At 54.0% G+C, this 254,133-nt stretch overlaps 11 protein-coding genes across 31 annotated transcripts; 9 read left to right on the forward strand and 2 right to left on the reverse strand.

Annotated features, from left to right (window-relative positions):
- Window positions 1-5,265: 5,265 nt before the first annotated feature.
- ZNF467 (zinc finger protein 467) lies at window positions 5,266-14,138 on the reverse strand. Of its 3 annotated transcripts, none has more exons than XM_042927003.1 (6): window positions 13,933-14,138; window positions 11,730-11,806; window positions 11,146-11,262; window positions 10,474-10,569; window positions 10,226-10,339; window positions 5,266-7,107 (listed from the first exon to the last, which is right to left on the reverse strand). In XM_042927003.1, the coding sequence occupies exons 2-6, from the start codon at window positions 11,761-11,763 to the stop codon at window positions 5,606-5,608; spliced, it is 1,863 nt and encodes a 620-aa protein (XP_042782937.1). In that variant the 5' UTR covers window positions 11,764-11,806; window positions 13,933-14,138; the 3' UTR covers window positions 5,266-5,605. The 3 variants fall into 3 exon arrangements, with proteins under 3 accessions (XP_042782937.1, XP_042782936.1, XP_042782935.1); XM_042927002.1 differs by having other exon boundaries at window positions 13,846-14,138; XM_042927001.1 differs by lacking the exon at window positions 10,474-10,569 and adding an exon at window positions 12,118-12,228 and having other exon boundaries at window positions 13,846-14,138.
- LOC122213240 (SCO-spondin-like) lies at window positions 14,016-70,912 on the forward strand. Its single transcript, XM_042927364.1, has 105 exons — window positions 14,016-14,040; window positions 15,773-15,843; window positions 17,193-17,509; window positions 17,919-18,001; window positions 18,116-18,295; window positions 18,550-18,794; window positions 18,910-19,009; window positions 19,964-20,122; window positions 20,210-20,289; window positions 20,769-20,921; window positions 21,172-21,343; window positions 21,546-21,786; window positions 22,089-22,233; window positions 23,123-23,240; window positions 23,326-23,501; window positions 23,584-23,811; window positions 24,015-24,180; window positions 24,410-24,644; window positions 25,397-25,586; window positions 25,729-25,823; window positions 26,013-26,269; window positions 26,587-26,721; window positions 27,353-27,549; window positions 27,680-27,807; window positions 27,895-28,004; window positions 28,334-28,483; window positions 28,617-28,710; window positions 28,805-28,974; window positions 29,187-29,420; window positions 29,639-29,860; window positions 30,291-30,527; window positions 31,122-31,250; window positions 31,346-31,437; window positions 31,535-31,766; window positions 31,904-32,056; window positions 32,151-32,291; window positions 32,395-32,577; window positions 32,684-32,834; window positions 33,440-33,593; window positions 33,735-33,792; window positions 34,593-34,697; window positions 35,016-35,219; window positions 35,466-35,575; window positions 36,460-36,613; window positions 36,694-36,847; window positions 37,354-37,426; window positions 38,223-38,280; window positions 39,702-39,878; window positions 40,178-40,321; window positions 41,411-41,581; window positions 41,666-41,830; window positions 42,559-42,738; window positions 42,857-42,979; window positions 43,150-43,279; window positions 43,384-43,509; window positions 43,686-43,777; window positions 44,660-44,833; window positions 45,104-45,268; window positions 45,904-46,156; window positions 47,106-47,152; window positions 47,326-47,496; window positions 47,817-47,948; window positions 48,176-48,321; window positions 49,669-49,763; window positions 50,502-50,554; window positions 50,713-50,919; window positions 51,040-51,210; window positions 51,316-51,395; window positions 52,594-52,763; window positions 53,304-53,350; window positions 53,467-53,658; window positions 53,749-53,919; window positions 54,181-54,381; window positions 54,690-54,786; window positions 54,895-55,094; window positions 55,440-55,606; window positions 56,719-56,879; window positions 57,070-57,293; window positions 57,898-57,939; window positions 58,108-58,263; window positions 58,767-58,976; window positions 59,139-59,306; window positions 60,048-60,179; window positions 60,281-60,527; window positions 60,809-60,961; window positions 61,041-61,087; window positions 61,246-61,590; window positions 61,937-62,110; window positions 62,663-62,793; window positions 63,056-63,180; window positions 63,401-63,447; window positions 63,702-63,980; window positions 64,355-64,513; window positions 64,683-64,799; window positions 65,261-65,399; window positions 65,537-65,739; window positions 65,887-66,014; window positions 66,113-66,255; window positions 66,390-66,436; window positions 67,222-67,439; window positions 67,741-67,836; window positions 67,968-68,028; window positions 68,317-68,447; window positions 70,005-70,155; window positions 70,755-70,912. Exons 1-105 carry the CDS (start codon window positions 14,016-14,018, stop codon window positions 70,775-70,777), a joined length of 15,768 nt encoding a protein of 5,255 aa, XP_042783298.1. The 3' UTR covers window positions 70,778-70,912.
- Window positions 70,913-76,626: 5,714 nt separating this feature from the next.
- On the forward strand, window positions 76,627-114,104 carry ZNF862 (zinc finger protein 862). Of its 6 annotated transcripts, none has more exons than XR_006199378.1 (9): window positions 76,628-76,853; window positions 86,599-86,710; window positions 88,450-88,554; window positions 90,617-91,314; window positions 92,812-92,989; window positions 105,761-105,865; window positions 107,199-109,313; window positions 110,852-113,755; window positions 113,974-114,104. XR_006199378.1 is itself a non-coding variant. In XM_042927007.1 (8 exons), exons 1-8 carry the CDS (start codon window positions 76,830-76,832, stop codon window positions 109,647-109,649), a joined length of 3,345 nt encoding a protein of 1,114 aa, XP_042782941.1. In that variant the 5' UTR covers window positions 76,627-76,829; the 3' UTR covers window positions 109,650-109,765. The 6 variants fall into 6 exon arrangements, 4 of the variants coding, with proteins under 4 accessions (XP_042782941.1, XP_042782939.1, XP_042782940.1 ...); XR_006199377.1 differs by having other exon boundaries at window positions 110,852-112,699; window positions 113,567-114,104; XM_042927007.1 differs by lacking the exons at window positions 110,852-113,755; window positions 113,974-114,104 and adding an exon at window positions 109,642-109,765 and having other exon boundaries at window positions 76,627-76,853.
- A 128-nt stretch (window positions 114,105-114,232) lies between these two features.
- ATP6V0E2 (ATPase H+ transporting V0 subunit e2) lies at window positions 114,233-121,017 on the forward strand. Its single transcript, XM_042927009.1, has 4 exons — window positions 114,233-114,458; window positions 115,860-115,907; window positions 118,674-118,788; window positions 119,261-121,017. The coding sequence occupies exons 1-3, from the start codon at window positions 114,355-114,357 to the stop codon at window positions 118,765-118,767; spliced, it is 246 nt and encodes an 81-aa protein (XP_042782943.1). The 5' UTR covers window positions 114,233-114,354; the 3' UTR covers window positions 118,768-118,788; window positions 119,261-121,017.
- Window positions 121,018-128,861: 7,844 nt separating this feature from the next.
- LRRC61 (leucine rich repeat containing 61) lies at window positions 128,862-140,230 on the forward strand. Of its 2 annotated transcripts, none has more exons than XM_042927014.1 (2): window positions 128,862-128,949; window positions 138,618-140,230. In XM_042927014.1, the coding sequence occupies exon 2, from the start codon at window positions 138,782-138,784 to the stop codon at window positions 139,559-139,561; it is 780 nt and encodes a 259-aa protein (XP_042782948.1). In that variant the 5' UTR covers window positions 128,862-128,949; window positions 138,618-138,781; the 3' UTR covers window positions 139,562-140,230. The 2 variants fall into 2 exon arrangements, with proteins under 2 accessions (XP_042782948.1, XP_042782946.1); XM_042927012.1 differs by lacking the exon at window positions 128,862-128,949 and adding an exon at window positions 129,406-129,491.
- ZBED6CL (ZBED6 C-terminal like) lies at window positions 128,866-135,758 on the forward strand. 2 transcript variants are annotated; one of them, XM_042927011.1, is made up of 2 exons: window positions 128,866-128,949; window positions 131,523-135,758. In XM_042927011.1, exon 2 carries the CDS (start codon window positions 131,557-131,559, stop codon window positions 134,785-134,787), a length of 3,231 nt encoding a protein of 1,076 aa, XP_042782945.1. In that variant the 5' UTR covers window positions 128,866-128,949; window positions 131,523-131,556; the 3' UTR covers window positions 134,788-135,758. The 2 variants fall into 2 exon arrangements, with proteins under 2 accessions (XP_042782945.1, XP_042782944.1); XM_042927010.1 differs by lacking the exon at window positions 128,866-128,949 and adding an exon at window positions 129,408-129,491.
- Window positions 140,231-140,315: 85 nt separating the features above from the next.
- RARRES2 (retinoic acid receptor responder 2) lies at window positions 140,316-143,630 on the reverse strand. Of its 4 annotated transcripts, none has more exons than XM_042927015.1 (6): window positions 143,546-143,630; window positions 142,313-142,559; window positions 142,004-142,108; window positions 140,973-141,068; window positions 140,636-140,761; window positions 140,316-140,431 (listed from the first exon to the last, which is right to left on the reverse strand). In XM_042927015.1, exons 2-5 carry the CDS (start codon window positions 142,484-142,486, stop codon window positions 140,645-140,647), a joined length of 492 nt encoding a protein of 163 aa, XP_042782949.1. In that variant the 5' UTR covers window positions 142,487-142,559; window positions 143,546-143,630; the 3' UTR covers window positions 140,316-140,431; window positions 140,636-140,644. The 4 variants fall into 4 exon arrangements, with proteins under 4 accessions (XP_042782949.1, XP_042782950.1, XP_042782952.1 ...); XM_042927016.1 differs by having other exon boundaries at window positions 143,479-143,572; XM_042927018.1 differs by lacking the exon at window positions 143,546-143,630 and adding an exon at window positions 143,332-143,447.
- A 10,541-nt stretch (window positions 143,631-154,171) lies between these two features.
- Window positions 154,172-159,517, forward strand: REPIN1 (replication initiator 1). Of its 7 annotated transcripts, XR_006199379.1 has the most exons (5): window positions 154,172-154,417; window positions 155,109-155,306; window positions 156,723-158,433; window positions 158,868-158,984; window positions 159,397-159,517. XR_006199379.1 is itself a non-coding variant. In XM_042927019.1 (4 exons), exons 2-4 carry the CDS (start codon window positions 155,150-155,152, stop codon window positions 158,890-158,892), a joined length of 1,893 nt encoding a protein of 630 aa, XP_042782953.1. In that variant the 5' UTR covers window positions 154,172-154,417; window positions 155,109-155,149; the 3' UTR covers window positions 158,893-159,517. The 7 variants fall into 7 exon arrangements, 6 of the variants coding, with proteins under 6 accessions (XP_042782953.1, XP_042782955.1, XP_042782956.1 ...); XM_042927019.1 differs by having other exon boundaries at window positions 158,868-159,517; XM_042927021.1 differs by having other exon boundaries at window positions 156,726-158,433; window positions 158,868-159,517.
- A 4,064-nt stretch (window positions 159,518-163,581) lies between these two features.
- Window positions 163,582-184,043, forward strand: ZNF775 (zinc finger protein 775). Its single transcript, XM_042927025.1, has 3 exons — window positions 163,582-163,657; window positions 174,369-174,432; window positions 181,497-184,043. The coding sequence occupies exons 2-3, from the start codon at window positions 174,402-174,404 to the stop codon at window positions 183,056-183,058; spliced, it is 1,593 nt and encodes a 530-aa protein (XP_042782959.1). The 5' UTR covers window positions 163,582-163,657; window positions 174,369-174,401; the 3' UTR covers window positions 183,059-184,043.
- Window positions 184,044-190,920: 6,877 nt separating this feature from the next.
- On the forward strand, window positions 190,921-196,653 carry LOC122213592 (zinc finger and SCAN domain-containing protein 2-like). The gene is made up of 3 exons (XM_042927666.1): window positions 190,921-190,979; window positions 193,270-194,168; window positions 195,840-196,653. Exon 2 carries the CDS (start codon window positions 193,298-193,300, stop codon window positions 193,907-193,909), a length of 612 nt encoding a protein of 203 aa, XP_042783600.1. The 5' UTR covers window positions 190,921-190,979; window positions 193,270-193,297; the 3' UTR covers window positions 193,910-194,168; window positions 195,840-196,653.
- A 20,444-nt stretch (window positions 196,654-217,097) lies between these two features.
- Window positions 217,098-233,840, forward strand: GIMAP8 (GTPase, IMAP family member 8). 3 transcript variants are annotated; one of them, XM_042927029.1, is made up of 5 exons: window positions 217,098-217,271; window positions 222,518-223,178; window positions 227,185-227,230; window positions 229,925-230,551; window positions 232,816-233,840. In XM_042927029.1, exons 2-5 carry the CDS (start codon window positions 222,567-222,569, stop codon window positions 233,529-233,531), a joined length of 2,001 nt encoding a protein of 666 aa, XP_042782963.1. In that variant the 5' UTR covers window positions 217,098-217,271; window positions 222,518-222,566; the 3' UTR covers window positions 233,532-233,840. The 3 variants fall into 3 exon arrangements, with proteins under 3 accessions (XP_042782963.1, XP_042782961.1, XP_042782962.1); XM_042927027.1 differs by having other exon boundaries at window positions 217,119-217,248; window positions 222,515-223,178; XM_042927028.1 differs by having other exon boundaries at window positions 217,119-217,248.
- The last annotated feature ends 20,293 nt before the right edge of the window (window positions 233,841-254,133 follow it).

The following is a 254,133-nucleotide window of genomic DNA, read 5'->3' on the forward strand; positions in this document are numbered from 1 at the left end:
GGGCGGGGGGGGGGCGCACATAGAATCTTTCTGACTTGAGACTCACAGGGATGTCTGGCAGGTCGCTCTGACCAGCAGTTCTTGTCCAGCCCTACCGATCGGGAGGGGGAGAAACAGGAGGTCGAGCCACACAGACATTTCTTTGTCTTTAACGTATCTCATAAATTTACCCCCTTCATTTTGTTCCTTTCATTGCTGCCAAACACCCTCTTTACCACCAATTTAGTTTCCCAAGCATGGTGTCTGTCGCCTAGAAAGAAAATGGGAACAGTCTGTACAAAGTACACTGGCCATGTGTTTGTCTGAAACACACGAGGCTGGCCCCTTACTGACCCCTCTCCCCTCCTGCTCAAAGCGAAAAGCAGCAACAACACAGGAGTGGAGTGCGTGGGTGTGCTGGGTGCCCATTCATTGGTGTTCATGCTGGAAGGCACGCTGGAGCCGAGGGGGATGGCCGTGAGGTCCCCAGCAGGCAAGATGCACTGTCTTCTGTTCACTACTGTGCTCCTAAACAGGTGGCCAGCATAGTTCTTCGTCTTTCTCCGCCTCCCCCAGCGCCGTGGTCATCACCAGAATGGCCATGGGGCTGGGTTCCACCTTAGATCGCCCAGTGAGATCAGTTGGAAGTTAGGAGATTGGGGTTGGAGGGAGGTGGGAGCCCGGGAAAAGGGCCTAGAGGAGGGGGAAGTGTTTGTCAATCAAGACTGAGTCCCTTGCTCTTATATGTACAGATCACCTGAGTGGTGATGGCCACCCAAAATCCTAGAAAATGATAGCAATAAGATAGCTGTCCCCGGGGCGCCTGGGTGGCTCAGTCGGTTAAGCGTCCGACTTCGGCTCAGGTCATAATCTCGCGGTTTGTGAGTTCGAGCCTCGCGTCGGGCTCTGTGCTGACAGCTCAGAGCCTGGAGCCTGCTTTGGATTCTGTGTCTCGCTCTCTCTCTGCTCCTCCCCTGCTCACGCCCTGTCTCTCTCTGTCTCAAAAATAAATTTAAAAACATTTAAAAAATTAAAAAAAAAAAAAGCTGTCCCCAGCCCATCCATTTGAGAAGGGGCATAGGTGGGATACAGAGGCCTGAGGACTCAAAGTCTAGGCCATCAGGAAAAACTAGGTGGATGCCTGGTGGGGTTCAGGTCTCCGGGGTGTTTGTCATCTCCGTGAACTATTACAGTTCAGGGAAACTTGCTGGATATTCATCACTTTGGTGGTAAGTGAATTTGGACCCCATCTCCCTCACATGCAAGAACTCGGATCTGTGGGCTGGAAGAGTTTTCTAACCTGTTGGCAGCTATAGGGATGTGGAGCTCATTCTCCCGGCTACCAGGACAGTGGGTGGGGCTCTAGAGCCTCCGCCCCCCCCCCACCCCCCACCCCCAGCCCAGCTATATCGCAGCCCTGTACTGCTCTCTCACTGACCCTGAGTCACCTTATTTACATGGGCCATCACATAAAAAAGATTGGGACAGAGTTTCCGTCTGGGATGAAAAGGTTCTGGAAATAGCCGTGATGTTTACATAACATTGCGCATGTATTTAATGCTACTGAAGTGTGTACTTTAAAATGGTTAAAATGGTAAGTTTCGTGTAGTGGTAAATTTCATGTAAGGATTGGGGTTTGGAAGGAAGGGAGGGAGACGGGCTGTGAGAGATGTAGGATCTGGGGACCCCACGGGGCTTCGAGGGGCGAGGGAGAGAGGCGTGTGGGAAGAAGGTGGGGTTGGAGCCATCCTCTTCCTGTCCTCTCCCTCCCTCCGTCCTTGCCTTCTCAGTCCACACATCCGGACCCCACGTCTGCTCAGCTCTGTGTTCAGGCCCCCATCTTCCACGCTGTATTCTCTGGTCTTTAGAGCCACAGAGCCATTCAGCACTTATATCCCATTTCTTTGACATTCATCTGACACGTCCAACCTCATCGTAAGTTCCTGATGGACACGTGGCTGGTGAAACCCCGCCGCGTTCCTCTATGGCTGGTTCGTACCAGGGGGCAAAAACGGGGTACTCTATACCCACTGGCTACTGTCGATCTTGGGAACCAGACTGGGGAAAATAAATAAGTTTCAATTACTTAATAAAACATTTTGTTCTCTATCTAGAAACGGTACATTTGTGCTGTTTTTCACATACTGGGAAGTGGTTCTAAGGTAAAAAGGTTGATGCTTTACTGAGAGTCATACTTGGGCTGGCTTACACCGGGGGTGGCGTGGGGGGTATATATTGGTTTTGGTGAGACTGCCACTGTTTGACCCTGAACTCCTCCCTGGGGAACAGCCATCAGGAACCCCAGTCCTTCACTGCAGACACACAGCATTTTCTAGCACCATCTGGTTTGATTACCACCGGGCCTGACCCTACGTGCCTTGACTATTTGCAAACAAACTCGAAGGACAAAAATACACCTTGTCAAGAAGATTCGAGAGAACGAGAAGTCCTGTAAATGTCTGGCACATGGTAGGTCTCGCCAAATATGCCGCAGGATCTAAAAGCTGTTCCTACACAAGAATTCCGGAATGTTTAGAGGAATATAAACATTGGTATAACCAACATAAATGTCTCTTTCATGTGTTTGATTTTAAAAGTCTGTGCGATGACTTTTTTGGCGGGAATCCCGAGTTCGGTGCCTAAGAGGCCTGGTAAGCAACTGCAGAGAGCAAGGCCAATGGGTGTGCTGAGGGCCCAGGACGCTGTGCCCCCATCCCTGTGTCTGAAGAGGCCATCTGCCGCTCAGCCCTGGCCACCGGTTTCCAGATCTTCCAACTTTTCACAAGAGAACCTGGAAGTCCAGAGTTTCATGTGAAATTTCCAAGCATTTAAAATGCTGCTCAGGCCAAATTCCGTGGCTCCTATTTATGGCCACACGGCTGTCACAGTCACCTGGAATCACCTACTCGTTCTTGCCACAGAAGTCAGACTCGCTGCATTCAGAACCCCTGTGTCCTCCGTCCTTGGCCTTTCGGTCAAAGAGGCCTTCTAGCTGACCTCGCTCGTTTACTGCATCTTGGTCTCATTTTCTTCTACCTTCTGTGGGACCGTGCATTTGTGATTCACCATTAGAATGGGAATTCTGTCCCAACTGCCCCCGAAGCACCTGCCAACCCATCTCCTTGCTGCAAAATCCAGAGGACTTGGAAGTTCTTATTACCTGATCTCTTGACAAGCTTCAGCTGCTGACTTCTTCCTCTATTCCTGAAACATTGCCTTTCCTCAGCTCCTCTGTGCTGTTTTGGGGCTTCCCTTTCCACTCTCTGGCACTGCACGCTCCCAATCTTTCCAGGCTTCTCTGCACGCCATCCCCTGGACGTTAGTGTCCCCAGGGTTTAGTCCCAGGCTCTGTCTTTGCCCACTCCACACCTAGTTCTTGCAGATAATCTGCTGCCCACAGCTTCAGAAACATGTAGATGGGCCTCAGGCCTCTCTCCAGCCCAGACCCCCGGTGGAGCTCTGCACCCACATGGCCTGCTTCCCACTGGGGACGCTCTGGTTCCACCAACTCAGCAGATTGAAGCCGGATCCCCCAGTACAAAACTGTTCCTCCTCCAGTGTTGCCCACCTCAGGGGAATGCTGCTGTAGGGTAGTCAGTCATCAAGCAGAAATCAGGTCAACATCACCGCCCTCCACCTCCCTCCTCTCCACACTGGTCGACACACCCTGCACCAGCTGCTTGGTAAATGTCTCTTTAATCTTTTACTTCTCTTCATCCCTTCTGACATAGCATGGTCCACAGTCACCAGCACCTGTCACCTGGATTGCTAATGTGCAGGTCTCGAGTCTCGTCCCCTCCAGCCAGCCCATCCTCTACAGGTAGCCATCTAAAACGCATCCATGTGGGGGTGCCTGGGTGGCTCAGTCAGTTAAGTGCCCAACCTCAGGCTGCGATCTCGCGGTTTGTGAGTTCAAGCCCCGCATTGAGCTCTGTGCTGACAGCTCAGAGACTGGAACCTGCTTCGGATTCTGTGTCTTCTCCTCTCTTTGCCCCTTCCCTGCTCATGCTCCGTCTCTCGATAATAAATAAATGTTAAGAAAAAAAAATTTTAATGCATCCATGTAAATGTCATCCTATTCCTGTCCTGCCTAAACCCCCTCCACGGCACCCACTGCCCCTGGATAAAGTCTGAACTCTCTCATCTGTGCTAAAGGCTTTCCTAGTCTGCTCATCCTCTCTTTCTCGGGCCTCTCCTTCAATGCTCATTCTATGCTCTGGCTGTGCTGGGCTTTGGACCTCTGCATACACTGTCCTCTCCAACCTCCACCTTCATCTGGCAACTCGTGCTCATTCTTCAGGCCTCGCGTTAGAGGTGTCCTCCTCTTGCAAACCTCCCTTGACCTTTGCTACATTTTGGACCTTCCCAGGTGTCTTGGATGCCCTCACCACGTGCTCCCAAAGCCCTCTGGGCTCACCTTACCCTAGAATTCTTACGTTTCCTGCAAGTTTGTCTGTCTTGCTTAGTATTGTTTCCCAGTGCCCAGTGTAGTGCTCAACACGTCGTAGGCACCCGATAAGTATTTGCTAGGATTGTTTTTGGTGATGGAAATCGCCTCAGCCCTCATCGACACCAACGATCTTGTAACGAGAAAGCAGAGGCCCAGAAAAATGAATGCTCTGCCCCAAATCCTACGAGAGGCACAGGAGGGGTCAGACCCAAGCCTTCACCACGCCCAGCATGTTCCCCATCATCCTACCCTTCCCTTCCACTCCAGCCAGCCTGCCCAGTTGCACAAGCACAGCTACAGAGACGTTTGGATCAAGCGTCTATCATGGAGACAGAATTTAGGGGAAATGGTGATGGAAAAGCAACCTTCGTCTGCTGTTGATGTCCTTCCTCACGCTGCCAGGCAGGGTGGCAGGTGGGGCTGCTGTTTCCAGATCCCCTTGGGAGAGCTCCAGGGCCCAGGGTGGCCGGCCGTCTCCATGGGAATGGCCAAAGGGCACCCGGCCCCTCTGTGCATCTCCTACAGGTCTAGCGTCAACACCTGCCATGAGAAATCTATGTTAATGTTTCTTCCATCAAATGTTTGAGTAAGAACCAGGGAGCAGGAGAGTGGTTTAGCAGTGAGCGATATTATATTTTCATTTGGTACCGCCCATGACCAGCACCTGGCTAAATTTAGCTCACCCAGGATAGGAAGGGATGGTCCTCTGTGGGAGAACTAAGGTGGGGTGGTGGGTTCCCACCCTGTGCTCATTTAACAGCCCTGGATCCTTCTATTTTAATTTTAATGACACTTTAAGTACACAGATAACCATTCTTTCGCGCCACCCCCCCCCCCCCTCCCGTAGAGCTTCCGGACCCAGTCAGCTCTTGGTCATGCGCGCAGCGCGCGTGTGTGCGTAGGGGCGTGTCCAAGAAATGTCTGCTTTCCGATGGGGTCCGTTGCTGGGAGTCTTCGCAGGACTCAGGCCTGAACTGTTCCCGGCAAGGGTTCGTTATGAGCACCGTCTTTGTCGCAGTGTCCAAACCGGTTACCCTCTCCCAACTTCTCTCCAGCAAGAGACGGAGGGAAGAGCAGCCGTCAGGGGCCCAGGCCGTCGTGCTCACTGCCCAGAAGATCTCCGTCCTGGGTCTCTCCAACCAGCGAGCCAAGGAAGGGTCCCGACGAGAACCAGGCTCAGAAGAAGAGCGGGGGCGCTGCCACCTCTGTGGGAGTGGGCCAGGCTGGGGCCGAGAGGTCGGCGTCGGAGGCCGGGTGGGCGGCTTCGCCGTGGATGCGCTGGTGCCGCACCAGGTGGGTCTTGCGGCTGAAGCTCTTGCCGCACTGCGGGCAGGAGAAGGGGCGGGAGCCCGTGTGGATGGCCTGGTGGCGCACCAGGTTGGTCTTGGAGCTGAAGCTGCGGGCGCAGACGGCGCAGGCGTGGGGCCGGCTGCCCGTGTGCACCGCCTGGTGGCGGCCCAGGTGCGACTTGCGGCTGAAGCGGCGGCCGCACTGCGCGCAGGCGAAAGGCCTGGCGCCGCTGTGGGCGCGGGAGTGGGCGACCATATTGGGCCTCGAGCCGAAGCGGCGGCCGCACTGCGGGCAGGCGAAGGGCCGCTCGCCCGTGTGCACCCGCTGGTGCCGCGCCAGGTGCTGCCCGTGGGCGAAGCCGCGCCCGCAGTCCTGGCAGAAGAAGGACCGCTCGCCCGCGGGGGCGCCCTGGGTCGCCGGTGTGCCTCCGGGCGCGCAGGCCGAGGGCTCGGCGGCGGCGGGGTCCACGGTCGTACCCAGGGCGCACTCGTCGCAGCCAAAGGGGCGCCCCTCGCTGCGGTGCAGACGCTGGTGCGTGGCGAGGTTCTTCTTCCAGCCGAAGCTCAGGCCGCAGTCGGAGCAGGAGAAAGGCTTGGGTCCGGGAGGGGACGGGGTGGGGGACGGGGCGGGGGAACCCGGCGAGGCGGGCGCGTCGGGCGAGGGCGGGGCGCGGCCGGCCGCCTCGTGCACCCTCTGATGCCGCACCAAGTGCTGCTTGTGCGTGAAGCTGCGCGAGCACTGCGCGCACTGGTAGGGCCTCTCGCCGGTGTGGATGCGCTGATGGCGGATCAGGTGCGTCTTTTTGCGGAAGCGCTTCTCGCACTCGGTGCAGGGGTAGGGCCGCTCGCCCGTGTGCGTCTTCTGGTGCGAGCCCAGGTGTATCTTCTGGCTGAAGCGCTTGCCGCACTCGGCGCACGGGTAGGGCCGCTCGCCGGTGTGCGTGCGCAGGTGGCGGGTCAGGTGGGCCTTCTTGCTGAAGCGCTTGTCGCACTCGGAGCAGGGGAAAGGCCGCTCGCCGCGGTGGCTGCGCTGGTGCAGCAGCATGTGCGCGCGCTGCGTGAAGCTGCGGCCGCAGTCCGGGCAGGCGCAGGGGCCCTCGCCGCGGTGCAGCCTCTGATGCAGCCGCAGGGTCAGCTGGTCCCGGAACCGCCGCTCGCACTCCCCGCAGCCGTAGGGCTTCTCCGAGGTCGGGGCCCACCCGACCAGCGCCAGTCCACCCAGTGTCCCCGGGGCCCCCGGCTCCAGCTTGTAAGCGGCGGCCAGAGGCCCCAAGTCCGGCGCGGGGAAAGGGCCAGGGAGTAATGAGAGGTGTTGGGGCCATTCGACCTCCTCTTCTGCCTCCTGATCCTCCTCCTCCACCTTCACCTTGCGAATCATCCACTCGTCCCCTGAAAAGTCAAGACAAGAGGAGCCAATGAAGCCCCACTTTTATTTATGCAATTTTTTTTTTTTTTTTTTTTTTTTTTTTTTTTTTTTTGCCAGTAAGACCACCACTTCTGGAGCCCCAGAAGCCCCAGAAGCTCCAGCACTTCTGGAGCCAGAAACCTGGCTTCTGTTCTCTCCACTCTACTGGAAGGTTCTGGGGAACGACCACATCCGAAGGTCACCCTTCAGTCCTCCTCCTTGGTTCTCTGTAGCCAGGGACGCTGGTACTCCAGTCCCCCACCCCGTCCTGGGAGCTTTCTCCTAGGTCTCCATGTGGTTGAGGAGTTTCCCCTGCCCCTGCAGAAGGCACTGCTTACCCTTGTGCCCCCTGAATATAAATGTTGCTCAAAGTTCAGGCCTTAGGCTTCACACTGGGGTCATCTGCTTGCGTTGGCCACCCCAGACCTTCCAGTCCTTTCTAGAACCACAGTCTCCCATCAGCTGAGCAGACCCAGCCCCCTTTGGGGTCCTGCAAATTGGCTGCAGCTCAGCAGGCTTATCACCAAACAGCTGACCTTCTCAGACCTACCCCAGTGACTCTGCCATCAGGACTACAGCCTTGTTCTCCCAGTAGCTGGTGTTGGAACCTTGGAAGCTCAGCTCTCACCTTGGAGCCTCCCTTGATCTCTCCCTTCCAGTGGCCACCGAGGAGCTCTGTCTGCCTTCCTCTTGCTTCTCAAGGCTCCCCCTGCCTCTAACTCCATTCTTGCCTCTGGGGCCAGGTGGGAAAGCCCCCGTTTAGGACACGAAGGGGATGGAGTTTACAGGAGTTGGGGAACCAGAGAACAGTGCCAACCTCTGGAGAAGCAAGGGGGGGGGGCCCTCTGGGGTAGCAGGTTTGAGGTGAGTCCCACTGGAACTTTGCCTCTCTTGGGCACTGCAATGGTCCAGCCAAGAGAAAAGAGCTCAGGGCCCAGATTGGGAGTGTCTACTTGGGTTCTCTTCTGCCACTAGTCATTAGTGTGACCTTGGTTAACTTACCTCTGTTACCTCTTTGAGCTCGGTGTACTAGTTTGCTTAAGCATAAGGGTTGTACTGGTTCATGGTTTCTAATAATCTCCTGGGGACTTTTACAAAATGCATCCATGGGAGCAGGGTGCATGAATCTGTTCTCTTTCTTTAAAGCTTGCAATGTGGGGGCACCTGGGTGGCTCAGTCGGTTAAGCGGCCGACTTCGGCTCAGGTCATGATCTCGCGGTCCGTGAGTTCGACCCCCGCGTCAGGCTCTGTGCTGACAGCTCAGAGCCTGGAGCCTGTTTCAGATTCTGTGTCTCCCTCTCTCTGACCTTCCCCTGTTCATGCTTTGTCTCTCTCTGTCTCAAAAATAAATAAACGTTAAAAAAAAATTAAAAAAAAAAAAAAAAGAAAGCTCGCAATGTGGGGGGCCCTGGGTGGCTCAGTCGGTTAAGTGTCTGACTTCGGCTCAGGTCATGATCTCACAGTACGTGGGATGGAGCCCTGTGTGGGGCTCTGTGCTGACAGCTCAGAGCCTGGAGCCTGCTTTGGATTCTGTCTCCTTCTGTCTCTGCCCCTCCCCCGCTCACGCCCTCTCTCAAAAATAAATAAATAAACATTAAAAAAATACTAATAAATAAAGCTCCCTAAGTGATTCTTGTTTAAGAACCATTGAACCAGATGATCTGAGTTCCTGTCTGGCTCTGAAGGTCTGTAATAGCCTGAGCACTGGTTACGTTACACGTGAACCGCCACAATTAGATTTCCTCCCAGTGTCTTTCACAGATCCATCAGTTCCAAACAACTATTTATCCTATTGTGATATTGCTTTCGTTTTCATTATGCCACTCTTCTACTCAAGAACCATCAAGAGCTCTCTGTTGTTAACAGGAGAAAGTAAGTTCTAGCTGCATCTGAACTTCACCTCCCACCCCCCCCCACCCCCCGCCCCCAGTCCAACTTTCTCACTACCCCCACACGTAAACCCTCCCCTGCAGCCAGGCAGGTCTGCTCGAATCCCAGCCACGCGTCACCTTTTCTGTGTTACAGTCTCTTCTCAGCCTAGAATGTTTTCCCATCCTCTACCCCACCCCCATCAGAGCTGAAGTCTAGCCTACACCTCCCTCAAAATGTAGCACAAATCAACAAAATCTTTGACAAACCAACGCATGAGGATCTCTTACGTAAACACCTTTGGCACTTACTGTTAACGCTGTTACACTTCCTTGTGATCTGGCTTTATTGTTATTTGTTTAATCCTTTATTCTAGTTCATATTAGTGTCATCTCAACTAGATTGTAGCTTCCGAAAGGCAGACGTCTTGTGTTCCGTGTCTTTACGTGGCTGACAAAAGCGAGGATTGCCACCATTTATCGAATGCCAACTATAGATGACACACTGTCTATATGCTGTTCACCAGCCACGAAGTTACTCTTTTCCCTGCTTACAGGTGAACAAACAGGCTGGAGGTGAAGTAGCCTATCTAAGATCACCGGGTAGTAAATGTGGAGCAAGGATTCAAACCAGGTCTGTGTCAGCCTAGAGGCAGTCTCCTTGCCTTCTGCCTAACACAGCCTAGACCTAGTAGGCACTAGAGAAACCCCTGGAATATGGAATAAAGGACATCACTCAGGCGGGAGGCGGTAAGTTTGGTGGTGGCGGAAGGGCGTGATGGCAGTATTGTGGAGAGAGAATCAGCTGTTTGATCGCCCTGGGTATGGGGGGGATGACTCTGGGACAACATATTTGGAGCATTTGGGTCCACTGAGATCAGTGGAGATTTGGGGGAAGGAGCCTGTCCGGGACAATGTCTTCAAGTAAACGGTAATTTAAGTCATCCACAAGTAGGCACTTAGGGGGAGGTAGGAGGGCAAGTTAAGACTTCCGGAGGATGTTGAGGCGAGGGTCAGTTTCTCTGGGTGACCAGCCTCGCTGATTTCTGTTGTCTGTGATGTGGACCTCTCTCTGGGGGCTGAGGCTCTGCAGCAGAAAGGTGCCAGGAACTAATTCATCTTAGGTTGGAAGGGGCTGGAGTGGCCGCCTCATCAGAGACCAGCCCGGGAGTTTACAAGTCCCCTGTCCCCTCTGCCTGGGCCCCTGGCGGGCTCGAGAAGTGGGAGGACTCACCTGGGCAGGAGCTCGGGGGCTCAGCCTTCTGTGGTGCACATGCCTGGCCTCCTCTGCAGGGAGCTTCAGCTTCTTCAGTTTGGGCACCTTCCTCTGGTCTGGGGGCCTCGTGCCCTGGCAGAGAACAGGCCACCTCAAGGACTCCAGAGACATCACAGATGGACAGAGGTCCCCACCGGTGCTATCAAGCGGGGGCTTTTGAAACCCCAGTCCCAGCCTGACTGGCAGGATTGTGTCCCACATCCTACCTGCAGGGACTGAATTCCCAGCTGCCCCAGGCAAGGGAGGGGGTGGGGGGCAGCCTCTGGTTCCTCCAAGCAGGGCAGCTGCAGCAGCTGCAAAGGCTGTGCGGGTTGCAAGAGCCACAGCTGTGAGGAGCTTCTGGAATATGTGTGTGAGACAGTGGAAGCAAGGAAAGGTTGCTACCCTGAGGCTTACAGGAGGATCTTAGGAGGAGGGCCGCAGACCCACCAGATGGACCCGAGTTCCAGGCAAATCATTGCAGAAGATCAGAATGTCAAAAAGCCAGACACAGGCCTGCTTTAGGCAGCCACCTCCCTCACCTCTTCCAAATCTTGCTCAAATCTCACTTCCCAGTGGGGCCTCCTCTCACTCTCACTATTTAATCCTGCAGCCTGCCCCACCCCCACCTCAGGCTCCCTCCCTGCCCCCCCCCCCCCCGCCCCCAGCACATATCCCCTTCTGATATGTGCTATATGTGTGCTGTACTTTATAAGTACACTTATTTTTATATTTGTTTGCTGACTCTCTGGCCTCATTAGGATAAGCTCCCTGAAGGTAGGGATCTTTGTCTATTTGGTCACTGAGGTTTTCCAAATAACGAGAATAGCATCCTGGCACTTGAAGAAGGAAAGGTAAATTCTACCTGAGCCACTGTTCATGGTCCCCCACCTACTTACCTGAGCATGTGCCCAGCACGCTGTCTTCCCTGGGAGGGGACATCTGCTCCTGGGTATTATGGGACCCTTCCCCAGGCTCACTTTGGGGGGCCATCTCAGGCTGTCCCACAGAGAACCCTGTTACAGGTGGAAGGATAGGACTAGGTAAAACATTCAGTACAGAACAGGAGACAAAGAAAGGGGCTCTCCCCCTTCCCCCAAAAGCCAAGGGGCTTTTTCCAACTTGCCCAGGAAGGTAGGGTCTCTAGCCGGCATGACAGGGGATAGACAGGCTCCCCAGCAGCCTGGCCAGGTATCCACCTCAGCCCCTTTGCATTGAGTCAAGGGCAGGTGAAGGAAGAGATAATAGATCTAAATATCTGTGCTCTGTTGAGTGCACATGTATGCACGCAGTCCCACACAACCTCCACAGGGCCAGGCATTCAAATATACCCTGGTAAAACGGAAAAGGCTGCTGCCCTAAAGGCCGCCACTGGTCCCTGGGGTCTCAGGGTTGCAGTCTGAACTGTAGGGACGCAGCGGGCCTAGCATGCCCCTGAATCCTGCCTCCCACCACCCAAGTTCCTCGAGTGCTGCTAGCTCACCCAGGGAGCTGAGGGCCTCAAAGGTCTCTCTCATGGCAACCCAGGGTAGCTCCTCCTGGGGGAGCAGGCCACGGACCCTAAGGAGAGAACACATCCTTGTTCACATTCTTCTCTGGATAGCCTCCACCTGGGCCCTGGCTCTGCCCAACCTCTCCCCATCAGCTATCCCAGGAGCTCCAAAGGTGATGTCCCCAAGTACTGGTAAAGGGGAAAGAGGGAAGATGGGTTTCAGAAAGCAAAGAGATCTTTGAAGGCTGAGGAGAAGGCCTTGAAGCCATTTCTGCAAGCTCTGGTGGGCTCTAGAAATCAGCGGCACCCCCACCCTCACCTGGCGGGTCTCTGAACCAGGCCCAGCCCTCCAGTGCTCCCCACGCCACAGTGCCCTTGCCTGGGGACTTCAGGAATCAATCGATTCTCAGCGCAGAGGGTGGGGAGTGGAAGACCAGGGTGGGGAGTCGGGAACTTCATCTCCTGGGCCCTCCAGCTGTCACTGCGGGAGCTGGTGAAATAGGAGCCAGCCGCGGGGTGGGGAGTGGGGGGCGGAGGTGAGTGTCACCATTGGGCAACTGGTGGGGGAGGCCCTCTGAGGAGGGTCTTTGCTGAAGGCAGGAAATGGCTCCGGCTTCCTCTCCCCAAAACCCTACCTCAAAACCACCGCCCTCCCCCTCAGGGCTTCCCTGGCAGGGACACCCCGCCCCCGAGCCCCTTCAATGCTCCTCCCCCGGCGGGTTCCCTGCCCCTCCCCCAGCAGACTACCCTCCCCCACCCCCCCCATTTCTGGCAGCCTTCCCTCTGCCCCTCCCTTCTCCGGCTCCCTCTGCCTTCCGCCCTCTCTCCCCACCGAAGCTGGCTGGCTCCCCGGATCCGCCCCCTGCCCCGCCCCTCCGGCTCCTCCCCCTGCTCACAGCCGGGCCAGCCCCTCCCGGCCCCCTCCGGTAGGCCCTCCCCAGCCACCGCCCCCTGACCCTCAGCTCCGGGCATTCTCCGCGACAGGGCTCCCCTCCTCCTCCCCCGGCTCAGAGCTGCCTTTCCCTTCCCTCCTGGTTCTCCCCGAGGCTCCATCCCCCTCCCCGGCTGCACACCCTCTCCCTTCCTTTCCCCCTCCTCTTTTCCTTCCTCCCCAACGCCGCCCTCCTCCTCCCCGCTTTTCTCCCTCACCCCGCACTCCCCTCCCCTCTCCCTCTCCTCCCCCACTCTGGTTTCCCTTCCTTCTCCTTTCCTCTCTTCACCTCAGTTCCCTCCCTCCTCTTCCCCCCCTCCCCAGCCCTCCTCCCCTCTCCCCACACCATCCTCCTCCCTCCCTCCATCCCTCCCTCCTGCAGCTCGCCTTCCCCTCCGAGGCCCCCGTCTCCCTTCCCCCTTTGCCTCCCCAGCAGGCTCTCGCTTCCCTACCCTCCCGGTCCCCAGTCCCTAGAACCGCTCTTCCCCTCCCCCTTCCAGTCCGCTCCCCGAGCTCCCACCCTTGTCCCCAGGCTCCCCCGAGCCCGGGGCGTCTGCGGCTTACCGCTGGCTCAGGACCCTCGCACTGACCCTCCTCCTCCCCACCCCTGCCTCCCCACACACCTCCGCTTCCCTCCCCTCTCTCTCAGTGGGTCCCTTCCCCATTTCTGCTCCCCTCTGACTTCTACCTCCCCCCCCCTCAAGTTTTCCTCTCGACTAGACCCCTCCCGCCCCACCTCCCCGCCTCCGTTTGTTCCCTAGAGCCTCTTCAGTCCACCTCCCGGCCCCTCCCCGGGCTCACCTGTCAGCGCCCTTCTCTCCCGCCCCTCCCCGACTGCCCGACCCCTGTGCCTCGTCGCCCCCCTTCCCCCCCCGGCCCCCTCCCACACTCCCTCTCCTCTTTCCGGAGACTTCCCCTCGCGAGCCTCCCCCCTCCCCCCCCCCTTTCCCACCGGACTCCCACCGGGCGCCCTCACCCCAGCCTCCGCCCCTCCCTCCAGATCCCCGGTCTTCCTTCTTTTCTCCACTACCATCACCACCCCCCAAGCCAGGCCCTCGCTCCCCAGTCTCATCCCCTCCCCTCTCCAGCCCCTGCCCCTCCCCTGCCCCTTCTTTCCCCCCAACTCCACCCCACCCCCTCCGGCGCTCGCAGCGCCCCCACCCCCGGGGCTGTCACCTGCGCGGAGCGGGCAGTGACTGAGTGTCGGTGTAGAAGGGGAAGCAGGCGGAGCCGTCTGCCGCTGGGCGCCTCCACGGCCCGTACCTGGCGGGCTGGCTGGTCGGGTGTCCCCGCTGCTGGCGGGACCCAGGCGCCCCGGCCTCCTGCCCCAGCCGGCTCTGCTCGCAATGGCGCCCGCTGCCTGTAGCTCGGGTGCCGACCGCCCGAAAGACTGACAGACTGACAGCCCTGAAACTTCGCGGGGAGGGGAGAGGAAAAGACGCGGAGGGAGCGGGAGCGGGGAAGCGGCGCCCGGCAGGGGGGAGGGGAGCGCGGAAGCGGGAGGGGAGCTGCGGGGCGCCCCGTGGGGGAGGTAGGGGCCGGGGTGTGCTGGAGTGGGGTCGCGGGAGGGCGCACAGCCGGGTTAGGCGGGCAGGTGACGGTGCGGAAGGACGACGGCCCCGAGGAGGTGATGGAAAGTGGAAGCCTAGGAAGGGGGGGGGGAGGGAAGAGGGGGAAGGGAAGGGAGGAGTGCGGGGGGAGGGGGTGGAGGAGGGAGAGGAGGCAGGGAGGAAGGGCAAGCGGGCTGCGAGGGAGGGTGCTCACAGGCGCCGAGGGAGGAGCCAGGGGAAAGGTGGAGCGCGGGGGGAGGGGGTGCGGTGAGGAGTTGGGGAGGGGGAGAGGAGGGGGCGTGCTCGGGGGAGGGGAGCCAGGGAGTGCGTTGCTGTCTTTGAATCGCGAGTGCCCCCCGGGAGCGTGTCAGCGCGGCGCCTCGCTGTGGGATTGAGTCCACGGACTGTCGGTCTGTGGGGTTGGTCTGGGAAACTCCGACCCGCCCCTGCTCTTGACCCAGATTCCACCTGGGTCCACACGGAGCCACAACCACGGACCCTGATTTCGGGGGACCCGGTCCGACACCCGCGTCGCGATCCGGGTCCCTTGGGGCAGCGAGGGGTGGCCGAAGGAGACTGAGCTGGGCCCCAGTGGCTGCGGAGAACGGGCCTTTTGAAGTAGAAATTGGGGTGGGGGCTTTGAGCCAGGTCCCCAGGGAGAAGGCGGGGCTGGATCGCAGGCACCAGGGGGTGAGGCGGGAGTGGGGCTGGGCGGGGACTTCGAGGGCGGGGTCCGGGGGGAGGGGGCTGCCGAGTGGGGAAGAGTTCTTTGGGCGGGGTGGGGGCTGGCCCTCCTCCTGGCCTGGAAACCTGTACCAGTTAGGTGTGGAGGGATGCCCTCAGCCCTCAGATCCCGCTCCTGGAGGGACTTGGGGGTCCCTGCCCCGGGTTATGATGTTTTTCTTTGGCCTTGCCACCCGGGCACCTGACTCTTCCTGAAAGCTCCTCACATCCTGTGCTCCAGGAGCTGAAACGTGGGCTGGTTATTCCAGGCGCCCTCTCCCTAATCTCTTTCTCCAATCTCCCCTGGCTTCCAACTTTCTCCCTCCTGCCCCCTTTAGGGGAAAGGGGGATTGTGACTTGGGTTTCTTTTTCCAATCCAAGCGCAGCCTCATCAGCTGTGGTTAGAATCCAAAGCTGGGAATGTAGTCCTTGGAAGAGAAGCACGGCACACAGCAGGGACACCGTCAATATGGGTGATGTTTAGGAGAGTCGTGGGAGCGGGTGGCACCTGAAGAGCAGGGGGCATCTTGGAATCAGCTGGGAAACACTCTCTGACCTCCTGGATGGGCTGCTTCAGGAGTCAGTGCCTAGCCCGCTCATGGCCCTGGGAGTAGAATGTGTCACTGTGTGCTAGGGTGGGGCATGAGCACCTGTCTGCCCTTGTGAGACCTGCATCAGGGGTATAAGCATGGGAAGCAGCAGGGGGAGAGTGTATAGGATACATGTGTGAGAGACTGGGAACAGAAACATGTCCGTGGCCGGGCCCTGGTCTTTTCTGAGCACCCCACTGAGAGATCCCTGAGGAACTCTGAACCCTCTTTGGGCTACAGGACCAATGGTGGGCCCAGGAGAAATGCCTAGCATGGCTCTGGTTCCCAGCAGCCTCCTCGCCCCAGGTGGGGTAACTGTGTGAGATGCTCAGTGGGACAGCAGGGGGGGAATCTAAGGCCCAGGGGATGGAATCTAAGGCCCAGGCCACATTCCAGCCTTGGTGTCCTGGGAGCTGGTAACCAAGAAGTAACCAGGATTCACCCAGGCCACCTGCTGCCCCAACCGGATGCTCAGATTATCCCCATCCGGCTGCCTTGCCCCCAGGGCTGGGGGGCTGGCTTCCAGCCCCTTCTGTCTCCTACCCCTCCTCCCTACTTCCTACCCAAGCCGCTCCTCCACTCCTCCCTGAGGCTTGCTGTGCTCCCCTGCCCAGGCTTCCTGATTCTGGACCCTAGGAGACTCTCTTAGGAGACCAGGGTGAAAGGTGAACCCAGCCAGCCACACATAATCACCCCCAGTAAGAAGTCAGATCACTGAGAAAAGGGCACATATTCTCCCCCTATCTCCGCACAGTCGAACCAGCCTGGAAACTCAGCCCCTTCTGTTCACTGGTCCAGGCTTCACGGGTGCTTAGTGGGAGAGAGGGCAGGAAGACGCAGGAAAGGGGGCAGGGAGAGACTCATAAAATCAGAATTTTAGGGCTGGAAGACCATATCAGTCATTTGGCACAATAACTCTTAACCATTTTGTGGGGTCATAGTTCCTCTTGAGAATTTAATTTACAGTTAAGGAACTATCCTCAGAAATGTGCACGTACACAATATCAAAGTAGAGCCCCTGAGTCCCACCCAAGCATCCCTGGGAAGCCCCTGAATTTTTTATTAGCAAGGAAATTATGGCTCAGAAAGAGAGGGTGGCTTGTCCAGAGTCCACGTTAATTTGTGGTACAGCCTGAGGGTGGAAAAATATCAGAGGCTCCGAGTGTCTGGCTGTGTGGCCTGGGGCACATGCACTCCCCCACTGAGCTCACACACACACACACACACACACACACACACACACACACAAGGGCCGGAAGGGGACTGTTTCCAGGGAGAACTGGCCTCTGAGGGGATTGTGCAATGCGCAGGCAGGTCCAATCTGGTTCCGAGCAGCTGGTGCCCCAGGGCATGGGGCTGAGATAAAGCTTCCCCAGTCCCATGGGCCTCGCTGTCACTGTCTGGGCTGCCTTGGACACATTGACGCCCGGCTGAAGTAGACCGTGGTGTGGGGCGGGGAAGGCCAGCACTGGCCTTTCTGCTCACTGGCCACAGCCGTCACCTTCCCCAAGCCCAAGCCTCTTAGTCCCCCAGAGGTGACGTGGGGGGAGCATTATGCTGCTCCCTGCCCTCCTCTTTGGGATGGCATGGGCATTGGCTAACGGGTGAGCAGTCCAGCCTGGGGCCCCTCTAAGATCCTTTTCTTCTGTCTCATGAACAGGACCCTCTGGGGCAGCCCGACTCCCCTCCCCTCTGCTTCTTACTCCCACCCAGCCTCCTCTTCAGTTCACTAACTCTTCTGTGGGCAGGGCTTCTTGGCAGCAGAAGGGCTGGGGGCAGTGGCTGTCATTCCCCATCTGTGGGCAGGCGGTGGTGCGAGCGGACAGAAACCTTCCTGGTGGAGGAGGAAGTGACCCCCCGCCAGGAGGGCCTGGTGCCTTGCACCAGCCTCTACCATTACCAGCGCCTGGGCTGGCGACTCGACCTGTCCCGGAGCGAGTCCCGGAGCGGACCTGCAGGGCTCTGTCCCATCTACAAGTGAGTGAGGGTTGGAGTCTGGGCTGGCCGCTGAGCAGCAGGGAGTCAACATCCTGGGGGTGGGGGAGAAGGTGAACTGGGTGGTGCCCTGGAGAAGCAGGCATTTGGGAAGTGGGTCTGGCTGGGCTCAGGAAGAGTGCAGGGTGTGGGGCTGGGGACAGGTGACGAGGGGAGCAGGCAGAGCAGGGAGGCACGATGTCTGCTCCTTGTGCCTACCCTCCAGTCTGCCTTCCCAATAGCACTCTCACATTGCACAAGGGGAAATCAAGACCAGGAAGGGAAATTATATGAGAAAGCCACTCAGAGAATAGGTGACCAGATGAAATGTCCCAGGCCATTCTCAGGGACAGGGAAGGGGCTGGGCTGAATAATTAACATCTTCTCTCTGCTGCCTGCTTGGTGGACCCAGGCCCCCAGAAACCCGGCCTGCTGCAAGGAACCGGACAGTGACGGCTTGCTGCCCAGGCTGGGGGGGCACACACTGCACTCTGGGTAAGCACCTGCTCTTTGCCCAGATCTGTGGTTTCATGGAGGCTGCCTGGGGAGGGAAGCTGGGCCCAGGCTGACTGTCTGGGCCGCCCCATTCTCTCCCTCTATCCACCGCAGCCCTTGCAGAAGCCAGCCCTGGGGGCCACTGCTTTGCCACGCAGCAGTGCCAGCTGCAGGCAGGCTCAGCTAATGCATCTGCGGGAAGCCTGGAGGAGTGCTGTGCTTGGCCTTGGGGACACAGCTGGCGGGATGGCAGCTCCCAGGCCTGCCTCAGCTGCCCTGGCCGACACCTCCCAGGTGGGTCTGTGGTCCTGGCCACCACTTTCTCCCCCTGCAAGGGCTACCACATAGATTTCTGGAGCTCTGGGCCTTCCTGCAGGGCCCCTGCCCACTCCCCTGTGCTCTCAGATGAGTCACCTCCCATCCTGGCCCACCAGAGGGACCATGAACTCTCCACCTGCCTCCCACTCTGGGAGAAGCCCCGCGTCCTCCTCCTCCTTCACCCTCCTACCTTCACACTCAGAGACTCACAGTCGGTGTATCTCCTCCAGGCAGCGCTCCCTCTCCAGCCTCCCTGCAGCCCCTGGTGGGGGCCGTGGCCCAGTTCTGGAGCCAGCGCCAGCAGCCTGCGGCCACCTGCACCACCTGGTCAGGCTTCCACTACCGAACCTTTGACGGGCGTCACTACCACTTCCTGGGCCGCTGCACTTACCTGCTGGCGGGCGCTGCTGATTCCACCTGGGCTGTCCACCTCACGCCCAGGGGGCATTGCCCCCAACCTGGGCACTGTCAGCTGGTGAGGGAGGGAGGGAGAGAGGGAGGGAGGGAGGGAGGGAAGACCACAGGGAGGGAGCTGGACACAGGGGAAGGTGAGCCACTGAACACCTCTTCCGCTCTGTGTCTCCCCAAAGGCCCGGGTAATGATGGGACCCGAGGAGGTGCTGATCCAGGGTAAAAATGTCTCTGTGAATGGGCAGCTGATACCTGATGGGGAGTCTCGGCTGCTCCAGGGTAAGGGAGCTGTGGGGAGCAGGAGACTGCCCAGGGCCCCATTTGTTCCCCTGGGACAGTCTGCCTATCCCCCAGAGCAGGGGACAGCAAAAGGGGCAGTTGGGTGGGAGCCTGCTGCTCCACCCCCATTACTGTTGGGCAGTATTTGGAAATGAGGGAGGCTGCTGAGGGGCCAAGACCTCGTCTCCCACAAGCCTCTCCTGCAAGCCACCCCCACTCATCCCCTCACAGTGTGGCTTGGGGCAAGTACCTCTGCTTAACCTCTTTGGGTCTTGGGGGTACCTGGCTGCCATGGGACTCTTGATCTCAGGGTTGTGAGTTCGAGCCCCATGTTGGATGTAGAGATTACTTAAAAATAAAATCTTGGGGCGCCTGGGTGCCTCAGTTGGTTAAGTGTCCAACTCTTGATCTTGGCTCAGGTCTTGATCTCATGGTTCCGACAGAGGGAGCCTTGCATGGGGCTCTGCACTGATAGCCCTCCGCCCCTTCCCCCTGCTCATGCGCTCTCTCGCTCTCTCTCTTTCTCTCCCTCACAATGAATAAATAAACTTAAACAAAGTAACATCTTCAGAAAAGAAAAAACAAAAACCTCTTTGAGTCTCAGTTCCCCCCACCCCCCTCTACCAGTGCTGTGAGGAAGGGCTTTGGAGCTACTAGACGGGTCTCTGTCCCACCAGAACTTTTGCCCTGGTTTTCAGTCCATGAAGTGAAGTGGGTGGAGTTGTGTGCGCGCACATGTGAGCTTTGTAGTTTACTTATGAGAGCGTCGGTAGTGTCCATGAAATTCTCAAGGACAGTTTCGACGGGAAACCAATCGCTTCTCCTTTAAAGGGTGTCAAGTGCAGAGCTCTCTCGAATTCTAAGAATTCCATCTCCTCTCCTTCCCCAGCAGTCTGAGCCTTGGTGTCATGGTGGGAAGAGTGGGGAGTGTGACTCCTTCCATCTCCTGCCCAGGGCTGAGCCTGCAATGGCAAGGGGACTGGCTGGTGTTGTCGGGGGGCCTGGGGGTCGTTGTGCAGCTGGACAGGTCCGGTTCAGTCTCCGTTTCTGTGGACTACGAGCTCCAGGGACAAACTCAAGGTCTCTGTGGGGTCTACAGCGGCCGGCCTGAGGGTAAGTGGGCGTGACTTGGTTGCTGGTTTAGGAGGGAAGGAGAGACTGGAGACCCCAGACACAGCACTCTGCCTCACCCTTCCCCAGATGACTTCCTGGAGCCAGGAGGGAGACTGGCTGTGTTAGCTGCCACCTTTGGGAATTCCTGGAGGCTCCCTGATTCAGAGGTGAGACTGCAGCCCTCGGGGAGCCTGGGCTCCCTGCCCTGCTCCCCAGTTGGCCCCCCACTCCTGGCTTCTCTGACATCTTCAAGCCTCTGCTGTCTGTCTTCATCACTGGCTTTTTCTCTGGGACTAGGCCTGGCCCTCTCCCAGATCCTTGGTCCGGGGAAGGCTCTGAGTCCCGTGGAATTTAAGGTGCTGCTCATGGCATTGGGGTGAACTGACCACCCAGGGGACACACTCAGTGACCTGGTCACTGACCAGTTTGGGTTATCAAATCTCTTGCCTGTGGGTTGATGGGACCCCAACTCGCCCACACCCTACCCAGGCGTACAACTTTGTTGCCCCCAAAAGCTTCAGGATGTCTGGGCTGGTGGCCATGACAATGGGGACTTGAAGCAGCCATGAGGGTAGTAGCCACTTTCCTGGTGTCCTGGTCAATGTCCCTCATCCCAGCCCATTAACCTGACTCTAATGGTCTCTAGCCTGGGTGTCTGGATGCAGTGGAAGTGGCCCAGGGCTGTGAGGACCCTGTGAGAGGCACAGAGGCAGGCATGGAGGCTGGCCAGCTGGAAGCTGAAGCCCAGGATGTGTGCCACCAGCTGCTGGAGAGTCCATTCGGGGAGTGCCATGCTCAGGTATGGGTGTGGGTGGGGGTGGTAACCACCACCAGAGAGGCGGGGAGCAGGGGGTGCTACAGAGGTGCCCAACAGGGAATCTAGTCCTGGCATTGCTTTGTATGTATGTATGATCTCAGAGCTCCCTTCTAGTGCTCATTCTGTTTGGTTGTAAGTCAGGGTCCAAGTAAGAGGACCAAGTAAGAGATCCAAGTAAGAGGAGGGAGTGCTGGTGAGTCTGGTTGACTGAGGGCCTGTCCTTTCTCTGAAGGTCCCCCCTGCTGAGTACCACCAGACCTGCCTCTTTGCCTACTGTTCTGGGGCCCCAGCAGGCAGTGGGCGCGAGAGCCGGCGGGAGGCCGTGTGCACCACTTTGGCCAACTATGCCCAAGAGTGTGCCAAGCACCATATCCACGTGGGCTGGAGGAAGCCAGGCTTCTGCGGTAGGTCTGGCGGCTGACCCTCTTTGCATAGGCCCTGGCCTCCCCACCCTGCGGAATTGGGAACTGACTGACAGCAGCCCTGTGGCCCTGGTTTCATGAGCGCCGGGCCACCTCCTGAGCACCCCGTCTTCGGGTTGTGGCCAGCGGGGTCTGGTGGGAGGAGGGGGCCCTCGGACCTCACAGCCCACTCCTGTGCCCGCAGAGCGCCTGTGCCCTGGGGGCCAGCTGTATTCTGACTGCGCCTCGGCCTGCCCGCCCAGCTGCTCGGCAGTGGACGAGGGAGGGGAGGGGTCCTGCCAGGAAGCGTGCGTGAGCGGCTGCGAGTGCCCGCCTGGCCTCTTCTGGGACGGGTCCCTCTGTGTCCCTGCGGCCCGCTGCCCCTGCTACTACCGGCGCCAGCGCTACGCCCCTGGGGACACAGTGCGCCAGCTCTGCAACCCGTGGTGGGTCCGAGGGCCTCGCTGGCCCTTTGGCTGGGGTTGGGAGCGCCGTGGTCCCCGCGGAGCCCTCCCTCATGCTATGTCCTTCAACCTGCCTCCCCTTGGGGGCCCCTCACAAGGGACCGGTGACCTCTCACGGCATAATTGATGGCCCCGCTTAAAGACCTAGCCAGCGACCTCCACCAGCTGACCTCCAAACCTAAGAGAGTTAGAGGGGCTGTGGGGGGAGGGGAGGGGCCACGGTGTTGGGGGCGGGAGGTCGTGAAGCTGAATCCGAGCGCGCTCCCCGCCCCGTGTGCCTACAGCGTGTGCCAGGACGGCCGCTGGCTCTGCGCGCAGGCGCAGTGCCCCGCCGAGTGCGCGGTGGGCGGGGACGGGCATTACGTCACCTTCGATGGGCGGAGCTTCTCCTTCCGCGGCAGCCCAGGTTGCCGCTCCAGCCTGGTGCAGGTGGGTAGGGGATGAACTGCGGGAGAAGTCCTCGTGGGGTTGCTGTGGGAGGCAGGTGACTGTCAGGAAACCTCCACATAAATCAACGACAAACACAGAGTCATCCCGGGAAAAGCTGAGAGAGAACCCACTCTGGAGGGAGGATGGCTCGCCGCAGACACCTCCCCCTCCCCTCCAAACCTCCCCTTCCGGTCTTCACCCCTCCTCGGGTTCCTGAGAATGTTCCTCTGTCATTGCCACCCTAGCCCAGGGGCACGAAGCAAAACCTATCCTCACCGTACTTTCTCACAAATGGGGCAGGCTGGGCTTATCACAGGCGGTTTCCTGCAAAACAACCCCTGACGAAATATGGGTTCTCCTTCCTCTCCACGCCTCCCCTAATAGTTAGGTGACTTACCAAGTTCGGGTCCATAGACACAAACAGGTGTGCTCATAATGTCGCGGGCTCATGCAAGTGCGCATAGATTTAACATGTGTATACACACAGACACACATATAGAGCACACATACCCACGGGAAGGGAGAGGGGAGGCATCTTGCTCCAACATGGAGACACACACACATGCGTGCATACACACACACACACACACACACACACACACACACACATTTCTACCTACTTACATACACACACATGCCTGTCCGCGCGCACAAGCGCGCACGCACACACACACAGATGCTCACAAGTGTCTGCGCTTGCCAGAGTTAAGCCCTATACCTTGCAGACAGGCTGGCAAGAAGGTGGTCACCACACGGGATGGGTGGGAGCTGCCCCCAGGTGTGTGCTGTAGGTGTCCTGTGGAACAGGAAAAGGGGCAGACCAGACCCTGTCCCCGGATCCTCCCCGCCCCCACCCCCACCCCACCGCATTCCTCAACATCTGCCCCAGGACTTCTCCAAGGGGCAGCTGCTGATTGTGCTGGAGCATGGGGCCTGTGACGCTGGAAGCTGCCTCCACGCCATCTCTGTCTCCCTGGGGGACACCCACATCCAGCTCAGAGACTCAGGTAGCCCCCTCCTGCAATGTGCTCACCCCCAATCCTCATCAGCCCAGCCCTGCAGGGGCAGCCCCTCACAGGCTCCCTATTCCAGGGGCCGTCCTGGTGGATGGGCAGGATGTGGGCTTGCCATGGAGTGGGCCTAAGGGCCTCAGTGTCTCCCGAGCCTCCTCCACCTTCCTACTGCTGCGCTGGCCCGGGGCCCAGGTCCTCTGGGGAGTGTCTGACCCTGCAGCTTACATCACTCTGGACCCGCGCCATGCCCACCAGGTGTGCTAGGGGGCAGGTGAGTGGCTGGGCAAGGCTACACCGGGCCCGATTTGACCGTCCCATGCCCACTCCTGTGGCCCAGGTGCAGGGTCTGTGCGGCACCTTCACCTGGAACCAGCAGGATGACTTCCTGACACCCGCTGGCGATGTGGAGACCAGCGTCGCAGCCTTTGCTAGCAAGTTCCGGGTGGCAGGCGAGGGAAGGTGCCCCTCAGAAGACAGCGCCCCACTTTCCCCCTGCAGCACCCACTCTCAGCGCCATGTTTTTGCCGAGGCAGCTTGTGCCGTCCTGCATGGCCCAACTTTCCAGGTAGCCGGATTGGGGGTGCTCCTGTTTGCACCCGTAAGGTGGGGTCAGTACCTGCTCTGCTCTCCTCTTGGGCTACTGGGAGGGCCCGGCTCCCTGCCGTGGGCAGGGCTACCGAGCACAGGGAGGTGGCAGTGGGGACCAGAGGGGATGGGGGAATCTGTGGAGGAGGAGCTGGCTCAATTTTTCCCTCCTCTCCCCGCGAGGAGTGCCAAGGGCTGGTGGACAGGGAACTGTTCCACCTGCGCTGCTTGGCAGCCGTGTGTGGCTGTGCTCCTGGCAAGGACTGCCTGTGTCCTGTGCTTGCTGCCTTTGCTCGTCGCTGTGCCCGGGAGGGTGTCCCGTCTCTCTGGAGGACCCAGACACTCTGCCGTGAGTCTGCTCAGCCAGCTAGCCCCAGGGTGCTCCTCCCAGCCCTCTTCTAGGAGTAGCCCAGAAGGATCCAAAAGCTTCGCAACAAGGGAAGGTCCCCAGGAGGGCCTCTGACCATGGCAGATTGCTGAGTTTGCCTTCTTCCAGAGGCATAGGGGGTGCGAATTCCAGAAGGGTGGGCAGAGCAGCAGCAGTTATGTCCCTGACCTGCATGTGTCTCTGTGCCCAGCTGTCCTGTGTCCCGGGGGCCAGGAGTACCAGGAGTGTGCCCCGGCGTGTGGTCAAAACTGTGGGGAGCCAGAAGACTGTGGGGAGCTGGGCAGCTGTGTGGCTGGGTGTAACTGCCCCCCAGGGCTGCTATGGGACCCCGAAGGCGAGTGCGTGCCCCCCAACTCGTGCTCCTGCCAGCTTGGAAGTCAACGCTATGCTCCCGGCAGTGCCACCATGAGGGACTGCAACCACTGGTGAGGGCAGTGGTCTTGGGGGGGGAAGCAAAGAGCTTGGGGGTGAAGAAATAGAGCTTAGAGACAAGGGGCTGGGCTTGTAGCCCCGTGGGTTAGGGCACGGTATGCACACGTGGGACGACAGAGCATTGCTAGCCCTTCTGGCCTATAAAGCACTCTTGTACGTTATCTTATTTAATTTTACTGAATTCTTACAATAACCTAATATAGTAGAAAGTAGAAGAATTGTTCCCATTTGGCAGATGAGGAAACTGAGGCTCGACTAAGGCCAAACAGCTTGCAGAGTCACACAGCTTATTAATGATGACGGACTAGAACCCAGATCTCTGAATTCTGGATGAGTCTGGTTCAGAGGCTCTTCCAAGGATTAGGGAGAAGTAAAGGCCAGCTCTGGACCTGTGGAGTCCAGGCCAGTGGTCAGGACTTGGTGGGTGAAGATGAGACTTTAGAGAATCCCTCTCCTACCCGGGCTGGGAATGGGGTTCTTCAAGAGCCTCAGAGCCCAGAGAATGGTCCCATTGGAGCTGGGGCAGGAAAGGGTAACCATGCCCATCCCAGGTATGGCTGGTGCTGGGGGCAGCCCCACTTCCTGTGCTCATAACTAGGGTTTGGGGGTGAGACGCTCAGGTCTCCAGAGTCAACATTAGGGGCTTGGACCTTCTGGGTTCCTGAGATTCTCCCAGGTCAGACCAGGCGCCTGGAGGTGAGTGCTGTCTTGGGCCTGCCTCTTACCTCCCTCGTGACCTCGGCAGTGTCTGCCAGGAGAGGGGCCTCTGGAATTGCACTGCTCACCGCTGTGGCCCCCAGCGGACCTTCTGCCCCCATGAGCTTGTCTATGTCCCTGGTGCCTGCCTCCTTACCTGTGACAACCTGCGTGCCAACCATTCCTGCCCCCCGGACAGCACAGGGAGCTGTGTCTGTCCCCCAGGCACCGTGCTGCTGGTGAGTGTGGGAGGGGGCTGCATGGGGCACCGTGGGGCCTGCTGTAACCATGGCACTGCCCTAGTCCCCTGGCTGTCTGAAACAGTGGGCAGTGGGTCAGGCAGCCCTCCAAGGTGCCTCTTTGCCCCCGGCCTCTGCCCAGAACGAACGCTGTGTGCCTCCTGAGCTCTGTCCCTGCCGTCACGGCGGGCAGTGGTACCCACCCAACGCCACCATCCAGGAGGATTGCAACATCTGGTATGCCCCTTGGACAGGGACGATGGGTGGGGTGGGATATCCAGACTGGCCTGGGCAATGGGAGCTCTCCAGGATTCCCCCAAGCTGAGGGTCTGTTGGGAGTTGCGTGGAACCTGGACCAGGTGCATCCCCTAGATACAGCTCTGGCTTCATGTCCTCATGACTCTGTTTCCCCACCGCCCCCCACAGTGTGTGCCAGGGTCGGCAGTGGCACTGCACGAGCCGCCAGTGCCGTGGATGGTGCCAGGCATCGGGTGCCCCCCACTATGTGACATTCGACGGGCTGGCTTTCACCTTCCCTGGAGCCTGTGAATATTTGCTGGTGCGAGAGGCCAGCGGCCAGTTCACAGTCTCAGCCCAGAACCTGCCCTGTGGGGCCAGTGGCCTCACCTGCACCAAGGCGCTGACCGTGCAACTACAGAGCACCATTGTGCACATGCTCAGAGGTGGCTGTAACATTGAAGGGTGGCATGGCCAGGGAGGGGCGTGCTGGGTGGCATCACAGTTCTGCACGGGTGACCAAGGCCCGGGGTTCCCCACTGCTTACCATCAGGGAAGTGGGGCTGGTGCTTTTCCTCTCTCCTCTTGTGTGGGAATCATAATTCTGGAAGGCTCCAAGAAATTAAGGTCCAGAGGCTTGCCCAAGGTCTCATAGCTAGAGAAGCAAAAGGAAAGGTTGGACAGCAGGCTGGTGAGGGCCTCCTGGGGATCTGGGAGCCCTTCTACTCCGAGGCAGGGCCTGAAAGTCTCTCTTCCTCCGCAGGCCGAGCAGTGATGGTGAATGGGGCGAGCATAACACTCCCCAAGGTCTACACGGGCCCTGGGCTGAGCCTGCGTCGTGCTGGTCTCTTCCTGCTACTCACAACCCGCCTGGGCTTCAGCCTGTTCTGGGATGGAGGTCAGGCCCCAACTTTAACCTTAACCATCTGACCCATGCCCGCCTTAGTGTCATGAGGCTGGCTCCCCCTAAACCCTTCCTCTTCCATACGAGTGGCGGGAGTTCCCAAATTGCGCTCTTAAAATTATGTTTCTCTTCAACGTAAGAGCAACAGTGCCTCACCTAAGAAATATTTAGAAAATACCTAGTTTGGGAAAGAAGAAATGAAAATAAATCTCCTAACATCCCACCACCCAAACCCAAGCGGTAGGCATTTTAGAAATAACTGTTACTGAGAAATCGAAGAAAACCAGAGTAACCCCTGACAGGGGAAGGAGTTGCCTGGTTGGCACAGCGAGGTTGCCCTCTGAGTCTCTGGTCACTAAGGCCTCCGGGTCTGGTGGTGTCACAGTCTGTCTTGGAGCCTGGATCCCTCCCAGAATCTGGCCCGCTGGAGAATTTCCCTCGTCCCGCTTCTGCCCTCGCCCTCCAGATCTAGGTCTCTTACCATCGCCAATCATCCTCCCAAAAGAGTGCACGAGCACCCCTTATTGGGTTGTGGTCCCTGGGCAGATGGTCAGACAGGCCCACGGAATAGCCGCCCTTGTCTTCTTTCTCCACAATGCTGGCCCCTGCTGCCCCCTCTGCCCAGGCACCCGGGTCCTGGTGCAGCTGTCCCCGCACTTCCGGGGCCGTGTGTCTGGTCTGTGCGGGGACTTTGATGGAGATGCCAGTAATGACCTGCGGAGCCGCCAGGGGGTCCTGGAACCCACAGCTGAGCTGGCTGCCCACTCCTGGCACCTGAATCCTCTCTGCCCTGAGCCGGAAGAGCTGCCACACCCCTGCACCGTGAGCATGGGTGGGAATGGGGGGAGGGAGTGGGGGCAGCTACAGAAACCTGCAGGGGGTAGGATCCAGAGGCTGGGTGCTTGCAGATGGGGTCTAGCTGGTCCACGATATGGACCTGCTCTGCCTGCAGGTGAACGCCCACCGGGCCAGCTGGGCCCACGCCCGCTGCGGGGTGATGCTGCAGTCACTCTTTGCCCGGTGCCATGCAGAGGTGCCCCCACAGCAGCACTACGAGCGGTGTGTGCATGATGCCTGCGGGTGAGAGGGGCGAGCCTGGGGACAGGGTGGGAATGGGTAGGTTGGGGGTGGGGAGGGGGTCCAGGGGCTGAACAATCCCTTCCACAGCTGTGATTCGGGGGGTGACTGTGAGTGTCTCTGCTCGGCCATTGCCACGTATGCAGATGAGTGTGCCCGGCATGGGCTCTTTGTGCGCTGGCGCAGCCAGGAGCTCTGCCGTGAGTGTGCCCTGCCCTGGGTCCCCGATGCCCAATCCCACCGCCCATTCCGCTCCTTCATGGGTGCTCTCCCTGGCCTGCCAGCAAGCCATGCGTTCATTCAAAGGCAAATATGTGTGGTGTTCACGCTGTCGTAGATGAACCAGACGGGCAAGGTTGCTTTCCTATAGAACTGTCATGTTGCCAACGGCCTTGGGAGGGGCTCAGCAAGAGTCTACACCGTGCACCCCTGTGCCCTCCATGAGTATCCGCTTGGGCTGGCTCGCCTGCTTGTTGCATCCTGGTGCCGTTGCACCTCAGTGACCCAAGCCTCTCTCTTCTCCACCCAGCTCTGCAGTGTGAAGGGGGCCAGGTGTATGAGGCCTGTGGCCCCATATGCCCCCCCACCTGCCATGACCATGGTCCTGAACCTGGGTGGCACTGCCAGGCTGTCGCCTGCGTGGAGGGCTGCTTCTGCCCCGAGGGGACTCTGTTCCATGGTGTGTAGGGTCAGAAGAGGCAGAGGGGAGGGGACCCTGGGAAGGGGAAGAGAGCCACAAGGCCTGGGTGACAAGGCTGGCACTAGGGGCCGCTGTGCCCCTTTTGCTCCAGTCCTACCCTCTGTGATCCCAGGAGGAGTCTGCCTAGAACCAGCTTCCTGCCCCTGTGAGTCAGGGGGCAGCTTTTTCCCCCCGGGGACTGTGCTGCAGAAGGACTGTGGGAACTGGTGAGTGCGGAGGGGGGGTGGCTCAGGGGAGCCCCATGCCCCTGAGTTGCCAAAGCCCAGCTCTGCGGCTGATCCCGGGACGCTGTGTGCTCAGCACATGCCAGGAAAGTCAGTGGCTTTGCGGGAGTGGCAGGACCCGCTGTGAGGAGCCGGTGCCCGGCTGTGTGGAGGGAGAGGCCCTGTGCCAGGAGAGTGGGCACTGTGTGCCCCACGGGTGGCTTTGTGACAACCAGGATGACTGTGGCGATGGCTCGGACGAGGAGGGTGAGTGTCCTCGTCTGTGGGGGGCAGTGACTGAGTGATGGGTCTCTCCTACTGTGCGGGTGTCTCCTATGCGTAACTGAACGGTTTCCTGAGCTGCTGCTCACATCGCCGGCAGCGATGGCTGGCGGGCAGGGCTGTTCTGGTCTTTCCAGGGTCAGGGGCTTCTCTAGGACCCTTTGTCATCTTGCCCCTGCCTGCTTGCCCCATGCCAGGCTGTGCCACCCCAGGCTGTGGGGAGGGGCAGATGTCTTGCAGCTCCGGCCGCTGCCTGCCCCTGGCCCTGCTCTGTGACGGGCGGGACGACTGTGGAGATGGGACGGATGAGCAGGGCTGCCCGTGCCCCCACGACTCGCTGGCCTGTGCTGATGGGCGCTGCCTGCCCCCCGCCCTGCTCTGTGACGGACATCCCGACTGTCCCGACGCTGCCGATGAGGAGGCCTGTCTGGGTGGGTGGTCTCCGCTCTGGACTCCAGTCCACAAGGCACCCCCCTCCCACCCCCCCCCACCCCCTTGTCTTGTGAGCCCCAACCTTCCTGCCTCCCCTCCTCCACCAATTCAGGCTCCTGCTGGGAAGCCGGCACCTGTAATGTGTGCACAGGGCCACCCCAAACAGTGGGATTACAGGGCAGCGTTTGGGACCAGCTCCTCCTTTCTCTGGCTGCAGGGCAGCTGAATTGCACTCCTGGGGAGGTGTCCTGTGTCGATGGCACCTGCGTGGGGGCCATCCTGCTGTGTGACGGAACCTGGGACTGCCCAGATGGAGCCGATGAGGGACCCGGGCACTGCCCCTTCCTTTCGCTGCCCACTCCCCCGGCTGGCACTTTTCCGGGCCCCTCCGCTGGCTCTGGGGAGACTGCACCAACTCCCCTGGCCAGTGCCAGCCCTGGTGAGTGTCCTGGAGGAAAAGGGGTAAGAAAACTGCAGTCCCGAGGCCTGGGAAAGAAGAGTGGGGAGGGCGCCTCAGAGGGAGGCATTGGGGCATTGGGGCTGGCACAGACGCAGCCTCCTGAAGACACCAGAATGCACAAAGGGAAGGGGGTTTAAAGAGGGACTGGAAGAGTCCAGATCTTACTTGCGGACATGCCCCCACGCCCCCAACCGCTGAGGTGAGGTGGTTGGGGTGGTCAGTGGAATGCCTGGACGAGAGGAGAGGTTTTGGGAAACCAGTCAGGGAGCAAACGGGCGGGAGCGACGGGACGTGGGGAGGTGGGGGCAGTCCGGGCTCGGGAAGGGGGCGGGAAGGGCGGGCACCGGGAGGCGGGCGGCGGCGGTGGAGGGGCCGGGCGGGCCGGGTCTAGCGCGGGTGCCCGCCGCAGCGCCCCCCTGCGGCCCCCTCGAGTTTCCGTGCGGCAGCGGCGAGTGCGCCCCGCGGGGCTGGCGCTGCGACCGCGAGGAGGACTGCGCCGACGGCAGCGACGAGCGCGGCTGCGGCTGGTCCTGCGCGCCGCACCACGCGCCCTGCGCCCGCGGCCCGCACTGCGTGTCCCCCGCGCAGCTGTGCGACGGTGTGCCGCACTGCCCCGACGGCTCGGACGAGAGCCCAGAGGCCTGCGGTGAGAGCCTGGGCCGCCTCGGGGCCGTGTCTTCTCCCCTCCCCACCCCCCCACCCCCCCGCGGTGGGCTGCAGGCTAGGGAGCGACTTGGGGCTGCGACCTCAGAGTGTCCTTTGATCTTTTTCCCCAAATTCTCTTTGAAGACTTTGCCCTCCCCTCCCACCCCACCCCCCTTCCCCAGGGGAAAGAAGAAAGAGGCTTTTGTCTTTGCCCGCATTTGGGCCAGAAGGGACACGAGGATGGGCAGTGGCTCAGCAGCGTGGGGAGTGGGCCTGTTTGGAGGGCTACCCCTCCAGCTCCACCCCACCAGACCTGGGAGTTCCCTTTGTGCCCCTGCATGTCAGCCCTTCCTGTCCTGGCCACCTCACCCTGGGAGGAGGGGGCAGCTGTCCACCGGCTCCAGTGCCTCCCCAGGTCCGTCTGCCCCTTCTGGACCCCTCCCAAGGTGTCTTTGAGCCAGGTTCAGGTTCCGTGTAGGCTCAGCCTTCTCCTTGCCCTCCCCTTCCAGTACTCTTGGCTCCCCCTGCCAACCCCTCTGCAGAGAGAGGGTGGGAGGGGCAGGAGCCCAACAGGACACTCTCCGGGTGCCCACAGGCTCCACCCAGCTGCCCCCCTGCGGTGGCCTCTTCTCCTGTGGTTTGGCTCCCCAGCTGTGCCTGAGCCCCGAGCAGCTCTGTGATGGGATCTCTGACTGTTCCCAGGGCGAGGATGAGCTGGGCTGCGGTATGGACACGGTTCCCCTGATGAAGGCCAAGGCTGGTGGGGGCTGCGGGGGGGGGGAGTTCTCGTCTTACTGTTTTCTCTTCTCTTCCCCTCAGAGGGGATGACCGCCCCAGGAGGCCCCAACGGGACAAAGGTTCCCTGCCCGGAATACTCCTGCCCTGATGGCCTGTGCATCAGTTTCCAGCTGGTGAGAGAGGGAAGGAGGGAGGGGGGAAGGGGGTGGCACAGGCAGAGCCATTGTGCCACCTGACTTGAAAGGAACTTTGATCCTGTTCCCTCCCCAGGTGTGTGACGGGCAGCCTGACTGTGAATTGGCAGGGATGGCAGGGCCTTCCCCAGAAGAGCAGGGCTGTGGGGCCTGGAGCCCCTGGGAGCCGTGGGGGCCATGCAGCAGGACGTGTGGGCTTGGGGTGCAGGCCCGGAGCCGCCGCTGCTCCCCACCTAGTCTCCCGGTGCTGCAGCACTGCCCAGGCCCTGAGCACCAGACTCAGGCCTGCTTCACGGCCGCCTGCCCCGGTGAGGGGCCTGGGGTACCCGGGAGGGCCAGGGGGCGGGCGGCGGCCCAGAGAGAGCAAGGGAGAGGAAGATCACGGGGCTCTCAGACTGGCCTCATGCCCCCCTCCTCCCACTTGTCCTGCCCCTTCTCCTCACAGTGGATGGTGAATGGACCTCTTGGTCTCCCTGGTCCCCGTGCTCTGAGCCATGCACGGGCACCATGACCCGGCAGCGGCAGTGTCACCCACCCCAGAATGGGGGCCGGACCTGCGCCATGCTGCCCGGGGGCTCTCACTCCACCCACGAGACCAGTGAGTGCGAGGAAGGAGGGCACGGCTGGGAGGTGGCTTGTTTCGGCAGGGGACTGACCCACCGTTCCGAACCGTGGTTCTGATTTTCTCTCAGGGCCCTGCCCTCGGGATGGCTGCCTCAATGCCACCTGCTCCGGGCAGCTGGTGTTCTGGCCCTGTGCTCCCTGTCCTCTGACTTGCGATGAAGTCTCTGGTCGGGCTGTGTGCTCGGCTGACCAGCCCTGCAGCAGCCCAGGTAAGGGCGGGGGGCGGGGGGCGGCTCTGGGCCCAGGTTGTGGCCGGTGTGTCTGTGGAGGCTGAACGCTCTGCAGGGAAGCCTCACCCTGGGCCTTCTCTAGGCTGCTGGTGCCCTGCCGGACAGGTGCTGGGCAGTGAGGGGCAGTGTGTATGGCCCCGGCAGTGCCCCTGCCTGGTGGATGGCACCCGCTACTGGCCTGGGCAGCGCATCAAAGCCAGCTGCCAGCTGTGCATCTGCCAGGATGGGCGGCCCCAACGCTGTCGGCCCGATCCAGATTGTGCTGGTGAGGCCCCACCCTTGACCCTTCCCGAGGGGTCCTTGTCCCCTCCCAGACTACCCAGCTGGGCACCCAGCCCTCCTCTGACCCCTGACTCTTGGTTCTCCCGCAGTGAACTGTGGCTGGTCATCCTGGTCCCCCTGGGCTGAGTGCCTGGGCCCCTGCGGGAGCCAGAGCATCCAGTGGTCCTTCCGGAGCCCCAACAACCCCCCCCTCTCGGGTCAAGGTCGCCAGTGCCGGGGCATCCACCGCAAGGCCCGCAGGTACTTGCACCCACCCCAGGGACCCACAGAGACCTTTACCTCTCACCTCCAGCGCCCAGGTAGGAAGCTGCTGGTGTGCCCTTTCTTGAGATACTTCCACAGCTACCATGGACTCCAAATGCGGAACCTCTCCTACTCTGAGCCCTATTAGTCTAAACACCAGGATTCCCAGCGCCTCTTTGGGGGAATATCTGGCCTTCTTCTGCATCAGTTTTAGGCTCTCAAGGTCCAAAAGAGGGGTATAGGGAGCCCACAAGTCTAGGGGCAAGTATGGGTCCTCTGGTTTGCACCCTGTGCCTCTGAAGGGAGGTACTGAGGGGGTGAGCCAGATCTGCCCACCACGCCCCCTCTGAAATGGGCTCCACTGGCTAGGGTCTTGGCACAGATTGCTTCCACACCCCTTTCTTGGGCCAGTTGCAGTTTCTGGGGTGCAGGGCTGGGAGTCAGGAGATAGGGAGACCAAGCATCGCAGCTGGTCCAGGACTTTTCCCGGTTTTATCACTGAAAGTCCCAAGTCCTGGGAGACCGCTCACTCCGGGCACACCAGGACGGGCTGGTTGCCTAGGCGAGCCCACTCACCCGGCAAGTGGCGGCCCTTCTTCCAGGTGCCGGACGGAGCCGTGTGAGGGCTGTGAGCAGCGGGGCCGTGTCCGCAGCGTAGGGGAGCGCTGGCGAGAGGGCCCCTGCGGAGTCTGCCAGTGTCTGCACAACAGCACCGTGCGCTGCTCCCCCTACTGCCCACTGGGCGGCTGCCCCCAGGTGAGGGGGCATAGGGGCCTGGGGGCGGGGCAGTGGGAGGGGCATTGTGTAGCGGCCAGGGTTTCCAGCGGCCCGATAGGCTGGGTCGGAGGTTGGCAGGTGGCCGGCTCAGCTTGTCCAGCCTGACTCTTGTGTCCGCAGGACTGGGTCCTGGTGGAGGGAATGGGAGACTCGTGTTGCCACTGTGCCCTCCCTGGTGGTGAGTGGGTCTGGGGAATGGCAGGGAGGAGGATGGTGAGGACTCAGAGGGAGCCCCAGGTGGCAGGATTGAGCGGGGTGGGGGGGACGAGGGGGGATCCGTGGCTACCCCAGCCCCGGCTGGAGGGAGCCTGAGTCCTGGATACTGGGGAAGGAAGGGGCCCTCTGGGTGGAAGGGCTTGTCTCTGTCCTCCTGAGATCAGGTCTCTTCTGTCTTTTTTGGGCTAGAATTCTGCCTCCCCGTCGAGGGTGCTTTCTTTTCTCTGGTTCAGCTGGGTCAGGTCTGGTTCCTGGCCTTTCTCCTAAGAGGAACCAAGACAGAGTTCAACTTTTTCAAGAGTATTTTTGCTTGGAAACTGAGTTATAAACGAACAGAAAAACACAAAGTCTTGAAAGTGAATGCGTTTATGGGTCTAGATTCCTGCTCCTAAAAGTGCACCTACAGGCTGCTGAGGTTAGAGGAGGGCCAGCACTCACAGTTGTACAGATTGTTCACTGTGCAAGTTGGCAAGTGGGAGCTAGACTCCAGCCCACAGGGGTGCTTCCATCCAGAGATACCCTTTTCTAGTGCTCAGAAAGGTCTTCTATTTCTAAATACTCAGTGGAAGTGAAAACCCCCAGTTCATGCCAAGGGAAGGAGAACAGGCCTTTCCCAGCTGGGAGGTTGTTCTGGGGGCTCCTGGAAAGTCCTGAGGGAGAAAGTGCTGCAAGAGGTGGGGAGAGGCCTGGGTGTGGGGCTTGGGGCTAGTGTGAGCCTATCTGCAGGTCTCTCCCTCTTGAACCTTGAGTCTCCCCACACAGGTGAGAACCAGACGATCCTCGCCATGGCCACTCCTGCCCCTTCTCCAGCCTTCAGTCCCCAGATTGGACCCCGTCTGGTCACCTACGTTCTGCCTCCACCTGGAGGTGAGGGCCACATGCGGTTGTAGGTCAGAGAGGAATTACCACCCAGGGTTTGCCCAGCCTAAAAGAGGAGGCAGGAACGCTGCAATTTATCCCTGCCTTCCATGGGGAGGATGGTTATCCTAAGGATCTGGAAGTCATCCTGGCTTAGGTTGCCTGTTTGACTCTGCTCTCTCTGGACCACCCTTCCAGCCCAAGTCGAGGTCAACCATGGGGCCCTTTGCATCCCTCAGCCCCCCTTGTGACTTCCTGACTATGTCCCTGGCAGGCACCCGCCACCCTCTTCCCTTGCACTCCAGCCCCTCTCTCTTCTGCACCCAGACCCCTGCTATTCTCTGCTGGGCCTGGCCGGACTTCCCAAGGAAAACCTGCAGCTGGAGCTCCCCACCCAGGCTGCCCTCTTGGGGGCTCCCACCAGGGGGCCTGGCTATCGGGGCGGGAGCACGATCGAGAACACTCGCACTCAGCGGCACACTCTGCCCCCCTACCTGCAGCTGGACCTGATGCTGCCCAGGAACCTCACTGGTCAGTGCGGTGGGGGCGGGGCAGGAGGGACTGGCGGTGATGGGGGGCGGGGCTGGGGGACGGGGCGGTGATGGGGGCGGGGCTGGGGATGGGCGGTGATGGGGGGCAGGGCTGGGGGGGACCGGGGCGGTGATGGGGCGGGGCTTGGGATGGGGTAGGAATGGGAGGCGGGGGCTGGGGTTCACTCTCTCAGCTCTGACCCCCGCCTCCCCCTCGCCCCCTCCCTCCCCCCGGCCCACGCTCTAGGCATCATAGTGCAGGAGACTGGGTCCTTGGTCTTGCTGCAGTTCAGCACTGATGGTCTACACTGGCACAACTATAGTGACATCCTGCCTGGCATCCTGCCCCCAGCCAAGGTACTGCCACTCGAGCCTCCTGGGCCAGTGACCCACATGCCTCTTTGCGAATCCCACCGTCTTTGTCCCCAAGGGCCTTCCAGTGTCCCCGAAGAACATTCTTATATTGGAGGCTCGTTGAACACCTGTCATTAGCAGAGCGTCAGGAGCTATCCAAGTGGCTCTGGTGTGGGGCAGGTGTGCAAAGCTCTGTGGAGGGAGGGGAGTCAGGGGACATCAAGTTCACTGAGGATTTCAGAGGCCATGTCAAGAGCAGCTGGGACCCAGCCCTGCCCTGGGGGTTTACATCCTCCCCAGGGAGACAAGCCTCACGAAGCAGGAGGGATCAGTCTACACCATGTGTTCACTCTTAATTCTTTTTTTTAAGGTTTTCCCCCCCCCCAATTTTTAATTTTATTTCTTATTTGAGAGAGAGAGAGCACATGCATGTGTGCAGAGGGGTAGGGAGGGAGGGGCAGAGGAAGAGAGAGAGAGAGAAAGAGAGAGAGAGAGAGAGGGAGAATCTTAAGCAGGTTCCACACTTAGCGAGGAGCCTGATGAAGGGCTTGATCCCATGACCCTGGGATCGTGACCCTGAGTCAAAATCAAGAGTCTGCCACTCAACCAGCTGAGCCATCCAGGTGCTCCTTCCCTCTTGATTCTTACGGGGCACTAGCCAGGCCCTGGGGACTCACCAGCAGGCACAACCTGGCCCCTGCCCTCAGGGCACCAGGACCAGAACCCACAGCCTTGAGGGACCCTGGTGATTAATGCCAGGAGAGCATGCTTTTCATGCCTTGACGGCTGGGGGACTCGGATTGGGCGGGGGCACTCAGCAGGGTCGGGTGGCAGTCCGGAGAAAAGGCAGGTTCGGGTCTGGTGAACAGTCACCCCTGTTCCTGCAGCTTTTCCTTAAGAACCTGGATGAAGTGGCCCCCACAGTGTGGATGTTTGGCCAGATGGTGCAGACTCAGCATGTCCGGGTGTGGCCCCGTGTCCCCCACAGTGACACCAACCACAGCACCTTCCCGTGGGTGGAGCTGCTGGGCTGTGAGCCAGGTATGGGCGGGGCTGGCAGTGGGATCGGCGGGAGTGGGAAGAGGGGCGGACAGGAGCCCTCAGCCCTCCCCTCCCACCAGCGTCCCCGCTGGTGGCGCCCCTGTGCCCAGGGGCTGGACACCGCTGTGCCAGCGGTGAGTGTGCCCCAAGGGGAGGCCCGTGTGATGGCGTGAAGGACTGTGAAGATGGCTCTGATGAAGAGGGCTGTGTGCCCCTGCCCGCGGGCACTGGCAGGTACGGGTGCCCAGCTCAGCCTTGGAGGGGTCAGCCACGGGAGAGATGTCCTGCACTATTTCCCTGGCCTTGCGTGCTGTGTTGGTGCAGCTGGGTGCCTTTGGAGGCCCCTTCCCACCACGGGATTCTAGGATCCTCTGCCATTTTCCTAGAGTCTGGAGGTCACTGGTTCTCAAAATGTGGCCCCTGGACCAGCAGCAGCAGCAGCATCACCTGGCAGTTGTTAGCAATGCAGATTCTCAGGCCCGAGCTCCGCCGGGCTGAGCCGGACACTCGAGGGTGGGGCCCAGAAATCTGTTTTACAAGCCCTGCAGGGGGGTTAATATGTTGAAAACCACTGGGATAATGTCTCCTTTGTCTAGTCTTAGTGGGCGTGCCCTTTTGGAGTGCCCCAGCCCTGCCCTGCCCTGCCCTGGGCCCACCCTGGGAGCGCTGACACCCCTGCCTGGGTGGTGGCTCTGAAGCTGGGAGAACCCCTGGAGTCCCTTGGTTATTTTTCCTCCCAGAGTCCGGTCCACAGCCGGGACCCCAACTCTCTCCTCCACCCTGCCCGGACAGCTGTTCCCCCAGCCCAGCAAGGTGAGTGGAGAGCTGTAGGCCCAGCAGGTGGGGTGCGGGGCATGGGGAACCCTGGTCCCAGGGCCTCAGCAGCCACGTTCCCTCGCCCTGCACTCTCCCTCTCTTCGCACCTTCAGCCAGCGCTGCCTCCCCACGTGTCCCTGGTCTGCTCTCGCAGTCCGCTTCAGCCCGTGAGCCTTCCGGGGGCCAGCCCGGTGCTGGACTGGGGGCTGGAGGTCAGAGGGGCAGAGAAGCACAGGGCAGGTGCCTGGCCTGGAGGAGTTTGGGAGACAGGAGAGGCCTTCACCCCCAGGTGGCAAAGTTATGCCCACAGGGCTGGAAACAGGGCATCAGACACTCAGAGGTGGGAAAAGCCTTACTTGTCCCCAGGGTCCCCAGAGGCTTCCTGGAAGAGGCTTGAAGGATGGGGCATCTGAGGCAGTGGGGTCTGCAATGTGGAGATGAAGGGTGGACACTCTCCCTCTGGAGAACAGCCTGGTCAGGGACCCAAGGGGAGAGCGACCATAGCGCTGAAGCCCATATGTGTGGATACTGGGGGGAAGATGGGGTTTGGGGGGGCAAGAGCAGAAGCAGAATCCTAGGTGGGTCAGCGAGAATAGCCCCTGGGTGTCAGCCCGGAGGTGTTGTAGGGAAGTAAGTCTCCACCCCCCAGCTGTGCCCTGTGCTGCAGGGACAGGGGAGGGGCCATGGGACATAGGTGCATCCCAAAGGCAATGAGAGCTAGGTCCCTATTCTCAGGTGGAACTGCCCTCGGGGCCCTGCGCTGTATGGGCAGCTGACCCCTCTCCCTCTGCAGGGTCTGGCAGATGCAGAACACTGGCGTCCCTGGCGAGGGTCATCTGTACCCCCCACAGGTATGTACCCAAACTCTAAGCCCCATCCCCAGCCCCCCACCCTGCCCACCCCTTCAGGGCGAGGGCTATTACATCTCGGCATTCAGTCTCCTGACACCTGACATCCCTAAGTGGAGCAGGATTGCTTCTAGAAGGAATACTTGGTCACCGTGGAGGACACCTTGGCTAAATCCTGCCCCTGCCCACCCTCCCGGACTGTAGGGTTGGATCCCCCAGACTGGTTCCCAGGGCTGAGCGTGTGCCCTGAAGTATGGTTGCCTTCTCCAGACCCCTGGCCAGGACAGGGGCTCCCTGGGGCTACGGGGTGCTGTCTGGCCCCGCCTGTGCCCCCTCTGTTCACCTATGGATGCAGCCACGTACCCCTTTCTGAAGGGTTTGCTGGCCACGCATGTCTCTAAGTGGGCACAGGGAACATGGGGTCACCAAGTTAGCATGTTCCTAAACTGGACAAGGAAGGGGCTCCCTGAGGGTCATATACCAGCCTCCCTGGTATATGGACAAGGACAAGGACAAGGAAGGGGCTCTCTGAGGGTCATGTACCAGCCTCCCTGGTATATGGACAAGGACAAGGACAAGGAAGGGGCTCCCTGAGGGTCACGTACCAGTCTCCCTGGTATATGGACAAGGACAAGGACAAGGAAGGGGCTCCCTGAGGGTCATGTACTAGCCTCCCTGTGGCTGCCTGACTTTTCACCTGCACGTTAGCCTGAGGAGAGCTGTCTTCAGAGCAAGGCCAGAAATGGGCGGGGCTGTCAGCTGGCTGTGGCTTGGCTCTGACCTCCTCTTTTGGGAGATGTTGGCTTGCCTCACCACCTCCCTGGGCTCTGTTTTTCCATCTGTAAGAATAAGAGGTCTGAGTTCGACCCCTTCCCGTGAGTTCCAGCGAAAGTCATCCAGGAGCCCGGCTGGCCCGTCCTTCTGTGTTTTTTGTGAAAAGCAGACGAAGCAACTTGTACCATCGCTTGAGTCCGCAAGATGCAGGCTATGTGATGAATTCTAACGTCACGCTGAGTCTGGTTCTCGAAAACTGGCTGTGTCATAACGTTAATCCTTTGTTGGGCAATGAGAATCTCGAACCCCCTTTTTGCTGTAGCTGCCAGGAGGTCATCGGGTGCAGACTTGAATGTCTCATTGTGCTGTCGGTTCCTCTTGGAAGCTGCCGTGTGTGGCTTCTTGAGAGTAGGGTACAAATCTCAGCTTGACACTAAGCGCTTTTGTGCTTTCATTTAAAACCTTCTTGTGCTCCTTGGACTACCAAGTTCCACCTCATTTGTCGTCTGAAGTCCCTCAGAAGGTGTGGTGTGGTCTGTGCTCAACCCCGCACCACCCAAAGCCTGGATACCCCTTTGGAGAACCCATTTCTGCTTCATCTCACGGAAGGGGAGCTGGAGGGCCTCACCTTTCTCCTTCTGCACCCACAGGGAAGGGGCCAGTGACCCAGGTCCCAGACTCCGAGGCTCCTCGCTTGAGTCCTCGGGAATCTGTGCAGACCATGACCACCCCTCCCACCTCCCAGCCTGAGGCCAAGGCCCTGAGACCAGGAACGACAGCCATGACAGAGCTCCCCCTGCACCCCATGAGTCCAGTGGCCCCTGCTGGTAAGATTCTACCATCTTCTGCCTGCTAAACCTATGCATCTGAACAACTCCCCGTCGGAGAAACAGGCCCCTGGAGGTTAGCCGCTTTGCCCAAGATCCCACAGCGTAAGGTCAGAGTTTTGGTAGGATCAGGCCTAGGACCAAGTCTCCTGATGCAGTTCACTGTTCTTCCATTATCCCAAGAGAGGCGGGAAGTGGGGGCACACACACCAGATGTCAGGAGGAAGGAGACTGGGGGCTGAGGGAGGGGGGATGTGGTGGGCAGGTGTCCAGTCAGCTGGCCGCGATGGTGCCCACAGGCCAGAGTGTCGCCCCGCCGCCATTCCCACCTGTGCAGTGTAGCCCAGGCCAGGTGCCCTGTGAGGTGCTGGGCTGCGTGGAGCGGGAGCAGCTGTGTGATGGGAGGGAGGACTGTCTGGACGGCTCCGATGAGAGGCGCTGTGGTGAGTAGGGGACCCTGCAGGGCTCCCCGGAGAGTTTGAAGTCATGTGGGTAGCAGTGACCAGAGGGCTTTAGGTTTGGAGAAGTCTCTGCCCCCTATTCCTGGCTCATATGGGAAGGAACTGTGAGGGGCTAGGGGTAGCAGAGAGTGAAAAGAGCCTGAGTGGGTAAAAACAGCTAGGAATGTGTGTGTCTTTGGGGATGGTGACGAGGGCAAATGCAGTAGGTCTTAGGTCATGGCTTGTTTCATAAACCCTGTCTGATTTTTGAGGAGACTCATCTAACCATCTATCCATCCATCCATCCATATATGCATACATCCACCCACCCATCCATCTACCTACCCACCCATCCATCCATTCATCTACCCACCCATCCATCTACCTACGCACCCATCCATCCATTCATCCATCCACTTATCCATCCATCTATCCATCCACCCACCCATCCATCTACCTACCCACCCATCCATCCATTCATCTACCCACCCATCCATCTACCTACCCACCCATCCATCCATTCATCCATCCACTTATCCATCCATCTATCCATCCACCCACCCATCCATCTACCTACCCACCCACCCATCTATCCACCCACCCATATATCCATCTATCCATCCATCCACCCACCCATCCATCCATATATCCATCCATCCATCAATCCATCCATCCATCCCTCCACCACCCACCCATCCATCCATCCATCCATCCATCCATCCAAAGTAGATCACTATGCTCAAAGTCTACTCTCTCAATCAGGGAAGGGCCACCCCAGGGAGCATGCATTCAGGAAGAGGTTATCCCAGGGAAGGAACTGTTGTTCTAGACAGCTTGATGTTTTTCTAGACCCCCCATGAGCCATTAACAAGCAGAAAGGCTGGGTGAGAGCCTGTGCAGACCAGAGCCCATGATCTCCCCCTCACATGTAGACAGAAGGCTGTACTGAGCGTGGGAAGCTTCAGGAGGAAGGAGGGGCAGGATCTCTGGTTGACAAGTGTGTTCTGCTTTTGGCCCGAGGTTGAAGGGGCTCAGTGTATCACCCAGTCAGGAATCACTTATGTGGCTCCCTTCCCCTCACCTTGCTGGCAGCGAGCACCGCGCCCTTCCCAGTGCCCACCACGGCCCTGCCTGGGCTGCCGGCCTCGAAAGCCCTCTGCTCCCCGAGCCAGCTGAGCTGCGATAGCGGTGAGTGCCTGCCGGCCGAGCGACGCTGTGACCTGCGGCCTGACTGCCAGGACGGCTCTGACGAGGACGGCTGTGGTACGGACCTGGCCAGGGGACACCTCTGAGGGCCCCGCTCCTGCGCGAGCCCCCTCTGAGTCCTGCGCACCCATCCCCTTGCAGTGGACTGTGGGCTGGCGCCCTGGTCTGGCTGGAGCAGCTGCAGCCGCAGCTGTGGGCTGGGCCTCGCCTTCCAGCGCCGGGACCTGCTGCGGCCTCCCCTGCCTGGGGGCACCTGCCCGTCTGATAGGCTCCGCAGCCAGCCCTGCTTCGTGCAGGCCTGCCCAGGTGACTGGCACCCGGGCCTCCTCAGGACCCCGCCCCCCCTGCCCCCGGAAGGGACACCTGGGGTGGATTCCTATCCGAGATCCACCTGGGGGAGTGCCCTTGCGCTCTTGGGGACCCCGGTGTCTGGGCTCCTCTCCACGACTCTAGGGGGACAGCCCCTTCTGAAGTCACAGCCTCGTACCTCCAAAGGGCTTAGGAGGAAGGCTGCCCCTGGCCTTGCCCTTTTTCCTGCCTGAGTGGCCCTGGATGGGTTCCTACCCTCCTCTAGTGTGGGGACTGGATGGGTAAAGTTGTTTCCACTTCAGAGTGAGGGTGTTCCCAGGCTGTGCCTGAGGCCTCATAGCCCTTGTGTTCTGTAGGTGCGAGGGAGTAGTCCCGACCTTGCCTCTGCTCCAGAGAGGGGTTTCCCACACCTGGTCTCCTAACCTGGTTTTTTCTGCTGCCGCCAGGAGGAGCCCCGCTCCAGTCTCCCCACTGCCCCAGCCCTTTTCCAGGGACCAGAGCCTTCATCCTGGGAGGCACCTAGAGATCTTTGCTCAAGTCCCTCCACCAAGGGGAGGTTTCCTGGGACAGGAGAAGAGCCTGTTGAGTCCCCGTGGTGCTGCCCTAGGCCACCTAGCTGGCCACCACGCAGGCCCCTTCTCTACCCTGCCACCTTGCTTTCTCCAGTGCGGTCTGAGTCTCCTTGGGCTCACCTGGTCCGCCTCCATCCTTTCTTCCCCCCACAGTGGCTGGGGTGTGGGCTGTGTGGGAGGCCTGGGGGCCCTGCAGCGTCTCCTGTGGGGGTGGCCACCGAAGTCGGAGGAGGAGCTGCGTGGATCCTCCGCCCAAGAATGGTGGTGCTCCCTGCCCTGGGGCCTCCCAAGAGCGGGCACCCTGCGGCTTGCAGCCCTGCACGGGTGACACAGGTAAGGGAGCAGGGCTGGGCAGGGGCATCCAGGGATGGAGCCCTGTGGGGGTGGGGCTGTTAGGGAAGGTCACCGGGCCTCCTGCTACCCGCCCCACCTAGTGTCCCTCTCCCACCAGACTGTGGGCTGGGCCGTGTTCACATCAGTGCTGAGCTGTGCCAGAAGGGGCTGGTGCCACCATGTCCACCGTCCTGCTTGGATCCTGAGGCCAACAGAACCTGCAGTGGACGCTGTCTGGAAGGTGAGGCACACCCAGCAGTCAGGGTGTGGCAGACAGAGCCCTCGGGAGGAGGATACTCACCAGCCTTCGGTCTCCAGCCTCCCTGCCCCTCTCACCAGCCTTCGGTCTCCAGCCTCCCCGCCCCACTGCCCCCCTGCGTGGGGCTGAGTGCCCTCCTGCCTCCACCCCAGGATGCCGCTGCCCCCCTGGGCTTCTCCTCCATGATGGCCGCTGCCTGCCCCTCTCTGAGTGCCCTTGCCTGGTGGGCGAAGAGTTGAAGCAGCCGGGGGTGCCCTTCCTCCTGGACAACTGCAGCCGCTGGTGAGGATGTCTTCTGTGGCAGGGAGTGCCTGGGTCAGGGGACCAGCCCCTCTCCACCCCCCCCTTCCCAGTCCTGACCTCCTCGGCCTCTCCCTCCCCTGCAGCGTGTGCGAGAAAGGGGCCCTGGTGTGCGAGCCCGGGGGCTGCCCTGTGTCCTGTGGCTGGTCAGCTTGGTCCTCCTGGGGTCCCTGTGACCGCTCCTGTGGCTCTGGAGTGCGAACTCGGTTCAGGTGTGCAGGACGGAGCCATTGTGGCGGGGGTAGGGGGCAGGGAGAGGAATATGGGAGAAGGAAGGGAAGGGGTGCTGGAGGGTGGAGAAGGTGACGGTTGGAGAACAGGTGACCGGGAAGACAGGAATGAGGGCAGGCAGAGGAGAGCGGGTGCCCAGGCCGCCTATCCCCCCCAGGTCCCCTTCCAACCCTCCGGCTGCTTCTGGGGGTGCCCCGTGTGAAGGCAACAGGCAGGAGCTGCAGGCCTGCCACGTGGAATGCGGGACAGGTAGGTCAGGAGCCCGGATGGGGGCCTGCTACTCACCCCCCAACCCTCATGCCTGCCTTCCTCCTCCCAATTCCCACCCTGGGGACAGGGCATGACCGATTGGGCCGCTGGCCACCCACATGGAGTCAGTGCGGCCTTCTGGTCCAGGAGGCAGCCCCAGAAGGGGCCATGATGCATGGGGCTTTGTCGGGGACAAGACAGAGGGTGGGGCCCAGGCGGCACCCCCCTCCCACATGCCCAGCACAGGCTGGTCTTGGGGGGCCGGGGTGTCCTGAGAGCAGGAGAGAGCTTCACTGGTCCTGCTGGCCGAGTGAGTGAGGGTGGGGCGGGCAATCAGGAGCACACAGATGCCAGATGAGGGAGCCCAGGCTGTTTCCCTCTTTCGTGGCCCAGGGTGTCCTCAGGCAGAGCAGGTGACGGCAGAGGTCTCTGCAGGCAAATGGGACAGAGGCGAGAATAGGAGTTGGGGGTGCGAGCATGGGTCCGTGGGGTCTGGGCCAGGCTCTCATAGCAGAGGAGGGAAGGAAGGGGAAGGAATGGCTGCTGGTGCACCGACAGGTGTCTTTGGCGACTGGGGTTTCTAACATGGAAGAGAAATGAAGGATAGGCGTTTAGAAGACTCTGGATGAGTTGATCTGGGGGAAAATGTGAGGGTGGGTGGTGGACATGAGGTGCCAGCCGAGCCCACAGGTAGAGTGTGGCCTGAGCTGGAGCTTGGCTGAACAGGAGCTGTGCTTCGAGAGAGAGGCCTGGGCCTGGAGGTTGGGGGGAGGGGGTCCTACCTTCCACTTTCGAGGGGCAGAGGCTTCTCAGACCTGACCCGGTCTCCCTCCCAGCTCTGCCAGGAACCCTGTGCAGAAGGCGTGTCCTTTTCTCCTCCAGAGACGCTGGGCTGGACGCTCTGGGAGCCCTGGTCCTCCTGCTCCAGGAGCTGCCTTACCCTTGGAGGAGACCCTGGGTGGCGCAGTCGTTCCCGGCTCTGCCCCAGCCCCGGGGACACCTCCTGCCCAGGAGAGGCCACCCAGGAGGAGCCCTGCAGCCCCCCTGTGTGCCCAGGTGTGCCCCCTCTGTCCCTGGAGTGGCCTGGGCACTAGGGTGGGATGAGGAGCAAGGCAGAAGAATGACCCCTTGGGCACCTGGGGCAAGGAGGCTAGAGCAAACCTATTGTCCCGAAGAATCTCCTCCACCCCCAGCCTGTGATTCGCAGGGTGGGCCGGGCCTGAAGGGACCTTTGGGACAGTCCTGGAGGTGTGGCCCTCCTGCACCCCACCCCCTACCCGCACCTTTGCCGGTGTCCGTGATGACGAACTTGGCTCTTCCTGACAGCGCAAAGCATCTGGGGTCTGTGGGCTCCCTGGTCCACCTGCTCAGCCCCCTGTGATGGGGGCATCCAGATTCGTGGGCGCAACTGCTCCGGCTCCACCCCTGGGGACCCCGAGTGCCAGGGACCTCACAGCCAGACCAGGGACTGCAACATGCAGCCCTGCACAGGTGCCAACCTCCCCCTAACCCTTGCCGTTCTCTACCCAGCCACGTCCAGCCAGCCCCCCGGGGATTTTGACCTCTCTCCACCCCACCTTCTCACATCACTGACCTCTGGCTCCAGGTCAGGCCATACCCTGAGCTAAGAGACTCCCGGATTTCCTGTGTCTCCCTCCTCTGGCTCCCATACCCTGGGGACCGGGCACTGGTCCCCAGTCTTTGCTCCTCCCTGCCCAAGGTCTCCTTCCCAGGCATGTGGCCGAGGAGGTCAGACTGGCCTCTGGGCAGAACCACTCACTGCAGGAATTTCGAGAAGCAGGGCCAGCCCTTCTTTAGAAGCCCTTGGCCCCATTCTCCCTGTCCTTTCTCCTTTGAGCCCCCACTCCTGGCCCAGGTGGCTTCTGTCTTCCTGCTCTACTTCCAAGGATATTTGTATTAAAGTCAGGCAAAGCTATGAATCTTAACTGGCAACCTTTCAGACACTGGAGCGAGCCTGCAAGGGAGGGGGAGTGGGAGGGGTTTCCCGTGGCTCCTCAGTCCTGCTCCCCGACCATGACCACCGGCATGTAGCTTCCCCTTGACCCCTCCATCCCCTGGCCCTTTCCTCCTGCCCATGCTGAGACCCTCTCTGTCTGCCCATCCAGCCCAGTGCCCAGGGGACATGGTGTTCCGTTCGGCGGAGCAGTGCCGCCAGGACGGGGGCCCCTGCCCTCAGCTGTGCCTGGCTCAGGACCCTGGGGTGGAGTGTACCAGCTTCTGTGCCCCCGGCTGCGCCTGCCCCCCTGGCCTTTTCCTGCACAATGCCAGCTGCTTGCCCCGCAGTCGGTGCCCCTGCCAGCTGCACGGGCAGCTCTATGCACCGGGAGCAGTGGCTCGGCTGGACTCCTGCAATAACTGGTAAGCTGCCAGCCTGGAGGGGGGGATGGGGGGGAAGGGAGGCGAAGGTGGGGGAGGTGATTTGTGAAGGAAGCAGGGGCTGGAGAGGGTCTTCTACCCTCCCTTTCAGTCACCCCTGTTTCTCTTTCCTGGATGTTGAGATCCACTGGGTTTCTGCTCAAACACCTTGAAGCCCCCAACACTCCCAAGCTGACACCAGGCCCTGCTGGCGGGGACATGTGACCCCGCCCCGCCCCCACCCCCACCCCCGCCCCACCCTGCCTTGTGCTTCTCTCATTTTTCTTTCCTTTTCTTACATTTCATTTCATTTTCTCTGTTCTTCTTGTTCCTCTTCCCTTTTCTTCCCTATCCCCTGTCCATCCCCCGACCCCCCTGCTACAGTCCCCTTTGTGCTTCCTCTCCCCCACCTCTTTCTCTTTTACTTTTTCCCTCTTCGATTCTTTTTCTGGGACTTTCACATATTGGATGGGGGGCAACTTGAACACGTTTGTTGGAGAAAAGCAAAAGGAGAGAAAAGTACACTGTTCTTTCCAAGAGGCTCACACTGGGGTGTACTCTTTCGAAATGGCTCCTACCTGGCCCCGTAGAGCTGCTCAAAGTCCTTTCCAAACTGTGTGATAAATACAAACGGAAAGGAAAGCACGTAAAGGTGACTCCTGGATAAAAGTGTGGGACAGAGGACAGCACAGTGCCTGGGGCATCAGGGAGCCCACGGAGGGTGGAGCTAGGCCGAAGGGCCTGGATGAGAATCCTCAGTCACCTCATGAAGCTCGAGGGGGCCACAGGGCTTTACTTTCTAGACCCTTCTGCGAGTTTCACTTCTGTGCCTTGAACTTCTGTGCCCGGCCTCGGCCTCGGTGGTGTGCCGTCTGTGTCCCCCTGGGGGCAGGTACACAGAGCTCCAAGGGGCGGGGCCTGATGGTGGCCATGATGGGTCCTCTCTCTGCAGCACCTGTATCTCCGGTCAGATGGTGTGCACCTCAGAGCCCTGCCCAGGTACCCCGATGCCCAGGAATCAGCAGTGGTGGGTCCTCAGGGACCACAGGGGATGCTGGCCTCTTTAGATCAACTCCTGGGGATGTCGATGGTGCCCCAGGGAAGTTGGGGACCAGGGACGACCTGACCTGGCTTCACACCCGCTGTGCCCCTCCCTGTACCCACCCTGGCAGTGGCCTGTGGTTGGAGCCCCTGGACCCCCTGGAGTCTCTGCAGCCACAGCTGCAACGTGGGCATTCGGCGGCGCTTCCGGGCGGGCACCGCACCCCCAGCTGCCTTCGGGGGTGCTGCGTGCCAGGGCCCCAATATGGAGGCCGAATTCTGCAGCCTGCGGCCGTGTCGGGGTGAGAGCTGGGACTGAGGTCCTCAGAATCCCCCAGAGAAGAGCCAGGAAACACTCCACTCACTCCCCCCTCCAGACCCCAAGAGCGGTACAAGGGCCTAGTGTAAAAGATGCCAGGAGGATGTCCCCAGAGAGCCCTGAGAGTCATTCCCTAAGAGGGGTCCTCCGTGGAGGCCAGCCCTGCTCCAGGCCAGGGAGGAGTGAGGTCTCCTGAGATGGGTTGTGATCCTGTAGGTTCGAGAAGGAAGGGGTCTGGGTGGAGGAGAGGGCTGTGGTGGGTGTGGGAGGTAGGGCCCGCAGTGACCTGGGCTGCCACTCCAGGTCCTCGTCGGGAGTGGGGCCCCTGGTCTCCGTGCTCCGTGCCCTGCGGCGGTGGCTACCGGAACCGTACCCGAGGCAGTGGCCTGCACAGCCTTGTGGACTTCTCCACCTGTGGTCTGCAGCCCTGTGCAGGTGAGGGCTGTCCCCACCTCCTCCACTGCTCCCGTACCCCCAGTAGTCATCCCCCCCAACCCAGGGCCCTGTCAGCCCCTCCCTGTCACCCCAAGAACCCCTCTCCCTGAGCTGCCATGCAGCCTGTGACCTCCCTGGCCACATCTAGAGCCGATGCCTCTCCTGGGTTAGGAGCCCGGGAAAGAGTTTACTGTGCCTGGGCTGGTTATCAATTTCTGTGACCCCAGGGCCGGTGCCTGGCGTGTGTCCCGGGGGCCAGCGGTGGCTGGACTGTGCCCAGGGCCCTGCCTCGTGTGCAGAGCTCAGTGTCCTGCAAGGGGCTGACCAGACCTGCCACCCTGGCTGTTACTGTCCACCTGGGACGTTCCTGCTGGTGAGTGTCTTCCCTGACCTGACCTCCCAGCAACCTGGGCAGGGGAGAACCAAGGGTATGGGGCTTGAGAGTTGAGGAAAAAGCACTGAACTCAGGGGTCATGGCTCAGCTCTGCCAGCAGCCAGCAGGTGACCCTGGGTGAGACACGGTCATGCTTCCCTGGACCTCTCTTTTCCCATTTGTGAAATGGTGATAGGTCTACAAGGTCTTTGTGATTCATGCCTCCTTGAGTGCTCTGTTGTCTTATGTTATCATTAGTCATTTATTGAGCACCTGTTGCATGCTTAGTCTTGCGATGGGGGCTCCACCATGGGGAGAAAGTAAAGTCCGCCCTCATGAAGCCTCTGGTCTGGGGAAACCAGGCCCAGAGCGCCTAGAATGGAGGTAGAACCATCCTTACACAGGAAGTGAGCTTTGCATACTGTGGAGCTCAAAATGCAGACTGGCGGAGACTGGGTCAGTGACAGCGGGCTTCCCGGAGGAGGTGATCCTGATTTGACTGTCAGAGATTGCAGGGGGTAGAGAGCTGGAGGCGGCACTGCTGTTGGAAGGCAGGGAAGTGAGGCGGGCGCAGTGGAATTTGGACAGAAGCTTGTGGGGTGGTGGGGAGGGTTTACAGGGATAAATTGCCGGAATGTGGGGTGTGGTTAAGGGGCTAGAGTCCAGTGGGGTCTGAGTTCAAATCAGACTCTTCTTCTAGCAGCCCTGTGACCTTAAGATGCGTGCTCCCGTGCCTCCGTTTCTTCATTTGTCAAGTTGGGGTAATAATGTGTCTGTTCATCAGGGTCTCTGAAATGGTGAAAGGGCCTCCCAGGGCCTGGCCCACACCTCACTACATTTGACTTTGAATCGTGTACTGATGGGTGGCAGTTTTGTTTTTTTTTTGTTTTTGTTTTTAATTTGAAGCATTAGCAACTTTTGTCCAAACTTCCTGTATGCATAATTTCCAAACTTCCTGTATGCATGATTTCATCGGTTTTAATTTTTTTGATGAAAACGTAGAGTTGTTGTTTTTTTTTTTTTTAAAAACATCGTTGCTATACGGATCACGTGTTTCGTATTTTGTTAGCTGATTTCATGGGCATTTGACAGTTGGGTCTCATGTCCTGCAATTGGAGATGGTCTTTTTCCTCCCAGAGATTGGGGGGGGGGGGGGTCCATGCCCCTCCCCCACGGCTCCTGTAACTGCTGGCGCGGGTTTTCCACAGGGTGGTGACAGAGGTGTTTGTGGAAGGAGGCTGGGTGGCGTTGGAGGGTGGGAGCCTGAGGGGTGCTGGGTTCTGACTGCGGGGAGCGGGCCGGGCCAGACCCATCTGGAATCCAGAAGATGATGGTTTTTGATTCCAGAACAACGTGTGTGTGCCCTCCCAGGACTGCCCCTGTGCCCATGGGGGGCGCCTTTATCCCCCGGGCAGCGTGGTGCTTCGTCCGTGTGAGAACTGGTAAGAACCCCACCCCACCCGATGGTCCCGTGACCCGGGGGCACCCTGCTGTCCCTCCTCAGTGCTGGGGATGATGGCCTCCAGTGGGCCATCCCCCTGGGCCCACAGGCACAGCCGGTCAGCAATCTGGGGCCTGTGCCCACACCATCCCCATCAACCTTTCTCTTCCCACCTGTCTCTGTCTGCTGAGGCTACAACAACCACACAGCAGACCCGGGGCTTGTCTTCTGACAGTTCAGGAAACTAGAAATCTAAGAGCAAGGAGTCAGCAGGGTGGTTCCTCCTGAGGGCCGGGAGGGAGAATCCATTCCAGAACCTTCTCTTCTGTGGTGGCTGGCGAGCCTTGGCGTCCCTTGGCTTGTAGCTGCCTTCCTGCAACCCGCTCAGGTCGTGATCTCATGGTTCATGGGTTCAAGCCCCGTGCTGGGCTCTGGGCTGACAGCTGGGAGCCTGGAGCCTGCTTTGGATTCTGTGTCTCCCTCTCTCTCTGCCCCTCCCCTGCTCATGCTCTGTCTCTCAAAAATAAATGAACATAAATAAATAAACAAGTAAATAAATAAAGACACCAGTCATATTGGACCGTAGTGCCCTCACTGTGACTTGCTCATCTCTATAAAGACATCGTTTCCAAATCAGGTCACATTCTGAATACTGGGGGTTAGGGCTTCAACGTGTGAATTTGGGGGAATACATTTCAGCCTGTGACAGCGCCTCCGAACTTCTGCTGTTTTCTTCCAGCTCCTGTGTTTCTGGGCTCATCACCAACTGCACCTCCTGGCCCTGTGAGGAGGGTGAGGAAGGGGCCTCGCACCTGACTGTGCCCCCTGCTTGCTCCCCACCAGGGGCAGAGTCGGGGGAAGGGAGAAGGGGTGCTCTGCCCAGGCCAGTGCCTCCAGCCTGCGCTCACTTCATCCTCTCTCTCTCGGCCTTTCCCTCGTCTGTACCCCAGGTCAGCCCGCATGGTCCCCCTGGACCCCGTGGAGCGAGTGCTCGGCCTCCTGTGGCCCTGCCCGACGCCATCGGCACCGTTTCTGCACCAGGCCCCCCACCGCGGAACCATCCATCCTGGGGCTGCCGTCCCCACTGACCTTGCCTACACCTCTTTGCCCAGGCTCCGATGCTGAGGAAGAGCCCTGCCTCCTGGCAGCATGTGACCGTGAGTCCTGCGGTGCCAGGATGGTGCCCTCCATGCCCTGTGGATACCTGCTGCCTTGCGCCAGCTGGCCCCCAGCCCTGGCCGGCCCCTCCCCCAGCTGCCCTTTTGCTGTCATCCCAGGAGCTGGGGGCTGGGGTCCTTGGGGGCCCTGGTCCAGCTGTAGCCGGAGCTGTGGGGGGGGCCTGCGGAGCCGGATGCGAGCCTGTGACCAGCCCCCACCCCAGGGCCTGGGGGATTACTGCGAGGGGCCTCGGGCCCAGGGAGAAGCCTGCCAGGCCCTGCCATGCCCAGGTACCTGCCAGGAACGGGGCACAGAGGTCAGGGAACACTATGGAGAGATGGGGTGGGGTGGGGGGCACCCACATGGCTCTCAACCCACCCTGTCCCCTTCCCCAGTGACCAACTGCACCACCATTCAAGGGGCTGAGTACAGCTCCTGTGGCCCTCCCTGTCCTCGCTCCTGTGACGATCTCGTGGTGAGTCTGGCTCCCTCGGAATGCCTGCCTGACCTCTGGCACCAAGCGCCACTTTGCAGGAGGGCAGGGTGCGCCTTTGGGTCATGACCTCTTTGGGCCTGGCACTGGTGAGGAGGGATGGGGTCAGTGCCCATCAGACTGGCTCCCCTTTGTTCCAGAGACCGTCTCAGGAGTGAACCTCACCCAGCAGCCCATCAAGCCTTTCTCAATTTAAACATTTTATTACAAAGATTCCATAAACACAGAGGGAGGGGAGATCATTCCATTACATCATCTCAAACACCGTGCGCCTTTTGGCGCATACACCCTGATTCTGAGTGTACATGTGCTTGTGTGTGAGCCTTCATGGAATGCCTGTCCAGGACCATGGAGAGGGACAGAGGCAGGCGCAGACAGGGTCTCTGACCCACGGAGCCTGCAGCAGTGTGCCGCGGAAGCTGGCCTGAATCAAGGATGCCGAAGGGACAGCCTTGGGGCCCTGTGCAGGGCCCTGTCTGAGAGGGTCAGGCAGGAGCTGCACAGGGTGAGCAGGGAGGAAGGAGGACAAGTGCCTGGCTCCCAGCTTCCCCAGGGGACCCCACCTCCTTCCCAAATGACCCCTCCCCCCCCCCCCCCCCCCCCCCCGCCCCACGCCACCTTTCCATTGCCCTGCTCCCTGCATTCTGAGAGATGCCTCGGTTCCCAGGCACTAACCAGGTCCCCCATGGAACCCTCCACAAGATTCACATTTGGAGGACACTCCCACCCAGGGAAGCCCTTCGTGGGCTCTCCTCCCCTGGGGAGGGGACACGACCGAAAGTGTTTTATTTTATATATAAAAATTTTTTTAATGTTTATTTTTGAGAGAGGAAGAGAGAGAGGGCAAGCAGGGAAGGGGCGGAGGGTGGGGGGCGCGGAGGGCAGCGGATCCGAAGCAGGATCCAGGTTCTGTGCTGGCGGCAGAGAGCCCCATGCGGGGCTCGAACCCACGAACTGTGAGATCGTGACCTGAGCCGAAGTCGGACGCTTAACTGACTGAGCCCCCCAGGCGCCCCAGAAACCGTGTTTAGAACATGATGACGACTGCGAACTGGAGAACCACGCCTTCTGCCTCTGCACACCCCTCAGCCTCCTCCTTTGCCTCATCTTTCCCCTCCCTGCCCCTTCAGCACTGTTTTCTGCTGACCAGAGCCCCCCCCCCCCACTTGTTGCCCCCCAGCACTGCGTGTGGCACTGCCAGCCCGGCTGTTACTGCCCTCCAGGCCAGGTGCTGAGTGCCGACGGGGACTTCTGTGTGCAGCCCAGCCACTGTGGCTGCCTGGACCTGCTGAGCGGGGAGCGGCACCGCCCAGGAGCTCGGCTGCTGAGGCCTGATGGCTGCAACTACTGGTGAGGCGGCCATGTGGGCAGAAAGCAGGTGCAAGGCTGAGGGTGGGGTGCGCCTGAGCTCTCCCGGGTCTCAGCTGCTCTAGGTTAGACTCCCACAATCCCCGAGGAGATGCGGGCAGGCACTCTGAAACTCTGGTCTGACGGGTGGGGAGACCGAGGCAGCCAGCTCTGTGCATCTGCTCTCTGGAAGACGTGGAAGGCTGGGTGTGTGCTCTGAGGGGGGGGCGGGGTGATAGGTATGATGTTCCTCCTCGCTGGCCGGCCCCCGTTAGCCGCACACTGCCTGTGGTCACACCCCAGTAGGACACACTGGTCAGCGACTTGCAGGGAGCCCGCAGGACACCCGAGAGGTCCCTGAATGGGACAGGGAGAAGGGTCTAGATGCTCTGGAGAATGGCAAAGGGGCATCCGAGAGCCTGAAGGGAAAGGAGGGCGTAGCGGTGAGGGAAAGGGAAGAGGCAGCCTAGGAGGGGTGCATGTGGAGAGCACAGGCAGGGCTGAGCTGCTGTCCCCCTTCCTGTGCCTGCATGCCCTGCCCAGCACCTGTTCAGAGGGGAGGCTGAGCTGCACAGACCTGCCTTGCCCAGGTACGTATGTCCCAGCTCAGGGGGAGGTGAGGAAAAGCGGCCAGGGTCACAGCGAGGGCTGGGACTGGGGAAGGGATGTCTGTGCCCCAGTGCCCTTCCATTGTCCCCTGCCGCAGTGCCTGGTGGCTGGTGCCCATGGTCGGAGTGGACGGCGTGCTCCCAGCCCTGCAGGGGCCAGACGAGGACCCGCTCCAGGGCCTGCGCTTGCCCCGCCCCTCAGCACGGGGGCACCCCGTGTCCCGGGGAAGCAGGGGAGGCAGGGGCCCAGCATCAGAAGGAGACCTGCCCCAGCTCGCCCGAGTGCCCAGGTGAGATGCCCCCACTTGTCTGCTCAAATCTCAATAGGCCGGGCACCTCCTAGGCCTCCTAGGGCAGTTGATGCTGTCTTCCCGGCACAGTGGACGGAGCCTGGAGCCCATGGGGACTGTGGTCTTCCTGTGACGCGTGCCTGGGGCAGTCCCATCGGAGCCGGGTGTGTATCTGGCCCCCCACCCCTGAGGGAGGCAGGCCCTGCCCTGGGGGCCACAGGCAGAGTCGCCCCTGCCAGGACAATTCCACAAAATGCACAGGTAAGGGCTTCTGTAGAGGTCGGGGAGGGTCCCTTGGAAGGCTTGGGAGACATGGGCTCTGGCCTTTGTCCCCAGTATACGCGTGCATGTCACTTTCTTTGAGAGGCAGCATTTAGATCCCTCACCTTGTGGTCCTGGGACAAGGTGGAAAGTCAGGCGGCTGGGGGTGGTGAGGCAGGAGGGCTTGGCCCCTGAGTCCTGGGATCCTGCAGGATGGGCCCCTGCTCAGCGTCTGCCCTCTCTGCTTCCTTCCCGCCACAGAGTGTGGGGGTGGCCAGGGTCTTCTCCCCTGTGGGCGGCCCTGTCCCCGCTCCTGTCAGGACCTGTCTCCCGGGAGTGCGTGCCAGCCGGGCTCGACGGGCTGCCAGCCCAGCTGCGGGTGCCCCCCTGGCCGGCTGTTCCAGGACGGCCTCTGTGTGCCTCCTGCCCTCTGCCGCTGCCAGTACCAGCCTGGAGCCATGGGTCAGTGCTTCCCTCCGTGTTCTCCCCATTTCTCCCGAGCACCGCGGTGCCCGCCGGCCTGGCCTCTGCCTGTCTGGCTCCGGAGCCCAGCCTGGGCTGCAGGATGTTGCTCCAGGCGTTAGTGTCTCATGCATCCCCCCACATCCCTGCTCCAGGCTGGGGCTTCCACCTCCCAGGCCCAGGATCTGGGGCACCCGTGGGGTGTAGGCTGATAGGGAGGGAGGTAGAAGGCAGTGGGATAGGAGGAAGGGTTGAGGGTGTGGGGCCCGCTGAGCTGTCTGGGGTCCCACCCCGACCCGTGCCCTCAGGGATCCCCGAGAACCAGAGCCGGTCAGCAGGCTCTGGGCTCAGCTCCTGGGAGAGCCTGGAACCTGGAGAGATGGTGACCGGGCCCTGTGACAACTGGTGAGTCAAGAGGAGCCGGGAGGGGGTGGGCTGCAGAGCCGGGCAGTGGGGGCTCTTGTGGGAGTTGGCCAGGGTGCTGTCTTCTGAAGCCCCCTCCCTTGTCCCCAGCACCTGTATGGAGGGCGTCCTGCAGTGCCAGGAGGTGCCCGGCTGCCCTGGGCCTGGGGTGTGGGGCTCCTGGGGCCCCTGGGAGGACTGCAGTGTTTCTTGCGGGGGAGGGGAGCAGCTCCGCTCCCGGAGGTGCGCCCGGCCCCCCTGCCCTGGACCTGCCCGCCAGAGCCGCACCTGCCGCACCCAGGTCTGCAGAGGTGAGCCCCGGCCGAGGTCTGCCCTTGACGGATTCCCATGTTGGCCTCTGATGCTGACTCATAGGTGCCTTTGACCTCTACCGTCCCATCCCCCTACACTGCCCTTTCCCGGGGCCAGTGATGGGCATGTGGAGGAGGAAGTAGCCAGATTCAGGGAGGGGAGCCTGTGGGAGGGTGTGACATTGGCCCTGAGGGGCACAACCTAGGGAAGGTATTGTCTGCACAACTGGGGAGCTGTGGGAAGGTGGGTACTGGGGTGAGTAAGCAGGCCGCGGGGTGAGCACGGAAGTAGCCATTGAGGGCAGTGCAGGCCAGAGCTGGGCACTGACACGAGTGTTGTCCCAGAGGCCGGCTGCCCGGCTGGACGTTTGTACCGGGAATGCCGGCCCGGCGAGGGGTGTCCCTTCTCCTGTGCCCACGTCACTCGCCAGGTGGGCTGCTTCTCCACTGGCTGTGAAGAAGGCTGCCACTGCCCCGAAGGCACCTTCCAGCACCACCTGTCCTGTGTCCAGGTCAGAACCCACTCAGCCAGGAGCCCAAGACCCTCCTCTCCCTTCCCCTCCCTTGCCTTTCCTCCCCCTCCCTTGCAGCTGCTCACCTCTGCAGACTCTGTGGCCTCTGGACAGCTCCCCGCTTCCTCACGTGACCCCAGGCAAGCACGGTCCTTTGAGACTGTGTGAGTCAGGCAGGGGCCGAGCTCCCAGAGCAGACAGCTGAGGCTGTGCAGGCTCTGGATGTCGCTGGGTCCCTGGAGTGGGGAGCTTGTCTGGGCTCCTGCTCTTCAGCAGCCGCTGTTCCTGGCTCTCAACTCCAGCACGGAGACACCCAGGACTGAGGTGTGGCCAGGTGCCCCCTCTGGCTTCTTGCCGCTCAGCAGCTGGCAGCCAAGGGCAGTGGCTCCCCATGCCATGCAGGCTGGGACAGGCAATCGTGGGTCCTCGCGGTCCCCCTTTCCCTGCCAGACGCCTGTGGGGAAGCATACCCAACCTCCACTCTGCCTGGCCCCAGACTCCTCGTCTCCCACTGTGGGGTCTGGACAGCAGGCCAGTGTCAGCTCTGCTCTGCCAAGCTCTATGGGCACGTGGGGATTTCCTTCCCAGTCTTTAATCCTACCTAATCGTGAAGCCGGCGTCCAGGGGCTTCCCCCGGCCAGAGTTCCAGCCATACTCAGAAAGGCCTGAGCAGCCACCTGGTCCCATTTGCTTGACTTAGAGCTGATGACACTGAGGGGGCCCCAGGGAGGGAAAGGGACACACTGAGTCATGCAGTTATTGGCAAAGCTAGGGATCAGGCGTCTGATTCCTGGCTGAGGCCCTTTCCGCCTGAGTGCTCCCTCCAAGTCCTGCCCCCTGGGGGCCTCCTCTGGTCCTGCCTGTGTCCCAGCTGAGATCTGTATGCAGGAAAGCTCCTGGCCGTTACAGGTCTAGCTCAGAGGCCACTAGGCTCTCAGGTTCACACCCCTGACTCAGGGAAATGGCTCCCCTTGCTCCAGGGAATGCTCTTCTGGTGCCCAGAGCCCCCCTGAAACCTCACATGTCCTCCCCCAACCCCCTCGCCCAAGGAGGTGCAGAGGGCTGGCACCTGACCTGTGCAATTGCCTTTTCTCCTCCCTCCCACCCGCCAGGAGTGCCCCTGTGTGCTGACCGCCTTGCTGCTGCAGGAGCTGGGGGCTGCCGGCACTGACCCGGGGGCTCACTCACCCATTTTGGGAGAGGGCGGTCAGCCCCTTGGGCCTGGAGATGAGCTGGGCTCAGGCCAGACCCTCCGTACAGGCTGTAGCAACTGGTGAGGGGGACGGTGAGGGTGGGGGAGAGATTTGGAGTCAAGGGAAGGGGAGGCATTGGCTGCCCTGGCCCTGCCTGGCCTGGGTAACCTTGGCTGTGTCTCCTGTTCTTTGGGATGGAGACGCTTGTCAACACCCCTTTCTCTCAGGGTCTATCCTGCCCAGCCCCTCACCCCCATGCTGTTTCCCCAGCTCTTGTGTGCATGGGAGGCTGTCTTGTTCAGTGGGCAACTGCTCTAAGGCCGCTGATGGCTTCAGTCCCTGGGGGCCATGGGGCCCGTGTTCCCGCTCCTGTGGTGGGCTGGGCACCCGCACCCGCAGCCGCCAGTGTGTGCAGGCCTCACTCGCCCCGGGCAGCCAGGGCTGCCGAGGGACCCGCCAGGAGCTCAAGTACTGCCCCAGCCCAGACTGCCCAGGTGAGGGAAGTGGGAAGGGAGAGTCTGGCCAAATACACCTCAGCCCTTCCGTTGTCCTTTCCTGTCTCTGCCCATCCGAGTTGCTGTCTCTGGATCTCTCTTCCTTGCCTGCTAGCTCTGTGTGTTTTTTCGATTCCGGTGTAACAACGTTTCTGGAGCTCTTGCCAAATGCACCACGCTGTGTGTGTTAGGGGGATAGCGAGGACTCTGACCTTGGAATCCAGGGGCTCAGATAACCCATTTCAGCATGTGGTGAGCCCTGTAGGAGGGCGCACATGCTATGGAAGATTGGGGAGGTTGAGAATTCTCCTGGAGGGTCAGTGTAGGAGGGCTTCCTGGGGAGGCAGCATGTGGGGTTTGAGGAGGGAGAGGACCTTGACAATCATTGGAGGGGAAGGAATGCCAGGTAGCAGGAGCGGCTTGAGCCAAGGCCTTGCTGCTATGAGGAAGTACTGTGCTTGGGGCCCAGAGGGTCAGTGGGAGACCAAGCTGACGAGGGGCTGAACCAGATAGCGATGGGTTTGGAACGTGGCCACCAGCCTCAGGTTTGGTCCTGGTGCGGTGCAGGCTCAGAAACACTGAGCAGGATTCTTCTTTGGCACAGGAGCTGAAGGGTCCACGGTGGAGCCAGTGACCAGACTTCCAGGTAGCCAGACTCCTTGGGTCCCGGCCCCAGACTGCCTGTACCCTTGCACATGGCCTCCCTTTGGGAAGAACAAGCCCAGGGCCTCCTCCCTTCCCAGCCCTGCTTCCTGGGAGGCCTGGAGCCCAGGGTTGACTCGTCAGGAGATGCCCCTCCCCCTTCTCCCCTCAGGCGGCTGGGGCCCATGGTCTCCGTGGTCCCCGTGTTCTCGCACCTGCACAGACCCCGCTCACCCTGCTTGGCGTGGCCGCGCTCGCCTCTGCCTGGCAAACTGCACCGGGGGGGACACTTCACAGGAGCGCCCTTGCAACCTGCCCTCCTGCACAGGTGCGCCTTCCAGTCTTGACCTCTGACCCTGACCTATGTCCAAACCACGGCCATCCCGTCTAATCCCAGCATCCTCCCTCAAACAGCTCATTCTGGCTCCCAGCCCTTGTCCCACATCCAGCCCGAAACATCTAATACCCCTGAAGCAAATCCCGAGCTCTCACCCTGACACCTAATCGAACCCGTGTGTGACTCTGGACCCTGGGTGCTTTGTGTCAGCCCGGCAACTGTTGGGGAGCCACCGCCAGCACCCAAGAAAACCCTCACTTGTGTGTGTACTGAACAGTCCCCCCGAAATTCCCATCCAATCCCTCAGTACCCTGTGAGTCTGTGAGTCTGGGGCGTAGTTGCCAAAGCCCCACAACAGCCAGTGTTAGATCCGAAACAGGAGCCCAAAGGTCTGGATGAGGTCACGGCTGGCCCTGGCAGACGAGGAGGTCTGCCCTCGAGCGGAGCGGGGCAGGCTCCAGCTCAGCTTTGTCTGGTCCTGTCCTGGCCCGCAGAGCTGCCCCTGTGCCCCAGCCCTGGCTGCGTGGCCGGGAACTGTTCCTGGACGGCCTGGGCCCCGTGGGAACCTTGCTCCCGAAGCTGCGGGGTGGGCCAGCAGCGCCGGCTGCGGGCGTACCACCCCCCAGGGCCCGGCGGGCACTGGTGCCCTGACATCCTCACTGCTTACCAGGAGCACCGCTTCTGCAACCTGCGGGCTTGCCCAGGTGAGGCCGGCCGCCGAGGACCAGGACGCGCCCTTCCCTGGCATCATGTGCCCCTGTGGCGCTTCCATCTCCGCGCACGACCCTGCCCCAGGCGCCTGGTGCGTGGGGGGCCCCTGCTGCCTGAGCCACATCCCTCACCTGGCCCTTCTCTTTTCCACGCAGTGCCTGGAGGCTGGTCACGCTGGAGCCCCTGGTCCTGGTGTGACCGGAGCTGTGGGGGGGGCCGGTCCCTGAGGAGCCGCAGCTGCTCGAGCCCCCCGCCCAAGAACGGGGGTGCCCCCTGCGTGGGGGAGAGGCACCACGTGCGGCTCTGCAATCCCGGGCCCTGTGGTATGGCGGTGGGGACATCCCGCACAGCTCTTCCCACCCCCACCTCTAATTGCGTTCTCGCGACACGTTGTGACGGAGACGCTCACTGGCCAGCTGAGAAAACCCTGAGGCCCGCGGGGGGTGGGCGGTGGGATCTGGGCGCTGGGTGAGGACCTGCCCAGGGTGAGCTGCCCGTCCCCAGCTGCACTAGAACTCATTCTCGCCATCTTGTCCACCCTCCTGTTCCTGGAGAATCACCCAGCCCCCTCAAGGTTTTCGGAGGATTTGAGGGTTACGGTCGTGAGTGCACCTGCACCTGGGATTGGGCTGAGCCAGACAGGCTCCTCCCAGCTTCGGCTCCTTCTGAGCTCACCGACCCTATGGACCTTGGTCCCTCTAGGGCCTTCCAATGCTATTAGGACACCCCCCCCCGCCCCCCACCGATCCCCTCCAGGTGAACACAAAGCAGCCACATAGGTGAGCATGTTGGCTTCTTAGATGCACAAATTTAGTCCAGCTCGACGACATTTATTGGGTGCCAGGCTAGGTGCCGGGAACCCCCAGGTAGGTGAGAGGAACTCCCTGTCACTCAGAATGTCCCCATTCCAGGGCCTCCCCAAGGCCCCATGTTTCTATGGGCACCAACATGGGGAGAAGGATGGGAGTACAGCTTCGTGGAGGTAGGAGTGGTTCCCAGGCAGGCAGGAAGAGGGTTGCTGGTGCTCAGGGCCCTCTTGACTCTGGTCCTCCCCATGTGCTCAGAGCAGGGCTGCCCAGCGGGCATGGAGATGGTCAGCTGTGCCAACCGCTGCCCCCGCCGCTGCTCAGACCTCCAGGAGGGGGTCGTGTGTCAGGACGGCCAGGCCTGCCAGCCGGGCTGCCGCTGCTCCGAGGGTGGGTGCTGCCCTGGCCCCTGGGCACGTCACAGTGACTCGGTGGGAAGGCAGGTGGGACCCCGGGTGCCTGCACAGCTCTGGAGGGCTGCCTCCCCGCAGGCTTCCTGGAGCAGGACGGAGGCTGTGTGCCGATCGGGCACTGCGAGTGTACGGATGCCCAGGGCCACAGCTGGGCCCCAGGGAGCCAGCACCGGGAAGCCTGCCGCACCTGCACCTGCCGGGCCGGGCGGCTTTCCTGCACGGCTCAGCCCTGCCCACCGCCTGCCCACTGCGCCTGGAGCCGCTGGTCAGCCTGGAGTCCCTGCAGCCACTCGTGTGGGCCTGGAGGGCAGCAGAGCCGCTTCCGGTGTGTATGGGGCTGGGCCAGGCTAGTGTCACCTCCCCCCAACCCCGGTCTGCCACGCCTGGATGCGGTTTCCCTCTCTGATGCAGAGCTCCTGGATCCTGTCCCCAGGGGCATGCCCACTCTGTGCCCTGGCCCCACCTTTGTCCCTGGTCATCCTTGCCTTTCTTTAGCCACCTCCACGCCCACCCCAGGCTTTCCCATCTGGTGTCCCACCAGGAGGTGGAGGAGCGATGAAGGGCCCTGGGCCACCACTCACCTTCTGTGCCCCGGGCCCCACAAAGGTCCTCCACGTCTGGCTCATGGGCTCCAGAGTGCCGGGAGGAGCAGTCCCAGAGCCGGCCCTGCCCTCAGCCCCCATGCCCACCCCTGTGCCTGCACGGTGCCCGCCTCCACACCTTGGGGGACAGCTGGCTGCAGGGGGAGTGCCAGCAGTGGTAAGTCTGGGCAGAGGCAGGGGTGGAGCGGGGACGGGGGCGGATGGCAGCGTCCCTGAATCTGGTCTCCTCCCTTCAGCTCCTGCACCCCGGAGGGCATCATATGTGAAGACATCGAGTGTGCAGGTCTGGAGTTAATGTCCCGCTCCCACCTCCCCCCACCTCTGTTTGCCGCGTGTCTCATATTTCCCTCCCACCCCTACTTCCAGCCGCCACCCCCTGTGCCACGGAGGTCCCGACCAGCCATCGGGACCTTCTCTGACCTTACTTGTGCCCTCCCACAGTACCCAGGGCTTGGACGCTGTGGTCCCCTTGGTCTGAATGCCCCGTCTCCTGTGGAGGTGGAAACCAGGTTCGCACCCGGGACTGCGTGGCCTCGGCCCCTCACCGCAGCGGCGCCCCCTGCCTGGGCCCTGGTACCCAGACCCAGAGCTGTGGACGGCAGCCTTGCCTGGGGCTGCTGGACGCCTGCTCCTGGGGCCCCTGGGGGCCCTGTTCCCGCAGCTGCGGCCCCGGCCTGGCCTCCCGCTCTGGGTCCTGCCCCTGCCCGCTGGCCAGAGCCGACCCCACCTGCAACAGCACCTTCCTGCACCTGGACACCCGGGCCTGCTACCCGGGGCCCTGCCTGGGTGAGTGTGCACAGGAAAAATACAGGGAGTAGCACGTTTTCCCAAACCCCAGATTCCCCGCCCCCCCCCCCCCCCGAGATATCCACCTATCCCCCTGATATTTGATCTCGTTTCTTTCCCTTTCCCGCCATCTTTTCCTCTGAGCCCTTTGGGATGTGACCCTTGCTGCTGGGTGACAGGGAACACAGCGAATTAGGACTTGTGTGAATTCTTGGCTCCCTCTTGCCCTTTTCCTGCGCAGGGCGTTGGCCAGGGCTGGGATGAGAGTAGAGGGCAGGGGAGGGGCGGGGAGGGAGGAGAGAAGCTGGAGAGGCCTGGCTGGCACCCCCCCCACCTTGGTCCCCAGAGGAGTGTGTGTGGAGCCGCTGGAGCAGCTGGACGCGATGCTCCTGTCGGGTGCTGGTGCAGCAGCGCTATCGGCACCAGGGACCAGCGCCCGGAGGGGCGGGGACGGAGGCGGGCCCCCCCTGCACACGACTGGACGGCCACTTCCGGCCTTGCCCCCTCGGCAACTGCTCTGGTGAGAACCCCGGAGCCGGAGGCCGGAGAGCCGAGCCCTGCCCGTGCCCGCACTGACTCCCGCTCTCAGCGGCCCCGTGACCCCCATGCCTCACGTCCCACCCCTCCCCGCTCCACTGCGATCTCCCCACTTTGTAGCTGCAGGCCTTGTCCACTTGCGGCCGCTCCCAGGCCCAGAAGGTCTGGCCCACCTCTCGTTGTGGCCACCCTCTCCATCTCTGCCCCCCCTGGCTCCCATCTGCCAACCTCTGGAGCACCTGCCAGGCCCCTCGCTCCCCGCAGGCCCTATCCTCCGTGCAGCTACCTGGCTCTCCAAGCCCCGACCATCATGACCCTTCCCTAGAGACAGCCACAGGGGCCGAGTGGGCGCTAGACGGGGCAGCGCGGGTCAGTCCTTACCGGCAGCCTGGGGCCAGGCTTACACTCTTACGAGGAGGCCCTGAGGGTCCTTGATGGGACCATGCACTGTGTGCTCCAGGCTTGGGGCGGGGGCAGGTGGAGGGTGTCTCTGGGCTGCCCCCCCACCATGCTGCTGGCCTCTGTTCCCCCCCAGAGGACAGTTGCACACCTCCCTTTGAGTTCCAGGCCTGTGGCTCCCCCTGTGCCGGGCTCTGTGCCACGCACCTGAGCCGTCAGCTCTGCCAGGACCTGCCACCCTGCCAGCCTGGCTGCTACTGCCCTGAGGTGAGGGGTGGAGCCAGAGGAGATGCCCCAGGAGAAGCGGGTCTTGGCCCACACTCCTACCTTCCTTCTCTCTGCGATGCCTGTGGTGACACCCCTCCCCACAACGCCTCTTAAGGGTCCCTCACCTTCTGCCTCGTGCCCGTGTGCCCATCCATTTGCTCGGCAACACGCACGTGCCCCTGCTGTGAGCACTCACACTACTGGCACTCGGGGACAGAGATGGCTGCCACACAGCTCTGTCCCTGTGTCCCCTTCTGCGCAGGGGCTGCTGGAGCAGGCTGGGGGCTGCATTCCCCCAGAGCAGTGTAGCTGCCTACACATCACAGGAGAAGGAGCCAGGGTGACTCTGGCTCCCGGGGACCGCCTGCAGCTGGGCTGCAAAGAGTGGTGAGTTAAGGGGGCGGGGAGGCAGCGTCAGAGGGCTGGGGCCAGGGAATGGGGAGGCAGGTGGCCCCACAGGGAAATTGCCCTGGCCTGGACCCAACCCCAACCTCATCCTGCTCCAAATGAGCCCAGAGCTCAGGCCACCCCTCCGTGAGCCCCACCAACCACCTCTCTGGACTGAGTCTGGTCTCCCCAGTCTTACCCCGACCACCCCCTCCCACAGTGAATGCCGGCATGGGGAGCTGAAGTGCACCAGCCAGGGCTGTCAAGGTAACGCTGCCCTGGAGAGACCCACTGTCCCCATTTGCCCAGGATTGGAAGGTTTCCTGGATCTGGGACCAGGACAGTCCCAGACAAACCGGGATGTTTGGTCACCCTCCCCTGACCCTCCCGGCAACCTCCTGCAGCCTTTCCTGTTTCCAGCCCTTCCTGGTCATAACTGGGTCTCCTCCCTCCCCCTCTACTGGGGCTTGTGGTCTCAGGGAGGGTCACTGGGAAGGGTGCCCACTTGCTGCCCTTTCTAGGTCTTCTGCCTCTGAGCGGGTGGTCCGAGTGGTCACCCTGTGGGCCTTGCCTGCCCCCTGGTGTGCTGGCCCCCGCCTCCAGGACTGCCCTAGAGGAGCACCGGTCTCAACACCCAGCTGGCCTCTCCCCGACCTTGGCCCCCTTGCTGGCTTCGGAGCAGCACCGCCATCGCCTCTGTTTGGACCCGGAGACTGGGAGGCCATGGGCTGGGGACCCAGACCTGTGCATTGCACCACTCAGCCAGCAACGCCTCTGCCCGGACCCTAGGGCCTGCCATGGTAATACCGAGGGCCAGAGACCAACAGGGCAGGAGGGAGCCTGAGATGAGAGTGGAGGGAGGGGTACCTGGCCAGGTAGGCCTGGGCCATGTTGTTTATTTCAGTAGCCAGGTGCTTAACAGGCCTGCTAAGCCTCCTGCTTGCCCCAGGGCCTGCGGGATTTGGGGAGATTTGGCGATCTGGCGCTTTGGGGGGGGGGGGGGGGGGGCGGGCCGCAGCAGGAAGGATCCCTGCAGCCGATGAAAGGGGAGGAAGGGGGCTTTGGGTGCTCCGGGCCTAGCAGAGTGTCTGTAGGGCTGGAGCCTGAGGCCTTGGGGTGGGAGCAAGAAGCCAGGGCGGGGCCCTGGGCGCTGACTTCCATTTTACCTCCCCAGACTTATGCCAGTGGAGTCCTTGGGGGCCCTGGAGCCCCTGCCAGGTGTCGTGCAGTGGGGGCTTCCGGCTACGCTGGAGGGAGGCAGGGGGCCCCCCTGGAGGAGGCTGCTGGGGGCCCTGGGCTCAGACTGAGAGCTGCAACGTGGAGCCCTGCCCAGGTAACCCCCATCCTGGCATCTGGGGGCAGGGCCAAGGACTGTAACACGGGAGATACCACCTGATGAGGATGTGGCCTCTGCTCCTGGAGGTGTGCCCTGGAGGGCAGGGTGCTGTCCTGGGGACCCAAAAGTCGGTCCCCAACACAGACTCCTACCTTCTGGTCCTCAGGGGAGAGCTGTGAAGCCCAGGACACCGTGCCCACCCTTGACTGTGCCAACCAGTGCCCTAGAAGCTGTGTGGACCTCTGGGACCGCGTGCAGTGTCTGCAGGGACCATGCCGTCCAGGTGGCCGGGCCACGCCCACAGCCCAGCCTGGGAGCCCTAGGGCCTCAGACCAGAGCAGCTTGCTTCGCTGATCCCTACTTCCAGAGAGCATGTGACCTGCAGGCGGGGACATGTTACAGGATCAGGGGTTATAGGGCAGCAAAGTGGATCCTTGGGTCACTTTCAGCACCTGGGTAGGGGTCCTGCATAGAGCGAGCCTTACCTAACATGGGCTTTGTCTGTGAGGACGTTCTGGCAGCCTCAAGGGTCCCTGGGGTGGGGCCCACACAGGGTAGGCTGGAGTGACCCCTTCCTGTGCTCCAGCAGTGGGAACAGTGTGGAGACCGGGTCAAGTGGGGACTCGGGGGGCTGGGGTAGGGGAGGGTGCTCCAGGGTCAGCCTGAGGCTCCGGACCCCATCTGGCTGCCAGAGGGACCCATGATGTGTGCCCGAACCTTGCTTGTCCTCCCCACCCCCCTCAGGCTGCCGCTGCCCCCCTGGCCAACTGGTACAGGATGGACGCTGTGTGCCCATCTCCTCCTGCCGCTGTGGCCTCCCCAGCCCCAATGCCTCATGGGTAGTGGCCCCAGCCGAGGTGGTACAGCTGGACTGCAAAAACTGGTATGGCTGCCCACTGGTGGCCAAGCAGGGGATGGGGAGTTTTAGGTGGGAGGCTTGGGACAGGTCAGGGTGGAGGGCGTTAGCGGGAAACAAAGGCCCTGTTCCCCTTGACTTGTGCCCTTGACCCGTGTCCGCAGCACCTGTACCAACGGGTCCCTGGTGTGCCCACGCCATGAGTGCCCAGTCCTTGGGCCTTGGTCAGCCTGGAGCAGCTGCTCTGCTCCCTGTGGTGGGGGCAGCATGGGGCGACGTAGGAGCTGTGAGGAGGGTCCTATGGGGGCGCCATGCCAGGCCCAGGACACAGAGCAGCAGCAGGAATGTAACCCACAGCCCTGCCCTGGTGAGCACCTGGGGTGGGGGAGTGAGGGGGGAGCCTCCCTGCCCTCTGGTGCTGCTGAGCTCGGCGGGAGTTCAGCAGCATGGGCGGCGGGTCCCGAGGCGGTCCCCTCCCTGGTACTCCACCTCACCGTCTGTGCGCTCCCCCCAGAGTGCCCGCCTGGCCAGGTGCCCAGTGCCTGTGCCGCTTCGTGCCCACGCCTCTGCTCGCATCTGCAGCCTGGTGTCCTCTGTGTGCAGGAACCCTGCCGGCTCGGCTGTGGCTGCCCCGGAGAGCAGGTACGGACAGTGCCCTGACTGCCATATGGGGGGGCAGGCAGGTGGGGGGCAGAGAAGTGCGGTGTGAGTAGAACTGAGCCCGCGCCTTCCCGCCGCAGCTGCTCCACAATGGCACGTGCGTGCCCCCTGCGGCGTGCCCCTGCACCCAGATCTCTCTGCCCTGGGGCCTTACCATGACTCTTGAAGAACAGGCCCGGGAGCTTCCCCCAGGAACTGTGCTCACCCAGAACTGCACGCACTGGTGAGGGCCGCGGGCAGGGGGGACAGGGGGAGGAGGGAGCTAGGGCAGGGAGGGGGTGGAGGGCAGCGTTGCTGAGAATGGGGGTGGGGAGGAGGGCACTGGAGGCGTCCGAACACGTGCTTCTGTCTTCCCAGTATCTGCCAAGATGGAGCCTTCAACTGCTCCCCAGCTGACTGTCGTGGTGAGATGTGGCTGTCTAGGCCCCTGCTGGTCCTTCCAAAGCCAGGGTGGGGTTGACCCCGATGAGGGCAGAGGGCGCTGCCTGCCCTAGGCAAAGCTGTCTCTCCCAAGAAGCCCCTTCCTTGCTCTGTCCCCACTGGGGTTGGGGGCATTCCTGTGAGCACACGGCTGTGAGTGATGCAGGAAGTGGAGGGTCTTTCCCTGCAGAGGAGGAAGCAAAGGCTGAGGGTGAGCTAAAGTAGGACCCTTGTCTGGCAGTGCCCAGGCAGGTGCCATCTGCCCTGTGCTATTTTACCCCCAACTGATCAAAGTCAACAGGCGTTTGCTAAGGGCTCACAGGTGCCCAGTTCGGGCACACTGGGCTCTGTGTGGATTCAGAGGCACACAGGCCTGGTGAGTCCTGAGCAGCCCCAGTCTGGCTGCTGAGGGCCAGCTCACCCACCGGAACAGGTAGGGACAGGAGACAGTTTCTGGCTCACTGACCAGCAGACTGCACCCACAGGACTGAAAATCGGTGCCACGGATGGAGAGGTCAGGGTGGACAGGACTGGTCAGGGGAGGCTTCCTGGAGAAGGCCAGACTCGAGTTAGGCCCCGTTAGTATTTGGAAGGTGGATAAGAGCAGACGGGCGTGTTTGGAGGTCCAGAGGCCCAGAGCCAGCCGAGTGGACAGCGCTGGGAAGGCAGGAGGGACTCTAGGGGTGTCTGACGTGGGAGGGGGGAGAATCGAGGCCGGACCCAGGGCTGACCTGAGTGGTGGTGGTGGTGGTGGGGTCTTCCCTGGCAGAGTGCCCCTCCGGGGAAATGTGGCAGCAGGTGGCCCCTGGGGAGCCAGGGCCCTGCGAGCGGACGTGCCGGGAGCCCAATGCCACGGAGACCCAGGGCAGCTGCGGTGCGGGGCAGGCCCCAGGCTGTGTGTGCCAGCACGGACACTTCCGTAGCCAGGCGGGCCCTTGCGTGCCCGCAGACCACTGCGAGTGCTGGCACCATGGGCGTCCCCACCCGGTGAGACACCGCAGCCCCTCCGGGCCACCCAGCCCTCCCCCACCCCCGCCCCCCTCCACTGGCTCCTCCCCCTGTGCCAGGATCTGCAGCAGCAGACAGCTCGGCCATCAGCCATCACCCATCACACGGGGACAGTCTCCAGGCCCCATCAGCCCACCTCCCTCCCGAGACTCTTGTCCCTGACTTTGGTCTCTGGCCCCTGTCCTGACTGGTTTCAGGGATGGGGGGTGGGTGTAGTATAGAAAAGTCTAACTGGCAGAGATGGGTAGAGATGGACGGGAGGGTTCCCCCCTCTCCCCAGCCTGGATCCGAATGGCAGGAGGCCTGTGAGAGCTGCCGCTGCCTCCATGGGAGGAGTGTCTGCACCCAGCACTGCCCCCTCCTCACCTGTGCCCAGGTACCCGCCTGCAGCGCTGCTGCCCTCCTTCCTGGGTCCCTCCCCAGAGGCTGGTCTTAGGGCCTTAAGCAGACAGTGCTGGGGCCCTGGGGTCATCTTCCTGAGAGCGCTGGGGACCACTCCCTCTGCAGGGCGAGGTGACCGTGCAGGAACCAGGGAGCTGCTGTCCCACTTGCCGCCGAGAGGCTCCGGGTATGCCGGGGACCTGGGGTACTTCCCGCCATGCCTCTCCCTGCTCTGGGCCCTTCTCCCAAACTGCTCCCGTGCCCACCCTAGGGGGCCTGCCGTCCCCAGTGCTGCCTACCATGGGGATCAGCAGAGTGGTGACGCCCAGTGCTGCATCATGGCACCTGGCCACTGCTGACCCAACAGCCTCAGGTGCCCCTCAGGTCCACAGTGTCCCCTGTACACAGAGTCCCCTCATCGAGGCCCTTTCTCTCTGCCCTGCTCCCGCCTCCTGTGCTCACCTTCTTCCCACAGAGGGGCAGGCAGCCTCCTGCCGGCATCTCACGGAGCTGCGCAACATCACCAAGGGCGCCTGCTACCTGGACCAGGTGGAAGTGAGCTACTGCAGTGGGCACTGCCCATCCAGCATCAGCGTCATGCCTGAGGTGAGCGAGGGGGCTGCCGTGCAGGTCCAGGAGAGTCAGGTCAGCCTGCACCCCTGAGGGACTGCTGCGGCCAGCCTAGGCCTGGGCAATGCCCAGGGGACACGAGGGACTCGGTTGATCTCAAAGGGGCAAGGCTCAGAGCCAGGGGCGAGTTTTCACCAAGGTGGTGGCCTGCACCTGCTGCTTGGCCCTGTCACCCTCAGCGGGGCTTGGGCCCCAAGCCTACTCCAGGCCTCCACCCTGTGCTGCGGGCTTCCCAGGACATCAGCAAGAAAGGCACAAAGGACCTAAGTTAGGCTCTGAAATCACAGCCCATTATATAGCGAGGACAAGTTCTTTAGAACAGACCATTTACACACAGCATTGTCCCAGACATTCCTGGCAAGGCATATTATGAGCACGTCCCAGAAGACCTCTGCCCTGTGCGTGCTCTCCTTGGACCCAGAAGGCCCAGCCCTACTCCATGTGCAGACCTTGTCAGGGGCTCTGTGCCCACCCTGACTTCCCCCATCCTGAGCCTGGAGAGCTGTGGCTCCAGTTCTAGCCTGGGAGGGTCCTGGCCCTGCCTCAGCTCACCGATGGTGTGGCCATTCCCTCCTGTCTCGACCCACCTGGGTCATCTATTCCTGGAAGACAGAGGTGCTTTCCTACCTAGTCCTCAACGCTTGGCCACTCTCTGCTCCCCTGGGTGCTCCCAGTACCTCCTGGTATTCCCAGACCATTCCCAAACAGTATTTGGATTTGTTAAAACATAGGAAAGGAGAGTGGTTAAGACATTTTTTTTCCTCCCCTGGGGAGGAAAAGTGAGTGATAGCGGGATAGAAATCAGATGGAGATTTGTTTTTACTGAAGTATAATTGACATGCAGTGTTAGTTTCAGGCGCACACATAGCGATTCCACAGTTCTGTAAATTACACTGAGCTCCCCACAATAAGTGTAGTCGCCATTCAGTGGTATTGTGTTATTAACTATACTCCCTATGCTGTACTCTTCATCCCCAGAGGGTTTTTTTTTAACTGAATCTTTTGTAACTTGGTGCTGTTGAATATAGTGCCTATTTCAAAGTAAAATTACAATGGAATTATACAGAAGTTAAATCAAATATTCGGTGACACTCACGTAGTTACTATATAATCGAATAGCAGGAGGGGTCTGGAGTGAGAACTCACTTTGCACTTAGGGTCACAATTGTGCAGTTTAGAGCTTCCCACCTTGCAGCGTCAGAAAGTATTAGATCCGCCCAAGGGGATGGTAAACAAGCCCCTTGGGGTAGGGCAGTATCTCTCCCCTGCTGCCAGGAGGCAGTGATGAGCAGTTAAAAGCATTCTTACCGTGCGGGTGCGAGCTCAGATGGCTGGGGCTTACAGTGAAGGAGGTGGGCTTCTTGGGGAAACGAGAGCTTGATGGCGACACATCCCTTCCCTACCCCGCTGCCCTGCTTGGCCAGGAGTGTTGGGCCCTGGCCGTACCCCGGATGGGAAGGCCAAGAGAGCGAAGGGAGGTGGCTTGGGCAAACTCGAGTGGCCCCTCCCCAGCTCAGCCACGCCCTCCCGCAGGAGCCTTACCTGCAGAGCCAGTGCGACTGCTGCAGCTACAGCCTGGACCCCGAGAACCCCGTGCGGGTCCTGCACCTGCGCTGTCCCGACGGCCACGCGGAGCCCGTGGTGCTGCCGGCCATCCGCAGCTGCCAGTGCAGCGCCTGCCAGGGTGGGTCTGGGCGGGGCGGGGCTGGGGTGGGAGGGCCGGGGACCTAGGCTGGACACTTGCAGGGGCGGGGCCAGGCCTTCCGAAAGGCGCCCCGTTTCCCGAAGCTCAGGCCCTCGTGGGATTCATCCCTCTTGACCCCTTCTGACCCTCTTCGTTCCCCGTCTTGGCTTGCTTGTTGGCTTCGTCTCCAATCCAGCGCAAGCTTGGGTGTTTGGAGTCAGTCACAGCTGCTTCCTCCCAGCTCATCTGTTTCCTTCCTTGCTGAGCATCCGTGACCTCAGCTTCGAGACCTGGCTGACTGTGCACAGGCTTTTGGCGGTGGGGGGGCTTGGTGGGAGCGCATGTGTGAAGCGCCTGCCAGGTGCCTGGTTCTTGATAGGTCCCTGAGGCCACTTTGTGGCAGGTGAGAGAGAAACAGGTGCAGGGGCGCTCACAGCGCCTGGGTGGAGCGCAGGGCAAAAGCACGCCTTTCTCTGGGCTTCTTCCTGGCGGGGCTTCTCTCCTGCCAGTTTGCCCCACTGCTCCCCCTCTAGCCGCACCCCTTCCCGGCCTGACCACTGCCTCTGTGCCAGTGCATCTCCCCCTTATCTGTCCTCCAGGAGGTGATTTCTCAAAGCACTGACGGTCCCGCTGGATGAGGCTGCCCAGCCACCACCCCTCGTGTGATCACCGGGCCCAGAGGCACCGACCCCCTCCTCCCGTGCCCACCCATCCACTCCATGCCCTGGTACCAGCATATCCCAAATAAAGTGACATCAGCAGCAAGCTTGTGTGCAGAGTCTGCGTCTGGGGACCAGAAAAGAGAGGGAGGCAGGGTGGGTCTGAGCCCCGGCCTTGACCTGCACAAGGACTGCCTCCAGGAGACTTCTGTTAATCTGCCATGCTGGTGAACCGGGCAGGCCTCGGTTTGCACTTCAGCAGGTTGAATATAAAGTCTGGAGTTCTCTGGTTCCCGGTTTCTGCTGCCCGGTTCTGCCTCTTCCTCCTGCAGAGAGCCCTGTTCCTATACGTTGCTGGTTGTAGTCGGTGCTGCCCACCTACGCCACCCTCTCCTGCTTCCAGATGCCATTCCCTGTCATCCAGAGAAGAGTTCGGCTCATGGGTCATACTCCTTGTCATGGACACTCGGTGTCCGTGTGGATAATCCATTCAGTTCTCACCCCCTCACCTCCAATGACCTTTCCCTTCACCACTCAGATATTTTCAAACACTTCCAAATATTTACTTACGGATCATGACTTCCTATCATTCCAGTTTACTTGCTCTGGTACCCCACCGCTATCATTTATTTCAGATTCATTGAGCCCACCGGGTTCTTACTTTTCATTAGCTCTCTCCTGTCTCCCCCTCAGGATTCATGGTCTGCATGGTCATCCTCAGCACCAACTGCACATTAGAAGCACCCGGGGAGCTTTTGAGATCCTACCAGTGCTCGGGCCCCATCCTGAACCCTTTAAATCAGATTTTTTGGAAGCCTCATGGGTAATTCTATGTGCACCTAGCTGGAATTGAGAACCACCTGTCATTATAAATCACTCCAATGCAAGTACCATTAAATCCCTTGATTTTCTTTTTTAAACTATCTTTTTAAATTGATTTATTTTGAGAGAGAGAGAGAGAGAGAGAGAGAGCAGGGGAGGGGCAGAGAGAGAGGGGGAGACAGATCCCAAGCAGGCTTGGAGCTGTCAGTGCAGAGCCCGATGGGGGGCTCGATCCCACAAACCATGAGATCGTGACTGGAGCTGAGATTAAGAGCCGGATGTTTAACCAACTGAGGCCCCCCATTTTCTATTGCCATTCATACTCCATACCTGGCAATCCTCCAACTCAAACATCTGCCCAAGTTTCTGCTTCCAGACAGAATTTTGCAGATAGTCTGTTTTTGCCTTCAATTTGTAATCACAAACCTCAAACAGGGCTTTAATTCGATTTGCCCATTCTGCACATTGTTCCCCCATAAACTCTATTTCCTCTTTTCTGCACTGACTATGCATGCCTTCTCTTCTTCCCCACCCCCTTCATTTTCATGAGATGACCTTGTCTCATTGAGATAATGTCAGATGGGGATTCTCTCAGCAAATCTACCAAACAAGTCTACACGGACTCCGTCTTCTCCTTCTTCCCGCGGGGTGTCATCTAGAAGTGTCCCTACCCCTGGAAAGAGCCCTTGGTCCTGTGGTCCTGCCTCCTTGCCTTTCCTCACCTGTGCTTAACCATCATTTCCCTTTCCACCAACAATAGAAACATGATCTTGTGTCTTACATTTGGATCCCACACTTCCTTCCAGATACTGCCCCGTCTTTCTGTACTTTTTTATGGGAAAACGTTTTCAATCACCAACCCTTGCTTTCTCAACCACCTCCCCTCCAACTTTAAACATTTTTTTAAAAAATTTATTTATTTAGAGAGAGCATGAGGCGGGGGAGGGGCAGAGAGGAAGCCAGAATTCCAAGCAGGCTCTGCACCAGCAGCTTGGAACCCGGCATGGGGCTCAAATTCACGAACCATGAGATCATGACCTGAGCCCAAACCAAGAGTCAGAAGCTTAACCGACTGAGCCACCCAGGCGCCCCTCACCTCTAACTTTTAAACCCCTAAACAAGAATTTGTTATAAGGAGACAGAGATAACTCAAGGGCAGAAATACAGCTCTCCAAGGTATATACAGAGAGGTACAGCTATAACTGAGCTGGGAGCTGGAGATTGGAAGGCCACCCGGAGTCTTCTGTCTTATTTCTTTTTTCTCTCAGTAACACAGACTCCTCCTACCAGGGACTGCACCTGCCAGAGGGAGCCAGCTCAAAGCACACAAAGCTGTGAACTGAATTGTGGTCCCCCAAACTCCTAGGTTGAGTCCCTAAACCCCAATGTGACTATATTTGGAAATAGGACCTATACAGAGGTAACTAAGGTTAAGGCTGATAGGATTAGTGTCCCTATAAGATAAGATACCAGAAAGTTCATTCTCTCCTGAGTACAGAGAAGAGGTCATATAAGCACATAGCAAGGTGGTGCGACCTATAAGCCAGAGACAGAAGTCTCACCAGAAGCCAATCATGATCTGGGACTTCCAGTCTCCAGAACTGTGGGGAAGCAAATTTCTCTATGTTGTTATGGCAGCCTGAGCTGAGGTCAAATATTATAGGTCCATTCACATGGATTGAAATCCGTCGTATTTCTAGAAAAGGTATTCTTATTGGACCCTGCATTGAACCATGGCCAGGAGTGCAGAGTCGTATAATGGAAAATGGTTACTTAGGACCTACTCAGGGGTGATAATCAAAATATTTAACAGTCAGTATGGCAATATATACTAATAAAATTTTTAAATATAAACTGGGGCACCTGGGTGGCTCAGTCGGTTAGGCATGTGACTTCGGCTCAGGTTGTGATCTCATGGTTTATGAGTTCAAGTCCCGCATTGGGCTCTGTGCTGACAGCTCAAAGCCTGGGGCCTGCTTTGGATTCTGTGTCTCCCTCTCTCTCTGCCCCTCCCCCACTCTCACTCTGTCTCTGTCTCTCTGTCTCTCTAAAATAAAACATTAAAAAAATTTTAAATATAAACTATATCTGCTTTATTTTTTATTTAAAACTTCGAAATATGACTTAGAGGCGCCTGGGTGGCTCGGTCGGTTAAGCGTCCAACTTTGGCTCAGGTCATGATCTCTTGGTTCACGAGTTTAAGCCCCACCTCGGGTTCTGTGCTGACAGCTGAGCCTGGAGCCTGCTTCGGATTCTGTGTCTCCCCCTCTCTCTGCTCCTCCCCCGCTCACACTACGTGTCTCTCAAAAAATGAATAAACATTAAAAAAAAAATTTTAAAAACCCCAAACTTCAAATTATGACTTAAAACACCCATATGTAAAAGTACAGAAAACATTTTTATAGTTGATTTTACCAACACCTTTATAATAATCACTGCCTTACTTTCTGTCATTTTACCTCTATGTATACATAATGGGAGGGCCACATGGGGGCTTTCTGGAGTGCTGGAGATTTTCTGTCTCTGATCTGAGCGGTGGCTACCTGGCACACAGGTAAAAACACATCGAGTTATACACTTAAGATTTTTGCACTTTATTATTTGTCCTATTATTATTACATATATTACATCCATATATATTACAAACGAAACAATATATGGTTACAATGACTTCAAATAATTTTATGTCTGTGACCAGAGCACCGGGGTGCAAAAGTATCTGGCCCCAGGGGTCCCAAACAGACCAGGTTCGGTCACTCGCTGCTGACAAAGTCCAAAGACAGAGAGATGAGCGGTGGTGAAACAAGAAAGGAGTGCATTTCAGTGTGGCCAATGCTGGGAAGACAGCGGACTAGTGTTTCAAAGACTATCTCCAAAACCTCTGGGTTTTACAGGGAAAATGTGGGCAAAAGTTGGGGGGGGGGGTACATGCAGGTGGGCAGTAAAGGTAAGGTCGATCGCTGTCTTGAAGTCAGTCATGTGGGGTCTTGCTGGCTCAGGGCACTTGTTACTGCTTGAGGGGCTAGTTCTGGTCCCCATCACAGGATGCTTTGCCTGAGTTAAGACAAAAGCTGGGAAGAACATAACCAATCAGAAAGTATAGATGAGCTCAAGATGGAGGCGGTTGATGTTCTGTTTCATGTCTTTTTTTTTTTTTTTTAATGTTTATTTATTTTTGAGAGAAAGAGAGTGTGAGCGGGGGAGGGGCAGAGAGTGAGGGAGACACAGAATCCGAAGCAGGTTCCAGGCTCTGAGGGGTCAGCACAGAGCCGGACGTGGGGCTCGAACTCACGGACTGTGAGATCTTGGCCTGAGCCAAAGTCAGATGCTTAACCTGAGCCACCCAGACGCCCTGGACGTCTTTTAAAGAAGATGAGAGAATAGGGGCGCCTGAGTGGCTTAGTCTGTTAAGCGTCCGACTCTTGATTTTGGCTCAGGTCATGATCTCATGGTCATGAGACTCAGCCCCACCTTGGGCTCCAAGCTGGGGGTGGAGCCTGTTCAAGATTCTCTTTCTCCCTCTGCGGCAGCTCACACTTGCCCTCGAACTCGCTCTCTCTCACAAAACAAAACAAAACAAAACAAAACAAAACAAAACAAAACAAAAAACAGAGAGAGAGAGAGAGAAGAAAGGAAAGCAAGTATATCTTTATAGAGCTTGGACTTCTTTCTTTCCTCCTTAAATTCATCCTCTACTCTGCAGTACGCCTGATCCAACTGAAGTGCAAATTGGCCCACACCATTCACCCGCTTAAAACTCATTTCAGACTCCTTAAGGTAGCATACAATGCCCTCCATGTCCAGCCCCCAAGTATCTCTCCAATGTCTTTTCCCACAACTTCCTGTCTTATGCTGCACCTACCATTTGCTCACCTGCCTGGCTTAATTTATGCTATTTCTTATGGCCACTGCCCTCTTAACAACACCTTTGTTCCCCTCCTATTTTAGCTCAGGCTACCATAACAAAATGCCATAGGCCCGGTGGCTTAAACGGCAGACATTTATTTTCTCACTGTCCCGGAGAATGGGAGTTCAAGACCAAGATGCCATCATGGCCAAGATGATGGTGGGAACTCTCTTCCTGGCTTAGAGATAGCTGTCTTCTCACTGTTTCCTCATCTGGCAGAGAGACAGCAAGCTCTCTGGTGTCTCTTCTTGTAAGGACACTAATACCATCATGAGAGCCCCATCCTCATGATCTCATCTAAACCTAATTACCTCCCAAAGGCTCCACATCAAAATATTGTCACATAGGGGTTACATACAAATTCGGGGGTTATACAATTCCTTCCATAGCACCTCATGGCTGACTCCTACTCTTTAATTTAGTCCAGGTGCCACTTCCTCAGGAAATCCTTGACCTAAGCACCCCATATTCTCCCACCACTGTACTCTAAACGGTGACAAAGTGTGCTTTCATAGGGTCCTGTGCTTACCTCTCTCCTTGCACTTGTGTCTTTATTTTGTAGTTATCTGTTTCTGGTCTGTTTCCCCAATAGACTGTAAGCTCCTTGAAGGCACGGTTTTGTTTCATTCAGCTGTGTATTCCCAAACCTTGCACGGTGCCTGGCAACATGGTAGGCAGCCAATGATGCTTTTTGAATAAATGTTAAAAAAAAAAAAAAAAAAGTATTGCCCTCCTTGATTAAATAAAGTCTGAAACCTTCAAGGTTGACAGTGGTCGTAAAAATGCGAGGGAACAGACCCAAGAACAGGCATTCTCACAGCCCAGGGAGATCTGTTTGCCTTTAACGCAAGATCTGGGAGAGGGTGGTGGGGATGTCGCCTTTCAACCCTCAAGCGCGGCGGGAAGAGCAGGGAGCGAGCTGTTCTGCGTCCAATCAGGGTCCAGCATTTCGGGAGCCAATAGCGGCTTGAGAGCCACTTAACTAGGCCGGACTACACTTCCCGTGATGCCCCGCCGTCTCGGGCCTGGCGGCTGCCGTAAAGCGCCTCGCCCGACGCGGCGCTAGTCCGCGCTGCTCGCCTCTCCCGGCATCGGGAGAGCTACCGCCCTCCCGACGTGGGGGAGCCGGTTCTCGGCCGCGCGCCGTCCCCGCCGGGGCGTCCTGCCCTCCGGGGGCCCCGGTCCCCAAGGTGGTCGCGGCGGCGGCATCCTCAGGCCAGGCCGCGGGGGGAGGGGGCGGCCTGGAGGCAGTGGCGGGGTCAGCACGGGCCACCTCAAGCAGGGCCATGGAGCCCAGGGAGTCGGGGAAGGTAGGCCTGGAAGGGCCCTGGGGCCGCCCACTCCCTTCCCGTGTAGATCCCTGACCTGGGCTCCGGCGAGGCGGGCGGTATGGGCGGAGTCCCCGCAGATGAGCCATCCTTGCAGGGAACGACTCGCCCGCTCGCCCGCCGCCTCGTTCTCCACACTTGGGCGGCCTTCTCCGGGCGGGTGTGGCGGGGAGGAGCGGGAGTCCCGCGCAGCCTCTCGGCCCCGCTTCCCTCTCCCGGTGGCCAAGCCGCCCTCTGCCCCGTGGCCGCCCGGTTGATGCTGGGGTGGGTGACCGACTCAGGGTAGTGATGCAGAAGTGCTTCCTGTTTCCCCACACCTCTGTTGGGAGTTTTGAAGAGGCCCAGCATGTTTTAAGGCTGGCTAAAACCGTAGTGGAAGGCCGGGGGTAGGGATTACCGAGAAGCAGGGTGAAGGTTTGGCCCTGACTAGATCCCCCTTCCCAAGAAAGGGCTGAGAAGAAAAAGAGAAGGCATCCGGCATATTTCTTGCCCACTTAAAAGTTACTGGCTTATCTACTTCGTGGAGTATCCGAGCACTGCCCAGAAGCATATTCCATAAACTTGCGTCAGGCTTGGGGTAGGAGGCTGTGAGTTGGAACAAAAGATGGGAAAAAGTGCTTGACGGTAGAGTTCAGTGGCTTTGACGGGATTGCTAGAGGCAGTGTCAGAAGACCAACTCGGTTGTAGGCATCTGACTTGGAGACCGTGGCAGCCTCTTGGGACTAAGATCTTTCTGGATGTTCTTGGCAGCCTGCTGCCAATTTTTATTTCTTCTTTGGCACAGAGGGAATTCCCTCCACATATGTTTTCAAGTGTGTATTGAGCCCTTTTAAAAAAGAAATTCACTTAATAAACATATGCGGTCTGTGGTCTACTGTGAGCTAGATGGTGGAATACAGGATAAACATGAAGAGACCACTTTCCGCAAAGAGCTCTCCGTGGGAGAGAGTTGCTGACTTCAGTAACTAGGACAAGCCTGAGAGCGCTGTCTCAGAGACAAAAGAGAAAAGATAATGAGGTTATTTCCACGCTGTAGCTTCTTCTGGAAAGGCTGGGAAGGAATGAGTTACAAAAGAAGTTACCCCATGCTTAAGTCTCTCTTCCACAGATGAAACAACCCAAGTAAACAGTGTGAGACAAAGCTCAACAGAACCCAACTAAAGAAAGATTGAAGGTGAACCATGTGCCAGCCTCACGATAAACACTGTAGGGGATATCAAAGTAGTCAAGGAAATGGCCCGGACCCTCAGGCAATATCCCCTGATTAGTTTCAACTAAACCTGAGTTTGGGGAGCAAAGTGTAATGTGGAAGAAGGATTGTTGGAAATTGAAATTAGCAATTTGAGGTTGATCTCAAACTATTCTGTTTAGTTGTAGGCTTTCTTAGCATTTAATGGGAGAAGAGAAAAATGCAAACAATTTGGGAGGTAGGGGAGAAATGTGATGTCCCGTCCAGGCCCAACCACTAAATGAAAACCCCCCCCTTGGGGACTGGAACTTTCACTCTTGATTCTAATCTTGATTGTAGGGTGTCTCCAAAAGATGCTCACCCTTCCAAATGCATCAGTTTTCTAACCTGGGAAATTAGAAGGTTATCCAAAGACGAAATAAAGCGACTGCAAACACTGGCAGTGTTTAGATGTCTTGCACATGAGTGGCAGTAACTAGGCTGGGTGCAATGTCTGCTAAAGTTCCATTCTGAGTATCTTTTTTTTTTTTGGCTCAAGGCTGGAAGACTGGGTGTCCACTTGAGGTAGTGGCTTGGTCGGTTAATAGTATCTTCCTTTGGTGCTATTTTGTGATATTTGTTAACTAACAGCAGTCTTGGCCTATTGGATTGGGTGGGGGGTATCTTACATGTCACTGGCAGAATAAAGGAAAGAAGTCAAAGACTTTTCACCATCACTCTATCCCATTATCCTGTTTTATTTTCTTCCCAGCCTTTATCACTATATAAATTCTCACAATTATTTATTCTCACATGTGCTGACTTTGCTCTCTGTTGTATCCCCAGTTAGGACAATGGAGCAGCGTGTGGCATTTAATAAGTTCTCAGTATTTTTGGAATGAATGACTCATAAAGTAGCGTTGCTACAGGATCCCTTTTGCTAGAGGTTATGAATGCTCTGGAGCTCGCTGCAGTCTGACACCCCATGTGCCCTCTGGGAGACTGTATTTTTAGTGCTGCCACATAGGGGTATTTATTGTGTGTATAGTTATTGCCTCAGCATTTCTGGTTCCTGCCCCTTCTGCCTTGTCCATGGAAGTGCTCACTCCTATCTCCCTTTTCTCTAGACCCAGTTCTATTATTACACTTACTGGTGTCTCTCAGCTCCCAAGAGATTTTAATCTGGACAACAGTGATAGTGTTTTCCATATTTTAGGATCACCATGCACCAAGCCCATGAGAAACAACTAATAAATGTATTTGGAATGAAATAATTAAGAGCCTGTGAAATACTTTGTATATAATGTGGTGGGGGGAAGGGGTAGGTAATGGTGAAGGAGGTCATAACATAAGCCAATCAGCATAGGTTTCCTGAGTACCTCCAGCTCCATAAGAGATACAGAGGCTTCCTTGCTCAGGAGAAAGAGAAATGCGTGGACCACGTGGTTAGGGAATCCCTCGCGAAAGAGGCGGAATGTGAATAGGAACCTGATGAGTAGGTACAAGGAAATAGGCGGTGTGTAGAAGGAGGAAAGATGCAAGACATGTTAAGTGATTGCAATGGCACTAATCTGTCTGCAGTAGAGATTCCAGGTCGGACAATACACAGAGCTCAAGTTAGGAAGGTGGATTAGTTTCAGATCAAGGGAACTTGGTGCGGGGCTAAGTCAGAGCTCTGCCGTATAGACAGAGGGAACCACTAAAATAGAATATCCAGAGATACTCTTTGCTTTATATATAGGTAAAGAATTGCTTTTATTGAAGATTTGTGTTTTCTTTACATGGACATCAATTGGAATCAGAAGGTTCTTGCCATAATATTGGCTAAAAGAGAGATACCAGAGTTAGGGCAATCACTTTTGTTGGGAAGATACTTCTTTATTATCTAAGCATTCAGTCCTGGTCATTCCCTTCATCCTTGTGGATGCTGAATGATGGGCCCATTGGCTTTCATTGGAAGCCCACCTGTTCCCTCAGGAAGAAAGGGGAAGGGGTGGGTGTGAATAGGGAGCCTTGCTTGTCCTTGGTTACAAGTTCAACCTGTCCTGTTTGGAACAGCTTGCTCGCTAGTCCTGGGGGCACAGTAATCACCCTGGGTTCTGCCTTCGGTCTAACCTCACATCCTCTTCCCCCTTCCCCCTGTTGGCTCCCCTTAGACCATATCTTATGTGTACCCCTTTGCTGTCTGACTGCCTTGTTTTAGTGGAGCGCATCCTCCAGCAGGATTTTGGAAATATAATCACATTTTGCATTGGAAGACACTCTGAGTGCAAATAGTTATTTCAAACGTGCACATTTGGCAGGGCAATTCTATTAAAAAATATTTTTTACTGAAGTACCACTGCCATACTATGTTTTATTAGTTTCAGGAATGCAACATAGTGATTGGACAATTCTACACGTGACTCAGTGCTCACTGCAAGTGTTGTTACCGTCTGCCACTGCACAGCATTATTAAATATTATAGGGGCGCCTGGGTGGCGCAGTCGGTTAAGCGTCCGACTTCAGCCAGGTCACGATCTCGCGGTCCGTGGGTTCGAGCCCCGTGTCGGGCTCTGGGCTGATGGCTCGGAGCCTGGAGCCTGTTTCCGATTCTGTGTCTCCCTCTCTCTCTGCCCCTCCCCCGTTCATGCTCTGTCTCTCTCTGTCCCAAAAATAAAAAAAAAAGTAAAAAAAAAAAGTTGAAAAAAAAATATTATTGACAGCATTCTCCGTTGCGTACTGTTCAGCCCCATGTCTTATTTATTTTATGACTGGAAGTTTGTGTCTCTTAATCCCCTTCACCTATTTCTCCCACGGCCATCCCCCCATCCCTCTGGCAACCACCAGTTTGTTCTCTGTGTTTATGAGTCTGTTTCAGTTTTTTGTTACTTTGTTTTCTTTTTTAGATTCCACTAAAATTCCACTTTAGGTAAGTCATATTCTATTTGTCTTTTTTGTCTGACTTATTTCACTTAGCATAATACCTTCTAGATCCACCCATGTTGTCACAAATGGCAAGATCTCATTCTTTTTTTTTTTTTTTTTTTAATTTTTGAGACCGAGAGAGACAGAGCATGAATGGGGGAGGGTCAGAGAAAGGGAGACACAGAATCTGAAACAGGCTTCAGGCTCTGAGCTGTCAGCACAGAGCCCGACGCGAGGCTCGAACTCACGGACCGCGAGATCATGACCTGAGCCGAAGTCGGCCGCTTAACCGACTGAGCCACCCAAGCGCCCCAAGATCTCATTCTTTTTTATGGCTGATATTGATGTGGCTGATTATATGGCTGATATATAGTATTTCTGTTTTTAACTCTTTGAGGAATCTCCGTATTGTTTTCCACAATGGCTGCAACAATTTACATCGCAAACAGGGCACGAGTGCTCTCTTTTCTGCATATCCTCATCAGTACTTGTTATTCCTTACCTTGTTTTTTTGTTTTTATTTTAAGTAATCTTTACACCCAGTGTGGGGCTTGAACCCACAACTCCGAGATCAAGAGTTGCGTGCTCTACTGACTGAGCCAGCCACGTACTCCTGTGATTTCTTGTCTTTTTGATACTAGCCATTCTGACTGGGGTGCAAGGTGATATCTCATTGTTCTTTGACTTGCATTTCCCTGATGATTACATCATTTCATGTGTCCGTTGACCATCTGTATGTCTTCTTTGGAAAAATGTCTATCCAAACCCTCTGCTCATTTAAAAAAAATTTTTTTTAGTGTTTATTTATATCTGAGAGAGAGACAGACAGTGTGCGAGCAGGGGAGGGGGAAAGAGAGATGGAGACAGAATCTGAAGCAGACTCCAGGCTCTGAGCTGTCAGCACAGAGCTGGATGCAGGGCTCGAACTTGTGAGCCATGAGATTATGACCTGAGCCAAAGTCAGACACAACCGACTGAGCCACCCAGGCACCCCTGTGTCTGCTCATTTTTTAGTTAGTTTTTTTTTTTTTTTTTTTTTAGGATGTTGAGTTCTGTAAGTTTGTTATGTATTTTGGATATTAACCTCTTATACATCATTTACAAATATCTTCTCCCATTCACTGGTTGCCTTTTTGTTTTATTGATGGTTTCCTTCACTGTGCAAAAACCTTTTATTTTGGTGCAGTCCCAACAGTTTATTTTTACTTTTATTTCCCTTACCTGAGGAGACATCTTGTAAATATGTTGCTAAGGTTGATGTCCAAGAGATTACTGCCTATGTTTTCTGTTAGGAGTTTTATGGTTTTAGTTCTCACATTTAGGTCTTTAAGCCACTTTGAGATTTTTTTTGTGTGTATGGTGTAAGAGAGTAGCCCAGTTTCATTCTTTTGCATGTAGTTATACAGTTTTCCCAGCACTATTTATTGAAAAGTCTGTCTTTTCCCCCATTGTATATACTGGCCTCCTTAGTCACAAATTAATTGACCATATACAAGGGGGGTTATTTCTGGGTTTTCTGTCCTGTTCTGTTGATCTATGTGTCTGTTTTTGTGCCAGTACCATACTGTTTAGATTAATACAGTTTTGTAGTATATCTTGAAATCTGAGATTGTGATACTTCCAGCTTTGGTCTTTTTTCTGAAGATTGCTTTGGCTATTTGGGTCTTTTGTGGTTCCATACAAATTTTAGGATTCTTTGTTCTAGTTCTGTGAAAAGTGGTGTTAGTGTTTTGATATGGATTGCATTGAATCTGTAGATTGCTTTGGGTAATATGGACATTTTGACAGTATTGATTCTTTCAGTCCATGAGCATGGTATATCTTTCCGTGTGTGTGTGTGAGTGTGTGTGTGTGTGTGTGTGTGTGTGTGTGTGTGTTGTCTTCATTTCTTTGATCACTGTCTTATAGTTTACAGAGTATAGGTCTTTTACCTCTTTGGTTAAATTTATTCCTAGGCATTTTATTCTTTTTGGTTCAATTGTAAGTGGAATTGTTTTCATAATTTCTCTTTCTGCTACTTTGTTATTAGTATAGAGAAATGCAACAGATTTCTGTATATTAATTTTATATTCTGCATCTTTACAGAATTCATTTATTAGTTCTAATAGCTTTTTGGTGGAGTCTTTAGGGTTTTCTATGTGTAATATCATGTCATCTGCAAATAGTGATAGCTATACTTCTTCCTTACCAATTTGGATGCCTTCTGTTTTTTTTTTGTTTGTTTGTTTGTTTGTTTGTTTTTTACTTGTCTGATTGCTGTGGCTAGGACTTCTAGTACTATGTTGAATAAAAGTGGTGGAAGTGAACATCTACATCTTATTTCTGATCTTAGAGGAAAAGCTTCCAGTTTTTCCATCATTAAATATGATGTTAACTGTGGATTTTTCATATATGGCCTTTATTATGTTGGTATATGTTCCCTCTAAGCCTACTTTGTTAGTTTTTATCATGAAAGGATGTTTATTTTGTCAAATGTCAAATGCATCTATTGAGATGATATGGCTTTTATCCTTCTGTTTGTTAATGTGATGCATCACATTGATTGATTTGCAAATACTCAGTCATCCTTGCATCACTGGAATAAATCCCACTTGATTGTGCTGAATGGATGCTTTTAATGTATTGTTGAATTGTTTGCTACTATTTCTTGAGAATTTTTGCATCTTTGTTTGTCAGGTATATTGGTCTGTAGTTTCTTTTTTTTTGTAGTGTTCTTGTCTGGTTTTGGTTAATGCTGGCCTCAGTAAGAATTGGGAAGTTTTTTTTTTCCTTTACTGTCTTTTAGAATTTTGAGAAGAATAGGTTTTAATTCTTTACATGTTTGGTAGAATTCACCTGTGAAGCCATTTGGTCCTGGACTTTTGTTTGTTGGGATTTTTTTGATTACTGAATAAATTTAATTACTAGCAATCAGTCTGTTCAAATTTTCTGTTTCTTCCAGATTCAGTTTTGGATGATTGTATGTTTCTAGGAATTTATCTATTTCTTCTAGGTTGTTCAATTGTTGACATATAACTTTTCATAGTATTCTCTTGTAATCCTTTGTGTTTCTGGGGTATCCATTGTTATTTCTCCTCTTTCATTCCCGATTTTATTTATCTAAGTCCTCTTGCTTTTTTTCTTGATGAGTCTGGCTAAAGGTTTATCAATGTTGTTTATCCTTTCTAAAGAACCAGCTCTTAGATTCATTGATCTTTTCTTTTCTTTGTATTTCATTTATTTCCACTCTGGTCTTTATTATTTCCTTCCTTTGGGCTCTGTTTGTTCTTCTTTTTCTAGTTCCTTTAAGGATAAGATTAGATTGAGATTTTTCTTGCTTCTTGAGGTAGACCTGTATTGCTATAAACTTCCCTCTTAGAGCTGCTTTTGCTGTGTCCCAAAGATTTTGGACCATTGTGTTTCCAAACCATTTTTGTTTTTAAAATTGTTCATTCATACATATTCATAGGTGAAAGACTGTAAGTTTACATACCAGGTGTCAATAGTAATTCTTTTTTAGTAAGGGGATTGTGGGTGATCTTAAAACATTTTTTCTGCTCATTGTCTAAATTTTCTGCGGTGAACACGTATTAACTCATAAGAAAAGCAGTCAAATTATTTTTTTAAGTATACAGCTCAACAGTGAGTGATAAGAACTATCTGTATTATTTTTCTCAAGAAGCTTTGACTATTGAGTTAAAATAGATATTTCACCTGCTCGAAATCTGACCATAAAGTTACAAGGCAATTTTAGACAAATGTACTAGAACTTGTCATAAACGGAAATAAATGTGTCCCCTTCACAGTTGTCACTCTGGAAGGCCTTCTACTTACCCCAAAGATACTATTTCCCAAAATGTTGTTTTGCTTTGGTGGTGGGGAATTTATATTTTGTTAATAATTTTCTTTATCAGACTAAGTGATAAATGTTCGGGGTATGAAATTAAAAGGATAAACGGAGCAATGTTTTCTGCCTATTTCCTTTTCTGATAATTTCTTTTATAATGGTTTGTTGCATGGCCGCGGATTCTTCCCTCTCTGGGGCTATGATGATAGTTTTGTTTTGGAAAAGTTTTCTTTTCCATGCCTCACATTCATTTCCTCAGTTCCAACCTGCCTCCTCTCCCTGCCACCATCTGCAAGAACCTTTCTCCAGATGTCTGATAGTCCAGCTTAATGGTCGGACGCTTAATAGTCAGAAACCAAAATTCTAACTGGAAGCCCAGAGTCCATGGAAGGCGGCTGGAGATGGGGGGGGGGGGGCTTGTCAGCACTGAGCCTTGCAGGGGAATCTGGGCAGGCATTTCTTGGCGAACAGCTTTCCCCCCATTCTTGTTGTCTTACCCTTGCTGCCTTCACTCCCAGGCCGGAGGTTCTCAGCACTGCAGTTTCTGAGCCTTTTTTTGGATTTTGTGGTATAAATTGGGTCGTTTCTCAGTTTGCCCACTGCTGGGCGAGGATTTGATTTCTTTGGGTCTGCTCAGTTACTACTTTTTCATCTACTTTTCAGTTTCCAAAATCCTATTGCTTCTGTCTCCTCCACCTCCCTCCTTGTTCTGTTTCCTATCCTTGTGGGTGTTTTCTTTCTGAGCGTTTTGGCAGGGAGGGTGTCTTTAAAAAAAAAATTTTTTTTTTTACATTTAATTATTTATTTTTGAGAGACACAGAGACAGAGCATAGCGGGGGAGGGGCAGAGAGAAAAGGAGACACAGAATCCGAAGCAGGCTCCAGGCCCCCGAGCCATCGGCACAGAGCCCTCTGCGGGGCTCGAGCTCACAAACCGCGAGATCATGACCTGAGCCGCAGTCGGAAGCTCAAGTGACTGAGCCATGCAGGCGCCCCAGGGAGGGTGTCTTCAATTCACAGGGAGGATGCAGAATTCAGTGTACTTGTTCAATCTACCATCTTACACCAGAGCTCCCCCAAAATATTTTCTGATCCCCGGACCCCTTTTTGGCAGAACAGAGCTATTTAAAAAAAAAAAAAATTTTTAACGTTTATTTTTGAGACAGAGAGAGACAGAGCATGAACGGGGGAGGGGCAGAGAGAGAGGGAGACACAGAATCTGAAACAGGCTCCAGGCTCTGAGCTGTCAGCACAGAGCCCGACGCGGGGCTCGAACTCCCGGACCGCGAGATCATGACCTGAGCCGAAGTCGGCCGCTTAACCGACTGAGCCACCCAGGCGCCCCATAGAACAGAGCTATTTTACAAGCTCCATGGGATATATAGTTCTCCACTGTAAACCTTTGCCTGTCTTGATCACTGACTTCATCGGCAGACATAGTTCTGAAGGACTTTCGACTGTTTCCAGAAATTAGATACGTCTTCCTTACCATGTTCAAGATTTTGCACAAGAGTGTGCCCTAGGTTGTTGCTGAGGCACTGGCTGAGAATACCGGGTACTGTGGCAGGCGAGGAGGGTGCCAGGAAAGGATGACGGAGTTCCCGAGTCAGCCTTCTCCATGACAGTTCTTTCGGTGTGTGGCCCTTCCTGTGGACCCAGGAGGTGAGAGAGGTGGGGTCTTTAGGTCTTATATGTAGATTGACGATGCCCCTCCTCTAGTTTGATAGGTTCCCAGAGCACAGGTGCCCTCAGGGGGTGTGAACACAGGTGCGGAAGATTCATCAGAGGAGGAAATTGGTGCTTAGCAGGTGTCATTTTTCCCTCCAGGCTCCTGTGACCTTTGATGACATCACTGTATACTTGCTTCAGGGGGAATGGATGCTGCTGAGTCAGCAACAGAAGGAGATCTGTGGTTCCGACAAGCTGGTGGCACCACTAGGTATGGGCCCCTGTTCGCTTCCCCACCGCCTCGGTCTAGGTCAGCATTCCAAATCATATCCGACTCTGCCATACTGGAGAATTTTCTGGAATCCTACCATTTTTTTTCAGGCCTGTTTACACCATTCACCTGCGCAGCCCCTTATGTAACTTAACTGCACAAGATTCACGCACCACCCCTTCTCTCCTTCTCGTACGTTGGCCAAGAGAAGTGGGGAACTGGAGCATGTCAGGGCTGGACCTTGATGCCTTACCGTGTCACACGGTGCCAGCAGGAAGCCCGGCCTGTAGTGGGTGGAGCTGCAGGGTGGATTTTGTTTCAGGTGCCCACAGGACACTGGAGGTAGTAAGTGTTGGAAGCAGGAGCATCATCTGGCCTGTGGAGATCTGGGCCCAGGCCCAGCCCCCACCACGTGACTCTGGCGTGCCTTCGACCCAACTTTCACATTTTAAGTCTTGGTTTCCTTCGTAGGGGCGTCGTAGAGGCTTAAGGAGCTAAAGCCACTTAAAACTTCGTGCCCATGTAGGTGTATTTCACCTTTTCTATTTTCTGAATGTCCTTTCTCTGCTTCTGTGGGTAGACTTTCCGTGCCACGGACAGACGTGATTGTAATTCAACACGTGTGTACAACGTATGTGCTATTTTCTCAATTCACTTGGACGACCATGTGACACGCCTTTCTCTTCTTGTCATCTCAGCCCCCCCCCCCCCCCCCCCCGTCTAAGGCTGCGGGAGCCACAGGCAGCTCTCTGTGGGCGCAGGGGCTACAGCGGGTTCTCCCAGGCCTGCCAAACCCAGTTTGAAAACTGCCGATTCTTTTAAACCAAAAGTTGCAGAGTCACGGCTCACGGGCCTTTATTCTGCTTTCATCACTTTTGCTTGGTTTCTCTACAATATTTTTAATTTTTTTAAGTTTTTTTTTTTTTTTTTAACATTTATTTATTTTTGAGACAGAGAGAGACAGAGCATGAACGGGGGAGGGGCAGAGAAAGAGGGAGACACAGAATCCGAAACAGGCTCCAGGCTCTGAGCCATCAGCACAGAGCCCGACGCGGGGCTCGAACTCCCGGACCGCGAGATCATGACCTGGGCCGAAGTCGGATGCTTAACCGACTGAGCCCCCCAAGCGCCCCTAATTTTTTTAAGGTTACGTAAGTAATCTCTAGACCCAACGTGGGGCTCAAACTCATGACCCTGAGATCAAGAGCCACGTGCTCTTCCCACTGAGCCTGCCAGGTGGTTCCTTTACAATATTTAATTTGTTAGTATTTCACCATGGGGAGTTTTTACATGGAATTATGATTTCTGGTTTCTCTTGAAAAGCGGTACAGCCTGGCAGCGCTGACCCTGCGTTCCCCGAGGGGAGCGGCAGCCGTACCCCCACACGGGTGGCCACAGCCTCCCCACCCGGCCTGCTTTCCTCAGTTACGTTGTTGGCCAGGCCCCTCTCAGCATTTGGGTTTGTGAGTCTCTGTTCTGAACCAGGAGTAGTTTTCAAACCCTTTTAGCCTCAAAGAGGGACACTGTGCCCCTCACTGCATTCACTTAGTCCCCCATTCTTTTAGGAGCCTCATGGATATCTGAGTTTCCAAACCACCATGCTGAAGTATCAAGATTCCTACCTGTGCCCTTGACCAATTATCTTACAGTGTGGAGGGGGAGGTCCCAGACAGACCCTTCCTTAACGTTGTGACCGGGATCTAAGACTTCATAAGTGCTTCTCTCTGTTCCTGACTCAGGACCAACTATTGCCAACCCAGAACTGTTCTACAAGTTTGAGCGAGGGCCAGAGCCATGGGTGGGCAGTGCCCAGGGCCAGAGGAATGTCCTGAGCCACCATCCAGGTGAGTGTGGACCCGCATGGGAGGAGGGGTACTTAGCTGGAGAGAGGGGGCAGAAAGCTGGGCACCAGGACTCCTGTCTTATCCCTGGCCTCTCCCTGCTGTCCTCCAGCTCACATGAGAATGCTGTCCTTCCCCAGTGTATCTGACATATACACATCATTCTCCAACATTCTCTTTATTTTTTTAAAACCATTTCTTAATGTTTAAAAAAAATTTTTTTTTAAACATTTATTCATTTTTGAGAGACAAGAGAGAGACCGAGCATGAATGGGGAGGGGCAGAGAGAGAGGGAGATGCAGAATCCGAAGCAGGCTCCAGGCTCTGAGCCGTCTGCACAGGCTCCAACTCACGGACTGCAAGATCATGACCTGAGCCAAAGTCAGATGCCTAACCGCCTAAGTGACCGAGCCACCCAGGCGGGTTTTTTGTTTTTTTTTTTTTTTATGTTTATTGTTTTTAAATGTTTTAATGTTTACTTTTTTATGTTTTTTAATGTTTTATTGTTTTTAATGTTTTTTTATTGTTTATAATGTTTTTTATGTTTTTAATGTTTATTTTTGAGAGAGGGAGACACAGAGCACGAGTGGGAGGGGGTTGCGCAGAGAGAGAAGAGGGAGACACAGAATCTGAAGCAGGCTCCAGGCTCTGAGCTGTCAGCACACAGCCTGATGCGGGGCTCGAACCCACGACCCGTGAGGTCATGATCTGAGCCCAAGTCGGATGCTTAACCGACTGAGCCACCCAGGTGGCCCTCTCTTTATTTCTGCCTGAGAGTATATGTTGATTTGCAGTTATATATTCTAAGTTCCACGATGGCATGACTTTGTCTTACTGACTCCCGTATTCCCAGTGCTAAGAACAATGCCTGGCACATAGCAGTTGCACATTAAGTAATCACTGAGTGAATGGACAGATGTCTGCTAAGTTCTAGGATTTATTTTGGCTCTTCTCCTTCGATAAGCCCGTCCTGTTGAGGGACTGGCTTGGCTAGAGTCAGGCCAGGTGACATCGTGTCATTGTATGAGGTGGTTGAGTTACCCAGCCCCCAGTGCCGGAGAAAAGGGAGGCGGAACAAGCTGTTCCGGGAGTCGAATCACAGGAGTCTACTCTCCCTCACGATCTGTCTCAGATGGACCACAGGGAGCCCGAGACTTCATAGATACCAGTTTGTTTTATTTTGTTTTCCAATGCTTGGCTCTTTCTTTTGAGCCTGCTTACTCTTCATTAGCCGCTTTGTGCTCCTGGGTGAGCTCCGGGTGTGTAGACTGGACTGTTGGCCTGGAGCAAGTACCATGGAGTCCTTGGCCACTGGGCATCTGTGCTTATTCACAAGAAATGGCTCGAGGGGAGTTAGAGCTGCGAAAGCCATAAGTTGCGTTTCAACTAAGGCGTGAATAAAGAAACTTCTAGTTTAGCCTGAGAAAGAAGATCTGTGTGAGTTGATGAGAGTTTTCGCCTCTTGGAAGGGCTGTGGTGTGGGAGAGGGCTTGTGTTTCTCTGGAGGGCTGACATAGCACCCCTGGGTGGAAAGTACTTACAAATGGATCGTGGTTTAAGGCAAACTCTGGGGACAAAAACTACCCAGGAGGTTGGTCGTTCCCTGGTTCCAAAGATGCGCGAGCGGAGTGCAGACGTCTGTGTGCCAGGGTACCATGGAAGGGGGTTCCTGCTGAGGACAGAGTTGCAGGGTTTGGCTTTAATATCTTCATTAACTGACATTTTATCAGTTTGCGTTCTTATCCATAAATAAGCTTGAACTTCTGAAGATTGTGCCCGTATCTTGGGTTGCAAAGATGAAATTGCAGAGGTCTTTTTGGCCAAGCCAAAATTTAAATTAAAAAAAAAAGGGGGAGTTGCTTAAAGCCCCTCTGATTTTCTTCTGGGTCAGCTGAGGTGGGCCCTGGGGCGCTGAGGGTCTGGAAGAAAATTCCAAGTAGAGCCTGTGTCACTCTTGGGTGTGACTTCCAGCTTTCGTGTTTGATACACCGAGAGGCTTCATGGGTGGCAGTGGCTCTAACTACAGGACCTCAGACCAAATTCCACTGGTCTCTTTTCTCTAAAGGGAAAAACCAGATGGGCTGCGTGGAAGAAGGGGACGGGCGGAGTCCGGCCGCAGAAGCCGGACCGTACCTGCCGCCTCAGAAGAAAGCCTGCCTTTCCCACTTCAGCACGGAGCCTGGCAACACTGAGGGAGACTGTACAGGAAAAAGCAAAAAACCCTTGAAACCCCGGTCTATCCAGAAGTCTTGGTTTGTGCAGTTCCCGTGGTTGGTCATGAACGAGGAGCAGACGGCTCTCTTCTGCTCTGCCTGCCGAGAATACCCGTCTGTCAGGGACAAACGGTCAAGATTAATCGAAGGTTACACAGGACCATTCAAGGTAGAGACGCTCAAATACCACGCCAAGAGCAAAGCTCACCTGTTCTGCGTCAATGCCTTGGCAGCACGGGACCCCATCTGGGCAGCCCGTCTCCAGAGCATCCGAGATGAATCCGGAGATGTTCTGGCCAGCCCGGAGCACCTCTTCACGGCAGATTATCCCATATTGTACCCCCCAGGGCCTCTGGGAGCCTATGAGAACATGGCCCAGCTCCTGCCCGGCTCCAGAGCTGAACTGGAGGACCCGAGAGAGGATGGAACAATTCCTGCATTGTATCTCGACTGCATTTCTGAATTGAGGCAAAAAGAAATTGCTGATGGTATCTACAGCGCCTCAAATGTTAACATTTTGTGTAATGACGCTGCCGAACCCTGCGGCCAGGTAATGTGTTTGTAATGATTGCTGTGTCTCCAGGGGAAGGTTTCTGTACTAAGAACAACATATTTTGAATGACGATGATGGGGAGATTATAGTAGCTACGCCTGCTGCTAACGTTATACTGTTATCATAACCTAACGTGCTGATAACGTAGTAGGCATTATTTTATGTGCTCTACGTGTATTATCTCATGTATTTAAGACAGCACCCCTGTTGTTCTCATTTCCTTTTGCAGACAACAAAACATAATTAGTGGGACAGAACATTCTAACTCCTGATATAAAGGGAACATCTAAATTCAGAACACTGATCTTTATCCAGAATCCTAAACAGTCGCAGAACTCAAGAAGATAATACACGACCACAAAACAACCACAGAACTCTTAAATACTTAACTTCTAAAAGTTTTTCAGCTTTGACTTTGGAATCAGGTAGCCCTTTGAAACTGTAAAATCTCTCCACGCCCGTTCTCTTATGTAAGGGTTTTGATGCTGCCCTAAGGCCGGTGGAGTGGGTCAGATTAAACTCGTCTTTTTGGGAGGAAACAGCGTCAGGGGGACTGACGTGGCCACAGTCCACCTGTGCCAGAGCGTGGCTGCCAGCTGGCACTCCCTCCCACCCCCTGCGCACCGGCAGGTCCCGAACCTCTCTGGCTCTCACCTTGCGGGCACTCAGTCGGTCTCTAGCTCTTTGCAAAGTTGGCCGCAAGGAAACTGCGTTCACTGGAGTTTTTGAGTTACGGGGTCCTTTGCCATTTCTCAGCTATTTCACGCGAGCAGGATTTTACTAGAAGTCATTTGGAGTACCCCTCTACTTCCAACGAGAATAGCTCAGATGTTCCTCGTCCCTAACATGAGAAGGGCCCAGCTAAAGTTAGTAAGCGTGGGTTTTTCCAGAATCTGGAAAAGCAACAGAGCTCATTTCTCTTCATGTTCATATTCCATCTAGTGTTTGGTATTAGGAGCTAATAAATATGTCTAACCATTTATAATCTGAATTCCTTTAGCAGGAAGGCACGTGTAAACCTCGTCACTGAATATAAGCATCTTTCGTTCTTCTGTACGACTTCTTCTTCCTTCCCATCCCAGTGGGAAATCTTAGCAGGTGCTCCTGGAGGCAGACGGTCATCATTGTAGTCACGGATGAATAGAAGGCAGCCCCTTAGAACCTTACAGGGAGGGGTGCAGTCGTAAGCTCTTCCAGGACCCCTGTTCTTCAGCACTTATATTTCCTCCTAGGAGACCCCAGGATCAGACTGAGGCTCATTTGGTTTTTTGTTTGTTTGTTTGGTTGGTTTTTTCACCTACTAACTCTGGGCCTCGCAAATGTGCTTCTTTGACTTTGGCTGGGTACATTGCTGCCTCAGAGTACATCTGGGCCTCTTGGCAAGCCTCCCAAGAGAGACGGGCCTTGAGAAGGTCCTTACGAAGGACCTTGAAAGCATCCCACTGGGTGTCTGGCATAAGAGGCGTGTTGAGTGACTGCTGCTCTTTGTTGCAGGATCCTTCTGAAGAGGGGCTGTTTGAGGAGGTTCCTGTGGTGTTTGAGGAGCTCCCGGTGGTGTTTGAGGATGTGGCGGTGTATTTCACCCGGGAGGAGTGGGGCATGCTAGTCAAGCGGCAGAAGGAGCTGTACAGAGACGTGATGCGGATGAATTATGAGCTGTTGGCTTCCCTGGGTAAAGACTCACGTAGACCCTTGTCTGCCACCACCATCTGACATGGGAACCCCACAAGGGCAGCTGTGGCTTGTGGCCATCTTCCCATTTCTACCCTCTCCCTGTACATTGGCGGAGAGAGATTATATTTTTTGTACCTCAGAGCTCTCTCCTGGCTTTGGGACGCTACTCACCCCCTCCCCACGCTCCCGCCCGTCCATCTTTCACCCTCCACCAGACATGCTGAATCCCTCCCACGTGCCAGCTGAACACCAGTGAAGGTCTCTGCTTTTGAGGGGCTGGCAGGTTTGGGGGAGAGACAGACACTTGAATAAGAAGCTAGAAAGTAACACAGGCTCCGTGAAAGAGGTTCGGGAAAAGTGCCCTGAGGCCGCTAAAGAAGAGTGATTTCATTTTGCTGGGCGTCGGAGGGAGGGACCAGGAAAGCCTTTACAGAGTCTGAAGTTGGAAAACCAGGCAGACGGGGAGAAGGAAGGGCGTCCAGAAATGACAGAGGGAGGGACGGTGTGAGCGAAGGCATGGAGGCGCCCTCCCCTCTGTCTATGCCAGGCCCGCGGCATTGCGCCCAGGGGCCGGCAAGGGCTGGTGACCTTTGGCCGCGGTGTCGCTAGGTCGGGCACCGGTGCATGAGGAACGCAGCAGTGTTTGTTACCTTCTTGGGACAGTGCTGTCTCTTGCCTCTGCTTCTTGTTCTCTTTGCTTTCCGTTCCTCCACCCAGGGTTCTCATGCGGCATCGAAATGGGAAGGCGACTTTTCTTCTTCTAAAGCTCTTACTTACTGACTAGCATATGTGATAACAGCAACCTTACAGAACGGGCAGCTGGACAGAACTCAGGAATCCCAGCAGCAATCTGTATCGTGACTTCCGTGGAGTAAGAACTAAGAATATCTGTGACTCAACTGACGTCCTAGCCCTTGGTTTATCCTGCCCTTTCATGCGCAGCCAAGATACGGATTATTTTCTGAACATTCCTGACCCGTGTGCTTGTTGTTCTCATTGTTCAGAATTTTTAAGTGGCTCCCCGAACATTCAGAAGTGATGTAAAAACTGGTTTCTTGTGTGATAATAGAGGTGTTGTAATCCTGCCTTAGGCCCTGGGCGCTTGTACAAAGTATGCCTTCAAAGAGCATCACTACCTCTAGAACTGTTTATTTTTACTTTTTAAATATTTATTTATTTTGGGGTGAACGTAAGTGGGGGACAGAGGACCTGAGGCCAGCTCTGGGCTGACAGGCTGACAGCAGTGAGTTCGATGTGGGGCTCGAACTCATGAACTGGAAAATCATGACCCGAGCTGAAGTCGTACGCTCAACTGACCGAGCCACCCAGGTGCCCCTAGAACTGTTTAAAAGCAGTGAGAATGAAGGGGAAATTCATTTTTAAGAAATACACACCACGTATGAGAAGTTGGGTTTTCCTTGAAAGGAATGCACAGTAGTGACGTGCCTTGCCCTCAGAGCCCCTGCGGAACGTTGTCGTGAAAGCAGTGCTAACTGATGTTGACAACAGGGTGTCTCCCACCATCGGGGCTGACAGCATACAACATAAGCACGTGCTCATTTTCTTTTGAATTTATGTCGGTTAGGAATGGGGAAATCTTTTTTTATATATAATATTTTGTAATTCTTTTTTTTTTAAGTTTGTTTGTTTTGAGAGAAAGAGAGACAGTGAGCCAGGGAGGGGCAGAGAGGGAGGGAGAGAGAAAATCCCACGCAGGCTCTGCACTGTCAGCACAGAGCCTAATGCGGGGCTCGAACTCCCATACTGTGAGATCATGACCTGAGCCGAAACCAACAGTCAGATGCCTAACCGACTGAGCCACCCAGATGCCCTAGGAATGGGGAGATCTTAGCTAACTGGGGGAAATAAGGGACAGTCCCGTCTTGGTTATGCTTAGTTGGATGAACAATAAGTATCATCAGAGGAAGGGCAATTAATTTTGCTTGAGGGTAGCAGGCAAGAGTCAGGAAGGCTTTATAGAGAATGGGGACATCCTCTTTAGTCGTCTGAGAAATTAAAATGGGCACAGAAGTCTAGAAATAGGGGCACCTGGGTGATCCAATCAGTTAAGCACCCAACTCTTGATTTTGACTCAGGTCATGATCTCACGGTTTGTGGGAATGAGCCCCACATCAGGCCCTGTGCTGACAGTGTGGAGCCTGCTTGGGATTCTCTCTCTCTCTCTCTCTCTCTCTCTCTCTCTCTCTCTCTCTCTTTCTCTGCCTCTCCCTCTTGCTGCTCCTCCCCCACTCACACTCTATCTGTCTCTCTCAAAATAAATAAATATTAAAAAAAATAAAAATAGGTGCGCCTCGGTGGTTCAGTCAGTTAAGTGTCCAACTTTGGCTCAGGTCATGATCTTGTAGTTCATGGGTTTGGGCCCCGCATCAACTATTTGTACTGACAGCTCAGAGCCTTGGAGCCTGCTTCGGATTCTGTGTGTCTCTCTCTCTCTCTCTGCCCCTTCCCTGCTCATGCGTGCTCTCTCTCTCTTTCAAAAATAAACATTAAAATTTTTTAATTAAAAAATAATAAAATTAAAAATAAAAGTATTTTAAGGAGGCTTGAGAATATAAGTGGGGCCAAACATAAATGATTTGTATGTTTAAAAATGACCTGTGTTAAAGGGCATTGGGCTGGTATTTGGGATATAAAACAGTGTTGAAACAGTGGAGGTGCTATTCGTTTTGCTTTGGTGAGTTTTTTTCCCTCCCATACTTTATTCTCCTGTGACAAGTACTTTAAGAGTTGAAAATCACATATCATTTGGTACTAGCTTTCAATTATTTTTCTACAAAAAGAACTTCTCCTTGGAGTGAACACAATTTGTGAAAAAGAAAACCCCATTATAATTTTTGCAGCCAAGAGAAGTTCTATTAGCCTTTAAAAAAATCTCCCATCCATTTTTTAAAGGCTTTTTAAAATATATGTTTATTTATTTATTTTTGAGGGAGAGAGAGATAGAGCATGGGTGGGGAAGGGCAGAGAAAGAGGAGGAGACAAAAATCCCAAGCGCAGAGCCTGATGTGGGGCTTGAACTCACAAACTGTGAGATGATGACTGAGCCGAAATTAAGAGTCAGCCGCTTAACTGATTGAGCCACCCAGACACCCCTCCCATCCATTTTTAATGCTTCTTATATTTTATCTTCAAATATTCTGATGATCTGCTTATACTGGGTATTACAGGAAGCTTCTATGTTTTTCTTTTATTCTCCTGTGTGGAAATAATAACAGTGGTTTCTGCTGTCCACTGAGCATCTACTGAGCGTTGGTCCTGTGTTGAGTCTTTTATATATGTTCTCTCTCATCCTTAAAGCAAACCTCTATAGCAGGTAGTAGTAGCATTTTCAGATGAGAAAGCAAGCCTGGGAATCCCGACCATCTACCTGGAAAACGGAGAAACTGAAATTCTTTCTATTCTATTCTGTGCATTCCATGTGCCTTATACTCCTTCCATTCCCTGCTTTGTAGGTGTTTACGGGCACTTGGATTCCCTCTCTTTTCAAGATTTGTGCTAATCATATTGTTAATATAATAATAATAATAACACCAAATATGAGGTGAGATTATTTTAAGAATTCGAACAGTACAAGAATTTTCTAGAAGTCTCCACTCCCGTCCCCAATCCCCCTTGCTGGAAGTTACTAGTTTGCCTGGCTCTTTCAGACTTTCTCTGGAGGTCACGGTTAGTTCCCTCCATCCAGGGGAACTGGCTGGAGAAAGGGGCCTGGCTGTCCCATGTGATCAGGTCATGTTGTAGTTCATTGTTGCTGTAGTTCATTGTAGTTCATGCTGTAGTTGCTGTGGTGGGTCTTTGGGGTCTGATGGTCATCAAGCTGCATCGCAGCACATTCTTGCTGTTGATTTCCTTTTGCTCTGATCCTTTCAGGAAGCCCAGCTAATTCTTCCATTGCTCTTGTTAGGGTTTACGGTTAGTAGATTTGTTCTTTCAGATTTTATAACTATTGTACCTGTTTTTAAAAGGTCTCGGGGCACCTGGGTGGCTCAGTTGGTTGAGTGTCTGATTTTTGATTCCGGCTCAGGTCGCGATCCCAGGGTCATGGGATCCAGCCCTGGATTGGGCTCCGTGCTGAGCCTGGAGCCTGCTTGAGATTCTCTCTCCCCCTCTGCCCCTCTCCCCTGCTCATGCGCTCTCTCTCTCTCTCTCAAAAAAAAAAGTCTCAGTTTGATATAGTCGAACTTAATATTAATTTCTGTCAGTTGTTGACAGTTAAATTGTACAGACTGAAGCTTTTCAACAGAGAGAATGTTTCCAGGGGAGGCCGCCCCCACCTGTCACACCCTCCTCGGTCTCATCAGCTGTCTCATCAATAGGACTGAACCTGTAGAGGACAGTCACTTTGTTTATGGAGAAAAGAAGAGGTTTGTGTTTTGTTTTTAATGCTTTGCTATTTCGCCCTTTTCGTACGTAGACTTGCTTATTTCGAGCTACTTATCACTCTACAGAGCTTCTGACTATGCTTTTACTTCCATGCTTTAAATTCTGGTTTCAGAGTTTGGTCATATTTGATGATGTCTCTTATTTCCCCCCCTAAAAGAAAACTCAGATCCTGCTGTTAAGAAACTAGTATTTGTCAGTGACAGAAGTAGACCTGCCAATATAGGGACTATGCAGTAGCCCTTGTTTTTATTAGTAAGAGTGTCACCCCACGCCAAGGGGCAGGTCACACACTTCAGGTGGGCACTGCCCTTTCTACGGGCGCGGTCATCAGCTACAGCCAGAACTCACAGAGCTGGGGGCAAGAAGTCATGCCACTAGGTGGAAACCAAAACCTAGTAGGAGGGCCTCGGTGAGAGACGAGTGGGAGCTCGAATGGCTCACGTGATGTGTAGGGAGGCAGCTGCTGTACAGTGGGGCTGTGCAGGAGACAGGGAGCAACCCAAGGCAGCTTCTCCCAGCCGACTCATGGGTAGGGCCTGCCAGCCTTCGGACGGAGGTAGCCTGGAAGGATCAGAAGTCCGTCTTTGCAAGCCAAACCATTTCTATGAACTTTTATGGAGGGTGTGTGTGTGTGTGTGTGTGTGTGCATGCACATGCACTTGTTGTAGTTAGGGCCCCTTTGCCCTTTTGCCATTACTAAGACGTAGAAAAATTTGTTTGAAATTCCCTTCTGTCTCCCTCGTTCTGAAGGGAACAAAAAGGAGAGGGTTTTGGCAGCATTTTAGCCACAGCTTCCAAGAGGTCCAGTTGGGGCGCAGTACCCCTGGGCCTGGTGTGGCGGTGGCGGGGCAGGCAAAGGTGGCCGGTCCCCAAGGAGAATAGAACTGAGGCGAACAGATTCAGGGATATTCAGTCTCCTGTGTGTTTCCAGTTTTTATTTACAAATATTTCTCCATAATCATGTTTTTGAAACCTAAGTAGTTCTAACAGGACTTATACCACAAAATGACAGTACCCTATCCCGGCTTTCTCTGTTGCTGGGTCCTCCTCCCCAAAGTCTTCTAGCTGTTTCTTCTAGTAATGTGCCTCATTATTTCTAAGAAATACACACAGACATTATTTTTTCAAAGAGCGAACCTCATAGTTTACACTCGTAATACAGCTTTATTCTTTGCCACCGCTACTTGTTTGGATCAGCTCTGTGCATGTGGTTCTTTTCTCCTCACTCTTTGGGTGGTCAAAAGAAAATTCAGAGAGCTTTACGTGATACGAGTATTATATTGAACAAGAAACCAACTGTTCGTGAACAGGGAGGCCTCACACCCAAAGTGGTTAAGAGCTTGACTCTCAGCAGTTAGAATTCAGGGAGTATGTTGTTTGGTTTTTTAAATTGTGATTCGTTACTAGAAACTTCTGTTCTTTTTAGAGTAGTAGCACTGTGTAAGTTTTCTTGTGCGCAGCCGGCTGGCTTGGAAGCCGTAAGGTCACAGTGCTATGAAGAAAGCTTCAGTTTTGTTTAGGGTCAACGCCCCCGTTTAGGTGAAATTGGGGCAGTTAGAGATTTGGTTACGTGATTATGAATGGTTTAGGGGGTCTGTTCAAATTGTGGCCTCCATTTTGGTTTCCCTTTAGCCGGGTGAGATCCGTTGCCACACGATAAATAAATATCACAAATTTAGTGGCTAAATTTTTAACCCATTTATTATCTTGAAGTTCTGGAGGTCAGAAGTCCAGATGGGCTCAGCTACGTTCACTGCTTAGGGTCTCACGTGGCCACAGTCAAGGTGTCCGTCAGACTGGCTCCTATCAGGAGGTTCTGGGAACAATCACTGCCAAGAGCATCCAGGCTGTTGGCAGAATCCAGTTCCTTCTCAGTGGTAGGACTGAGGTCCCTGTTTTCTTGCTGGCTTTCGACCAGGGGTCATTCTCAGCTCCTGCAGGCTGCCCTCTGTCCCTTCCATGCGGCCTTCTCCATCCTTGGGCCAGCAACAGTGTGTCGAATCCTGTTGGTCCTTTGTTTTGCTTTGTTTTAAAAAAGTTTCTTTAAATCTCTATTTATTTTTGAGAGAGAGACAGAGTGTGAGCAGAGGAGGAGCAGAGAGAGAGGGAGACACAGAATCCGAAGCAGAGCTATCAGCACAGGCCCTGACACGGGGCTCAAACTCATGAACTATGAGATCATGACCTGAGCCGAAGTCGGATGCTTAACCGACTGAGCCACCTAGGCGCCCCTGCTTTATTTTTGAAAGTTTATTTATTTGTTTTGAGAGAGAGAGTGTGTGAGAGCTAGTGCAGACGTGTGAGCCGGGGAGGGACAGAGAGAGAGGGAGAGAGACAGAATCCCAAGCAGGCTCCACACTGTCAGCACAGAGCCCGACACGGGGCTCGATCCCATGAACCATATCATGACCAGAGCCAAAGTCAAGAGTTGGGTGTTTAACTGACTGAGCCCCCCAGGTGCCCCTGTTGATGCTTTGAAGCTCTGACTTCTCTGCTTCTAAAGGGTTGATGTGGTTAGGTGAGTCAGCCACATAACCTCTCTTTTGCCACGTCATGCCACATACCCACGGGTATGAGGTCAGGTCACAGGTTCCACCCACACTGCAAAGGGTAGGGATCAGGAAGGGCCAAGGTCCCTGGAGCTCATGTTAGAATTCCACCTACCCCATGAGAGAATGTCGTTTTTCTTGAGTGATACGTGCAGAAGTATTTAGGGATAAAAGGGGGTATGAAAAGAGTGTAGTCTCAATGGTTCAGAAAAATATCACCTATGTAATATTTATGTATTATTCATACATGTATGCAGAGAGAGGAGAGAAAGAGGGGAGGGGAGGGCACACGAACATATGAGTGAGAAAACAAACAGGACAAAACGTAAATGATTGGAGTTTCTTGTATTATTATTGACACTATAAGTTTTAAATGGCACAAAAATTTACCCCCTCTGCAAAGTTAGGAAGTAAAAGTGTAGGCTTTGTCGGGTAGTAAACTATCTGGACTTCGTCTAAAGCTGAAGTTTCTTGCCCCTTCCCACTCCACCTGCCTCTGGTCTGGAATCTGGTGTCTTGTGTAGGAAGAAGGGAGTTCTCCTCCTAACCTCCGCCTGGCCCGGGACTTCTGGTGTGTCCGGGGCGGGGGTGGGGGGCGCAGTGGTGGGTGAGTGGGGAGGAGAGGTGCCACAAAGCTTTTACCTGGCTTCCACTCGTGGCTCGGATAGTTGAAAGCTGATTCTCTGGGTGAGTTTGTGGGCTCTACGCTCCCCCGCCATCCCTTACTGCCACCTGTTCTACACGGTGAATGTCTGTTTTGGCCGTCAGCCCCATAGTGGCTCATTCCTGGGCTGCCAACAGGCAGTCATGGGCAGAGTCCCTGGAAGTGGCTCCAGACCCTTCTCTTTCCCTCAGGGGCCCACATCTGGAGCATGGAAAACACTTAGGTATCCTTTGCTCCGACAAAGTCTGGGAATGTAGGCTGTTCCCAACATGGCCGCCATGAAGGAGCCCATCAGATTCTGCCTTTTAGTCTTTTCCAGGCCTGGATTCATGAGGAGCCCCATAGCCCAGGAGATAAAGGTCAGGATGTCATCCCCATTAGGCTTAAGGTCAGGGGAAAGTAGCTCGTGCCACCTCTCTCCATGGTGGGGGAGGGGTCCTCACAGTGTACTTGACATCTATTTCCAGAAACATCTCTAGTATCCAGCTTCCTGTCCTCTTCACTCCCAGTGCACCGACTCCCTGTGTCGAGGGCTCAGGTCCCAGCCCAGTGTTTCAACCACCCACTTTCCAAGTCAGGCCTCAGTGGTCTAGCTTTGGGATGGGGGACAGTTGGCTCCTATCTTTTTGGTTTTTTTGTTTTGTTTTTTAAATTTTTTTTATGCGCATTTATTTTTGAGAGAGAGAGAGACAGAGACAGAGCGTGAGTGGGGGAGGGGCAGAGAGAGAGGGAGACACAGAATCCAAAATAGGCTCCAGGCCCTGAGCTGTCAGCACAGAGCCCAGTGAGGGGCTTGACCTCACAAACGGAGAGATCATGACCTGAGCCCAAGTCAGACAACTTAACTGACTGAGCCACCTGGGCGTCCCTCCTATCTTTTGGACCTTGAACCAAAACAGACGGGCAGACTCACACTTTAGTATGTCTGTTGCTGTTCCTGGTTTGTTGATTTTAGAGTGATACTCGCTCTTGATTCCTACTGTGGATGATGAAGATCCGGCCCTCTTACGCCACCCTGGGCCCCCATCTGTCCCTCAATCCTCTCAGAACAAGTATATCATGCTGTTTTGGTTAATTCAATGTAAATTATTTGCATAATTATGATGATGTATTATTTATTTCTGATCAAAGTGGCATAGTATGATGATTTTCCTTGTAGGATTTCCCCCCCCCGAGATTGAAATTTTTTCTTTTTTTTTTTGCTAGTTTTCTGTACTATTGCCAATTCTTCTCCAACTGTCCAGCGGAATTCTAAACCTCCTCTGAAGAGCTTTTCCACATGCTCAGACATCCTGTGATCGATCAATTTCATTCTTTCCCCGGGGGCTTCTGTTATCAGGTCTCCATTCTCCTGCCCTGTCCGACAAGCTGGTTATTCTTTAGGCCTGCACAGCTGTGGCCTCAGAGTTCCCTTTGTCCCCCTCCTGTCCCCTGGCTGTATCTCTTCCAGGTTTATATCTTCATTTTTTGGAGCACATCTTCCAGTAACCTCCCAAAAAAGGCTGCATGGGAGGACATGCCTTATGCTGCTTTCCAATTGGTAACTTGGTGGGGGGGGAGGGGGGGGTGGCGCCTAGATGGCTCAGTTGGTTGAGTGTCCAACTTTGGCTCAAGTCATGGTCTCACAGTTCGTGAGTTCGAGCCCTGCATTGGGCTCTGTGCTGTCAGTGCGAAGCCCGATTCAGATCCCCTGTCCCCCTTGCTGTCTGCCCCTCCCCTGCTCTCTCTCTCTCAAAAATAAACACTAAAAAAAAAATGGTAGCTTGGAAATAGTTTCCTCAGTATTTTGAAAGCACTGCATTTAGGTTTTACTGGTGCTGAAGAGAAGTTAAAATACCTTTTTTTTCAAAATTCTTTTTTAATGTTTATCTTTGAGAGAGAGACAGACAGAATGTGAGCAGGAGAGGGGAAGAAAGAGAGGGAGACACAGAATCCGAAGCAGGCTCCAGGCTCCGAGCTCCCAGCACAGAGTCTGACATGGGGGTCGAACTCATGGACCACGAGATGATGACCTGAGCCTAAGTCAGACGCTTAACCCACTGAGCCACCCAGGCGCCCCTAAATACCTTTTTCTAACTAAATCTTTGAACACAGCCTGTTTTATTCTACTCTGAAAGTTTTCAAGATCTAGTCTAGTGTTCTGAAGTGTTTATAGCATCAGTGACTTTTCACTTCTTGTTCTGGGTACCTAGTGCTTCCCTTCCACTTGAAAACTTGCATTTTCCGGTTTGGGGGGACATTCTTGTATGATTTCTTCCTATTGATTTTCTCTTTTCTTTCCTCCAAAAAGCCCTATCAGTTAGATAGTGGACTTCCTAAATTGAGCCTCTGGTTTTATTTTCTTCTCCTTCCCCACCTCTCCCTCCTTCTGCTTCTCCTTTTTTGCTTCTGTCTTTTTTGTTCTACTTTCTTGGAGATTTTCTCAATTTTATTTGCTAACAATCTACTTAATTTTGTCATTTGTTCTATCGTATTTTGTTGTTTTTTAATGCTATTTTTGAGGGAGAAAGAGACAGAGCGTGAGTGGGGGAGGGGCAGAGAGAGAGGGAGACACAGAATCCAAAGCAGGGTCCAGGCTCTGAGCTGTCAGCACAGAGCCCGACATGGGGCTTGAACCCATGAACTGTGAGATCATGACCTGAGCCAAAGTCCAAAGCTTAATCAACTGAGCTGCCCAGGTGCCCCTCCTCTATCATACTTTTAATCTAAGAACCCCTATGACTCTCTTCGTGGGTGACTATCGTGACTTTTCTCTCTGGGAACAGGAATTCAGGCTTGTTTTTTGGAGATCTGTTTCGTTCCTTGCAGTTTCTCTAGTTCCTCCGATCTCTTTCCTACCCGTCTCATGTCAGAGGCTTGTCTTAAATAAATATCGTGTGGTTCATCCAGGTTTAAGAGTAAAGCCTTGACAAACCTTGGCTGGAAGCTCTGTGCGCAGCTGGGACTCATCAAGGGGTGGGTTTCACTGCAGGGTGTCCGCTGTGAGCCTGCAGGTCTCACTGAGAATCTCGCAAAAGTCAATGTCCCGGAGGCCTTTGGGGCAGAAGGGGACAGGGAGGGGCAATTCTCTTTCTCCAAAGAAAACTCTTCCAGGGGCACCTGGGTGGCTCAGTCCGTTAAGCATCCAACTCTTGATTTCGGCTCAGGTCATGATCTCACCAATCGATCGTGAGTTCCAGCCCCGTATTCAGCTCTGTGCTCGGAGCCTGTTTGGGATCCTCTCTCTCCCTTTCTCTCTGCCCCTCCCCTGCACTCACTCTCTCTCTCTCTCTCTCTCTCTCTCTCTCTCTCTAAGATAAATAATAAATAAACACTTTTAAAAGAAGAAAAGAAAACTCTTCCAAGTCCCCTGGTTGGGGCCAGAAGCCAAGCCCGTGTTCTTGGAGCTGAGTAGTGCACATTTCCGAACACAGACTCTTTCTTCATTATCATGACCCTTCTCCTTCTTTGTCCACTATCCCCACCCTCCCCGGGCCTGGAACCTTCCCACTTCTGTTTTTCTGTGGACTAAATCTCCATTCTCCTCCTCAAGTGAGGGTAGGTGGGGGTGGCGGTGTTCTCTGGTTTCCTGGGGCAGGTGGGACGACCCGGGTTGGAATGGTCTCTGCAGACTGTGGGCCCGCCCTTTCTACCCGTTTCTAACTCACCACCTTCTGCCGCTCATGGCGCCTCGTCCCGAGTCTCTGGGGGATTCTGCCATTAGATCCGCTTCTTTCTCCTTGCCACCTACTTTGCCAGCATCTGGTGTTCAGTAACTTTTCCTTGTATTATTATTATTATTATTATTATTATTCCATTGCCCTCATTTTAGACATGTTTTAAGGATTTATCCAGTCTACTGCACTTTAACAATGTATTAAATTATATTTTTATTAGTAGTAAATATATGGATACCCACTCATAACAGATACAAATATATAAATGTATTCAAGTGACCCTAGAGATGAACAGTGACAATAATCACTATTTTCCCAGAAGCACCCACGCTTAGCAGTTGTATTTGTCTTTCCAAAGGGAATTTACACACACATTCACACACATACCAAAGCACGTAGGTAGATATTAATGGATTTTATTTATTTATTTATTTAAAAAAAATTTTTTTTAGTGTTTATTTTTGAGAGACAGAGACAGCATGAGTGGGAGAGGGCAGAGAGAGAGAGAGGGAGACCCAGAATATGAAGGAGGCTCCAGGCTCTGAGCTGTCAGCCCAGAGCCCGACGCGGGGCTCGAACTCACAGACCGCGAGATCATGACCTGAGCCGAAGTCAGACACTCAACTGACTGAGCCACCCAGGCGCCCCTATTTCAAATCAAGAAATCAATTTCTTTGCCTACCCCTGAGAATATTCATTTTTTAAATAAAGGGCAGTGCTTAACCCAGAGGCCTGACCTGCTTCTAGTCATATTTAAGGTTCCTCTGCAGGTGGCAGACTTTTTTTTTTTTTAACGTTTATTTATTTTTGAGATGAGAGAGAGCATGAACAGGGGAGGGGCAGAGAGAGAGGGAGACACAGAATCTGAAACAGGCTCCAGCCTCCAAGCTGTCAGCACAGAGCCCAACGCGGGGCTCGAACTCACGGACCATGAGATCATGACCTGAGCCGAAGTCAGACGCTTAACCGACCGAGCCACCCAGGCGCCCCAAGGCAGACATTTTTAAGGGGCCTTTCAAGTGCCCCTTGAAAATAACTCATGTAGTAAGACACCTGCCCGTAGGCCAGCCATGGTGGCTCTGGGGGCACTTGAGCCAGCATAGTGCCCGTGACAGTCTGACTCTTCTCGCGTGGCTTTACCATCCCTGCCCTCTCTCCTCCTGTTGTATCCTGTTTCCTCCGACACCCACCTTTCCTCTAGATGCAATCAGCTGACTCTTGTCTCCAGTGGCTGGTCCGCGGAGCTAAGGACGTTATGTATCCTGGCTAAGGGATGCATGTTAGCATCTGGACCTGACTGCCTCTCGGGCTTTATGCATAAATTGGCCTGCCACGTACGTATGTTTTCATCGTGGCCCTGGCTGAATAGACTTTCTTAAGAGATAGACCCAGAGCCACCCCTGAGTATTTCCGTTTCCGTGACTAGCTTCGGGCGGGCTACTTGACTTGGTGGTCCACAGCAGGGACCTCAGTGTGACTCTTCGTCCCTGCATTAGGGCCTGCGGCTGCCAAACCAGACTTGATCTCGAAGCTGGAACGTCGGGCTGCGCCCTGGATCAAGGACCCAAACGGGCCCAAGTGGGGGAAAGGTCGTCCTCCAGGTGAGTCTTGACCTACTGAGCTCTGAAGGGCACATCCTGGGGCCCACGTGGCCACGACGGGTCACACAGTGTTCACTCAGCCATCCCTGTCCTGCTTCTGTTGTGCAACAGGCCTTGTTTTAGGCCCTGGTGGACAAAGATGAGTAAGAAACTTAACTGTGCCGTCCAAGTGTCAGACAGCCTGGGAAACGGGGTCCGTATGGGAAAAACGAGGCCCTTTCATGAGCAGAATGCTAATGGGGTCTGTGGTAGAGCTGGTGGGGGCGATGTGTGGGAGACACTGGTTATAAGGAACTCTGTGACTGCAGGCCTGCAAGCCGCCCTTCTTCCCTCCCCCCCAGTTTTTAGTGACAGCACCCTGGCCTGTGAGAGTTCACTGTTTTGTGTATCTCAGTCAGGGGCTTATTGGCTAGTAGCTACTGCGAATACTTCGGTACCTCCCTTCTTTCTTTCTTTTTTTTTTTTATAAGATTTTTTAAATGTTTATTTTTTTTAATTTTTTTAAATTTTTTTAATGTTTTTATTTATTTTTTTGAAGGAGAGAGAGACAGACAGACAGACAGACAGAGCATGAGTGGGGGAAGAGCAGAGAGAGAGGGAGACACAGAATCCGAAGCAGGCTCCAGGCTCCAAGCTGTCGGCACAGAGCCTGATGCGGGGCTCGAACTCACGAACCATGAGATCATGACCCGAGCTGAAGTCGGACGCTCAACGGACTAAGCCACCCAGGCGCCCCTTAAATGCTTATTTTTGAGAGGCGGGGGGAAGGGCAGAGAGAGAGGGGGACGTAGGATCCGAAGTGGGCTCTGCACTGACAGTAGACAGCCCGATGCAGAGCTTGAACTCACAAACTGTGAGATCATGACCTGAGCTGGAGTTGGATGCTTAACCGACTGAGCCGCCCAGGCGCCCCTGTACCTTCCTTCTTTCTAAGGCTCGTAAGACGACTTATGGATACTTAACCTCATTTCTTTGTGGTGCCCGAAAGAGGATTGAAGTCACTTGTTTATCCAATAGCATCTATGGCCAAGGTGGCTCATTAAGCTTGCTAGCAGCTGATGTCACACGGTCCCAGGGTAGCTGTGTGGATGGAGAGAGGGAGGCTGGCTAAAGGTCCCACAAGGGTCAGTGGACCTCTCTTAGACCGCAAGCTGACTTACACAGATAACAATGGGGAACGGTTTAAAGAGAAGTCACTGATGATTTCTAGAAAGGTAGATCACATTCAGCTCTGCTTTGCATAAGGGATACTCATTAAATTGGATATCCTAGTTGATAGGAGGCTACAGAGTTCTGCACAGCAACACTAAGCACATTTGTATTTGCTCCAAAGGGAAGAAGAAAATGGTGGCCGGAAGAGAGGCAGAGGCACCGGCCTTGGCTGTAGAATCCACAGTGCTTCCGGCCCCTTCAGTGGAGACCCGTAGTTCCCACGGTAATCCCAGCCTTTGTGAAGTCGAAGTAGATGGACCCAGGAAAATCAAGAGGACTTACAGACCCCGTTCAATCCAGAGGTCATGGTTTGGGCAGTTCCCGTGGTTAGTAATCGACCCCAAAGAGACCAAGCTCTTCTGTTCAGCTTGCAAAGAAAGACCTAGTCTCCACGACAAATCATCCCGGTTAGTCCGCGGTTACACGGGGCCTTTTAAAGTGGAGACTTTGAAATACCACGAGGTCAGCAAAGCACACAAGCTCTGTGTCAACACCGTGGAAGTCAAGGAAGACACCCCTCAGGCTGCCCCGGTCCCAGAGATCTCCAGTGACCTGATGGCGAACATGGAGCACTTTTTCAACGCCGCCTACTCCATCGCGTATCACTCGAGGCCCCTGAATGACTTTGAGAAGATCCTGCAACTCCTCCAAAGCACCGGGACCATGATCTTGGGCAAGTACCGCAATCGCACCGCGTGCACGCAGTTCATCAAATACATCTCTGAGACTCTCAAGAAGGAGATCCTCGAGGATGTCCGGAGCTCCCCTTGTGTGAGCGTGTTGTTGGACAGCTCCACGGACGCCTCCGACCAGTCGTGCGTGGGGATTTATATCCGCTACTTTAAGGGCATGGAGGTGAAAGAGTCGTACATTACTTTGGCCCCTCTCTACAGTGAGACGGTGGACGGATACTTTGAGACCATCATCTCTGCCCTGGATGAACTGGACATCCCCTTCCGGAAGCCCGGTTGGGTGGTCGGCCTGGGAACCGATGGCTCGACCATGCTGAGCTGCAGAGGAGGCCTCGTGGAAAAGTTCCAGGAGGTCATCCCCCAGCTGCTGCCTGTCCACTGCGTCGCCCACCGGCTGCACCTGGCCGTGGTCGACGCTTGTGGGGGCATCGATCTGGTGAAGAAGTGTGACCGGCACATTCGGACCGTCTTCAAGTTTTATCAGTCCTCGAATAAAAGGCTGAACGAGCTGCAGGAAGGCGCGGCTCCCCTAGAGCAGGAAATCATCCGCCTGAAGGACCTGAACGCCATCAGGTGGGTGGCCAGCAAGAGGCGCACGTTGAACGCGCTCATCGTGAGCTGGCCGGCCCTGGCGAGGCACCTCCAGGGTGTGGCGGAAGCCGGGGGCCAGATCGGGCACAGGGCCAGAGGCATGCTGAAGCTGATGAAAAGCTTCCATTTCGTCAAGTTCTGCCATTTCCTTTTGGACTTCCTGAGCATCTACAGGCCTCTGTCCGAGGTGTGCCAGAAGGAGATCGTGCTGATTACGGAGGTGAACTCCACACTGGGACGGGCCTACATGGCCCTGGAGACCCTCCGTCACCAGGCAGGGCCCAAAGAGGAAGAGTTCAATGCCGGCTTCCGGGATGGGCGGCTCCATGGCATCTTCTTGGACAGAATGCAGATGGCAGAGCAGCGGTTCCAGGCGGACAGGGAGAGAATGATCCTGACCGGGATCGAGTACCTCCAGCAAAGGTTTGACACAGACCGGCCCCCGCAGCTCAAGAACATGGAGGTGTTTGACACCATGGCCTGGCCAAGTGGGATTGAACTTGCCACTTTCGGGAACGATGACATTCTTGCCCTTGCCAGATACTTTGAGCTCTCCCTCCCCGCAGGGTACAGCGAGGAAGCACTCCTGGAGGAGTGGCTGGGCCTGAAAGCCATCGCCAAGAACCTCCCGTTCTCCATGCTGTGTAAGAACGCCCTGGCCCAGCACTACCGGTTCCCCTTGCTGAGCAGGCTGGTGGCGGTGGTGGCCTGCGTGCCCGTCTCCACCTCCTGCTGTGAGCGGGGCTTCAGTGCCATGAACCGGATCAGGACCGACGAGAGGACCAAGCTCTCCAACGAGGTGATCAACATGCTCATGATGACGGCAGTGAACGGTGTGGCAGTCACGGAGTACGACCCCCAGCCCGCCATCCAGCACTGGTACCTGACCTCCTCAGGCCGGCGTTTCAGCCACGTCTACACTTGTGCCCAAGCGCCACCTCGCTCCCATGTGGGTAAGTCCGTGTGACAGAGTTCCTGGACGTGGGAAAACGAAGGGAGAGAATCTTATCTTCCCAATCCCATGCTGACCTTGGACACGGAGGTGTTCGACACTGTGTCAGCTGTCACGATAGGCGTGGTCTCAGTGGGTGAGCGAGACACGACATCTACCCTCACAGAGCTTATGATCCGGCTAGGGAGGCAGGGCATACTTGCTGCGGGCAGCAGGGAGTAGTTCTGAGAGCACGAATTTTCGGAGCCAGTCTGCCCGCTGGTTCCGCTAACTAGTGTGTGACATCGGGCAGGTTAATCTCATTGTGCTTTGGTTTTTTTTCTGTAAAGTGAATTAATATGTGTCGAGTGCACAACGTCTGGCCCCTAATGCCAGCGGCACCCTCTGAAGGTTAAGACCAGGACTGGAAGTAACCAGAGGACTGGACAAGCTGGGGCGGTGAGCTCACGTTCTCCGCGGTGCTGTGTCGGCTCTTTCGGGAGGGAAGAAGTCAGGTCGGAGGGGCCGAGAAGAAGATTCTAGGTGGAGGAGAGGGCTGGAGCATCCTGGGCAGGGAGGCATCTGTGAGGGGGCACAGCCCAGCTAGCCTGGGGGCCGGGGTGGGGACGGACTGGAGGGACGCTTATGTTATATGGGAGGTGAGTTACTGAGTCTGAAGTGAGCAAGTCTCCTCTTTTCAAGTAGTCCCTGAAAACCAAAGAGGGCCTCCAGGCTATTCGTGTGTCACTTCTCAGTGACAGCAATGAAGTTTCTTCCTTGACATCTTGTTGTTTCTGGTCCCCTTCCATTGCTTGTGCTCCTGTGTGGTTACCGCCCGGTCTGTGGTCATCAGCTGCGGACAGGGTCTCAGGCTTGCCAGGGGCTCCCCAGGAAGCAGGGCGGCCCTGGCCCCATTGCTGGGCAAGGGGAGGGGCCTGGGGTGGAAGTGGAGAGAGGAGACGGGGAGAAAGGTAGGGAGCTGGAGAGTGAATCCTTCGCCCACGCGTTTGCTGAGTGAGCTGCTCCCCACGTCCAGCCATGTGGGGGTGAAGGGTGCTCTCAAGTGTGCCCTTTTGCAGGGGGCGGTGGGACTAGTACATCTGAAGCAAATACAGGGCACTACCGGATTTGATAGGATAAGGCCCTCCTTCCCAGGCAGGGTTCTCAACCTCAGCACTGTGGACACTGAGGGCTGGAAGGTTCCTCGTTGTAAGGCCCGGCCTGTGTGTGATCGGGTCTCCAGCAGCACCCCTGACCTGCACCCCTTACATACCCACTGGGCCCCCTTGGCACTCACCCAGTTGTAGCGATCAGAAGTGTGTCCAGGCATTGCCACGTGTCCCCTGGAGGGCAGAATCGCCCCAGGTGAGGCCCACCACCCCAGGGTGAGAGAACAGAGCGAGTCTAGAACAGGTCTGCCAAGAGCAGCGCAGTCATATCTCCAGGCTGTTCTGCATTCTCACCCAGCATTCCTTGGGGCACAGTGGATGTGGGAAGGGGTCGTCAGCTAATCTGTTTTCCCCTCCGTGTAACTGTGGGTTCTCTTTCCCCTCGCACAAGGACCAGGGCTCAGGAAGGAGAAGATGGGGGCACTCTATGTGGAGGAGGCTGTGACCCAGAAACCGCCCGTTCCACCCTACAAGGAGCCAGTGGAGATCCTGAAGGACTGCATCATGGACCCTCCTGACAGGCTCCTGTACCCCCCTACCAGCTAAGAGGCCCCCAAGCTGTCTTGACGGAGAGCTCACGTCGGAGCAGGAATCCTAGGGATTGCCTTGGAGGCCCCCCTCCCGCCCCCCCGCTGCTGCCTTGCCCCTGGGAATCATGGTGACAGGCTCTCTGCAGAATCAAGGCTGCCCTAGAGTCTTTGCTTGGGGGGGGGTGGGGTGCTCTCCAAGCACCAGGAAGTGGGCAGCGACAAGATAGTTAAGCCCACCTCCCAGAGGCAGGGTAATCAGGAGCACAAACCTGCTTCCCAAGGCCCCTTTCTGAGCAACGGTGACCTCCTGGCACTTAAATAAGCAGAAAGGTTCCTAGCTCAAATTCATTTTTAAGGTGCTTCAGGAAATAATCCCATCATGAAATATTCCACCTCATGATCTGGTAGCAAGAGGACTTCTCTGAAATGGGAGAGAGGCTGTTGGGGCTTTCAGAAGCACCCCCCACCCCAGCATCCCCCCTGGATGGTTTGGGGAGCATTCTGGGGAGGCTGCCCACAGCCTCAGTGGCATGGAGGAGGCACTGTGAGGGCAGAGGGTCACCAGGCTCTAGGGACCACCGGCCCGGCTCTGGGTCTCACCCTGGCTCTACAGCAGAAGCAGGGAAGCTTCAACTTCAGATGGGACACTTGTACCAGAGAATTTCTCTACCTCCTCCAGGGGCTCCCTTAGGAGGGGCAAGCCAAACCCTCTCCACAGAGCACTCCAGAGAGGTCATCCCGGGACAATGGAGGAAAAGTCTTTCCTGGAGGGAGCCTGCTGCTTCCCCGCGGTGGCGGCACTTATGTTTGACCTGAGCCTGGTTTCCTGAGGAGCAGACATGTCCACGCTTTCACTTGGGAGGCTTGGGCTCCAGCCCCAGCTCTGCCGCAGGCAGAGGTTCAACCGTAATGAATCTCTTCCTCTTTCCTGTGCCTCAGTTTCCCTCTCCATGACGTGGCAGCAGAGAATTCAAGTGCCTGCTGGCTCCTGGTCTGCCACTGGGCTGATGAGTGACGGCGCCTCCAGCTCCCCAAAAGTCAGACCTCGGGCTGCACAGAGTGGACGTAGCTGCCTTCAGCCCTTGTCCTCGTCCCTTGCTACCGACGTCCTTATTGCGGGAACAGAGCTCCCTAAATGTGCCATCAGCGTGGTGGCCTTGTCCGCTCTTCCCAGTTCTCTGGGACCCAGCCTGGGAGTCACTAGGGGTGCTTGTTAAATATGCTCAACTCCTTACCTGCTTGAGCGGATATCTGGGACTGGGGCTCAGCGACGGGCAGTTTGGAGCAAGGTCCTCCAGGAACTTCATGGGCTCACTCAAGCTTGAGAGCACTACCCTGGAGGCCCAGAAGGGTGTCTTGCACAACTATGTTCCCACTCCCCCTCACCCCTCTCCCCTCACTCCCTGAAGCAAAGCACTTTTCCCTCCAGGGCACTTCGTTTTGGCAGGTTCCTAGGCTGCTTATCTGCTGGGGATGATGTGGGGCCTGGTCCCGCCTTCCTAACCTTCCTGGGTAGGAAACCAGGGGAGGTTAGAGGGCAGGTTTGACCCCTGCCTTTTGCTTGTTTTAGACAGGCAGGAAATGGTGCTGCGTCCTGGCCTTGCGCCGGGGGCCCCCCGCCCTGTGCTGCATGCTAAGTCGCCTGGCCCTCAGCCATCGCTCTGTTCTCTCCTCTGTCCTGGGAGGTGCTGAGAGCCTCTGAGATGCTGGTATGGACTGTCGCCTTCTAACCACCCCCCCCCCCGGCCCGCCCCGGTTCCCAGTGTTTCTGACTCTCCCTTCCCGTCACCCACCTTTAGCACTTAGCCTTAGTGCCATTGTCTTCCTGTTTTCTTCAGCTGTGAACCAGGAATTCGTCCCCACTTTCTGCCTTCTATTAGTCTGTGGAAATGCCTCTCTTCCAGCCCCAGGGTCAGGGGTCTGGGGTATACCACGGGCCTTTAGAGCTACAGCTCTGGCAGTGTTACTGTCCACACCGAGAGGGAGCCCAGGCCTCCCTCCCCCATTCACATAAGGTTCTGTGGGGAGTTCAGGACTCTGCCCTAGGCGAGGTGCTGGGGCTATAAATTGGTGGGGTGGAAGAGAGAAAGACCCCTTAAAATAGGGGTCGTTGCCCCCACCCTGTCCATAGATCCCAAACGAGGTGACTTTCTGGCAAGCATCCTCCCTGGGGCTCTTCCATCCTGTAAGAATCCTCAGAGCATGAGGCTAGTCCCGCGAGCAGTGTTGTGTGTGTGAGCTCCACACACACAGTTCCCTGTGCAGCTCTAGGCGCTGAGGTGGAGGCCAGGTAGGGAAGCATCCAGCCTCCACATCCATGTACTGAGGAAGCCTCCAATACCAGCTTTTGAGAAAGTTGGGCCCCTTGGAGCGGGTGATGGAAAATGTTGTGTTTTTGTTTTTTTTTTTTTTTTTGCAGCGATTTGCACTGTCCACATTTCTTAAGAGGCACAGGCAGCCTAGTTAATGGCACAGAGGCCTACCGACGTTTTTGTGCAGGACCCCAGGGCTGACACGTGGTGAACACCTTTGCTGGAGACTATTACCCAGCCTGACCTCTTTGGTTTTGTTTCAAGGCACTTGCTGCATTTCAAATCCAGGGCCTGGAGACACCCTTGTTGGAGAGGCTTCCTATTTTTGCCTCACAAGAAAACAAGCTGAAGAGAAGGAGCAAGCCTTTGGCCAGAGTCCTAGCCACGCCTCCACCCTCCTGCACCAGCAACATGCGCAGATCCTGGCGTCCTCCCACCCCTGATGCCCAGAGGGTCTGACGTTCTGAGTAACCGGCATTATAACTGATGGTTTGATTTCAGTAGCCATAGAGACCAGGTGGGAGGGAATTCAGCCCCCTGCCCTCGCCAGACACCTAAGACAGTGTAACCTACCCCAGACCTTTTGGTTCTTCCTCAAGCCTACGTTGGGTTCCTGGGGCGCTAAGTATTTAAGCAAGGCAGCGTGAAGATTGGCCGATTCCCTCATTCAGGTGCCCGTCAGCCAAGGATACTCAGGGCGATCGGCAGCGTCTTCTGGCTTCAGAGACGTGCAAATGAGGTTTAAAACCCCACGTTGGATTCGCAACTTTTTGCTCCCTGAATAAAGCCGTTTATTTCGACCCATGCTTGCGTCCTGTGAGTCTCGCGGGTCAAAGCTCATCAAGAGCTGATCGAAGCTGGATCTGGCCCCTCGGAAAGCCCGCCCCTGCCCGAGCGACGCGCTCGCGCCTGCGCGGGGGCGACTGCGCGAGCTCCCCCTGGCGGCCCGTTCCTGCTGCGCATGCTCGGCGCCAGCGGCCGGCGGGGACCCAGCACACCTGAGCGTCCGCAGCTCGGCCTGGCACCCCAGCCTGGGCGTCCCGCGTCCGGCCATGACGGCACACTCCTTCGCCCTCCCGGTCATCATCTTCACCACGTTCTGGGGCCTCATCGGCATCGCCGGGCCCTGGTTCGTGCCGAAAGGACCCAACCGCGGGTAAGGATGGCGTGCGGGCCCGGCCTTCCTGCGGACCCCTCCCCGGGCAGCGTCAGGCGGTGCAGCGAGCTTTGGGTCAGGGCTCGTTCGGCGCCGCCTTCCTCCGTCGTCCTCACTGGCCGCCTTCGGCTCGGAACTGGCAGGCGGTCGGGGCCAAAGAGCAGAGCCGGTGGTGCTTTAGAAAGGTGGAGGGCCGACCGACGCGGGAGGCAGTTAAGGGTTCCCCCCCCTCCAGCCAGTGAAGCTAGAGGCCATGGCCGGCCGCTGATGCGGTTTGTCCACCGCTCACCAGCAGTGACCTTGAGCGAACGTTAGCCCTTCAGGCCTCATTTTCTTCATACGTAAAATGTGGATGATGGTGGTACGTGCCTTTTAAGGCTATACTGTGAGGAATACCCGAAATAACGCATGTGAAACAGCGCATGGCACGGATTATGTACTGAATAATTTTTAGCAGGTTTTGTTTTCTGAGCGGCCCCTAGCAGATTTCTGTACCTTGTGGTCAGTTTATCAGTTACTGCATCAGTTACTGTGGGTCAGTTTATCAGTTCCTCAGCTACGAAGGGCTCTCCCCTGAACTTGAACTTGATTTTAAGTTCCTCTACGTGGAAGATTGTCTCCTTCACCACCGTGGACCCCAGTGCCCAGCACAGGGCTGGCCCACAATGCTTAGTAACGTTGAAGGAATGGATCCAGTGTAATTCCTCTGGCACTGACTTCAGGTGCTTTAGACCAGGGGTCCTGGGGCCTGATTTGGATTTGGGTGGAGGCTACTTGGACAAATGGGCACTGTCCCTGATCCTGAAGTCCCACAGCATCACTTTGTGAACCATTTTAGTATCTCACCTCTCCTGCAAACTTTGGTGAGTTCTAACTGAAGTCTCTCCTGCTGCATTTTAAGCTTCTGAGTCCAGAGTCCTCTTTGTATGGACACAGAGCTACCTGTTCCCTTGGTAACCACTCACTCTGCCTCAGAAATGGCTCACGGTCTCCTTGCTTCTTGCCAGCTTCTGTTTTCCATCCCCTTGCCCAATGAAGTTTGCATTGCAGAGAACATTCCATGGTGTGTTGCTGCAAATGCAACTCCGGGGGGGGGGGGGTGTATCTTTTCCCAGCATGGCTGCAATAAGATGGTAGGTGGTGGAGAAGGGAGGTAAAGAGAAGGTCCATAATGCAACTTAGATGCAGTCATGGTGGGCTTTCCCCTGGGGTGACGCTTGAGTTTTTCTCTTCCCTCTTACAATTGTCACCCTGAATAGAAGTCAGCCTCCTGTGTTCAGGTGGCATCAGGAAGGCCAACAGGAAAGGGGCTGACACCAGGAGCTCTTTCTCTGGCCCTGGCCTGGCCTTGGGAGGGTGCTGGTTCCACCCATCCTGACCAGACCACTGCTTCCATTGCAGAGTCATTATCACCATGCTGGTGGCCACGGCTGTCTGCTGTTACCTCTTGTAAGTACCACTCCCCCAGTTCGACGTCTTCCCTCCTCTCCCTAAGCCCTGCCCTCTCCTCTGTCCTGGTAGTGACAGATTCCACTTTTGAAAGGCTGAGTCTGTAAAACGTAGGGGAGCAGGCAGTTTGGGATGGCACAGAGAGCAGGGGGCTCGAAGTCCTGGACTCTGGGGTCTGGTTCCAAATGCGGCAGCCAAACAAGCTTTGTAGCGTCCATGTTTTCTCATCTGTGAACTGAGCGCTCTTTATGCCCGACAGGGCACCAGAATCACTGGGAGAGATGGAAAGACACAGCATTCAGGGCTCCACCCTTGACCCACTGACTCAGTTTTCAACATCTGCACTTAGGAGTTCATATTTCTAATACATGCTCCTGGGTGGTTGTGATGTGGCCGGTTTCAAACCATCAGATGAGCAGGAGTCTTCAAACTTGGGAAGGGGGCCCTGGGGATGTAGGAGAATAATTCCAAGGGATTCAAGAACCTGGACAGGGTGAGGGAGTCAAAGTCTGGGTCCTGAATGCCCAGATGTTCTCTTCCTAAAACTGCCACTCACGATAGCCCCGCCCCCTTTACAAAAGAAGACACTCCTCCTTCCACCCACACCCCTTGTATGTCACCCTGCTCCAAGTTTAAATCATCCTGCCTGCCAAACCAGGGGATAAGTCCAAGTTCTGGTTTTGAGGGAAGCCTCTCCCGTGATCAGTCAAGCCATGGGAAGCCCGTGTGGCCTCCCCTCCTCCTGGGTCTCATACGCTATCTCTGTGGGTTATGCTTGGCATAGTTGGGGTATTCTGAATTCAGAACAATCAAAATAGGATGGGTAACAGTGATGAGATACTGATTCTTTACAAGGTAACAGAGGGGCCTGGTTCAGTCGGTTAAACATCTGCCTCTTGATATCGGCTCAGGTCATAACCTCATGGTCATGAGATTGAGCCCCATGTCGGGCTCCGTGCTGAGTATGGATCCTGCTTGGAATTCCTTCTCCCTCTCTCTCTGTCTCTGCCCCTCCCCAGCTGGCACTCTCTCGTTCTCAAAAATAAATAAATAAAAACTTCAAAAAAATAAGAAACAATAATGAGAGGTAACAGATTGTTTTAAAGACAACTGGAATAAAAAATAAAAGTAACGAGTATTTTGCAAGACTGCCAAATTTTTCAAAATGCATAGATTAAGGCCCACATGTAAAATTTTTTACATGATGTATTTCATATTTGGGGTGTGTTTTGTAGTTAAAGCCTGTTCTATCTAATTAGATCACGAACTATTTATTCCTCTGAGTCAGTTCTCTCATTTCACTTCATACGACGTTAAATACTTTCTACCCCCTATTAACAACAAAAAAATAAAACTTGCTAAAAAATAATGACCCGTACTACGTTAGCTTAAATGTTAGCTTAAATACATGAGGATGTACGGTTTTTCAGGATTCTCCCGAGACAGAACGTCTCTAAGGCCCTCTGTGCTGTTTCTTGGCCTTTCGGGGCTCGGCAGAATGTCCTCATCTGTCTCAGGGAGGGCCTCAGAGGGGCTGGGGCTCGATGGCACACAGACCAGGGCATAGAGGGTGGTGGCTGGGAACAGCAGAGACGGCGTGTGCGTGGGATGTGGTAACTACAGACACCAGATGGACGTAGGGGAAAGGGAGACTGGCTGCAGACCGGGTGCACACAGGTGGAGAGGTGGGGTAGCTTACAAAATGCCACGCCTGGAAATTATGTTCCACAAAACATCAACTCTGGGTTAATGCCGATGATAAGCAGACTGCAACTTCTTTTTTTTTTTTTTTTTTAACGTTTATTTATCTTTGAGACAGAGACAAAGCATGAACGGGGGAGGGTCAGGGAGAGGGAGACACAGAATCCGAAACAGGCTCCAGGCTCCGAGCTGTCAGCACAGAGCCTGACGCGGGGCTCAAACTCACGGAGCGCGAGATCATGACCCGAGCTGAAGTCGGCCGCTTAACCGACTGAGCCACCCAGGCGCCCCCAGACTGCAACTTCTGACAGCTTACAGGCGTCAGCCACGTGACTGGCTGCTGGGGGTTGCGGTGTGGTCTGAGGTCAAACAGCTGGAGCCTTCCTGCGAAACCAGATGGAGCACCAGGGGACCTATTTCTGGCATGTGAGGTCATGCACCTTTAGAGTCTCTGGGGACCCACTACTGTGGGCACACAAGTCCTGACAACAGGGTCTGGCCCTCCCGCCCCACCCCACCAAGATGTGCAGCCTGCCCATGTTCCCTGGAGATCTCCCTGGCCTGAAGGACAGCTCCTGTCCTGTCGCCAGCAGGCCTCAGCGTGGGGCTCTCTGGTCATCAGCCCTTCCTAGGAGGTAGTTCTTCGTCTTGCTCCTAGAAGTAGGTGATTCTGACGTGCCTGCTGGCAGACCAGCCCTGTCCCGCTCCCAGGTACCGGCTGGGGGAGGCCCAGACCAGAGGTGTCCTGGGCTCAGCTGGGAGGCCCCTTCAGCACGCCTCTGGAGGCCGTCTTACCCCTTCCCTGTCCCAGAGTCCAGCCCCAGCCCGGGTCTTAGAAATCTATGAAACATCAGATCAAACCAGACCGAAGCCGGAACCCACGAACCCCGGGCCAACCTCCTGTGCTGGCCAGACTGGGGGAGGGCTCACGGGACCCTTCACCTGGAAACGCAGACCCCTGTGTGTCTGCCGGCTTGGCCACGTGACCGGACGCATGGCGCGAGGTGTGGAGCGTGGATTTCCTTCCGGCGTCCTGGCTCACCCTCCCTGTGCTGTCCCCGGCAGCTGGCTCATCACCATCCTGGCTCAGCTGAACCCCCTCTTTGGGCCGCAGCTGAAGAATGAGACCATCTGGTACGTGCGCTTCCTGTGGGAGTGACCGTCGCCACTTTGGCCCCAGGTACTGGGGGCCCAGACCCCGCGGGTGGGACAGGGGCCTGGCGCGTAGGAGGAGAACACACAGGGCAGTCATAAGAGTTCACGTTTACACTCAGGCATTCATTTATTTGGCAAAAAGGAAACAAAAAGAGAAGATGCAAAGCACGTGTATTCTTCCTGGCGGTGCCGCAGGAGGGTGTGAGGCACCAGGGCTGCATGCAGGATCCGGGTCTTCAGGGGAAGCATGGCAGGCCCGGCCACGGTTGTGGGTTTGCAGGCCACAGAGGGCGTGGCCAGAATCTGTTGTGAGGGAGGGAGGCTCGGGGCACAGGGGCCATGACGCACAGACTGGACACAGGGGCAGTTGAAGTCAGCCTCGTGGCTGGGGCACAGACAAGGACAAGGAAATTCTCCAGGGAGGGAGGGGGGAGGCGGTGGTGGAGAAGGCGTCTCCGCGGCAAGGAAGTGACCCCTTCGTGTGATGTGCTTTTCAGGTGCCCCAGTTCTCTGGATGACTTTGGCTGTACTGTCCCTGATGACCCCTTTGTCCCCACCCTCACAGCTGTATCTGAGTCCCTCCATGCTTCCCACCCCAGGATCTGTCTGGTTTGGGGACCTCCTGCCTTCTCCATCCAATCTGGGCCTTGGGAAGCCCCAAGTTCAGAGTCAGGCTGGAGCAGAAGCTATCCGGCCCTCAAACTCCCCCTGCCCCTCCCAAGTAGATCCCGGCCAGGAGCTGACTGGGGGGTGGGGGGACCTTTCTCTTACAAATGTGGCAGCCCCAGAAAGGGCATGTGTTCTGTGGAGAAGGGGGGTCCAGCCTGGGATGCTACAAGCCTGGGGGGCGGGACCAGAGAGGAAGCCCTGGGTGGGGAGTCAGCTGGTCCTCATCAGCTCTGCCACAGTCCTGCCCTATGACCCCAGGAAGCATCTCTGCCTCTGTGGGCCTCCTCACCTCCTCACCCTGTGAGATGGACGCAGGGCGTCCCAGAGGTCTTCCCTGGGATTCTGTAATTTTCAGACACTTACAGATGTGGAATTCCCTAAGAAAGTTGAAGTAATGGAAAAACATTCACACACAAAAAACAACATAGTAATTTGGGTCAGGATTGAAAGCTGTATGTTTACTTAGCATTCTTTGTAGTTATAAAGTCACTTAAATGGGCTTGCTCAGAAAGCTGTATCTCCTTAGAATAATATCCTGTTCCATCTTCTTTCCCTATCTTGGCCCCTCCTCTGTGGATAAGCTCCCTGCAGCCTGGAGGGCTCAGTCTGGGCACAGGCCCAGGACTGGATTCCATCCTTTGACTACAGTGGGGTGAGTTTCAGAGCCCCCCTCATAGTAGCAGCTAGGTCACCCGGAGTTAGGGAGGATGAACCCGGAGTTAGGGAGAGATAGATGCAGGTGAGGTTTGGGCGGCACTGGGCCACTGGGTCCATCCTGGCCCCTGTCCATTCCTGCTCTGGGAGCACCTGGCCTGACAAGGCGTGGAAAGCAGAATGTGCAGGAATCAGATGAGAGGGAACCCAGGACCCCTGCCCATACTCTCCCTCCTCCCAAGAGAATTGAGGCTGAGACCTCAGGCATTTGCCCATGTCCCAGAACTAACTGGGGTCCCCCGATCTGCCACGCTGCCTCCCTGGGGGAAGACACCAATCTCCAATATTTGTTGAGCGTATTTATTTAATATTCTATATAGCGGGCATTGTCTTTGGAACAGTGGTAGAATGTGCTATGTCTCACCTAGATTTCTTGGTTCTGGGCTTGGCCTGTTGCTCAGAGCTCCCAACTGGGGCTTCCCTTTGACATGCCAGCTCACCGCACCCCCTTTCAAACTCCCTTCCTGTCCTGACCCTCTGTGGCCCTCCTGGAGAGGGGGCTGTGGAGTGTGGATTGTACTGAAAACCTGATCCATGACTAATGAGCGGCGGCTAAGTCCTGGCTGAGGCCACGCTTGCTGGCTGCTGCCCCCCTGTCCACCCAGTTCGAATGTGCTCAGTGGGTGGCTTTGGGGCACGGGAGAGACCGGCAGCCGCTTGGAGCCACAGTTCTGGATCGTGGACACTGAAAACTACATTCTCCTGAGACCGGAAGGAGAATACAGCCGTCCCAGGTTCTGCCCAGAAGCAGTTCCGGCAGGAGAAGGAAGATGATTGTTCCAGTGGAAGTCTGACCGGCCTCTTCTGTGCCCCAGATACAGAGAGCACGGCGCCTGAGGGTGAGCAATAAAGCAGGCCCCCCAAGTCTCCAGAGCGTGTCCTGCCTCGTTCCTGAATACCTGAGCGCACCCAGTCTGCCTGCCCCTGCCCCTCCTGCAGGGGCCGGAGCAGACTGAGCAGAGGACACTGGTCCTCCAGGGCCAGGGAGGGTGGTTCTTGCGCAGAGACGGAAGAGGTTTGGGGGTGGGGAGGCACTGGGAGGAATGAGGGACCAGACCACTGAGGGCTTGTCACCGGCTGAGGAGCTTGGATTGACCCAAAGGGCAAAGCAAAGCCATGAAAGGGTTTTAAGGCAGGGGAGTGACGTGACCCAATTTGATTTCTAGGATGATTTTTATAGGGTGTGTCACGGACAGGAGCCTGTCTATAGGGTCCCAGTGGAGCGTGGTGGTGAGGACGGAGGCGAGGGGGCGGCTGGAAGGTCTGGTCAGGGCTGCAGGTGACCAGTCTGTTGGCTGTGGGAGAGGGGCAGGCGGGGATGGATGCAGAAGGTTCTGTGCTCTGGGCGGGGGCCCTGCAGTGAGCAGTAGCTACGGAGGTCCCGGGGCTGCTGGCTGATGGGCTCCGTGAGGGGCCACAGAGGAACAGTTTCAGAGGGGAAACGGTGGCCTGTGGTCTCCTTTGTTTCCTGGTGAGTCAGACGTGTCCAGGGCATCCGTGTGGAGATGTCCAGTGAGTGGCCAGGTGAGTGGGTTTGAAAGTCAGGAGGAAGATGTGGCCTGAAGAGCTGAGAGTCTTCAGCAGAAAATAACGGTGGTCCCTGAGCCCGTGGAGTGGGGTGCAGTGTGAGACCCCGGGAATGCCAGCGATCACGGGGTGGGCAGATAAAGAAGGGCTCCTGTCAGGCGTACAAGAGGTTCTCAAGGGGACGGGAGGAGAGCTGGGTGAGTAGAACCACCAGAGGATTCCTGGAAGTGGTTCAAGAGGAAGGAAGGTCCAGGGCCTCAGAGGGCGCCACCCCCGCAAAGGTCAAGGGGGAGGGGAGACCGGGGACAGCAGCAACTTCAGAAAGGCCGAGAGAGAAAGGGAGTGATACAACAAGGGGACCTTCCTGGGTCACTTCTCCTGGGTCCCTGGGGACGTACCCCATAAGGCTGTGTGGCATCTCCATCTCTGCAGCTGAAACTTAAGCCAGCCCCACCCTCTGGGCTCCCTGCTCCCCCCAGCCACTCCCCCCTTAGGGTCTCAGGTCTGGGATGCTGAAGATCACTGGCCCAGGCCCAGGGTTGGGGAGGTGGGGGGCAACATCCGGTTGCTTTCCCACACAGTTTCCCTTCCCTGGCTTCTCAGTTTCCCTGGCATCAGACTGCGGCCGCTCCTCCGGACTCTCAGGATGTGTGTCTGTTCCTCTGTTCAGGTGCGGTCCTGGGGAGCATCCCGCGCTCTCCAGGCCACCTCCGAACAGAGCAGCTTGGGGCTGGCAGACCCTTCTCCAGCATGGTTCTTCCCTCCGCTCCCTTCCTTTCTGCCTGCACGGCCATCCAGGGAGAAGGGAGAGCAGCTGAGAGCATGGGTGCATGACTCCCAGGATCCGATGCCCACCCACTGGGTGAGGGTTGCATTCCTATCAAAGCTTTCACCCCCGCACCCACGGCAGAAACTGCAAGATGAACAGGTCTTGTCAAAGATAAGCATGGCTGGACATGAGTTAAAGCAGTGAGAAGCAGGTTTTATTCTGTAACTACTGATAGTAAGGGAAATCTGAGCTCCCTCTTATCTGTGCTGAGGTGACAGGCAGTTTAAAGGGAGAGTGAGGGCTCAAGTAAGTCAGGAAAGTGAGAAATCACAAAGGGTTGGTTAGTGTAAGTGCCACTAGGCCACCTGTGTCTCCCACAGAGACTGGGACCCGATCCTTCCTGATTTCATTTCGGAAGACTGAAGTTCATGTCCTGGAAGGAGACGTCACTGGATTGCAGGAGATACGTATATATCTCTCAAAGGGACAGAGGAAGGATTCACGACTGCAAGCGTTTTTAGTAAATGCTGTAAGAAAGGACAGAGGGCAGAGGGTCAGAGGTCTGTGGTCATGTTTTGGCTGGAAATGACCGTAAATTCTTCTGACAGAGCTTTTTCAGAGAAGAACCCAACAGGGCTACGTTGCCCCGGGTATCCAGCCTTAGGCTGTCTGAAGCCACACGCGGTTGGTTGAGTCTCTTTGTGCAGGGTTTGAACTGAAACGTGCCGAGAGTTGTTTTGTAGTTCGTTTCAAACATCTGCCATCTGCCACGTGGGGGCTCATCAGTGAATGTCTCCTCTGACAGACACTCGGAGAACTTACATGAAGCAAAAGATTCCTAAAGATGGGAAGTGGCAGAGAATAGGAAACCCCTGCACCATACCTAGTGGCAGAGTAGGGAGGGAAACAGCCTTGGCGACCACCCTGGGACTGGCCGAACCCCAAGAGAAGAAACACCAAAGGCAGCCAAGGTAAGCTAAGCTGCACACACACAGGGTGGCCAGCAGAGGGCGGTGCTCTCACGAAGGCTCTAAACCTCCTGAGCCCGGTTTACGCCACCCCTGGGGTGCCTTGCACATGTTAGAGGTTGTGGCCTTAGAGCACCGCTGTTAGTGGGGAGCAGGGACAACCCTCCAGAGGATAACATAGCCTGAGTGGAATGTTCTTCAAGGATATGTAACCACAACCACGGCTAATGTTCACTGAGCAGTTGCTAGGAGCCAGGCACTATCAAAACCAAAGGGCAAAGAGCTAAGGAAACTTGCCAGCTTGAAACTGCTCTGATACAAGCCTTCCAAAAATCTTGTGTGTCTTCTTACCGCCTCCACATCCCCGAGAGATCTGGCATATTCCGGTGTGTACAAGAGACACCCATCAGCCCAGATTCTGAACAAGGAAGAGAAGATACAGACAGACCTGTACTCTCATACAGGCCACAGGGGTTACCTCTTATTCTAGACCCTAGAGTAAGCCTTTTGATGAATTTTAGTTGCTTTGAACAGAAATCGGATAGGTGATAGCAATGGGAATGTGAGCAGAGGTGAAATCGAGTGGGGGTGGTTATAACCTCCAGGTCTGTGTGCTGGAAGTGACCTTTGTGTAAAAACCTTGGGGCTTCCAGGAACAAAGTCAGTTGACAGACACCACAGCTTTGCTTTTAAAACCAGGAAAGTGAGGGCAAATGACCAAAGTCTAGGCTAACTCAGACCACTTTCTGTGTTAATGAACCTGCAGAAGAATCGCTCAGAACAAAAAAAAAAAAACCCCACAGAATGCTAGGACCAAGCCAGCACTAACATCATCAACTAATTGATGTTAGTTGAGTGAAAGTTACTTAATCTTTATGATCTTTGTTTTACTGTTCAGTTGATATAATAATAATAGTGCCTGCCTCAGAGAGATTGGGAATATGAGCCAAGAGAATGGATTAAAGTGCCTGGCTCACCAGTAAGTGGAAGCTATTGATCACACTATTTTTACATATGTTAGTTCCTTGCCACTCTATTCTGCCAGGACCTCAGCTTCCTTTTCCTTTTTTTTTTTTTTTTTTTGTTCCCATCACAGACACTATGCTGACCCACTGTGAGCATTTTGATATATGAAGTATGACCTGGGAATTGAGGACCAAGAAAGATACCTGGGGCCTGTTTATGTATCTGTATTTCTTTTTTATTTTTTTAAGTTTATTTTTGAGAGAGAGAGAGAGAGAGAGAGAGAGAGAGAGAGTGTGCACGTGTGCAAGCGGGTAAGGGGGTTAAGGGGCAGAGAAAGAGAGGGAGATAGAGAATCCAAAGCAGACTCCAGGCTCTGAATTGTCAGCACAGACCCCGATGCGGGGCTCGAACCCACGAGCCGTGAGATCATGAACTGAGCCAAAGTCTGACACTTATCCGACTGAGCCACCCAGGTGCCCCCTTATTTTATTGTTTAAAAGTTTATTTATTTTAGAGAGAGAGAGAGAGATTGTGTGTGTGTGTGTGTGTGCATGCATGTGTGTGCAAGTGGAATAGGAATAGAGAGAGAAGGAGACAAGATCAGAAGCGGGCTCCAAGCTGACAGCAGAAAGCATGATGCGGGCTCCAACTCAGAAACCCTGAGATCATGACCCAAACTGAAGCCAAACGCTTAACCGACTGAGCCACCCAGGCGCCCCTATGCATCTGCATTTCTGCTTCCTGTCAAATGTCCATGACATAACTCACAAATGCAGTGTCCTCTCAATGAAAACACTAAAGATGGGGGGGGGGGGGGAGGAGGAGGATACTAGAGTAGATATTCTAAAGTTCTCAGGAAAAAATAAATGGAGAAATAACCAGGAAATTACTGGAAAAGCAGAGTATTGAGGATACTCCCAGGTATTTGAAAGTATGACAGAGTCACGATGTGCAAAGCTACAGAAATGAAAACAATGGTGCTGGCACATGGACTGAATCAAGTAACATTAAAAATGACTTGATGGGGCACCTAGTCAGCATCTGACTATAGGTTTTGACCCAGGTCATGAGCTCACCATTGGTGAGTTCCAGCCTCGCATCAGGCTCCTCTGTGACAGTGCGGAGCCGGCTTGGGAATCCTCTCTGGTCTTCTCTCTGCCCCTCCCTGGCTTGTGCGCACTTATGCTCTCTCTCTCTCCCCCTTAAATTTAAAAATTGTGACTCGGTAAATTGTAAAGATGTGCACTCTTGTTGCAGAGGTCCTAGTTTTAGCCCAAACAGGAGGACTGGACCAGCCTGGAGTCGATTTGCTGGGGGCCAGGGGAGGGACGCTATGAGGGTAAAAACCGAGACCACCCCTGGCAAGATGAATAGGAACGACTGCCCAAGGCTAGGTAGTGACCCCAGCGTAGGCCCTTTCATCAGTCTGACCCTAGGGCTGCCAAGAAGCTCAAGGCAGCCTGTGAGACAAGAACTGGGCACTTTCGTGGAAGAACACGGCATTCTCTGCTCAACCCAAGGGGCGCAGCCTCCGTGGCCCCTGAACGGCTGTTTGCGGAGGTGGTAGCGCGTCCCAGGAGACATGGGCGAAGCCTTCGCGGCACCGCCAAGCGATGGGAAACCGTCCCGGGAGACACCCCGGGAGGGCTTCCCGAAATGCCGCGCGAGCCTTCAAGGCTGGAAGAGACCCCGACAACATGTCCATTACAATGGCTGCGGTTGCGTCTGTCTGCGCGCGGGTCGCACTCGGGCATCTTCCCCGGGCGCAGGGAGCCCGGGTCGGAAAGGGCCTTGGACATCAGCTAGGGAGGAAGACTAGGCCACCGCTGTCTCTTCGCGCGTGTGACTGCTTTCTCCGAGGCCACGCAGCTGAAGCAGCGCTATTAAACTAGTGCTAGGGTTTCCCAGCCACGCTGAGAAGAACGCGCGACTTCGGGCGGAGCGGACCCCGCAACCCTAGGGCTTCCGGCCGCGGCCGCCCGCGCCTGCGCACTGGGGGGCGCGGGCCGCCAGCTGGAGGAGCGTACCATCCGCAGGCAGGGGTGGGCGCGCGTCGCTCCCGGAAGTAGCCCCTGCGCGTCCCGGAAGTCGAGCCCCCTACCCCGGCTCCTTTGGGCCTTTGGGCCTTTGGTGTCTTCCGGGGACTCCCGCTGTGGCTGGGGGTGAGGCGCGGTGGCCGGTGGGGCGGTGGGCTCGTCGCTGCCGACTGCTGCGGGGCTGTCGGCTGCGGCGGGAGCGGCGCCCGGCTTCGTAGCTTCGCGGGCCTGGTCTCAGCGGGCGGCCAGGCCCCTCCCGGACCCCAGGCCCTAGGTAAGCCGGGGAGGGGGCGTTGCGGTCCCGCTTCACCGACGCGGACGCCGGGGCTGGAGGGTGGGGCGCCTTGCCCAGCCCCTCCCGGCGCGTCGGAAGGCCCCGGGGTCTCCCTCCCTGGCTAGCAGCCCCCTCCCAGTGCCCGGCGCCGAAAGCACGCCCGGTGAGGCTGTATGTATTGGACAGCGGGTCGTGTCCAGTCTCGCTCTGTGCCAGGGACTGCCCTTAAACAGGCTTCTACATGTTTTAGCTCACGGAACAAGCCTGTGAGGTGGGGGCTGTTATCCCTGTTGTATAGGTGAAAAAACCGAGGCACCCTAGGGCGGGATCGTAGGTAGCTGTTGAGTGGGTAGCAGCCAGGATTTCAGCCCACGTATCCTGGCTCCAGACCTCACGCTCTTCAGTCCGTTATGGAAGGCAGCCTCGCAGAACACAGCAACGGGTTCTCCTGGTGTGTAATTTAAAACAGATCTCATCTTTTGTCACTTTGGCATAATGTGAAATCTAACGACACGCGATTATTCTTTAAAACGTCTCGCTTAGGGTTTGCTGGGAGCCAAATTTTCGCGCGTGGTGAGACCCCAAAATGTATAGTAACTTGCTCTACTCTTTTCCTTCCTCCCATTCTTTTTCTCACCACCTTTCTGTCTCCCCGCAAGTGAGTGGGTGGGGGGTGGGGGATGAGGAACCCAGGACTTGAGGGCCCAGCAAGTGCCTTGAAATGTCCTGGGATCTGGGATGGATAGACAGCTCAGGAGCTAAGACAGGAGGGGGCTGGTCGGTGGGATTGGGCAGTAAAAACAGAGAGAAAGGTGTGGCATAGTTATGGGATACCCTGGGCAGGCTGAGCTCTGCACAAGGCTCTGGGGTAAGGCAGGCACAGAGAAATAGGGAAGTGGTTCCTTTCCTTCTGGGCATGCACATGGGGAAAGGGCTGCTGAGTGCAGTTAGAAGAGAGCCCCCTGATCCATGCAGGCTGCACAGATGTAGGACACATGCAAGAGACACCTGCCATCTCAGTCTCAGCCAGCAGGTTGCTGCCTCTGGAGACCTATGGCTTCCCCTTGGGAATCTGTGGGCTCCTTGTCATAAACTGCCTCAGTTCCTTCCCCCACCTGCACTCAGGGGTTGCCTGGCACCGCAGCCGTCCGTCTTTCTTTGCTCTCAGAGAAAATAGATTCTTTCTCGTCTCCAAAGATAAACCCGCTCACCGCCTGTGCCCTGCATCCCTTTCCCAAAGAAAGTTCCTGCCATCACTTCTTTCCTGTATATGTATATTCTTTTCTCTCTTCCCACTGTGCCCTTTCTCTGTTTGGAGATGAAGTCAAGCCTTTTATCTCCAAAGCGTGGCCCTCCTTTCCCCACCCCACCTCTGACATGGCAGGCACCTGTGTCCCCCAGTTCTCACTGCACAGCCATGTCTCCGTCTTCGTCCTCTGCAGTGACCTTGACTCTGCCTGGCCTACCTGGAGAGTCTTCTCTTGGCTTTCCTAACTTGGCTTTAGTTTCTTCTGTGTCTGTCTTTGCCTGTCAGTCATTTTGGAAGTCCCCTCCCCTTCTGGCCTCTCTACAGTGTCCGCGTTGCCTGGACAGCCGCCCGCCACTCTCTTCTCCTTCCGGCCCTTTCCTTAGTTTCTGTGGAGGCTTTCACACGGATCTGTACCTTTAGCTCAGACCCTACCCCGTATCTGTCACATGTATTTCTAAAGATTTGTTGCAGAACAACCGCGAATCAGTATATCCAAAAGTGACCTGCATTAGTCAATGGGATCACTAGGGAGTCCCCCTCTGTCCCCCAGTTCTCCTCTACATGTGCGTCCGGAAGAGCTGTCCAAACTGTCCCCGCGGCCCCAGTCCCTCTGCCACTACCTGCCCCGGCCCTCCTCGCCCCCCGTGTACCGTGCCTGCCTCACATGGCCTCGCTGCGGTGCTTGTGATGCTGCTCAGTGGGTAGCCCGAGGGCCTCTGCGTCATAGCTGTCCTCAAATGTGCATTTGTCATCTCTCAGGAGAAATGTCACAAGTAACTTCTTACCGATAACCAAAGTACTGGAGTTTTTGAATGGTTTTCCTTTCAAATTTTGCATCTTAGATTCACTTCGATTCGAGTTGGTCCTCCCGGTGTCAGCCTCGTTGTCATCCTTGTGTGCTTTGGTGGCTTAAGAGAAGGCGGTGTGTTACCATCGGCGACTGCACCCGCGCAAGGTCCCAGCTATACTCAGGGAGTCCGTCAGGACTTAAGGATCCTGAAGCAGTAGCTGAAGGTAAGTGACCCCTCGCAGGACGGAGTCCAAAGTCCAGTGTCACAGAATCCGTTTATCTGTAGGTCAGGCCGAGGCCCGGCCTTCACAGCGCGGACACCGCTTGCCGTGGTCTGGTGCCATGAGCCCATTTCCAGGTTGTCTTCTTGTCCTAAGCCTCAGGTGCCAGCCGGGTGCTTCCTCTCCTGTATTTGTGCCTTCAGGGCACGGGGCTGGCTTACGGCAGGTATCCGATGAATTCTTGTTAAGTGGTCCAATGGATCGACCAAAAAAGATGTACTGACGGGACAAGGCACATTGGAGAACAGAACGGGACTGGTGTGAGCCAGGCACAGTCCTAACACACCGGTTTTTTCCTTTTCTCGGCCATCACTGGTGAGCACAGGTCTGACCTGGGCCAGGTTTCAGTTGCTCGCTCTGAGCTGTCAGTGGTGGTAAAGCCTACAGGCCGCTTCCGGAGGCCTGCTGCCGGCCCCGGTCGTCCGCTCTGCCATCACGCCCCCACTCTGGATTTCCAGTTCTACAGCCATGAAATAAGAGCTGAGGTAAGCCCAGTCCGGTTCTGATGTCCCAGAGCACTTCTCCCGGGCCCCGGGATGGTGTCTTACAGTTCGCGGCACCTTCGTCCAGCCTGTCCACGGTGCCTCTCCCGTGGGGGGGGGTCACACATTCGGTGTGGCAGCAGCTGGGTTCTTGGGCAGTGGGCCTGGGGTGATGCCTCTCATCCTTCTGAGGTTTTCCCAGCTGGGAGGGGCTCAGCATCACGTCGCTCACCATCTTCTATGGTCAGAATCTTCCCGGAGCCGCCTTAGTGGGCTTGTCACCTACAAAGGCAGTCCGGCTCTCCCTGGTGATTCTGTTTTTCTTTTTCTCTGTTTCCCCCTCCCCCCCCTTTGCCCCCCACGTACATGTGCACGAGAGGGGTGGGGGAGAGGGTGGGCACTGGTGGGGGGGAAGGGGGCAAAGGGAGAGAGAGAGAATCTTAAGCAAGCTCCACTCCCAGCGTGGAGCCTGCCTGGTGATTCTTTTTAATGTTTAACATCACTCAGTGTCTGAACGTACTGGTTTTAAATCTTCCTGTTTAATCCTTATCTCATTTTGGCGTGATGAGACTTGAATTCCACTTGCTTTCTGATGTGTGTGGTGAGCTGTTAGGTCACCTTCTGCGAGTCTGTCCTTGTCTAGAGAGATGCATTCTCGCGCTGGGCTTTTTCTTTCTTTCCTTCCCTTTCCACGTACTTCTCTTCTGACTTCTCTGTGTCTCTTTTCTGGTGTGCCTGGATCTGACTGTGACCTGATCTCTAGGAGAGCGAAGGAGGAGAAGGGAGGTAAAGGTCGTGCCTGGGCTTGAGCATCTGGGTAAACACTGTCCCGTTTACGAGTGAGGTGACTATAGGAAGACAGGTGAGCGGGAGCTGGAGAGAGCCATCTGAGCCGGAGACAGGCTCGCCACGTCAGTGTGTAAACGCAACCCCCGTTGGGGAGGGTATGTGAACTGAGAATCGAGACCTGGGTGCGAACCCTGGGAAACAGCAGGGAGAAACAGGCGGAGGAAGAGGGACCAGAACTGAGATTGCAGGGGAGGTGCAGGTGGAAGTGTGGTATCCCAGGGCCACGGAAAGGTGGCGTTCCAGACAGAGGACTTGGGCCGGCCCCCACAGGTTGAAAGCGGTCCATTGGAGGCGGTGCCGAGGGGGGCGCTGTGGCCTTGGCAAGAAGGGTGTTGACGAGCGGTGGGGGCCAGAGCCAGAGCATGGAGTCTCTCTAGGACAGAGAGAGGGGAGTGACAGGACACTGGGGGGCACGAGTCACTGGCATCAGGGGCTACCCTGTTCTGTGCTGCTGTCCTGTGTCCCTGACGCAGGCTGATTTCTAGAGAAGGAATTTCAGAAGATCTAAGCAAGGCCTCTGGCGGCCTCACCGCCCAGTACCCAGCATCATGACCTGTTTCTGATGCCCTGCCAGGTGACGGGCACAGCCTGGGTGCCCGGGATGCAGAGACATGGGCTCCACACCTCCTGGCCTGAGCTGACGGCACCTGGCGCCTGCACCTCCGCCAGGGAGACCTGCCTGACTTCTTGGCCAGGTCGGTCCCCTCCTTGGGGACTCACAGCTGCAAGTGGCACCCCTCTGTTCCTGCACCTCCCCGTTGTGCGGGTCAGTCTCTTACTTCCGTCTCTCCAGCCAAGCTGGAGGCCACGTGCACGCAGGGACCTTGCCGATCTTCTCCGTTATCCACAACCAGGCAGAATCGCCAAGTGCCTGCTGGGTTCTCAATAAACATCAAAAGGAAAAAGAGAAACCTCAGTTAGTTTGGCAAAGATGGATGTAGAAACTGCTAACGTACAGAGGGCCCTGGGGATTCTGGTTGAGGGCTGTTCCATTCAGTCTGGAGGAGTGAATGTCAGCCTTCAGCAAGGAGGTTGTGGTCTTGAGAGTTTTGTCCCGGGGCTGATTTCCTAGGCTCTCCCTACGCCTCTGTCCTCTGTTCGTTTTTCTCCCCTCTGGCCTTCCCCGCAGAGTCCCCACGGTTGAGTAGGGGAGCTGAGAGCCGTTCTTTTCATCTTGCTTTGCAGCCTGGGCCCATCTCATTTCCCCAAGTTCCCAAGCATGTTGGAAGTGGAAAAAATCGGGAAGCCCCCCAAGAGACATACACCTTCAGAATCAGTGGGGCAGGGGCCGTCTGTGTGTACTGCCTCCTCCGTGACCAGACCCAGGAGCCCAGCTGCTTCCCTGGCTTCTCCTAGCTCCAAGTTTAAAACCAGAGCTACCAATACCTCTCACGGACTCGGCTGGGGTGCGGGGGGGCGCCTGCTGGAGACCGAGGTCAAACTTGAGTTTGTAGAAATAGGAGAGAAGGCTGTCAGTGGCCACAGCAAGATCGGACTGTCTGCCTCCCCGAAGGGGAGTGAGACGGATCTGCCCCTACGGAGGAAGAGACCTCATCCCCTCCCCAGTTCCTCGTCGGTCCCTTCACCTGACGGAATTTTCCCGGAGGAGCAGGAGGAAGGCACCCTGGGCCTACTTGTCCACAGTGAGACGAGCGAAGCCTGCTCCCTGGGGAGGCCCGGTCTGCACCCAGCTGCCTCCCGTGAAAAGTGCCAGGCCAGCCCTGGGTGGAGGAAGCCAAAGGACGACTCTGGCCTCTACAGCCTCAAGTCTGTGCTTGGGCAGGAGTCCCCTGGGCAGCCTGAGAAGAAGGTGTCCAAACAGAAGGCACGAGGGCAGAGGGAGGAGGGGGAGCCGACGGGAAAGAAGTCGAGGGCCCCAGCGCTCAGCTCTGGCCGGTCCCCCTCTCCCCCAGCGCTACACCAGGCAGCCGGGGCAGACAGGCCAGAGGTGGGCCAGCCTGGTGAGAGTGAGAAGGCAAGGCGAGCCGACCTCCTCATCGCCCATCTGGCCAGAGAGCTGCGACGCCTCAAGAAGTGGAAGAAGAGGCACTTGCTTGCGGCTGTCGGGGACAAGCCACCCTGCCTGAAGAAGCTGGTCAGAACTCTAAAAGCGGAGACCAAGGGCTGGGCTTTTCCCGGGCATTCCCCCGGCCCCGCGGACACCGCAGGTCACAAGGCCGTGTCAGACATCGGACGGTTCTTTACCATTGACTGCAAGGACGTCTGCCACGTCACCTGCACTCTGTGTCATGCCAGCATCAGACTGGGCAAATTTAAGGGTCATTTCCAAACCTCAGGCCTGGTCCGTCACTTGGTGAGTAAGCACGGACTAGAGAGAGACAGAAGGCCAGCCGCAGCCAGCCCGGGGGAGAAGAAGGGCAGGGCCGAGGAGAGAAAGCACAAGGGCCTGCCCGCAAGTCCTGCTGGCCTTGCCCCCGAGGGGCTGCCGTCACCAGGACGCTGCACGGATGCTCCCCCTCTGGTGGACGGTGGCAGGCAGCTGGCGGCGGGCAGGCCTGAGCAGCTGTCACTGGCTCCGCCACTCTTGCCTCCTTCCTTCAGAGATGACCCCGCCGCCTCCCCGCCGGCAGTCGGGGTGGGCCGGGGCGGCACCCATGCCCCCGGCCAGCCCCGAACACAGGCCTGGACCCGCAGCATCGCGGAGTTGCTCTGCAGCCTGGCTTTGCCACTGTCCTTTGTGTCATCGCTGCCTTTCAGAAGGTTTATGGCCCAGGTCGACCCTTGCTACCACGTGCCGCCTCCCGCCTTCTTCTGCGGGAGAGCCTTGCCTCTGCTCCGTGAGGCGGTCGAGGAGCAGGTGTGTCGGGAGATGCAGTGGGCCAAGGGCAGCTGTGTCCACCTCACCGTGTCCGCCGCTGCCCGGGACACGGTTGTGGACTACGTGGCCATCACCGCCCACTGGGGAGCCGTACAGCCGGGCAGTCGGCGGGTGGCGTCGGGGAGCCTGAGAAAGCAGGCCGTGCTGTGGGTTCGGGGCCTGCCCCAGGAGAGCTCTCCGGAGGAGAGGCAGGGGGAGCTACGGGAGCAGGTGGGCCTGTGGCTCAGCCGCAGCTCCCTGCAGCCAGGCTTCCTGGTGTCGGGCGGCTGCCTCAGCCTGGAGCAGGCAGTGAGGACAGAGGGCTACACCCACCTCCCCTGCTTTGCCCACTGCCTCGACTCCCTGGTGAGGAACTTCCTGCGTCACCATCAGAGCGTCCAGCTCATCCTGGGTACGGTGCGGGCCATCTGCAGCCATTTCCAGGGCTCCGCGGAGGCCCGGCGGCTCCTCGGCCAGCTGCAGCTGCAGCGTGGCCTCCCGGCCCAGCAGCCCTTCTGGGAGCTCTCGGACCACTGGGTGTCCGCCTACTGCTTGCTGGAGTGGCTGGTGAGGCAGCAGCGGCCCCTGCAAGAGTACGAGAGGCGACACCAGCTGGGCAGGGCTGGGACGGCCCTGTCGACTACGTTTTGGAGCCTGACGGACAGTCTGGTCACGCTCCTGCAGCCCTTCTGGGTGGCGGTCCGGGAGGCGAGCGCCGCGCGGGCTTCTTTAAGCCAGGTGCTGCCCCAGCTACGCTACCTGCATATCTTCCTGGAGCAGGTTAACCGGCACTTCGAGGAGCAGGGCGGCGGGGAGGTGGGGGCAGCCGTCCGGCTGGCCAAGGGCTTGGCCCTGCAGCTCTCCACAGACGGCCAGCTCAACGAGCTCTTCCACCGCAAGGAGTTTGTGCTGGCGACCCTCCTGGACCCCCGCTTCAAGGGGAAGATCGAGTCCATCCTGCCCACGGGGGCCGACATTGACCACTGGAAGCAGGTTCTCGTGTACAAGGTGAAGGAGATCATGGTGTCCGACTACTCCTTGCCTCCCTCACCCTCCCTGCACAGCCCCAAGGCAAGGCGTGCGGGCCCTACCCCGAGCGGCCGAGTCGCCAGGAGCCTCGGGGCCGAGGGGAAGGGCCAGAAGGTGCCTGTGCAGGGGGGCGGCGGCTCGGGGTCTCTGCTGCTGGACCAGAGGGAGAAGAGCTTGCTGGAGCAGCTGGAAAGCGTGGGGCTGCTGGCGTCCGAGAGAAGCGGAGCGTCGCTGTCCACCGAGAGCCACTTGGCCAGTGTCATCGTCAAGAAGTACCTGCGTGAGAATGAGACAGTTGGTGCCCAGGAGGACCCGCTGGTTTACTGGGAGAAGAGGCAGGAGGTCTGGCCAGCTCTGGCGAGACTGGCCACTGTCTACCTGTCCTGTCCCCCAACGGGGGCCTTCTCTGGAAGCGTCTGTGCCTCCCTGGACAGCCCTGCCCTTGCGGAGCATGGCGCCCCTCTCCCAGTGGGGACCATTGAACATCTCCTCTTCTTGAAGAGCAACCTGGAGAATTTCCCCGACTACCCCGCCCCTGCCCTCATCTTCCCCAGTGGAGACCTGGCCGATGGGGAGCAGAACAGCGAGGCCGACCTCGTCTGACGCCCTGAAAGTCTGCCTGTGGGAAGTGTGTCCGGCATCAGAGGGGAGGGCAGGATGCTGCACCCTAGGGCATTAGACAGAGGTGGCCAGAGTCCTCCCTCCACCTGTTTGGAGGGAATAGGGATAGGTTCTCGATTCTTGACACATTGCCCTTTTTTTCTTCCCCAGGGTGATGTCATTTCCCATTCATCCATTGCTTAATTTGTCTCTAGTGGTTTATGCATAGAAAAGGTGAACTCTGTCCAAAAGTGACTCTAAGTTGTGCCGCACACCTATGTGGGTGGCACAGGGACCCCGCTGAACACCTGCCATGCGCAGGATCACCGCCACGACAGAGACTCACCCGGTCTCGGATGGCAGTCGTGCTGTGGTAAAGAACCCTGAACTCCACTGGGGATGGGAGGCGATGGGCCAGAGGAAGGGTCTCCAGGTTCACTGAAGCAGCCGTGGGACTGTCCACTTGTGCGCTGTGTTAACCGGTTCCCCCTTGGCTGTAGCTGTGTCCTGCCTTGGCTGGCTCCTGGGCACCATTTGCCAGCCCACTTGCTAGGTAGGTAAACTGAGACTCAGCAGTGGCGATTCGGAACGAGGGAAGGTGGCCTCCTGCAGGAGAGACGAGTGTCCTCTGTGCCTTAGTCATGGTCCCATCCGTGTGACCAAATCCTGTCCGCAGACACATGTTGGACCAGGATAGGAGGACTCGGATTCTGGATGTTCAGGGGTGAGCGTTGCAGGGGGTTGGCGTGGATGAGCCAATTCCCTCAGCAGGGCCCACCCGCTCCAAGCTGCCGCCTGTGTGTCAGCTGGGTTTGCACAGCAGGTGGGAGGGCGCTCGGTCGGTCGGGCCCAGACCTGCCTGCTTGAGGCGTGCGGATTTCAGGGAGCATGGGACTGGGGGCAGAGCAGAGGTCTGTGCACTGGAGAGTCAGGGATTCACCTTGGTGACTATGCAGTACTGTCATCGGCGGGGGCGGGGGCATGGGGCGTGGGGCGGTGAGCTGGAGGGCCACATGTCTCCCCCCAGGCAGGACTCGGGGGCACAGAAGTCCCGATTTCCAGTTAATGTGCTCTTTGCTCCTCTGTTTCCTCTCCTGCAAAAAGCGTTCTTCCCAGCTGTAACGTGGGGAGCACGTACAACTCCTCCCTTCCTCCCACCACCGCCCCTACCCGGTCCTCCCGTCCTTTCCCTCCACAGCAGCCATCTCCGTCTAGACGGTCATCGAGCCGGTTCTCCAGGGCATGGCTCCCTAACCGTCGTGGTCAGTCTGTGGGCTTGCCCCTGCCCGGGGGCCTCATCTCTGAGTCTGGTGGGCGTTGGAACAGTGTCCGTCACTGGGTCCTTGCACGCCTCCCTCTGGCTGCTCGTCAGTGCCCTCCACTCAGCCTCATAAATGTTGGTGTTCTTTCGACGTCGGCCCATGACTGCTCCCTTTCTCTGTGCGCCAGGGGCTCCTGACCACATTCACCCCCAAAATAGCGTGTGGTTGGGAGGCTGTGCGTAATCCCGGACAGAGGCCTGCAGATACTTAAAGAGGTCTGTGTCCTCCAGAAGCCTGGCCCGTGAGCCACACATTCTCCCTGGGCACCTCTGCGGATGACGCTTGAGTCCCTTCAGCCTAGAGCTTCGACTGCCTCCTAGGCCCGATGCACACGGTCACCTCCAGCTGGATGTCTTCTTGCCCCCTCCCTCAGGCTGTCCCATGTGCCCCACATGTCGGGGAAGGGAGCCCCTGCATCCAGTGACGTGGCTAGACCCTTGGAAGCTGTTCTACACGCTTCAGTGCTCGCTGCCTTCCGTGAAGCCCTGTCTCTCCAGTGCTTTTATGGCAGGTTCTAGTGTCTGGTGCCCCTCTCGCACCCCTCACCCCCATGGGTGACAGTTTTAAGTGGATGCAAAGTTGACCGCGTCTCACTGCTTACAAGCCCCAGCAGACCCCTTTTGAATACAGTGAACCAGACCTCTTAGTGGATGCCTGGAATCGCTTTTGGAAAGAAATGAAGTGGAAATGAAGGGGTGTTGCGGACTAGAAGGAGTTCGGTAAAGCCGTGGGGGAGGCGGATCAGATCTGTTAGCAGCCTCCCCAGCTCCCTGGTGGGGGTGTGGGAGGAATTCTGGGCCCGGTTTCCTTGGAGAGGGAACTAAAAAACTGCATTGATTGTGTAAACACAGACTTGGGACTGGTCAACACCCTGGAACCCAGGTTTTATAAACAGGAGTGAATGGTCCCATGGTTCCTTGCAGGCGTCACCCTGCCTGGCCCAGGCCCGGCTAGAGTCTGCAGGGTTGGGAAGCTGCCACTTGGAGCAGAGGTCCCTTCTTGTTTTCTCTCTGCTCAAACCTTGACCCCTCTGTGGCCGGCATTGCCGATGTCCCCCCGCCCAGGCCTCCTCCCTCCTGCGCGTGGTCTTGCACTGGCGCCTAGGCTCATGCTGGCCCACGGCCATTGGTAACTGGAAAGGCCCTCCTTCCCCTGCCTTCCCGGAACCCAGGTGCTACCCCGGTCCTTCCGTCCAGGATGGCTTCTTTGCCTGGCCTTCCCCACTTGTGTTCTTAGGAAATGACGTCATGTTTGCAGGTAGGACCATTCTGTCTGGCACATAGGGATTGATGCCCTTCCGTCGATGCCGGAGTAAAGAGCTAGTTTGGCGGGCTAGGGTGGAGAGCAATGGCATCAGGACTGGCAGTGCTGCACCTGCTCCCGGGGCCGTCACCGTCCCTTCCTTCCCTTGACCTCAGGCTCCTCATTGGACTGAGAGCTGAGCCTTCAGGCCCCACAGCTGCAACCAGAGGTTACACGTTGGCCTATGCAATCTGGAGACCATTCTGAATGCATTGCTAATGTTTTAAAAAAAACATTGGGTCAGTTAAAAATATTTTTAAAAGGGTGGGGGAGTGCCTGGGTGGCTCGGCCGGTTGCATCCGACTTGGGCTCAGGTCATGACCTCGCGGTTCGTGAGAGTTCGAGCCCCACATCGGGCTCACTGCTGTCAGCCTGTCAGGCCAGAGCCCGCTTTGGATCTTCTGTCCCCGACTCTCTGCCCCTCCTCCACTTGGATTCTTTCTCAAAAAATGAATAAACATTAAAAAAAAAATTAAAAATAAAATAAAAATAAAACATTGAGCCAAGAACATTTTTGAGGGGCGCCTGGGTGGGTCAGTCGGTTAGGCGTCCGACTTCAGCTCAGGTCACGATCTCGCGTCCGTGTGTTCGAGCCCCGCGTCGGGCTCTGGGCTGATGGCTCAGAGCCTGGAGCCTGCTTCCGATTCTGTGTCTCCCTGTCTCTCTGACCCTCCCCCGTTCATGCTCTGTCTCTCTCTGTCTCAAAAATAAACATTAAAAAATAAAAAAAAAAAATTAAAAAAAAGAACATTTTTGAGAGAACGAAGCAAGGCCTATCGTGCTGTCTTTTGTGTCTGCATATGGAAGGAAACAAAACAGATTGTTGGTGGTGGTGACCTATAATCTATTAAAAAACTAAAATAGTTAAAAAGAAACACCTCAGAATTCATAAAGATAGATCATAAAGAGCGGTTGCCGAAAAAGGAAAATTTAGAGATTTTGCCTCCCGGTGCAGATACGGAAAAGGGGAAGAATCTGAATTGTGTCCGCTATGGCCGTAACTGCTCGAGCCTCGTCAGGGCCCCCCGCTTAGGTGGGGGCCTGCGCCTGGCCCGCCTCCCTCAGGGGGGCTCTGTGGCCTCAGGTCTTGCTGGGCCAGCTCGCTTTCTGCCTCAGTGGCAGAGGCTGGGCGGTACTTGGTGCCGTCGACGGCTGCAGACTCAGGACGCTCAGGAGAGGCCTGCTCACTGTTTGCTTGTCTCTCCTCAGGAGCCTCCGGCCCTTGAGCAGCGGTGCTGGAAACAGGCCTCCGGCCCTGGCCAGGGCAGACTCGAGGGTGCCTTTTTCTGGGCGCGCGGTCAGCTGACCCCTCCCGGCACCCACGTCCCTGTGACAGGACCAGGGCCCGGGGCCGCCTGGACGGACCGCATCTGATGGAGCCCCAGGCTGAGAAGCCAGGAGAGGCGGACGGGGCACGAGTCACACCGCAGCTGCTCAAGTCGCGCTCGGGTGAGTTCGCCCTGGAGTCCATCCTGCTGCTGAAGCTTCGGGGCCTGGGGCTGGTGGACCTGGGCTGCCTGGGGGAGTGCCTGGCTCTCGAGTGGCTGGACCTGTCCGGCAACGCGCTCACCCAGCTGGGCCCGCTGGCCTCCTTGCGCCGGCTGGTGGTGCTCAATGTCTCCGACAACCGGCTGACGGGGCTGGAGCCGCTGGCCGCCTGCGAGAACCTGCAGAGTCTCAATGCCGCGGGCAACCTGCTGGCCACCCCTGGGCAGCTGCAGTGTCTGGCCGGCCTGCGGGGCCTCGAGTGCCTGCGGCTCCGGGACCCCTTGGCCCGACTCGGCAACCCGCTGTGCGCCAGCCCCTCCTACTCCACGCTGGTCCGAGAGCTGCTGCCCGGCCTGAAGGTCATCGATGGTGAGCGCGTGACCGGGCGTGGCAGTGAGTTCTACCAGCTGTGCCGGGACCTGGACAGTTCCTTGCGCCCCGGCTCCAGCCCGGGCCCGAGAGCCGCCGAGGCGCAGCCCTGGGTAGAGCCAGGGTACTGGGAGTCGTGGCCCTCCCGGAGCAGCTCCATCCTGGAGGAGGCGTGCCGGCAGTTCCAGGACACGCTGCGGGAGTGCCACGAGCTGGACCGCCAGGCCAGCGACAGCCTGGCCCGGGCCGAGCAGGCGCTCGGCCCTGCGGGCGCCGCCTCATCCTTTGTGTTTTGAATATGCCCGTGGCTCGTGACAGCTGAGCATGGGACCCTTGGCACGCTGCGGCCCAGCTGCCCACGTCTCCTCTCCTGCCTCGGTACACGTCTGTGCGCTTTAATCACGCTGGCCACCGGGCCGCAAGTTGGGCTTTTTGTTTACCTGTGTTCCTAAGAGCAGCCCCTCCCTCCTACCCCCACCTCAAGGAAGATCCCATACCGACCCTCCACGCACTTCAAGGACACACCACCTCGGCGGCCTCTAGCATGGGTGAGGACCGTCCTCGAGCGGCTGGCGGTGTGAGGCTGTCTGCCACCTGCGCTGGGCGGCTGGGGAGGAGGCTGCATGCTGAGCCGCGTCCACAGCCGCTGCCACCCGTGGCTGTGCGGGTCTGAGACTTAAGGGAAGAAAGGCGCTTTTTCCTAAGGCTAAAGGTAAGAAAGGCAGGGCGTGCGTGTCTGCTGTCCCGGCCAGTCCTGGGGAGAGGACGCGGCAGAGCACCGAAGCTGGCGTCCTCCACCCTGCAAAGCTGCCTGTTCAGAGGACCCTCTGCTGTGGTCCCCCCTGTCCCGTGGGACCCTGGAGCCTTCGCTGCCCATCCTCACCCTCGCTGATCCCTATTAAATCTTTCTTTTGGCGGAAGCATCGCTGCCTGTCATTCGTGCGTGAGCTTCATTTTCCCCAGCACGGACGGGAAGTCTCCTGTCCCTCCTGTAAGACCTCACTCCCACAGTTGAGCCGAGAAGGAGGCCATACAAGAGGAGAGCACGAATCTGGGAGAGCGGTTTTATTAGTTCAGGGATAATGGGATCGTCCTCCCTGGGCGCAGGGATGGGAGGTGGGTCTTTCACTGGTTCCCTCCTGCTGTCCGGGAAGCGGGACAAAATTCTAGAGGAAAGGAAAGAGAAGCTAAGATTTGGGTGTGAGGGAGGCTGTTTGGGTCGGTCCAAGCCTTTTTCCCAGGCTCTGAATCCTTCCCCCTTCCCCCCCCCCCCCACCCCCGCCTCCTCCCTGGGCCCCACCCTGGCCCAGCTTCCACCCACTGGAGGGCTGTCCCACCTCCGCCCAGTCCCCCTTGTCCTGGCCACCTACCGGCAGGCCTCAGCTGGGGGGCAGGGCCTTGAAGAAGGCAAATTGTCCCGGGAAGTAGTAGCTGTGGGGGTCCTCTCCTGCACGCTCCACCCTGCCGCACTGCCCCTCGTGCTGTTCCTCAGGCTCCTGCCAGCGCCAGCAGCGGCTCAGGCCCATGGCTGTCCCGCTGTCCCCACTGTCCCCGCAGCGGCGCCCGCCTCCACATCCCTTAGGGAATAGCGGGGCCAGGCCCAGAACCCCTCCCCCCCCTCCTTCACAACCTCCTCACCCCTTCCTCACCTCCCTGTTGCCATCCTCCTCCCCGCTCCTCTCCACCTCCTCCTCTGCCCACTCTTACCCGTTGGACCTGTGTGAGTGTGGGGCAGTGGACCATCCGGCCTAGGACTTTGTCTGCAGAGTTCAGCTTGATGCAGGCCAGGCATTTCCGCTTCCTCTGGGGAGGGGAGCATGGGGCCGGGGGAGGAGAGAGGTCAGGGCAGTCCTGTGGCCCCGGCGGGGTGGAAACTGGGGGCCGCGTGCCATGGGGATGGTTGCTCCCAGCAGGCTGTAGGGCGGAGAGGCAAGGGGTCCTGCGGGCCAGGCCCGGCCCAGGACGGGGAGATCTCACAAGTCGGGGCCCATCCTGCAGCTCTCAAGCTAATGGTGTGTGTGTAGGCAGGACTCCTTCCCCAGACGGACTCTCCCCACCGGACTTTGACCAGAGCCACTCTACTGATATATTAATTTGCATTTTCTTCTAGGATTTGATTTGAATACAAGGGTCATGACATAAAAGTCTGGAAAAAGTCACTGGTATAATCCAGTCCCTCCCTTAACAGATGGAGGGAACTGAGGCCTTCAAGGAGCTGACAGTCACAGGCTGGTGATTGGGAGGGCCGGGACTAGCACTGGATCTCCCAGATCGTGGCACTCCCAGCCTGGGGACTCCCCCGTGGCAAGGGCTGTGCCCCCGAGGTGACAGAATACAGTCAAGCCCTGTTACGAATCAGTCCAGGCTGGGCTGTGTCTACTTGAAGACTCACGAAAGTGGGGAGTTCACCGGGCCTGGGATGGGGACCCGGCAAACCCCATGCCGTGGGCCTCTTCCACCAGTGACTGGAAGCCGGAGAGAGGAGCTCGGACAGGAGGAGGACTCTCCCTGAAGAACATCTATCCTCTCTGCTCCTGCCTGTCCCGGCCCTGGCCGCCCACAGTGCCATGACCCGGGGCCCACACAGCCAGGTCAGCCTCTAGGGAGGCTGCCCCAACCTCAGGGCTTCTTGCTGGACCCCTATGACATATGCTCGCACCGAGTGAATGCCCCCATCTCTCTCTCTCTCTTTCTCTCTCTCTTCTCTCTCACACACACACACACAGACCTTCACTCACCCCATTGGGCTTGACTTTGCACTCAGCTTTTTTCCAGTCTTTCTTCCGGCAGCTCGTCTGCTGGAGCTTAAATTCCAGCCTCACAAAGGTCCCTGCAGGGAAGAGCTGCCGACAGACAAAGACCAGCAGCCGGCTGAGCGGCCCAGCAGTCGCTAGATGTGACCTGCCCCTCCTCCCCTGCGTGAAACAGCGCATCTGAGAAGGCGGCTGGGATGCCGGCCGCCTCTGGAGAGCTGGGTGCTCAGAGCCCAAGCGCTTCTGCACCTGCTTCCTGCCCCACCCCTCCCCTCCCCAGGCAGTGCCACTAACCGTGTCCGTGGCACTGTCCACGCCAATCTCCTTGAAGGCCCACTGAACAGGCGGGTGCTTGTGGAATTCTTCCAGGGCCACTTGCAGGCCCCGCTGCTGGGCTGCCGTGAGCTCCGCTCTGCCCAGGCCCACCATGCCCAGCCACAGGGCCACGGGGATCAGCAGCTGCCACATGGCTTCACCTCTGTCACCCTGGCCTTGCAGAGAGTGTGTTCAGCCAGAGGAGCCACCAGCCCGGGCCCTGCAGCTGGTGGGGGAGGCAGAGGTGGAGGGGCAGGAAGTGGCCCTCTTGTCCAGACTCCCCTGGTATTCCCCTCGTCCTTGCGCCCCTCTCCACCCCACCCCCCACTTTGCCCTGGATCCAGCTCAGCCCACGGTTGGCCTTGTCCCGGCTAGATGCTGAGCTGGCTTTTGTCCTCAGGCCAAGAGCCTGGGAAGCCCTCCTGTCTCCCACTACCACGGTTCCGCCTCACTGTTTCCTAAAGCATTTTTTCTCTCCCCGTGTGAATCCAGTCCCCTTTCCTGCCTGCTGCCCCCAGAGCTCCTCTCTGCTTCCCCCACCTCAGCCTCTCCAGGTCCGCTTCTGCCCCAGCACGCCCGAGTCTGCTGGCTCCCTCCTAGTCCTGGGAGCCCTGGCCCTGGCACCCCCTCGGGCCCCCAAGGCTAACTCAAGGGGGAGGGGCAGGACACAGAAGGAGGCCAGCTGGAGGCAGAATATTTTTGGGAGGACGTAAACACAAGGGAGGGGCCCAGAGCAGGGTGGGAACCCGGAGGATGCTTAACCCTCCCTGTGCTGGGGCTGCCTGTGGCCATTGGCCCTACGTAGCCCTGATCCCCGAAACCAAACCGGGGTCTCAGCTCCGCCCTACCATGGCTTTCTTCTTTAGGCAGAAGTCTCCTTTAACTTCTTTTCTGGGGCCTTCCCCCACCACCCCTCTCCCAGCCCTTCTGATCCCATCCCCCAGCCCACCCCAGCCCACCCCAGCCCACGACTGGGGTTGCCTGAGGCATGGACCCACCCCCAGAACTCCGGTGTACTGGCGGTCTTAGAACCAGAAGGTTACAGATGTGGAAACAGAAGCCCCCTCGGTGAAAGATACCAGGGTGTTGCCTTATAGCAAAGGCTCATGGATGGACAGACGGACAGTTGGGTTGACAGATCTCACCCTTGGAGCTGCTCCCTGTGGCCCCTCCTTTCACCTAGCTGCCTCTGGGGCCCTCTCCCCTCCTCACCTCCTCTCTGCTTCAGGGCCTCTGCTGCCCTTCTGGCCGACTGTGGCAAGCCTGTCAGCCTCTTCCTGCCCCCCACCCTCCAATCCGGTTCGGCCCCCATCTCCTCCCACACCCCCCTCCAGCTCCCAGCCCTCCCAAGGCTCCTCCCCACCCCGTTAGGATAGGCAGCCAGCCCTGGAGACCTCCCACCTCCCATCCACCCTCCCGCTTCCCCGCCCTGACTTGCCGCCTGACCTTCACCCCAACCCTGGCCAATCCACCCTCCCCTCCACTTCCCCTTGGCTGAGGAGCCCAAGCATTCAGCGGTCTTGGCCCGGCTTCTCCATGGAATATGGGGCTGCCCGGCCCCCTGTCCTGCCTCTGTAGGGCTGCCGTCTTCTTCAGCCGCTCCTGGGTGACCAGTCCCCAGCATCCTCAGACCCACATTTCGGGAAAGCCTTCCCACAAATACAGACATCCTTCAACCCGATGAGGCCTCAGGAGTCATTCGACCCCTCCCCTTGCCTCCAAGGCCACACGGAGAGAGAGGAGTATGGTGTCCAGTGACTTATCACCAGCAAACATGTTCAGTCTTGATCCTGCGTGTCTCATCCTTGGTGCTGATAGATTCAGAGGTCTCGTGCGAGTCCGCAGGCATGTCGGAACGGTGTGATGGAATTCACCAGGCTAGTGTGGGACGAGGGGGAAACTGTCCAAATACCACTCAGCCACCATGCATCCTGAGCAAATAAGAACCAGCTCTGGGACCTGGTGGGCTGGGGACCAGCACTGCCATTTCTCTGGCTCCAGGCCCTAGGCTAATTACCCCAAACAGAGGGTCTCATTTACCGCCCCCCCCCCCGCCCCCCCAAATCCCCGGAACTTCTGCTTCCTTCTCTGCAAGGTGGCCATCAGAAACTCCACGCTACAGGCTTGTTTTGAGGATTAAATGAGGACATACATGGAAAGTGACTGATGGCCCAGGGTTTGGCACAAGTTTCCTCCCCTTCCCTATTCACTCCTGCTGTGCTTCTCCACAGAGAGCTGACAGCTTCCTTTGCCATGTGCTCTGGGGGTACCAGAAAGACCCTTGGCTTCTGGTAGCTCAGTTACCACGGCTCCTTCCCAGCCGGCTTGTAGAACAGGTTCTGTGTCTCAACCATGGTTGTCTCCTTCCCGGCTTCTTTCTCCTTGTGAATTTGTATCTTTTTATTCATTTACCATCGTTTTGATGGAGTTTTGGAAGGGAGTAGGGATAAACACATGTGTGATCCAACATGTTTAATCAGAGTCCATGAACTATTTTTATTTATACACACTATATACAATGTACTTTATATGTGTGTGTGTGTGTGTGTGTGTGTGTGTGTGTGTGTATACACACATAGAGAGAGAGAGAGAGAGAGAGTTATGGGCTAAATTGTGTTCCCCTAAAATTCATATGTTGAAGTCTTAACCCCAAGTACTTCATAATGTGACTGTATTTGGAGTTTGGACTTTAAAGAGGTAATTAAAGTAAAACAAGGTCATGGTGGGGGGGGGGACACCAATCCAGTATGACTGGTGTCCTTATAAGAAAAGATTAGGACACAGAAGGAGGGCCACGTGAAGACACAGGGAGAAGACAGCCATCTACAAGCCAAGTAGAGGAGCTTCAGGAGAACCAACCGTGTGGACACCTTGACCTTGGACTTTTGGCCACAAGAATTGTGATCATAACTTTCTACTCTTTGAACCACCCGGTGTGTGTGTTACAGCAGCCCTAGCAAACCTACACACACATGTACAGAAGAAATCCTTTCCTAAGACTTGGTACTATGCACTCAACCCGATTATTAGAAAAGCCACGTCTTTGTCTATACGACACAATAATCAGTGATCCAAAGAATGAGGCTAGGATGGCTAATACTAGGCTGAAAAAGAATCAAAATTAACTTTTTAAGAATAAACATATGGGAGCGCCTGGGTAGCTCAGTCGGTTAAGCATCCAACTCCTGATTTCAGCTCAGGTCACGATCTCACAATTCATGAGTTCGAGCCCCGCATCAGGCTCCATGCCTGACAGTGCAGAACGGAGCCTTCTTGGCTACGCTGTCTCTTCCTCTCTCTGCCGCTCCCCTGCTTTCTCTCTTTCTCTCTCTCTCTCAAAATAAATAAGTAAACTTAAAAAAAAGAAAAACATTAAAACAAAAGAATCAACATATGAATCTTGTATTTTATCTGGAAAAAATATTTAAGAGATCGGGATGCCATTTTTAATGTTTTGACGTGGCAGGAAATGAAACTTGGATTTTAATCAGTGGAAGTACCTTAATATTAACATGCCATTAACATTTTAAAATTTATAATTACTCTTTCAAGAAAATTCAGCAAACTAATACGAGGAATTTGCACCTTTATGGAGTACATTTAAAGAGTCAGCTTCATGATGCAAAAATATTTTCCTAAATCAAAGTGGTCAGAAGGCAAATACCAAGCTGAATATCCAACAGACCTCCTGGAGTCCATTAAACCTCACGCAGGGATCCACCACTAGATGGAGATGGTGAGCACAAGCTAGGTCCTTTACCCCTCGCCAGTTCTCTGCCAATTTTTTCTTTAAAAAAAAAAAAAAAAAAAAAAAAAATTTAATGTTTATTTATTTCTGAGACAGACAGGGACAGAGCATGAGTGGGGAAGGGGCAGGGAGAGAGGGAGACACAGAATCCGAAGCAGGCTCCAGGCTCCTAGCTGTCAGGGCAGAGCCTGATGCGGGGCTCGAACTCACCAATCACCTGAGCCCAAGTCGGTGACTCAGTCGACTGAGCCACCCAGGTGCCCCTCTACCAATTTTTTTCAAATAATAGGCTGTAGAATTATTTTTCTTACATACTTGCGGTAGCCTATGGTCACTTTTTGATTTATGGTTTAACTGTAAGAAGTGTTTTTAGCTCCATCTGACCCATAAATCATGCCAATCTGTTACAATGATTTTTGTCTACCCTGCACACATTTGTTAGAACTGTGAACCAGGGCAGGCACAGATAATAAACAGCGTCTCCACCAGTGGAAGGTTCTTAGAGCAGTTTAGAAGCTATGAAATTAAATACTTTCCAAATGTTCTTTTTAAAATTAATTTTATTTTTTATGATGTGGTTGAATGTAGTAATTTAATGGAATGTTACTGTGTACTAGTTAATGATGTTATATTGTAATTTAAAAAAAAATTTAATGTTTACTTATTTTTGAGAGAGAGAGACAGAGCGTGAGCCTGGGAGGGGCAGAGAAAGAGGGAAACACAGAATCCGAAGCAGGCTCCAGGCCCTGAGCTGTTAGCACAGAGCCCAACGCGGGGCTCGAACCCATGAACTGTGAGATCGCGACCTGAGCGGAAGTGGGATGCTCAACCGGCTGAGCCACCCGGGCGCCCGTACTAGTGTAATTCCTAATAACGTCCTCAGAACAAACCTTCTTAAGTCCCGTTTAGAGGAGACTCTTCTCATGTTTTAAGACAGCTGAGGCAAACCACCTCTGAGAACATCTGAGGTCTCATTGGCCAGTTCTGAAGGCATCGAATTTAACTGTGACCCAGATTTGGTCTTGGAACGGAGGAGAAAGGCTCTGAGTTGAAACCAGGCTTTACGTTCTGACTCGCCACGTGGATTTGTTTGAGAGGAGTCTGGGTGGGAATGAGCTCAGGTCGGAGGTAGCACTTTCGGTATTTGGTGAACACGCACAGCGGTGCGTGTCCCTTGCAGGAAGGAAACACTTGCACATACACCTGCTTCTGCTGAACTGCGAAGGCTTCACAGAGGTTCTATTTAGAATTTCCTTGTGTTTCTAAATCAAGCCTGGCTTTTAGTAGATTTTTAAACCACGAATGGATACCCACAGGCTTCCAAATCCATCTTTTGAATTAAGTTGAAGAAGACACAGCCCGATGCCAGTCGGGAGTAGAAATAGACACTGCATCATCCTAATAGAGGTGATCTGACCTGGAAAGGGTAAAAATGGAGATCTCCAGGGAAAGTCAAGTACCTCCTCTCTTGGCTGAGACGCCAAAATGCTTTGTTGCCACTCTTCCTGGCAGCGTGTGGTCCTGAGAGCAAATCACCAAGCGGCTGGTAAACGTGGTCCCCAGGACGTCAGGCGTCCTCCTCCCGCTGAGCATCGGTTCCCCTCAGAGCCAGAGGCTCCTCAAAGGTTCTCGCGTTCCTGTCATTCTAGAATAATGTTCTGGATAAAAGAATATGTCTGAGGCACTGCTACCTACAGTCAGAGTCCTTCAAGGGGGAGAATTACAGACCCAAGTTTTCTCCTAAGTGTCTTCTTTTTTGCCTCCCTCACATACTGATTGGAGTTTTCCTATGACGAAGTGGTATTTTTCTCTCAGAGTTCCGTGAGACTCCTATCATCTGCTTAACAAGCAGTGGCCAGGGTGGGGAGAGTTTGAAGTTTGCTGGTAAACGATTGATCCAGAATGCTGCCTCCACACCTGTGTGTTCCAATCCAATTCACTCAGCGTGGGCTGGAGCTCTTCTGTTTCCTCAGTCATTTGGCCCACAGCGCTTACCGAGTTCCTACCATGAACCTGAAGCCTTTCTAGAGGCTGGCTACAGTAGACAAGACAGGCCAGATCCTTGCTTTCTAAGTGAGTACATACCTAAACGGTTTCCCGTGGGTGACGAGAGCAATGCAGAACAGTAAAGCCGAATAGGGCAGCTAGCAGATGATGGGGTAGGAGCCGGTGGGGGACTGATAAAGACCCTCTGATCCCTGCTCAGGGCCCAGTGGCTGGAGTCTATGAATGTTACCTTATATGGCAAAGGGGGCTGCAGATGTGAGTAGGCTAAGAATTTTGAGATGGGGAGATTATGTTGGGGAGCGATAATTAACAACAAAATCTCCTACCAACCCGGCAAAAACTCTCCTCAAAGGCAGAAGAGAAAGAAAACAGTTTGTCGAATAAACAAGAAACCAGGAAGAGATGTACATTACAGGCAGTCCGCTAAGAGATCGGGAAAATAGAAAGAGATCTCACCCTGTTACACAGCCCAGCAGATGCACACACACACACGCACACACACACACACACACACACTCTGACTCACTCACTCACTCACTCAAGATAAAGTGTAACTAGTCCTTCCCGGATTTGTCACCCGTAGTTCATCCTGAATTCACCTGGTGATTGGGGTAGCCACCTGTGTTTGCTAATTGCCTTTATGCAAAGGAAAAATGCACGGCTCCTATCTTTATGGCAGGAGGTGGGTTTGCAGCTTGGAGCCAGGGGCCCACAGAAGTCAGGCTCCCACCCTTCCTCCCTGGGTGTGTGGGGGGGCGGGGAGGCAGCGGGACCCAGGATCACCATCTTCCTTGATGTTTACATATCAGAGAGGTGGCTCCCAGGGCTTTGGGAAAGAGGCCTGGGCTGCAAAGCTGGCAAGAGGCTTGTGGTAGCTTTTAAAAGGATTTGCATGCATCTCCAAGGGGCAGAGAAAAACTCACAATGACAACTTTTCTTTTTTAATTTTTTTTTATGTTTATTTTTGAGAGACAGAGCGCGATTGGGGGAGGGGCAGAGAGAGAGGGAGACACAGAATTCCAAGCAGGCTCCAGGCTCTGAGCTGTCAGCACAGAGCCCGACGCGGGGCTTGAACCCACAAACCAGGAGATCATGACCTGAGCTGAAATCGGACTCTTAACCGACTGAGCCACCCAGCCGCCCCATCATGATGAGTTTTCTCAAGTAAATGCTCTAGGGGAAGGGGTGGGGAGGGAAAGTCTGTCCCTTTTTGCACCAGGGAGAATTAAAACTTATTTTTCATACTTTTAACTTGTATTTGCCCTCGCAATTAGCCTGGATTGTTCGAGTGGCCCCCACACATGATCACAAGAGTCCTCACAAGAGAGAGGCAGGGGGAGCTCTGACTCCAACAGGGACAGATGTGGCAACCAAAGTGACGCGCTACACTGTTGGCCTGGAAGCCGGAGGAAGGGAAGCCCCGGGAAACACAGGACGCAGCTCTAGAAGCTGCAGGATGTGAGGAGACCAGATTTTCCCTTAGAGCCTCCGGAGGGAACACAGACTTGCCGACCCCTCGATTCCTGCCCTAGCCGACTTTGGACTTCTGGCCTCTTCCAGAACCGCGAGAGAACACATGTGTGTTGTCCTAAGCCACCAGATTGGTGGTAATTTGTCACAGCAGGCCACAGGAAGCTCCTACAGGTGCAGAGAGGAGGGCCTTTCACTGGGAAGAGCTTTTGGAGGAGAGGAAACTCGAGCTGGGATCTGAGGGAAGTGATGAGTGATCCCAGCGGATGGAACCGCCACGGCAAAGGCCCCATGGGGGGACTGGGCTCTTGTGGCTGGGCAGCGTCCAGCCAGACAGGTGGGGGGGTGGCCAGGGACAGAGGCGGGCGTGGTCAGACCCGGTGGAACCGGAGAGAGACACTGGCCATCTGAGAGGTTTCCAAATAAAGGGCCATGCTGGCCCAGGATTGGGCCTGGGGCAGGGGGGGAGAGTAGGGGAGGCTGGCGGAAGGGCCTGGGGCAGTGAGGGGGCACAGCTGGGAGGCGCCTGGGCACTGGCTTCACCGCAGGAAATCAGATCTCTACCTGGTTTGCTACTGACCAATTCTGTGCTTTTCCTTTCAGAAAAAAACAGACACCACAGGAGAAGGTCTGGTGCAGCAGTTTGGGTGGGGGGGACCTTTGCCCTCCGTCTGGGGCTGCTCTTACAGCACCGCCTTGCCTTGCACAAGGAGGGGCGCTTTGATCTTTTCTTGAGGAGTTTCCACGACACTGAGCAGGCTCCTTTGCCCGGGGGGCTGGCCTGGGACACTCAGGGCCTTCCTCAGTGGGGGCCGCGGCTGCTTTCTGCCCACATCCCCATGGGGGAGGCTCACGATGGAGGGCTGCCTGAGCAGGTGCACGGGGCCAGCAGGCATGCCCTCCACCAAGGTCTGCTGGGACCTTTTCAGCCTCCTCCCCCGGCTGCCCGCAAACTCCTGGACTGAGCCCTGTGAGGGTTTCCAGTCTGCCTTCGGGAAGCTGTCTCAAGCCAGAGTTAACAAGTGTTAGTTGCGTTAGTGACGTTCTCTCCAGCTTTTCAACAGCCACCCATTCAAAATTTGTCAGCAACTGCTTGGTTTCATTTCATATTAAGTACTACCCCCCAAGAGAGATTTCCATCGCTAAACCAGGGCTACGAGTCCCCTCAACATCCTTTCATGGAAAATAGCGCGCGCCATTTCTGTGTGGCTCGTGAAGGGGTGAGCCTGTGGCCCAGTGGCAGACGGCAGGCGCTGACTCCCTATTTGTTGGATGTCCAGTGAGTCCAGTGGGGACGGCTGGGACAGTGTATCTGCGAGAGGTGGACGCGGTTTTCCCTCTTGCAGATACAGGACGGCTTCCAGACAATACTTGATCATGGGGGGCCTGGTGGCTTAGTGGGTTGAGCGTCTGAGTCTTGATTTTGGCTCAGGTCATGATCCCAGGGTTGTGGGATCGAGCCCTGTCTCCGGCTCTGCCCTGGACGTGGAGTCTGCTTGAAATTCTCTCCCTCTCCCGCTTGCGCACATGCTTTCTCTCTAAAATAAAAAATAATAAAAAGAGATGCTATGGCCTAAGAAAACATTTTAAACAATACTCGATTCTCTTCAAGGAGGATTTCTGGAGACATGGTTCCCCTCATCCCCTGGCATGCCCACCTACTTTGTCATCTAATCCAGTAGTGGGAGCCAGCCATCGTGGGAGGGGAAGGGGGATCCTCCCTGAGCCCCTGGCAATTTTTGCTGTCCGGTGGGTCCTATACCCTGTCCAGCCCCATCATTCTCTGGCGAGCACGTCAGAGCTACTCCACCGGGGCAGGCCACTTGGCTGGCTGCTGTACCTCCTCCCTACATCCTCCTCCCCCCTACACCCTCCTCTAAGGCATACTGAGGGGTGAAGTCTCAAATACCAAGGCCTAGAATTCCTGGCTGGTAGAAAGTCAGGGAATCCCTCGCAACTCCTGTGTTCATTTCGTCTCTGCAGAGCAAGGGACCCATCATTTCCTTTGGCTATGCCAGAAGAGGAAGTTACAGCAGGTGCTTAACTCCTGACTGGGCGGGAAGACACTCCTTCCATCGGGGCCCAGGGAGTGAGGGAGTAGTTAATGGACTTCAGTGAAGAGCCTTTCGACTAAGAGACTCTGATTACCAACAGAGGAAGATACTTTGGAGGGTCTGTGAAGGAATTTCCCATTGAGGGTGCTTGTGGGATTGCAGTGTTTGGATGTATCACATTTAGCCATGAACTGATGGATATCTCACAATTACTCTGGGCTGGCCCAGCATTTGGTCTACACGTTTGTTTATTTTTGAGAGAGACAGAGTGTGAGCAGGGGAGGGATAGAGAGAGAGGGAGACGCAAAATCCGAAGCAGGCTCCAGGCTCTGAGCTGTCAGCACAGAGCCCGACACAGGGCTTGAACTCACAAACTGTGAGGTCATACCCTGAGCTGAAGTTGGACACTTAACTGACTGAGCCACCCAGGCGCCCCTACATTTAATCTACAAATAGAAACCTTGACTGTGAGAAGTAAAATAAGACCTAAACAAATGCAGGGACCTGAATCTCAAATCTCTTCAAATGGATTTTAAAATATTGACAAGAAAAAATTTTAAATATGGGCAAATTCTAAAGTTTATTTGGAAGAATAAACGACTGTCTGTAGCCAAGAAAGTTTTTTTTTGGGGAAAAAAAGAAATCTGTGCATAGGGGGAGTACTTACATTATTAGATATTAAAACTTATTTTCTGTGATAAAAATATACACATAAAATTTAATTTGGGGTGCAGTGGCTGCTCTATATATGACACCCAAGGCAGAAACCATGAAAGTCTTTTACTTTATAAGAAATGAGCCCCCAGTGTGATATAAAACCAATTTCCCAGCTTTTAAAAATGGACGAATAGAGGGGCGCCTGGGGGGCTCAGTCGGTTAAGGGCCCAACTGTTGTTGGCTGGGGTCTTGATCTCAAGGTCGTGAGTTTGGGCCCCACACTGGACTCTGTGCTGGGCGTGGAGCCTACTTAAAAAAAAAAAAAAAACCATACATACAAATAGAAAAGTGAGCAAAGGGACATAAGCAAATTCGCCAAAAAAAAAAAAAAAAAAAAAAAAAAAAAGAAATACAAAAAGGCAACACATAACTATGTGAAAAAACAAGTCAGCTCACTAGTAATCCAGGAAGTGACATATGAAATTCAAAACAATGAGAAATAATGACTTTATTTACTTATTTTTTAATGTTTTATTATTTATTTTTGGGAGAGAGCCACACACACAGCATGATCAGGGGAGGGGCAGAGAGAGAGAGGGAGACACAGAATCCGAAGGAGGCTCCAGGCTCTGAGCTGTCAGCACAGAGCCCAACATGGGGCTTGAACTCACCAACAGTGAGATCATGACCCGAGCCAAAGTCAGACCTTAACTGACTGAGCCACCCAGGCACCCCAACAATGACTTTAAATTTGAAAAAAAAAAAATAGCCTGTGTTGTCAATAAGATGGAAAAATGGGCATTTCTCAAGGGAAAGCTAATAAAATTTCCTGGAAGGTAATTTAGAAAACATTTAAAAAATATACTGTGCCTTTGACCCATCAGTTGCCCACTCCTAGAATTTTAAAATCAGGCATGTACGATAAAGGATGAATCTATAATGATCAATGATATAGAAAAACAAGAAAATGTATCTGTACATTTATTCTGCCATTAAGGATCACGTCATAAAAGAATATCCAATAAAATGGGAGAAATGGGCAGAATACATTTTTGCATCGCATTATCCCAATCACATCAAACATGCATAGGTAAGCATAGAAAAAACATCGGAGGAGACATACCAAAACACGAAATGTAACGGATCTAAGAGTAGGAGAGATTTTTATATTCTATTTCCTACTGTTGCAACAGATTTAAGTGTTTTAAAAATGATTGTATACTTAACATTGACTTTGTTGAAAAGCACAAAAGTGCATGACACTGTAATAGCCTGGAAACCCCAGGAAGTGTATGGTTTGGAAAGCCACGGCCACCTGCTCGGCGGTGAGTCACGGGCGCAGGCTCGCACCTGCCTCCGCACTCGCCAACCGGCTGCCGCGCGCTTCCAAGCGAAATGCCCGGTGCGAGAGCTGTCCCTGAGCCAGGCCCCATGCCCCCGGCCCCGGGAAGCAGCGAACGCCTGCTCGTGGTAATTTCTGGAATTGAGGGCATTCCCTTTGTAAAGTTCACGCGATCGGGCCTTTCCTTTCTCCACTCGTGAACAAACCAGAAGCCAGGCTTTCGGGTCAGCCGCGCCGCCCCCAGCCAGGGGTATTTCGATCCTGCAGCGAGGCCAGAGGTCGAGGTGGCCGACGGCGGCCGCAGCGGGGCAGGGGTGGCCGGGAGGCCGCGAGCGCCCTCTCGGAAGAAGCCAACGAGGCCGGGTCTAGCCCAGGGACCGCGGCCCGGCCACGCGGTCGCGCAGGGACGCGTGTCCTCCGCAGGGACAAAGGGTCGGGAAACTTGATCCGGGCCCGTCCCGGAAAATCCGGGCTGCGGTCGCCATGGCTACCGAGTCGGGCTCCCGGCAGCCGCCCCCGACCCGGCCCAGCCCGCGAGGGGGCGCTGGGAGGAGGGGTGCGGAGGGGACTGGCGCCGCCGCCCGCCCCGCCCTCCGGCCGCGGCCGCCGGCCCCAGCCCGCGACTGACCCTCGGCAGCTCCTGTAGTCACGTGGCGCTGGGAACCGGCGGGGGGGCTGGGCCCGGGCCTGGCAGTTGTGAACTCGAACCTGCCGCTGTCGCCGCGCGGGGTGGGGAGCGCGGCCGCCGGCGCCGGCGTTCCGGCCTCATGGACGCGCGACGCGCCTCCGCGCACCCCGCCGGAGAGGTTCGTCCCGGGCAGGGCGCGGGGTTCCACGCGGGCCCGAGGCGGGCGGCCCTACCTGCCGGGCGCGTGACTGTGTGTGCGCTGTGTGTGTTTGGGGGGAGGGGGGGGCGGACAGTGCTGGACCGAAGGGGGGGGCGAGCCCGCGCACCTGCGCACAGGCTCCGCGAGGTGCGCTCTGCGTGGGGACCCGAAAGGGCCCATTCGGGGTGCGCGGAGCCGTATGTCCGCGACGTGGACGCGGGACACGCGCGAAAACAAAAGGGGGGTGTGGGGTCTCCACGACCCTTTGCCGTCCAGAAGGCGCAAGGGGATTGTGACCGAGACCTGGCCACCCTAGCTCGCCCTACGCAGCCCCTTGGGAAACGGGCCTGGAATTCCTGTTGGGAGGAGGGTGGGGGAAGGGGAGCCAGCAGGGATTCCCGAGTTTCTGCCATCGGCCGGCCTTTGGCCATCAGCATGGAGAATTCGTGCTGTGACCTTACCAGTGGAGGAAATGACCCCCGAACGCTGGCGTGTACTTCCTTGGTGAAGGGGACACATTCATTTATTAATCCAGTAGCCATTAAGGTTCCCCTGCCGGGCGGGGTGTCGAGCCTGGGTGGGGGAGGGGGTTGTGGTTGGCGAGGACACAAAGATGACTGCCCTAGAGGAGCTCAGAGCCTCACGCGTGTTTTCTCTCCCCTCCCCGCAGGTAAGGCTGGCCTCTCTGCGCTCAGAGGTCTGAGCTCTGCCATGGGGGTAGGGGTGTCTTTACTGCTGCAGTTTTCTCTGACATCTGGGGGCTACCAGAGTGTGGGCCGAAGCAGGCGCTACAGCCGCAGAAGTATCCCCAGGAACATCCCCCGGAGGAGCTGGAAAAAGCCTCATCTCCAGCTCTACGGTCTGCAGGGTAGAGTCTGGCCTTCTTTGTTGGGTTCCCACACCATTCCACAGCCCCAGTGCTCAGATCTCCTCCTGGAGGAAGGAAGTCACCTGTAGGGGGGAAGGATCACACTCTCGTACCAGCGTCTTCCCTGTGCTCAGTCTGGCCGTGGGGAATGAGTCATGTCTGAGCTCCGCCAGAGGAGTTCTGCTCTAGGGGATTTAGGGAGGATGTGTCCGGAGGTTGCAAGCCCGCAGCGAAGGTCCATTAAGAGGCTAACTACCACCCACCCCTCAGTGGCTATAGGAAGCTCTTCTTGAGGAATCTGGGCTCCCTGGCACCGCGGAATAGCTGAATGTGGGGCAGCCCCCGGTGGGGTTGGGGCATGACCTGGCAGGGGACCCAGATTACAGTCTTGTCTTTCCTCCCCTTCTCTTGCCCCAGTAATCGCTACCACCCCGGGGGAGGCAGGGATCCGGGCCCGAGGCTAACAGGCTGTGGGTGTTCCTTGGATTCATGGGTGCTTTCCTTCTCGCGATGTCCTAATCGCGTGTGGGTGGAGGGGGGCGGGCAGGCAGGCAGAGCGTGGGCACCGCCTGGACAGACAGTGGCCTGGCGTTCTGCAGTCCTGGGAGTACCATCCGAGCGCTGCCCTCCTGTTCCCCAGAAGCGCTGTTCTCTCTTGCTCTCCAGGCTTCCGCCCTGAGACACTGAGGTTAGGGAGGCCAGAAATGCCTCCCCTGTGGTGCGCTTAGAGCCCGGGAGAGGGTAAATAGGATAAGGGCCGTAGGAGTTTCTGTGGGAGCTGTACACACCCCGGTGTTTTGGAGGAAAGAACGCTAACTGGGAGTTTAGAAGGCCTGTCCCCTAGTCTTGGTTCTGCTTTTGGTTTACCGTGTCCTCTCGGGCAAGTTCCCTCCTTCCTCTTATGCCTCAGAGTTGCTTCATCTGTCAAGCAGGGAGCTTAATAATGTCTGTTCATCTAGCCTCACAAGGTTGCTACTCAAAGGTAGCAAGAGGAAATAGTAGAAACAAGCCGAGGGCAGCAGGGAAGCACTTGAAAAGTGGAAAGCACTAGAGGGAGAGGGGACGGCGTTTTCTGGTGAGTCCTAAGGCAGGAATGTTTGTGCAGCCAACGCTGGAGTGTTTACTCCATGCCAGACCCGGGGTGACTGCCACGAGGGGGATTCCAAGAAGTGTCAGAGTTCCTCCCTTCTGGTAGTTTCCAGGCTCAATGAACACTTAGGACAAATACACTTGGAATGGTATCTAGAAGCCCCTGACTGAAGTGACGCAGAACACAGAAGGCAATAGAAGGGTAGTCCTGATTCAAGGGCTCTAGCAGTTCAGAGATTTGAGCTCCTCTCGGGCCTGGGGTCGGCCAGGGAGGAACGGGGGCAGGATGAGTTGATCCCCAGAGTGACGCTGCTTTTCCACCCTCAGCAGAGGAAGAACCCATGCTGGAACGTCGCTGCAGGGGCCCCCTGGCCATGGGCCCAGCCCAGCCCAGGCTCTCTGGGCCCTCCCAGAAGTTGCCCCCGACCCTGGAGAAGGAGCCCCGCGGGCTGAGGTTACAAGGCACTTCCGTGGCCCAGTCGGGCAGCCAAGCCCCGGGCAGGGCCCATCGCTGTGCCCACTGTCGAAGGCACTTCCCCGGCTGGGTGGCCCTGTGGCTTCACGCCCGACACTGCCAGGCCCGCCTGCCCCTGCCCTGTCCTGAATGCGGCCGGCGCTTCCGGCACGCCCCCTTCTTGGCGCTGCACTGCCAGGTCCATGCCGCCGCCACCCCAGATCTGGGCTTCGCCTGCCACCTCTGCAGGCAGAGCTTCCGAGGTTGGGTGGCCCTGGTTCTGCATCTGCGAGCCCACTCGGCCGCAAAGCGGCCCATCGCCTGCCCTGAATGTGAGAGACGCTTCTGGCGACAAAAGCAGCTTCGAGCTCACGCGCGGAGGTGCCACCCCCCAGCCCCGGAGGCCCGGCCCTTCATATGTGGCAACTGTGGCCGCAGCTTTGCCCAGTGGGACCAGCTAGTTGCTCACAAGCGGGTTCACGTAGCCGAGGCCCTGGAGGAGGCAGCAGCCAAGGCTCTGGGGCCCCGGCCTCGGGGCCGCCCGGCCGTGACCGCCCCCCGGCCCGGTGGAGACGCGGTCGACCGCCCCTTCCAGTGTGCCTGCTGCGGCAAGCGCTTTCGGCACAAGCCCAACTTGATCGCCCACCGCCGCGTGCACACGGGCGAGCGGCCCCACCAGTGCCCCGAATGCGGCAAGCGCTTCACCAATAAGCCCTACCTGACCTCACACCGGCGCATCCACACTGGCGAGAAGCCCTACCCGTGCACGGAGTGCGGGCGCCGCTTCCGCCACAAACCCAACCTGCTGTCTCACAGCAAGATCCACAAGCGGTCCGAAGGGTCCGCGCCGGGCGTCCCCGGCGCGGGGAGCCCCCAGCTTCCGGCCGGCCCGCAGGAGGCCTCGTCGGAGCCCCCCGCCGAGGCCCCGCTGAAACCCGCCCTTGAGCCTGCGCCCGAGGCCCCGGGAGCGCCCCCGCGGGCCCCGGCGGCCGCGACCCCCTCGCTCTTCGGCTGCGAAGACTGTGGCCGCAGCTTCCGGCTGGAGCGCTTCCTGCGGGCCCACCAGCGGCAGCACACCGGGGAGCGGCCCTTCACCTGCGCCGAGTGCGGGAAGAACTTCGGCAAGAAGACGCACCTGGTGGCGCACTCCCGGGTGCACTCGGGCGAGCGGCCCTTCGCCTGCGAGGAGTGCGGGCGCCGCTTCTCCCAGGGCAGCCACCTGGCCGCCCACCGGCGCGACCATGCCCCCGAGCGGCCCTTCGTCTGCCCGGACTGCGGCAAGGCTTTCCGCCACAAGCCCTACCTGGCGGCCCACCGGCGCATCCACACCGGCGAGAAGCCCTACGTCTGCCCGGACTGCGGCAAAGCCTTCAGCCAGAAGTCCAACCTGGTGTCCCATCGGCGCATCCACACGGGCGAGCGCCCCTACGCCTGCCCCGACTGCGACCGGAGCTTCAGCCAGAAGTCCAATCTCATCACCCACCGCAAGAGCCACATCCGGGACGGCGCCTTCTGCTGCGCCATCTGCGGCCAGACCTTTGACGACGAGGAGAAGCTCCTGGCCCATCAGAAGAAGCATGATGTGTGAGAGGGCAGGGGCTGCGGAGGCTGAGGGCGAGGGGGCCCCCGGGAGCCCTTCACGGGGGAGCGTTGCCGTGGGCCTGGGCCGTCGGGGGGCCCCTAGGTTGCTGCTGGTGTAGGCGAGGGGTGGGAGAGGCAGCCAGTGAGCTGGGGGCCCTGTTAGAGAGGGAGGTCTGGCCCCCCTGCGGCCGGGGAGGCCACTGTCGGGGGCACAGGGACCCTGGCCTCCAGCTGGTGTTTGCTAAGGTTCTGTCCTGACTGTCCTGTGCCCTGGAAAAGTAGCAATAGCAGCTCCACTTACCCCTTAGAGCCCTCTGGCTGGAGGGGCCACCAGGGGGCAGGAAGAAGACCCTTCCCCTCTGGTGTTAACGCCTTAATGTCCTTGTCCTTTATTATGAATTCCTTCCGCTGGTTTTTTTTTTTTTTTTTGGAAGTAGGTGTGGTACAGTCCTTAGTAAATGAGCGCTTGGGAGGAAAAGTGGACCAGCTGGATACCCCTGGGAGAACCTGCTGGCCTTGTTAGGCAGCACCTGGGCCTTTTCCAGCACTGAGAGGTGAGGCCGTGCTGCTGTAACCTGTCCCCTTCCTCCTGCCCCTGCATAGGCACCTGGACCGAGAGAGACCCATCTGCTGTTAGCACTCAGCTCCACCCTGTCCCTCCCCACCGTCAACACCCCGCCCTCCCGGCGCTCTGAGCGTCCCCTGACTGTCAGCAGCCCTGTGTCCAGGCTTTTGTCTGAACACCCCAACCCTCCACTCCTTCCGGAACTCAACATGGTGGAAAGGACTGCCCCACTGATAATGGAGGGTCAGCCGGCAGGAAGATAGGGGCGAGGTTCCTTTTCAGCCTTTCTAGGGCATGGATGCCCAGTCTCGGCTTGAACGCTTAGGTGACGGGTAGTCCCCACCTCCTGAGGCCCTGGTCCTATTGTAGGATAATTCTAATTGTTAGAAATTCTTCCTTAGAATGAATGGAATCTGCTTTCCTGTAATTTCTACCTACCGGGGCTCCTTCTGTTCTCTGGAATGAAACGGAACAACCGCTTACCCTCCTTTTCAAACTAGAGAATAAAGATTTGGTTTTAGAGCTGGTGGCCGAGTGTTCCTTTCTCCCGGGGAGCTGTGTAGTTCGAAGGAGCAGCAGCATACTCTGCTCTGAGGAGGGGAATTTGGGGGCGGGGGTTGGCCATAGGACAAGTGCCCCACTCGGGCTCCTTTGCACCCTGCCTCCAGTTCTTCCTGGGGGGGGGGGGAGGCCAGGTGCACCCCGCAGGTGGGACTGGTTCTCCGGGGGACTTTCTGTGGGGTCGAGTCAGACTTGTCCGGTGCCAGTTATCAGCAGGAAAAGGTCTGATGTCAGTGTCCTGCAGTGCCTTCCAGGCTGGCCCGCTGCAGCCCCCCACATCTGGAACTACAGATGTTTCCCTGCACCGGTTGTCTCCTACAAATTTGGGTGCCTATTTTTTTTTTTTTTTTTTTTTTTTTGGGACAGAGAGAGACAGAGCATGAACGGGGGAGGGGCAGAGAGAGAGGGAGACACAGAATCGGAAACAGGCTCCAGGCTCCGAGCCATCAGCCCAGAGCCCGACGCGGGGCTCGAACTCACGGACCGCGAGATCGTGACCTGGCTGAAGTCGGACGCTTAACCGACTGCGCCACCCAGGCGCCCCTGGGTGCCTATTTTTGACACATATCGGGAGGCCCTTTTCCCGCCAGGTTTAGTAATTTCTGCACAGATCCAGCACCTAGCATGCAGTGCATAATAATAACCGCAGTATGGTTATGTGAGTGGCACCTCGCAAAGAAGTTTACCTAAACCGTCTCACGTAATCCTGGTGTGGTAGGTGCTCTTCTTTCACAGGTGAAAACATTTGCTCAGGGGCACATGACTGAGAATCCAGATTTCAGATTTCAACCCAGGCCTGTGTGGCTCCTGGCACCTGTGCTCTTGACCCCTGCCACATATTTATCGGGTGAATGCAGTATGCTGCTGCTTTGGGGGCAGATCATCATTAAACGCCCACCATGGTCTTGATGTCGCAATGGAAACTAGGGGTTTCCCAAGACAAGATCTTGTCCTTACCTCCAAGAGGCCCAAGTCCGGGGAGGACGTGTATGTGTATGCAGATGACAGCAGAGACGATGGGGACTCCCCCATCCCAAGCGTGTAGGATGGAAGTAGATAGCTTCCAAGTTTCATACGGGTTTATGAGGGTAGGGAGCCACTGAAAAACCTGTGTGGTAAATGGCAAATTATCTTTCAGAGACTGGAAGCATTGTCTCAAGAATGCCTCACTTCCACTATCTCTCTTTATGGGACCCCAGGGCTTCAAGGGAAGGGGAACCATGCTTTTTTGGTGGGGGGGAGGGCAGGAAAGTAGGTCAATGTCTGGAGATGATGGGCAGGGAGCAGGAGACAGGTCCTCAGGCATCTAGGGTTTTTACTTGCAGGTTGGGGAAAAGCATGTGGGAGAGGGGATCTGACCAGGGCTCCTGACTTTGAAAAACCATCACCTTTATTTATTAAACATTTTTTAAATGTTTATTTGTGTTTGAGAGAGAGAGAGGGCGCACAAGTGGAGAAGGGGCAGAGAGAGGGAGATACAGAATCTGAAGTAGGCTCCAGGCTCCGAGCCATCAGCACACAGCCTGACTTGGGGCTCGAACTCACCAACCGCAAGATCATGACCTGAGCCAAAGTCAGACACTTAACCGACTGAGCCACCCAAGTGCCCTGAAAAAGGGAGAGCCACAGAAGTTGCCTTGAGAGGGCTGGTAAAGCTGTGACAGAGCTGGGTCCGTGGGTCCTTTCTGGGTCCCTTGGGGGACCAGGTGGTTCCCAAATCCTTGCTCAGCATGGCGCACTGCTGACAGCAGTCTTGAAGGAGGAAATGCTCAGGCTGGAGGGGCCATAGTTCTGCAGACAGGAGCTATGCTTCTGTTCCGAGGTGTCCGATTTTATTTTCCTCCTTTTTCTTCTACAGTTGCAAAAGTACTCAATTATCTTGTCAAAATTTAATAATACAGACATATTTTTTAAATGTGGAAGTCTTCCATTCTCCCCTGCTCCCCATTCTGTCTTTTCTCTTTTTTTTCCTTTTTATTTTTTTTTTTAATTCAAAAAAAATTTTTTTTTCAAAGTTTTTTATTTATTTTTGGGACAGAGAGAGACAGAGCATGAACGGGGGAGGGGCAGAGAGAGAGGGAGACACAGAATCGGAAACAGGCTCCAGGCTCCGAGCCATCAGCCCAGAGCCCGACGCGGGGCTCGAACTCACAGACCGCGAGATCGTGACCTGGCTGAAGTCAGACGCTTAACCGACTGCGCCACCCAGGCGCCCCTTTTTTTCCTTTTTAAAAAAATGTTTATTTTTGAGAGAGAGAGAGCGAGCTTATGGGTGCATGCAAATGGGGGAGGGGCAGACTGGGGGACAGAGGATCAGAAGCAGGCTTTGTGCTGATAGCAGAGAGCCTGGTGTAGGGCTCGAACTCACAAACCTCAAGATCCAGACCTGAGCCGAAGTCGGAGGCTTAACCAACTGAGCCACCCAGGTGCTCCGTCTGTCTCTTTTTTCTTAATGCAAATAGGATCCCAGATGGGCTTCATTCTTTTGGTCCTTGAAATACTCTTGGTCGTGAAATGTCAATCTGGAGGAAGTCTTGCACTCTTTAGAGGAGGAACCATGTCCAGAGAGAAGTGGTCTTCTCATTCATAACCAGTGGCAGATCTGGGAACTAGCATACTGGAATTACACAAGCCTTTGTTAAACCTTCAGTAGGCAATCAAGAAAATCAAGAGACGAATGGGATTCTGTAAAAGGTTGATGGCCGAGTGGCTTCTGTGTAGGGTTTTATGCTTTATAAATGCTTCCATAGACAATTGAACAATTTGGGTCCTGCAAAAATCCAGGAAGGTAAGTATCTAACTAGGAAATTATTAACTCCTTTACAGTCAAGTCAAAGTCCAGCGACAGAAAAGTATCTTTTGTAAAAACTGCACAGAAGTTAGTGGCAAAATTGACAGAATCTCAGTCCAACAGTATCTATTGTTAGGCGGCCAAACAATAGCTGGGGCCGTGGCAAATGCTTAGTAGGCAGCTTTAGAGTAATTAGAATGAGGTCCACCCGCTTAACGGTAGATTTGTAGGAAGTCTCGGAGAGAGAGCGGCCAGCTTATCTTTTTAACAACCTCGTGTCTTAAAGGCAGTTTCTAGGCAGCTCCAGAGAGCATCCTGCCGGTGGGAGTTGACCTAGCTGGCTTGAGGCAGAACTGTCAGGAATCTCACTGGTATAAAGGAACCTTGGCTTCCAATTAGTGTGGGTAGAAATGAAAATTCTCTTTCCTGAAGATCCCCAGGAACAGAAGATCCTCCTTGGTCGTCTGGACCCTGCCTCTAAAAATCAGCAGTGGCACTCGACCTAAGAACGTGACCTCTTCAGACCGCTGTTTCTTGACGAGAAAGCGAGGGGGTTGGATTTAATGATGTCTCCGGCTCTTGCAGAGACCCCAGGATCGTCCATCACGCGCCCACGACGTGCCTGGGACTGCGCGGGGTGCGGAGGGCGATTTCTCTCGGGTCGCGCGAGACAAGTACTGCTTCTCACCCTAAGATTTGGTGTACCATAGTGCCAAGTGCCACCACCATGTCACACGCACACTCGAGTGGGAGCGTCAGAGTGGGGCTTGTACGTCTCGTTCCCCCGGATCCCGGCACCAAGAGCGGTGCGGGCGCGTCCCTGAGTCGGACGGATAGTTGCGGAACGACCGGATCGATCTGAGAACGCGTCCGCGGGGCTGGAGCCGGAGGGAGAACACGGCGAGGGGAGCACCAGGGTGCCGCGGCGCCGCCCGGTCATCAGCACCCGGGCTCGTCCCCGTTGCCTTCCCTTCCGAGCCCTGGACTCGAGTCCGGAGCCGGCGGCCAAAGCGTTAACGCTGCGCGGGGCCCCGGGAGGCCCCGCGGGCACCGAGGTCAGCCCGCCCACGCGGGCTATTGGCTCAGGAGAACAAAGGGGCCGCCCCGCGGGCTTCTCCGATAGGGCGGAGCTGGTCATCTGAGCCGCTCAGCCAATCAGGCGGGGGGACGGCCCTGGGGATGGCCAGGCCCATTAACCAATCAAGAGCAGGTGCCCGCCCCGCCTGTCCCGGGACTGGCGGGGCCGGGGAGCCCAGTGCCCAAGTCGCCCCGGGGTGGCAGTTCCCGTTAACCTTAACCACAAAGTCAAGGTATTTATTCCCGTCTCCTCCCTCCGAGTCCCTCCGAATCCGGGCGGGAGGGGCGTGTGGAGGGACGGACCGTGTTGTGGGGCCAGCGCCCGGCCCGCTCCTCCCGCGCTGCCACCACCCAGCCTCGGGCTGGAGGCGGCCTCGGGGGTCTCGGGTCCCCTGAGCCCCTGACGCCGCGGCCCCGAACTTTCCCCACCCCCACACAGCCCCTGGGGAAAGGGGCCCGGGTCGTGCGTGGGAGGGGCTGCAGGCCGGGGCAGAGAGCAGGAGGGGGGTGCCGTGAGAGCGGGAGGGACAGGGTGGTGAGCGGGGGACTGATCCCTAGTCCCTCCGGGCGCGTTCTGCCCAGGCGCTGCCCGGATGCTTGGGAGCTGTGTCAGCTGTGCGAAAGACCGAGCTTCTGGAGGGCAGGAACCCCAGTGCTCGCCGCAGAGTGACACAGAGTAGGTGCTTAATAAATGAGTAAATGAGTGGGCATAAACACTGGGAGTGCGAACAATAAGAGGGAAGCACCACAGAGTGCGTGCGTGTGTGTGCGTATGCGTGTGTGTGTGTGTGTGTGCGTGCGTGTGCGTGTGTGTGTGTGTGTGTGTGTGTGTTGGGGAGGCTCCATTCCAGGAAAATGGGCACCGGAGTCAAGACCTCAGTGGGGGTGGGGGTAGGAGCTGGGGACTTCTTCCCCTGTAAAGGTGGAGGATGGATACAGAGATGCTGCCTCCTCCAGTCCTCTGGGTGGGAGGGAGCCTGGAGTGTGTCCTGGTCAGCCAGACCTGGGGTTGGGTGTGGTCAGAGCCCAAGAGCTTGAGGCTGCCTGATGTCCAGCCTCCACTAATTAGCTGTTCTTTTTGGGTCCTTGTTCATCTGTAAAGTGAACAGATTAGAGGGTAGAGTCTCCTTTCAACTCTAAAGTTCCATGATTCAGTGCTTCCAATCTGTTTTGGACTTAAATTTCTGTATTGTAAATGTTTCTTTATTAGAATTTTCATTCATGGTTTACAACACGTGGGACCTTGGGCTGGATGTTGGGGAGAGAGAAATACTCCATGATGAGATCTTTATAGACTCGTTGTGGAGACAGACGAATTATTATTATGCTTTTTAATGTTTATTTATTTTGAGAGAGAGAGCAGGGGAGGGGGAGAGAGAGAGGGAGAATTAATCCCAAGCGGGAGCCCGACTCAGGGCTAAACCCATGAAGTGTGAGATCATGACCTGAGCTGAAACCAAGAGTCGGTTGCTTAACTGACTGAGCCACCCCGTTGCCCCCAGACGAATTATTATTCCATGTACATGATATTGGGTTGGGCAGGTGCACAGGTCAAACAGAAGGGCCCCTAACTGAGGGTGGCATACCCTGAAAGGCTTCTAAGTCCATGTGATCCCTGATCTAGGCTGGGCGGAGAAGTGCTGGGCAAGAGTGTTCCAAGACTGGTCATGGGCGAGCCAAGATGCTACAAGGTCAGGGAGTCACATGTTGGGACAATAGGGAGCTGGGAGGCAGTGAGGAGAGGTGAGCAGAGGCCAGGCTCTAAATGGTGTTGCCAAGACATTTTTAGCTGAACCTGCAAGTGGTGGGGACCCACTGGAATATTTTAAGCAAAGTAGTAACCTGTCCTCACTGTAATTTTAGGAAAAGTTTTTGAGTTCTGGGTGCTGAATGGATTGGAGGGGCAAGAGAAGCTATAAAACTATAAACTACAGTCTTTGGGCAAGAAAAGGGAGGCCTGACTGAGGTGGGGCAGTAGGATCTTGCAGGCACTAAAAATAGCATTAGTACAACTTAGTGACCGATGCATTGGGACAGTTGCACCTTGTGGTAGTGACAAGTGGCTGTGGTGTTGGGAGGCCTGATGAAGACCCGTTGTCCCCGCTGGAGAGACAAGGGCTACCCGGGACAAAGTGCAGAACTTCATGGAGGTGGTCTGACCCATGCACTTGCCTCCTAGTGAGGGTTAAGCTGAGGAATCCAAGATTTCCTAGCGCAGGGGTGGCTGGGAGGGAAGAGTGTGGTTGGGGTGTGCAGAAGGAGACCTTAGGTCTAACTCTTTGAGGCAAGGGATGTCACCTCAGGGCTTTGCTTTCTTCATCTGACAAGTGGGGTGGCACTCCTTGCCCTTTCCAAGCTCTTTTGAATGAAGCAGGGGGTGCGGAAAGGTGTTTATAAATGGAATCGTGGCATCTGTTCAAAGTGTTGTTAGCAGTCAGTTTCATCCCTTGCCTTCAGATCGGGTGACGGGGGTCCCCAGGCTCTAGCAGCCTCCTGAGTCTTGGACTTGGGGCTGAAGGATCTCCTCTAAAGGGAGATGGGTGAACAGAGACGGGCTGTGAATGCCACAGGTGAGGGACAGGCACGGGGGCAGGGAGGTGGGGGTGGGGCAGTCCCTGCAAAGGTGCCAATGTTGGGCAGGTGAGGGCAGAGGTCCTGGAAGGAGGGCCCTCTGACACTGGCCTGGGGTGAAATCCTGGACCTTGGGGAGGTGGACAGGCATGAGAGGATAAGGCAGCTGCCTGGGCTGTCTATGGACCTGGTTCCCTGGGAATGCTGCCGGAAGGAACCTGAAGTCACTAAACGGGGCTGTTCTTACCAGGGAACCCTCAGGTGCAGTTCTTACAATGTGGAAGGCAGGGAGGGGGTGAAGGCAATGCAGTGACCTAAAAATAATTTGTCTTGCACTTTGTGAGCGTTCTTCAGAGTCCTTTCACACTGTTTTTCCTCCTTGCTTGATTCAGCAGTTCTATACACAGGAACAGGTGTTCTTGTTTTCCAGATAACCATTTAATAATTTCTGTGGCATCGTGGCCCGCCCTTTCCCCTTGCTCCCCACCTCTGACCCCTCTTCTACGACTGAGGACCCTGTGTTTGGGAGACTGAGGTCTGAAGATGCTGGAGTAGAAGCAGGAGAAGGGGCGGGGGTTGGAAGAAGGTGCGTGGGACACCCACACCGCACCCGGGGCTGAGTGAGATCTGAGGAAGACGGAGTGGAGGCCCAGGAGGGGCTGGGGAGTCCTGTGGGAGTCACAGAAGGATGTTGAGCATGCTAACGTGGGGGTGTGGGATGGAGGTGGGCCTCTAGGTGGTGGAGGAGACACCTCCCTGGTCTGAGGGACCTCTGGGCCTGCTTGTCTGTCTATGGGCCCTGGGGCCATGTAAGGTAGGAAGCAGGTGTCCTGGGGCCCTGAGAGCCGTTGGGCTGTGATTCTGATAAGATTTTAAATCCACTGTTTTGTGTGTCCTCCTTGGTCATAAACTCTGGATGAGAGGAAGGTGGGAGGTCTGGTGTCCAGGGGCCTGAAACCTGGAGAGAGCTGACTATCCAGAGGCCAGCTGGGACACAACCCCAGGGTGCAGGCCTTGTACAGGAGTGGCATTTGTAGGACTGGCCTGGGGGGAGGGCCCAGTGGCTTTGGAACAGGTCCCGGGAGACAGGCTCCACCGACACCCTGCCCACAACAGAGCTGAAGCTTTGAGCCTCAAACCAGCAGAAGCATCCAGGGCTTCTAGTCCAGTCCTCCTACCTGGCTCTCAGCAACCCCAGCTCCCAGCCCTGCCTTCCTTACCACTGCCCACAGGGCCATCTCCGCCCCTACCCTGTTAGGCACCCGCACCCGCCCACAGGAGCCTCTCCTCCCCCAGGGCCGCTGAGGGTCCAGTGACCTGCCATACATGGAGCTGTGCGCGGCCTTGAGGTAGTCCCGACAGTAAAATCCGGGCACACCCTCTTCCTCCCGCCAGGCCGGCTCACGCTGGTGAGCAGGGTTGGGGGTGACTGAGTGGGCGTCGGAGGCCTCTGAAGATTCTGAAGCAGCTGGAGGAGTAAAGGTTTAGGAAGAGTGAGCGGCAGTGGCCCTTTTGGAGAGGGCTGAGGGAGTGGGGAGTGGGTTGTTCTCAGTCCCTGGGAATGGAAGAGAGAGAGAGAGAGAGAGAGAGAGAGAGACCGCTGGTGTGTAGGCTTCGGGAAGCTTATGTAGCGTTCCTGCAGCTTTGTCTCATTCGGTGCTCGAGACAAACCTGGGGAGCAGGCCTGTCAGTCACCTTCACCTTAGGAACCTGAGGCCGAGAGGCAAAGTGGCTTACCAAGGACAGGTGGTTTAGGACTCAGGGCCCTGATCCCCAGTCTGGGCGTGACATGGGCCCGATGTGAGAGACCGGGTCCTGAGAAGAGGGGCAGGCTTTGGGAGCAGACCCGGCCGAGGGGCCAGCCCTGGGGGGCTCAGGGCCGCAGGGGAAGGGTTTGCTGCTTCCTCTCGGGCTAGACCCCCTGTAGGACTGGCCCTGGGAGGGTCTGGGCTTGCTGAGCAGACCCCAGTGCTCCCATCTGTGGCTTCCTGGGTGGATCCGACTTCTCCCCAGCCAGCGACAGCCTGGCTGACCTCATCCCGTCCCTTCCCCCAGCGCAGGTGACCTAACAGGTGGTGGTCCCCCATCATGCTACCGTCTCCCTGAGATCCCTTTCTCAAGCACTGGGCGGTTGGGAGGATCGTGAACGTGCGAGGATACTCGTGTCCTGCAAAGATCCACATTTCCGCTTTCACGAGCACGCCGTGCCCTGCTTATGTGGTTCGCCCTGGCGCACGCTGGTCTCTGTGGGTCTGCAGGTGTATCTCTGGATTTCTAAACACCTCAGTTTCATCGTACTCTGCATATAGTTTTGCAACTGTTATCTCAGGGATGAGAGTCTCCGTATTGTATTTGTGCCTCTTTGGACTTTTGTTTACACAGCTGTGTTAGATGTTAGATACGGTGGTTTCTGGATGTGTTTGTGTGTACACTTAGTGTTTATGTCAGCTTCTTCTCGGATGCCTGTGATTGCCGTATGGTAGATGAAAACATCCACTGATATTGACTGAAATTGGATTCCCAGGCAAAAAACATCATCAACTTGTCCTGAGATCGTGGTCATTAGTGACCAAGGACTGGGGCCAGAGGAGCCCTCTCTGCACTCCTTCATTTGTTTTCTCCATTCATTCATTCATTCATTCATTCAGTATACAGGCATACCTCGGAGACATTACGTTCATTCCCAGACCACTGCAGTAATGCAAATACTGGGATAAAGCGAATCAAGTGAATTTTTTGGTTTCTCAGTGCATACCAAAGTTATGTTCACACTATATAGTAGTCTGTTACCTGTGCAGTAGCATTATATATATGTTATGTCTAAAACAACAATGTACACGCCTTAATTAAAAAATAACTTCATTGCTAAAAAATGCTAACCATCACCTGAGCTTTCAGCAGGTTGTACCACTGATCACAGATTGCCATAAAAAAATACAACAATAATGGAAACGCTTGAGATATTGTAAGAATTACCGAAATGTGACGCAGAGACACAAAGTGAGCAAATACTGTTGCAAAACGTTGTGCCAATAGACTTGCTCAGTGCAGATTGGCCGCAAACCTTCGGTTTGGAAAAAAAAAACAAAAAAAATGCAGTATCAGTGAAGTGTAAGAAAACGGCGCAATGAAATGAGGTGTGCCTATAAGTCGAGCATATCAGGGACTGGGCAGGGCAAGCCCAGAGCTTACAGTCCAGTGCAGTGCCATCCAGCAGAGCTTTGTGAACACGGGGATGTCCTCCGCTGTCCATACGGTAGCCCGAGCGCCATGAGGCCTTGGAGCACTTGAAATGTGGCCAGTGTGATTGAAAAACTGAATTTAAACTTGAATTTATGTAAATCTGAATAACCACATGTGGGTACAGAAGCCAGACTCCTGAAAACGAGGGACTGGAAGTTTAAGGTTTGGTTAAGTCCTGCACTTTCTCCCAGGAGGCAGCGTGGTCCAGGAGAAAGAACTCTGGCTGGGGCAGGCTGACCCCAGTTGGGTTCTGGCTCTGGTACTTAACTAACTGTGTGACCTTGAGCAAATGACTTAACTTCTCGGAGCCGTGGCTCCTGAGCCGAAATTGGTTGTGAGGGCTGAAATGGGCGACGCCGGCTAAGTGCTCAGTAGGTAGTGGCTGTCTTCCTGGCCGTAGTGGAGTCTTGGCTGACCACCCGTTCTTTCCACAGCCAGATCAATGTCAAGATCTCAGGGAAGTCCCGCACTCCCCTCAATAAACGAGGTTAGGAGAGGCAGAACCTCCGTTCCCAGGGGACATTCTGAGAGCATCTGCCCAGAGTGGGGGCTGGCTGGAGCCTGTGCCCGCCGGGCCACCCCCTTGCAAATGCTGTCCTGAGCCACAGTCTGGAGTCCCGTTCCCTGGGCATGTGACCTGTGTGAGCCAGCACGGTGGGTCGGGGCAAGGAGATGAGAAGTGGTGCCTGCCCACAGGGAAACAGGACCCGAGGAAATAAAGCTGGGAGCGGGCCAGGCGGATGAGAGCATGTGGAGGCCAGGGTGGGAGGCTGGGCGGGTGGGCCATCCACTGCGGAGCGGGTGGGATCAGGCCAGCTGAGGGGTGGGAAAGATGGGGTTAATGGAAGCGGAGGATTCGGGAAGCATGGCAGTCTTGCTGGTGTGGCAGAGGGGGTCGGCTTGATGAGGAGGGGGCACTTTGGGAAGAGCGGTTTCCGGGGGGGCGGGGATTATTGGGGGAGCAGTGGTGGGTGGTGAGGAGCTGGGTGTGGCCCTGGGGGGAGCTCATGGCTGAGAAGGGCCTGGGAGCTGGGCCTTCGGCCAGGGTTTGGGGAGATGCCACCCCCTCCAAGCCTCCGCTCCTGGCACGTGGCCAATCCCCACGCCACCAGTGACAAAGGACACGGGAGGTGCCATCCAGTTCTTCCTGCCTGAGGCCTGATCTGTGAAGAAGGCTGTGCTTGGCTGCTGGAAAAAGCTCCAGGGGCTGAGGTTGGGAGCATGCGGGGAGACGTGGCCATGTCCCTGCGCTGCCCCTCGCATCTGTGGCCTTTCTCTTCACCCCAGCTGCTGTCCGCTCCCCTCCCTGCCCCCACGTTTCTGCTGAGAGCAAAGCCCCTTTGTTACCGTCCCCTGCCCCCAAACCTCACCACCTGCTGCAGGGCACAATCCCCGCTTTGTGTGGTCTGGCCTTGTCATGCAGCTGCCCCCCCTCCAACCCTGGAGGCCTCTCTTTGGGGGGCTGTCATCCCAACTGCAGCCTGACCCAGTGTGGGGAGGGCCGGGCCCAGAGCCAGGTGCTGGGAAGGGGGAGGTGACCAGGGGTTTGTCCCGAGATCCACAGAACTTGCTGAGCAGGGAGGGGGGAGGCCCTTGGAGACTGGGGTGAGGGCCCTGCACGACAGGCTGAGCAGCCTTCAGGGACTCAGTGTGGGCACCCCTCAGTGTGTGGGTGGCGGGTCAGCCTCGTTTCCTTCTGTTTTCTGGGCAGGCTGCACTCCAGGCCAGGTCAGGTGAGCCGTGTGTCAGGGAGGGTGGGGGAGTGGCGGGTAGGAAGGGGCGTGCAGAGCAGTATAGCAGGGCGGAGGCAGAAAGGGCACAGCTCAGGGTGGCCTGGCAGACAGACCTGCAGAGACGTGGCCACACGCGGAGACTTTCCACCGTTTGGCCTCCTCAGGGTTTTACCTGCAGGACACCTGTTGGCCTGTTTTCCAGACACATCCCACCTGAGCACCCAGTTGGAGATGGGCCCTCAATACCTGGGGGCCTGCCCCCCGTTGCTGTCCTCTGTGTCTCCCCTGTCCCCTGTCTCCTCGGGTCCCCTTCCCTCTGATCCCACTCTGCTGACTCGGACCACACCCTGAGCCCTAGTGTGGCTGGGGCAGAAAGAAGTACCCTGGGACACGGGAGGGGCTGCTCTGTGGCTCGCTGTGAATTATCTACCAAGAATTGAAGCCTTTCTGCCACCTGAGGTGATTTTTAGGTCCTAATATTCCTTGGAAGACAGAATGGATCAAGGAGCACTGATCTAATCGGGCTCAAGGGTGTTGTGTATGGCTTTTGTGAATGAAGCCGGGCCCTAAGCTCTGTCCTCACCTTGAATTGTGGCCCCGGGGGCTCTGGCCCCTCTGAGTTTTCCCCGAACTGAGGTGTCAGCCCTCTGAATTTCTTTAGGGGGCCATTGTATCTCCAGCGGGTGAGAGGCTTCCCCAAGGCTGGCACACACAGGAACCCCGGAGGGAAGAGGGGGCGTGAGGGCAGGTGCCTCAGCATCCATCAGGGTCCTCCCGGCGGGCCTTCTCCTCCCGTCTTTGACGCCTGCTTTTTCTCTGCACCACCAGCATGTTTTAGTGTCTGTAGGAAACCACAGTAGGAGCACACGGCAGACCCCTGTTGGGGAAATAGAATTAAAAACAAAATCTCCTGCCAAGTCAGAAAAGCTCCCACAAAAGGAGGAAAGAAAGAGAACAGTTTTTTTTTTTCCGATTGAATAAGCATTAAACCAGAAAAAGCTGCACATCACAGGCAATCTGCTAAGAGATCAGGAAAACAGAAAGAGATCTCACCCTGTTACACAGCCCAGCAGATGCGTGCGTGCACGTGTGTGTGCACACACACGTTCAAGATAAAGTGTAACTAGTCTTCGGGCAAGAGCACTTCCTCGATGGTACCATTTGTCACCCGTAGTTCATCCTGAATTTACCTGGTGATTGGGGTAGCCACCTGTGTTTGCTAATTGCCTTCATGCAAGGGAAAAATACACGGCTCCTATCTTTATGGCAGGAGGTGGGTTTGCAACTTGGAGCCAGGCGACCGCAGAAGTCAGGCTCCCATCCTCCCTCCTGTGGGCAGCGGGACCCAGGGTCACCATCTCCCGTGATGTTTAGGTATCAGAGAGGTGGCTCTCAGGGCCTTGGGAAAGAGGCCTGGGCTGCAGAGCTGGCAAGAGGCTCGTGGTAGCTTTTAAAAAGATTTGCGTGCATCTCTAAGGGGCAGAGAAAAACTCAGAATGGCAACTGTTCTCAAGTAAATGCTGTAAAAGAAAAGGGAGGGGACTCTTCCCCTTTTTGCCCCAGGGAAAATTATTTACCTATTTAAAAAAGTTTAAAAAAAAATTTTTTTTTAACGTTTATTTATTTTTGAGACAGAGAGAGACAGAGCATGAACAGGGGAGGGGCAGAGAGAGAGGGAGACACAGAATCGGAAACAGGCTCCAGGCTCCGAGCCATCAGCCCAGAGCCCTACGCGGGGCTCAAACTCATGGACCGCGAGATTGTGACCTGAGCTGAAGTCGGACGCTCAACCGACTGAGCCACCCAGGCGCCCCAAAAAAGTTTTTTTTTTTTTTTAACGTGTATTCATTTTTGAGAGACAGAGAGACAGAGCATGAGTGGGGGAGGGGCAGAGAGAGACACACACACACACAGAGTCTGAAACAGGCTCCAGGCTCCGAGCTGTCAGCACAGAGCCCGATGCAGGGCTCAAACCCACGAACCGCGAGATCGTGATCTGAGAGGGTCAGACGCTTAACTGACTGAGCCACCCAGGTGCCCCGATTTACCTATTTTTTAAATTCATTTTTGCCCTTTGCCCCTGCCCCCACCTCTCTGGGCGGGGCCCAGGTTCCCAGCCTGGGTCCCCGTCCGGGAGTGGCTGTTGGAAGGGGACCTGGGAGAGGGGAGGGGGACGCTTTTGGGATGGGGCTTCTCGAGGGCCCGGGTGAAGAGCAGGACACGGCTTTTCGTGAGGTGGCCGAGCCGCAGGAAGGAAGCTCTGTGACCTGGAGAAGTGCAGGCACATGCATACCACGTCAGGTGGCGGAAAGTCACGGAGGAACGTGAAGTGGCGTTAGGGCTGTGACTTTGTACACGGTAGCCTGGGGAGACCACTCTGAAGACATTTAGGCAGAGACCTGAAAGGCGGCGCGGGGCTCCAGGGTAGAGCCTCCCCGGCAGACGGGCAGCATGTGAGGTGTAAAGCCTGGGGCCCCCCAGCAGAGTGACCTGTCCCTGACAGTGAGCCGGTCAGGATGTGTCCAAAGCCTTGAGCATTAAAGAAAGAAAAGGCGGGGGAGGGGCGCCTGGTTGGCTCAGCCCGTTGAGCCTCCGACTCTTGATTTAGGCTCAGGTCACGATCTCACGGTTTGTGAGTTTGAGCCCCAAGTCGGGCTCCGTGCTGGCAGCGTGGAGCCTGCTTGGGATTCTCTCTTGCCCTGTCTCTCTCTCTCTCTCTCTCTCTCTCTCTCTGATTCTCCCCTACTGGCGCGCGTGCGCGCTCTCTCTCTCTCTCTCTCTCTCTCTCTCTCTCTGATTCTCCCCTACTGGCGCGCGTGCGCGCTCTCTCTCTCTCAAAATAAATAAACTTAAAGGAAAAGAGACGAGCCCCAGATTGGTGAACTCTAACCAGCACCCCGTATGGCCTGTGTGTGATTTCAGGTGGAATAGGGGTGGGAGGGGGCAGCAGAGGGGCCGGTGATTTGGGAGGACCAGTTCTGCCTTCCAGGGTGTCTTCACGGCCACTCAGGAAGGCCTCTGGACTCGGCTGAGTTTCCTGGGGTGGTGTCTGTCACACCCTCCCCTGCCGGTATTGAGCCCGTGGGCGTGAGGCTCCGGTCTGGGAGTCAGAAGACATGGGGCCTCACCGGCGCCACTGTTCAGCCACCCCTGTGCCTCGGGGCATGTCAGTGGCCCTCCCTGGCCTCAGTTTCCTCCTCAGAAAATGAGAATAAGTCCTGCCTAGCAGGTAAGTGTGCAGCTTATAAAAGCCCTGCGCTTTCAACTGAGGTCATGGACAGAGGAGCTCTTAAGGAAGAGGGAACATGTTCTGTGAGGTGGCAGGAGGGCAGGGGGCCCCATTCGGTCCTTGTCCTGATGGCCAGCTGTCCTTCCTTTGCCCCCTTCTCCCCCACAGACGGCAGAGCGGGTGCCCCGGAGGCCTCCGCGGATGGAGGGTGGCCTGGCTGGCGCGAGCACAGGTAAGGGAGCACAGGGAGGGGTGGGAGCCAACAGCAGCCTCCTCTTCCAGGTCGTCCCCCCTGCCCTGCCGCTGAGCGCGTGGTGCTGCCCTCCCTGTAGAACTGCATGGCGGGACCAGGATGTGGAAGGTCATGTCAAAGAATGGAAAGAAGGGGCGTCTGGGTGGCTCGGTCGGTTAAGTGTCCGACTTCAGCTCGGGTCACCATCTCCTGGTTTGTGAGTTCAAGCCCCGCATCCAGCTGTCTGCTTGTAGCCTGCTTCAGATCCTCTGTTCCTCCCCTCTCTGCCTCTCTCTCTCTGAAAAATAAATAAACATTAAAAAAAAAAAAATGGAAAGAAGACAGACTATGGAGCTAATACAATGACAAAGTCCGCTGTGACTCACCAGGCAAGGGGACGTGTGCACACCCGCATAGGAAGCCATGCCCGAGGGCGAGCGAGGTGCTTGCTAAGTGTGGCACAGGGAGTGCGCGGCAGGCGTGCGGATCTAACTCTGAAAACCAGCACTCCGGGTGGGACGATCCCTGTTGGTTTTCCATCACCAAGTGCAGTTTGGTCCATTAAGGCTTCCTGGGGTCACTCAGAGTTCACGGTCCGATGGGAGGAAATAGGCCATCAGTTTTGGTGTCTCTCAAGCAGGTGCTCCTGTCAGTGGAAAGTCCTGTGCTTTCAGCGGAAGACTCCCCGGCACCCCCCCCCCCCCCCCCCCCCCCGCCCCAGAATCCCCAGCCTCCTCGCAGGCCCTGGGGAGAGTATAGCCACCCTTTTGCAGAATGGCTCTGGTCCTGGGAGGAGGGTAGGGCCCATTCCTAGGAATGCTGCCCCTAGGCTCAGTGACTCAGTTTCCTTTACCTCCCCTCCCCTCCAGAGCCCCAACCCTCCCAGGATAAACGTCGCGATGAACCTAAGATGGGGACAGAAATCAGCCGGTAGGGTACTACAGGAAGGAAGCCTCCAGCTCCAAGGGGCTGGTATGATGCATGGACACCACACATTCTGGGGCTGGGTCCTGACACAGACTTCGGTGAGCATTGCCACCCACCGCTGCCCTGTCACTTTGAAGGCTGAGTCCTCAGGGTGTGTGTGTGTGTGTGTGTGTGTGTGTGTGTGTGTGTGTGTGTGTGAGCGATGCTGACATTACCATAATTATAGGAAAACCAAGGACATGATTCCAAACATTTTAGCAGAAGGAACCTTTCCCCGGGTAAACTCGTAAGGAGAATCCTAATTCAGGCATGAGAGGTAGGGTCTGCCAGGGCCCTCTCCCCAACCTGTGGCAGCTTCTGGGGTACCCTGAGGTCTTAGGAAAGAGGCGGAAGAACACTGGCTTTGACCCCTGAGGACAGAGGCACCAGGGGACTGGGGGGCGTCTTGGGCTGCAGCCACATCCTTGCGGCTCTGGGCCTTCCACAGGCTTCCGCTGCCTGCTGGCCAGGCTTAGGGAGGACTCTTCCTGGCTGGCCAAAGTTTCCAGATAATTAAGAGCTTACTTTTTTTTGTTTTTGTTTTGAACTAGAGACAGCAGGCAGAGGAGGAGGAGGAGGAGGAGAGAGAGAGAGAGAAAGGGAGAGAGAATCTCCACTAACCATGGAGCCCAATGCAGGTCTCGACCTCACGACAGTAAGATTGTGACCTGAGCCCAAATCGAGAGTTGGATGCTCAACCGACTGGGCCACCCCTGTGCCCCAAGAGCTTACCTCTTTTAAGCACCTTTTAAGTTCTATTTATTTTATCGTGGTGAAATACACGTAACGTGAAAGTCACCATTTTCACTATTTTTAAGCGTACAGTGGGTGCAGTGGTATTAAGTCCATTCACAATGTTGTGCGAGCATCTCCCACCGTCCGTCTCCAGAACATTTTCATCACCCCAGAAACTCTGGGGAGTAAGAGCTCCCCATAGAGCACCTTTTTATTTTATCTGAACTGCTTAGAATTAAAAAAAAAAATTAACCTCTTTATGATAACTGAGGAGCAGAACCTTTGTTTTAGGGATCCTTCCACAGGTAGAGGCCAAGGCCTGTCTTCCTTACATTAATACCTGAGCCCCGAGGGAGAAGTCCCAGTGCATGCACTTCACGGGGTCGACACATGCACAACCCGGGCACTTGTGTCTTCCTTGGGCCCCGCAGCCGTGGCCAGGAACGTTCTCTGGGCTCTCAGACCGGGGTCTTCTTTTTGGCTGGAGAGGGTGAACCTTCCCAGCCATCAGGCACCATGATGAACGTCAAGGTCAGGTTTAATGAGAGTAAGGCAGTGGCTTTTGTGGGGCTCTGGGGCATTAATTGGGACCCTGTCACGTGAGTATATTTTGGATTCACTACCCACCCAGTTTGGACCCCTAGCCGCCCCATAAAATACTTCAGCCGCCCAACACTTCAGTGCATCTAAGGAAACCCTCTTAGAATCAAGTGAACTCCTTACAATTGGGTATTCACTTCCTGCCAATGTGCGATTGAAGTTACCACTTTCATTTTCAAATTATGATTTCTCACAACTGAGCACCTGCGGAGGCCTCACAAGGTCATTTTGCCAGGAGGAAAACTGGCCCCTCACAGGTACTTTCTGTGACTCCCACGTTCACCCCCACGGTCACCATATCCTCTTTCGAGTCCTTGTGACGGGCAGCAAGGCTGTGGAGCAGGGCGGAACTCTCTGGCCCGAGAACCAAAGGCTGCCAGATTCGAGGGGAGGTTTTCTTTTTATTTCTTAAAATGTTTTAAAGGTTTGAAAATTATATTGAGTATCCTCATAAAAATTCAAACAGTGCAGAGGAGTGCCTGGGTGGCCCAGTCGGTTGAGCATCTGACTCTTGGTTTCAGCTCAGGTCATGATTTCACCGTTGGTGGCATGGAGCCCTGTGTCTGGTTCTGTGCTGACCTTGCAGAGCCTGCTTGGAATTGTCTCTCTGTCTGTCTGTCTCCGACCCTCGCCTGCTGGTGCACATGTGCTCTCTCTCTCTGTCTCTCTCTCTCAAAATAAATGAATAAACAAAAAAAAAATCGAACAATGCAGGAAAAGCAAGGGTCCCCTTTGACCTCTTCTGTCTAGCCTTTATATTGTCCACATTGTCTACAGGGTGACCACTGTCGTGAATCATCCTGGACTGTGCATATGTACGTCCATAGTTTTATTTTTCATAAATTGGGTCAGACGATACCATTTTGCGATCTGTGTTTTTTGTTTTTTCCTTAAAGTGTTTCAGAAATCTTTATGCCACCCTATACTGCTCTTTTGTATTCTTTTATTTTTTTTTTATTCTTTCAAAGTTTATGTATTTATTTTAAGAGAGAGAGAGAGAGAGAGCACGCACTAGCAGGGGAGGGGCAGAGAGACAGGGAGAGAGAATCCCACGCAGGCTCCGGGCTGGCAGCACAGAGCCTAACGGGGGACTTGAACTCAAGAACCCTGAGATCATGACCTAAGGTGAAGTCAAGACCCTGACCTTTAACTGACTGAGCCCCCCTGGGCGCCCCTGCCTTTGTATTCTTTTAAATTGCTGCATACTATTCCATACTGTGAAGGGAGTGATAATTTTGTTTCAGTATTATTGATGGGGAATCGGTACTGGTTACGAATAGCGCTGCAGTGAATATTTTCAGACATTCCTCTGTCCGCTCACACGGAAGCATTCATTAGGACGAACACCCAGAGTAGAAACTGTTGGGTGGAGGAAGTGGAAGGTCAGATACATTTATAATTGTAATAAGCGTTGCCCAATTGTTCTCCAAAAGGTCTGAATCAGTTCATGCCCCCGGCACACGCACGCATGCACTTGTCCTGTGCGGTTTGCCTGTGCGATCCACATCTCGGTGCAAGTTTCTGTGTGGACAGAGGTTTTCACCTCCTTTGGGTGTAGACCTGGGGGAGCGGTTGCTGTACCGTGTGGTGAGCGTAGGTCTCCTTCCGCCAAACTGTCTTCCAAAGTGGCTGCACCATTCTGCATTGCCTCCTGCAGCGGGTGACAGTTCCCGCGGCTCCACATCCTGGCCCGCATTCGGTGTTGGCGGTGTTCTGGATTTGGGCCGTTCGAATAGGTATGCAGGGGTAGTATTTTAGCTTTCAGTGGTGCAGAAGCCAGATTCTTCCTGGCTCATTTTATTGTCTCCTGGATGATTTATGCACATCAGAAATTTTGTAATTTGCTTCACCAGGATGACACCGAATTTAAACATGTTTTGGAGTGAAGAGCTTCCTTCCTCCTCGTCTAGGAGTATGATGTTTCTGTCCTTTTCGTTACCTTTTCTTTATCCCTCCAATAACGTTTAATAGTTTCCTTTATATAAGGGTTGTTTTAAGTTTATTTTTTTGAGAGAATGTGTGTGCGTGCGCAAGCGGGGTAGGGGCAGAGAGAGATGGGAGAGAGAGAACCCCAAGCAGGCGGCTTCCCAAGAGAGTCGTCAGTGCAGAACCCAACGTGGGGCTCGAACTCACGAACCATAAATCATGACCTGAGCCGAAATCAAGACTTGGACGCTTAACCGACTGAGCCGCCCAGGCGCCCCTCCTTTATATAAGCTTTGCATGTGTATCAGGTATATTCCCAGTTATTTCATAGCTTTTATTGCCATTTTTAAAAAGGAATTTTTGTATGTTTTTGTATCTGGCAATCTTGCTGACCCTGTTATTTCTAATATTTTGTCAGATTCTTTTGCACCTCCTAGGTGAATAATTATCAGCCAATGACGCTTTTCCTTTCCAATATTTATATATGTTTTTCTTTTTCCCCTTATGCTTTGGCTAGTTCTGCAAGGACAATGTTGAAGAGTGGCAGTGACGGTGAGCATCACCTTGTTCGTCACTTGAATGGGTTTCTGATCTCTTGCCTTTGGTTATAACATTTGCTGCAGCCTCCAGTGCAGCTTCTTTGTCAACCTAAGGAAGTTTCCTCATATTCCTAGTTTGCTAAGAGCCTCCTTCCTCCAGCCCTTCTTCCTTCTCTCCCTCCAGAAATGATGTTGAATTTTATCATAGGACATTTTTTACGTATTGAGATTGTAGAAAGTTCTTCACGTTTAAAATGTCAATGTCATGAACTATGTTGAACCGTCTTTGCTTTCCTGGGGAAGATCCCAGCTCAACTTGCTTTGCTAGTATTTTTGCTTGTTTGTTTTTGGTGTCTACTTTCAAATGCTAAACCTATAGTTTCCTGCCTGCTCTGCCCTCGTCTTATAGACACTGGACCATGCTAGCCTGGGGGCTCCCTCCCCTTCCTAGTCACTGTCACAGTTTATGCATGCTGCGGATAAACCTTCCCTGGAAGTTTTAGTAGAACCTGTTTTTATAATTAAGAGGACTGTTACCCATTTTCGAGTTAGAACGTTAGCTGTCCTTTTTGTATCTTTTAGCATTTTCTTTTTTTTTTTTTAGTTCCTCTTGAGTTAGTTTTGTTAATTGATATCGTCTCACAAAATCATCCTTTTTATATAGATTTTTCAAATTGATACAACATTTATGCATTAGGATTTTTAGACTCCTTTTTATATCTCTATGTTCCCTTTATCCTATAATCTCTGCTTTTATCTTTATTAATCCCTTCTTCCTACTTCCTTGGGTTTACTTTATTGTTTTGTTTTTTTTTTATATTGGAACTTATTTAGAGTTTCTCTTTTTTTTGTTCACAATTGTTTTATTTCATCTACTTTTTTTTTTTCAGTTTATTTATTTTAGAGAGAGAGAAAGAGAGAGACAGGGGCAGAGAGAGAGGGGGACAAGGATCTGAAGCCGGCTCTGTGCTGACAGCAGAGAGCCCGATGTGGGGCTCGAACTCACGAACTGAGAGATCATGACCTGAGTGAAAGTTGGACGCTTCACCAACTGAGCCACCCAGGCGCCCCAATTTCACCTGCTTTTTATTGAATGTAAACTTTTTGTTGAGGTATAACACAGAACAAGGCACAGATCACAAGTTCTATAAATTCTTAGAAAGTGAACATGTTCATGAAGCCAGCTCCCAGATTGACAAAGAGAACGTTGCCAGGACACCGGAAGGCCCCTCAGGCCCCCTTCCAGTCACAACACTGTCCATAGGCGGGCCGTTACCCTGACTTCTAACTCACTGATTAGTTTTGCCAGCTCTTGAATTCCATCTAAGTGGAATCACACAGTCTGTATTTAGTGTCTGTAGCAGACCTTTTCCATCACGGCTTATGTCCACGAGCAGGGAAACACACACCCTGTAGACCTGAGCCCATGGCGCTGCGTGGGGAGTAAAGCAGCCTGGGTTTAGTCAGGATGGTGCAGCACCTATTCTGGGTGCTTAGACCTTTCTGGCCTACTTTCTTGTTCTTGTTCTGTTGGAGACAGGGTGAAGTTCCCGAACAGCCAAGGTCCAAGAAGGTGAGGTGCTCAGGCACCGGGGCGGCTGCCTTGGAGAGCCTGGCAGTGGAGTGGAGCTTAGGCCCCCCAAACACTGAGGGGCCGGGCGTGCGCTCACTTTGCAAGCTCCCGGCACATGGATCCTCTTAGAAAAAGAATGAGATGCCGGTGGCTGGGTCGGTTGAGGGTCCGACTCTTGATTTCAGCTCGGGTCATGATCTCATGGTTCGTGAGACTGAGCCCCACACTGGGCTCTGGGCTGACAGCGACAGTGCGGAGCCTGCCTGGGATTCTCTCTCTCCCCCTCTCACTGCCCCTCCCCTGTTTGCACTCTCTCTGTCTCTGTCTTTCTCAAAATAAAAATAAACATTAAAAAAAAAAAAAAAAGAATGAGATGCTTTGGAAGCTTGTCCGTTTTCTGCTTGGTGGGAGGGGTCATTGGCTTGGTTTCTTTAACCTTCCCTGCATCTCAGGGCCTCAGGGCAGAGAAGGCGGGGCATCAGCCTCTCTTCCTTTCTTGTCCTTTTCTTCTTTGCCCTTCCCGGCACCCCGACCTGCCTTTATCTTACTGCCTTTCTACCGCCCCTGCTCTCTTCTTTATACCCCCTTACTTCCTCCTAAAAGCTGCCTTCTGCTCTCCTCCTTCCTGCCCCGTTGCCTTTGCTCTGCCTTCCTGGCACTTCTTTCCTTCCACCCCACGAGCAGTGAGTGACCCTCCGCATCCACTCTCTCTCTGTCCCCGGCAGGAGATGGGCCGGTGATGAAGATCAAGCAAGAGAAGCCCGAGTGGCTGCTGCAGACGCTGATGCCGCAGGCCGTGCTCTCCGAGAAGGATAAGGAAAACATTTTCCAGCAGCATCGGGGCCTCCCGCCATGCCAGACCGTGGGGAAGCCTCGGGCCCTGGGGGGACAGGAGGAGCCTGGGGGTCCAAGATGGGCCCCTCCCCCTGAGCAGGCCGGGGGGCTGGCGGGCCGGGCTCTCTCTGCCGGCGAGGGTCACTTCGTGTGCCTGGACTGCGGGAAGAGGTTCAGCTGGTGGTCGTCCCTGAAGATCCACCAGCGCACCCACACCGGGGAGAAGCCGTACCTGTGCGGCAAGTGCGGCAAGAGCTTCAGCCAGAAGCCCAACCTGGCGCGCCACCAGCGCCACCACACGGGCGAGCGGCCCTTCTGCTGCCCCGAGTGCGCGAGGCGCTTTAGCCAGAAGCAGCACCTGCTCAAGCACCAGAAGACCCACGCGCGGCCCGCCACCCACTCGTGCCCCGAGTGCGCGCGCTGCTTCCGCCACCAGGTGGGCCTCCGCATCCACCAGCGCGCGCACGCCCGGGACCGCCTGGGCGCCCGCGCGGGGCTGCAGGAGTTGCTGCGGGACGCCGCCGCCGCCCGCAGGGGCTGTCGCCTGCGGCCCGGGCCGCCGCGGGGCCGCCCCGAGTGGGCCTGGCTGGGGCTCTGCCAGGGCTGGTGGCGCCAGGCGGGGGCCCGGGCCGCAGTCGCCGCCGCGGGGCCGGGCGAGCAGCGCCAGTTCATCTGCAACGAGTGCGGCAAGAGCTTCACGTGGTGGTCGTCCCTGAACATCCACCAGCGCATCCACACGGGCGAGCGGCCCTACCCGTGCCCCGAGTGCGGCCGCCGCTTCAGCCAGAAGCCCAACCTGACGCGGCACCTGCGCAACCACACCGGCGAGCGGCCGCACCCCTGCCTGCACTGCGGCCGCAGCTTCCGCCAGAAGCAGCACCTGCTCAAGCACCAGCGCACGCACCTGCCCGGCGCCCAGGCGGCGCGCTGCCCCAGCTGCGGCCAGAGCTGCCCCAGCCGCGCGGCCCTGCGCGCCCACCAGCGCGCGCACGCCGCCCCCGCCGCCGCGCCGCCGCGCCCCGGGCCCGCCGTGCGCAGCGAGCCGCAGGCCGAGGCGCCCCCGGGGCTGACGGCGCCGCCGCGCGGCCCCCAGGCGGCCCGGGGCCCGGGCGGCGCGCCGTGGGGCCGGGCGCGGGCGGGCCTGGCCGGGCCGGGCGAGCCCCGCCAGTTCATCTGCAACGAGTGCGGCAAGAGCTTCTCGTGGTGGTCGGCGCTCACCATCCACCAGCGCATCCACACGGGCGAGCGGCCCTACCCGTGCCCGGAGTGCGGCCGCCGCTTCAGCCAGAAGCCCAACCTGACGCGGCACCGGCGCAACCACACGGGCGAGCGGCCCTACCTGTGCGCCGCGTGCGGCCGCGGCTTCAGCCAGAAGCAGCACCTGCTCAAGCACCAGCGCGTGCACCGGGGGGCCCTGGCGCCCACCCCCAGCGCCAAGGACCAGGCGCTTTAGTGCGCCTCGGACCCAAGCGGACTCGTGGGGGCGGGAGGGGATGTCTGTGGGGGTGCGCGTGGCCAGGAATGGTGGCTTCTACGACCCCAGGGGGTAAACCCCCGTCAAAAGGCGATTTCCTCCAGGCTCCGAAAGCTAGAGAACAGAATTCCAGTAGCATCCCAAAGGGGACAGGTAGAGGTCCCAGTGTGGGCTCAGGGAGGACGTAAGACGAAGCATTGCTCACTCAGGAGCCCGGATGTGTCCGTCTGTCCCTCGGAGGTGGGAGGGAGGTGGGGAATGGCCCAGGGCTGGACTGATTGTCCCCTGCAGGCTGCCGGATGGCCAGAGGCCAGTCTAGTGCGGGGAGTTTTAACAGACGCGCTGGTATAGCAAGGACAGAAGCCAAGCAGTAGCGGCTGAGGAGGGTCAAGCACAGTCCCAATGTCAAGGGCAGTGCCTGGCACTTAATGGCCATTCAGTGCATATGTTTGGAAGGACTGAATGGTTCTGCGGTCCTCCTCAACCCTGAGCGCCCCAAAGCCCAGGGTGCTGCCACAGCGGGCTGGACGTTGGGACTGGTATGGGTGTGGTGGCCGGACTGGCACCAGAGGGGTGGGTGGCAGCTGAGGTTCAGTAGCTTGGGGAGGGGCCCACAGCAGGAAAAGAAGCCCTCGTGTGGCGCTCCCAGTGGCCGTCACTGACTTGGATCCTTCTCAATGTCAGTGTTGCAGAAGAGAAAAAAATGAAGGATGGACGGTCTCACGTGGTCTCACTGTCCTTTGTAAGCTGCCCTTTTGGAACTCTAGGTCTGTGTGTGCTCTGAGGCATCCATTTGCCCCCAGGACCGGGACAGGGAGCTCGACCTTGAGCGTAGCAGCTCCCCATGCCTGGTTCTGGCTGGGGGTGGGGGGGCAGTACTCTCCTACCCTCTCCAAGCCATTTGGTATCTTCCCACATGCCCTCCTCTACTTCTGGTCCCCAGAGGTCCCTTCCAAAACCAGGATGCGGGGCTCCAGGCTGGGCCTCTGGAGGGGAGGGTGGGTGTTGGGGCACTAGGGGTGGAGAGCTGGGAGGTGGGAGGAAAAAGAGGGGACCCTGGCATTCTGTAGGAGGACGGACTGTGCCTGCCTGTGTCCCAGGGGCCCGCCGGTTTCTCTGAACTCGAGGAAGTGCCACCTGTTTTCCAGGAGCTGCCGGATTTAGCTCGGCTTCTGGCCACCACGTTCTCAGGTTCTATTGAGTCCCCTCACCTGGCAGGAGCTCTGATTATTGTAGCATCATGGGAAGACCTGTGGAGGCGACGGGGTTTACTTGGGTTAACGGGGGCACCAGTAACGGTCAGCGCTCAGCCGAGCTGCCCAACTGGTCCAGGTCTTCCATTGCGAACGCTGCTGTGTGGAATCTCCCACTGGGCGAGCTGGGCCCAGTTGTTGGCACGGATGTGAGAGTTGGGCTCTCAGCCCAGCAGGGTTCTTCTAGGCGCTAGGCGCTGCCCTACCTCCCTTGTAATGCCTGCCCCCTCCTGCAATTCCTGTCCCAGGCTGCCCTGCTCAGGGAGGCCAAGGGCCCGGGATCTCAGCAACACCTACTTGAAACACGGGGAAAGTTCGGGAGTCATCTGCTTCTTCCACTTTGCCACTCAGCAAATCCTGAGGCCAACTCCAGCAAAGCCCACCTCCTCCAGGAAGGCATCCCGGAGTACCATTCCTGCATTAGAAGGCTGCTGTCGGGAAGGACAGCAGCCTGTGAGACCCTGGAGCCCTGTCAAATCAGGTGCCTATGGGGCGCCTGGGTGGCGCAGTCGGTTGGGCGTCCGACTTCAGCCAGGTCACGATCTCGCGGTCCGTGAGTTCGAGCCCGCGTCAGGCTCTGGGCTGACGGCTCAGAGCCTGGAGTCTGTTTCCGATTCTGTGTCTCCCTCTCTCTCTGCCCCTCCCCCGTTCATGCTCTGTCTCTCTCTGTCCCAAAAATAAATAAATGTTGAAAAAAAAAATTTAAAAATTCAAATCAGGTGCCTGAGGGGCAGTGCAGGCAGACGGTGAAGGCCTCAGTCAGATGGGAGTTTCTGTACAATAGAACGGGCCGTTGTCCACAAAGGCCTGTGTTTGATGGCCAAGTCAATCAAACAGCTGTGTTGCTAGGGGTTAACGAGGTCTAATTGCAGCTTTCTTCCCTGTGCACATTCATGAGGCTGTCCGTTCACTAACCCGAGGTGACCGGTCCTCACAAGTGAGTGCTTTGGGTCACAAGGGGGACAGGGTCCCATTACAGCAGAGAGGTACTGCGATGCTTGCCCCATGGACCAGGTCAGGGGAGGGCAAACATCGGTTCACTAAACAAGCCTACTGTGTGCCAGGCGCTGTGCCAAACTGGAGTGACGCTGTGGGCCACCACAACGGAGTGCCACGGGCCAGGGGCTGAAACAACGGACGTGTATTTGCTCACGGTCTGGAGGCTGGGAGTCCAAGATCAAGGGGCTGGCAGATTTAGTTCCTGGTGAGGGCCCGCTTCCTGGCTTGTAGACAACCACCTTCTCTCTGTGTCCTCACACGGTGGGGGCAGGGGTGCGTCTCTTCTGGCGTCTCTTCCTTTTCTCACAAGGACGCTAATCTCGTCAGGAAGACCCCAGTCTCACAACCTCACTGAAACCCAACTGCCCCCCAAAGGACCCGTCTCTGAATGCCATCACCTGGGGGGCGGGTCAGGGCTTCGATATGTGAATTTGGAGGGGGACGCAATTCAGCCAATAGCAGTCAGGGCCCCTCTCCTTGAGGGGTTCATGAACCTTCGTGGAAAATCACTGATACACACGTAGCTCAGAACAATCTGTACGGCCAGCTCTTGAAGAGCAGCCCCCAGCCCCCTTACTAAAGCTTCCTTGTTCATCGTGTCACTTAGCCTCGCTGCGGGTCGGTGACCGTGGCAGGGCAGTGATCCGGGAAAGCGGGATGTTGCAGAGGGACTTGTCCGCCAGGTCGCGTTTCAAGTTACAAACTAAGGGCAGGTGCCGGGCCTCCTGTTAGCCAAGCCCCTTCCACCGTCCCGACCCCAGGCTTCTCCCAGGGTGGCCTGGATCGTCAATTTCCATATTCATCCCCGCTCATTTGGGAAGAATAAAACTAGGCCAGGGAATACTCAGGAAACGTCATGTCATAAAATCAGACAAGGAAGGAGGTCAGGTCTATCCTAGTGGCTTACACTCCCGAATACTCTAGAGCATGCGGAGAGGAAAGAGTTCCACGGGGGGACAGAAAACAACCACCAGCCAGTCAGGGTCTTAAAAGACTTCTGTCCACATCCAGGTAAGTGCAGGTCTGCGGCAGGGACCCCGCAGTCAAGCTTCCAACGGGCCAGATGAGTTTGGTGGAGCTGGGGTTTCCGGAAGTGCCCGCATCGCCCTCGTGTTAGAAGCAGGCTGGGAGCTAAGAAAAATGACCCCGGAGCTTGGAAAATGGTGGTTCTTTGGCGAGCAACATAAGCTCCCAGTCAGGAGTCAGCCGGCAGGGGGGCAGCCTCCTCAGGAGGGTTTGGCTTCCTGCTGCCCAGCCCCAGGGAGGTGCCCGAGGGAGAATAGGCTGGAAACCCTCTTAGCAGGTGCACCCACAGGGAGGCCGCGGGACCAGCAGGGACTTGGTAGCTCCTGGTGGGTGTGGGGGATGCTTCCGAGACCTTTTCCTTTTATCAAGTCGTCTGGCAAAACAAACAAAAAAATGACCTTTTGGCAAGAGGAGGAGTGTTGCGGCTGGAAACAGTGTGTTCTCACATGGCAGTGTTCTTACTGGATCGTGGCAGAGAAGAGAGAGAGACGGATGGTATCCTAGAGCTTGTCTTTTGGGTTCAAAAGAGAGTGGTGTCTCCTAGGTTACTCAGATCTGGAAGGAGGGGTGCGCTATCCGGTGGAACTTCCTGTGATGATGAAAACATGCCATAGCTGTGCTGTCCGATACCCTAGCCACCAGCCACATGTGGCTACTGGCTACTTAAAATGTGGCTTGTGAGGCTGAGAAGCAGAATTTAAAATGTTGTTTTATTTTAATTGATTTAAATGGCCACACGTGGCTATTGGACAGTACAGTTCTAGGAGTAATGCTCCTGCCGAGAAGGGGTAGAAATGTTGTGTCTCTCTCCCTGCCACCGCGTAAATCTAGAAAGAGCTTTCCTTTGTTGTTGGGAATAGTGGACAGAGTCAGAAGAGTTCGGGGGCGGACTTCTGCCTTTCCCACCTATGCTATGGGACCCCGTGCAAATAGCCTGTGGGAGAGCATGTAGTATAGTGCCCGGCCCACAGCAAGCGCTCAATAAATAGCAGCTCCAGTCGTCGCGTTGATGAACTCCATGTGTGGCTACCTGCACAGCATTTGCACAAGTGGACGTTTATTGTGGAAAGAGAAGAATGGGCTTTTCCCCAGAGCGCCATCCCGTAAGGAGGGAGTCGCCACCTGTGTTAAGTAGGCCAGCTGCAAGTTTAAGGGCTTGGCTGAGTTGATCATAGGTCACATTTTGGGTTTTAGTGTCAAGGAAAGAGAAACTTTGGGTGCAGGTGACACCGCGCACCCACAGCCCCACATCTCCGAACGGGGGTCGGTGGGGTCTCCCAGCCCCCAATGCTGGGGCCGTAGCCTTCCCTGCAACCCCGCCCCCCCCCCCCCTCCTTACAAGACATCAGCACGCTGGCTAGCTGGGGGCGGGGGGGGGGGGTGGTGGCATCTCTTCTCTCCACGCTCCCAGATGGAGCTTGCAGACCTACATTCATTCATTCAACAGAGATTGACTGAGGAACTATTATATGCTGGGCGCTTGGGATGCAGAGATGCCAAAAACATGGTCCCCGCCCTTTGAGGCTCACAGCCCGCTGGGAACACAAAGGTGTGCTAAATCCCAACTGGAAGTCAGCACAAGGTGCTTTGGAAGGGGATGTTAGTGACCGCTGTCCAATTCGGGGGAGATGGGAGGAGCTAGTGAGGGGGGAAGTGGTTGCCCAGCTGAGCAGGAAAGCCCTGGGGACCGAGCCCAGAGCAGGAGAGCTGGAGGAAGGCCCCGCGGGTACTGCAGGAGCAAGCGGGGGTGATTGTCCACCTAGTGAGCCCCGGGCGAGTGGGAGGGCCCTGGGCAGGGCTCTGCTCACAGCGGGGGGCCACAAGCCTGCGGTTCTCGGGGACACTTTGGCTGTGAGCAGCCTAGGCTTTTGTTAGGGTCCAGTGTCCGGCTGTCACAAGAGCCTGGTGGAGCCACGGTGATTGCCGGGCCGGCCACTGGCCCTGCCTGTGTAAAGAGGCATGGCTTCCTCTGCAAAATGTCTGCACATCTCCTTCCTATTGTGTTCGCTGCAGCACATAAGAAGGGTGAGGGAGGGGTGTCTGTTGTGGGGGGGGGGGTTGCATGTGTATGAAACCAGAGAAATGGGGTGACTCAGCAGAAATCACACATTGGCAGAGCAGAGAGTGGAGGCCTCCGGGATCTCCTGGCCCTTGGCACTGACAAGGTGGGTGTTAGGTGGCATTGTCTCCCTCCTACGCCCATCCCCCCACCGTGTGCCTTTCCTGTCCTTTCCATTTTGGCACAGCTTACTTAGAAAGTGCTGCTAAAAATATGGGTGACATCCTCAGGTATAGTGTTGTTGCTGCTTTTGAGAAACCTGGTCATTTACCAAGTGTCCCATTTGTCCTGTAGCCTGCAGAAGAGATGAAAGCTGGTTGCTCTGGCAGGTGACAACTTTTGCAAAGGGAGCCAGAGAGCTGGGAGGTGTGGCTGTCCCCCCCCCCCCCCCCCCGCCCAGGCAAAGTGCCAGCCCCTGGGTAGAGCGTGGGTATCAGTTGTCAGTGGTTAAGGGGTCCTTTTGTCAATGCCATGGGCACATCTATCCTGGTGGATTCATTTCTTTTGGCTTCCCAGAATTCCCTCCCTGTTGCTTCTATTTTAAATACCAACGTCCTTGGGACTAACTCATGAAGTCCTGCATACTTCAGTGAGTTGCTACAAAAGCAGCACGGAGAGGGTGGGGTAGGGGTGGGTCCTTGAGAGGCTGAGGATGGCAGGATGGACCTGCTGGGATGCACTCACTGGTCCACGGAGCGGGATGTGAAAGCAGGCAGGCCTGATCTTCAGGTCTGGTGTTGAGAATAAGGGATTGAGTTTATTTCCACCTACCCCCCCCCACCCCCCCAGCCCCGGAATTCTACGATTCCCAGGCTTTGAGGGTGGAGTGGCAGGGGTGACCTCACGGGGCTGGGAGGCCTGTGTCTCCCACAGCCCCTCCTCAGGGATGGCGCCACCCCAGCTGTCACATCCACCATCTGTTGTAAGGAGCTCTGCCCGGGCCCCAGCTGGCAGCAACCGGGGGTTACAGAGAAAAAGGCTACTTGATGTTCCTCTTAGCACTTTTAACTTAAAATCGCTTTCCCTTCCCGCCTCAGTTTCTTGATCTATGAGATGTGAATTCTGAGGCACTTTCTCACTCTGGACAAGATTATTTCCAATCACGATCATCACACCCTGTTTCTGTTTGGGGTTTGGTACCAGGGGGGTGCAGGGGACAGTGAGCTGGGTGGTGGCCCTGTCTTCCCATCTGGGCTCGGCCGCTTAGAGTGTTGGGTCTCCAGGGAAGCTCTCTGTATTTCTATTTTATTTTATTTTCCCATCTATAAAATAGGATAATGATACTTGTGTAACATACACGGCACATGGTTATTGGAAGGCTCCCACGAGATAATAAATGGGAAAAGGCTTTGTAAAAAGAAAAGTAATGTATAGGTAAGGGGTATTATTATTGAAGGACAGTTGAAAGCTGGAATTCAGCCCAGGCCTGTCTAAAGGGGTGTGATAGGTGGCTCTTTTATGGGATATCTTTTTTTTAAATTTCTTTTTAATGCTTATTTATTTTTGAAAGAGAGAGAGAGAGAGAGAGAGAGAGAGAGAAACAAGCAGGGGAGGAGCAGAGAGAGAGGGAGACACAGAATCTGAAACAGGCTCCAGGCTCTGAGCTGTCAGCACAGAGCCTGATGCAGGGCTCCAACTCAAAAACCGGGAGATCGTGACCTGAGTTGAAGCCGGAGGCTCAACCGACTGAGCCACCCAGGCTCCCCTATCTTTTTTTTTTTTTTTTTTTATGTTTATTCATTTTTGAGAGCATGCAAGCAGGGGAGGGGCAGAGAGAGGGGAGCAGAGGAGCCTAGGCGGGGCTCTGCGCCGACAGCAGAGAGCCCAGTGTGGGGCTCTAACTCAGAACCGTGAGAGCATGACCTGAGCTGAAGTCCAGGCCCCTCCGGTATACCTTTTATGGGATATCTTTGGTCAGATCGGAATGAGACCAATCCTGAGGAGGTGGGAACAGTAGGGGTATCACTTCTTCCTTGCTGCCAGCCGTCCTGGTGGCATAAACCGGGCCACAGAGTAGGGGGAGGCTTTCGCAACCCCGTCAGCTGGGGCAGCTCTGATTCCGCCCCTTCGATGGCTGTCTCCCAGACACCCCGCCCAGAGAGGCTGCGCAGCAGGGGCTCCTGCCTTCACCCCCTGCTCTCTCTTGCAAGGAAAGGCTTAAACCGCCAGCGCCCCAGACCCTTCCGGCTTCCTGGGGGCAGATCGTGGGCCCGGCCTGGGTAGCGCTGTTTTAGGATGACGGAGATGGGGATGAGGCTCTTGCTGCTGGACTGGGGCCTCGGGGGGATCCGGCGATGGGAATGGCCGAGGCCGGAGGCGGGGGGGGGGGGGGTGCCGGGGAAGTTGGGGTGACCCGCCCGGCGGGGCTTCCGGCTCCCGAAGCGGCTCCCGTCGGCTTCCCTCTCCTGCCCGCGCGGGCGCAGCGCTCGCAGCCCTCCTTTTTCCGCCAGCCAGGTCGTTGGCGAGTTAGACCTCCCAGCCTCACGGGGCTGCTGTGCGGCTGCGGCGACGCTGGCGACTGCGGCGCTGCGGCGGAGACGGAGGGCTCGGGAGGCGGCGCCACGTGAGTCCCGGGCCGCCGGGGCTGGGGCCGCGGCGGGAGATTACCGTATTTATCGAGGCCAGTGCCGGACCCTTGGGGGCGGGTCACTGCGGGCGCGCTACCGTATTTGCCGGGAGCCGCGCAGAGCCTTTCCGGGAGCGGGGAGCGCCGCGACTTAATTGCGTATTTATCCAGGGTCGCGTGGTTCTCCCGGGGGGCGCCGCGGGAGCTGGGGGTGGGGGTGGGTCGCATCCGTGGCCCGAGGAGGCCGGGCCTTGCAGCGACGTGGGGTGGGTTGCGGCAGCAGGGTGGGAGGCCTACGTCTTTTCGTGGGGGCGAGGTTGCGACGCAGAGTTTCCCATATTTCTCCTGGGTCGCTCTGGCCCCGGGAGTCGGCCCGGTTGTGGGTGCGGAGGTCGGGTGGGTGGGGTCAGCTCTTTTGATTAATGCAGCAGTTTGATAAGGAGGGCGGTGCGGGAGGCTGGCCGTCTTTATGGGGGCGAGGGAGAAGGGGCGCGGGAGTCGCTGCGGGAGAGTTACCGTATTTGCGCTGGGCAGCGCAGACTCTAGAGGAGAGAGCCACTGCTGGAGACCGGAGGAGCAGGGGCGCAGCCTGGGCTGTGAGTGCGGGAGGGGATGGAGGAACTTGGGGGAGAAGAGGGGGCCGTGGCTTTCGACCCTCTCCGTAGTGGGGGCCTTGGTCAGAGATACATGCCGGGGAGAGCGAGGAGGCTGTCCAGGGACAAGGCCAGGCTGAGATTGGCCGAGGGGACCGTGATGGTCTGTCTTTGCAAATGTCAGTGCAGCTGGCGGGCTGAGAGCCTCGTGGGTGGGGTCCAATGCAAGTAGTACTGGTCCCCTTCTCCAGGGTGGGTGTGTGTTCCAGCCTGGCCTGAGGGTAGGGGGAGAAAGAAGGGGGATCTCTGAGACCCCACTCTGCAGATAGATCGACTGAGGTTGTAGTGAACAGTGAGATCTGGAAGTGTAGAGAAGGCCTGCATGGAGGTCTAGGTCCCTGACGGGGGTGGAGGACCGCAGGGGAGTGCCGGCTCAGCCTGCTCTGGGGCAGGCCTCAGTGCTCTGCAGGAACAGGAGCCCTAGGCTTTTATTTGGGGGGGAGGGCGTGGGAGGAGTGCTTGCAGACAGGGTTGCACAGGAGCAGTGGCCCTTTGGGTGATCTAGAACTCTGCAGTGGTCAGGAGAGTGGTGGTGGTGGTCTTGTACATGCGTGTGTATTTTGAGGGGAGTTTAGCTGGTGAGCAGCTGGCACATTGAGAAGAGCTTTTGACAGTGAGTCAGGAAACTTAGGGCCTAGTCCGAGCTCACCTTGTGCGACCTTGGGCAAGTAAGGTGACCTCACTGTGCCTCCGTTACCCTGTCTATAAAGTAGGGCTCAATAAGCCCTGTTCTTTCCTTGGGGTTGTTGTGAGGACAGTGGGAAACAATTTAAGAGACCACGGTGCTATGGGGAAGAGAATCCTTAGAACCAGCATGAATGGAATGGAGCCGAACTTGGGGGTGTTTGCTGAGCCTCGGGGTCAGGCTTCCGTGTCTTGGGGATGCCAAGAGGAATCAAGCTGAGACCAGCACCGCCCCCCCCCCCCGCCCCCCAGGGAAGGTCACCCTCCCTTTCAGTGATTTGCAAACCTTTTGCAGGCATGCCACATTTTGATAAACAAAGAGCTGCTGCCTTTAATGTTTAATTGAGATTACTTTCAAGTGTACAGGGTTTTTGTTTTGTTTCTTCTTTTACGCTTTTAAAAAATATCTGTGAACCACCGGTGACCCCATCCCTCCCTCCAGATTGGGGATGCACCTACCTATCCCCTCCCTCCTTGAGATGCTGGTTGGAGAGATAAGACATATGCAGGTGCTAAGTTGTAAGACTAGAAGCCCCTGGATATCACCCGTTGGCATTTATTCAGTACTTTGTGTGGCAGGTTGGGGGCTTGCTGTTGGGGATAAAAGAAGGAGGCGGCTCTGTCCTTAAGGCATCACAGGGCCAGGGCTTTGTGATGACTGAGGGTCATAAGGTTGGGCCGTAGGGCTCAGGAGGGGCTGGAGGGGTCAGGGAAAGGTTCTAGCAGAAGGTGAACTTGAGAAAGGCCTTGAGGAGGGGCAGGGTGTGATTAAAGGGTAGAGGAGAAAGAAGGGCTTGCCAGCAGGGGAACGCTGGCTTCAACAAGACTGTAGAGGGGTGGATGCTGAAGTTGTGGGAAGCCAGTTCAAGGTCCAGTGTCCCTGAGGTTGGGGGCCGCTGATCCTTGGATCCCCCCACCCCTGACTCCTCTCTCTGCTTCTGCTTCCCCAGGGACTGGTGACTGCAGCTGGAAGTGCCCATGACAGAGCTGGCGTCCTCGGGGGGCGGGTCCCCTGCGGGGGACGGGGAGGAGGGTCTGGGGGACGAGCGAGGCCTGGTCATCCACCACCCCGCGGAGGAGCAGCCTCACCGCTGCCCACTGTGCGGCCAGACCTTCTCGCAGCAGCCCAGCCTGGTGCGCCACCAGAAGGCACACGCTGGGGTGGGCCGCGCGGCCGCCTTCGTGTGCCCCGAGTGCGGCAAGGCCTTCAGCGTCAAGCACAACCTGGAGGTGCACCAGCGCACGCACACCGGCGAGCGGCCCTTCCCCTGCCCGGAGTGTGGCCGCTGCTTCAGCCTCAAGCAGAACCTGCTCACGCACCAGCGCATCCACAGCGGCGAGAAGCCGCACCAGTGCGCCCAGTGCGGCCGCTGCTTCCGCGAGCCGCGCTTCCTGCTCAACCACCAGCGCACCCACGCGCGCATGCCCGCACCGCACCCACGCCGCCCCGGCGTGTTCGGGGAGCGGCGGCCCTACTTCTGTGCCCGCTGCGGCAAGAGCTTCGCGCGCGAGGGCTCGCTCAAGACCCACCAGCGCAGCCACGGCCACGGGCCCGAGGGCCAGGCGGCCCATTTAGGCCGCGTGCTATGATGCGCGCCAGGCCTGCCGCCGCCGGTTTCCTGCCCCAGAGCCGCATCCGTGACTCCAGGAGATGGCGCTGGGCTGCGGCCCCCGTCCTGGATTTGATCCTGAGAGACGGGGAGAGCTGGCTTGGGGTCTTGAAGGAGTGGGCCACTGCCCCGCTTGGGCCGCCTCTTTCCGAGTCTTCTCCAACCTACGGCTGGTCGTCCACAGCTGCTTTGGGCCCCTGCATTGGTTTTCCTCCTCTGGCTCACCCGGCCTAGAGTAGGTGAGACCTAAGGTTTGGCCCGATCCCCTCTCAGGCCTGGGCAGGGGTTGGGGGCAGGGGTGGGCAGGGAAGGTGGGGTGAACTGGGCTCTGGGTGTATGACAAGCTTCTTACTAGATCTTCTTTCCCAGAATGTCAGAGTTGAAAGTCACCTGGAGAGGGCCGCTCTCCACAGTCCCCAGACCCACCCACCCCCTACCCCCTCCACACCCAAGGTCTCCTGACTCCAACACTTACTATCTGGTGTACTTGAGAAATCATTGCACTTTATGACTCAGTTTGTTCATCTGTTTAAGTTGTGTTTAAGAGGGACTTCTCCCTGGGATATTGTGAGGATTGTAGTCAATATTACTAGATAAAAGAGGGTGACAGCGCTGGTCTGGAAACATTTATTGAGCACCCCAGTGTGCCACGCACAGTGCTGTGCTCTTGGGAGGAGGCACTGACACAAAGCCTTGTCATCTGAGGGGTGACACTTGGTACACACACAGGTGATGCAGGCTATCCTAGTGGACAAACTATAACGTAGTCTGGGAGGTGGGGGAGGTGATTGGTGTCACCCAAAGCGTTTGATGGCTTGAACTGGGTCCGGGGGATGAATAGAGGTTCTCTAGGGAGAGCAAGGGTGTGTGGGGTTTCTGAGGTGGGGGTCAGATAGAGGAAGCCCATATGTGCCCTATAAAGGACTTTGTGGCCATAAAGAGAGGACACCAAGATGTTTAATGAGAAGAGCGTGGTGATCTCAGACATACGGTTCAAGGGGTAATGCAAGCACTGTGAGGACAGGTCAAAGTGGGGTGAGCAGGAGCCTCCAGCATTATGGGGTCATCTGGGCAAGAGAAAATGAGGCCCTAGCTAAGAGGCTTGACCAAGGGGGAGAGCCAGGACTGTCTCCCAGGCTCCTGATTCCAAGTTGGTGCTCTGAAGCACAGGCTTCTTCAGCCATTTGGCAGGTGAAGAAACAGGCTCACCCAAGCTTGCCCCAAATCTCACTTAGTACTCACTTAGTACTTAGTACTGTGGTGTCACAGTGCAAGCCTGGCCCCCAAGACCCTTCATCTCTATTTCACTGCCCACAAGAGAAGCTCTTACTGGCGGGAAAATGGAGTGTGGAGGTCGTGGGGATGTGACAAGATCCCACGTGGTAGGATCCTGGGCAGGGGCGCCCCTGGGTGCCCGAGGGGGTCTTGGCGTCCACAGTAGCAGGTTGGGGGGAAGGGAGCTGGGGGTGTCAGAGGAGACCTGCACTCACAGAGCCCTTGCTCTGTGCCCAGCCTGTGCCACCACCTTGCTAGGTGCTGGAGACCTGTCCCTGCCCTCTGCCCTTCCTTAGAGTTTGTGGCTCCTTGGGCATCAGTGGCCCTCGGCCTGCCACCAGGTGGCTGCTGCAGTGTGGACTAGTATTTAGTGGCAGAGATGAAGAGATTAATCTGGGACCTGGGACATCTGGAGCTCACATGCCCCAGCCCCAAGTTGTCTCAGGGGTTCATGGGATTGATAATCCTGGAGTGCTCCGTAGGGGGCTAAACGGACTGGCTGAAAGCCTTGGACAAGTGCAGGGTGGCCCCACGGACTCTTCCCGCCTAGCCCCAGAGAGGTGACTGAGGGATGGCTGGGCAGGACCGTGTCAGAGCCCCAGAGCTGACCCTCGTCTCTTTGTCTCCATGAACAGATGTGGAGTGGGCAGGACCTCTGGGCAGTGTGTGAGGCACATCTGGGCACAGAGTCTAGGAATGGGGCCCTCTGGAGCCCTGCCCACCGGCATGAGGACATATCCCCTAAGAAGACCTACCTCCGGAGGTGCCCTGCAGAGGGGACTGATGCAGCCTGGAATTGGAGGCCGGTTCTGTGCCCCGGTGGAAAAACTCCCCGAACCAGTTGGGAGTCATGGCCAGAGAAGAGCTCGTCCTGGCTGCCTGGCCACAGACTTCCACTCTCATGTGGCAGCAGGGACAGTGCCTGTGTGGAGAGCCAGCTTCTCTGCGCCTGCCTGGCCCATCAGAGACAGCAAGTAACTGGCCCAAGAGAACACAGCAAAGTCAGCAGGAGGCCTGGCTCTAGAGGCGAAGCCTTTCCCCCAGGTGTGAACCATACTTTCAAGGCTCCACTTTCCTTTCAGAGCAATGGTTCTTAAGACTTTGGGGGTGTGAAACCCTTGGGAAATCTAGCAAAGGATATGAACCTTCTCCCCAGGAAAACGTGCATACTCACGTAGACACGAGAATCTACAAACGATTCTAGAGCTCCTGGACTCCTGGCTGAGAATCTCAGCCCCAGGACAGAACCTGCCACTCTTTCCTTACCTACGATAGATCCCTGGGTCAGGGCCACCCCACAAGTAGCATTTCTTCCTCCCCCTGCTGAACTTCCTTCCCTCACTCAGGAATAAAGAATTCTGAGGAGGGGATCCTTTTAGTCGCTCTCTTCTCCCAGGCCTCACAGGGCCTCAGGCTTCTGGAACCTCTCTTCCCTTCCACAGACGTTGCTGGAGGCTCTCTGGGCTGGGTTTGCTCTTCTCTGGTTTGGGGTTGCTTGCTCTGGCTGCTGGGTTTCACCATGCCTAGGATCCCTGGCCCGGGCTCTGATCTCACTGTGAAAGCGGCGGGGAAAGCAGGGAGTTCCATGGTGTAGGGTGTGCATGACCTTGGGTCCACCCGGGGGGAGGGATCCTGCTTCCCAGCAGCCAAGCCTCTACCACACCAGGTGTTTAGCCAGGCCTGATGTGGGGAAGGCTGAGGGGGCAGACGGAGCTTGGCTCCTGGTGCCCGCCAGCTCTGGGGCCGAGGAGCTTTCCCGAGGTCGGCGCATGGATGTGGAGGGGCAGAGGCTGGACCACCAGCAGGGAGAGGACTTCTGTTTCCACCCTGAGTGGGTTGGCCTGGAGCTCACTGGCCTCCCCAGAAGGAGCCACTCATCTGAAGAGGTGTGGCCGATTAGGGCTGGGCTGGGGTTTCGATGACCTCCAGATGCAGGTTCTACTTAGTGAAACCCTTGGGGGTGGGGAGAGGCCTGGAGCCATGGATTTAGATCAAATCCCAGCAATGGGAGTTGTGGGGGGCGCCATGGAGCATTCTGGTGGGAGGTCCTAGGGCCCAGCTCGGCTTTGGTCAGGGTTGTCTGGAGACCCCCCTCCCCAGCTCCTGCCCTGGGATCTTGCCTGTCCCGTCTCCCTTGCAGCCTGCTGCAAATCTGCCGCACGCCTCGTCCTGGAATAACAAACCATGCTGGGGGAGATCAGAGAAACAGGAGGCGTTCTGCACTCCAGAAGCTTCCATTTGCTCTGATCCTTGGCCTGCCTGGAGGGAGCCTCACAGATGGACCCCTTCTCTGCCGATCGTCAGCTCACCTCCCTCCAGTCTAACCACGCAGCCCTCATGCGCTGTTGCGGCCTCTGCCTTCCCTGGTATTGCTGTGAAATGCGCCCCTCCCCCGTCCTCCCCAAACCCACTTCTCCACCAGGACCTCCATCGTGTTTCTCTGAACGGTCCCTGTGTTAACACCGTCTCACCCTCGGGGGCACATGCCGCCTTGCACTCTGGCTTTCTGTGCGTGCGCGCGTGCGTACGTGTGTGTGTGTGTGTGTGTGTGTGTTGAGTCTTCAGCTAGACTGTGCGCTCCCTGAGGGCAAGGGACGTGCCATTTCCTCTTGAACCCCAACAGGGTCCAGCACAGGGCTGGGCTCATAACACTCAGGAAATACTTGTCTACTGGCTGATGGGTCAAGTGCTGGAGGCTGGAGGGTGGCTGGTGGTGGGAGGAGGTGGCGGGTGAGTTCACATGTGGGTTGTGGGTTCGTTTCACTGGGCTGTGAGCTGGCTCCCCTGGGGCACTAATGACTGTAGGAGACCTCAGGTCCTCCCCTACTTGGGCCAGTGGGACAGGAGGGACGCCCCCATGGCTACGCGGGAGTGCGTGTCAATCGTCGTCCAGGCTGGATATTTCCGTCGGTCACCGATACCTGCCAGAGCTGACCAAGTGGAATAAATGTTCTCTCGACATCAGCTGGCGTGAGCAGTGGTCATTTGGGGCTCCGCCGGGAGCAGGGAGAAGGGCTCTATCTCTATGTCCATCATGTCTCGAGGAGCCGTGTGCTATGGTTTGTCAAAGGCTATAGCAAGCAGAGCTCAAAACCACAGCAGTGAATAGTTTAGCTCCCCCCTCCCCTGCAATCTGGATGATGACTGCTATTTGGATTTGGGCAACGGATATTGGGGCCCCTTCAAGCAGCCTCAACTGTTTGCTCAGCCGAGACTGAGTCCAGACCTGCTGAGAGCCTGCGCGGTGATCCCCATCACCTGGGGGCCTTGGCCAGCCGCGTGTCTTTCCTGAGCTTAGTCTGCTTAGCTGTGACAGTCCTGTTGTTGCCAAGGCGCCGGCCCTGATCACAGCCCAGGCTCTCCCCAGCACCTTCTTTCTGTGTCCTCCTCTTCGTGACAGATTTGGGGCTGCATCAATGGCGTCTATCAGCCAAGGGAGGTCCTGAGTGCCAGTAACTCAAGGACAGGACCCGTGGAACCTGGGTTTGTTGGGGGTGGATCCGGCAGGGCTCCTGTTGGACTCAAATTGACTAATGCCTACATGGGGAACTGCGGACTCAGGGGACAGAAATGCAGTGACCTGAGGGTGATACTCGGGACCCAGCTTGTCCTGGGCCCTGCCCTCCCTCCTGGGGGCTGCCTCCCCAGCTCGCACCCAGGCCGGGAAGAAGCCCTCCGTCGGCTGAGGCCAGGTTTCTCCCCCAAAGGTCCGAACCAGTTGCAGGGCTGATGGGGCGGCGGAGGGCAGCGATCTGAATGGCCAGGCCCCGGGGCACACAGTGCCGCGGAGGGGTCAGCCCCCCTGGAGCCCGGGTCTGTGGGAAGGTGAAGGAGTGGTTGGTTCACCAGGGGACAACTGGAGGGAGAGGCGGTGAGTGGGTTCCAGGTGGGCAGACCGACACCCTGTTACTGACCGGTGACATCGAGTCACCTGGGGGCTTGTTATGAATGCAAAATCGCAGCCCCGCTCCAGAATCTGAGTCAGAAACTGCATTTCAGTAGGATCCCCAGGCAGTTGCGTGTGTAGACACAGGTGCTCTGCACTGTCACTTGCCCGCCTCTCTGAGGTGGGCCTCTGACTCAGACATGCCATCAACCCTCTGTCAAAAGGAGGAGACTGAGGGGCGCCTGGGAGGCTTAGTCGGTTAAGTGTCCGACTCTTGGTTTCAGCTCAGGTCGTGATCTCACGGTTTGTGAGTTCGAGCCCTGTGTGGGGCTCTGTGCTGACAGCTGCAAAGCCTGCTTGGGATTTTCGCTCTCCCTCTCTCTCTGCCCCTCACCCACTTGCTCTCTATCTCTCTCTCAAAATAAATAAACTTTTTTTTTTTTTTTTTTTTAAGAGGAGATTGAGACGTGGCATACCTCTGAGGCAGGCTTGTGGGTGTGGAGGCAAGATGCTGTCTCCACCAGGGTCCAGGGCCCCTGCCTGGCCGCCCCCACCACGTGTGGGGCCTGGCGTGCACACCAGCAGCAAGCACCTATGCTGACCTGGCCTGCCCAGCCTGGCTTTATGCGAATGTTTTGGCAGGAGAGAAAGGCCCAGAAAGTGGCCAGTCCTGGGTGAGGAAGCAGGTGGTTCACCCAGAGCGATTCCTCTACCCGGTCTGTATACCGCCCCCCATCTTCCCCCTCCCTCCATACGAGCCCCTTCCAAACGTGGCAAGGCCTCAATTTCCTTTTTGTAATGATGCCCAAGTGAGAGGACGTCTGCCCCGGGTGCGGCTGGTGCCATTTCAGATCCCCTTTCCAAGCTCTTATGAGTGTGGGCGGCTAGTGGTTCATAGCTGGGTCGCCTGTGGGGCTGCCCCTCGCCAACCCCCACAGGGGGGCCAACTCTGAAGTGTAGTCCTGAGGGATCCAATGATGCTAGTTTCCAGCTGAGACCACATCACTGGCTCTTCTCCCCACCCAATCCTGCTTCCCACTCCCCTTTCTTCAGAAAGCACTTCGCAATACCACCTGTTCCCCTTGGATGGAATCCTTGCCTCAGGCTCTGCTTCTCGGGACCTGAGCCTAAGGAAATGTCTCTGGGGAATACAGGTTCAAAGCACCTTGCACACGCAAGAGACCACGACCAGTATCTTTATTCACTTCTGGGCGGTGCTGGTTACCTGTAGGTTTCCAGCAAAGAATTGTCAGTAGATTAACAGATTGGGGTGGCCATCTCCTTTGTGAGGGGCCAGGCCCGAGCCTTAAGCGCTGGTGTAACATCTCCTCACCAGCTGCTCTGAGGCCCCTCCCAACTGGAGACAAGGCAGAAGAATCTAGATCAAGGGTCAAGGGTTGGGGTCTAGGATCGCCCCATGGCTTTGGCCAGGATCCTTACCATTTTGAACCGCAGTTTTCTGATCCACGAAAAGAGGAGTGAGGAGTAGCCACCCCCTGATGTTTCTTTTAGGGGTGAGATTCTATAGTTGGTTCCTGACTGCTCGTGTGGGCTCTATTGGGTTGCAAGGGGCAGAGACACTCTGTGTGGCAAGGCCTCATGAGATGCAAGGGGGCCCATGCACCGCCGTGCCCCCCCAGGAGGGCATTCCTCTCCTTGGTCCCCACACTGTTCCTGGGACTCAGCCCTGCTCCTTCCTGTGGCTGCTCTCACCCTTTACCCTCTAGCAGATGCTTGTGGAACGAGATACTAATTTTGTTTTGTCTTTAGGCGACACCACTTGCTACAGTTTCTAGCAGCAGAGACAGAAAGACACCTTGGAGCTGACCTTTGTTTCTGGAAGGCCATCGGTTAAGCTCATGTCAAACAATTTCCCACTGCTAGTCTCAAACTAGCCTTGGACTTGGGCACAGACGCTTCAGGACAGCATGTTAGCTGCTGTGTTTAACAGTAATCATCTTAATGGTTTTTTTTTTTTAATTTATTTTGAGAGAGAAGGAAAGAGAGAGAGAGAAAGGGGACACGGGTGGGGAGGGGCAGAGAGAGAGAGGGAGAGAGAGAATCCCAAGCAGGCTCCACGCTGTCAGCACAGAGCCTGATATAGGGCTCGAACTCACGAACTGTGAGATCATGACCTGAGCTGAAATCTAGAGTCAGAGTCTTAACCAATGGAGCCACCCAGGTGCCCCGATAGTAATCATTTAAAAAAATCTGCTGCTGGGGCGCCCGGGGGGCTCCATTGGTTAAGAATCCACTTCGGCTTAGGTCATGATCTAACGGTTTGTGAGTTCAAGCCCCGCGTCGGGCTCTGTGCTGACAGCTCAGAGCCCGGAGCCCGCTTCGGATTCTGTGTCTCCCTCCCTCTCTGCCCCTCCCCTGCTCACACTCTGTCTCTCAAAAATGAATAAACGTTAAAAAAAATTAAAAAGGCTGTTGTTAGGCAGAGCCCCTGGGGATAGGCGCCTTTCAAGTGTGGAAAGGACCCGAAATTCTTTCATTCGGGAGGGGCTGAGCTGGTCCCCCTTCCGGGATGTGGAAACCTGCTAGGGACAAGCAGTTGTCCCCAGACATTAGGTTTAAAGAGCGTGGATCTAAGAGAGACTTTGTTTGTGGGAGCAGCGTGCCCTGTGTCCAGGTGTGGGGCCAGAGGGGCTCTGGAGAAGGGTGGCACAGGGGGGTGCACGCGGGGGTGCTGAGAGGTGACAGGAACACTGGCGGAGGGCGGGGCAGGCAGGCGCCTCCACGTGTGAACACTCCCAGAAAATTACCGGGTGTATGTGTGGCGTGGGGTTCCTGGGGGAAGAACGGATCGTCCGGAGTTCTGGGGATCGGGGAGGGCTCAGTCTCGACTCGAACATACGAAGCGTATGGCGGGCTGGTGAAGGGGGACACACTGGCCATCTTTGCCACCTCCTGTCCTGTGTTCGCTGTGGCGCCTGTGATCTTGTCGCTAATGCCACTTTCTGCCACTGCCCTCGGCTTCCTCACCACCACCACTCTGTCTTTCTTTGTCTCACATGCAGAGTCCTCAGGGTGGATTTTGGTGTGATTGGTCACCATCCCTTTAGGGAGGCCCTGGGACACAGTCCATTCTTCCAGCATTGATGTTGCCAGTGAACCTTGGTACAGGTGCACGCTGGGTCTAATAGCTACTGCCAAGGTGTAGGTCCTGGGGGCTTCTGAGGGAATGCCCGAACTCGTGTCCCCAGATGGGGGTGAAGTGACAGGCAATAGGGCTGTCTCTCTGGTCCGGCCAGTACTCTGCTTCCCTCCCCACCCCGTAACTTTTACTGGGCAAATCCCTCACCTGGCAGATTGATCCAAATGCCTCGTGTCCTTTTTTATACCATTTTCTTAAGATTTAACGTCTCATGCCTCTGGCTGATCTCCAACGACAGGTAGCATTTGTACACCGTCTGGTAGTCCACTTTCTTGTGTGTAAAGCCCTCAAGGACTCGGGGGAAACTTTGCAGGTCTGGGACCGTGGTGTCCAACACTGGGAGCCCAGGGAACAGGTCTGTGGCCTGGACGCGCGGATGTTGGCTTCGACTGGATTCATGCTCTGCGTGTCGTGTTGGAGCTGGAACAAAAATGTCACTCGGGGAGTTTCTCTCAGTTCCTATTGCCTCTCCCTGGTTGGCAAGGATTGATGGTCACTTCTCTCTCCTGCCTGGAGATGATTAGAAAGTGGGACCGTTTTCTTGGCCATCGTTGGAGCGGATTCACGAAATCTTACGAGAAAATTGAGAAACAGGCCCATAAATACAACAGTCGCATTTATTAGGCAACTCACAAAAAAGCCCCAAATAGCACTGAAAGATCATATCATGCGACCACAATATAATAACATTAGAAATAACTGGGGGGTTTCTGGGTGGCTCAGTGGGTTAAGCGTCCAACTCTGGCTCAGGTCATGATCTCTCGGTTCATGAATTCCAGCCCCGCGTCGGGCTCTGTGCTGACAGCCTGGAGCCTGGAGCCCGCTTCGGATTCTGTGTCTCCCTCTCTCTGACTCTCCCCCATTCATGCTCTGTCTCTCTCTGTGTCTCAAGAATAAATAAACGTTAAAATTTTTTTTTAAAAATAGTCTCAAGGTCCTCATAATTTTACAAAATCTGTAAGCCCTAAGCATAAGGCATTGTGCTTATGTGTTAATGGTTAAATGGACCTGTTTGGGGAATTATATACTTTCTATCTTTCCCTCTTTGTTTATGCATCTAATAAAATGGAGTTTATTTCGTTATTAAGGAGCAAAATGTGTGAGAGTCTTCATTTGGGTTGACTACGTGGTTCGGTGTCCAGAATCCAAATAAGATAAAGGGGACAGGATTCATGTTGCTTAAGGGTACAAACTTGCATGTAGTAGAAAATCAGCCACAGAGATGTAACACACAGTACACTGAGTATAGAAAATATTGTACTATAGTCGCTTAGAGCGATAGACATCCGAACTGCCGTCATATTAAAATACAGAAATATATCAAAGCAACACATTGAACATCTTAAACTTCCACATGTTATGTGTAAAAAGTATTCAAGTGAAAAAACAAACAAACCCTAACTAGGCTGCCTGAGCGCCAGACTTTTGTAGCAGAGGCCAATGGGAGAGTGGTGCCCTCTAGTGCACGTTTGGAGAACTGACGTTGAGTGCCTGAGACTTTGCAACCAGGCCTGTTTCTCTGATGCCCCTAAAGGCATCCCTGCCTGGGAGTCAGGGAGCATGGAGGCTGTCAATAAATATTTCCTGAGTGAAAAAATATAACCGTGAGGCTTTTTGGAGGGCTCCGTGGAAGCGAGTCAAAAAAAGCCGACTTGTTAAAGCCAAGTTGTCAAAGTAAATTGTCCCCTTAGAGATGAGATGAAGGTTGGCGGCTGATGGAACAAAGGAAAATTGGAGGCATAGAAACTTGATGTGTGTTTCTTAACTGGGTTTCAAGAGGAAATAAGAAGGAAACATAGAGTAACTTTCCAAAGAGAATTAGCCAAAAGAGCCTGCAATCGGGGCGCCTGGTCATGATCTCAAGGTTTGTGAGTTTGAGCCCCGCGTCGGGCTCTGTGCGGACGGCTCAGAGCCTGGAACCTGCTTTGGATTCTGTGTCTCCCTCTCTCTCTCTCTCTCTCTCTGCCCCTCCTCCAGTCACACTCTTTCTCTCTCTCGAAAAATAAATCAACATTAAAAACATTTCAAAAAAGCCAGCACTCAACGTTTGCTCCATTTAGCCTAATGCATCCTAAAAGGGAATAGTTGTGAAATCGGGAGGGGCACTGAGTCCCTGGATGCGCGGCCGGGGACCAGAGGGAGGGAAGCTTGAAAGAAGAGTGTGGAAAGCAGTGACAGGCTGGAGAGCCGTGGGCTGTTTTCATCTGTAAATAAATCTTCAAAATGTAGATGCTCTGGGGGGAGTTTGAGACTTACGTGTATTCGATGATACCGTTTATTAGCTGCTTCTTGGTAATAATTAGGTTATTGTGCTTATGCCAATGAAGATCTTTAATTTCAGAGATACATAGGGAATGAAATGCTGGGATTGGCTTCCACCCAGGCTGGGGGATGGGTGTGAGGGTGGGAACAGGAATGGGCCACAGGGAGCACATGTCGACAGCCTGAAGGACAACAGGTGCCTGGGGCTCATCTCATTCTACCATTGCCGTGTGTTTGAAAATTTTCCTAAGGACAGCTTAAAGTGTGCTTCTACTCAATCCTTTTACCCTTTTGAAATTTCCCACCTCAATGCTGCTAGAGGAGCCAGTGTTGGTGGGGGAGAGGACATGCTTGAGTTCCGCCCCTGCCCACCTGTCGGAAGGAAGGCTCAAGGCCATCCTTAGAGCAACTGTAAACCGGCACTCACAGCGCACAGTCTGCTTAAAATGGTAATTTCCTGGTGAAGGTCCAAGTGGTGCCCATTCCAGCACTACGCCTTTACCAGGCTCTGCCGAGCCACCCCTAAAGGCTGGCGGGTGTGGGCGGAGGGTCCGATTCCCCGATCCTGTGCCCAGCTCCGGCGTGGAGGGTGTCCCGTGGCGATCTGGGTGCCCCGCCCCCTAGGGCCTGGAGCCGCTGTTCCACTGCCGGGAGGCGCTGAGCCATCTCCAGACAAACGAGAGAAATGCTCAGAGCGACAGATGATGCGAGGGCTGTTCCCGTCCTCTGCTGCTCCCTTTGCCTTCGTTTGCTTTTGCAGGGCACCAGGGACCCGCTCCTAAAATGCAGTGTTCACATACTTCACCGGCCCCTCCGTGCCTGCTGGGCCCTCCCAGGGCTTGGGGGTTACGCTGTGAGCTACCACCCGCTAAGAATCCCCCCGGGATGGGCACTTCCTCATTTACCAGCCTGGTCTCCCTCAGTCCCCCAGTCTGCGAGTCTCTGAAGCGTGTTCCACTTTCCCCGTTTTGTGTAAGAGAACAAAGTGTGGCGAGTGCAAGCAGTCAGCTCGGGGATGTGCCGTTCAAAAGTAGCAAAGATGGGGCCCCTGGGTGGCTCAGTTGGTTTGGCTCCAACTTTGGCTCAGGTCATGATGTCACAACTCACGAGTGTGAGCCCCGCATCGGGCTCTTTGCTGTCAGCACAGAGCCCACTTCAGGTCCTCTGTCTCCATCTCTCTCTGCCCCTCCTCTGCTCATGTTCTCTCTCTCTCAAAAATAAATAAACATTAAAAAAAAATAGCAAAGGCAGGACTCAAACCTGGCCTGACTGACTCACCCAGCAAGCCGTCACCACGTACATCAGGGAACACAGAAGCAGGTCTTGCCTTTTTATTTTTATTTATTTATTCTAATTTTTACATTTATTTTTTGAATGTTTTTATTTATTTCTGAGACAGAGAGACAGAGCATGAGCAGGGGAGGGTCAGAGGGAGGGAGACACAGAATCTGAAGCAGGCTCCAGGCTCTGAGCTGTCAGCACAGAGCCCGACGCGGGGTTCGAACTCAGACTGTGAGATCATGACCTGAGCTGAAGTTGGAGGCTCAACCAACTGAGCCACCCAGGCACCCCTATTTATTCTAATTTTTAAATGTTTATTTATTTTTTGAATGAAAGAGAGAGAGAGACAGACAGAGCACGAGCAGGGGAGGGACAGAGAGAGACGGAGACACAGAATCCGAAGCAGGCTCCAGAATCCGAGCTGTCAGCACATGGCCCGATGCGGGGCTCGAACTCACAGACCATGAGATCATGACCTGAGCCAAAGTCGGATGCTCAACCGACTGAGCCACCCAGGCACCCCTGTTTATTTTTTTTTTTCTAAAGAAAGGAAACTTTTTAAAATTTTAAATGTTTTCGAGCTTTATTGAGATGTTATTGATGTACAACATCCGTAAATGTAAGGTGTACAATGTGATGATTTGACACCCGTGTGTCTTTTTTTAAATAAAAAAATTGTTTTTCATTTCTTAATATAATTTTTTAATATAATTTATTGTCAAGTTAGCTAACACACAGTGTATACTGTTCTTGGTTTCGGGGGTAGGTTCCCCCCGAAAACAACACCCAGTGCTCATCCCAAAAAGTGCCTTCATCGATGGCCATCCCCCATTTTCCCCTCCCCCTGCCCCCCATCAACCTTCAGTTTGTTCTCTGGATTTAAGAGTCTCTTACGGATACCCGTATGTATTGCAAAACCTATTGCAAAAACCACACTAAGGTTGATTAACCCCTCCATCTTTTTTTTTTTTTGTGTGTGTGTGTGTGTGTGTGGTGGTGAAAACATTTATGATCTAGGCTTGGGGAGGGGGGTGGGGGGCGGGCAGTGTCCCAAGGCCACTATCTGCAAACCGGGCTTTTGGGGAAGTTTTTGTTTAGCTCAGAAGTTCTCCTGAGTGCTGAACGATTCTTCACTGTCTAGCCATATCTGGTCCTTAGCCCTTAGCCCACGGAGCAGGGGCGCCCAAGACTGAAAGCAAGAGGCAAGCGACTCTAAGTTTCTTCCTGGCTTGTGACTGGTCTGTTGCTCACTTTTGTTTTAGCCCCACTTATTGTTCCTGGTTTGCCATGTTGCTTTTGTTGGCTCGGCTGTACAGTAAATGCCGACCCCTGACTGCCTGCCGCTCATGTCTGATGTCACGTTAGCCGTGCTGAAGGTCTTGACACTGTGCGGTATGTCTCTGGGAGAGGGGGCTCAGGGCGAGATCCCCGCTGATGTGCCCCGCCCTGATTATTCCCTGGGACGGCGGGAGAAGTACCTTTCCTTCAAGCAACGCCTAGTTGGGGCAGGAGGTGGTTGTGAAGAAAAAATCGCTCGGTTCTTAAAATGCTCACGCTCATTTGGGTCCCCCAAGCCCAGCGTAGTACCGTGTGGCCAGATGAGTGGGATTCTACCATCTGCCACGATACTGGGAATACCAGGAAGATGCTATGTAAGTGTTGATATCACAAAATACTATTCTGGCCACATATAACATTTCAAACTATGGGTGTAAAATCATCAAATTATGATGAACCCGGGCAAGAAAGGATGAGAGTGACCATGAGTATTGACTGACTTCCTTCCTTGATTTTTTCTAGCATTTTCCGGCTTCTTGTCTGTAGGTCCTGAAGAGCCACAGACAGAAGCGATTTTGATGAACAGGCCACATCTTCACAATTGGCAACGTGAGAAGGGAAAGACCTATTGGTCAAAAGTGGAAGGAAGAAGGCAGACAGGGGTTAGGAAGCAGGAAGGGGAGCATGTCCTTGGGGAAGGAAAGCAGTTGGCACTTGGGGGGCTGTGAGTTGAGCGGTCCCTCGGTCTTTCTGCTCCTCTGCCTTGGTTTGGAGTATGAGGTCATGGACAGCCTGAGGACCACGTGAGAAGGTCTGGGTTGAGATACGAGTCATAGCTGAGGGGTGGGAGGCGTCAGTTTCTAACATGGCGCATGCTGGTGCTTGACATCACAAGGCTTGGTTTGGGGACCTGCTGTGTGCATGTTCTGAGTCTCTTGGCTTTCTGGCCTTTTCTGGTTCCTCTAGAAATAGAGAGTACCAGGACGGTCCACAGTTAAAGAAACAATACTGAAATCACCCATCTACACCCCCCAAATTGGCATGAGGGCTGCGATGGAGAGCACAGCTCCTGACAAATCACGGCAGGGACAAAAATTTCCTGTCTGGGCTTGGCAAATGAGTATGGGGTTTATGGTCAGACAGGATCTGTTTCCTGGGTGCCGGGGCCAGGGGCCCGACACTAGAAGTGACCTCGGTTAGGTTCTCAGAGAAGATGTGTGGCCTCGGAGTCTCCAGACTGAGGCCCAGGGCTCTGCTCTGAGGCCCAGGGTTCTCCAGCAGAGTGTTGGGCCGGAGGGAGGGAGGCCCCTGTGTGCCACAGTCTCGGGTTAAAGGCAGACTCTCCCCGCTTAGCCGAGTTCCTCCATCTGCTCATTTCCTGCCCCACGGGGCTCAGCCCTGAGATGACGTCTGACCCACCTCTACCCTTCCCCTCTCCAGAAATCTTCGTTTTTAACAGGTGAAACAATCTGGAGAATTTGGAGAAACTTCACATTGTCACATTGTCTCCCCTGACAGGCAGCTCGAGAGGTTAAGCTGCTGCAGAATTTCACGAGAATGACCTTTCCCTTTATGCTAACATGTTCCTTCCTTTTTTGGGTGGTATTCCTCACGTCAAAATCTGGCCCCTTGCTAGCTTTTAACTGCCCTTGACCTTCCAAAACTCTGATAGAAAAACACTTTTAAGCTCCACAAAGCTGTTTTGCTGCCAGTATCAGTCACTTAGGGTTTAAGAACTTACTTTTTTCGCTGCCGATTCAGGTCTCGAGGCCTCTTGTGCGTGGCCTGTGTCTCTCTAGAATCTTCCAGAAGCAGTTCAACTCTTTAATCCCTTAGCTGCCAGCTGAGGCGGCGAGAGAATGGCCATCGCCAGAACAACAGGGAGCATGACGTCTTGCTTGCAAGGAGCACAGCAAGTCACAGCCAGTGTTCAGGACAGCTCCTCCTGGCCCTTCACTGCAGGGGACCACCCGCCCCCCTCCAAGTCTGCCCCCGGCGCCCTGGGCACAGTATGGCTTTCTCCCTCCTGGCTGCTCTGGAATGTGACTGGAGAGGCCATCGTGGGCCTTATGGAGTAGGAGTGTGGTGTGGGGGGTGGGGGGTTCTCACAGCAGCAGAGGCCAGAAACGAGTTTCTCGTGACTGTTTTCTCTTGGGAAATAGAGAAGAAGGAACAAATCACATCTGCCCCTGGGTTTGTGTTTTTAGTAGCAGCCCACTGGGTTTCTGGTGGGGATTCTCCTCACAGGCCCGCCCGGGCCCCTCTCCACTGCTCAGCACCTGCAGGCAGCACGGGTGGCTTCCTGCTTGTCTGGGTGAGAGCGAGGTTGGCCTGGTCCTGCCGAGAGGCCAAGCCAGCCTGGGGCTCACCCGCTGTGCTGAGTCTCCTTTGGAGAAGAGGGGACAGAAAAACAAAAATCTCAGGAACCAAAACCGAAAGTAGCAGCAGCATTGGGTGGGTGGGGGGACAAAAACCACTTAGGAAACCCCCAAACCAAAAATGAGCAGGAAAGAAAAAAAATTGAGAATGCCCTGCGGAAACTGAGGGTTGTCTTGAATTGGTAAATGCAGAGCAGGGTTGCTGGCTTCCGCCCAGAGGCTCTAAGGAGACAGTGAGTTGGAAGAAAGCTCATTGCAAATCCTGTTTTGCTTCTTTTCCAGCCAGCAGCCCAGCAGCGGCAGGGGCAGGTGTCTTGGAATACAGTTGAGGTGCTAGAAAAAGTCCCTCCAGGTGCTGATGGAATCATCTGGAGCAGCTGCCTGTGTGTCTGCTGTCTGGGCCTCCCTCCCCAACACTGCCTGCCTGGGGGATTAAAGCCTGTGGGCACCTGGCTGGCTCAGTCTGGTAGAGGGACTCTTGATCTCATGGTTGTGAGTTCAAGCCCCATGCTGGGTGTAGAGATTACTTAAAAACAAAATCCGTAAAAAAATAATAAAGCTTGGACAGACTGCCTCTTCCCAAGGCGATCCTGAGTCTAGATACAGGTAAAATTCAGATTTTACAGATACATCGGTAAAATTCGCAGTAAAGGAGAGGGAAGTTGAGTGGTAGCTGGAGAGAGTAGGGTAAGGGAATCTTCTTTTTTTATTTCTTTTTTATTTTGTTTTTGTTTATTTATTTATTTTGAGAGAGAGGGAGAGAGAGAGAGAATCCCAGGCAGGCTCTGGGCTGTCAGTGTGGAGCCCGATGTGGGGGCTCGAACTCACAAACTTTGAGATCCTGACCTGAGCTGAAATCAAGAGTCGGATGCACAACCGACTGAGCCACCCGGGCGCCCCGGGAATTTTCTTTTTAAACAATTCTTTTTTTAAATGTTTATTTATTTTTGAGAGAGAGAGTGAGAGAGACAGAGTGCGAATAGGGGAGGGGCAGAGAGAGAGAGGGAGACACAGAACTTGAAGCAGGCTCCAGGCTCTGAGCTGTCCACACAGAGCCCAACGTGGGACTTGAACTCACAAACCGCGAGATCATGACCTGAGCTGAAGTCAGATGCTTAACCCACTGAGCCACCCAGGTGCCCCTGGGAATTTTCTTTTTTAAAGGTGGGAGAACATGGCGTGGTCATATGCTGATGGCAGTTGTAGAGGCTGCTTTGAGGCAAACAGGCTTGAGCAGGGGAATGTTGAACGGGCCCACAGTGACCACTGGGCTGAATACAGACAGGCCAGTATCAATAAGGGGGAAGATTCCATCTGTGGCCATGCTGCTTCATCTTCCCCCTTTAACAACAGCCCCCACCCACTGCCTCGCAGCAGACAGCTTCTCCTTTGCTGCCAGCCACGGGCCACGGGCCACGGGCCACGGGCCACCGGCCACTGCACTGTGTAATCAGTAAACTTCTGTCTCCTTTGTTCTGCCTCAGGTGAATTCTTTCACCTTCCACCTGATCCCCGCCCCACATTTGGGGGCCCCCATCCGATGGAGAAACTCCCCACTTAGACGCCACAGCAGTGGTCCAGGAGAGAGGGGGTTGCTGATGGCCCAGGGCAGGGGGCACTCGCCAGAGTGAGGTCTGTGAGCAGTAGAGAATGGGGGTTGACATACAGTCCGAGGAGCTGGGCTGAGGCCAGCGTCTGGGCAGGTCGGTCACAGTAACGGGAAAGCAGGTGGAATCCCTTGCCTGGCCTGAGGTGGTGGGCAGATGTGGGGGGGGGGGCGGGTGGCGGGTGGGACCCACTGTTTCCGTTTTCCCAAAGAAAGAAGAAGCCAGGTCACCCACTGAGTGGGGGTGGGGAGGGGTGGGAGTGCTAGAAGCCAGAAGCCAGGAGGTACCTGACCAGGGCAGTGGGGAGTGACTGTCTGCGACAGAGAGGGTGATGGCCAGGATTCAGAGCCGGTCTGGGACAGGAATCAAGAATGTGAAGAGTCTGTGTGTTCCCCGCCAGCCATTCCTGCCGTGCAGGTGTTGGTGTGGCCAGGTATGTTCGTGTCCCCCAGCTTGACTAAGCTTTAGACGGCTGTGTTCTGACTCTGGGCCCCGACCTCTCCTTTCTTAGAGAACTTCCTTTAGAAAACTTGTCATTGCAAATTCTTTGTCTGCCCCTTTGAGATGGAAATCTTTAAAAAACCTGCTGCCAGTTTCCCAACCCAGAGCCGGCTTTCTCAGGGACGTGGGCACCCACCCCCAGGAGGCAGTCCGATCTCCCCAGTCTGTCTGTGGGAGGGCAGAAGCCTAACTTTGATGTGGGCACCACTCAGCAGACACACTGGCCTAAGCACATTGACCAATGTGCAAGGGGGTCTTCTCCTTCCGGGTGGTCACGTGCCCCCAGGGCGAGCGTTCGTGTATCTCCAGGTCTTGGTCCTTGCTGGGGCCTGTAGTTCTTTGTAGCTTTATTGCTTCCTGGATGCTTTTGAGAAGGTGTAAACATTTTTACCCTGTTTAATTAAAAAAGTTTTTTTTAATGTTTATTATTTTTTTGAGAGAGAGAGAGAGTGAGAGGGGGAGGAGCAGAGAGAGAAGGAGACAGAATCCGAAGCAGGCTCCAGGCTCTGAGCTGTCAGCACAGAGCCCCACATGGGGCTCAAACTCAGGAATGGTGAGATCATGACCTGAGCCAAAGTCGGACGCTTAACTGACTGAGCCATCCAGGTGCCCCACATCTGTTTACTTCTAACTGTTTCCAGTGGGAGGCTTGGTACGAATAACACGGGAAAGAGGAATCAGTCATGACGTTTCGGACTTCTCTGCCTGCCCTGTCTCTGGTGCCTGAGACCCAGTATCCTGGAGCTGACGTGATCATCTCTCCCCCCACCCCACCCTGAACATGGGCCTTTCACAGCTCTGCCTTCACTGAGGCCACCAGAAGTGCTGTGACCCCAGGCGTTCCACAGCCAATCGGCCTGAGGTGACCACTAGCCTCTATGTGAATGAGACAATGGTGTCTCTTCTAAGTTAAATACTTATAAATAAGCATATTATTTCTTTTTTTATTTTTATTTTTTTTTTATTTTTTAATATATGAAATTTACTGTCAAATTGGTTTCCATACAACACCCAGTGCTCATCCCAAAAGGTGCCCTCCTCAATACCCATCACCCACCCTGCCCTCCCTCCCACCCCCCATCAACCCTCAGTTTGTTCTCAGTTTTTAACAGTCTCTTAAAGCATATTATTTCTTAAACATTACTGTAACACACAAGGACTCTGTTTGAGTAAGACATTTAATTCCATCAGAAAACTGCCAAAATATACAAATCTAGTTGCAAGAGACTTTACAGCCATCTGCCAACATTGTAGGAAACATACATTTCCCATCTATGAAGTTAAACAACATATAACAACATTTTTTGAAATAAGGAAATGTCTATACTGTGAAGAGCCCTCTCTTTAATGTGGTGCCTGAATCCTTGTAATAGCAACCCTGAATTAGTCTGCTTAAAAATGATTTTGTTGTTTCTCTCTCTCTCTCTTTTAAAGTTTATTTATTTTGAGAGAGAGAGAGAGAGAGAGAGAGAGAGAGAGAGAGAGAACGTGTGTGAGCAGGGGAGGGGCAGAGAGAGAGGGAGAGAGAGAATCCCAAGCAGGCTCCATGTTGTCAGCTCGGAGCCCGAGGTGGGGCTCAAACTCACAACCTGTGAGATCGTGACCTGAGCCTAAGTCAAGAGTCAGATGCTTAACCAACTGAGCCACCCAGGCACCCCTCTATCTCTTAAATAGATCATCAGTCTGTTCCTTTTTCCACTGTCCATCTAGCTTGGACTATTGCAGTAGCCTTTAGCTGGTAGCCTCTAGGTTTTTCTGATGGGGTTTGAAGTGATGGTGGGGTTCAGAGCCGATGGCCAAGAAATAATTCTTGAAGATACCTTTGGTGCAAAAGGGGATTTTATTAAAGCATGGGGACAGGACCCGTGGGCAGAAAGAGCTGCACTGGGATTGTGAAGTGTGACTGATTATATATATACCATTAGGTTGGGAGGGGGTTAGGGAAGGAGTAAGTCTAAGGAATTTTGGAATCAAGGTTTCCAGGGCCTTGAGGGGCTAGCCGTTGTTAGGAAACCATCATTTATTACAGCTTAGTAAAACCTCAGTCATGAGACCCTTCAGATGTATATCAGGGGCCATATGCTTAGAGTATAATTGCCAACATACACTTGGGGGTTAAAGATAAAGGAGGTTTGCCAATTTTTATGTGTTTAAGGAGACTCGCAGGATCCTGGGGGGGTCAGGATAATGTTAAGCCAAGATTCCCTTTCGCCCCCTAACAAAGTGTCACCATCAAGGCAGCTGAGCTTTTAGAGGGAGGTCACTCTGCCTGTTTCAAGGACTTGTCAATGGGCTGTAGGCAGTAAGGGAATTTAATTTTTCATCTGCCTTAGTTTCCCACATCGCCATGGCAAGCACTTAAACTCCCTTACATCTTGATGAGGGTGTTATTAGGACTCTAGGAAATGGAGTCTATAAGTTTCTGGAAATTAGGCTATGGATAATATTGCTTTTTTCTTGCAGTTTACTAAGTTATCTGTGCACTGAAGGAGACTCCTGCCCTGCAGGACTGTGATCTCTATCAGTCAAACATTTGCTTTCCTTCCTTTCCCCTGTTCTTTGGCAGCCAGGAGTGTCCGAGGAATATCACACATGTACCCCCCAGGCGAGGAAGAAGAGCTGTTAGCCTGTACTTTGCCCTCAACCTGCCTTATGCTCCCTCATCACTTCTACCTCCAGCCTGATGCCATTTCCCCACCTGCCCAAACTGCTCTCAGCACTCCGAATGCCTGTGGGGTTTGCCATAATCCCTCTGCCTGAATGTCCTTTGCAGGGAGATTTCTACATGCCCTTCATGACTCAGGGTAGGCGTAAGCTCCCCTGTGTGGTAGTTTCCTCCTCCAGTGTGTCTAGTAATGTCCTCCATGAGAGTACCTGCCACAGAGAATGAATGGTTTATGGATTTATTTGTAAGTTTGTTTCCCCACTTGGCTGTGTCTCCATATTTTCAATAATTTTTAAAAAATTTATTTATTTTGAGAGAGACAGAGCATGAGTGGGGGAGGGACAGAGAGAGAGAGAGAGAGAGAGAGAGAGAGAGAAAATCCCAAGCAGTCTCTGCACTGTCTGTGCAGAGCCCAAGTCGGGGCTGGATCCCATGAACTGTGAGACAATGACCTGAGCTGACCTCAGGAGTTGGGTGCTTAACCGACTGAACCACCCAGGCGCCCCTGTTTCTGCATCTTGTAGGACTTACAGCCCTTCCTCTTCGCTCCCCTGAACACATCTCTGTGACAACACGTGTTCTATTGGTCCATGACCATAGGGTTCAGTCTCCTCATTTGACTGAGCTCCTTGAATGGAGATTTGTCTGGCAGGTCTTTAGGCCCCTGTGTCTCATATGGTGCCTAGCCTGGTAGATTCCTCCTTGTTTGCATAGTTTGTGTCTTCCAGGCTTATATGATTTCTGGAAGTCCAGCCCTCTCTTCAGCCTCTTTGAGAGGAAGGGAGAAGGGAGAGTAAGTGCTAGCCACAAAGCCACTAGGGGGCAGGGAACCCCCATCCTTCCCCAGACCTGAGCGCACCCAGCCTTCCCCACAGAAATCAATTCCCCACAAGCCAATGTACTGAAAGATCGGGGTTTTTTTTTTCCTGAAAAATGGTCAACTCAGCAAACAATCAACTTGCTAAATCAATGAGGAGTTATTTGAAGCTGCAGTTTTACTCAGAATGCTCTCCAAATGCTTAATATTTCAGAACAAGGGAGCTTTTTCTCCATTTACTGTTTTCTCTATTTTGGGGAACTGATACTCCACCCGGCTGTGACTCTCTGCCCCTGAACTGACCTCCACTTCTGGGAACAACACAGTTGGGATCATCACAGGGTGGGATTGAAAGCTTCTGTCTAATTACTTCAATGAATTGATTTTCATGGAATTGACCTAGTGCCCCCAAAGAGGGTGGGGATTGTTTCTAGATGGGGTCTTCCTTGCCAGGGGAGTAAATGGGGTGGGGAATGGGAGAGACTCTTCTCACCAAGAGGTAGTCTGTGTAGACCTGAGCCCTTGGTGGGCAGTGCCAGGATCCCTAGGTTTTCTCTGGCTTCCTAACAAGATGGGCATGACCAGCCCAGAGGGGAGCTGGACCCTTTGGGACAGAGCAGCCCCAAAACCTGGTCAGGGCCCCCACTGCTCCTCCTTTTTGCAGGATCTCTGGAAGTCTAGCACCACCTGACACATTTCAAAGACCAAGCCTGGTGGGACAGCGTGAGCTCAAGGCCATTCATCAGCTTCTGCATTCCCATGAAAAGAGCAGTCACGCAGAGGGACCTCCAGGGCACTCCCCTAAATGAAAAAAGGCTAGTCACAAAGGGCAAACACTGGTTCCAGGTACATGAAGTATCTAAAGCCCTTAAAATCACAGAAACAGAAAGTAGAGAAGTCGTTATCAGGGGCTGGGGGAGTGGAGGGGCATTAAGGGCTAATGAGTACAGAGTTTTATTGTTGCAGGGTGGCAAAGTTCTCCAGCTCTTGCACAACAAGGAAGGTACTTAATGCTCTGCACTGTGCACTTAAAAATGGCTAAGATGGGGAGGCGCCTGCGTGGCTCAGTAGAGCCTAGGACTCTTGATTTCTGCTCAGGTCCTAATATCATAGTTCGTGAGTTTGATCCCGGGATCCTGGAGTTCAAACCCCACTGGTAGTGCAGAGCCTGCTTGGGATTCTCTCTCTCTCCCTCTCAAAAATAAATAAACTTTAAAAAAATCGGTAAGATGGTAAAATTCTGTGATGTTGGTGTGTTGTTGTTTTTTTAACAATCCATAATCAGGGCACCTGGGTGGCTCAGCTGGTTAAGCTCAGACTTCCGCTCAGGTCATGATCTCTCACTTCATGGGTTCTAGCCTCTGTGCTGACAGCTGGGAGCCTGGAGCCTGCTTCTGTGTCTCCCTCTCTCTCTCTGCCCTTCCCCTGCTCACGCTCTGTCTCTCTTTCAAAACTGAAAAGGCATTACAAAAATAAAATAAATAAAAACCATAATAAAATAATAGTCTTTCTCAGAGTCCGGCTCCTGTAGTAGGAAGCTTCCGGATACTATCATCATGCACAAAAAGGGTTTCGTTTATAAGCTGTTGGAAAGCATAGAAGTTGCAGCATTTCAATGTTAGCCGGGCTCTAAGAAGGAACCCTTTAGCCTGGCAAGCAGCGTGTTCCCCAGGTCTGGTTGGAGGGTCCCCCAGGAGGGGTGTGAGGAGTTGCTAGAGGGTGGGGGTGGGAGAAGGAAACCGGCGTCTTCTCGGTTTCCTCAGTCTCGGAAGGGGTCTCAGGTGCCCAGGGTGGCGGACACCAGCCGGAGAAGCACCACCTGCTGGGCGCCGTCCCCGCACCGGCCAGGCTCAGCGTCTTCAGGCTCCATGACGTCGGTCCCAGGGACGGGAGCACCCCGCACTATGACCCTCTCCAGGGGAACCCTCGGGGGCGCCGCAGCCCCAGGCCCAGCTTCCGCTCTCGAGTCCTGCCCTTCGTGTCCCCAGGAGGGGGCGGCCGGGGGCGGGGGGGAGGCGTGCCTGTCCCTCGTCTGCACCCCGCGACCTGGCACCAGCCCCAACTCTCCCCTCCACCCTCACCGCCTCTGAGGGCCCGCCCCTGCTTTTTCTCCGCGCGGCCCTCCTCCCGCCCTGGGCCGGCTGCTGCGGGGCTCTCGGCCACTTTCCGGAGCCATGGTGCCCACGACGCGCCCGGAGCCGGAGCCGAGGTGCCTGCGCATCCACGCGGGAGGGGGGGTGGGGGGCCCGAGGCCGGGCGGGTCGCGGGGAGGAGGGGGGAGCGGGGGAGGGGGGAGGGAGGCGGGCTCCTCGCCTTCCCCGAGGAGGGCTCGGCGGCGAGGGGCTGATGGCAGGGTTGGGGGAGGAGGCTGGTAGCCACCGACCCGCCCCGTCCACGCTCGCTTTGGTTCCCCATCCCGTGCGCTGTCGGGTCCCCTTAACTGAGCCCTCGGGATGGCCGGTGGTTGCCCCAAACAAGACTTATGATTTTGCCTACATTTGAGCCCCCTGGGCTGTCACCGTTGAATGCTTTTCTGTCCTCCTGATGACTGCCTGACCTGCGGGGCTGGGAGTGCGTCCTCCCCAGGCTAGGCTCTGGAAGCTTCTCTGGCCATCTCTTTCTGTGGGCTTGAACTTCCCGGGTGCAGGGCAGATTCCCCAGACCATTGGGAGCTTTGCTTGTACGGCTGAACCCACATCCCCCTCGAGCTATACCCCGAGAACAAGTACAGGTTGCTGGAGAGTGTCACTATAGTTCTGGAGTGAAAGCTCTCGTTTTCTCTCTCTCCTTGCCCTGCTGGGGTCTCCAGAGGGGCTGGGAGATGGTCAGAGGAGAGTGTGGGTAAAGGAGAGAGTGAGGGAGGGGGAGTTTTGGTTACCTTTTGTCCGAATTTTTTTTTCTTTTTTTTTAAAAAATATTTTTTGAGAGAGAGAGAACGAACAAGCAGGGGAGGGGCAGAGAGAGAGAAAGAGAGAGATGGAGACAGAATCCGAAGCAGGCTTAGCGCTGTCAGTGAAAGCCCCACATAGGGGTCCAACCCATGAACCTTGAGATCATGACCTGAGCCAAAGTCAGCGGCTCAACCACTGAGCCACCTAGGCACCCCTTCTGCTCCAGAGAAAAGTTCGCAAGGCGAGGGCGTAGGTTGGGTGGGTCCCTGATTCAATATAACACACAGTTTAGCAAAGGCTCATTAATTTACACACACTATGATGGGTAATCATGTGAGCAGTGGAGCTTACTTGGGAAATCAATTTCTTTCTTCTTCAGACCTGCTGGAGGTCTCTGCTTCCTTCAGCTATTTGCCCACTAGTGTCTTTTTTAAAAAAATTAATGTTCCAAAAAATGTCACTTCATTGGCTTGGGATACAGTGTGAAGTTACTTCTCTTTTTTTTAATTCAAAGTGGCATCACTTCAGTCACTCTCTTCATTTCTAAAAACTGTTTTTCTTCCTTTCCTCACCCCTCTACCCCATGATCATTCATTTAACACCACTTATTAAGCCTATACTATTAAGCCAGGCACAATATCAGGGACTAGGGACACAGGACAAGACAGGCATGGTCTCTGCTCTTACAGGGTTTCATACCAAGGGTGGTAGAGAGAATTTCAAAGTTAGATGAAGTAAATACTATCAGCTGGTGCTTATCGAATGCCTTCTCTGGGTCATAGATGCGATGGTGAACAAGATAAAGCAGGTCCTCCTTCTCATGGGACTTACCTCTTAGCCATGGGGAGACAAAAGAAAGCAATAAGCAAGTAAATGCACAATGTGAAAGGTGGTTGCAGTGGTTGCTGGGGGCGTACAGAACAGGCATGTGGGGGACGCAGAATGCTGTTGGGATGCAGTAGAGGGATTGCTGTTAAATGTAGGATGACTGAAGAAGGCCATCTGTCCCACAGGGCCAATGCGGTAAAGATCTAAAGGAGGTGAATGCGCCTTGCACGAGTCCGGGGGAAGAGTGTTCTAGCTCAGGTGAACGACCAGCACCAAGGCCCAAGGTTGCACATTTGGGGAACAGCAAGGAGGTCCATGTGACTACAGGAGACAAAACAATGTGGAGAGGGGTGGGAGAGGAGATCAGAGAGACAGCTAGAATCCAGATGGGTAGGGTCTTGTCGACCACTGTAAAGGCTTTGCTTGTTATTTCAAGTCAGGGGGAAGCCACGGGGGGGCTTTGGACTGATGAATGACATTATCTGTCTCCTGTTTGTGCAGGAGCACACTGACTGTCTACAGACCATAGCCTCTAGAAGGGTAGAAGCAGGGGGAATCAGTGATTCTGTTATTGCAGAAGTCCAGAGAAGAGTTGATGATCAGTTCAGTCTGGAAAAACTATGAAAGGCTTGACCCCAGCTGACACTTCAGCTAAGTAGGGCTCAAACTGTGAGATCATGACCTGAGCCAAAGTCGGACACTCAACCAAATGAGCCATCCAGGTGCCGCTCATTTTTAAATTTTGTAATTACTTCTCTTAATTTATGGATCAAAAAGAAATGATTGAAATTAGAACATATTTAAAACTGACTAAAAAAAGGAGTGGGGAGAACAACTCTATGCGGATGTCCATTCTTCTAAAACTAAGCTGCAGGGACGCCTGGGTAGCTCTGTCGGTTGGGCGTCCGACTCTTGACCTCAGCTCAGGTCATGATCTCGCAGTCTGTGAGATCGAGTCCCATGTTGGGATTCTCTCTCTCCTCTGCCTCTGCCCCCTTGTGATTTGTGCATGTGCTCTCTCTCTGTCTCTCTCTCAAAATAAATAAATACTTAATAAAAAAATAAAAGTAAGCTACAAATTCAATGCAGTGACACTCTAGATTTCAACAGGGTTTCCTGAAGACAATGACAACTGATTTTCAAAGTTCTACAGGGGATTAAAAAGCCAAGAATACTGTGACAGTTTTGAACAATAGCAAGGTGTTGGAACCTGCTCCATTACATAATGAAGCCTCATTTTAGAGTTATATTTTTAGTAGAATAACATTAAGTCATCTTGGTTTTAGTAATTAAGGCTTTCTGGTTCAGGAATACAGTGTCCAGTGGACAAAACAGACAACCTAGGGAAAGACTCATGGAAACATGGGCCCCTGGTATCTGACAGAATCATTTGGAAAAGGGACTGTTCAAGAAATAGTTCTGGGAGGGGAGCCTGGGTGACTCAGTCGGCTGAGCGTCTGACTTCGGTTCAGGGCATGATCTCGCAGTTTGTGGGTTTGAGCCCTGCATCGGGCTCTGTGCTGACAGCTCAGAGCCTGGAGCCTGCTTCAAGTTCTGTGTCTCCCTCTCTCTCTCTCTCTGCCCCTCACCCACTTGTGTTCTCTGTCTCTCTAGCTCAAAAATGAATAAACATGAAAAAAAAAAAGAAATAGTGCTGGGAAACTTGGCTCTTCCAGTGGTTTCTGATTCAGTTAGGAATGCTAATCTTTTTTTTTTTTTTTCTTTTTAACGTTTATTTATTCTTGAGACAGAGAGAGACAGAGCATGAACGGGGAGGGTCAGAGAGAGGGAGACACAGAATCCGAAACAGGCTCCAGGCTCTGAGCTGTCCGCACAGAGCCTGACACGGGGCTCGAACTCACGGACCGCGAGATCATGACCTGAGCCGAAGTCGGCCGCCCAACCGACTGAGCCACCCAGGCGCCCCAGAATGCTAATCTTTAACCAATGGTGGCTTAACACCAGTGCTTCTCAAACTTGAATGCTCATGAGAATCACCTGGAACTTGTCAAATGAAGAATTCTCATTCAGCAAGTCTGGCGTGGGGCTGAGATGTTGTATTTCTAACATGATCTCAGTTATTGGCAATATCGCTTGTTCGTGAACCATGCTCTGAGTAGCAGCAGTTTAAATCATTAGAATATCAGCTGTTTACTTAGCAAAAGGGCAATCTCAAGGATGTTTTGGTAGCCCAGTGATGTCATCGGGGATCCTTTTATCTTTCTGCTCTGGGGTCCTTCAACAACATTTGTTCTCTTATTTGTTACCTCATTGCCTCATGATATCTGCTGCCATTCCAGATGTCACATTTAAATGTCAAATAAGAAGAAGGGGGAACCTAGGTGGCTCAGTTGGTTAAGCATCAGTCCGACTTCAGCTCAGGTCATGATCTCACTGTTCCCGAGTTTAAGCTCTGCTGACAGCCCAGAGCCTGGACCGTATTTGAGATTCAGTGTCTCTCTCTGTCTCTGCCCCTCCCCCATTCATGCTCTTTCTCACAAATAAATAAGCTTTAAAAAAACTTAAAAAAAATAAAAAGAAAAAATAAAAAGAAGAAGGGGGAGGAGGTGAACACAGGAGCTCTCTACTTGAGTCTGCCTCTATCATCAAGAAAACAATAACATTCCCAAAAGACCCAGGCAAATATTCCCTCAACTGTCATCAGGTTGAACTGGGTCACATGGCCACCCCTGGTCGAAAGGAAGCTGGGAGAGAGAACGTATTAATTTCCTGTTGCTGCTGTAACAAATTGCCACAAAGTTAGTTGCTAAAAACCCACCAAGCTATTATTTTACAGTCTGGAGGTCAGAAGTCCTAAAATCAGTGTTGGGCAGGATTCTTCTGGAGGAGGCTGTGTAGCAGAAGCCATTTCCTTGCCTTTCCCAGCTTCTAGAAGCTGCCTGCATTGCCTTTGGCTGGTGGCTCCTTATTCCATTTTTAAAACCAATCGTGTAGCATTTTCAAATCTTTCTCACTCTCTGACTTCTGCTTTTGTCCTCACATCTCCTTTTTCTTACTCTGACTTTCCTATCTTCCTCTTGGAAGGACCTCTTTTAGTGTGATTATAATGGATCCACCTGGATGATCCTCTAGGATCCTCTTATCTCTCCGTCTCAAGAGCCTTAATCACATTGGCAACGTCCCTTTTGCCATGTAAAATAACACAATCACAGATTCCAGGGATTAGCACATGGACATCTGGTGGGGGGGGGGCATTATTCTGTCTATCACAGTTTCCCCCAGCATGTATAATGGGTGATGAATACAGAGAAGGGGGTTGTTGGTTTAGTCAGTCAACAGTGTTGAATATCTTTTTTTAAAGTGTTTATTTATTTTGAGAGAGAGAGAGAGAACAAGAGCAAGCGAGCAAGGGAGGGGCAGAGAGAGAGAGAGAGAGAGAGAGAGGGAGAGAAGAGAATCCCAAGCAGGCTCTGTGCTGTCCTCGCAGAACCCCATGTGGGGCTCGATCCCACAAACCGTGAGATCATGACCTGAGCTGAGATCAAGAGTTGGACACAACCGATTGAGCTACCCAGGTGCCCCTACAGTGCTGGGCATCTTACCAGTGTGGATTTATTTCAGAGACAAGAGCACAGAGAAGATTGTGGGAAACAGGATTTCTTATCCCAATCTAGCCTGAGTTGACTTCAGTAGGCCACATCCTTTGGGAAAAGCCAAAAAGGAAGGCATTTTTCTTGCTGCTCCTCTATCCACTCTTGCATGGGTTGAACACTGATGTGTTGCTTTTTGTCCCAGCAGAACCAACCAGAGCCTGTGTCAGGAGAGGAAACTGGAGCCAGAGTGCTCCATGCCGGAACTGAGGCTTCTCCTCTTAGGCAAAAGTGGTGCAGGAAAAAGTGCCACAGGAAACACTATTCTGGGCAAAGCTGCATTCGTGTCCAAATTCAGTGACCAGATGGTGACTAAAACATGCCAGAGAGAGAGTGGGTTTACAAAAGAGAGAAGGATTGTGGTCATTGACACCCCTGACCTTTTCTCCTCAAAGTCTTGTGCCAAAGACAAGCAACGTAACATTGAACACTGCTTCGAGCTCTCTGCTCCCAGCCTCCACGTCCTGCTTCTGGTAATCCCCATCAGCTTTTATAAGGTCGAGGACATAGAGACAGTCAAGGGGATCCAGGAGGTGTTTGGAGCTAACTCCAGGAGGCACATCATTATTGTCTTCACTCGGAAGGATGATTTGGAGAATGACTCACTGAAAGATTGCATTGAAGATGAGAACTCCCTTAGGGAGTTGGTTGAAAACTGTGGAGGCCGATACTGCGCTTTTAACAACAAGGCAAGTGAGGATGAGCGGGACGTCCAGGTGAGGGAGCTCCTCTGCATGGTCCAGCGTTTGGTGGATGAAAACGGAGGACCATATATCGTGAATCTCAGAAATGAAGGCAGTGGATTCCTGGTAAGAAATGCTGAAGGTCCTCAAGGATCTTTGTGGTGAGAGCTAGTGGGTTGAAGACAAGCACGGATAAGTGACCTGTCACATTGTGTGATGGAACCTAGGCTTTGTTTAGGAGGTGTTTATCTATGATCTGGAAAGTTGAGGCACCAGATGGTAGGTTGCTTTGAGGATTACCCTTTGGACTTTGAAATTTATTGGCAAATTAATGGATACAGTTAAGTCTTTACTTAAGTTTTTCCCTCACAGTATTGGACACACAAATAGACCCTTTCTTCCCTTGGCTTCAATACAGCTATACTCTTTTTGTTTTTTTTCCTCCTACTCTTTCTGGCTCCTCTGGAGATTGTTGAGTTCTCTTCACATGGCCTCTAAAAGTTGAGATCTTCAGGGTGTGGTTCTAGGCTTTCCTCAATTCTCTGCCCTCCAGCTTTGAGCTCCGTTGATCGTTAATGGTTTCCAGATTTGTCACTCCTGTCCAGGCCTCTCCTCTGAATCCTGCTCCCTTATCCAGTTGCTGTCTGATGTCTCCACTTGGCTCTCCTACAGGATCTCAGGCTTCACAAGGTTACACTTTTGGTTTTCCCTCTGAGATGTATGAGACTTCAGTTTTCTCTCAACTGGGTAAATGGTGGTGATGCTCCTGATGCTCCTTGAACCTAAACCCAGAGGTCGGCTTTGCTACTACTAGCTGGCAGCTGATATTTGAGAAGTCCTTAGGTCTTGTGTGATCGGTGTGCCTGGAATCCATGCATTTCTCTCCATCTCCACTGCCCCCGCTCTGCTTCAAGCCAGCCTCTGTTCTTGCCTGTACTGTTTTACAAACAACCTTCCCCTCATTCGTTCTTGTGCCTTACCCCTCAATCCATTTTCTACACGACAGCCAGAGTGGTATTTTATTTAATTTCTAGACTTGAGTGGAAAATATATTTGTAATGAAGGAAGATACAAAAATCCAGGCTTTTGTTTTCGAGGACCTCACGCTTCTGTTTGAGTGACTCATGCAGAAGACACGAAGCAGTTCCTGATTGAGCATAAGTAAGTGAATGTTGGTACAGAGGAGTCTTTAAATGCAAGTGTCCATGGATGTAAAGCAAAGCAAAAATCCAACGTGGGGGCAGCTTTGGTCAGAGTGAATCTTCTGAGAACTGGTGAGTGTTAAACCCAAACAGGATGGAAATGAGAAGGAAGGCAATATTTACTGAGCACCTGCTAAGTCCCAGACCCCCAGACTGATCAAATCTTCACACCTATTCAATGTACGAGGAGGACCCTGAGGCTCAGGAGAACTTGTCACTCTCTTATCTCCTAGCCCTGATCTCCCTCTCTCTCTCCTTTATAGCCTCTGTCTCTCCCCTGAAGGCTGTATGGAACAGGGATGCCAGCAGAGAGGATAAGGGGCACAGAATGAACTGTCAGCAGTGTACCCAGAACACAACCCCCTGTTGTGTAAAATCCTGCAGTGACTGTACGTTGATCTTCAGATCAAGTTTGGAATCCCTGACCTGAGCTGGCCCCTCACCCTCTAACTTGCTCTTTATGTGTTGGTCCCACCGGCCTTCCCTGTGGGGTCCTTGACTTATACTCATGTGTGCTCTAGAGCTTTGAACTTGGAATTTTCTCCACCTGGACACTTCCCCTCTCCCATCCCACCCCGTTCCAGGTCTGCCTCTGCTAGAGCTCCTTTGCTCAGAGAGTCTTCCCTGTGGGCCCCTGGGATGAGCTTCTACAGCCCCCCTTCCCTCAGGGCGCTTCTCCTCCTCATGGCCATCAGCCAGTCAAGTGGTTGCTCTGTATGTGCTTTCAATGGCTGCCTCCCCACAGACTCCCTGAGGGACAGAACTCCTATCCTTTTTGTTGACCACAGTATCTTATTTTTCTGTCTTGTGTAAAAAGGGATAATACTATGTATCTCAGGGTTTAATGAAATGCTGACAAAGTTATTTGCAAATACTTGAAATGCAAGCATTCAGTAATTATTAGCTGCCATTATTATACTATTATTTAATTTTTTAATGTTTATTCTTGAGAGAGAGAGAGAGCACAAACAGGGAAGGGGCAGAGAGAGATGGAGACAGAATCTGAAGCTGTCAGCACAGAGCCCGACATGGGCCTCAAACCCATGAACCATGAGATTATGACCTGAGCCTAAATCAGACGCCCAACTGACTGAGTCACCCAGGCGCTCCATAGTTGCCATTATTATTACTGTTATTATTATCATGGACGTGTATAAGTTTCACATAAGTTATGGAGACATTAAGGACTTTAACAACCCAGAGACTGAGCAAGATTCCCACTTTTAGGACCCTGTTACCAAGAAAGGAAAACATTTGCACATATAAAGATGTATATATAAGGATATTTATCATTGCATCTTTTCAAATAGTAAATCCAGAAATAAGCTTATGATCTATCAATAAAGGAATCATTTGGCTCGGTCAGTAGAGCATATGACTCCTCATCTCGAGATTGTTAAGTTCAAGCCCCATGTTGGGTGTAGAGATTACTTAAAATAAAATCTTTAAAAAAATACAGGAATCGTTACATTAGTATGGAATTTTCCATATCCATGCTGTGGAGTAAATAGCATCTTCTAGAAAAATTGGGTTGATCGATATGTACTGATTTGTACAGATGTACAGGACATAGTATTAAGCAGATTGAAACCTAGCCAAGTTCTCCCGATGTGTTCATATATGCTTGTGTGTGTGTTTGTATAAACTTAGAAAAACATAGAAGGATGTATGTGAATTAGCTATTGTTCCTTTGGTAGTGGATTGGGAATTTAAAAATTAGTAATTTTTAGGGGCATCTGGGTGGGTTAGTTGGCTTACGTCATGATCTCATGGATTGTGGAATCCGAGCCCCCCATCATGCTCTGTGCTCACAGCTCGGAGCCTGGAGCCTGCATAGGATTCTTTGTCTCCCTTTCTCTCTGCCCCTCCCCTGCTTGTGCTCTGTCTCTCTCAAGAATAAATAAACATTAAAAACATTATTAATTTTTAGATCATACACATTTGCATTGTAAAAATGTTTTCCATTTAAAGAACATGAAAGACCTTGAGTTGTGCCAGGTAAGAAGAAAGAAGTGTGATAATCAGAGCTGAATGGAGAAGACCCAGGGAGGGAGATGGTGGAAGGTATCAATGGTTTGGGGTAAGGCCAGGTAAGAAAGCAGAGGGAAAATTTCCTTGGCTAGCATGGAAATTTAACAAAGATAAGGTTAAAATAAAGTATTGGGAGTTTCTAAGAATAGCAGATTCATCCACATTGTGTATCGTTGTTTTCACCTTCTCTTTTGATGTCATGACAATTTAAGTTTGGGGTGCGACTGTATGGCTTGGCCAGGCAGGGGAAGGGAATACCAACTGTGTGTTTGGCCTTCCATCCTCTGTTGTCTCCATTTGCCCACCTGGATGGAGAAGGTTCCAAATTTTCCTGGCTCTCACGTCAGAAGAAGGATCATCTCTGTACCGGGGGTGTGGTGCAGGGAGAAGGCACCGGAGATGTGTGGGGAGCGTGATTCCCAATCTCCTCCCTTCCCCTGGTCCCTCAGATGCACATCACAAACATCACTGGGCTAGTTTCTTCTTCTGGGGAATCCAGAAGCTGTCTTTAAGCCTCTGGATTTTCTCCAGGAACAGAAAAAACTCTGGAAGACTTTGGAAGGGATTGCTATTACCACTGGGGACCGGGGAGAAGGAAAGTTAGAGCTTCAGGACAAATACCTTGGTTAGATGGCATTTATGGGACTCACCTGAGTGAGAACAAGACCCATCTTCATATTTCTGGGAAGCCTGTTGTGGTGGCAACAATGGGGTTTCAGGATCGACTGTCATTATGGATGGGTCTACAGAAGCCAACAAGGAATAGGACCATGGCCTGAATTTGACCACATCCCAATCATCAAATTACTCTGAATTATATACTTATGTCTCCATTTCTTTGCTTTGTGAAAAGATGAGATTTTGGGTCTCTGAGCATCATTTCCCACTTTATTTTCTAGGATCATGTGAATGAAGCCACATCTCAGAAGGGGGACAATCCACATGGTAAGATGATCCTTAAAAATGTTAAGCTCAGGGGTGCCTGGGTGGTTGATTGGGCATCCAGCTCTTTATTTTGACTCAGATCATGATCTCACAGCTTGTGAGTTCAAGCCCTGCATCTGGCTCTGTGGTGATAGTGTGGATCCTGCTTGGGATTCTTCCTCTCTCTGTGTCCCCCAACCCTGCTCGTGCTCTCTCAAAATGAATAAATAAATAAAAACTTAAAAATTAAAAAAAAGTTAAGCTCATATCTATATTCTTTTGAATGCATTAGGCATCAAAATGAAGTGGAAAAAATAGATAATTAGAAACAAAGATGCGCTCTAGGGACCTTGCTCAGGTTGGTGTCCACAACCTGTCCCCCAGGAAACTCCTAACACTTGGGAGTAGGTATGGCAGCAGCAAAGGTGGTGGACATGGAGTGGGTGTCCCTGGCTTTCTCTGAAATATTGTGGAGGTGGGCTTGTCTTTCATGGCTTTTTTTTGTGACTCAGCCTTGTCTTCCTGGCCCTGGATCCAAGACTATATATACAATGTTGGCTCCTACTGGGAAAGCAGAAATTACCTTCTTGGGGAGCACTAATTTATAGGATTCCGTAATGGAGTTCAGTATCCATGTAATGATTGCCGTTAATGATTCATCCTGCACACTGCACAAATCAATACATATAGATCTACCTCGCTCTGTTTAGTAGATGCAGTTTTGTTCACGGTAAGGGCGTACACGCCTAATTCAACCATCCCTTCCTTCCTGCCTTCCTTCTTTCCTTCCTTTTTTTTATTATTTTTTTTAAATCAGGCTTAAAAATTTTTTTTAAGTTTACTTATTTATTTTGAGAGAGAGAGAGAGAGAGAGAGAGAGAGAGAGAGGGAGAGAGTAAGAGAGCACAGAAGGGGCAGAGAGAGGGAAAGAGAATCCCAAGCAGTCTCTGCACCATCAGCACAGAGCCCGATGTGGGGCTTGAACTCATGAACTGTGAGATCATGACCTGAGCCGAAGTTGTAAGCTTAACTGACTGAGCCACCCAGGTGCCCCCAACTATCCCTTTATTGATGGACTCTCACGTTATTTCTGGGCCAGCTCTGTGCAAGCACAGAATATTCAGCAATGAATAAGGTAGGTGAGATCTCTGTCCCCATAGAACTCCCCCAAATAATAACAATAAAATAATAATAATAATAATAATAATTTTAATTAACTAGAATGTTTATAGCATTTTTATTTATTAAATAAAATAATTATTCTTTTATTATTATTTCAATTTTAATAATGATAATAATTGCAGTTGACATTATGTGCTGGAAAAATATATAGAAATAATTCAATCCTCCTAGTGTATAAATATAATTCTCATAACAACCATATATTCTTAACAACCCTAAAGTATATTCCTCATGACAGCCCTAGGAAGAGGGTGGTATTATCATTAGTCTCATTGACAGATGAGTAAACTTAGCCAGAAAGATGTGAGCTTAGGCAGAAGTAGGGATTTAAAATTCTCCGGATGCCCTTCTGTCAAGACCTGAAGGAACTTACCTGTTATGGCCCCAAATTTTGCCTCGTGGTGGTGAGGAAATAGCACACCACGGGTAGCCACAGGGTGGCTCAAAAAGTTGGAAGTGACCTTTTATACGATGTAGCCTTGTATGAGGTGATTTGGAAGAAAGTAGGAGCTTTCCCAAGGCAACATAACAAGGACGTGGTGTCACTAGCATTTCAGTGGCTTTCTTTAAATGCCGTGTTCATTCCACCTCCCAGACTTGGCGGCTCTGACACCAAGTGACAATCCATACCCTTAGCGCCTAGGATGCCTCAAACTCTGAATATTCTCTGTATTGCTGACTCTGCCCTTTGCTCAGCATGGAGGTCTGGTGTTGACGTTGGATCAAGGAGAAGTGATGGGGACAGGGCACGTGTGCAGAGACAGTTTTGTGGCACAAGTTTCTACAGTCATGTATTGAGACATAATGAATGTAGAGTGAAATGCACAGATCTTAAGTGTAGAGCTCAGTGACTTTATGTATCTACCCATAGTGACCATCCTCTAGATAAAGATCTTGAGCATTTCCGTCACCTTACCTAAGTTCCTGCTGCCTCTCCCCAAAGGGAACTGCAACCCAGATTTCTATCCACATAGATTAAATTTTGTCTGTTCTTGAACTTCATATAGTGGAATCAGATAGCATGTGGTTTTGTGTCTGGCTTCTTTCATTTAGCATGTTTAGAAGATCCATGCGTGTTGCATATCAATAGTTCATTTATTCATTCATTCTTTTTTGTTTTGTTTTGTTTTTGTTTTTGGTTGCTGAGTAGTCTAACATTTTATGAATATACCACCAAGGGGCATTTTAAACTCAGATTCTCCCTTGTCCTGCCTCAGCCCATGGACTTCATGGACTTTGGTAGCAAATGAAAGGAAATCTAAGGACGAAGACTTGTAAAGGCCAAGTTTAACTGATTTTCATGTTTCTGGGAGGTCTTGAGCTTTTTACACATCTCCTAATTTATTCGTGGCCGCCTTTGTGGTTTTTACTTGAATGGGTGAGTGACTTCTGACCCGGGACTATAGTCCTGCTGTTCAGAGCATTACTGCCATTCTCTGTAAAAACTGGCAAGGAGGAGAAATCATAAAACCTGTCCACATCTCCATATTCGGCCTCAAGAAGAGACTCTGAATCTGCCCTTTTGTCCCACAGGGCCAGGGGAAAAGCAGCTGCAGGCCACAGGATGTGAACCGAGCCCTGAGTTGTTGGAACTGAGGATCCTGCTTGTGGGGAAGCGTGGAGCCGGAAAAAGTGCCGCCGGGAACAGCCTTCTGGGGAAGGGAGTCTTTGAGACCAAATTCAGTGAAAAGTCGGTAACCCAGATGTTTGCGTCTGTGAGCAGAATCTGGAGAGGGAGGAAAATTTGGGTCATTGATACTCCGGACATTGCATCTTCAAAGGACATTAAAGCTGAGCTTCAGAGACATGCCCCTCAAGGCCTCCATGCCTTCCTGCTGGTGACCCCGCTGGGCTCTTTCACCAAGACGGATGAGGCTGTGCTGGACACCATCCGAAGCATTTTTGGAGAGAAATTCATTGAGTACATGATCGTCCTCCTCACCAGGAAGGAAGATCTAGGGGACCAGGATCTAGAGATGTTCTTGAAAAGCAATAATGAAGCTCTCTACCAGCTCATTAAGAAATGCAAAGACCGGTATAGCGCCTTCAACTACAGACTGACGGGGGCAGAGGAGCAGTGCCAGGTGGACGAGCTCCTACAAAAGATCGTGGACCTGGTGCTGCAGAACAGGGCCAAGCCATGCGTCATCAGCCAGGAAGGTACATATTGTGTAAAACACATTTTATATATGCTTTTGACAGCTAGATGTGACATGTGCAAGAGCTTTCTATTTTCTGAAGGGCAGAGAGAAGCTAAAAAGGACAGGTCCAGGCTCTTGACGAGCTTTTCTCTTTCTCCTTCCTTTCTCAAATGTTCCTAAGGTAATGAGCCTTCCCCCCGCACACTGTCCACACCTCGAACTCTTTAATTTTTCCTTCCTGATCCTTATCCCATCTCTCCAAGGGGATGGTGAAGGACTTAAGGGAAGGAGTTGAGCTTTTTCTAATCTCCCGTTTCCCCCACAGTGTATCTGTGGTTTGGGGCTCAGGACTCAGCGGTGGTGATGAGATAGTTCTGAACCATTGGTTTGCTCTTCTCTTTCTCTTAAGCCCACTCCATCTCTCTCTCTTTCCCTCTCTTAACTTCTTGGTTCTTTTTTTAAAAAAGTTTATTTATTTATTTTGAGAGAGAGAGAGACAGACCAAGCAGGGGAGGGGCAGAGAGAGAGAGAGAGAGAGAGAGTTGAGAATCCTGAGCAGGCTCCACACTGTCAGTGTAGAGTCTGATGTAGGACTTGAACCCACAAATCCTCAGATCATAACTTAAGCTGAAATCAAGAGTTGGATGCTTAACCAAGTGAGCCACCTAGGCACCCCTCTTTTTTTTTAAGCTTAATAATTTATTTTTGAGGGAGGGAGAGAGAAGGAGAGAGAAGATCTAAAGTGGGCTCCATGCTGACAGCAGAGTCTGATGTGGGTCTTGAACCCACGAACCACAAGAGCATTACCTGAGCTGAAGTCAGATGCTCAACCGATTGAGCCACCCAGGTGCCCCAGCTAGATGGGTTTCTCAGTCCAGCCCCACTACCTGCTTTTTTAGCAGAAGTCCCCATGCACTCTGTGCTACATACTCTATTGCCCTGAACTGAGATTCTTCCAGGCCAGTATGAGTCATCCCATTCTGTCCCATGGCAAATGTCCTCACCTGGGAAGAATACAGACTCAAAAGAGCCCTTTCATATTTGCCATGGAGCCCCAGGTGCTGGGGAGCCTCCTGAAGAAGCATAGATATGCGGGAATGTCAGGAGAGGCTGTGTGGAGAAAGCCCAGTTTGAAATGGGCTTTAGAAAATGGGCAGAGTTTGGATGGCTGGGAGAAAGCTGGAGGACATCGCAGAGAGCACACTAGCTATCTGGAACAATGATGGAAATGGAGGGCTCGTGCCTCTACATGAAGTGGGAGATCATGGAGGTTCTTGGGAGCCACCTTCCGAGGGTATGGGAGCAAGGACCGAAGCCTGTGACAAATGTGGGAGTGTGGGAGGATTAATCTCTTTTTCATCCTTTACGCATAACTATGAGATTGTGGGTTCAGGACAAGCAGTTCAATAATTTCCCCTGGGGGAACAGAACAGGGTAGGCTTCCCTCACTCTTTGTTTCTGGGTGGATATTGGTAACTTGGCCAGCGATGCATAATTGAGGAGAACTGTGGAAAAAGGCAGTGTGGAAGAGAAAGACCACAGGACAAGTGCAGAGTCACAAGGAGTCCCCACTAGCACACTCTGCAAGGGCTCTGTACATCTGTCATTCCATCTAGAAGGACATCTGTTCTCCGTCATTGCCCCACAGAACAGGGGAGGGCGTGTTCACGGTTATAACCTCTAAGTACTCTTTGACTCCTTGATGAAAGAAAGACACAGTTCAGTTTAATGTGGTTTTAATGAGACATGAATTGTAGCATGGTCCGAATGAAGGAACTAGTAATCTGTTGATAATATATGTAGTTGCTTTTTCATGAAAAGTCAGTTCTATGGCATAAATTTTCAAATACATCGAGGAGATTTTGCTGCAGTTACAGCACTAGGTTGGCAACAGGAAGCCATAGTTGCAGCAGGAACAGAAGCCCAAGAGATGAGATGTATAGCCCGGATGTATCTGAGTAGGTGATGGGTCATACAGCCAGTAGCACCCACAGGAGTCAGAGGAGGTACCAGAAAGAGGGAGCAAGTTCAGAGATAAGGACAGTGGCCATGTCATGGGTGAGCACCGGGCAGAGACGGTGGTCCAAGTCGTGCTTGTGGGTTCACAGAGTGCTTGGCTGGAAGAAGCCGCCCCCCACCCCCATACTTGGGGATGGAGCTGCCGGGTGAGGGGGTGGCCACAGTGCTCTCTGAGCATCCTCTGCTGTGATGTCTGGCATCACTTTGAAAGTCGCACACAGATCTGCCCATGGTCATGAATCTTTCCTGCTTTCCTTTTGACAGACATGCTGAGCATTGTCCTCGTGGGGGGCAGCGGCACCGGGAAGAGCGCCACGGGGAACACCATCCTTGGGAAGCGTGACTTCCTCGACCAGCTCCGAACACAGCTGATCACCAGGAAGAGCCAGAGCAGCAGGAGGATGTGGGAAGGGTGGAGGGTTGTGGTTGTGGACAGTCCCTTGCTCTGCCTGACGGCCAGCACTCCTCCATCTGGGCTGGAGGAGGAGGTCAAACACTGTTTGTCCTGCTGTGAGGGAGGGAACATAGTTCTGGTCCTGGTGTTCCAGCTGGGACGCTTCACTGAGGAGGACAAAAAGACAGTGAAGAATCTAGAGACCATCTTTGGGGAGGAAGTTCTGAAGTACACGATTGTGCTGTTCACTCGGAAGGAAGACCTAGAAGGGGGGGACCTCAAAGTTTACCTCCAGGAGACAGATAACAAAGCTCTTAAGAGCATAACTAAGAAGTGTGAGGAGCGAGTGTGTGCTTTTAATAACAAAGAAACTGGCCAAGCCAGGGAAAACCAGGCAAGTCTTCTTTTGACAATGGCCGTTGATCTGATAAATAGCCACAGAGGGCATGGTTACCCCCATGAATGGGAGAATGTCAAAAAAATCATTAGAAATAACCAGGAAAAGGACAAGCCCAAAAGCTTACTGAAAAATTTAAAAGATATGGTATCATCGGTAGTTGATGGACGTGGGGTGTCTTTAAGTTAGAGACACCCTCAGTTGGGGATGGGTGTGAGGTAGGGCTGGTGGGAGGGGAGGAGGGTCCATGTCTTAGAGGGCTTGAAAGGCACATGCTGGCCACCTTGCAATGTTTCAGCTCTTAGTAGGTGAATAAATTGTCAGCCTGGGGCAGGGGATTAGAAAGGAGAAAGGAGAAATTAGGTGGGGAAATCTTGAAAGAGGCTCCTGAGATTGAGTGGCCATTGAGGGTCAGAATTAAATCACAAGAATCACCTCACCTGTGGACATAGAGTGGAGTCAGGACAGACACGGTGACCAAGGCCAGCCCGGGGTCAGAATACAGACAAATACCCACGAACCAGGGGATCCAGACACACGAGGGTAGAGTAATGAGCAGTGTCCAGCCAACTCCTGGTGTGGCAGAGTGGACAAGCTGGATCCCGTGGGCCTCTGGGTGCCCAGGGATGCTTGTCAGGCATGCTGGTCTCCTGAGCTGCCTTGTCGCCATTGGGCAGAACTCAGGGCCAGCACATTCTTTTCTTCCTGGGGCGGATATTCTTTAGTGCTGTCTTCATTCCAAGCCTGAATGGAAAGTGGGCCCCAGTCTACTCTTCTTTATTGTTCCTTAGGAAATGACCATGAGTCTGTGAGGTTTCCAAAGATTTTATTGCTAACCATCACAGTGAAAGACAGTAGAACAAAAATCCACAATGTGGTAAAACTGCCAACATGAGACAACATTGCAAAGTTCCAGAATTCTATGTAGAATTCTAGATTGCCTCCAGACAAGTTGAAAATTCCTTTGCACTTTTCTCTCTCTCTCTTTTTTGGATCCCCGTGGGTTAGGAATTAGGGTAAAGCTCAGAGGATTCAAATAATAGTCTCGAACACACTAGGGGCTTGTTGTGTCTCACATCAGGAAGTCTGAGGGTAGGCAGTCTGAGGCTGGTGTGGAATGTGGCCTCCACACTTAAGGTTGCTTCTCCGTTCCAGGATGGTGGTGTTCCCTGACATTTGAGCAGGTTATGTTGAGGGGCGCCTGTACGGGCAATATTTGAGACGAGAACCATGGGGTTTTCTTCCAGGTAGGTGTAGTCAGATGCTGTCAGTATTAACTGTTTTATATATGCTTTGAGGACAGGATCTACATCATCCATATACTTTTATTTTTGGAAAGTTATCAGTTGCCTTCAAGATTAACCCACTTATCAGAGCATGGACCATCACCATCAATACTGTTGTACTCTGCATAACCCTGAAAATGACACATTCTGGAAAATGTATGTATAAGTATATTCAATTGAGTGAAATAATAAAGATGAATTATATTATAAATTCACGTCCTCCTGATTTCTATTTTTCTGACTCCGGGGCAGACCATGCCTCCATGAAGAGGCTATGCAGATGTTTAGACACCTTGACTCTGGTGAGGTTTTTGCATCTTGGGTGCATGAGGACCTTAGAGTGGGTGACAGCCATTTCATGAGGCCTCTGCCAGCTCAGGAATCTTCCACTCTGGGCATTTCACTAGAGCAAGGACAAATAAATTAGAACCAAGAGCATGGAAGGAATAAAGCCTAGAAGGCATTTTGTGCCTCTTCCCAGAGCCTCTCTTCTGTTTGAAGGCAGGCACAAACCCCAGTGTGCCACCCTAGGTTGAGCAGGTGACATTGGAGCTGCATGAGGTGGGGGATGGGTGGGCTAAGCAATGTGGCATCTTCTCCCAGGCAAGACCTAACATCCGTCTCCACTTTCCTTTAGGACCACGCTTGAGACATGCGACAGTACTGCCATGTGGGTTCCTCCGAGAGGCACGTGCTGAGAATTAGGAGTGCCAGAGGCTTACAGGGCACAGGGGTGATGCCAAGGCTGTTAAAGACTAAAGAAGCAGCAGAGGGCTGCCTCGGTGATTCAGACGGTTAAGCGTTTGACTCTTGTTTTTTGGCTCAGGTCATGACCTCATGGTTTCCTGAGTTCAAGCCCTGCTTCTGGGATTCTCTCTCCCTCTCTCCCTCTCTCTGCCCCTCCCCTGCTTGCTCTGTCTCTGTCTCTCTCAAAATAAAGAAATAAACGTAAAACCTTTTCAAAAAAATAAAGAGGAAGCAGAATTGGTCTGAGAGAGCTTCCACACTGTGATGCAGGTCTGACACATGCAGGAGGAAACAGGGGAGGCGCTGCTTGGGTAGGGAGAGCTGCACATCTGAATAGTGGGTTCTAGGGCAAAGACTGACCCATAGTGATGATATCCTGCATTGGGCACTGGCAGCCTTTGGCTAGGGACTGGCTGGGAAGGGCATGGCTTTGGCTCAAAGCTGAAGTGGGTCCTGAAAGTGTCATAGTTGGAGGCTGCCAGCTAACTGCTGTCTTTGGAGCAGAATGGAAGTTTCCTCCCCTCTCCTCCCCTTCCTTCCTCTCCTCTTCTGTTCTTTTTTTTCTTTTAATTTTTTTTAATGTTTGTTATTTTTGTGTGTGAGAGAGAGACAGAGACAGAGAAAGACAGAGAGCAAGCACGGGAGGGGCAGAGAGAGAGAGAGAGAGAGAGAGAGAATCTGAAGCAGGCTCCAGGCTCTGAGCTGTCAGCACAGAGCCCGATGCGGGGCTCAAACTCATGAACCACGAGATCATGACCTGACCTGAAGTCGGATGCTTAACCGACTGAGCCACCCAGGTGCCCCTATCCATTCATCTATTGATGGACACTTAGACTGTGTCCATATGTTGGCTATTATGAATAATGCTGTAATGAACATGGGGGTGCAGGTATCCATCAAGATCCTGATTTCATTTTCTTTGGATATACACCCAGATGTGGGATTGATGAATCATATGGTGATTCTATTTTTTTTAATTTCTTCTTCTTCCTCTTCTTCTTCTTCTTCTTCTTCTTCTTCTTCTTCTTCTTCTTCTTCTTCAAGATTTTATTCTTAAGTAATCTCTACACCCAGCATGGGGCTTGAGCTCACAACAGCGAGATTAAGGGTCACACACCCCACCAACTGAGCCAGCCAGGTACCCCTATTTTTAATTCCTTGAGGAACTTCTACTCTGTTTTCCAGAGTGGCTTCACCAATTTACATTCCAACCAACAGTGTACAGGGTTCCTTTTCTTCACATTCTCACCAACATTTGTTATTTCTTTTTTTTTTAAGTTTATTTCTTTATTTATTTTGAGAGAGAGAGAGAGAGAGTGAGCGAGAGAGAGCAAGGGAGCATGAGTGGGGTAGGGATAGAGAGAGAGGGAGAGAGAATCCCAAGCAGGCTTCTTGCTGTCAGCACCGAGCCCAACGTGGGGCTCAAACTCATGAACCTGAGATCATGACCTGAGCTGAAGTCTGATGCTTCTACTGACCTACTGGACCACCTAGGCATACCTCTCTCCTGTTGTGGTTTCAATTTGCATTTCCTTGATGCTGAATGCTGCTGAGCACCTTTTCATGGTTTTTGCTGCCCATTTGTATGTCTTCTTTGGAAAAGTATCTGTTTAGGTGGTTTGCCCATGTTTTAATAATCAGTTCTTCTTCTTCTTCTTCTTCTTCTTCTTCTTCTTCTTCTTCTTCTTCTTCTTCTTCTTCTTCTTCTTCTTCTTTTCGCTATTGCATTGCATGAGTTCCTTATATATTTTGGATATTAACTCCTTATCAGATATATCATTTGCAAATATCGTCTCCCATTCTGTACATTGCTTTTTCAATTTGTTAATTGTTTCTCTTGCTGTGCAGAAGCTTTTTACTTTAAGGTTATCCCTCTTGCCAATATTTGCTTTTGTTGTCTGTGCAGAAAAATTATTGCCAAGACCAATCTCAAGAATTATTTTCCCTGAATTTTCTTCTGGTAGTTTTACCATTTCAGGTCTTACACTTACATCTCTAATTCACTTTGAGCTAATTTTCTAATAATAGACTCTAATAATGGACTCTTAAGTCCAGTTTCATTCTTTTGCATGTGGATATCCAATGTCCCAATATCGTTTATTGAAGAGACTATCATTTTCCCATTGAGTACTTTTGGATTCCTTGTCAAAGATTAGTTGATTAAATTTTATTTTATTTATTTATTTATTTATTTTTTTTTTTAATATACGAAATTTATTGTCAAGTTGGTTTCCATACAACACCCAGTGCTCATCCCAAAAGATGCCCTCTTCAATACCCATCACCTACCCTCCCGTCCCTCCCACCCTCCATCAACCCTCAGTTTGTTCTCAGTTTTTAAGGGTCTCTTATGCTTTGGCTCTCTTCCACTCTAACCTCTTTTTTTTTTTCTTCACCTCCCCCATGGGTTTCTGTTAAGTTTCTCAGGATCCACATAAGAGTGAAAACATATGATGTCTGTCTTTCTCTGTATGGCTTATTTCACTTAGCATCACACTCTCCAGTTCCATCCTGAGAAACCTGTGAAATCTACCTGTGAAATCTACCTGTGAAATCTGTTGTCCAGGGCTCAACAACTTTCCCTCCCGTTGTCCTCCAGCTCTCCTGGTCTCGAGCAGAGCTGTTAACTTATAACCTTCCAGATGTTAAGTCCCACTTGCTTTCCAAACACACTCTGTCCCGCCCCTCTGCTTTTACAAGCCAGACTCGGGGGCTTTGCTTTGCCAGCGGGCTGCCCCTCTGCCCCGGCTCCCTCCCGCCAGTCTGTGTGGCATGCACCGCCTCTCCACCCTTCCTACCCTCTTCTGTGGGCCTCTCGTCTGTGCTTGGCTTCAGAGAATCCATTCTGCTAGTCTTCTGGGGTTTTTCTGGGTTATTTAGGCAGGTGTGGGTGGAATCTAAGTGATCCGCAGGATGCGGTGAGCCCAGCATCCTCCTACGCCGCCATCTTCCCACAATTCCCTCTTTTCTTTTTTAAAAAATGTTTATTTATGTGTTTGTTTTTAAATTTTTATTTATTTATTTTTTATTTATTTTTGAAAAGAGAGGGTGCTGGTGAGCAAGGAACAGAGAGAGAGGGAGAGAGAGAATTCCAAGCAGGCTCTGCATGGTCAGCATGGAGTCTGAAGCAGGGGCTTGAACTCACGAACCATGGATCATGACCTGAGCCAAAGTTGGATGCTTAAATGACTGGGCCACCCAGGTGCCCCAATGTTTATTTATTTTTGAGAGAGTGAGCAAGCTGGGGAGGAGCAGAGAGAGGAGAGGCAGGACAGAGGATCTGAAGCAGGCTCTGCACTAACAGCAGAGAGCCTGATGCAGGGCCCAAACTCACAAACCATGAGATGATAACCTGAAGTTGGACGCTTAACTGACTGAGCCACCTATGTGCCCCAGTTGACTAATACATTTGCTTGAAGGGAGACCTTCGAGACTGGTGCACCTTCGAGGCTGTCACATCCTCTGCTGTCCTCCATACAGATCCACTTCTCCATGTATGTTTGGAGATCGGTTCCTATGGGGTTCCACAGGGTCTCTTTTCCTGCAAGGCGACTAAAAGAGGAAAATTTCTAGGCTGAACTGCAGTCCTTGTCATTGTATTCAATCTTGGGCTACAGCCAGCGCTCAGTCTTCCTCCTCCACCGTCCATCTTCCTTTCCCTCACACTCAGCTCTCATTGATGTTCACGTCAGTGTTTGCCTGTTGTGTGACCTAAACCTTTATTCCTGAAGGATCTAAGACCCTGGTAAGACCTCAAGACTCTCTCAAGCGTATGTGTCTTAACAAGGCCACTAAATGCTGGCCATGAACTGCTCATCCTGCCTGTTGAGTGAGATATCATGGATGTCACATGGTGGTTCCCAACTGGGAATGATTTTGCCCCACAAGTAGGCTTGGCAATCCCTGGAGCCATTTTGGGTTGTCACAGTAGGGGGATGCTACTGGAATGTAGTAGGTAGAGGCCAGGGATGCTGCTAAACATCCTGCAATACACAGGACAGTCCCTGTATGGCCCCATATGTTGATAGTATTGAGGGTGAGAAACCCCAATGCAATGGATTGAAGGGTGTCCAGACACACCAGCTGTCTTTGGATTAGAGAGTGGGAGAAGTAGCTTCGAAGGAAGTGTTTTTTCCTTATTCACAGTGTTTCTGTTTGGCTAATGCACTGCGTGTGTACCTATTTGTCACATTGGATCATCAAGTGCCCCCCGACTCCCCCCTACAGCCTCCCCTTCCTTACAGCGACCCCCTTCACTTCCTGTTCTCTCTCTTCCTGCCCTGAGAAAGGTGTTGCTCAGAATATGGCTTTTGTGGTGAGTTTAATTTTTAAGAGTTAAAAAAAAAAAACAGCTTGCTGATGCAAAAAGGCAGGAAATCTGAAAAAAAACCGCAAACACACCCCAACCCTCATCTTCCTGTCCCATCATTACAATTGTTTGTACCGTGGACCCACTGGCCCAGCCTTCCCCGCTGCCATATTGTCCTCCTCCCTAACGGACTTAGGCATCAGCATATCTCATCTTCTATTTTACCAGCAGAAGCAATGTGATGCTAACAGGAAAACTTTGTGGTCTTAATCCTTGTGTTTATTTCTGAGAATAGACACAGGATATACTTACCAGATTGGTGTGAAATCTACCTGTGAACAACATGACACATTTTGATCTTCGGCTGCAAACATTTCCTGTTTATTGCTTTTCACCTAATGCTTCTTCATATGTATTAGGTGGTGGTAGTGTGGTGGTTCTGTGTTTCCCCAGATTAGAGGATGGTGTGTGGGCTAGATGAAAAGGGGTCAAGCCTGTGCCAAGAGGTGTTATGCTCAAATGAGCCTCTGGAAATAGATTTGTAATTTGTCTGTAATAAGGCTAGTAAGTTCAAAATGAGGTCATTTAGACATTATGAATGTTTTCCTAGCTTTCACTCTTCCTGCTGGTGCAGCCCTCCAGAGCCCCCACAAGTTCTGGTTTTCCTTGGATATATTTTTGAGGTTCCCCAAAGGATGAATCCCATTAGCCCCTGAAAACCTGTGACCTGCCATGTGGTATTACCATGTTTTTCTTCTTTCCCTGATATGAATCCTCTGCTGGGTACTGCCTAGAAGGCACTATTGATCATCAAGCATAACTCTCAATCTCATTGGTCAGCCAGGTTCTCCACATTGCCAGGTCTATTGGAGACTGGAGCTTTCGCTAAACACCGCTGTTATTTCTTCTAACCATCTGTTTCCATTGGGCAATGAGGTTCTCATGGGCACCACTGTTGGCTCCATTGGTCACTCATCCCCTTCCTCCCTGGGTTACCTACAGTGGAAATGGTGACACTCCACAGATGCCCATGCCAAAAACCTTGACTTAGGCAAAAATCCTCAACAAAACACTAGCAAATTATAAGTCAGTCAGAGAAAGACAGGTATCATGTTTTCACTCATATGTGGAATTTGAGACACTTAACAGAAGACCATGGGGGAAGGGAAGGGGAAAAAACAGTTTCAAACAGAGAGGGAGGCAAACTATAAGAGACTCACTGAGGGTTGATGGGCAGGGAGGGGAAAATGGGTGGTGGGCACTGAGGAGGGAACTTGTTGGTATGAGCACTGGGTGTTGTTTGTAAGCAATGAATCGTGGGAATCTATCCCTGAAGCCAAGGGCACACTGTATACACTATATGTTAGCTAACTTGATAATAAATTATATTAAAAAAAATATATATACATATAAAGGTGAAAAAAATACTAGCAAATTGAATACAACAACTTATAAAAAGAAGAGTAGACCATGAGAAGTATGTATCATCTAAAAATATATCTACCTGGGATTTAACCCTCATTCAATATATCAGTGTATTCTACCCTATTAAGAGAATAAAGGATAGAAATCACATATTATCTCAAAAGATGCAGAAAAAACATTTGGCAAGATCCAACACCCCTTTATGATAAAATACTTGGGAAACTGGGAAGAAATATAATCATGATGTGCTTCACAGCTGTCCCAACTCCTTGGTATTTTAGGCAAAGCTGTTCAGTTGTGGCCTCCTTGTAACTCTCCACTCACAATTCTTACTTTTGTAGTCACACCCCAGGGTGCTGCCCTCCTGCCCACAGTGCTTCCTGCAGCAGTCCCCTGTCACCTCCCCAGACACACGCATGCTGTGGATGACTGTGCCAACTCATTGCTTAGACTTAAGGATTCATTTTACAGCTCATATTCTTATTTATTTATTTATTTATTTATAGAGAAAGAGGGCACAAATGAGGGAGGAGCAGAGAGAGAGTCAGAGAGAGAGAGAGGCGGGGCTCACCTGGGATTCAGTTTTACCCAAAGCTGGGCTCGTGCTCACTGAATGCGGGATTTGAACTCATGAACTACGAGATCATGACCTGAGCCAAAGTCAGATGCTTAACGACTGAGCCACCCAGGCACCCTTATAGCTTATATTCTTAAGGAAAGTTTTCTGATCCACCCAAGGTTGGCTTAAGTGTCTGTCCTATATGACACTCAGATCAAGTGCTTACTATCTTGTCTATATACCCAAGTACATTGTAAAATCTTTGGTGACAGAAACTCCTTGTTGTTAAGTTATATCCCAATATTTGATATGTCCAAGGCCCTCAGTTTTTATTTTTATTTATTTATTATTTATTATGTATGAACGTATGTATGTATGTATGTATGTATTTATTTATTTATTTAGAGACAGAGAGAGAACATACGACAGGGGCAGAGGGAAAGGGAGAGAGAATCCCAAGCAGACCCTGTGCCCAGCTTGGAGCCTGACTCAAGGCTCCATCCCACCACCATGAGGTCATGACCTGGGCTGAAATTAAGTGTCCAATGCTGAAATCACTGAGCCACCCAGGCACCCCCAAGGCCCTCCTCAGTTTTGAATTTGTCATTCAAATGTCAGTTGAGTATCCCTTACTCTGATGAATTGGTTAAATTTGGTCCAATCCATTGTTACACAGTATGTGAGAGCTTGAAGTCCTCCTCCCATTTCTAAGAGCTCTGTGCTCTTCCTCAGCCTTTTCTCCATTTCCTCTTTACTATGAAATTATGCACTGTTTCAGTTTCAGCCTATGTCTCTGAAAGTCCAAAAATGCAGTGCTTTTACAGTTTTTATTTAAACTGGTATGCACACACTATTATTAATATTCAGCCTTTTCTTTCTTTTTTTAATTTTAGAAACGTTACCGGAGATTTGCGCAAAGCACACGAGTCAGCCCACGGCTTCCTCTTTCATTTTGATCACTCTCTTCTCTTCGCTCTCCTCTCTTTTAAACAATTTTTCAGATGATTTTACTCATGTATATGAGATCCTGTCCCTTCGTGGACAATGATGACATTTCTCTTTCAGTCTGTCAAGCTTTGGTGTAAAAAGCCCCTCACTCCCCAAGCACCCTCCCCTGCATTGTATTGAAAGGGAAGAAAAGTCAATTTAATACACTTCATTTAAAATTTAAAAATTTCCCACATATTAAGAACATTGCATAGAGGATTGATAAACATCAAGTGTGGACCAAAAAATATTGGGGCATCTGGGTGACTCAGTCAGTTAAGCATCTGACTTAGGCTCAGGTCATGATCTTGCAGTTCATGAGTTCGAGCCCCGTGTTGGGCTCTGTGTTGATGGCTCAGAGCCTGGAGCCTGCTTTGGATTCTGTGTCTCCCTCTCTCTGCCCCTCCCCTGTTCACGCTCTGTCTCTCTCTCTCAGAAATAAAATAAAAACATTAAAGAAAATGTTCAGGGTATTCTGTCAGGCTCAGTGAGAAGGTCTATTTGTACTTATTTTTGGTATTCTGCTTGTGTTCTGTGAATAGTTGAAAGACTCCACTGTAAATCTTCTAGCACCTAGAGAAAGGCTGTCTCTTTTTGAATGTTCTCCAATGGTTTTTTTTCAACTGTTTACTGCCTGCTGCTTGTTATTTCCGTTACCAGATCACTGCCAGTTCCTTCTCTAGGCTCTTGATTTTTCCCCTCTTTCTCAGGGTCTCACGATGTTGCTTGAGGGAAGATATTTTGTGGTGTGCTTGTTTTTCAGTTTTTGGCCTTGTTCTTCCTTTACATATTGTAGGAGCTGTTTTTGATTATGGCTTATTACTTTGCTCCTGTGGTTCCATGTTCTTGGGTGTTTCCTCATGCAGGTTGAGAACAGTGACTTGTTGGTTTCTTATACCTGGAGTTCTAAAAGTCATTTCAATATTGGCTTCTCATTGGGTACTTTGCTTAGAACTGCTTCATATGTTACAGATTTCATTGGAAATACTATGTCAAAAGATTTCTGCTAAGAGAGCAGCTGTTTTTCTGCATTTGATAGCACATTATTCTTAGGCAGGAAAGCGCTAGTAAAATGCAAAATCTTGCACCCATTCTTAGCACATGTAGCAGTTAAGCTGTGCTCCTCCCTCATCAGAGCACCAAACAAAGTACAGTAAAACCTTGCATTGCGAATGATTTGTTCTGTGAGTGTTCTGCAAGATGAGCAAACATGTCTAATAAATTTTAACTTGAAAAACAAGTGATGTCTTGCAATATGAGTAGTACATGATGCCCAATGTCACATGATCACAAGTGAGCCAATGGTTCTTCCCTCTCTTTCTCTCTCTCACTGTGGGATTGTGGGTGATCTTCTCCCATGCTTGGATGCTGGTCCCAGGCCATTGTGTTTGGCAGAAATTAGTGATTTTTTCAGAAGGTTGGAAGGTGACCACAACTGGCACTAGTGTATTTTTTGTCACTTCAATGCACCTATGGACAGGCCTTTGCTTTTCCACCTAAGAGTAAGCTAAAGAAGGCTTTCCTTCATTTTAGGTCAGACCGCCTGCAGATAGAGACCCTTTCCTTTGCTGCCTCATTGCCAGTTACATTAAATACAGTCTATGACAAGAGTTTATTAATTCTGTAGTGTAGTCAACATCCGTGCGAGCATATACAATGGCCCTGGTGCAGAAAAAGATTCCACTGAGCCAATAGATAGCAGTAATTCCATTAGTGATAGTGGAAATCATCCTACACAATAATCCTCCTCTCTCTTGTCTCCCTCACACCAGCCACAAAGGTTTTCAAAAGGAAGTGCAGGTGAATTTCTTTATTTTTCTTTATATTTTGTATTTTCTTTATTATTTTGTATTATATTACATTATTGTAATCCTTTTTATATGAATATTTTGGGGTGTGAAACGAATCATCTGAGTTTCCATTATTTCTTACAGGGCAATTTGCTTTGATATACAAGTGCTTTGGATTACAAGTATGGTTCCAGAATGAATTATGCTTGCAAATCAAGGATTTACTCTATGTTAAATTAGAGGCCACTGGTTTGGAGATAAGTTTGCATTTTTAAACACACCAAGCTCCATTTATCTCCTTGTCTTCAAAACCCAGACAGTACTGAGATGGCTGTGTGAAAACTGAGGGAGGCTGAGCCATGAGAACGGCCTCCAAAGTGAAATTTACAACCGTACAGCAAATAGCAACAAGCAAATTGTTACTTTGACAGGAGTTTGACTAGAAAGCCAATCTCATCATAAATAGGGTCATTTTCAGGTAGTTGCACTGTAGCTCTTCCTGCATTTGTGCAGTGTAGACCAATGTTTCTTACCCAGAGGAGGAAATTGCTTTGTTGACATCTGTACTAAACTATTGTCAACTCACCTGAAGCTTTTAGATTCCATAGCTCTGAATTTTTCTTGGCCTTAGATACTTTTGTGGCTAAAATTTCATGATATCTACCAAAAATGAGGTACACATTTATTTCCATTAAAGAAGGTACACCCTGATTTTCAGGAATATATACACCCAGTTGTATGACTGAGGTGCTGGGGATAATATAAAAGCATTGATCTTTTTTGCTAATTAATTTATATGCACTATATGATCTAATATAGTCATTATGTATTTATAACATTTCCTACATTTCATTATCTCCCAGAAACCTGTGGGTTGACTGAGCTTGTCAGATGGTTCTTCCTTGTGTGACATTGGCAGGAGTTGCAATCACCTGGGGTCCCAGTTAGATGCTTCACTAGATACTTGTACTAGATGCTTCACTCATAGGCTGGTAGTGGATGCTGGTTTTGGCTGGGAGCCCAGCTGGGCCTGTCAACTGCAGTGCCCACATGTGGTCTTCTGCTCTAGTCTGAGCTTTGCAGAACATGGTGGCTGGGTTCTGAGAGGGACTGTTCAAAGAGCAGTGTTCCATGAGCTCCCTACTCTTTTCATAGAGAATCTCTTGCTCCTCAGTTTCCAAAGGAGAGAATACTTGAATTCCACTCCCTGGGAAGAGAATAATATTCACTCCTTCTCATAGAACCAGAAGTAATTTGGGGGAAAGAACTTGGGGGAAAGCCTGACATCCATTGTGTCCAGAAAAATGGAGTAGGGTTTCTTTGCCTCAAACCAGGAAATAGGTTCCATGTCCCCTCTCTTCAGTTCCTGGATCTCCCTGGACCCATGTCCTAGGGTCCTGCCTAGGGTTTCTGGTCTCCATAGTCTGTCTAATCTAACTACAGAAGGTCTGTCTCTGGCTGACTCAGGTGGGTCTTCCTCTTCAGGTTTACCTTTCTCAGTGTGGTGTGGGGTGGGGTGAGTAGAGGCTCACTCTGGGCCCCGCAAGTCTTCCATTGAGTCCAGAAGGTTTGGAGAGCTCCATTTTAACCTAGATTCCTGCTACATTCTTTACCCTAACTTACTAGGGGGCTCTGTACTTTGGATGAAAAGGTGATAGTTTGCCCAAATGACTCCATTCTTTGTGTGTATATGCTATTATTCAGAACTCTGGAGGAAAGAAGAGGCTCCTTGGCACTCTGAATGGAAACAATAGCATCCGGAATGAGAATAGCAGTTCAAAAATTATTAACAGGCTTACTCTTTTGTCTTTCTAAGCACATGAACATGGCTAAAATCTATCAGAGGCATACTTTTCGTTTTGAAAACCTGGTAGGGGAGGAGTCATACCTGAGTGCCATTTTGTGAGGAATAAGCTTAGGAATTCCCTGAGCTGCACTGATGGGTTAACAAGGCATAAGGAATTGTGAAGCCATAGGATGCTCACACCCAAGTTTGGGTAAACAAGATTAGGTAAATGGGTATAGAGAGGGCAGGGCAAAGGCCCCAGTATAGACAGGGCAGGGCAAAGGTCCCAACACAAAGGTGTATGAGGTAAACAAGATTAAGTATTCAGGGCGAAAACACCCTCTAATTTAGTACTATAGCAAAAAGCTGCTTTCATGGAAGGAAGGACCAAATTAGGTAAACAGGTAAATAGGGCTATGGACTCTTCGGGGTGAAGCTGCCCGGATCAGAGCTAATTAGCAAAAGAAAGGTGCTTTGTTGATCCTCAGGTAGCATGCTTTATCTGTCTTATCCCCTAGGCTAGCTAAGATGAATAGATGTGGCATCTCATGTTTGCCATTAACATCCATCTGCCAGGCGCCAGGATTTTGTTTTATATTGACCTAAACCCCTAGCACCATATATCTTCAAAAACGCCTTTCCCTCATGCCCATGAGTTAATGTTCACAGATTTATTGTCTCTTTGTGCATGTCCATCATCATGTTTGTAAGCCTTCTGATTCTAATAAAAATGGAGCAAGTACCCTTAATCGGGGTTCTTGTATTCTCCTGGACATTAGCCATCTCTTGCATTTTAATCCTGCATCCCGCTTTCTTGCTGGGCAAGAAAGAACTCTAGACCTAGAGTCTACGACACTGTTTGATATGCATTTCTTTCCACATGAGTGAGATGAAGGATCTTTTTTGTATGTTTAGAATCAGTTTGTTTTTCTGGCAACTCTCGAGTTTCTTTTTTTTTTTTTCTCGAGTTTTCTTTTGTCCATTTTTACAATGGGTTGTTGGTCTCTTCCCTTTCAATTTCCTAGAATCTTTACGTATTAGACAGCTTAGTGATTTGTCTATTATATAGGTTAAAAATATTATTTTCTAGTTTGTTATTCATATTTTACTTTTTAAAAAATGTAGTTGTGTATCACTGTTATTGTAGGCAAATGAATCAATAAATTTATGTGCTCTGGCTTTTGAGTCATAGTTAGAAAGACTTTCCACATGCATACTTTTATGTTTCCTTCTAGAACTTTTTTGATTTCCTTTTTGCTAACATTTAAATCTTTTATTCGTGTGTAATTTATCCTGGTGTTTATCAAGCGTTTATTTTGCCTTTCTATCATCAACTGTACTTCAGGTTACTAAGTAAGTGAAGAGGGAAAGAATATCCTAGTACAAATATTCTAGCTGCATAATGGAAAAGAAATATTAGAATAGAAAATCACCATTTTGCAATACTTATTTAAATATTTTTTAGTTTATTTATTTTGAGAGAGAGAGAGTGAGCAGGGAAGGGGCAGGGAGAGAGGGTGAGAGGGAATCCCAAGCAGGCTCTGCACTGTCAGTGCAGAGCCTGATGTGGGGCCCGAATTCACAAACCATGAGATCATAACCTGAGTTGAAACCAAGAGTTTGATGCTCAACCGACTGAAACACCCAGGCACACCTGCAATACTTATTTAAATAATAGATCTCCACAGTGATCATCAATGACTGTTAACATAAAAAGAGATGAAAAAATACACTACATCCCCCCTGATGGAAACATAGGGCACCATTTATAAGTAACATTGTAAAAAAAAAATTGAACTTGATTCTGATCTGTCCAATCAAACCAATCACAGCTAAGTGCCAGCTTACAAAAATGTTTGAGACAGAGAAACGTACTAAAAGACATTGTGAGGGTGAAAACAGAAAAATTCAGAATGTGGGAAAATTAACTGTACAAATGTCTAATGTCTTGGATAAGCACTTTGCAAAAGAAGACAGGGGGTGGGGGTCTTCTGTTTCAGGCCGTGATGGAATAACCAAGGTTATTATTTATCATCCATCCTGTGATACTGTGATTTATAAGAAATATATATTTGGGGTGCCTGGATGGCTCAGTCAGTTAAGTGTCTGACTCTTGATTTCGGATCAGGTCATGATCTCACAGTCATGAGATTGAGTCCTTGGGATTCTCCCTCTCTTTGCCCCTCCCCTGCTCACTTTCTCTCTCTTTCTCAAAATAAATAAATAAACTAAAAAAAAAGAAAGCAATATTTATTTTGTCAAATGATCAAAATATATTTCTCATATGTATTTGGTCTTTGTCTATGGCTCATGGCTCAGCTTCTAAGACCCTTGAAATTTCCTGTGATATGGATGATAAAGGTGTCTTTGTTATGTTAATGAAGGATCCACCCAAGGCAGGGCCAGTACTGATTGCCTGGAGGACCAGCAAGGTGATTATAGAGCATTGGAGCTTTCAGTTCCACCCCCAGACCTCCCAGGATGGGAGAGGTGAGGACTGGAGGTTGGATCAGTCAATGGCCAATGACTTGGTCAATCATGACTATGCAGCAAAGCCTCCATAGAGACCCCAAAGGTCTGGGTTTACATATTAAGTCACAGATTTATTAAAAAATAAATTAATTAATTTAAAAGGGGGGTGTGCCTGGGTGCCTCACTCGGCTGAACCTCCAACTCTTGATTTCAGTTCAGGTCATAATCCCAGGGTTGTAGGATCAAGCCCTGTGTTGGGCTCCAGCTGAGCATGGAACCTGCTTAAGCTTCTCTCTCTCTCTCAAAATAAAAGATAAAAATATAGTCACAGATAGGTTCAAGTTGAAGAACAGAAAATGATATAACGTACATAAAGTCTATAAAACCTGTAGTGGCTATATTGGTATCAGACAAAGTAAGCTTCAGAACAATGCCATCTGTACACCAGGGATAAAGAAGGACCCTCATAGTAATAAATAGGTTAATTCATCGAGAAGACACAATCATATTGAATGTGCATGTACCTCATTAGTAACAGAGCTGCAAAAAAAACCCCAAAACAAAACTAAACCAAAAAACCAAGAGAACTTCAAAACTGAAGAAGTGAAACTGAAAACAATGAGTGGAGAAATAGACAAATCCATAGAACTGGAGATTTCAACACTCCTTTCTCAACAGCATACATTTTCTTCTCAAGACTGAGCATAGACAAGGGAAGAAATATTGTTTCATAATTCAGATTTCTTCCCATCAAACTCTGACTTGTGGTTTCATTTCCACATTTCTTACCACTATCAGTCTAATCATTGAGTGGATGGGGTGGGGTCTTGTGAGGTGTGTGGAGGGACAGAGAGGAGATGAACTGTCAGATTTCAATTAGTTCCAGATCTTGCACAAAGAGGGGCTTGGTATATGCTATCTAAGCTTTCCAGGTTTCAGTTTTCTCTTTTGTCAAAAAAAAAAAAAGAAAAAGAGTCATCTTTCTCTTGGGTGAGTAAAGTTGGAATCCCTGAGATCCCTGTGAGTGCATGGAGGAGGCTGTTCACAGTGCACCAGGGATGGGAGCCGTGGTGTTCCCAGCATCCTGTTAGACCTATTCTCAGCATAGGCTGGAAGGTGTCTGTCCCTGACCAGGAAGTGCTCTCAGCATTTTCACCTAAGGGCTAAATTACATAGTTGAGTTGATTGTGCCCAGAGGGTTGGCTAGGCCATAACTGGTGGGCGGAAGCTGGCCAAGGGTGAGTAGACATCGGGTTTGTCTATTCTTGAATAAAGTCATCTGTACTCAAAGTGAAAAATGAGTAAACGTTGGGACAGGGGACAGACATGCAGTAGGGAACATATAATTCCCTCTTCTCTTCAATGGCAAAGAAGTTGGCTTTAGTAATGGGTAGAAAAAAAAGGAAGAAATGGCTATTTACCACTTACTTTTCCATCCTTCGGTGACAGTCTTGAGTGTTTTCCAAGCCCAGAAAAGTCCCTTTTCAGCCTTAGAATTTGACATTGGAAGACCATCAACAAAGCCTTTGTTCAGATTCTGGTGATTGTTAAGGGAGTCATGATGCTGCCTATAGGGCAGTCCAGAAGATATTTCTGTTATCTTTCTGTTATTTGATTTCTAACTGGATTCTATTGTGGTTGGAGAATATACTCCATTTGGTTTCAACTCTTAAATTTGTTGAGATTTGTCTTATAGCCCAGGATGTGGTCTGTCTTGGTATATGTCCCATGTGTACTTGAAATGGATGTGTCTGCTGTGGTTGTTTCTGTCAATATCAATTACATCCTGCTGGTTGATGGTGTTATTGGGTCATTTCTCCTATGTGCTTGCTCATTTTCTAAAAGTTGCTCTATCGATGGTTGAGAGAGAGGTATGGAGTCTTCGAATAGAATTGTGGCTTCATCAGTTCTCCTTTCAATTCTTTAAGGTTTTGCTTCACACATTTTGCAGTTCTGTTTTTGGGAATATACATTTAGAATTGCTTTGTCTTCTTGATGAACTGACATTTTCATCACTGTATAACATCATTCTCTGGTTTTGATGATTTTCTTTGCTCTGAAATCTACTTTATTTGATATTAATATAGCCATTCCTTCTTTCCTTTGCATGGTTAATATTTGCACTGTTTATCGTTTTTCATCCTTTTATTTTCAACCTGTTTCTACCATAATATCTGAAATGATTTTCTTATAAGCAGCATATAGTTGGGTCATGTGGTTTAATCTACCTTCCCATTTCTATCTTTTGATTGGTGTATTCAGATCCCTACATTTAATGTAATTAATTATTGAGGTGTTAGGGCATAAGTCTGCCATTTTTATTTTATTTTATTTTTTTTTCCTTTGTTCTCTCCGGTTTTCACTTCTCTATTTTCCCCTCTACATTCCTGTGGGATACTTGAACAATTTTATAATTCTATTTTGATTTTAATATAGTTTATTTATTTATTTATTTATTTATTTATTTATTGGTTGTGTGTGTGTGCATGTGTGTGTGTGTTAGTTTTTAGTGATTCCACACTTCCGTACCACACTCAGTGCTCATCATCCTCAGTCCCCACTTATGCCCCTACCCACCTCCTCTCTTGTAACCATCAGTGTGTTCTCTATAGTAAAGAGTCTGTTTTTTGGTTTTCCTCTCTCTTTTTCACCCCTATGGTTGTTTGTTTTGTTTCTTAAATTATACATATGAGTGAAATCATATGGTATTTGTCCTTCTCTGACTGACTTATTTCACTTAGCATTATACTCTGGCTCCATCCAAATTGTTGCAAATGGCAAGATTTCATTCTTTTTCATGGCTGAGTAATATTCCATCACACACACACACACACACACACACACACACACACACACACACACAGTCAAACCTTGGTTTGCGAGTATAATTCGTTCTGGAAACATGTTTGCAATCCAAAGCTCTTGTATATCAAAGTGAATTTCCCCATAAGAAATAATGGAAACTCAGATGATTCATTCCCAGCCCCCAAATTTTCATATAAAATGAATTAAAATACTGTAATGTAATACAAAATAATAAATCAAATACAAAATATAAAGAAAAATAAGCAAATCAACCTACACTTCCCTTTGAAAACCTTCATGGCTGGTGTGAGGGAGACGTGAGAGAGGAGGGTTATTGTATAGGACAACATTCACTATCGCTAACGGAATTACTGCTATCTATTGGCTCAATGGAATCTTTTTCTTTTCATGCAACTTTAACATGGAACCTGTCCCATGACACTTTATTTTGCCTCCTTTTGAGGATTTTGTGGAAATGTGACATTGCATTGTTGTTAAACAGATTTATCACTACACTGCTACAGCCTTATTCGGGTGGTGATTTTCTACAGAATTTTGCACTGCTTCTCACGTTTTACACATCTCTCTAATCTCATTTTGTGTGAACATGTTTTCAGTTCTCTTGGGTATATACTTAGGAATGGAATTACTGAGTCACCTGACAGCTCTACGATTAGCTTTTTGAGGAATTGCCAGACTATCTTCCACAGTGGTGGCACCATTTTACACCCTGAGCAGCAAAGATTCAATCTCTCTACATCCTCACTAGTGTTTGTTAGTTTTTCTTTTTCTTTTTTTAAAATTATAACCACTCCATGAATGTGAAGTGGTTTCTCATTCTGTGATTTGCATTTCCCTAGTGACTAATGATGTTGAGCATCTTTTCATGTGTTTGTTGATTATTTGTGTATCTTCTTTGGAGAAATGTCTAATCCATTTTTTTATCTATTTAAAAACTGAGTGATTTGTCTTTTTATTGTGGAGTTGTAAGAGTTCTTTATATAGTCTGGTACTAGATCTTTGTCAGATATGTAATTTGCAAATATTTTCTCCCATTCTGTGGGTCGTCTTTTCATTTTTGATGGTGTTCCATGATATGCAAAAATTTTAGATTTTGACGAAATCCAGTACATCTATTTTCTTTGGTTGCTTCTGATTTTGGTGTCATATATTAGAAACTATTGCCTAACTTACGGTTGTAAAGATTTACACTGTGTTTTCAGAGTTTTATAGGTTTTCTTTTAAGTTTATTTATTTTGAGAGGGGGAAGGGGCAGAAAGAGAGGAAGAGAGAATTCCAAGCAGGCTCTGCACTGTCAGCACAGAGCCCAACGTGGGGCTCCATCTCATGAACCGTGAGTGAGATCATGACCTGAGCTGAAATCAAGAGTTGGACACTTAACCAACTGAGTGCCCCAGGCACCCTGTTTCAGACATTTTTTCCTGGCATGCTCTATACTTTCACATATATCCTACATGTATAGATAGCTTCTAACACACTGCCCACAAACACACTCTCTTCTCAATATGTCCTGGATCGCAGCCTTAGTGGGACATGCTGGCCCTCTAGGACCCCCGGAATGTTCCTTCCCATATTCCCATCAGCTCAAACACTGCTCCTTGGGAGTTCCCTGGGCTCTCAACCTCCCCAACTAAAGAGCAAGAAGCCAATATTTCTCACTATTTGGGTCGTGAGTTAAAAGTTTCCATTGTTCACGCTGGACACCTTGTTATTCTTTTCTCACATTTATTTTTGCCAGGGACCATCCCCTTTCTCAGCAAAGTGACAGTGCCAGAGTTTTGTTTTATTTTTTTTCTTTCTTTCTGTTTGAGAAGTGAACAAGACCCAAATCAAGATTCCTTATCAGGGCTTCTGCTAGAACCATACACAACCCCTTAAGCCAGAATAACTTTTGCAGTTGAGGGAATTTCAGGTTTTAGCATGTGGCATCCGTGTCCCTGTTCATGTCTGCATGGCTTGCATGCAGGCTGGTGGGCTTTTCTTTGCGATGTGTGCTCAGCTGTTGCAGACAATTTCCCCTTTTTATGCATTTCATTAGAAATCTGAGGTCATCAGCAACCTGAGAATCCCTGGCTGTGAGGACAACCTGGCAGAGGATACTGGAGGGAAGAGATATGGAATTGCACTGTAGTATCAGAGAGGGGCTTGACTTTGTGTGTGAGGGTAGAGATGTTGGAGACAAAGCAAGTGTGGGTGGAGAGCTAAGGAGGCACAGTTAGGATGGACAATAGAGGCTAACCTGGCTCATTTGACCTGGACCAGAGAGATGATCCTTCCAGAGATGCATGGGACAGAAGGAGAGGATTCTGCACCTCATATCATCTCACTAGTTGGCCCACAAATCTGTTTGTCCCCCTACCCACCCAGCCTTTTTTTGAGATTGAAATAAAAGAAAAATTTCCAAACCTCTTAAATGTTGTTTATTTATCCCTGAGTTCAAAAGTGTATCCTCGCCCTGTGAGTGTGTGAGCCAGTGAAAAAAACTCCTCTTTGGAAGTGGACTTTCTTCAGGGTCTCAATAGCCCCTAGGGAAAGGAGTCTCTAGTCCTATTCTCCTGGGACTTGTAGAACGTCTGCTTGCAAGCTGCAGAGGGGTGGGAATGG

This window comes from Panthera leo, chromosome A2 (assembly GCF_018350215.1).
Source record: "Panthera leo isolate Ple1 chromosome A2, P.leo_Ple1_pat1.1, whole genome shotgun sequence".
Taxonomy (NCBI): domain Eukaryota; kingdom Metazoa; phylum Chordata; class Mammalia; order Carnivora; family Felidae; genus Panthera; species Panthera leo.

Bases quoted from the DNA above. Each gene is read 5' to 3' on its own strand.
- LOC122213240 (XM_042927364.1), top strand. From the start codon at position 14,016: ATGGCGCCCGCTGCCTGTAGCTCGG. The intron at 44,834-45,103 runs GTGTGCCCCCTC...TCTTCCTGACAG, and splicing joins CAGCCCCCCTGTGTGCCCAG to CGCAAAGCATCTGGGGTCTG. The intron at 64,514-64,682 runs GTAACCCCCATC...TCTGGTCCTCAG, and splicing joins CAACGTGGAGCCCTGCCCAG to GGGAGAGCTGTGAAGCCCAG.
- ZNF775 (XM_042927025.1), top strand. From the start codon at position 174,402: ATGGAGGGTGGCCTGGCTGGCGCGAGCACAG. The intron at 174,433-181,496 runs GTAAGGGAGCAC...TGTCCCCGGCAG, and splicing joins CCTGGCTGGCGCGAGCACAG to GAGATGGGCCGGTGATGAAG.
- GIMAP8 (XM_042927027.1), top strand. From the start codon at position 217,214: ATGGTGCCCACGACGCGCCCGGAGCCGGAGCCGAG. The intron at 223,179-227,184 runs GTAAGAAATGCT...TTTATTTTCTAG, and splicing joins ATGAAGGCAGTGGATTCCTG to GATCATGTGAATGAAGCCAC. The intron at 227,231-229,924 runs GTAAGATGATCC...TTTGTCCCACAG, and splicing joins GAAGGGGGACAATCCACATG to GGCCAGGGGAAAAGCAGCTG.
- ATP6V0E2 (XM_042927009.1), top strand. From the start codon at position 114,355: ATGACGGCACACTCCTTCGCCCTCCCGGTCATCATCTTCACCACGTTC. The intron at 114,459-115,859 runs GTAAGGATGGCG...CTTCCATTGCAG, and splicing joins CCGAAAGGACCCAACCGCGG to AGTCATTATCACCATGCTGG. The intron at 115,908-118,673 runs GTAAGTACCACT...TGTCCCCGGCAG, and splicing joins GCTGTCTGCTGTTACCTCTT to CTGGCTCATCACCATCCTGG.
- LOC122213592 (XM_042927666.1), top strand. From the start codon at position 193,298: ATGACAGAGCTGGCGTCCTCGGGGGGCGGGTCCCCTGCGGGGGACGGG.
- ZNF862 (XM_042927005.1), top strand. From the start codon at position 76,830: ATGGAGCCCAGGGAGTCGGGGAAG. The intron at 91,315-92,811 runs GTAATGTGTTTG...TCTTTGTTGCAG, and splicing joins CTGCCGAACCCTGCGGCCAG to GATCCTTCTGAAGAGGGGCT. The intron at 109,314-110,851 runs GTAAGTCCGTGT...CCCTCGCACAAG, and splicing joins GCCACCTCGCTCCCATGTGG to GACCAGGGCTCAGGAAGGAG.
- ZBED6CL (XM_042927011.1), top strand. From the start codon at position 131,557: ATGTTGGAAGTGGAAAAAATCGGGAAGCCCCCCAAGAGACATACACCT.
- LRRC61 (XM_042927014.1), top strand. From the start codon at position 138,782: ATGGAGCCCCAGGCTGAGAAGCCAGGAGAGGCGGACGGGGCACGAGTC.
- ZNF467 (XM_042927001.1), bottom strand. From the start codon at position 12,197: ATGAAGTTCCCGACTCCCCACCCTGGTCTTCCACTCCCCACCCTCTGC. The intron at 11,807-12,117 runs GCAAGGGCACTG...TTCTCTCCTTAG, and splicing joins TTGATTCCTGAAGTCCCCAG to GGTCCGTGGCCTGCTCCCCC. The intron at 10,340-11,145 runs GTAAGTAGGTGG...GTTCTCTGCCAG, and splicing joins CGTGCTGGGCACATGCTCAG to GGCACGAGGCCCCCAGACCA.
- RARRES2 (XM_042927015.1), bottom strand. From the start codon at position 142,486: ATGTGGCAGCTGCTGATCCCCGTGGCCCTGTGGCTGGGCATGGTGGGC. The intron at 142,109-142,312 runs GTTAGTGGCACT...GTCTGTCGGCAG, and splicing joins TGGACAGTGCCACGGACACG to CTCTTCCCTGCAGGGACCTT. The intron at 140,762-140,972 runs GTAAGAGTGGGC...TGGCGCTGGCAG, and splicing joins CACTCACACAGGTCCAACGG to GAGCCTGAGGAACAGCACGA.
- REPIN1 (XM_042927019.1), top strand. From the start codon at position 155,150: ATGGGGGTAGGGGTGTCTTTACTGCTGCAGTTTTCTCTGACATCTGGG. The intron at 155,307-156,722 runs GTAGAGTCTGGC...TTCCACCCTCAG, and splicing joins CCAGCTCTACGGTCTGCAGG to CAGAGGAAGAACCCATGCTG. The intron at 158,434-158,867 runs GTGAGAGGGCAG...TTTTGGAAGTAG, and splicing joins CATCAGAAGAAGCATGATGT to GTGTGGTACAGTCCTTAGTA.